Genomic DNA, 259263 nt, shown 5'->3' on the forward strand with positions numbered 1-259263 from the left:
TAGACTTGGTGGCTCACCTTCGAGGCCAGGATTTTCAGTTTATTTTCATCAAGAGTCACGGTCGAGGCTTCCAGATACGCCTCAAAGCAACGCAGCCATTGTGCGAATTTGGTCGACGAACCCGCTTCTTGGGGGTCTAGGTCCAGGCATGTTGGTCTGAGGGCTCGCAGCAGCGCCTGCTGCTCAGCGTTTTGCGCCATCGGTTGATCAGCATCCGCAGCCAACATTTAACTTTGGTAATAAAATTGATGCACTATCAATTGCTACAAAAGACTGGAGATTGGGAAAGTAATAAACAGGCTTTTATTACCAAAGAACAGAGCATGCCTCTTGTGGTTGCCTGGTATCCAAAAGGGCCGGAGGCTTCTGAGCAGCGACCTTTATACCCAGCCATGAGGGTGGAGCCAGGGGCGGAGTCAGCTGAGGCATGCACAGACAAGTACAACAATATGCAAGAGTGAACAACAGTACTAACAGTGAACAACAGTACTAACAACAGTGGTGAACAACAATACTAACAACAGTGGTTTACCACAGGTGCGAAGACGTACGGGCTATTGAAGCACCTTGTATCACCAGATAAACCGGCGGATCAGACTTCCGCGAATATTGTTACTGTCCTGAAAAATCATTTAAACCCCACGCCGCTGCTGATAGCGGAACGATTTAAATTTTACAGAAGAACGCAGCTGAAAGAAGAAAGCAACGCTGAATTCTTAATTGAACTGCGTAAGCTATCAAAGTACTGTCAGTTTGGAACAGGACTAGCAGATGCGCTGAGAGATAAATTTGTGTGTGGATTGTTAAAAGAAGGAACACAAAAGCGACTGCTAGAGGAGAATGATCTTACGCTTGATAAAGCTGTCACTATTGCAGCATCGCATGAAGCCGCAGCGAGAGGCACTGCAGAAATGCAGCTAAGGTCATCGGAACTCAGCACCAATCAAATGGCCTTGGGTGCAGTAAAGTGTTATCATTGTGGAAAGACAACGCACGATCAGAACCAGTGCTGGTTCAAAAATCAGGAATGCAGAAAATGTGGCAGGCTTGGTCACATAGCTTTAGCATACTTCACATACTTCAAAGCAAGCTACGTCAGTACCATTACAGAGATTTAAAAAAATAATTTAAAAAGTTAACAGGCGAGGCTAGAGTATGCCAGTCAGGAAAGAAGACCAGCAACAAAAAGTCACCGCAGGAAAAGTGCAGAAAGGTACACAAGGTGACAGAGAACAGTTCGGATGAACAGAAGTCAGATTCAGACTCCAGCAGTAAGGAACTGGGTTGTCTAAGAGTACACAATGTGGGTAATGAAGCAGACCTCCAAACTATCTGGGTCACACTTCAGATAGCAGGAGTCCAAGTGAAGATGGAATTGGACACTGGATCGGCATTGACGGTCATGAATAGGCAAGATTACAAAAGGTTATTCCCACATATTCCCCTACGGGATACGGAGATTGTATTGAAAACATACACGGGGCAAAGAGTATACCCCATCGGAAAGATAAAGGTAAAGGTGGTCCACAAGGGCAAAGAAAGCCGAGGAATGGACTTATATGTGCTGCCTGAGGGAGGTCCACCACTACTGGGACGGGAGTGGATCAGGAGAATAAATATGGACTGGCATTCCTTAAAAGCACTAATGGTAGATTCCGGTAAAAAAGATGTCAAACCTAAACGATTGTCCAGAATATTGGACGATGCTAAAGAGGTGTTCCAACAGGGACTGGGAACACTGAGAGGAATTACGGCAAACATCAAGGTTGAAGAACATGCAAACCCGAAATTTTTCAAAGCCAGACCGGTACCTTATGCGATACGACCTGCTGTGGAAGCTGAGCTGGAAGGGCTAGAATGTTCAGGAGTACTGTCTAAGGTGGACTGGAGTGAGTGGGCCACGCCCATTGTTCCCGTCATGAAGCGTTCATCGAGCAACAAGCCGGGGGAACCGAGGAAGGTTCGCATCTGTGGAGATTTCAAGATCACTGTTAATCCGATGCTTCACACGGTGCAATATCCGCTTCCGCGGATTGAGGATATCTTCGCTTCGTTGTCTGGCGGGAAACACTTCACCAAGATAGACCTGGCGCAGGTGTACTTACAGATGGAAGTTGAGGAAGAGTCACGCCAGTATCTCACGATCAACATGCATAGAGGCTTGTATCGGTATAATAGACTGGTTTTTGGAGTGGCATCGGCTCCAGCAATTTGGCAGAGGGCCATGGAGCAGGTATTACAGGGAATTCCATGCACACAATGTTACCTGGACGATATTCTGATTACAGGAGATGATGATGAGGAACACCTTGCAAATTTGGAACTGGTGCTCACCAGATTGAAAGAATATGGACTTCGAGTTAATCGCCAGAAATGTGAGTTCTTTCAGAAGCGGATCTCGTACTGTGGTCATGTCATTGACCAGGAGGGGCTTCATAAGTCTCCTGACAAGATCAAAGCTGTTGTGAAGGCTCCCGCTCCGGATAATGTATCCCAGTTGAGGTCGTTCCTAGGGTTGATTAACTATTACCATAAGTTTCTGCCAAATTTATCCACGGTGCTGCACCCGCTGAACGCTCTTTTGCAGAAGGGAGTACCATGGAAGTGGAGCGAGGACTGTAAGAGGGCCTTTTGCAAAAGCAAGGCATTGATCACCTCAGAGGAAGTGTTGGCTCACTTCAACCCAACGCTGCCTATTCGTTTGGCTTGTGATGCTTCTCCATATGGTATTGGGGCAATACTCTCACACAAGTTGCCAAATGGCTTGGAGAGGCCAGTCGCGTTCGCATCCAGATCATTGACCTCCGCTGAGCGCAACTATGCTCAGATAGATAGGGAGGCTCTCATCCTTGTGTGGGGAGTAAAGAAGTTTAATCATTACCTGCAGGGCCAAAAGTTTACGCTACTGACAGACCACCAGCCATTGGTATCCATTTTTAACCCTAAGAAGGGTGTTTCGGTGATGACAGCACAGAGGCTCCAGAGATGGTCCCTTTTCCTAGGGGCACATCAATATCAGATTGAATTCAAAGGTACAAAGCAGCATGGTAATGCTGATGGGCTGTCGCGCCTGCCACTACCTACAGCGGAGGAGGCACTGACGGTTGACCCTGTTGAGTTATTTCACTCGACCATCATCGAATGTTTACCAGTCACCAATGCGAGTATTGAAAGAGAAACCAGGAACGACCCGACACTGTCCCGGGTCTACGAATTGACAGTGAAGGGATGGCCAGCACATGGTGATCCACTGTTACCGGCATTCTCAGCAAGACGAGAACAGCTGTCCGTCTGTCAAGGAACATTGATGTATGGAACAAGGGTGATTATTCCTCCTAAGTTAAGAGAGAGAGTTCTAAAGGAACTGCATGAAGGTCATCTGGGGGGAGTTAAGATGAAAAGCCTTGCTAGGGCTTATGTGTGGTGGCCGGGTATCGACCGACAGATAGAGGATCTGACAAAAAGCTGCTCAGGGTGCCAAAAAGTTCAAAATGCACCTCCGATTGCACCGCTGCATCCATGGGAATGGCCTTCAACCCCATGGCAACGTGTACATATTGACTTTGCTGGTCCATTCATGGACTCCATGTTTTTAATTGCGGTGGACGCACATTCTAAATGGCCAGAAGTGATTAAGATGACTACCACTACCTCGGAAAAGACGATCGCGGTGCTAAGAACGATATTTGCAAGAAATGGATTGCCAGAACAAATATGTTCAGACAACGGACCGCAGTTCGTGTCAGAAGAATTCCAGAAATTCATGAAGAAGAATGGGGTGAAACATTATACCTCTGCCCCATATCATCCGGCTACAAACGGGTTGGCCGAGAGATTTGTACAAACGTTCAAAAAAGCAATAAAGGCCATGAGCGAAGATCAGATTCCACTACAACACAAGGTGGACAATTTCCTACTGGCATATCGAAACACCACTCATGCAGTGACAAACCAAAGTCCTGCCATGATGTTCTATAACAGGAAGTTGCGGTCCAGGTTGGACTTGTTAAAACCAAATGTGCGGAGGGAAGTCGAAAACAAACAGTTCCAGCATATAAATAAGAAGACCACTTGGAGTTTCAAAATAGGACAACCAGTGTTAGCCCGGGACTATAAAAATGAGAAATGGCAATCTGGAACAATTCGGGCCAGACAAGGACCCCTGATGTACATGGTAGATATTGGTGAAAATGTAATACGACGTCATGCTGACCAACTGGTAGAATCGAGAACAAGGGTCGAACCCATGGTTACGGCAGAGACAACCGTGAAAGAAGTTAGTGAACCTGAAGCATCTACCTCAGAAGTGAATGTACCTGATGATGATGTCCAATCCATAAGAGATCAACTAGATGAGTCACCCCAGCAACGAGAATCAGAGACCCCTGAAAGGCGTTATCCAACTCGGATCAGGAGGCCTCCTCAGAGACTGAATCTTTGAACTGTTTTGCATGAAGTTGTATATATATATATATGTTATTATGTTATGTTAAATGGGGATATACACTGTTAAGCTAAAAAGGGAGGATTGTGGTGTATGTAACCTGTTCCACCTTAAGAGAACTACCTTAAGAGATGTACTACTTTCTCTTGGCTGCTGTATACTGTAATACCGGTGTTGACCACACCGGTATATAAACGTTGTGTAGTGATTTGCTGGGCAGTTCAGCCCTGACCTCCGAATAGTAAAGACCTGTTAAAGTTATTCTTGTCGTCTGTGTCCAGTGATTTATAATAAGCATAACTGGGACACACAGACTCAACAGGAATAGTAGTCAGAATGCCGGTTATGGGTAGGACAGCCCGACCTGCACCGGTATACAGGGTGGAGAACATTGGAATCATTCAAGAGGGTGCACACATTCGTTTTGCAGCGGTCTCGCCCTATGTCATAAAGTGGGAGCACGCTATGATGGGTACTGACCTCTCGGGGTGCCGTAGCCGGGGAGCGCACATCATCCTGTGTCCCCAGCACTTGAATGCCTATTCGAAACCACAATGCGGGTTCAGAGCTGCTGATGCGAAACCTATAAATTGTACCATGGAAGCCATGGCACAAGGCCATGTTCCCCCACAGGTAGCATATATAGGAGGTGGAACATATTGCGTCACCACAGGAGCGTCTCACTACCAGCACGGACAGCACAGCTGGTGCGCGGTGAGTGACAGCAGTTTCTGCTTCAAACCCGAGGCAGAAGTTCAAGTGGCACAGATACGAATTGTCCCCATTCCTGAACCGTCCACTGTTCACCTCACTGTGGAGGAGAGTTTTACCCACCTCCAGAAATATGTCACCCACTTCGGTTACCCGATTCCCCCTCTCCCAGAGCACCTTACCAAATTATTAAAAGCCGTTCTAGTATCACAAAAGCACTTCTACACTTTGGAACAGAAGACTGTACAGATAGGGGCTGACATTTTAGATATTATGACCCCACCCTGGTGGGACGTTTTTGAAAGTATAGAGGTCCCCTCCTGGATTCGAATGGCATCCCACATCTTAGTAGTCTGTCAGCTAGGGATCGTCCTCTACCTGGTTTGTGTCCAGTGTAGGAGAAAGGGTCCCGGGGTAGAATTTAAAGCAAAAAGGTTGTGGAAGGACCAGTATGCCCGGGTGGAAGAAGAAACACCCATGTGAGCTTTGTGTCGTATCACTACCGAGTGATGGCAGACTCGTTTGTTATTTTTAATAAAGCTCGTTCCTTCCGTTCATTAATTTTAATAAATATGGTTTTGGCCTGATGTTGATTTTATTAAAGATTGTGTGTTGTAATAAAGTTTTATGATGTCCCAAGTAGTGCAGAGGTGTTGGACCCCCTCCGTGCTTGGATTATTGTAACAGATCATATTTGCTATCGATAGATGCCTGCCGTGCACTGCGGTTTTCTCTAAGTAAGGGGAATGTATGTGTCGGGGGATCATGAATAGATAAATATAGGGGAAGGTTGTTTGTGGGGGGGGTCAGAAATTTTGCTCACCTTGATTGGACACTTCAAGCAAGTTTCAGTATCCTAGGGGGGACTGAAAGGATTTGCAAATTTCATGTCTCCTGCGAGGATTTACTTTTGGTTTATTAAAGAAGCCCTGGTTGGACTGAGTTTGGAATCCAGGGCTCAACAAGATGGCTGCAGTCAGCCTCATGGCCAAAGCCTGTAAGTTTCAGTTTGGACTGACAAGCTTGTATTCTGATGACTGTGAGAAGGAACTTTCCAGAACTTGAATGCAGACAGACCTTCTGCATTTATGCATGAGAAACAAACCCAGTGGCATTCGGGCCTCTGATTAAAAGCCACCGAGGTTGTTTGCACAAACAATCAAGAGCAGACAAGGCCTATTCAATATGTAGTGGGACAAGCTCAGTTGCATTCAGGCCTTCATTTAGAGGACGTCAACATTGTTTACCCAAGCGCTTCAAAACGATCAACGGGGCATTCAGACTGGAATGGCCCCATCACGAAACCAGTTGGACAAAGGGGAACACTGATGAGGCATTTAAAACCGATTACCGGCCATCCAGGTCGATGGGCCCAGATTGGTACCTTTTGTATGAGTTTCAATATGTCCAGATTAGGCAAAAGAAATGAGCTGATCTGGCGGGAGATAAGGGCTACCGGGAAGGGTATAACTAGTCCCTTGGGAGGCCAATTCTCTCCCTCTCCTGCCTCACCTCCGGTGCCCTGCCTTACCATCAACCCAGCAAAAGAGACCATCGACGAAGAGCCCATCCAGGGAAGTAGAATACCCGCAGTTACGTTTAAATTACTGGGGTATCTCTGCTTTGGGGCGGTGAAAACCTAAGACATCGGCAGGCAACAGAGCACGGAGCAGGCATTTCAACATCCTAGACTGGTGAGCATCAATTTTCTGGCCCATCACAAGATAACCTAGATAGGTGTAAAGGGTGGGAGTTAAGGGGAATTGCTAAAGTGTCATTCTAGTCATTTTCCCTCGATGTGTCTGTTTCTCCTCCCCCATTAAGTGTAATTGTGCTGCATCCATAGTGATTTTCTCTGTATAGTAATTGTTCTCTATTTTAATAAACATTGGTTTTCTTTGCACCGAACCACTGGTCTCGTTTGTCTATATCGCTACCTGTAAATAAGTCCGGTGGTCAGAACCAAAGGGGAAGCGATTCAAACTGCACGGGGCTGGGGCAGCTCAGGCACACGACTGACTGACCAGACACAAACCCCAAACCAAAACCCCCTACACATCTCACGTGGCCTCGCTACTCCCATTGTGTCAATCACAAATATGCCCATCTCTAATCACTTCCTTGTATTCCTCTCCACTCACATACCCCTTTCCCCTCCAACCCCGTTTCCTTCTGTGTCCGCCCCTGGAAGAAACACTCCCCCAATTCACTTACAACTGCATTTTCAAATGCCCAACTAACTAGCCTTTTGCCATCAATCACACCCTCACCTCTACCTTTGATACCCTTGTAGTTGAAAAATAGGAGGGGGCCAAGGATAGATCCTTGGGGGATTCCAGAGGTAATGGTGCGGGAGTGGGAAGAGAAGCCATTGCAGGTAATTCTCTGGCTATGACTGGATAGATAAGAATGGAACCAGACGATGGCAGTCCCACTCAGCTGGATGATGGAGGAGAGTCGTTGAACGAGGATGGTGAGTTTAACCGTGTCAAAGGCTGCAGACATGTCAAGAAAGATAAGGAGGGATAATTTATCATGGTGACCGTCACATACAATGTAATTTTTGACTTTGATAAGGCCATTTCATAGAAACATAGAAAAATAGGAGCAGGAGTAGGCCATTCGGCCCTTCAAGCCTGTTCCGCCATTCAATATGATCGTGGCTGATCCTCCATCTCAATACCATATTCCCACTCTCTCCCCATACCCCTTGATGCCATTTGCATCTAGAAATTGATCTATCTCCTTCTTAAATATATTCAGTGACTTAGTTCCACAGCCTTCTGTGGTAGAGAATTCCACAGGTTCACCACCCCGAGTGAAGAAATTTCTCCTCATCTCAGTCCTAAATGTCCTGAGACTGTGACCCCTCGTTCTAGACCCCCCAGCCAGGGGAAACATCCTCCCTGCATGCAGTCTGTCTAGCCCTGTCAGAATGTTATACGTTACAATGAGATCCGCACTCATTCTTCTAAACTCTAGTGAATACAGGCCTCATCGACCCAATCTCTCCTCATACAACAGCCCTGCCATCCCAGGAATCAGTCTGGTGAACCTTCGTTGCACTCCCTCTATGACAAGTATATCCTTTTTTAGGTAAGGAGAACAAAACTGCACACTGTACTCCAGGTGTGGTCTCACCAAGGCCCTGTATAACTGTAGTAAGACATCCTTGCAATGAAGGCCAGCATACCATTTACCTTCCTAACTGCTTGCTGCACCTGCATGTTTGCTTTCAGTGACTGGTGTACAAGGACACCCAGGTCCCTTTGTACATCAACATTTCCCAATCTATCACCATTTAAATAATACTCTGCCTTTCTGTTTTTCCTACCGAAGTGGATAACTTCACATTTATCCACGTTATACTGCATCTGCCATATATTTGCCCACTCACTCAACTTATCTAAATTGCCTTGAAACCTCTTTGCATCCTCCTCACAACTCACAATCCCACCTAGTTTTGTGTCATCAGCAAACTTGGAAATATTACATTTGGTTCCCTCATCCAAATCATTGATATATATTGTGAATAGCTGGGGCCCAAGCACTGATCCCTGTGGTACCCCACTAGTCACCACCTGCCACCCCAAAAAAGACCCATTTATTCCTACTCTCCATTTCCTGTCTGTTAACCAATTTTCAATCCATGCCAGTATATTACCCCGAAGCCCATGTGCTTTAATTTTGCACACTAACCTCTTATGTGGGACTTTATCAAAGGCCTTCTGAAAATCCAAATACACCACATCCACTGGTTCTCCCTTATCTATTCTACCAGTTACATCCTCAAAAAACTCCAGTAGGTTTGTCAAACACGATTTCCCTTTCATAAATCCATGTTGACTTTGTCTAATCCCGTTAATAATTTCTAAGTGTCCTGTTATCACACCCTTTATAATAGACTCCAGCATTTTCCCTACTACTGATGTTAGGCTAACCGGTCTGTAGTTCCCTATTTTCTCTCTCCCTCCTTTTTTAAACAGAGCTGTGGAAGGGGCGGAAACCTGATTGGGGGGATTCAATGATAGAGTTTCAGATAATTGGGCATGGATTTGGGAGGCGACAAGACTGTCAAGGATTTGGGAGAGGAAAGGGAGGTTGAAGATTGGGCAATAGTTTGCAAGGACAGATGGGTCAAGGGTGGATTTTTTGAGAGGTGTGGTGGTGGCAGTTTTGAAGGGGAGGGAAGGAGGGAGGGAGAAAGAAAGAAGGAATTTGTATTTATATCGCGCCTTTCGCGACCACCAGATGTCCCAAAGCGCTTTACAGCCAATGATGTACTTTTAAAGTGTAGCCACTGTTGTAATGTAGGAAACATGGCAGCTAATTTGCACACAGCAAGCTCCCACAAACAGTAATGTGATAATGACCAGATAATCTGTTTTTTTTAGTGATGCTGATTGAGGGATAAATATTGGCCAGGACACCAAGGATAACTCCCCTGCTCTTCTTCAAAATAGTGCAATGGGATCTTTCACATTCACCTGAGAGAGCAGACGGTGCCTCAGTTTAACTTCTCATCTGAAAGGAGGTGGGTCTCAGGGTCAAGATGAGCTTGGAGAGGGCATGAGGGGAGATAGGAGAGAAACTAGAGAAGGATATAAGTTCATGGCTAAGGCAGGGGGATCCTTCGGGGAAGTTTGGCCCAGTAGACTAGGGGAAGGAAGCATCAGAGGCAGCTGAATGGATGGTCTCAATCTTAGTAACATAGAAGTCCATAGCCTCCTTGCACTTGTTCTTTGAGTTGAGGGTGGAGGAGGAAGGGGAGAGGGGTTTAAGAAGACGATTTGTAGTGGAGAAGAAAAGCTGGGGGTTATCTTTGCATTAATAGATTGTTTATCTCATTGTTGTTTGTGGGAAATTGCTTGCTACTATGTTTGTCTACATAACCCATGTGGGTTCCCATAGTGACACATTTTATTTGGAGGAAGTGAGTGGAGTCAAAGGAGAAGCTTTTAATCACTCCTGCCTTCAATCCTAGCACAGACCTCCCCTTTTGTTCTTTCATCCCCTCCTCCTCCCCACTTCTTTCCCTGCCTCTGTACTTGCTTAAAAACTGTTTAATCTCCAACTTCTTCCAGTTGTGACAAAAGGTCACCGACCTGAAATGTTAACCCTGTTTCTCTCTTCACAGATGCTGCCTGACCTGCTGAGTGTTTCCAGCATTTTCTGTTTTTATTTCAGATTTCCAGCTTCTGCAGTATTTTGCTTTCATTATATCAATATATGCCTCTGTCAATATGATGTTGTAATAAACGTACAACTTCACCAATATTTAACAAGTCACCATAATTTTCTGCCATGCTCTCCCAGCAGGTGGCTCTCCCTGCTGCAAGTGTAGGGGTGTTGAATAGGTCCTTATGTCACTGCTGGAGCGGAAAGGCAGCCAAAAAAACTCTTAGAGAAGAGAGTGGCACAGTTCTTCAGTCTGGAGTGTTTGGAAAATGCATAGAATAAATTTGAAACCCTCCACTATTGAAGCTAATAATGATTTTTCTTTGAGTTCATTTTGTCTTATAAAACATTTTGGTCAATTAGAAGATGAGAGAATCTATTATTAGAAATGTACAATGGTAAATCCTTATGGCATGCATTAAGTTATACAGTAAGACTTTACCAATAAATAAATGTAAGCTGTTCTGCTGATGTTGACATAAAGCTAGTGTGCTGCAGTTCAATAAAGTACATCTCTGCACAATATGAACCTGGATTATCCCATGTTCAAGAACACGCAACCTTCTGCTACACAAGCATCACTGCAAGAAGCACTGGTACAGAGACTGAGCCGCGCACGATTACATATGGTACTGAATCACCGCTATATGAGCATAGAGGGCATAGTATTTTCACTACTAGAGTGCTGGAGAGATTAGTAAGGGTTATAGGTATTACAGGAATTAGGCATCAGCAGAGGGGCAGGTGGATAAGGAGGTCTGCTGTTCTTCTATGTGAGAGTATTCAAGCAACATAGGTTATTCACATTACTGCTGGTCAGGAGCACAGTATGATGGATAAAAGTCACAAAATATGGACAAATCACCAGAGATAATGGGGGAGAAATTCAGTTGTTAGCGCCAGCCGTTAGCGCCTTAAGAGGGTGATAAGTGGGGCGCGAAGCGGCTAGCGCCCGGGCGCGGCGAGACCTGCGCCTCTCGCGAAATTGAGCGGACATTTAGCGGCGGCGCAAAACCGCAACGCCCACTCAGTTGCGCGCGCAGATCCTGACGTCATTTCATGGTGCAACGCCCTTGGGGCGCCCCAAACCGGAACTTCAGTGGCGCCCCCCTCCTTTCCGCCTGGCGCTCCCAGCGACTGGTTGACTGGAACGGTTCCCAGTCGCTCTGGGGCTGGGGGGTTGCTATTTAAAGAGGGCTCTTCCTGGCTTCTTTGTGGTAGCCATTTTTGGACCACTCCTTCTGTGAGACAGAGAGAGATTTGCAGAGAGACAAAGGGAGAGAGCTTTCTGCATTGAGTCAGCGCTCGCAGAGGTACTTCTGGCTTCGGCCCAGAACTTTGTAGTTGGTTTGATTTTTCACTGGCATAACCTTGAGTGGCCACATATTATGGGGGCTGCAATGGGTGGAAACGTTGGGTTTCTCCATTGCATTGAGAGGGCTCAGAGATGCCGAGAGAGTGTGCCAATCATGGCCAGGCGGAGGAGGGCCAATAGGCGTCAGCACAGGAGGCCTTACCCTCCCAGGGTATTCCGCCAACAGTTCTCCTACCTCAACATGTCTGAGGAGTAGTGTTTTCAGAGGCTTTGATTCAGCAGGGAGGTGGTCACTGAGCTCTGCCACCTGCTTCAGCCAGATCTGCAGCCTCAACTGAGGAGCAGAACGTCTCTGTCGGTGGCAGTGAAGATGACAGTGGCTCTCAACTTCTATGCCACCGGCTCCTTCCAATCCGCTACTGGGGACATTGCCAATGTCTCCCAGTTTGTGGTGCATTGCTGCATCCGCCAAGTCACGAATGCCCTCTTCAAAAGGAGACGTCAGTACATTTCCTTCCCCATGACCCTGGACAAGCAGCAAGAGCGCGCAATGGGATTTGCAAGAATAGCGGGCTTCCCCATGGTCCAGGGCGCCATTGACTGCACGCATGTGGCTTTGCGGGCGCCGCAAGAGAATGCCGAGGATTACCGCAACCGGAAGGGGTTCTATTCGTTGAACGTGCAGTTGGTGTGTGACCACAGACAGCTGATACTAGCTTTCCAGGCAGCAGCCACAATGCCTTCATCCTGCGCCAGACTTCTGTGGCAGACCTTTTCAAAGCCCCGGCTCACCCAGGAGGCTGGCTTCTCGGGGACAAGGGCTATCCTCTGTGCACCTGGCTAATGACCCCGCTCCGTGCGCCCAGCACCCCTGCTGAAGAACGATACAATGAGAGCCATCAAGCGACCAGGAACATCATTGAGCACACAATCTGCGTGCTAAAGCAATGGTTCCGCTGTCTGGACCATTCCGGGGGAGCCCTTCAGTACTCACCTGAGCGAGTCTCCCATTTCGTTGTAGTGTGCTGCATACTGCATAACCTGGCAATCCTCAGGGCTCAGCCACTGCCACCAGACATTGGAGCACCAGCAGAGGAGGAGGAGGAGGAGGAGCGCCAAGACGGGAGGGAGGCACAAAGTGCAAGGGCCGTCCGTCAGCGGCTTATTGCAAGTCGGTTCTAGGCCCTCTCTGAGGGAATGGCTTGTGCCATTGAAAGAACATGAATGGAACCGTTCCGCAACCCCTGAGCCGGTCAAGGCAACAAATAGTTCAAAGAGCAAACATGCACAATCTGAATAAAGACACTTCTTTATTTAACAAACTGTGTGCCCTTCCCGCATGACAAAGTAATAGAGAGAAACCCCCAAAAAAGCAGTCAGACACGTAACTGGCTCTCACAACCTGGAGACAATGAACAAAAGAGTAAACAAAAAATGACCACGATCCTCGGCCTTCACTAAAAAAATTAACAGCATTTTGCCACACCTCCTACTTTTTGCCCTTCGAGGGTGATCTGCTTCGCTTGCGAGATTGGCCCCTTCCCACCCTGCAGCTCCTCCGCAATGGGACCCCAGTGGCTGCAGCAAGGCTGGGGGAAGGCTGCTGAGTGTCAGAAACTGAGTCGGCAGATGCCCTTGAGGGACGGCCTGGACCAGCTCTGGGCTTGGAGGGCCCAGCTGCTGACTGCTCCAACTCTGCATGGGCGGCAGCAGTCTGTCCTATGGGTGGTGGCAGCTGCAGTGGAGAAGTGACAGGGTTGGCAGCAGGAATGCTGCCATCCTGACAGAGGGCAGGCACTCCCTGGTCGGACGACACACTGGCACTCCCACGGGGCAGCACTGCAGCATGCGCAGCAATCTGCTGAAGCACAGACTGCTGGCCTGCTGCGGCGCGGCAAGGGCCCCGGCGATTCGTGCCCGATCCAGCGAGGGTGGCAGCAGTCAGTGCTCATGTGGCCTCAATCTGCGTCTGCATCAGACCAGCCACTGACTGCATTGTACCACTAAGCAGTTGCATGGAAGCCGCCTGTGCTGCACCGAACTCCTGCAGACTCCTTGCCAGTGCTGCACCGAAGTCCTGCAGACTCCTTGCCTGTGCTGCACCGAAGTCCTGCAGACTCCTTGCCTGTGCTGCGCTGAAGCCCTGGACACTCCTTGCCAGTGACTCAATGGATTCGGGCATCCTTGCCACTGCAGCCATGAGCTCAGTGTGCCTCTGTTCTGCCTGGGCGCCCATTTCAGCGAGGAGCCGCACCTCTTCTGCACTCACTGTAGCAGGACTGGAGGCCAGACTCTCCCTCCGGGGAGAAGGCTGCCGAGCTTCCCTACCCCCCCGCGTTGCTGCAGCCCGCTGGGCCCCGGAGCTTCACCCTCCTCGGACCCTTCCCCCCTGCTCCCCTCCGGGGAAGACGTGTCCCCATTATGGCCATGGGCTGCCTCGGCTGAGGGTGGCACTGGTGGTCCGGCTTCCTCTTCCTCCTCGCCTTCAGAATCACTCACAGTGGCAGCTTGAGGGCCCGCCTCCTCACCTGGTGAATCAGCATCTGAAAGCAGGGAGGTACAAGAGTTGCTTTAGCGTGAGGACAGGGCGGCAGTGAGGGAGGCATGAGTGCTGCAATGCACTGTATTGGTTCGATAGTGGCAAAGGATGCTGGTGTGAGGCACAAGTGGAAGGAGAGAGGTCAAAAAGGTGATGACCTTACCATTGCTGTCCAGAACGGGGCTGGCATCTCCAGTGGCGACGGGGCCAATCATCTGGCCTGCCATAACGCGCTGGACTCGCTGCTCCAGATCACTGAGGTCTTGAAGGTGAGGCCGGCCTCCCCCGGTCCATTGCTGCTGTCTCCTGTTATGGGCCAGCTTGCCCTGCAAGAGAAAGGATGGGCTCTGAGTACAGTGTGAAGCCCTGATCTTGGCTGCACTGCCTCCATGGTCGAATAGCCCTTACAGTGTGTAAAGTGCTGAATGTGCGTGTGAGTTTCATGAAAGGCCCATAGATGTTGGATGAGGGCTGGGCATTGGGGCTTTCAGGATCCTTTGGCCATAAAATGAGGTGCACATGCAGGGATGAAGAGGATACTGAAAAGGGTACTCACCCTGACGACCTGAGTGAGGTCGTTGAACTTCTTCCTGCATTGCACAGGGGTCCTAGGCACCATGCTGCTGGAGGTCACTCTGTGAGCCACCTCCCTCTAAGCTTTGCGATAGTCGGTGAGCAGCGGCCTCCTGCCACTGTTCGGAAACAGGTTAGATCGCCTGCACTCCCCCGTGCCAACCAGAACCTCCAGGGCCCCCTCACTGAACTGCTGTGCTCGCTCCCTGGCCCTCTCCATGGTCCTAGGCATTAGAATGTGGCAGCAGGTCTGTCCAGGCCGAGAATCAGGGCTCTGATGTGCAGGGTGTGGCTGCAATCCAAGATCAGCCCTCCCCTTTAAGAGCTGACCGGCGCCAGCGTGTCTGCGTGCAATCGCTAACTGGCCGCACCTGCGCTGCACCTGCCCTCGGTGGTAGCGCCTCGCTTCTCTGGCTTAGCGCCTTAGGACAGTCGTGCAGCGCCTTCTTTAGCGCTCCAAGCATCTCCTGGGGCGAAGCAGGTCAATTTAGCTGTAGGTGGCGATAATTTGCGCCGGGCGCTAAATTTCGCGCCCGCTCGAGTATAACGCCCCAAACGTGGCGATACTGAATTTCTCCCCCAATGTGTTGGAACAGTGATGCGATAGGAAAATATTAAAATAAACTCATTCCAAATCAATTTTGAAATATGTCTTTCAGACCAAGTCCAAGATTACTGTACTAGTCCCATATGCTTTTGTAGGTTCTTGATTATATGGAGGAAATTTTATAAAATTGCAATAGAATAAGTGACTCAGAGATTTAGAGAAGTACAGGCATCAATTCAAAGTGCTCTTACTGTGTCTGGCAGAGCTATGAAGTTAGGGATGGCAGATCTTGGGGAAACATTTAAGTCAAATGTAAGAAAATCAGACATTCATCAATCTGTTCTCAGTTAGCTTAATGGGTGCTTGCACCTTCATAATGTAGTGTATGTAACCGTTCTACCTTTAAGAGAACTATTGTATGTAACTGTCCACCTTTAAGAGAACTATTTTAGGTGTTGCACTACTTTATCTTGGCTGCGGTATACTGTAATACCGGTGGTGACCACACCGGTATATAAGTGCTGTGTAATGAGTGATTGGGCAGATTCGCCCTGACCTTCGAATAGTAAAGTCCTGTTAAAGTTTACTCTTGTAGTCTGTGTAATAATTTGCAATATAACACACAGATTTTACAGTGGCGACGAGTTCGATCTTACCCTGCGGCAGCGATACATCCGAAGCAGTTAACGAGCGTCGAGAAGAGGCATCCGCCCTCGTCGTTCTGCTGAGAGAGGACTCGAGTCTGCAGAGCAAGGAAGAAGGAAGAATTCAGACACGAAGCCTTCCATCAGCAACAGGCAGTGATCGTCCCTTCTGTCACGGTGGTGAGTGAGCCGATCAGCCACGAGAAGCAAGTCGGCCACGTTGACTGTGAGTAGGGGGGAAATAAAAAGAAACGGAGGATAAGGGCGGTGAACTCGACCACGGTCGGGGGAAAGGAGCCGGACAGAAGTCGGGGCCAGAGACGCTGAGACTGGGGCAGCGTAGGGCACGGAAGCCGCGGTACAAGCGGGAACGCAGCCGGTGTGAGAGACCGGGCTACAAGCGGGAACGCAGCCGGTGTGAGAGACCGGGCTACAAGCGGGCTGGGAGATGCAACAGTGTCGTGAGACAGCTCGACCGCGACCGGCGAAAAAGGCCGGGCAGCTACCGAGGCCGCGAGGCGCTGCGACCGGGATCGTAAGGCGCGGGAAGAAATAAAAAAATAATAAATAAATAAAACCGCGGAGAACTCAGCCGCAGCCGGGGGAGGAAAGGACCGGACTGCGAGAGGGCTGGGAGGCGCGATTGGAAGCTGCTGAGGGAGAGACAGAGCCCGAGCGAGCGGGAGAGACAGAGCCGAGTGAGGGGGAACGGGACCGAGCGAGGGAGACCGAGCGAGATTCCGCCCAGCGGCTGTAACTGTTCGCCGCCAACGGGTTGTCCCCAGCGCCGGTTGCCCTGCCGAGAAAAGGGAACAAGGAACGCACTGAAGCCGGCGCGCAGGCTGCGAACCCCGAAAGCCAGCGGTCGTCGCCCGAGAGCAAAGCTTACCCCTCCCGCCAGGGGAAGAAACGCGGGAAGCCGCCAGTAGGCGGGGAAGAAGACAGGAGCGGGAAACCGCCATTTTGAAAGTGGGCGGGGAAGAAGACAAGCGCGGGAAACCGCCATTTTTGGAAAAAAAAAGTAATGAACAAATTCGTTGTTGTTTCTCAGAAAGATAGTGAAGATGCCTAAGCATGGTAACATCAACGACTTCGATTCCGAGGTGGAAGATTGGGCCACGTATGTAGAACGCATCGAGATATATTGTGAGGCCAATAAAATAGCAGATGATGATAAAGCTCTAACCTTACTAAACTCAATGGGGGCGAAGACATACGGGCTATTGAAGCATCTTCTATCACCAGCTAAACCGGCGGATCAGACTTTCGCTAATATTGTTGCTGTCCTGAAGGATCATTTGAACCCCACACCGCTGATGTTGGCGGAACGATTCAAATTTTATGCGAGAACGCAACGGAAAGAGGAAAGCAACGCGGAATACTTGGTTGAATTGCGTAGATTAGCGAAATACTGTCAGTTTGGGGAAAATCTGACAGAGGCATTGAGAGACAAGTTCGTGTGCGGGTTGTCGAAGGAAGGAACACAAAAGCGACTGCTAGAAGAGAACGATCTTACACTTGATAAGGCTGTCCTTATTGCAGCATCGCACGAAGCCGCAGCGAGAGGCACTGCAGAAATGCAGCTGAAGGCAACGGTACTCAGCGTGGATCAAATGACTTCGGGTACAACGAAATGTTATCGTTGTGGGAAGACAACACACGACCAGAACCAATGCTGGTTTAAAAACCAGGAATGTAGAAAATGTGGCAAGCTTGGTCACATAGCTAAAGTATGCCGGTCAGGAAAGAAGACCAGCAACAAAAAAAAGTCACCGCAGGAAAAGTACAGCAAGGTACACAAGGTGGCTGAGAAGAGTTTGGATGAACAGAATTCGGATTCAGACCCAAACGGCCAGGAACTGGGTAGTCTGAGAATTCACAATGTGAGTAAGGAATCTGACCTACAAACTATCTGGGTCATGCTAAAAATAGCCGGAGTCCAAATAAAAATGGAATTGGACACAGGATCAGCCCTATCAGTCATAAATCGAAGGGATTACAACCGGCTATTCTCACATATACCCTTGAGAGATACCAAGATCGTATTGCAGACATACACGGGGCATAAAGTATACCCCATCGGAAAGATAAAAGTCAAGGTGAGAGACAAGGGCAAAGAACACCAAGGAATGGACTTATATGTACTACCTGAGGGAGGTCCACCACTTCTGGGACGGGAGTGGATCAGGGAAATAAACATGGAATGGCACTGCCTAAAAGCAATAACGAGTGAGAACTCGGTGAAGACAATCAGCTCAGACTCTGAAACTGATGACGATAAGACCAGCCCAGGTGCGAAAGACAAGTCTAAAATGGACTTGCTGACTAAGGTTGGAAAAACGAAGGAGTGCATAAATGCTTATGCTTCAGAGGAGAACAAAGTTTCAGAACAGAATTCCACTGAACAACAACAACATAGTTTGACAGAGAATTCTGAGTCTGTCCAGTTTACAGACATGCACAATTCTGAGGAACACCGGGCTCGAACTCAACTCCATTTCAAATTACAACAGCAATTAGAACAATTGAGTTGCCGTCTTGAGCAAGAGATGAAAGCAATGAAAAAGTTCTTTGACACAGAGTGGGAGAACCTGGAAAGACAACAGAAGCAGCTGATGGAGAAAAGGGAGCAGGAGCACACAAACCGTCTGCGCGAGGAGGCCAAATGAATCAAAGCTGATTCGGTTTCTGAAGGTGCGTGCTCTAATCTGGTGGAGCAAGATGTTCAGCAATTGAAGGCGCTTGTTAGCAGGTTGCAGGCAGAAAAGGCTGATTTGGTCGCCATGAATTCCGAGCTCCTACTGAAGTTGGGTGCAGCATCACCGGATGATTCATTTGTGGAAATTCGAATGGTGGAGGCTGCGGATGATGGCGAAGTAGAAACAGCAAAGGAGCCCCAGGGCAAGGTTATAAACATCCCTGCAGCTACTGGGAAACGGATGATGTCAGAAGAGTTAACGGTCAGCCAACTCCTTCATATGCTGAGGGACAAGACTCTGAAATGGGAACAATTTGAACATGAGCTTAAATCTTCAAAGGAGAGGGGTTTGGAGCTCTCAAAAGTTATTGAAATAGCTGAGGTTGCAACACAGACTGAGAAGATGGCAGCAGAGCAACACTTGGATGCCAAAAGTACGCTGACTCACGTCAATGTTGAACAACAGAATGCTGAAACAACTGCTCCAGTAGAGGGATTGAATAATACGATCAATCAATCTCCGAATGAAGTTGAAGTATTGAAATCACGAATGAGGTCATTAGCAAAAGACTTGCGGGAAGCCCAGAAAAAGCTGGAGGAAGCTGAACACATGAAGAAGTCTCTTCAGGAGAGATGTCTGGAATTGGAACAAAAGCTGACTAACGTCCAGCTGGGCATGGAGGAAATAAAAGACCCTCTCGCTGGCCTAGCTCAGGACGACACCGATTATTACCACGTCCTGTTGAACGACACCGAATATAACGATAACCTGTTCTGCCCAGCTTGTGGGGAAATCTTCCGAAGTGCAAAAACCCTGAAGAATCACAAAAAGTCTAAGAAACACCGGGAGATGGTGGCGCTGCTAAGGCAACAGGAGAAAGAGGAGGAGGAATTGTGCATGCGGCTGGCAGTGGAGCACAGAGAGTCTCCAAGAAGCAGGAAAGGAAAAGACGAAACAGAAGAAAATGACCCATCTGAACCATTATCACCCCTACCAGATCACGCACGTGGTCCCTCCGAATGGAACCAAATCAGTTTGGAAGTAGAAAAACTTCCCAAGGTACTCAAGCTTTTAGAAGTCAGCAATGCTGGTTCAGAAGTGATGGAAGTTCAAGCTGTTAAGTCCAGTGAAGGACTATTGGATGAGTCACCCCAGCAAAGTGAACCGACTACACCACAGGGAACTGCTACATCACCGAGGCGTTGTCCAGACCGAGTCAAGAAGCACAGGAGGTGCCTCCACAGAGACTGAATCTGTGAACTGTTTTCCACAGAGACTGAATCTGTGAACTGTTTTCCGCAGAGACTGAATCTGTGAACTGTTTTCCGCAGAGACTACATCTGTGAACTGTTTTTACATGAAGTTGGATATATGTTATGATGTTATGTTTAATGGGGAATAAGTATGTTGTAAGCTAAAAAGGGAGGATTGTAGTGTATGTAACCGTTCTACCTTTAAGAGAACTATTGTATGTAACCGTCCACCTTTAAGAGAACTATTTTAGGTGTTGCACTACTTTATCTTGGCTGCGGTATACTGTAATACCGGTGGTGACCACACCGGTATATAAGTGCTGTGTAATGAGTGATTGGGCAGATTCGCCCTGACCTTCGAATAGTAAAGTCCTGTTAAAGTTTACTCTTGTAGTCTGTGTAATAATTTGCAATATAACACACAGATTTTACACATAACACCCATAAAAGTTTGTAAATTCTGGGGCAATTGGTGCTTTCAAGACTGAGATCGATAGATTTTTGTTTGGTAAGGGTATCAAGATATGGAGCTAAGGCGGGTAAATGGAGTTTAGGTACAAATCAGTCATGATCTAATTGAATAACGGAGCAGGCTCAAGAGGCTATGTAACATGTAGAATCATAGAGTCAGAGTTATATAGCACAGAGAAAGAGGCCCATCGTGTCCACGCCGGCCATCAAGCCCTGTCTATTCTAATCCCATTTTCCAGCACTTGGTCCATAGCCTTGTATGCTATGGCATTTCAAGTGCTCATCTAAATGCTTCTTGAATGTTGTGAGGGTTCCTGCCTCTACCATCCTTCCAGGCAGTGAGTTCCAGATTCCAACCACCCTCTGGGTGAAAAAGTTTTTCCTCAAATCCCCTCTAAACCTCCTGCCCCTTACCTTGAAACTATGCCCCCTGATTATTGACCCCTCTACTAAGGGGAAAAGTTCCTTTCTATCTACCCTATCTATGCCCCTCATAATTTTGTACACCTCAATCAGGTCCCCCCTCAGCCTTCTCTGCTCTAAGGAAAACAACCCCAGCCTGTCCAGTCTTTCTTCATAGCTGAAGCACTCCAGCCCAGGTAACATCCTGGTGAATCTCTTCTGCACCCTCTCCAATGCAATCACATCCTTCCTATAGTGTGGCGACCAGAACTGCACGCAGTATTCCAGCTGTGGCCTAACTAGCGTTTTGTACAGCTCCATCATAACCTCCCTGCTCTTATATTCTATGCCTCGGCTAATGAAGGCAAGTATCCCATATGCCTTTTTAACCACCTTATCCACCTGTTCTGCTGCCTTCAGGGATCTATGTACATGCACACCAAGGTCCCTCTGATCCTCTGTCCTTCCTAGGGTCCTACCTGTTAAGTCTGTGTGTTCCAGTTGTATTAAGATTAATTACTGACACAGACTACAAGAATAAAGTTCAACAGGTCTTTACTAGTTGGAGGTCAGGACTATACTAAATACAATATCACTACACAGTACTTATATACCGGTGGTCACCACCGGTATTACGTATACAGCAGCCAGAGAAAGTAGTACATCTCTTAAGGTGGAACAGGCTTAAGTTCTCTTAAGGTGGAACAGGTTACATACACCACAATCCTCCCTTTTTAGCTTAACAGTCATATCCCCATTTAACATAACATCATAACATATATACATATATAACTTCAGGTATAAACAGTTCAAAGGTTCAGTCTCTCAGGAGGCCTTCTGATTCGGTTTGGATAACGCCTTTCAGTGGTCTCTGATTCTTGTTGCTGAGGTGACTCTTCTTGTTGGTTTCCTATGTATTGGACGTCATCATCAGGTACAGTCCCTGCCGAGGTAGATGCTTCAGGTTCATTAACGTCTTCCACAGTTGTCTCTGTCGCAACCATGGGTTCGACCCTTGCTCTTGATTCTACCAGTTGATCCGCATGACGCCTTATCACATTGTTACCAATATCTACTGTGTACATCAGAGGTCCTTGTCTGGCCCGAATTGTTCCGGACTGCCATTTTTCGTTTCCATAGCCCCTTGCCAACACTGGTTGTCCTACGTCGAAACTTCGAGTGGACTTGTTATTAATATGCCGGAACTGTTTGTTTTCCACTTCCCTCCGCACATTTGGTTTTAACAAGTCCAACCTGGACCGCAACCTCCTGTTATAAAACATCATGGCAGGACTTTGGTTAGTCACTGCATGAGCGGCGTTTCGATATGCCATTAGGAAATTGTCCACCTTGTGTTGTAACGGAATCTGATCATCGTTCATGGCCTTTATTGCCTTTTTGAATGTTTGGACAAATCTCTCGGCCAACCCGTTTGTCGCCGGATGATATGGGGCAGAGGTATAATGTTTCACCCCATTCTTCTTTAAGAATTTTTGGAATTCTTCCGACACGAACTGTGGTCCGTTGTCCGAACATATCTGTTCTGGCAATCCGTTCCTTGCGAATATTGTTCTTAACACCGCAATTGTCTTTTCTGAAGTAGTGGTATTCATCTTGATCACTTCTGGCCATTTGGAATGTGCGTCCACCGCAATTAGGAACATGGAGTCCATGAATGGACCAGCAAAGTCAATATGTACGCGTTGCCATGGGGCTGAAGGCCATTCCCATGGGTGTAGCGGTGCGATCGGAGGTGCATTTTGCACTTTTTGGCACCCAGCGCAGCTTTTTGTCAACTCCTCTATCTGTTGGTCAATGCCCGGCCACCATACATAAGCCCTAGCAAGACTTTTCATCTTAACTCCCCCCAGATGACCTTCATGCAGTTCCTTTAGAACTCTTTCCCGTAACTTGGGAGGAATAATCACTCTTGTCCCGTACATCAAAGTACCATGGCAGACGGACAGCTGGTCTCGCCTTGCCGAGAATGCCGGTAACAGAGGATCACCATGTGTTGGCCATCCCTTCACTGCCACCTCGTAAACTCGGGACAGTGTCGGGTCGTTCCTGGTTTCTCTTTCAATACTTGCATTGGTGACTGGTAAACACTCGATGATGGTCGAATGAAATAACTCAACAGGGTCAACTTTCGTCGTCTCTTCTGCTTCAGGTAGTGGCAGGCGCGACAGCCCATCAGCATTGCCATGCTGCTTTGTACCTTTGAATTCTATTTGATATTGATGTGCCCCTAGGAAAAGGGACCATCTCTGGAGTCGCTGTGCTGTCATCACCGAAACACCCTTCTTAGGGTTAAAAATGGATACCAACGGCTGATGGTCTGTCAGAAGTGTGAATTTTTGGCCCTGCAGGTAATGATTAAACTTCTTCACTCCCCATACAAGGCTGAGAGCCTCCCTATCGATCTGCGCATAGTTGCGCTCAGCGGAGGTCAATGATGTGGATGCAAACGCGACTGGCCTTTCCGTGCCATTTGGCAACTTGTGTGAGAGTACTGCCCCAATACCATATGGAGAAGCATCACAAGCCAACCGAATAGGCAGTGTCGGGTTGAAGTGAGTCAACACTTCCTCTGAGGTGATCAATTCTTTGCTTTTGCGAAATGCCTTCTTACAGTTTTCGCTCCATTCCCATGGTACCCCCTTCTGTAAAAGAGCGTTCAGCGGGTGCAGTACCGTGGATAGATTCGGTAGAAACTTATGGTAATAGTTAATCAATCCCAGAAACGACCTCAACTGAGAGACATTATCCGGAGCAGGAGCCTTTACAACTGCCTTTATCTTGTCAGGAGACTTATGAAGCCCCTCCCGGTCAATGACATGACCACAGTACGAGATCCGCTTCTGAAAGAACTCACATTTCTGCCGATTAACTCTAAGTCCATACTCTTTCAGTCTGTTGAGCACCAGTTCCAAGTTTGCGAGGTGTTCTTCATCACCATCACCTGTAATCAGAATATCGTCCAGGTAACATTGTGTGCCTGGAATTCCCTGTAATACCTGCTCCATGGCCCTCTGCCAAATTGCCGGAGCCGATGCCACTCCAAAAACCAGCCTATTATACCGGTACAAACCTCTATGCGTGTTGATCGTGAGGTACTGGCGTGACTCTTCATCAACCTCCATCTGCAAGTACGCCTGTGCCAGGTCTATCTTGGTGAAGTGTTTCCCGCCAGACAACGAAGCAAAAATATCCTCAATCCGCGGAAGCGGATACTGCACCGTGTGAAGCACCGGATTAACGGTGATCTTGAAATCTCCACAGATGCGAACCTTCCCTGGTTCTCCTGGCTTGTTGCTCGAAGGACGTTTCATAACGGGAACAATGGGCATAGCCCACTCACTCCAATCTACCTTAGACAGTACACCTGAACGTTCTAGCGCTTCCAGTTCCGCTTCTACAATAGGTCGTATTGCATAGGGTACCGGTCTGGCTTTGAAAAATTTTGGTTGTGCATGTTCATCAATCTTGATGTTTGCCGTAATTCCTTTCAGTGTTCCCAGTCCTTGCTGGAACACCTCTTTAGCATCATCCAATATTTTGGACAATCGTTTAGGTTTGACATCTGTTTCCCCGGAATCTACCGTTAGTGCTTTTAAGGAGTGCCAGTCCATATTCATTTTCCTAATCCACTCCCGTCCCAGTAGTGGTGGACCTCCTTCAGGTAGCACATATAAGTCCATTACTTGGCTTTCTTCGCCCTTGTGGACCACTTTTACCTCCATCTTTCCGATGGGGTACACTCTTTGCCCCGTGTATGTTTTCAATATAATCTCCGTATCCCGTAGGGGAATATGTTGGAATAACCTTTTGTAATCTTTCTTATTCATGACCGTCAATGCCGATCCAGTGTCCAATTCCATCTTTACTTGGACTCCTGCTATCTGAAGAGTGACCCAAATTGTCTGGAGATCTGCATCCTTACCAACGTTGTGTACTCTTAAGCTACCCAGTTCATTACTGCTAGCGTCTGAATCTGACTTCTGTTCGTTTGAACTGGTCTTTGTCACCTTGTGCACCTTTATGTATTTTCCTTGCGGTGACTTTTTGTTGCTGGTCTTCTTTCCTGACCGGCATACTTTAGCTATGTGGCCAAGCCTGCCACACATTCTGCATTCTTGGTTTTTAAACCAACACTGGTTCTGATCGTGTGTTGTCTTTCCACAACGATAACATTTTACAGTACTCAAACCCAATTTATTTGTACTGTGTTCCGGTGACCATAGCTGCATTACTGCCGTGCCTCTCGCTGCGGTCTCGTGCGCTGCTGCCATAGTGACCGCTTTCTCAAGCGTCAGCTCATTCTCCTCGAGCAGTCGCTTTTGTGTATCTTCTTTTAATAATCCACACACAAATCTATCTCTTAGCGCGTCTGTCAGTCCCGTTCCAAACTGACAGCACCTTGCTAGCTTACGCAATTCCATTAAATATTCAGCATTGCTTTCATCCTTCAGCTGCCTTCTGCTGTAAAATTTAAATCGTTCCGCTAGCATCAGCGGCGTGGGGTTTAGATGATTTTTCAGGACAGTAACAATCTCCTCGAACGTCTTATCCGCCGGTTCATCTGGTGATAAAAGGTGTTTCAATTGCCCATATGTCTTCGCACCCATTAAGTTCAATAACGTTAGTGCTTTCTCTGCATCTGGGATTTTATTTGCTTTACAATAATTTTGTATGCGTTCTACATACATGGCCCAATCTTCGATGTCGCCATCAAAGGTATCAATGTTCCCATGTTTAGGCATCGTTGCAATTTATTTTATCCCAAGATGGTGGCTTCCCGCTCTTGTCTTCGACCTCCGCCTACAAAATGGCGGTTTTCCCGCGCTTGGCGGTCTTCACCCACTGGCTGCAATGGCGTTTGGCGTGCCGCTGCTGCTCCCCTTTCCCAGCGGTTAGTAACTCCCCCGACGCTGTCTCCGCTTCACCGCGGCTCCCTCGGGCATTCGCGCTTCCCCGATGTCGTGCCTCGCAGCCCTTCTTGCAGCCCGGTTATTAGCACCGGCTGCGTTCGCCTTCACCGCGGCTCTCGCGCCTTCAGTCGCCCCAGACGCTGCGCCTTTTTGGCCCGAAAGCGGCCCGGCCCTTATCACCAGCCGCGATCGATGTCCCCGTGCTGCGCCTTTCGGCCCGAATGCGGCCCGGCCCTTGTCTCCGGTCGCGATCGATCTCACCGCCCTTATTCCTCCATCTTCCTCCCCCCGTCTGTACAGCCAACGCGGCCGACTTTCTGCTCGCGTCGCTGACTGGCTTACCCACCACCGACGTAGAAAGAAGATAGCTGACTGCCGCTGATGGAGGCTTCGAGTTCAGGATGTCTTCCGCACTCCGGGTTCTCGATGCCTGCCGCGCGACGTGTCTTCCAGCAGGGTGATGAGGGTGGATGCCGCTCTTCGACGCCCGTTCTGTGGACGAAGCCGCCGTGGATATAAACTGCCGCAGGGTAAGAATCGGACTCGTCGCCACTGTTAAGTCTGTGTGTTCCAGTTGTATTAAGATTAATTACTGACACAGACTACAAGAATAAAGTTCAACAGGTCTTTACTAGTTGGAGGTCAGGACTATACTAAATACAATATCACTACACAGTACTTATATACCGGTGGTCACCACCGGTATTACGTATACAGCAGCCAGAGAAAGTAGTACATCTCTTAAGGTGGAACAGGCTTAAGTTCTCTTAAGGTGGAACAGGTTACATACACCACACTACCATTCATTGTGTATTCCCTTGCCTTGTTAGTCCTCCCAAAATGCATCACCTCACACTTTTATAGAAACATAGAAGATAGGAGCAGGAGTAGGCCATTCGGCCCTTCGAGCCTGCTCCACCATTCAATGAGATCATGGCTGATCATCCAAATTCAGTACCCTGTCCCTGCCTTCTCCCCATATCCCTTGATCCCTTTAGCCTTAAGAAATATATCCAACTCTTTTTTGAATATATTTAATGAACTGGCCTCCACCGGCCCTCTGTGGCAGAGAATTCCATAGGTTCACCACTCTCTGGGTGAAGAAATTCCTCCTCATTTCAGTCCTAAATGGCTTACCCCTTATCCTTAGACTATGACCCCTGGTTCTGGACTCCCTGGCCATCATAAACATCCTTCCTGCATCTAGTCTGTCCAGGCCTGACAGAATTTTATAGGTTTCGATGAGATCCCCTCTCAATCTTCTAAACTCCAGTGAGTATAAGCCCAATCGACACAATCTCTCCTCATACGTCATTACCGCCATCCCAGGTATCAACCTGGTGAATCTTCGCTGCACTCCTTCCATGGCAAGGTTAAATGCCATTTGCCACTGTTCTGCCCATCTGACCAACCCGTCTATATCGTCCTGTAGCCTGAGGCTTCCGTCCTCGCTATTTACCACTCCACCAATTTTTGTGTCATCTGCGAACTTACTGATCATACCTCCTACATTCATATCTAAATTATTAATGTACACTACAAACAGCAAAGGACCCAGTACCGATGCCTGCGGTGCACCACTGGACACAGGCTTCCAGTCACAAAAACAACCTTTTTTCATCATTTGAATAATGTGCACGTGATGCAGGCATGGAACATGCCTGTGAGTGGGAGCTCCCCTGTTGATGGGCAGGAAATCACATGCTGCAGCAGAAGGCTCAACCTGTGCTTCTAATTTTCATCGTATATTGTTTAGGGTGGAACATCTGTACACCCCAAACAAGGTCACCTGCATCAGAGCGGTTGTGGCAGGGGGAAAGGGATTCCAGGTTGATAGTTTTCTCATCTCCAGCCTGGATATGCGCTGTCATGCGGGTTTGCCAGGTGGCAAGTGGCATACAAGCTTGCTGGCTGGCAGAAGTGGAACCCACCTGGGACGTGGCCTGAATCCCTTAAGATTTAGTTGCATTTTGAGATTTTCTTTGCCTCTTCTGGGCCATTGGTGTTGGCAGACCTGGGAGTCGATTGCGATCTCAACATTTCCTGCCCCTCTTCCTCTGGCAGGTGCCTGACATGAGTTTGTATGGGCATGGGTCCGCACCAGTAATATTTAAATTGGGAGCCTTCCCCAACCCGCAAACTCTGGCACGGCACCTACACTTGGATGCCCCCCCCACCCCCCGCAGTGGTACTGAGTGCCCCAAAGGTCAGGGTGCAATAGATGGCAGTCACATAGCATTGCAAGCTCCTGCCAATAACCCCCTCAACTTTAATAGGAAGGGATGCCACTTACTGAATGTTCAGATTGTGTATGACCAGATGCAAAAAATCCTTCATGTGAAAGGCAGACTTGCTAGAAGATGTATGATGTATTTATCTTCAGGAATTCTGCCCTCCCTAAGCTCTTCCAAGATGGTCAACTGAACAGATGGCTTGTGAATTATAACACATATCCCCTGCAGCCATAAATAATAACCACTTTTGTAGTGTATGTGCCTTTAAGGCAGAACTACATTTACAGCTCCTGTATACTGTAGTACCGGCAGTGACCACACCGGTATATAAGCTTTGCGCATGCCTCTGTACCCCCAGTCTAGAGATTACCCTCCTCCAGTAAAGACCTGTTATTTGTTAATGTACAGCATCCATGTGATTATTTAATAATAGCATATCCACTGAACCACGGATCCAACAGTGGCAACGAGTGTCGATTCGAATCTACCAGCAACATAAAAAAAAACAGTCGAGGCCAGGAACACGGGCGTCGACCACGAGCAACCGCCCAGCAGTCAGGCAGAGATCCAACTTCACAGGGGAGGCTGTGGAGAGCCGGGCTTGGTTCCCCAGCCACAACGAGCAGTAAGAGACCGACGACAGGTCCAGCGCAGACCCTTCCCGAGCAGCGGCGGCTGGAGCCGACCGACGGCGGAGAGAGAGCCGAGCAGCGTCGACGGGGTAAGACAGAGGGTGAAGAGCGCAGGGCGCAGCCGGGGGTTGATCACCGAGCGGCGTTGAGGAAAATAAAACAAATCGGAGAGAGGGTAGGAAACAGCCGGGTTCTGGACTGAGCGGCGTCGAAAAATATAAAAAGAACACGCAGAGCACAGCCAGTGCTCACGGGCTGAACAGGGTCCACGGGACGAAGAAAGGGGAGGTGCCATTGAGCCGCGGAGAAGAAGGAAGAGCACGGGAGACGCCATTTTTAGAAGCCGCAGCGGAGAAGAAGGGCGAGCGCGGGAAGGAAGGAAAGCGCGGGAGACGCCATTTTGTGCCAGTGGAGAAGAAGGGGAAGCGTGGGAGGCGCCATTTGTGATAGTTAACGCACACCCAAGGATGCCGAAGAGTGGCAGTATCTCTACGTTCGACAATGAAGTCGAAGAGTGGGCGACATATGTGGAACGTATTGAGGTGTACTGCAGGGTGAATGAAGTGCCAGATGCTAATAAAGCACTGGTTCTGTTAAATTCCATGGGTGCAAAAACTTATGGGTTACTGCGAAATCTAATAACCCCAGAGAAGCCGGTAAACAAGAATTTTGAAAGCATAGTAGAAATCCTACAGGACCACTTAAACCCCACACCGCTGCTGATAGCAGAACGATTTAAGTTCCATAAAAGGAACCAACACGAAGACGAAAGCAATGCTGAGTACCTAACGGAACTGCGCAAGCTATCGAAACACTGCCAGTTTGGAGCGGGACTAGCAGACACGTTAAGGGACAAGTTTGTGTGTGGGCTACAAAGTGAAGGAACCCAGAAACGGCTTCTATCAGAAAAGGACCTTACGCTGGACAAAGCTTTCAGTATGGCAGTATCACACGAAGCAGCCGCAAAGGGCGCTGCAGAGATACAACGGAGACCGCAAGAATATGGCACCAATGAAATGTCCTATGGAACAGGGAAGTGCTATCGCTGCGGCAGAACAACACATGACCAGAAAGATTGTTGGTTCAAGGACCAAGTGTGCAGACAGTGTGGGAAAGCAGGACACATAGCAAGAGTCTGCAGATCTGGGAAGAAAACCAACAGTAAGAAATCGCCACAGGAGAAGTGCAAAAAGGTACACCAGGTGATGGACAGTGGTTCAGACGAACAGAAAAGTGACACAGACTCCAGAAGCAAGGAGCTGGGTTGTCTGAAACTACATAAGGTAACCGAAATGGAGGATCACCAGACTATCTGGGTTACACTCAAGATAGACGGAGTCCAAGTGGAAATGGAATTGGACACAGGGTCAGCTCTAACAGTCATAAATCAAAGAGACTACAAGCGGCTATTTTCACACATACCCTTGAAAGCTACAGAGATTGTCTTGAAGATGTATACGGGCAAAAAGTCTACCCCAAAGGAAAAATAAGAGTGAAAGTGACATATAAATGCCAGGAAATACCTAAAATGGATATATATGTATTGCCAAATGGAGGACCACCACTGCTAGGACGTGAATGGATCCGGGAGATACAATTAGATTGGCATTCCATACAGGCACTGAAGGTTGAGGCCAAAAAGGATGACGACGTCACACCTGGATGACTGTCAAAAATGCTAACTGACGCAAAAGAAGTGTTCCAGGAGGGACTCGGAACACTAAAAGGCATAACAGCAACGATTAAAATAGAGGAAAATGCAAGCCCAAAGTTTCTGATGGCCAGACCAGTGCCTTATGTGATCAGACAAGCTGTTGAAGCAGAGCTGGAAGGGTTGGAACGTTCAGGAGTACTGTCCAAAGTGGACTGGGGCGAGTGGGCTACACCCATCATTCCTGTAATGAAGAGGTCGTTGAGTAATACGCCTGGGGAACCAAAGAAGGTCCGCATCTGTGGGGATTTTAAGGTGACAGTGAACCCAGTCCTTCACACGGTGCAATATCGCTTCCACGAATTGAGGATATTTTTGCCTCGCTATCTGGAGGTAAATGCTTCACCAAAATTGATCTAGCCCAGGCGTACTTGCAAATGGAGGTAGAAGAAGCTTCGAAACATTACCTTACGATCAACACTCATAAAGGTCTCTATCAATACAATCGGCTGGTGTTTGGAGTAGCCTCGGCTCCGGCTATCTGGCAAAGTGCGATGGATCAGGTCCTGCAAGGGATTCCAGGGACCCAGTGTTATTTGGATGACATCTTGGTCACGGGCGAAAATGACGGTGATCACCTCATCAACTTGGAGAAGGTGCTCACCAGATTAGAGTATGGGCTATGAGCTAATCACCACAAGTGCGAGTCTTTCCAGAAACAGATCTCGTATTGTGGCCACGTCACCGATGAAGAGGGGTTACATAAGTCCCCTGACAAGATTGAGGCAGCACCGGAAAATGTGTCGCAACTGAGGTCGTTCCTCGGGCTGGTAAACTACTACCACAAGTTCTTAGCAAATTTGTCTATGGTATTACAGCCGCTGAACACCCTACTGCAAACAGGGGTACCATGGAAGTGGGATGACGAACGTAGATGAGCTTTCCAGAAGTGTAAAGAATTGATCACATCAAAAGAGGTGTTGGCCCATTTCAACCCAGCACTACCAATTCGTTTGGCATGTGATGCATCACCCTACGGTATTGGAGCGGTGCTGTTGCACAAATTCCCAGACGGGTTGGAGAGGCCAGTAGCCTTTGCGTCTCGGTCACTAACCTCAGCCGAGCGCAACTATGCCCAGATTGACAGGGAGGCCCTCAGCCTAGTATGGGGAGTAAAAAAATTCAACCACTATCTGCATGGGCAGAAGTTCACCTTGCTGACTGACCACCAACCACTTGTCTCCATCTTTAATCCTAAGAAGGGTGTTCCAGTGATGAATGCACAGCGGTTACAAAGATGGTCCCTGTTTCTAGGGGCGAATCAATATGAAATAGAATATAAAGGCACGAAACAGCATGGGAACGCTGATGGGCTATCGCGCCTGCCACTGCCTACTGTGGAGGAAGCACCAGCAGGGACCCTATCGAGATATTTTATTCATCAATAATTGAACGATTGCCAGTAACAAATGCGGATATAGAGAAGGAGACCCGCAATGATCCGATGCTGTCACGGGTATATTAATTGACGGTGAGGGGATGGCCAACACATGGCGACTCACTGTTGCCAGCATTCTCATCCAGAAGAGAACAGCTGTCAGTATGCCAGGGGACAGTGATGTGTGGAACCAGAGTGGTGATTCCACCCAAGTTAAGGGAGAGAGTGCTAAATGAGCTACATGAAGGTCATCTGGGGGGAGTGAAAATGAAAAGCCTTGCTAGGGCTTATGTGTGGTGGCCGGGAATCGATCAACAAATCGAAGACCTAACTAAGAGCTGCTTAGGATGCCAGAAGGTCCAAAATGCACCACCACATGCCCCTCTACACCCATGGGAGTGGCCTTCCTCTCCATGGCAATGGGTACATATTGATTTTGCTGGTCCATTCATGGACTCAATGTTCTTAATAGCAGTGGATGCTCATTCAAAGTGGCCTGAGGTGATAAAAATATCTTCAACCACTACAGAGAAAACGATTGCAGTCCCACGGACCATATTTGCCAGAAACGGTTTGCCAGAGCAGATTTGCTCTGATAATGGACCACAGTTTGTGTCCGACGAGTTCCAAAAATTCATGAAAAGGAATGGGGTAAGGCATTACACATCCGCCCCGTATCATCCAGCCACAAATGGATTGGCTGAGAGGTTCGTACAAACCTTTAAGAAGGCGATAAAGGCCATGTGCAATGATGAAATTCCACTACAGCATAAGATGGACAATTTCTTATTAGCCTACCGAAACGCGACACATGCAGTTACCAACCAGACCCTGGCCATGATGTTCTTTAACCGATGGTTGAGATCTCGTCTGGACTTGCTCAGACCAAATGTGCGAAGAAATGTTGAGGACAAACAATTCCAGCACATCAATGAGAAGCCGACAAGGTGCTTCAATGTAGGGCAACCAGTCTTGGCCCATGACTATCGAACAGAGAAGTGGCAACCCGGAACGATATGTACAAGGCAGGGGCCATTAATGTACACAGTGGATGTCGGGGAGAACATTGTGAGATGCCACGTCGATCAGATCTTAGCGTCACAGGAACACGTCAACCCCATGTCTCGAGTACCTGGGGATGAACCCGACATACCGGTAGCATCTACTTGCTACCGGTATGTCGGAGAACTGGTTGGCGGACAGAAAGCAAAGAGTTGGAATAAACGGGTTGTTTTCCGAGTGGCAGGCAGTGACTAGCTGGGTACTGCAAGGATCGGTCCTAGGACCCCAGCTGTTCACAATATATATTAATGATCTGGATGAGGGAATTGGATGTAATATCTCCAAATTTGCAGATGACACAAAGCTGGGTGGGAGGGTATGCTGTGAGGAGGATGTCATGAAACTCCAGTACGATTTGGACAGGTTGGGTGATTGGGCAGAAACATGGGAAATGCACTATTATGTGGATAAATGTGAGGTTATCCACTTTGGTGGCAAAAACAGGAAGGCAGATTATTATTTGAATGGCAATAGATTGGGAGAAGGGGAAGTGCAAAGAGACCTGGGTGTTCTTGTGCACCAGTCGCTGAAGGTAAGCATGCAGGTGCAGCAGGCGGTTAAGAAGGCAAATGGTATGTTGGCCTTTGTAGCAAGAGGGTTCGAGTACAAGAACAAGGATGTCTTGCTGCAGTTGTACAGGGCCTTGGTGAGACCGCACCTTGAGTATTGTGTGCAGTTTTGGTCACCTTACCTGAGGAAGGACGTTCTTGCCATGGAGGGAGTGCAGCGAAGATTCACCAGGCTGATACCTGGGATGGCAGGAATGACGTACGAGGAGAGATTGTGTCAATTGGGCTTATACTCACTGGAGTTTAGAAGATTGAGAGGGGATCTCATCGAAACCTATAAAATTCTGTCAGGTCTGGACAGACTAGATGCAGAAAGGATGTTTCTGATGGCCGGGGAGTCCAGAACCAGTCATAGTCTAAGGATAAGGGGTAAGCCATTTAGGACTGAAATGAGGAGGAATTTCTTCACCCAGAGAGTGGTGAACCTGTGGAATTCTCTGCCACAGAGGGCGGTGGAGGCCAGTTCATTAAATATATTCAAGAAAGTGTTGGATATATTTCTTGAGGCTAAAGGGATCAAGGGATATGGGGAGAAGGCAGGGACAGGGTACTGAATTTGGATGATCAGCCATGATCTCATTGAATGGCAGAGCAGGCTCGAAGGGCCGAATGGCCTACTCCTGCTCCTATCTTCTATGTTTCTATGTTTACTTCAGACCCAGTAGCAGTGGAACCCGATGAACTACCCGATGAAAAAGGGTCAGAATCGCCTCTGCACCAAGAACAAGAACCTCTGGAAAGGCGCTATCCCGAAAGGGTCAGGAAGCCGCCCCAAAGACTGAATCTATAAATGGCCTTTTGTTGTTTAATGTACATGTTGAAATGTTAATTGTTATTTGAATATTAAGGGTATTACTAATCTAAAAAGGGGGGGAATTGTAGTGTATGTGCCTTTAAGGCAGAACTAACTTTACAGCTCCTGTATACTGTAGTACCGGCAGTGACCACACCGGTATATAAGCTTTGTGCATGCCTCTGTACCCCCAGTCTAGAGATTACCCTCCTCCAGTAAAGACCTGTTATTTGTTAATGTACAGCATCCGTGTGATTATTTAATAATAGCATATCCACTGAACCACAGATCCAACAACTTTAGGAGCTGCAAGAACAGCAGTCAAGGAGCACTGCAACAACCAGAGCAGTGGTTGAGAGAAGCATAGGGATCCTAAAACAATACTTTTTTGGCTTGATAGATCGGGAGAGGCTCAGCAATATGCTCCAGAGTGTATATCTGCAGAACCTTGCTATCCAAAAAAAGCCTGGACTTGGAGATTCCTCAGGATGTGATCCTAGCTGATTTGGAGGCTGAGTCTGGAGTGGAACATCAGGAGAACAGTCACTCCGAAGTGTCCTCAGTGGCAGCTGCAAAGGGCATTAGACGGCAACTTTTGTGTTCTCATGTGTTGGAACAGTCTCAATTTGTCACCACTGCTATTACTCCTTATCCCCAACTTCACATAAATTACAAATCCTTTAATTCAGTACCCATCCTAGATCACATAACCCTGAGCCGCAACATCAGCACATTGGTTCTTATAGGACAATTAAGAACAAGTAAACCTTAAGCAGTGCTTGCATCAAATATTCCAGTGATTTATTGCAACTATTTACAAAAAACATGACGTGGTTTTGTCTGTGCACACCCTTGTGACCACACAAGATATTCTCTGCCCTATTCTAACACTTCTTCTACATGCCACCTGAGAGCTTGGGGTCTGAGATGTATATAGTTACTGTAAAATCTAGGGATGGAGTTGGCCCTTCCCTCAGGGTCTCCAAGTCCTGGGATGGACATGGGACAGAATAAGGCCGGAATTTTCTGGGGGTGGCGGGGGGGAGGGTCAGCGGGTGGGATAGCTGGCGGCTCGGATGGGAAATTTGATTTTTTTTGATAGCGGGTCAGGACCCCACTGTCAACCCGCCTTTCCTAATGGCATATGTGATCTTCGATCTGACTTGACCCATAGAGGCAGGCGACGCAATTAAACCAATTACTGGGTTGTTGACAGACCCTTAATAATGCTTTTAACCTTACCTATTCACTTTAACTGCTCACCCACGGGGTCCACGCTGCTCGGGGACCACGTCTGAGAACCTGATGCGGGAGTTGAATGGCCATTGCTCCAGCTGATTACTTGACAACTTCAAATGTACAGTAAAAGCTCTTACCTGGCAGATCATCACTTTCCTCAACCACAAGTTGTTTCACAGTCCATTTTCAGCACATATTCTGCAGGTTTTCCACTCTCCATCCACTCTCACCTCATTGGAAGAACTCTCTCACCATTGACAGAATACTTCTGTCATCTCTACATCACCTGCCATCTATTCCATCAACATGGGTGCCCTTTATACTGTCTCACCTTGGTCCTCAGAATAAGACCACAATCAGCCCCAACACCAGCAGGACCAACCTTCTCCGCAGTCACCTGATGCTGCACAGGACAGAGGGCTTCAGCACTAGAGCACATTGCTGCCTGGGAGGCCAGGGATGGCTCACCATGGCCACATATACTTCACTTGGCGCTGTACACCCTGGCTATCACATGATGCACCAGGTTGGCACCACCCCACACCAACACCATAAAACATCCCATCAATGTCCAAGCCATTCCTTTCACACTCACCACCATTGCAGGGGTTACCGTTATGTCTCACCATTCACTGCAACTCATTAAGCCACTTCCAAAGGTGCACACAAATCTGTCCTAGAGTCTATTAGTAAGGACGTGGTAACAGGGCACTTAGAAAATAATGATAGGATTGGGCAGAGTCAACACGGAGTTATGAAAGGGAAATTGTGTTTGACAAATCTATTACAGTTTTTTGAGGCTGTAACTAGCAGAATAGATAAGGGGGAACGGGTGGATGTGGCATATTTGGATTTTCAGAAGGCATTCGATAAGGTGCCATACAAGAGGTTATTAAACAAAATTAGGGCACTTGGGATTGGGGGTAATATATTAGCATGGATTGAGGATTGGTTAACGGACAGAAACAGAGAGTAGGAATAAACAGGTCATTTTCGGGTTGGCAGGCTGTAACTAGTGGGGTACCGCAAGGATCAGTGCTTGGACCTCAGCTATTCACAATCTATATCAATGATTTGGATGAGGGGACCAAGGGTAATATATCCAAGTTTGCTGATGATACAAAGCTGGGTGGGAATGTAAGTTGTGAGGAGGATGCAAGGAGGCTTCAAAGGGATATAGACAGGCTAAGTGAGTGGGCAAGAACATGGCAAATGGAATATATTGTGGAGAAATGTGAAGTTATCCACATTGGTAGGAAAAATAGAAAAGCAGAGTATTTTTTAAATGGTGAGAGATTGGGAAATGTTGGTGTTCTGAGGGACCTGCGCATCCTTGTACATGAATCAGTGTAAGTTAACATGCAGGTACAACAAGCAATTGGGAAAGCAAATGGTATTTTTAAAAATTTGTTTATGGGATGTGGGGGTCGCGGGCAAGGCCAGCATTTATTGCCCATTCCTAATTGCCCTTGAGAAGGTGGTGGTGAGCCACCTTCTTGAACCGCTGCAGTCCGTGTGATGAAGGTACTCTCACAGTGCTGTTAGATAGGGAGTTCCAGGATTTTGACCCAGTGACGATAAAGGATCAGCGATATACTTCTAAGTCAGGATGGTGTGTGACTTGGAGGGGAACATGGAGGTGGTGGTGTTCCCATGCGCTTGCTCCCCTCGTCCTTCTAGGTGGAAGAGGTCGCGGATTTGGGAGGTGCTGCCAAAGAAGCCTTGACGAGTTGCTGCAGTGCATCTTGTAGATGGTACACACCACAGCCACGGTACACCGGCGGTGGAGGGAGTGAATATTTAAGGTGGTGGATGGGGTGCCAATCAAGCAGGCTGCTTTGTCCTGGATGGTGTCGAGCTTCTTGAGTGTTGTTGGAGCTGCACTCATCCAGGCAAGTGAAGAGTATTCCATCACACACTTTACTTGTGCCTTGTAGATGGTGGAAAGGCTTTGGGGAGTCAGGAGGTGAGACACTCGCTGCAGAATACCTAGCCTCTGACCTGCTCTTGTTGCCACAGTATTTATGTGGCTGGTCCAGTTGTTTCTGGTCAATGGTGACCCCCAGGATGTTGATGGTAGGGGATTCGGCGATGGTAATGCCGTTGAATGTCAAGGGGTGGTGGTTAGACTCTCACTTCACAGAAATCACAGAAACCCCACAGTGCAGATAGAGGCCATTTCGGCCCATCGAGCCTGCACCGACACATAGCCCACCAAATCCCCGTAACCCCTACACCAACACATATCCCACCCTATCCCCGTAACCCCACGTATCTAATCCCCCTAACACTAAGGGTCAATTTATCATAGCCAATCAACCTAACCCGCACATCTTTGGACTGTGGGAGGAAGCCGGAGCACCCGGAGGAAACCCACGCAAACACGGGGGGAATGTGCAAACTCCACACAGTCACCCGAGACCGGATTCGAACCCGGGTCCCTGGCGCTGTGAGGCAACAGTGCTAACCATTATGCCACCGTGCTGGAGATAGTCATTGGAGATAGTCATTGCCTGGCACTTCTGTGGCGCGAATGTTACCTGCCACGTCGTCCAGGTCTTTTTGCATGCAGGCATGGACTGCTCCATTATCTGAGGAGTTGTGAATGGCACTGAACACTGTGCAGTTATCAGCGATCATCCCCATTTCTGACCTTATGTTGGAGGGAAGGTCATTGATGAAGCAGCTGAAGATGGTTGGGCCTAGGACACTGCCCTGAGGAACTCCTGCAGCGATGTCCTGGGGCTGTGATGATTGACCTTCAACCACCAGAACCTTTATGTTGGCCTTTATTACAAGAGGATTTGAGTATAAGAGTAAAGACGTCTTACTGCAATTATACAGGGCCCTGGTGAGACCACACCTGGAGTATTGTGTACAGTTTTGGTCTCCTTACCTAAGGCAGGATATACTTGCCATATAGGGAGTGCAACGAAGGTTCACCAGACTGGTTCCTGGGATGGGGGATTGTCTTATGAGGACAGATTGAGTAGGCTAGGCCTATATTCGCTAGAGTTTAGAAGAATGAAAGGTGATCTCATTGAAACATACAAAATTCTGACAGGGTAGATGCAGGATGTTTCCCTTGGCTGGGGAGTCTAGAACCAGGGGTCACAGTCTCAGAATAAGGGGTCGACCATTTAGGACTGAGATGAGGAGAAATTTCTTCACTCAGAGGGTGGTGAATCTTTGGAATTCTCTACCTCAGAGGGTAGTGGAGGCTCAGTCGTTGAGCATATTCAAGACAGAGATCGATAGATTTTTAAATCTTAAGGGAATCAAGGGGTATGGGGATAGTTCAGGAAAGTGGAGATGATGTAGAAGATCAGCCATGATCTTATTAAATGGCGGATCAGGCTTGAAGGGCCAAATGGCCTACTCCTGCTCCTATACCTTATGTTCTTATACCAACCAGCTTCTGTACATCGTGATAGAAGCTATGCAGAATCTCCATATGTGTCTTGTGTTTTGCTTCCCTTCATGGTAGAACCCTTGAGATCATCATCCATTATCCTTCCACATAGCCTACAGCATTGGATGTGATGGCTTCTCCCGCTACTCCAAGATCCCATGGTTCTCAAATCTGAGACAGCACCTCCACGTCAGCCTTTCTTTCTAGAGAATTTCTAACCGCAAAAACTGACCTCTTGCAATTTAGCTTCCAGCTCCTGGCCAACGACTATAGCTTGCAATTTCTTATTTAAAAATCTGCCTATCCATGTGTCTCTTTCCCTTTGTATTCCCAATCAGATGGAGGGCTCAAAATAGAAATGTGAACAGAATTGACTCAGCTAATATTTTGTCCTATGCATAAATTGCACCTTTTTAATGTAACAGGAAATAATTTATTCATTTACTTTCCAGTATGAGAGAACACAGCCCTTTTTCCTCCTTTTAAAATAAATTATGTTAGCAATTAATTATTTTATAAATCTACCTATCTTGAGATTACATAGCTTATCAGCATTTAAAGATTACAAAAGCTAAACAATTTCAAACCAAAATCTATTTTTTCAGGCGGCAGCTGTTGATGTTTCTGCCATTCCCATTTACACCTCTTGTAGACTCATCTTTTGTTTCTTTACCTGGCCCATTACCATCTCCTTTTGCTTTGTACTATCATACCTTTTGTCATTTAGTCTCTCCTGCCTTCCACCCCATCACAGATATTCCCTTTTGTTCTTTCCTCCCCACTTTCCCTGCCCCTGCACTTGCTTAAAATCTGTTACGTCTCTAACTTCTTCCAGTTCTGATGAAAGGTCATCGACCTGAGACGTTAACTCTGTTTCTCTCTCCACAGATGCTGCCTGACCTGCTGAGTATTTCCAGCATTTTCTGGTTTTATTTCAGCATTTAAAGATTCTTTCATTTAAGATTCAATATATACAACTTTTTCAACTGTTCTTTCATTTATATTCATCATAGTTTTTCAGGAAAAATGCAATACTTACCTGTGCGATGGTGCACATTACGCTTACTTATTTTGCTATTATGTATGCAAAATGAATTGAGATATAATGAGGGGAATTTTAACCACCAAAATCGGCTGCGTTTGGGTCGGGTAGGATGTTAAAATTTAAAAAGTCTGAAACCCAAACCCAACCCACCTCAAACCCACCCACTTCTGGTTTTAACAGATTGCAGGGGTGGGGGGGCAACCAACCCACTCCCAGGAGGCTGGTTGCTCATTTAAACATTTTAATGAGGCTACTATATCCCTCTTCCAGGTTTAACCCTGGCTGGCCACGTATCCCAGGCCTCGGGAAAGTCGACAGCTAAAGGGAGGCGAGGACTGCTGCGTGGAAGAGGTAATTGCTTTTCCAGGACTGCTTGTGAGCCAGGAGGAGCAGGAGGGCTTCCTCTCGGACCCCCAAGCTAACCTGCTTCCCTCTCTGCAATCAGAATCCCCCCACCCCCACCAACCCCCCTATCTCTGACCCTGTGGTCTCCAACCCCTGGTGATCACTCCACAGCATTTGGGGAAATGCGGATTTCCAGGTTTCCCAACCAGAACTCCTTCCCCTGTTTGTAAATCCTGCCCCAGTAAAGATTGGGATGCATGAGTCTGCATCCAATGGTTGATTAATGATATATTGATTCCTGTCTTTCAATCCACTTTCAAAATGTTATGGCGCAATACATATTTGTTACTTTGTAAGTATTTTTTCAAACATTGAAAAATTAAAATTGAAAAAAAAAATTGTTTCACTAAATGAATGATGAGGAACAATTTTTAAATTCTTACTTCCCAGGTATTTTTTTTCTGATTTATTCTTTCTGTTTTATGCATGCAGCAGTTGAATTCTAGTCAGAAAAATCCATTACCTTTTCATATTTGACTAACTGCTATTTACACAACTCTAAAAGGCTGAAACAGAAAAATAATAGCAGGGAAAAGAGCCTGTAAATTATTTCCCAACCGCTGACTTGGTCAAATATATATATTTTTGCAAAATGACTTTGAAAACAAGAATACATTTTGCATATTTAACCAGCAGTGAATATGACTTCACTATTCTTTGATAACTAACCTGTAAATCTAGCCTGTTACTTCTGTCCAATTTGATACGAGCCACTGTATAAACAATTATCCACGCCATTTTTCAGGATTTTAAAACATTCGCAAATCCTTCAACATACACTGGAGGAAAAGTTGCTGTGCTCACTCGGGACAGTCCGTGTTATTGCATTCATAAAGTTTTCTGTGGTTGGTATTCTTAGCAAAATCATAAACACAATCTTTTTGAACGCTGTACAATTTTGCTAGAAATACCTTTCAGAGATCTTCAGGAATTCGCTTATGATGTTGCTATGCATAACAACCATCGCAGTTCTGCAACTGTTATTTCCAAACATATCGACAAATTAATTTTAAGTGATATTGCTTAAATAACCTCACTTCCAGTGTTGGATGCTTTACCATTCCTCTGAAAATGCAACTTCAAATCTTAATGCTTTTAACTTTCGGACCCCCTTTGGAGGTTTCATTTCTGTAGACATGCAGTGGTAAGACACTCTGCATTCTGGTAGGCTACTGCATAGATCTGTGTCAATCTTCACACTTGTTTTCTGCAGTTTGATATCTCGTCAGGGAAGCATTTTACTTAAATTCTGATTTTAATGAGATTTTTGAACACATATTTCAGGCTTAACTAAAGCTACAAAGGTAATATCCATTAGTGCTGAAGACAACTGATATATATCATATTCTTGTCATTAATTATGACAATGTTATAGACAGCCTTAATCAAGCAAGCAGTATTTTCTTGCTATACAGCGAGTTTCTACTGAAATGTAAACTAAGTATATTAGCTTACCATTATTTAATATGGCAAAACATTTTTTACATCAATCTCATTGTGGTTTTGTAAATAATTTAAAAATTGTAAAGTTAAAATTCCATTTAGCTAACCAAGTACATTGCTTTCACCAACTATGTAAAATCTCACCTTATCATGCATTCTATATAATTTGAAATTTCTCATCTCTGCATACAAGAGTGACTGCTTCTGCTACTGCAACTAACAACGTTCTTTAAAATATTAAGGTACACTTTATTTTTCTCTCCGAGTCTTTCAAGTCCTGATCCAATTGCATCAAGATGGAAGGTGAGCTACCTGTTCCCAGGAATGTGCCAATGTTGCTGTGAACTGACTATCTGGTGGTACAAGAGAGTTGCTGGTAATCAGAGGAGGCTTTCAGTAAATGGTCATTCCCAAGACATTTTAGCCTCAGTATTCTTGCTGCAGGGATAAAATAAAATATTAAAAATTGGGGTAATTTAAAATATGTCACTCAATTGGTAATTTTAAGGTGGAAGATGAAAGCAGTAAAATTTTCTACATTGACTTATTCTTAAGACCCTCAGGCCACTTCAGTAGTTTTTTTTTTAAAAACCTGTTCAAAAAATCTGACTTTTTCCCCCCTGTACTTTGCAGTTACTGTAGTAGTTACAATAAAAGCATCAATTAACTTAGATACATTTTGACAATACTTTGCTGGAATTCATAGTGCAATAAATCATCTCAATTATAGTAAGATAAAAGAGGAATAAGGCTAAATATGTTTGTGTCCTTAATAGTTTGAAACTGTCTAAGTTGAGAATCATTTGTGACAACCCTGTCTAAATTCAGATGTGTTCTTGAAAGCTTCACTGTCTAGAATAGTTATATAATTCTTTAATTATACAATAATCCATACAGAACACATTCTTATGATTTACTACAACAGTATATTTGCATATTATGGTGACAAATTTCTGCCATTTGTGGTTGCCAAAATACTTATCTTCCATATAAAGATAAAAAAGATAAAATATAGAAAGAGATGTAAATCTATGGTCGATTTAGCTTATTTAAGCAAAAAATGTTACATTGCAAAATGGTTTGTACTGTTTTAAAAAAAAAACAAATCAGGTGGTGATGATGAATAGCTCACTTCAATGGGCATTTCTTAAGAATATGGTTTGTAATATTTTTAACAGCTAATGTTGTCTCTGTACATGTGGGTTTAATTAGAGATTCTGGCAGCAAAAATCCATAATAACCAGTATCTCGCAGTTCAAATGCAAATGCATAGGGAATGCCATGTTTATAGGCCCAATCCATAGAACTACCAGAAGTGACATCTGAAAGGCAAGAAGGAAATGTATTATTAGAGCTTACATTTCAATATATCATATCACAAGATATTTATGGATGAAGATGACCATTTGACCCACCTTAGTTCATTCATCCAGAAAGACTTTAAAGTCCTCAAAAAATTGGATTTTTTAGAAGGATTCCAAGGATTTCACCACCATGGCACTATCCAGAAGTCCATTCCATTTTTTTTTTAAATCACTCTTTGTGCTAAGAATTTCTTGGGATCAGTCCTAAATTTACAGCATAGGAGGCCATTCAGCCTATCGTGTCTGTGCCGGCTCTTTCCTGGAGCCATCCAAAACTAATCCCACTTCCGTGGTCTCTCCCCATAGCCTTGTATCTCTCTCTTCAAATATTTACTCAATTTTTTTTAAAGGAAGCAATGGTTTCTGGCTCAACTGCTCCCTGTGGCAAAGCATTAAATCCTCCAGCAATGCTCTGTCTCAAGAAATTTCTCCTAACCTTTCTCTCTTAGTGATACTTTTAAATTGATGACCTCTCGTTACTGACACCCCAAACAGAGGAAATAGTCTTTCCCTATTGTGCTGGAGGACTGGAAGGTTGCTAATGTTATACCACTATTCAAGAAAGGGGAGAGGGATAAACCAGGAAACTACAAGCTAGTCAGCCTAACATCGGTGCTGGGGAAGTTATTGGAAACCATCATCAGGGACAAAATAAACTTTCATTTGGAAAGACATGGGTTAATTAAGTCGAGCCAGCATGGATTGGTTGAAGACAAATCATGACTGACTAACCTGATTTAATTCTTTGATGAGATAACAGAGAAGGTTGACCAAGGTAGTGCAGTAGATGTTATATATATGGACTTTTGGAAGTCATTCAACAAAGTGCCACACAGGAGACTTGTTAAGAAGATAGAAGCCCATAGAATTAAGGGAAAAGTGGTGGCATAGAATTACATAAAATATACAGCACAGAAACAGGCCATTCTGCCCAACGAATCCATGCCGGCATTTATGCTCCACTCAAGACGCCTTCCATCCTTCCTAATCTAAATCTATCAGCATAAACCTCTATTCCCTTCTCCCTCACATGCTTATCTAGCTTCCCGTTAAATACATCTATACTATTCGCCTCAACTACTCCCTGTGGTAGCACGTTCCACATTCTCACCACTCTCTGGGTAAAGAAGTTTCTTCTGAATTCCCTATTTGATTTCTTGGTGATGATATAACATTGATGGGCTCTAGTTTTTGCTCTTCCCCACAGTATGGATATGGTATTAGCTCAGTGACAGGAAGCAAAGGTGTTGGTGGATGGATGTTTTTCAGACTGGGAGGTGGTTTGCAATGATGTTCCCCAAGGGTAAGTTTTGGGTCCATTACTCTTTCAAATTTTTATAAATGACCTAGACTTGGGTGTGGGAGAAGCATTATAAAGTTTGCAGATACGAAACTTGTCAACGTAATAGATAGTGATGAGGATAGTTGTAAATTTCAGGATGACATTTACAGGATGGTGAAATGGGCAGACGCATGGCAGATGGTGTTCAATGTGGAGAAATATGAAGTGATGCACTTTGGGAGAACTAATATGGAAAGACAGTATACTATAAATAGCACGATTTTGAAAGGTATAGATGAGCAAGAGACTTTGGTGTCCATATACACAAATCCTTAAAGGTGGCAGGGCAAGTTGATAAGGTGGTTAAAAAAGCATATGGGTTACTTGGGTTTATAAATAGAGGCATAGAAGCAAAGAGATCATGCCAGAACTTTAGAAATCACTGGTTAGGCCTCAGCTGGAGTATTGTGGACAATTTTGGGCCCCACACTTCAGAAAAGATGTAGAGGCCTTACAAATGGTACAGTGGAGGTTTACCAGGTTGTTACCAGGGATGAGGGACTTCCATTATGAAGAGAGGTTAGAAAACTTAGGATTGCTCTCCTTGGAACAGCGAAAGTTAAGAGGTGATCCAATAGAGGTTTTCAAGATGATGAGAGGTTTTGATAGACTAGACAGAGGAAAGCTATTCCCTCGGGTGAGTGGGTCAATAACCAAAGGTCATAGATTTAAAATCACTGACAAAAGATTTAGAGGGGAGATGAGGAGAATTTTTTCACTCAAGAGTTGTCAGAGTCTGGAATGCTCAACCTGAAAAGGCGGTGGAAGCTGATTCCATAAATAATTTTAAAATGGAGTTGGACAGGTATTTGAGGATGAGGAACTTACAGGGTTACTGACAAAAAGCGGGGATGTGGGACTAAGCACGACTGCTCTTTCAAAGAGCCAACACAGGTATGATGGGCCAAATGGCCTCCTTCTGTGCTGTAAGTTCCTATGATTCTATTCACTCAATCAAAACTCTTTCTAATGCTAAAAAATATCTTCTTAGCTTTCTCTGCTACAATAGAAATTGTCTCATTTTTCCACTCTTGGCATTATCCTGATGAATCTATAATGGGGTGCCCAACAGTACTCTAACTATGGCCTAACCAATTTTTTTTTAATACAAATTTATCATTACTCGTTATCATAGAATGATGGGCCCCGATTTTCGGCTTGTGTGGGGAATGGTCGGATTTCCCCGAATGTGGGGTTTCTGACACACATAAAAAAGTGTCAGCCAGCCCCACGCAATTTTCCCTCAATTGGCCAATTAATTCCCAGCATGTGGGAAGCCTTGCTAATTGTCTAAATCGAGTCAGAAATCCCCACAGTATGATGTCATCATTCATGGTGCTTTCAAGGTCCATAGCAAGCACTGCATCATCTGAAGGCTTCCAAATGAACCATACAGGATGGCAGAGGAGCCTGCAGCAGCTGTGGCCAGTGCCAGACCCCGAGCTGCCTTCAAATTCGACGAGGCTTCACTGCAGGCATTATTGGATGGGGTTAGGGTCCACAAGGAGGTCCTCTTCCCTAGGTCAGGGAGGAAGAGGCCTCCCACTGAGACCAATGCTGCATGGATGCAGGTGTCAGCAGATGCCAACTCGCTGGGAGTCACCAGAGGAACCTTGGCATTACATCTGTAACTCCTTCCTTTACTCCCCCACAGTACCATCCAGAGCCCCCGTCCTCACTGTGGAGGAGGAAGAGGCTGTGCAGCCAGACTCCTCAGAGGAAGCTCCAACCTCTGAGGGTGCAGCATCAGCAGAAGTAAGCGCACCTAGCACCAGCGCAGACACTCACACCTCGGGGGGACCTTCGGGACATAGAGTAGTGTTGTCACCTGGTGTTTCACAGCTGACAAGTGAGCCTCAGCAGATACTGGAAACAGGGACAGCAGTGGAGAGTCCTCGTCGGAGGGCGCAGGGCTCTGCCAGCTCAGCTCAGCTGCGCTGCATCTCGACCCTCTGCCTCTGGGTCCATCCGCAAGAGAAGAGGTGATGGATCTCCATGCACAGATGCAGGAGTCTCTGGCAGGTTTTGTCTCCAGGGTCGCTGCGAGTGTGGAGCGAAGGGAGGAGTCCATAGCGACCATGAGCAGAGCCTTTGTGGAGTCATTGGTGCATGAACGCAGCACCATGGAAAGGTTGGCAACCTCCATGGAGGAGATAACTCGCCAGCATATGGAAAACATGGTGAGTGCTCATAAGAGAATGACATCTCTTGAGGAGCGTTGGCCATCTGTTGAACAGAGAAACCAGATCTTCATGGAAGTCCTTCTGAGTAGGACTGCCAGTGCAGAAACGGGTCCCCATGGCCCCCTAAAGCGCAGCAAGGTGCTCTCAAGCCACTTCCAAGCGCTGGCCCCTTCTGGCTTGTGCAGCTTCAGGTGAGTGAGCAGCAGCCTGGTGCTCCTGGTAATCATCCTGCTGTTCCTGGTTCTGCTGCTGCCACCTCTGCTGTTGGAGATCCTCTAATGCCAGGAAGGGAAGGTGCCAAAGGCCTCCCATGCTTCTAGCAGATGCCTCGGTTGAGGAGGTCCTGAGTTAGGGTGGTGAGAGGGGCTTCCCAGGAGCTCACACTGAAGAAGTGTATGAGGCTCCAACTTTCTGCAGCTGCTCCTAAGGCTTCAAATAGTTCCCCCAAGCCTTGATCAACAAGGTCCTGCAGCCTGCAAATGCTGCCTCTTTAAATCTCTTCAGCCCTCAGCGACCTGCTGCTGCAAGCAAGCAAGCCAGCTGTTTTCACGCCAGCTCTCATCAGCGGGGTTCCCCGCAGGCGGGTTTCAGGTGGGGAAAGCCCCAAAGTCGCAACGGCACGGGAAAATTGTCCTTAACAAGGTGATCATTGGTGATTAGTGCTCCGACGAGCAGTCCCGCCAGCGGCGGGCGGGACTGAAGCGGGGCGTGTGGAAACGGCGGTCCGAAAGTTGGACGGGGCGGGGAATCAGGCGGGGGGGGGGGTCCTGACCCGCTTTTTCCGCGATTTTCGGACCACGGCCGCATGAAAAGCCGCCCGACAGCTGCCCGAAAATCGGGGCCATAGAGTACAAAAAGAGGCCATTTGGCCCATCGTGCCTATGCCGGCTCTTTGGTAGAACTAGCCAATTAATCCCACTCCCCTGCTCTTTCCCCATTACTCATTAAATGCTTTCCCTTCAAGTATTTATCCAATTCCCTCTTGAATGCTACTATTGAATCTGGTTCCACCACCCTTTCAGGCAGTGCACAGAGCGGGGTTAAATGGAGTGGACTTGAACAGAGTGCTTTGGTTGGGAATTTGGAAAGAGTGGGAATATTAAAGAGAGGGAAGGAGTTGCTTTTAGCCTACACTACTTGTAGTGCTTTGTGTTACAGGTAAATATTTAATTTCAGTACCCTTAACTTAATCTAGATCAAGTAAGTAGTCAGGAAACTACACTAAATTACCTAATTACAAATTTAATTAAATAAATCAAGGTCATATAGGGATGGCAGTGCAGGCGGTGTGCTGCAACTGCAGCATGTGGGAGTTTGTGGAGAGCACTGTGATCCTGAACAACCACGTTTGCAGTAAGTGCCTACATCTTGAGAAACTTCAGCTCAGAGTTTTTGAGCTGGAGTCTGAGGTGCAGACGTTGCAGGGCATCAGGGATGGGGAGAGTTACCTGGAGGCAGGAGGCAGTCACACCCCTTAGGTTAGGTAGTGGTACAGGTCTGGTTAATGGTCAGGAACAGGAGGGTGTGACAGCAACTCAGGCAGGTGTAGTGCTGGAGGAGTCTCACCCTTTGCCCTTGTCCAACAGGTATGAAGTTCTTGCTGCCTGTGTGGATGAGGGAAAAGCCTGTAGGATGGATAAGCAGGCTGACCATGGCGCTATGGTGCAGGAGGCCATTCAAGTGGGGTGAGTGAAAGGGAATGTAGTTGTGGTAGGGGACAGTATAGTCAGGGGGATAGATACTGTTCTCTGCAGCCGTGACCGAGAGTTCTGAAGGTTGTGTTGCCTGCCCGGTGCCAGGGTTAAAGACGTCTCGCGGCTGGAGAAGAACTTGGAGTGGGAGGGGGGAGGATCCAGTTGTTGTGGTCCATGTAGGAACCAACGACATAGGTAGAACTAGGAATAAGGTTCTGCTGAGGGAGTTTGAGGAGCTAGGGTCTAAATTAAAAAGCAGAACCTCAAAGGTAATCATCTCTGGATTGTTACCTGACCCACGTGCAAATTGTCATAAGGACAAACAGGTTAGAAGTTTAAATGCGTGGCTCAAAGAGTGGTGTGGGAGGAAGGTTTCAGTTCATGGGACACTGGCACCAGTACTGGGGAAAGAGGGAGCTGTTCCAATGGGACGAGCTCCACTTCAACAGGGCTGGGACCAGTGTCCTGGCGAATCGAATAACTAGGGCAATAGAGAGGGCGTTAAACTAATGAAGGGGGCGGGGGGGGGGGGGAGGTTGGGAGGATCCAGGAAAGAGTAAATTTAAAAGCAGTGGGAGAAATGTCAAGGCTCTAGAGCAGAGTAGAGCTTTGGGTAAAAATAAGCAGAGTGTGTCAGGAAGGGACAGAGAGAGTAACAAAGGTAATAGGGCATCAGTGACTAAGGTGACATCAGGGAAAAAGAGAAATAAGTCAAAGCTAAAGGCACTATATCTGAATGCATGAAGCATTCACAACAAAATAGATGAATTAATAGCGCAGATAGAAATGAACAGGTTTGATCTAATAGCCATAGCGGTGACGTGGTTGCAAAGTGGCCAAGGCTGGGAACGAAATATTCCAGGATACATAACTTTTAGAAGGGATAGGCAAAATGGAAAAGGAGGAGGGGTAGCCCTGATAATAAAGGATGGGATAAAGACAGCAGAGAGAAAGGATCTTAGCTCCGAAAATCAAGAAGTAGCATCAGTTTGGGTGGAGCTAAGAAACAGCAAGGGGCAGAAAACATTGATGGGAGTTGCTTATAGGCCCCCAAACAGTAGTTGTAATGTAGGGCAGAGTATAAATCAGGAAATTGGAGGGACATGTAACAAGGGTAATACAGTAATCATGGGGGACTTTAATCTACATATAGACTGGGCAAACCAAATTTGCAGTAATAGTGTGGAGGACGAATTCATGGAATGTATTCAAGATAGTTTTCTAGATCAGTATGTTGAGAAACCAAATAGGGAACAGGCTATTTTAGATCTGGTATTGTGCAACAAGGGTTAACTACGTTAGTTAAGGAGCCTTTATATTGAGTTTGAAAGTGACTTAGTTAAATCCGAAACTAGGGTCTTAAATCTAAATAAAGTAAATTACGTAGGTATGAGGGACGAGTTGGCTAAGGTAGATTAGGAAACTACATTAAAAGGTACGACGGTAGAGAACCAATGGCTAGCATTTAAAGACTTAATACATAATTTACAACAAATATACATTCCTTTAAGGCACAAAAACCCCACAGGAAAAGTGGTCCAACCGTGGCTAACAAGAGAAGTTAAAGATAGTATTAGATCAAAGGAAGAGGCTTATAATGTTGCCAAAAAGAGAAGTAAGCCTGAGGATTGGGAGGATTTTAGAATTCAGCAAAGGAAGACCAAGACATTGATAAAGAAAGGGAAAATAGAATACGAGAATAAACTAACGAGAGACATAAAAGCAGACTGTAAAAGCTTCAATAGGTATGTAGAAAAGAAAAGATTAGCGAAAGTAAATGTGGGTCCCTTACAGGCTGAGACAGGAGAAATTATAATGGGAAATAAGGAAATGGCAGAGAAATTAAACAAATACTTTGGGGGTGATTTTGCCAGCCCTGGGGAGGCGGGTAAGGAGGCAGGACTGCCGGGAAAATGGCAGAATCTGGAGGCGGGTACCCATCGCACCCCCAATCTGCCTCTGTGCCGTCTTCCCAGGAGGCGGGTACCCGACCCACGCTGGGTCCTGTCTCCTTGAGGCAGGAAGATAATTAGTGTTAACAGGCAGTTTTTTTGAGAATCCCTATTTTCAGCCCTGAAGTGTGGGCTTCCCGACGGCTCCGAACCTCGCCAGGGTCAGCGAGGCGGGCTGTCGGGCTGCGGGGGTTGGAGGGGTCGAGATGTCCGGTGTGCAAGTGAGTGATGAGTGCAAGTGTAGAGAGGTGAGTGTGTGAGGTGAGTGTAAAGTGTTTTAATAAGTTTTACTTACCTTTACTTCTTCCTGCAGGCTTCATCCCTTCAGTTCTCAGGAGTCCCTCATCTCACTGTCACAGAAAGCATAATGGCTGCTGAACTGTCAAAAGCTGCAGCCTTCTGCTTTCTGCTCAGGGGAGATCTCTAATTGAGTCTGAGTGGAAGGGCTCAACTTAGAGGACAGATCGTCAGTGTTTGACAGCACCCCCTCCCCAACCCGCCTTCCTCCTTAAAATTCAGCCCGTTAACTCTGCTTCTCTCTCCACAGATGCTGCCTAACTTCCTGAGCATTTCACGTTATATATGTTATGGGAAGAGGTCAACAGGGCAGGCCGTGTGAGAGTTATCTTGCTTTTCTAGGTGACCCTCCACATTAACAGGTAGATGCCACTGTCATGACTGCACTGGTGCAGTTTGGTTCGGGGAGCCTGCATATGACAATGACTGGATCAAATTACACATTGCAGAGACCTTCAATTACTCTCCAACAGGCAGGATCAAATTACATATTCCAGACAAACTGTTGGGTGTAACAACAGAAAATGCTGGAAAAACTCAGCAGGTCAGGCAACATCCGTGGACAGAAATTTGAGTTGACGTTTCGGGGAACAGCACCTCATCTTCCGATTAGGCACTCCGCAGCCTTCTGGACTCAATATCGAGTTCAACAATTTCAGATCATAACCTCGGCCCCTATTTCATTTTTTCTTGGAATTTTTCCACTCCTTTCCCCCCCCTTTCCTTTTGTTTCGCTCTCACACCTGGCAGCTATCCCTTGCCCTGCCAGTACACTTTACACCCAATCTCAGCCTATTACCATCTCGTCTAGCTTCTAACACCTTTTATTGTCTCTTTTTTACTTCTTTTGTTTCTTTTATTCTTTTGTCTGATCGCAGCCCTGCCTCCGATCTATCTTTTCTTTCCAGTTTTGAAGAAGGGTTCAACCCGAAACGTCAACTCAAATTTCTATCCACGGATGTTGCCTGACCTGCTGAGTTTTTCCAGCATTTTCTGTTGTTATTTCGGATTTCCAACATCCGCAGTATTTTGCTATCGTAAAACTGTTGGGTGTGTCTTGTCCTCCAAGGGGACCAATCAGAAATATTGTACACATTTTTTGTGACATTTTCCTTACAATTATGAACTAAATATAATTTCTGATCTGCCTATCTAACGTCCGTTAGAGCCCAATTGAAACATTATCAATTTTAAAAGCTTACACAAAGTGCTAGATGCCGGCCCATGTTTGTATTTGATACCATACGCTGAGTAAAGAGCATTGACAGCATTGTATGCTGCAGATTCCTGAAAAATGAAACAAAAAAGTACAGCATGTTACTTAAAAAATATTAGTCTCAGTTGAATAAATATGCTGCAACATTGTTTAGTGATGCTGTGAACATCAAAGTAAATCACAATGAGTGATTTTAGGGATCACATTTATACTCATTAAATTCAGATAATTTCAGTTTATGGGGTTATACACAAACAATATTTTAATCTGGTTTATTTCTGCTTCATTATTTTGTTTCAGTTTTAGACAATGGCAGCTATATTCACAAAGCATGCCCAATCTTGTGTCTTCATTGAAATAATTAGCATGCTTCCAGCTAAAATGATTAGATTCTGACTGTTCTTAGCTTTAAGTAGCTGAAACGAGCACTGTCATGTGTTCTTTTAAATCAAGTCCATACTGAATCTACAGATCAAAATGTCATGGTATATCTAAAAGACTAGTTCAATTCATCTCTAAAACGTTACTTTGTAGGAGTCGCTGGAAATAAAGAGACTGCGAGACTTTCACAGCAGCAAAGAAAAACGCGTGTTAGCTTTATTAACTCCCCGCATGGACTGAGGGACTCGGCCTCGTCGCAGGGCAATGACGTCATCACACAATCGACGAATCTTAAAGGGACCCTGCCCCGATAACCCAACCAAGCTCCGTACATAACGTGGAGCAATAACAACATTGGCTATACGTAGTGAATTGTGTTACTGTCCCTATGTGGTCTCCGCCACATACGTCCCCCCAGAATTCACTAGAACTGGCAATGTCAGTCGTTGAGGGGATGGATCACACGGCCGAAACAGCTCATTAAGTCTGGGGCGGGGACCGGGGGGGGGTCGCAGGAGGGTCCCCGGGCGCTTGGTGGTGGACTGAGGGTGCAGAAGCCGGAGGTCGGCCCCGCCGCGGGGGCTGAGCCAACCCAACGGGTCGGTCCAGATCCAGGTGGGCCGGCTTAAGACGGTCCGCGGAAATGTAGTCCGGCTTACCGCCGACATCCACCACGAAGGCCTTGTCCCCGGCTTCCAGGACGTGGAATGGTCCGTCGTAGGGTGGGTGAAGAGGTCCCCGGTGGGCGTCGTGGCGGACTAAAACGTACTCCACCGCATGAAGATCGGGCGGAACGTGGGACTGAGGGAGACCGTGCTGCGACGTGGGCACCGGTGCAAAAACCTTGGCGTTGTCCAGGAGAGCGGACCGCTGACGGGCTGCGGACCAAGGGTCTGTGGCGCTGGGGACGAAATCCCCGGGGACCCGCAGCGGCTGCCCGTAGACGAGCTTGGCGGATGAGGACTGGAGGTCCTCCTTGGGGGCGGTCCTGAGTCCCAGCATGACCCACGGGAGTCTGTCGATCCAACTGTCGTCCTGGAGGCTGGCCCGGAGCGCGGCCTTCATGGAGCTATGAAACCGTTCGCACAGCCCATTAGCCTGAGGGTGATATGCGGTGGTGCGGTGGAGTCTCAACTCGAGGCCTTGGGCGACAGCTTTCCAGAGCTCCGACGTGAACTGGGGCCCCCGGTCGGAGGAGACGTCAGATGGGGCGCCGAACCGGGCGACCCAAGTGTTGATGAACGCCCGAGCCACATCGGCGGACGTTGTTGACGACAGCGGGACGGCTTCCAGCCATCGGGTGGTTCTGTCGACCATCGTGAGGAGGTGGGTGAACCCGCGGGAGGGCGGCAGGGGCCCCACCAGGTCCACGTTAACATGGTTGAACCACCTCTCGGGCACCGCGAAAGGCGCCAACGGGATCCTTAGTATGGCGATGCACTTTTGAGCGCTGGCATACCGCGCAGGTATTGGCCCAGTCGCGAACGTCCTTCTTGAGCCCGTGCCAGACGAACTTAGCCGCCACCAGCTTCTGTGACGGCTTCCTGAGCGGGTGGGAAAGGCTATAGACAGCGTCGAAAACCTGCCGTCTCCACCCATCGGGGCGTGGCTGCCCAGCGGAGATGTCGCACAGGAGCGTGGTACCGGCATCGTCAAATGCGATGTCCGCTAACTGAAGGCCCGTGACAGCCGTCCTGTAGGCCTGGACGTCCGGGTCGGAGGCATGGTCGGCCGCCATGCGGGTGTAGTCGATGCCGAGGTGTACGGCACTGGCGACGGCCCGGGAGAGTCAGTCGGCGACAGGGTTGTTTTTCCCAGCCACATGCTGGATGTCCGTCATGAACTCGGAGACGAAGGAAAGCTGGCGCTGCTGATGGGCCGACCACGGCTCGGAAACTTTGGCCATGGCGAAGGTCAACGGCTTGTGGTCCACGAACGCCATGAATGGGCGGGCCTCCAGCAGGAAACTGAAGTGTCGGACGGCGAGGTAGTGGCCGAGAAGCTCGCGATCGAAGGTGCTGTACTTCCGCTCGTTGGGGCGGAGCTGCCGGCTGAAGGTGAGCGGCTGCCAGGTGCCGTTGACCCACTGTTCGTGGACGGCGCCGACAGCATAGTCTGAAGCGTCAGTGGTGAGAGCGATTGGTGCATCGGGCAACAGATGCACCAGCATGGTCGCATTAGCCAGGGCCCTTTTCGTGTCCGTGAAAGAATTGGCCATCTCCTCGGACCAGTCGACAGCGAGCTTGGCGGGCTTGCCCTTGAGGGCCTTGTAAAGGGGCCGCATAAGCTGGGCTGCCCGGAGAACGAAGCGATGATAAAAGTTAACCATGCCCAAAAACTCCTGCAGGGCCTTCACGGTGAAGGGTCGCGGAAAATCCTTCACGGCCTCAACTTTCGACGGCAGTGGCACCGCCCCGTCCTTCGTGATGCGGTGCCCGAGAAAGTCGACCGAGGACAGCCCGAACTGGCACTTGGCCGGATTGCCGATTAGGCCGTGCTGGCTGAGGTGTTCGAAGGGAGTCCAGAGGTGGGACACATGCTCCGTCCTGGAGGCACTGGCGATGGGAATGTCGTCCAGGTAGACGAACAGGAATGGCAGGTCCCGTAACACGGTGTCCATTAGGCGTTGAAAAGCCTGAGCGGCATTTTTGAGACCAAATGGCATGCGGAGGAATTCGAACAGCCCGAACGGGGTGATCACCGTGGTTTTCGGGACGTCCTGCGGCCGAACGGGGACCTGGTGGTAACCCCAAATGAGGTCCACTTTAGAGAAAACAACTTTCCCGGCCAGGCGGGCGGAAAAGTCCTGGATGTGTGGAATCGCGTAGCGGTTGGGGGTCGTAGCGTCGTTGAGGCGCCGGTAATCGCCGCACGGGCGCCAACCGCTGCCTGGTTTCGGTGCGATGTGGAGGGGTGAGGCCCACGGACTGTTCGACTGGCGAATGATGCCGAGGCGCTCCATCGTGTCGAACTTGGCTTTAGCGATGGCGAGTTTCCCCGGGTCAGGGTGCCGAGCGCGGGCGTAGACAGGCGGACCGGTGGTCGGGATGTGGTGTTCTACCCCATGCTTGGTGGTGGCAGACGAGAAAGTGGGCTTCGTGAGGTCCGGGAACCCGGCGAGGAGGCGGGAAAACTCGTCGGAGGCCGAGAGTGCGCTGGACAACTTCGTCGTGCCGGAACCACTGAGCGAACAAGGGAGCGAACTGAAAGTCTCAGCGTTGACGAGACGTTGGTTCTTGACGTCCACCAAAAGGCCATTGGCGCAGAGGAAGACAGCACCAAGGTGGGTGGACACTTTCGCTGTAACAAAGTCCCAAGCGAAACGCTGCCCGGCAAAACACAGCGCCACGCTCCGTTTCCCGAAAGTACGGATGGAACTGCCGTTGGCTGCTTCGAGGGCAGGGCCGTGGTTCCCCCCCTGTATGTCTACGGTTGACGCGGGCAGGACGCTCACCTGGGCACCCGTGTCGCAGAGGAAACGACGTCCAGAGTCAGTGTCCGTAATGAATAACAGACTACATGAACGGCCGACAGCCATGGTAGCTAATGAGTGGGCCTTCGCGTTTCCTGACGCGGTAAAGCTGCACGGGGGCCGGCACTTCTTAGCGTTGGGGCCGAACTGCGCGTGATAGAAGCATATGCTTGGGGGCTGCCGCCGTTGGGCTGTGACGGTGGGGGCAGGACCCCGCATGGCCGCGCAGTACTGTTGCCCGGCGGAGAAAAATTTGTCGGCCTCCTTGGCCAGGGCGCAGAAATCACTAATATGAGAGTTGGCTAAAGCCGACTGTACCTGCCCTGGTAGCTGTTGTAGGAACAGTTCTCTGAAGAGGAAGCACGGCTTGTGCTTGCCCAGGAGGGTTAACATGTGGTCCATCAGTTCTGAGGGCTTGGAGTCGCCAAGCCCGGGTAGAGAGAGAAGCTGGTGTGCGCGCTCGGGTTCAGTTAGTCCAAAAGTCTCTAGGAGGTGCGTTCTCAGCGTCGCAAATTTGTGGTGCTCCGGGGGGTCCTCGAGCAGGCTCACGACTCTGGCCGCGGTGGAGCTGCCGAGAGCAGAGACGACGTAATAATACTTCGTGTCGTCCGCGGTGATGTCCCGGAGTGCAAACTGAGCCTCGGCCTGGGCGAACCAAGCGGCAGCCTGTCATTCCCAAAACTCCGGTAATTTGAGAGAAACGGCATTCGTCGCCAGCTCGGATAAAGTCTTTGGAAACATCCAAAAGAGAAACGGGGTCACCAATGTAGGAGTCGCTGGAAATAAAGAGACTGCGAGACTTTCATAGCAGCAAAGAAAAACGCATGTTAAAGCTTTATTAACTCCCCGCATGGACTGAGGGACTCGGCCTCGTCACAGGGCTATGACGTCATCACACAATCGATGACTCTTAAAGGGACCCTGCCCCGATAACCCAACCAAGTTCCATACATAACGTGGAGCGATAACAACATTGGCTATACATAGTGAATTGTGTTACTGTCCCTATGTGGTCTCCGCCACAACTTATTAGTTAGTATTACATAAATTGAAAATTGTCTGTGAAATCTGCAGTGAACGAAAGAAGACTAAAGTATCCCTGAAATGTCTACTTTGAAGTCTCCAGTTGATGCTTTGTTACTGGGGTATATCATAAATGCTTAATAGTGGCACTTAAGCAACTTAGGCTGGCCATTGTATGCAGTGAATACTAAATGGAAAATGTTTAATCTACATAGATTCAACCTCATCCGGTGGGGTTATTCACTGTTGACCTACATCCTGGCCCAAATCTTGCTGCTGGAGCCAGTTCGCAAATAATAACGGGGAGGTTGAGGGCGAGCTGCCATTTGTGCGAGGCAAACGGCGTAGTGGTGTAAATCGACCAACATGTTATGGCGATTCGCAACTCACGGCGCATCTCTTCTTCGCCTGAACTTCCTGGCCAATTTGTACTTTAATAACGGCGTGCGTTGTGAACTTGCTGTTATTTTTCCAGCAAGATTTGGGTCTTTGTTTTATGATGATAATAACACTGGCCTAGAAATTGGGTAAAGCCCCGCCAGCTCGTTTGCGCCGTAAATTTTGCGCCCGCCGCGGAGCCAGTTGTGCCCGCCCCATATTCACTTTCAGCGCCCCAAAGCGGAACCGGGCACTGTTCCAGGGTTTGGCCGCCCCGCTTGGGGCGCTGAAAGTGAATTTCAGCGCTGCCGGTCCCGCTGCACCACCCGATGCGAAGCGGCAGGCTGCTGTACTGCAGGCCTCCCCCTTCTCTTAAGGGGGAGGTGCCTGCAACGGCCGGAGCCCCGATTGCAAGTGCCGGCAAAAGAGCCTGGCACAACGGAGAAGTGCCGGGCTCCATGGAAGCCAGCCGGCAATGCCGCGGGGGGGGGGTGGAGGAGGCCGGGGAAGGAGGTGCGGGCAGGCGGCCGCCGAAAAAGCGGCCGGCCGCACCTCCACCTTAAAGCGCCCCGCTAAGGCTGCTGTAAGGACCCGGTCTCCCGATGTTGTTAGCGGCCGCCACGGATGAGGCGGCCGCTACTGAAGATGGGGATCGGCGTGGTTTCGGGCGGTACCGGGGCACTGCGCACACCGATGACGTCATCGGTGCCGGCGCAGCGCTACCAGCTAACGCCGATGTTAGGGCCCACCTAATTTCGGGCGCGACGCAACTTCCGGCGCAACCCACTCTTTCGCCCCTAATTGGGCGCAAACGCAAGTGAATTTCTAGGCCACTGTGTTTTCCATAGATTCTCAGCACTGATTACTATGGCCAATGTGCATTTAAGCAACTGATCAATCTATAAAAACATATCCTTTCATTTTTTAATCAAATAAAAGTAACCTGCATTTACAGATCATCTTTTATATCCTCAGGATGTCCCAACGCAGTTCACAGCCAATTAATTACTTTTGAAGTGTTGGCAAAAAAGGCCCACAATCAGCAATGACCAGTTAGTCCAAGAACATAAGCAATAGCAGGAGTAGGCCACATGGCCGCTTGAGCCTGGTCCGCCATTCAATATGATGCTGATCTTCGACCGAAACTCTACTTTCCCGCCCATTCTCCATATCCCTTGATTCCTTTAGAGTCCAAAAATCTGCTGATCTCAGCCTTGAATATACTCAACGACTGAGCATCCACAGCCCTCTGGGGTAGAGAATTCCAAAGATTCACAACCCTCTGAGTAAAGAAATTTTAAGGCCGACCCCTTATCCTGAGACAATGCCCCCTAGTTTTAGATTCTCCAGCCAGGCGAAACAGCCTCTCAGCATCTAGCCTGTCAATCCCCCTCCGAATCTTGTATGTTTCAATGAAATCATCTCTCATTCTTCTAAACTCCAGTGTGTATAGGCCCATTTTACTCAATCTCTCCTCACAGGACAACCCTCTCATCCCAGGAATCAATCTAGTGAACCTTTGTTGCACCACCTCTAAGGCAAGTATATCCTTCCTCATATAAGGAGACCAGAACTGTGCGAAGTATTGCAGGTGTGGTCTCACCAAAGCCCTGTACAATTGTAGCAAGACTTCCTTACTCTGGTACTCCAACCCCCTTGCAATAAAGTAGTCTGTTTTGGGGGCTATCAGTTGAGGAATAAATGTTGACCAGAACACCAGGAGAACTCCCTGCTCTTCTTTGAATAGTGCCAATTGCTATTTTACACCACCTGAACAGGCAGATGGCACCTTGGTTTAATATTGAATCCAAAAGGCAGCACCTCCAACAATGCAGCATTCTCTTGGTACTGCACTGAAGAGCCAGCCTGAATTTTGTGCTCAAGTCTTGAGTAGGGCCTGAACTTTCTGACTGAGAGGCAAGAGTGCTACCACTGAGCCAACTGAACACTTGAGCATTTAAGGGTGGATTTGTTCACTATTTGTAGGGAAATCATAAATGCATGTAAAAAGAAGTTTCCACACAGTTTTAAAGCATTTTACAAAACAGAGGACTTAATTTTCAAAGATGACATTTCAGAATAAAACTGACACTGAAGGTTTACAATGATACACAAAGCAAAATTGTCTTGTGATGGGACGACACTAACAAGGCACATTTATTGCCCATCCCTGGGAAGGCCGTGGGATTTCTCCTTGAACCGCTGCAGCCCCTGTGGTAATGATGCTTGCATGATCATATTAGGCAGGAAATTCCATACTTATGATCCAATCTTCTTCTCTTAGGCAGTCCCTCGGAACCGAGGATGACTTGCTTCCACATTAAAAATGAGTTTGCAGGTGACTGATGAGTCCAATGCGGGACCTACAGTCTCTGTCACAGGTGGGGCAGACGGTGGTTGAAGGGGCGGGTGGGTGGGGTGCTTGGGTTGACGTGCGCTCCTTGCGCTTGGCTTCCGGTTGTTCCCGGCGAAGAGACTCGAGGTGTTCGGTGCCTTCCCGGATGCTTCTCCTCCACTTTGTGCGGTCTTGGGCCAGGGATTCCCAGGTGTCGGTGGGGATGTTACACTTTTTCAAGGAGGCTTTGAGGGTGTCCTTGAAGCATTTCCTCTGCCCACCTGGGGCTCTCTTACCGTGCCAGAGCTCCGAATAGAGCGCTTGTTTTGGGAATCTCGTATCGGGCATGCGGACAATGTGACCCGTCCATCGGAGCTGATTGAGCATGGTCAGAGCTTCGATGCTGGGGATGTTGGCCTGAGCAAGAACACTGACGTTGGTGCGGCTATCCTGCCAATGGATTTGCAGGATCTTGCGGAGGCAGCGTTGGTGGTACCTCGCCAGTGCTTTGAGGTGCCTGCTGTACATGGTCCATGTCTCTGAGGCATACAGCAGGGCAGGTATCACTGCTGCCCTGTAGACCATGAGCTTAGTGCCGGGTTTGAGGTCCTGGTCTTCAAACACTCTCTTCCTCAGGCGACCGAAGGCTGCACTGGCACACTGAAGGCGGTGTTGGACTTCGTCGTCGATGTCTGCCCTTGTTGACAGTAGGCTCCCGAGGTATGGAAAGTGGTCCACGTTGTCCAAGGCCTTGTCGTGGATTTTGATAATCGGGGGGCAGCACTGTGTGGCGGGGGCAGGTTGGTAGAGGACCTTTGTCTTACGGATGTTTAGTGTAAGGCCCATGCTCTCATATGCTTTGGTGAAGGTGTTTACGATGGTTTGGAGTTCGACCTCCGAGTGAGCGCAGACGCAAGCATCGTCTGCATACTGTAATTCGATGACAGAGGATGGACGACCTTGGATCTGGACTGGAGGCGACGGAGGTTGAACAGTTTCCCGTTTGTTCTGTAAATTAGCCCCACTCCAGTGGGGAGCTTACTGAGGGTGAGATGGAGCATTGCAGTAAAGAAGATTGAGAAGAGCGTTGGTGCGATGACACAGCCTTGCTTGACCCCGGTTCGTACGTGAATTGGGTCTGTGGTAGAACCATTGGTCAGGATCACGGCTTGCATGTCGTCGTGAAGCAGGCGGAGGATAGCGACAAACTTTTGAGGGCAGCCGAATTTGAGGAGGACACTCCATAATCCCTCACGGTTGACAGTTGTATTGATTTGTATGTGGGTTCAATGACGACACATTCATGAAAGAGAATGACTTTTTAATCTAAAGTGTGTTCAACTCATTTAACAGCATTACAGGAGACACCATCTTAGAGATCCATCTAAAACGAAACTAAAACGAAACTAAACTGCCTCTCTCACATGCCCTCTGCTGGTCAGGCATAAATAATCAAGCAGGCAAATATGCTGGTAAGGCATCATAATCAAACAGGCAAATACCATCACTATTTGCTGATATCATTACATCTCCCTTTCTTAAAACAAAAATATTTTACTTTTATCTAACTACATGTTTTCTTTGTATTACTCTGCATTTTAACTGTAACACTTAATGAGCTTACATTATCATTATCATTATCAAGGTTTTTTAACCTTGTTTTATGTGTTCACATGAAATATGTAAATACACTAGAACTTGAAGAAAGAATAAGATAACATTACTTAATTCTATAACAAGAGTCCTTAAACTTGCTCAATGAGTCTCTCAGGAGGCTTCACGTGTCTTGAGGATTTTCTGATTGATTGTCCTTGAATCTGAGTTGTTGCCTCAGATGATGATTTCTCAGCTGTGTGATCAGGTTGTTCAACAGTATCAGTCTTTTGACTTGCTGTGTGATCAGGTTGTTCAACAGTATCAGTCTTTTGACCTGCTGTGGCTGGTCCCATGAGAAGATCCCGACGATTTCTTCGCAGAACAGCACCCTCATCTGTCTGAATGGTGTATGATCTTGGTTGAACTTCACTCAGGACAGTTCCCTTCTGAGTCCATGTGTTTGTTTTGTCTTTGAACCTTACTTGGTCACCAGTGTGGAGTTCAGGTAGGTTTTGTGTTCCTCTGTCATAGTAGTACTTTTGCTTTTCTTTCTGTTGTTCTTTGAACTTCCTCACTTTCTCCCCCTCTTTTGTTTTCAGGAGGTTCTCCGGGATGGGTAGGTTTGACCTTAGCAGACGTCCCATCAGGAGTTGGGCTGGTGACATACCACACTCGAGCGGCGTTGTGCGGTATACAAGCATGCTCTGGTAGAAGTCAGTTCCACTGTCTTTCGCCTTGTACGTCAGTCTTTTCACTGTCTGGACCGATTTTTCCACTAGTCCATTGGACTGTGGAAAGTGAGGACTTGATGTTGTGTGGACAAAGTCCCACTCTTTGGCAAAGTGTCAGAAACTTGCACTGTAAAACTGGGGTCCGTTGTCTGTGAAGACCTCGCTTGCCACGCCATGTCTGGAGAATATGGCTTTCATACATGTTATCACAGCATCTGCAGTGGTGGTGTACAGTCTACAAACCTCTGGATACAGGGAGTAATAGTCTGTGACTACAAGATAGTCCTTCCCTTGACATACGAATAGGTCAGCGCCTACCTTCTGGTAAGGTCTGTCTGGCGCTGGGTGTGGCTTTAGTGGTTCTACCGGATTGCTTGCTCGATATTTCAGGCATATTGTGCAGTTTGACACCTCATTTGTCACATCTTGGTTGATTCGTGGCCAGTACATCACCTCTCGTGCTCTTTTCTTACACTTTTCGATTCCCAGATGTCCTCCATGGATCCTTTTTAGCATCTCTTTTCTCAGACTCTTTGGGATAACTATTTTACTTCCTTTGTAGATGATGTCTTCGACCACTGATAGTTCCGCCCTGCAGTTCCAGTACTCTGCCATGTCAGGTGAGCAGTCTTGCTTCATGTTGGGCCATCCATCCAAGATGCTTTTCCTCAGTCGTCTCATTGTTTCATCTTTGTTTGTCTCAGTCTTTATGAGCTCCATTTTTGCATCTGCTATGGGCAGTGCACTTGTGATCATGTCCACGTAGGCGTTCACTTTTTCATCCATTTTGGTGTTTGCGGGCTCACTTGGGTCAACAGCTCTGGACAACGTGTCTGCTGTATACATCAGCTTACCCGGTGTGTATGCAACATTCAGTGTATAGCGTTGCAGCCTGATCATCATTCTTTGTATTCTAAGTGGACAGCTATTTAGTGGCTTTTGGAACAATGCAATCAAGGGCTTATGGTCAGTCTCTACACTGATTGCTTGTCCTGACACAAACTGGCGAAATCTTTCACAGGCGTATGTGATGCTGAGCAGCTCCTTTTCTATTTGAGCATATCGCGTCTCCGCGTCTGTCATTGAGCGCGATGCATATGCAATAGGTTGCCAGTAGTCATATTTTTGCAGAAGAACAGCACCGAGCCCACTCTGTGATGCATCTGATGATATCTTGATGGGTCTCGCTGGGTCATAAAACCTCAGAACTGGTTCCTCTGTGAGCAGTTTCTTTAGATCGCTCCATGACTTCTCATGCTCATGATTCCATTCCCATTCTATGTTCTTTTCAGTTAGTCTTCTCAGTGGCGCCATCTTTTCTGAGAGGTTGGATATGAATTTACCCATGTAGTTGATCATTCCATTAAACCTCTGCACGTCCTTTTTGCATTGTGGCTTTGGCATATTCTCAATGGCGGACACCTTTCTGGGATCTGGTCTGATGCCCTCACTGCTAAGGATATCTCCCACGAATGTCAGTTCTGTCACCCCGAGCTGGCATTTCTCTCTATTCAGCTTCAGGTTTGTTTTCCTTGTTGCTTCCAGCACTTTTTTCAGTCTCTCGTCATGCTCAGTTCTCATGGTTCCCCATACTATGATGTCATCCATTGATGTATCAACTCCCTCCAGGTGCTCATAGATCATATGGATAGTTTTGTGATACACTTCAGGAGCTGAGGCAATGCCAAATGGTGACCTTAGGAATCTGTATTTGCCAAATGGACTGTTGAGCGTGCACAGTCTTGAACTTGCCTCGTCCAATTTCATCTGCCAAAATCCTGATGATGCATCTAACTTGCTGAAATACTTTGCATTTGCAAACTGTGACATGATTTCCTCACGTGTAGGAAGCTTGAAGTGCTCTCTCTTTATTGCTCTGTTTAGATCTCTTGGATCCAGGCAAATTCTGAGCTTTCCATTCTTTTTGTCCACAACGACGAGGGAACTCACCCACTCAGTTGGCTCATCTATCTTCTGAATCACGTTCAGGCTTTCCATCCTGTCCAACTCTGCCTTCAGTTGCTTTTGAAGAGCAAACGGAACTTTTCTGCACGGATGTATGACCGTTGGCATACTTTTATCTACTCTGATCGTGTGTTCTCCTGGAAGGCAGCCTAGACCCTGAAATAGGTCGTTGTACTCTTGCATGAGTTCATCATAGACTGTCTCTCCTTCGCTTTCCACAACGAGGACTCTCTTTACCAGGTTTAGTCTCTCACAGGCTATTAAACCTAGTATGGCTTGCACATCCTTTGGCACCACGATTAATGCTAGCGTGTGCTCTCTGTCCTTGTGTGTCACTTTGACAATGCATTTTCCTTTCACTGGTATATCAGTACCTGAGTATCCTGTCACTTTCACTTTTATTCCATGTATCTTTGGTCTGGGTCTAATTTTCTTAAAATCAGTCTCTGATATCACATTAACTTGTGCTCCAGTATCCAATTTAAATGGAATGTGTATGTCATTCACTTTTAGTGTCAACATCCAGTCTCTTTTTTCTTTTTTGTTTTCAGACACAACATCTACATAGAACTCATCTATCTCGCTTTCATCTACTGCATGGACCTTGCTTTGTTGCGCTTGGTTCTTGCAGCAACGGGCATAATGGTTGTTTTTGTTGCAACTATTGCATGTTTTACCATATGCTGGACACTTTTTTGGTGGATGCTGTGTACCGCATCGACTACATGACTTTCGATTGCCCCTTTCATTTTTGTTCGCTGGCCACGCCTCTTTTTTCACATTGGCGCTCTTTTTGTTAAACGGTGTGTGTCCGTTCTTTCTCACTGCATCCACGTTGCAGCTACTGTCACTGAACAGCTCCTTTGCCTGCGACTTCACAGTCTCTGTAGCCCTACACAGTGCTATGGCTTTTCCCAGGTCTAGATCTTGCTCTCTTAGCAGTCTTTCCCTTAGACCATTATCTGGAATACCACACACCAGTCTGTCTTTTATCAGCGAGTCTGTCAGTCCCCCAAATTCACACGATTTGCTTCTGTTTCTCAGTTCAGTCACATACTGATCAATAGTCTCACCTGTTTTCTGTACACATGTGAAAAATCTGTGCCTCTCAAACGTCACGTTACGTTTAGGTATGCAGTAGGCCTCAAACTGTTCCATTATTTTATCCAACTTCATTTTCTCTCCATCAGCAGCGAATGTGAAGTTATTATACACCTCCAGCGCTTCATCACCCACGACATGTAAGAACACTGACGCTTTCATTTGATCACTTTTCTCGTCAGCTCCGATTGCCGTTAAATACAACTCCAAACGTTGTTTGAACCTCCTCCAATTTTCAGCCACATTACCTGTCAACTGAAGCTTCGCCGGTGGGTGTAAACCTTCTATTTTTCACTTCGTTAGCTATTCTCCAATGGTAAGTAACGATGTTCTCTCTTGGCTTGCTAATATGTGGAGAGCTGATTTAACTTCAGATTTTTCCTCTTCATCTCTTTCAATCACTTCTGACACCATGTATCGATTTGTATGTGGGTTCAATGACGACACATTCATGAAAGAGAATGACTATTTATCTAAAGTATGTTCAACTCATTTAACAGCATTACAGGAGACACCATCTTAGAGATCCATCTAAAACGAAACTAAAACGAAACTAAACTGCCTCTCTCACATGACCTCTGCTGGTCAGGCATAAATAATCAAGCAGGCAAATATGCTGGTAAGGCATCATAATCAAACAGGCAAATACCATCACTATTTGCTGATATCATTACAACAGTGTCGAAGGCCTTTGTGAGATCAAAGGCGGCCATGTACAGTGATTGGTGCTGTTCCCTGCATTTCTCTTGTAATTGACGTGCGGTGAAGATCATGTCCATTGTGCCCCTTAGTGGGCGGAATCCGCATTGCCACTCTGGGAGGAGCTCTTCAGCCACTGGGAGAAGGCGATTGAGGAAGATTCTTGCGATGACTTTCCCTGTAGCAGGTAACAGGGAAACTCCTGTAATTACCGCAATCGGATTTGTCACCTTTCTTGAAGATGGTCACAATTACGGCGTCTGAGATCCCCTGACATGCTCTTTTCCTTCCAGATAAGAGAAATGAGTTCATGAATTCGCGCCAGTAGTGCTTCTCCGCCATGCTTTAGTGCCTCGACAGGGATTCCATCTGCTCCTGAGGCCTTGTTGTTCTTCACTTGTCGGATGGCCTTTTCAACCTCATGCCGGGCTGGGGTTGTGCTGAGATGGTGGCGGGTAGCATGCTGTGGGATGGAGTTGAGGACACTCGTGTCGAAGACAGAGTCGTGGTTAAGGAGATCCTTGAAGTGCTCCTTCCAGCAGGCACTGACTGTTTCCCTGTCCTTGATGAGTACCTCTCCGTTCTTGCCCCGCAGTGGGGAAGGGCCTTGGGTGCTTGGGCCATAGATGGTCTTGACTGCGCTAAAGAATCCACGCACGTCGTGGTTGTCGGCTAGCTGCTGGATCTCCTGTGCTTTCTCCACCCACCATCTGTTCTTTAGGTCGCAAGTTTTTTTGTTGGACCTCGGCCTTCAGGCTTCTGTAGAGCTGCTTTCTTGCTCTCGAGTTCTGTTGCTGTTTCCAGATCAGAAATGCCTTGCGCTTGCGGCTTATTAGCTCCTGGATCTCCTGGTCATTCTCGTCGAACCAGTCTTGGTGTTTCCTGGTTGAGTGACCTGATTGGTGATAAAGGAATGACGGTACATGTCGAAGTCAGGGCGGCATGTAACTTGGAGGTCTCATGCTCCCATAATATTGTTGTTCTTGTCCTTCTTGGTAGTAGAGGTCACAGGGCTGGGAGGTGCTATTAAAATAAGCATCCATTCCTGCAGTGCATCCTGTAGATGCTACATACTGCAGTCACATTGTGCCAATGGTAGAGGAGGTGATATTGAGTTCAGTGGCAATGATGCTGATCAAGTGAACTGGTATACAAGCCTGCTGATGGTTTACAGTACTTTATGAATACCTGACTTTGGGCTGCTAGTGCTCTCCTTAGTTTGTCCCACTTAGCATGGTGGTAGTGCCAGACGAAAGACGAGACTTTGTCTTCACAAGAACTGTGCAGTGGCCACTTCTAACCATGCTATTGTGGACAGATGTGTCTGCAACAGAGACAGGTATGTTTGTGAGGACAAATCGAAGTAGGTTATTCCCTTGTGTTGGTTTCCTCACACCTGACCAGTCTGGCAGCTATGTCTTTCAGGACTCAGTAGTACCGAGCTAGTCTTGAACATTTAAGTCCCCCACCCAGAGTACATTTTACGTCTGGTTTTCCTCAGTGCTTCCTTCTAGTTTTTAAAGAGATCTTTAAAATTATGAAGGGGTTCAATAGGGTAGACGTAGGGGGGAAGTCCAAAACTAGGTGCCATAAATATAAGATGGTCACTAATAAATCCAAACTTCTTTTCTCAAAGAATAGTTAGAATGTGGAACTTGGTACCACGTGGAGTGATTGAGGCAAATAGCATAGATGCATTTAAGAGGAAGCGAGATAAGTACATGAGGGAGAAAGAAACAGGATATGATGATAGGGTGAGATGAAGTAAGGTGGAAGGAGGCCTGTGTGGAACATAAACACTGGCATAGACCTGTTGGGCCGAATGGCCTGTTACTGTGCTGTAAAATTCTTATGTAAATCTAGTTTTGAACATGAAGAGTACTGATAAGTCAGTTGAGGGGGGATGGGAGCAGCTGGTAATCATCAAGAAGTTTCCTTGGCCTTGTTTAGTCTGTAGCCATGAAGCTTCATGGGGTCCAGAGTCAATGCTGAAGTCTCCCAGAAAGACACTCCCAATTGTGTGTATACCACTGTGTCCCTATGGTGAGTCTATCATGCCAATGAGATAAGACAATGGTGATGGAGGATTCAGGGATGTTGGTTGATAGATGTAATTCTGTGAGTATGATTATATCATGCTGTTCCATGATTAGTCTGTAGGACAACTCTCCCAATGTGGGCACCAGCCTGCGATGTTAGAGGTGAGGGTTTTGCGGGTAGACTGGGCTGGCACTGCCTGAGTTGTGATAATCTGATGCCAGGGTCATTGCTGATAGACCTATCTGATGTTTCTCATTGTTCTGTTTTATAGTGATTGTTTACACTTGAGTGGCTTGCTAGGCCACTTAAGACATTAAGGGGGAAAAATTTGGTATCGCCCCATTTGGGGCGCCATTATTGGCGGTGCGCAAAGTTTAGCACCTGCTGCTAATTATCGCCTCCGACAGCAAACTTGGCTTTTATTGCCCTTGGAGGTGATTGGAGCGCTAAATCAGGCGCTTCACACCTATCTTAAGGCGCAAAGGCCGAGGAGCGAGGCGCTACCTCAGAGCGCTGGCGAAGCAAGGGCAAATCCAAATGAACCTACAAAGTGCTGCTCAGTACTCAAAACTCTTTCACACAGCGTTGAATCTCTCCAGAAGTCTCTCTCTCTCAGAATGCGTGGTGCAAAAATGTCACCGACAAAAAAAGGCAGGAAGCGGTCGCCTTTAAATAGCGCTCCCCTAGTCCCTTTCTGACTGCAAAACGCTCCCCTCAACCTGTCGTTGCTAGCGGCAGGTGGTAATGCAGGGGGCGCCACTCAATATCCGGTCCGGGGCGCTAATGGGGCGTTGCGCACTCGACTGATGTCACAATCTGCCAGCGCAGGAGATCATGGCGGTAGTGTTTAGCGCTGCCGCAAAATGTCTAGTTAATTTCGCGAGCGGCACAAACATCGCCGCGCCCGGCCTCTAGTTGCTTTGCGCCCCAATTGGCGCCCTCTTAAGGCGCTAACGGGAGGCGCAAACAACTGAATTTTTCCTCCTAAGAGTCAACCACATAGTATGGATTGGAATCACAAGTAGGCCAGAGCAGATAGGGGTGGCTGTTTCCATTCTCTGAACGACATTAGTGAACCAGTTGGGCTTATATGGCAGCAGCTAGCCCACAAACAGATTTATTGAATAATATTTCACATGGTGATATTGAACTTGGTTGCTAGTTCAGTACCATAAACACTACACAACTGTATTCCAGGGTTTCATCCTTAAACCCTCCTCTTTGTCACTTACATATTACCTCTTGTGATGTTATCTGGAAGCACAGGATTGGTTTTCAGATACGCTGTGACATTCATCCATATATTTATCAATATATGGCTGGACTTCACCAATGCTCTCCTTGCTCTTTCGCCAATTAGTAAAGTATAAATCATCTAGAATGCTGTGGCCTGTGTCCCCACCAGCACTAAGGCCCACAGTCCCATCACCCACCATACTGACTGCTGGGGCTCGATTTTAATAGCCCTGAGGAGGCGGGTCTGTTGGGAAAAATGGCTTCAGACACCCAACCCGCCTTCATCCCACCCCCACCCGATTTTCCTGGTCTCTCTGCTCAATAGCTGCCCATTGCTCTTCCAGAGATGTCATTCTATTCTGAACAGCCACCTTGTTTTCCTGACTCTGGCAACTGATTTCCTCCATGGTCGTAGCCATCCTTTCCACGGAGGTTGCCATCCTATCCATGGTGGTGCATTCATGCGCCATTACCTCCATCACGACAGTGCTGATGTTACAGATGGACTCCTCCATTCTTTTCACATTCACACTAACCCTGGAGGCAAACCCTTCCAGAGACACCTGTACTTGTTCCTGTATTTCACAAACCGCTCTTTTTCTGGATGGCCCCAGAGGCACAGCATCTGCATGCAGCTCATCAGAGCTAGGAGAGTCCCGTGACCTCCGCAGAGGACTCTCCACTGCTGCCGCTGACTCCACCATCTGCTGATACTCACTTGTGCGCTGTGATAGGCCAGGTGGCAACACTACTCTAACTTGCAATGGTCCCACCGAGGTGTGCGTTGCTGCGCTGGTGCTGGGTGCATTGAGTCCTGGTGACGCTGGTCCCCGAGAGGCTTCAGGTTCCTCTGAGGAGTAGTCTGGCTCTTCGTCCTGGATCGTGGGGAGGGGGGGCGCTCGATGGTCCTGTGGGAGAGTAAAGGCTTGAATTAGACATCTGATATTGATGTAGCAGACACATCCTTTTGAGCAGATGATACAAAGCGATTCTCTATGAACATCATATTGCATTGCTTTCTGAGAGGGATGAAACTCTATTATGTCACCAGCTTCCTCTAGTGTGCCTGTCTCTCCATCACCCACTTCCAGGTCCTCACCACCTCCAACAATCTCGTTTGCTGCCTCCTCAGCACTGGTCAATGTTGCAAGGGTAGGTGTTCCTCCTCCAGTCATTGCTCTCCCCCTCTTATTGTGGGCTATCTTTTCCTGCAAGGAGGGACACAAGCGGTGTTTCAGCCACAGTGATGGAGTGAATGTGATTAATCCCTACCATAGAAGCTTTGAGGGAGACGAGGATGGGGTAAGGTGCCAAGAGGAAGCTAGCTTCCTGTGCGTTGTTAGTTGTTGTCACTGCATGACAGTGAGAGCGAGTCTAAGGGGTGCATAGGCAGGATGCTGATGTGATTCAGTGCAGAGACAGAGATGGATAAGAAAGGGTGCAAGGGAAGTAAGAGTAAGGTGGGATGTGAAGGAGGAGGCTTACAAAGCAGAGTGCTGGTGATGAGAAGAGAAGGGAAGCAGAGTGAAGGCAAGTGAGATGGGACACTCACTTTTGATGTTCTCACAAGATCATTAAACCTTTTGTGGCACTGGATCCATGAGCGTGCATAAATGCACCTTGCGCTCACCTCCTGAGCAATGCGCAGCCAGGCTGCCTTGGTCTGCTAAGGAGGCTTCCTGCGGCCAACAGGAAGGAAGAGAATCTCCCTGCGCCTCTGACAGCATCCACAAGAACTTGGAGGGACTCATCATTAAAACAAGGAGCTGCCTTGCCTCTGGAAGAAGTCATAGCTTTGAAAAGTAGTGCAGGAAATCACAATGAAAAGGCTCAGGCTGGATGGCAGCTTTAAAAGCAGCTGCTATTATGACATCATCAGAGGCGGCCAGCCGACCCGATCCCACTCATTGGACTGGCCAGCGCACCTCCATGAAATTAAAAAGGTACTTTAATAAAAATCGCAACTCTGCAGCTGTTCCCGCTGGAAGTGGCTCCTGAACCTGCCCACCATGCAACCCGACTCCAACCCACCTCAGGTAATAAAATCGAGCCCTTGGTGTCTGGAGGCACCCAGTAATGTAAAACATTAGAGTGGTAGTCACTTCTCTTCGACTATGAGCATTGTCCTGATGTTGTTGCTTGGTTCCAGGTCTGAAATTATGTCCCTTTGGTGATGCATCTCTTTAAATACTGTCCCTCACTAAGGCGCAGGTAGGTGGCACTTCAGCAACACTCACACTGCAGTGGATAGTAACAAGTCTTCAATGCCGGTCTCTTACAGTCTTGAACTTTCTGGGCATGGCATCCTACTCTCCCTCTCCTCTAAAATATTTAGTTCCAAACCTATGCCACTACCTTCATCGAAAGACTCCTCATTCACTAGTTTGGTAAACTACCCATGCTCTGCTCAGCCCTGGAGCTCTATTTGTTCCCTCTAGTGCTTTTAAAGCAGCTTCAACTGTGTGAAATTAACACAATGTGCAAATCAAGTAAATCCTGAGTGAATTTACATGGTAACCATTAATTAATGCTTAATAAGCAATCAATAAATAAAGTGTTAACGCTAAGTCAATGCATTACAGTCTATTACTCCTGGGAACAATTCTGTAAATTTGTTGCACGTGCTTAAACAGAAACTATCTGGTAACACTTAAAAGTTAATGGGCTAAAAATTCAGTTGGGCGCCGTTTGGGGCGCCAAGCTCGCCTGGGCGCCGGAATTACCGCTGCGAGCGGAGCCACTTGCGCCATCCGGATATTCAGTTTCTGCGCCCCAAATGGAAGCGGGCCACTAATCGAGGCTTCCCGCGCCCCGCTTGGGGCGCTGAAACTGAATTTCGGCGCGCTAAGGGCCGCAGCGCCACACGCTGCGGCACGGCATGCTGCGGTACTGCAGGCCTTCCTCCCACTGTTAAGGGGGAGGTGCCTGCAACAGCGTGATCCCCGCTCGCGAGTGCCGGCAAATGAGCCCGGCACCAAGGAGAAGTGCCGGGCTCTCGGGAAACAGCCGGCAATGCCGCGGGGGGGGGGGGAGTGTAGGAGGCCGGGGACGGAGGTGCTGGCAGGCGGCTGCCGAAAAAGCGGCCGGCCGCACCTCCACCTTAACTAGTGTCACTACCGCCACAGGTAGGCCCCTGTGTACCGGTCGCTATTTGCGGCCGGCGCTGAAGAGGCGGGCGTGACCAAATATGGTCATCGGGGCGGGAGCGGGGCGCTGCGCACACCGATGACGTCATCGGTGGCGGCGCAGCGCTACAGGCTAATGCCGCCATTAGCGCCCCGCTAAATATCGCGGTAGTTGTGGCCAGTGGCGCAAAAGCCACTGAGTGCCCTCCTTGGGCGCAAACTGGTGGCGCAGGCCACTGAATTTCTAGGCCAATGAGTTTAAAATACTAATTCAGGTTAATTCTACTTACCACACACTTGAAATTAGGAATGATTGCGTCCTTATAGGAATATGGATATAGTAGCATTTGTGAATATGCATGGAATGAAATGTATGCTTTAATTTGTTTCTTGTGTTTACGTAGGAAGGTTGCAACAGCCTTTACTTCTGGCTCAGATTCTGGCATGGGTCCACAGTATGTATCAGCGCAAGGATGCAAGGAAGCACCTTCACCTAAAGTGTTACAGAAAAAATTATAAATGAAAGCTAGAGAAAAACAGAAACCTGGGAATGATTAAAAGGCATTAACCTTATTGAGGAATTGTGATGATGCCATGAACCAAGTGCCAAGTTTAAGTAGTTGATACTATGATTTGAACTTGTCGATGAGATTAATGCCTAGAAATCACTCCCATATGTCTGAGTTATAAAACACATCAATGCTAGAAATCTAAATTAAAACAGAAAATGCCAGCAATGCAAAGCATCTGATAGGTTAACATTTTAAGTGTAGCCCTTCATCAGAATTCCCACATTTCCATTTTTTAAAGTATATGCTAAGTTTAAGAGGGCCATTTTATTGTATTTTTAGTCGCGTTTGTTCTGTTGGTGGTGGGTGTCATGGCAGATATAGTTGGCCAGAATGCTTCATGTTGTTGTGTGATGATATCCATACTGAAAGAATAATGATTGTAATGTAATCATTGCAAATTTATTATGGGAAAATTTACTGAGATTTACAGAAATAAGGTTAACTGGTAACTTTTATAAAAATTATAAGCAAACATTGCAAATAAAATAAAACATTTTGCATAAGTAAACAATATTATTTTTTCAATTTACTTCGGAGATTTCTTTTGTGAATTTTGTAATTGCATTAGTTTTACCTTTCTTTTATTTTCCTTCTTGCACTCCACTTTTAGTTATAACACATTTTACTTTTGATTTAAAAAAGGGAAATATTTAAAAAAGGGTATTATAGGCCAGTTAATGTAATACCTGTCTTGGCAAAATTTGTCAGAAGTATCTAACAGGATATTACTAACATTCTCAAAGAATAATGGTGAAGTGTTTTTTTGGTGATGGTAATTGTACGTTGTTGCTGTGCCAATTAGAAAATAACAGACTTGGCTTAAAACTAGGCCCACAATATTTCTTTTATGCATTCATCTCAGTGTTAGATGGATTTTCCCTTTCATGCTCAAATAGCTTGCAGATACTGTATTAAAAAAGGGGTGCTGGGTAAGGTAGTCTTGTGTCCATGTGTCAATATGATCAAGGGAAAGGAGCCGGAGAATGCTCACAAGATAGATCTGAATGAGCAAGTAAGGCCATTCAATTATTAACTAGTATTAACAGTCATTACAGCATAATGAGATTTTTGAAGAAGTGACCAATTGGATAGGTAATGGAAATGCAGTAGATGTAGTGTACATGGATTTCCATGAGGTGTTTGATAAGGTGTCTCAAGAGGCTTCTTAGAAAAATTCAGGTGTATGGTGCAAGAGGAAGTATAGCAGCACGGACAGGTGGTTGGTTGATGAAAAAGAAATAACATTCAGGTAAATTGGTGTTGCTCAGGAGAAGGGTTGGAGGTGGTGTACTCCAGAGATCAGTAAAAAGTCCACTTTTGTTCTCTGTGCATGCACAGATGATTTGGACTTGGAATTTGCAGATGGTACAAAAGTAGGAGGTTTTTCAAACAAACAGAAGGACTGCAAAAGATTTCAGGAAAAGAGATAGATTAGCAGAATGGGCAGGCAGGTGACAGATGCAATTTCATGTGGATAAATGTGAGGCAATACATTTTGAGAGAAAAAAAACAAGGAGTGGCAGTATGCACTTAATGGAAGGAAGTTGAAAGGGTGTAAATGAACAGAGATCTAGGGGTTCAAATATATAATTCTCTAAAAGTGTGATTGCAAGTAGAGCCATAAAAAAAGGCTAGTAGCATTTCAGGTTTTATGAATAGGGGTATACAGTACAATAGTAAAGAATGATGAATTTTATACAAAACATTAGTTAGGTCACAGTTAGAGTACTGTACAGTTTTGGATGCCCTATGATAGAAAGGATATTAAAGCCTTAGCGAACCTTCAGTTTCGATTCACAAGTATGATGGCAGTGATGTCAAACTGCAGTTATGAGGATAGACTTGAGACACGAACTAATTCCAGGGGAGCAGAGAAGGCCAAGAGGAGAATTAATAGAGGTTTTGAATTGTGAAGAGTTTAAATAGAATGAATATGGATAGACTCTTTCATTTGGTTTGGGAGTCAGTGAGGCGGTATCATCAATTTAAGATTATCACGAAGAGAGTTAGAACAGAAGTTAGGAAAAAAATCTTTATTTAGAGGGTATGGGGAGAGAGCAAAGAAGTGGGATTAGTTTTGGATTGCTCTAGCAAAGAACCTGCATAGACCTAATGGACCAAATGGCTTCCTTCTATCCTGTAAACCTCGAATATCAGATAATGATCTTTCAGTTCCGATGAAGGGTTACACTGAAAACATTTGTTGAGCCATGAGAGGCCAACTAAGTGAGACACTGACAGACTGAGTTTTTATTGAAAGGAAATAAGGATTTTGGCCTGAATAGGAGTTTGGTGCTGAGAGAGTGGGCCTGAATCTGCAAGACTAGGCAGTTAACTAAGAATTAGTTCTAATTAATTAAATCTAAATTAGAACTATAGTTGAGGCAGGAACAGGGGCTAGGCTTGTGATATGTGCAGCATGTATAATGTAGAATGTCCTTGTTCAGCAAAGTTCCAGGAGGAGTGCACACTCGAAGCGTCAGAAAGGTGTGTTGTTTGAGCAGAGCAATGCAGCTGGCTACTCTCTACAACATATATGGGGAGGAAAGTTTATGAAAGACATGTTCCAGAAAGTGGTCAACCCACATTAGAATACAGTAAAACAGTTAGGGAAGTAGATAATCACTAACAGGGAATGAAGGAGACAGGAGGAACTAGTAGAGGAAATGTTGTGGGTCAGGATTTGTCCAATAGGTATACAGTTTTCAATACCTGTGATGAGGAGAAGGACAGAGACTTAGGCGACGTAATCAAGAGCAGCATCATGGTAATGTGAAGCATCAGATTGTGATTAACCAATGGAATTTAGGAGGGCATTTGGTACTGCTCCACATAAAGCAACTATATAAGGTTCTGGCTCATGGAATAGAAGACAAGGCATGACTGAATTAGTAACTGGTAGGTTGGTAAACAGCAATGAGTAGTAATAAATGGGGATGTATCTGGGTGGCAGCCATTTAGTGGTGTGCCACGGGGGTCGGTGCTGGGACTGTTATTGTTTATAGTTTTTATAAATGATTTGGAGGAGTGTTAGAAACTAGGGGTGCCTAAAATGTATATGGCTTTTAAATTAGAATTTGAGACAGTCTTTTTAATCAGTTAGATTAGGTGAAACATAAACATTCCACACGGGGGCCCATAGGATGGTCCTGCCAGGCTAGTTATCTGTTGCTTGTAAGTTAGGGTTTTGACTTTGTTAATGTATCTTTAATTTGGCCAGTAAAGGCCCAACCTATGTTTCTTCCATTATTACTAATAACCATATTATAATCTCCACAGATTTGTTAAATGAAGGTGAGATAGCCCAAGCAACTGCAAGTTGCTATGTATTTTTGAAAGGGAAAAAAAAGTATAAAGCAACAGCTATTGAACACTGAAAGCAGCGCGGAATCATAATTCATGGGAATGTAAAAGTTCTGAGAGAAAAGATCACAACAGAAAGAGGGAGTAAATCGTAGACCTTACTTGTGAAGGTCAGAATGGTGAGATAGCGACTGGTTAATGTGTGACAGCTCTGACTGGGGCCTTGTACTGGCTGGGAAAAAGGGGGAGAGAGTAAAAAGAGATAAGATGGATTCCAATGGAGGAACCTTCAATTTGTAAAAACAAGGATGAAGTAATGAGACCTTTTGGGGAGGGCTTTCATCCAAACACCAAGACAAAGAACTTAAGCTGTCATTGGTTGATGAAGTTTTGGAGAAACCTCTGTAGGTTAAATGGTCTTGTCAATAACTTGGCCTCAGGCCCACCCCTAAAAAGAGAATAAAAAGTGACACCCCAAGAGCTTGCACACAGACGGTGGAAGGGAGAGCCGAACAGCTGGTCGAACACTCTTTTAAGAGTGATCCCATGCTCACCATCGAAGGCCCGAGAGAAAGAGAGAGAGACCAGAAGCCAGAGAACTGTTTACGCATGCCAGCCGTCTGTCCGATTGGGTCCGAGGTCAGCTGCTTGTCACGGTCGTATGTTTTTGCTGTACAGGTACACTATCCCTTATCCGAAAGCCTTGGGACCAGCTGAGTTTCGGTTTTCGGAATTTTTTGGATTTCAGAAGGTATTATTATAAGACTGGGAAATTTGTATTTAATATAAATTTTAAAAGCTCAGGCTACCTCTTGCGACTGTTCCGTGTCTCATTCCCCTTCCTGCTTCTCTGGAAAGCCGGATATCGGCTGACTCCTACTAAGCTGGCCCGCAAATCAGGTCGGGTGGGGGGGGGGGGGAGAAAAGAATATCGGACGGGCCGCGGTTCAGGTCGGGGCCGGGGGGGTCCGGGGTCCGGGGGGTCTGGGGGGGGTCGGGGTCGGGGGGGGTCGGGGTCGGGTCGGGGTCGGGGGGGGGGTCCGAGGGGTCGGGGTCGGGGGGGGGGGTCTGGGGGTGGGGGGGGGGGTCAGGGGGAGAAAAGAATATCGGACGGGCCGCGGTTCAGGCCGGGTTCCGGGGGGTGTCGGGGTCAGGGGGGGGGTCGGGGTCGGGGGGGGTCGGGGGGGGGTCGGAGGGGTCGGGGTCGGGGGGGGGGTCCGAGGGGTCGGGGTCGGGGGGGGGGGTCCGGGGGGGGGGGGCTCAGGGGGAGAAAAGAATATCGGACGGGCCGCGGTTCGGGTCGGGTCGGGACGGGAGAAAAGAATATCGGACAGGTCGGGGGTCGGGTCGGGTCGGGTGGGGGGGGGGGGGCGGAAAAGAATATCAGACGGGCCGCAGGTCGGGTCGGGGGAGAAAAGAATATCGGACCGGCCGCTGTATTGTTGGGTTCACTCTCCCGGTACCTCCTTCACACTGCCCGGCTCGGCCTGCAATCTCCTACGCAGGAGGGAACTCTGTGACCCTCTGCCCTGCTCAGCGTAAGTCGTGCGTCGCTCTGGTCATGTCGTGCGCACGACTTACGCTGAACGAAAAAACTTTCGGTTTTTAGAGGTTTTCGGAAGTTCGGATAAAGGATAGTTTACCTGTATTACTAGTGTGTTATATTCCGTCCTAAACTCTGATTAAACACAATATACCCGCCATATCGGTTTGCACTTGATCCTGTTTACCAGAGATACGTGAATCTCAACAGGAGGAATCATGTCCAAGGTGTCTAATGATGATTATCAATGTGCATAAAATGGTACTGTGCTTATGCTTCACAACAGGAAAAAGGTCTGAGGAATTGGTAGATGGGATGCTAAAAATATCAGTGGTGTTCACAGGCAGTTAGGAGGCTGAACAGGATGTTGCGGTGTATAGCTAAGGCTGCAATGTATAAGTCAAGAAAGGTAATTTGAAAATTATATCTGGATTTGGGAGAGACTGCATCTGGAGTACTGCTCGAAATTTTTATCTCATTTTTTAAAAGGAGATTAAATTATTGGAGAGATGCAAAGGAGGCATACTAGATTAATTCCAGAAATTAATGGGGCAATTTCAACTCCCAAAAACGGGTGGGTTTGGTTCGGGTGGGATGTTAAAATATTAAAAATGTCAAACCTGAACCCAGCCCACCTTGAACACGCCGACTTCCAGTTTTAACGCAGACGGGACAGGGGGCGGGCAACCAATCTGCTCCCAGGAGGGGATTTGCTCATTTAAATATTTTAATGAGGCTGCATGCCTCCGATTTTACCTCCATTTTAAACTTAAAACTGGCTGGCCGGGTTCCGGCAGCTGAGGGGAGGCAAGGACTGCTGGATCCAGCAGGTAAGTGCCTTTCCAGCATTGCTTGTGGGCCAGGAGGAGCAGGAGTGCTTCCCACCAGCCCACCAAGCTAACCTGCTTCCCCTCCACTCCCAGCGATTCAATCTCCCCCACCCGCCGCCCCCCAAGCCACGATGCCCTCCCAAGCCACAATTTCCCACCGACCCAGCCTTTCTGATCTCCCACCCCCATCCCAGTCATTTCGAACCCTCCCTACATCCCTCCATTGCATCCCCAGCTGCAGCCTCTGATCTCCCCCCGACCACTCCCCTCGACCTTTCGGATCGCCCCCAAAGCCAGACCTCCGATCCCCCAACCACCCCCCCGCCCTCCTATCTCTCCACCCCCCTCCTCCCTCCACTCCGTCCTCCTCTCCCTCCCCCCACTCCGTCCTCCTCTCTCCCCCCCGCTCCGTCCTCCTCTCTCCCCCCCGCTCCGTCCTCCTCTCTCCCCCCCGCTCCGTCCTCCTCTCTCCCCCCCGCTCCGTCCTCCTCTCTCCCCCCCGCTCCGTCCTCCTCTCTCCCCCCCGCTCCGTCCTCCTCTCTCCCCCCCCGCTCCGTCCTCCTATCTCCCCCCCCGCTCCGTCCTCCTCTCTCCCCCCCCCCACTCCGTCCTCCTCTCTCCCCCCCCCGCTCCGTCCTCCTCTCTCCCCCCCCCGCTCCGTCCTCCTCTCTCCCCCCCTGCTCCGTCCTCCTCTCTCCCCCCCCGCTCCGTCCTCCTCTCTCCCCCCCCCGCTCCGTCCTCCTCTCTCCCCCCCCCGCTCCGTCCTCCTCTCTCTCCCCCCCTGCTCCATCCTCCTCTCTCCCCCCTGCTCCGTCCTCCTCTCTCCCCCCCCGCTCCGTCCTCCTCTCTCCCCCCCCGCTCCGTCCTCCTCTCTCCCCCCCCGCTCCGTCCTCCTCTCTCTCCCCCCCTGCTCCATCCTCCTCTCTCCCCCCTGCTCCGTCCTCCTCTCCCTCCCCCCGCTCCGTCCTCCTCTCTCTCCCCCCCCGCTCCGTCCTCCTCCCTCCCCCCCCCACCGCTCCGTCCTCCTCCCTCCCCCCCCGCTCCGTCCTCCTCTCTCCCCCCCGCTGCATCCTCCTCTCTCCCCCCTGCTCTGTCCTCCTCTCTCTCCCCCCCTGCTCCATCCTCCTCTCTCTCTCCCCCCTGCTCCATCCTCCTCTCTCCCCGCCGCTCCGTCCTCCTCTCGCCCCCCCCGCTCCGTCCTCCTGTCTCTCCCCCCCGCTCCGTCCTCCTCTCTCCCCCCCCGCTCCGTCCTCCTCTCTCTCTCCCCCCGCTCCGTCCTCCCCTCTCTCCCCCCCCCGCTCTGTCCTCCTCTCTCTCTCCCCCCGCTCCGTCCTCCCCTCTCTCCCCCCTGCTCCGTCCTCCTCTCTCCCCCCCCGCTCCGTCCTCCTCTCTCTCCCCCCCGCTCCGTCCTCCTCCCTCCCCCCCCCCGCTCCGTCCTCCTCTCTCTCTCCCCCCGCTCCGTCCTCCCCTCTCTCCCCCCCGCTCCGTCCTCCTCTCTCCCCCCCCGCTCCGTCCTCCTCTCTCTCCCCCCCCCCCCTCCCAGACTCCTATCTCACCCGCCAATATCCCCAACTGACTTTTCCGATCCTTCCCTCCCTCCTCTCCACTCCGCTACCTGGCTGTGGCCTGGTGCCGAAGGCCTACCACCCGACAGTCAACCAGCCTCTCAATTTGAACTTACTGCACCATTTGATCTTCCAATTACGGTTGGCATCAACTCCGTGGCAATTGAAATGGGTACTATTAGAACGTGTCTTCCTCCAGAACCGATCCTAAACATAATGCAAAAATTGTACTTTTCAAATTACAATGATCAGACTTCAACTTTCTAAAGAACATCTTCACCTTAATTGTGTTGACTGATAAAATAGGTCACTTGACAATACAGAGCCATGTGATAATTTTTCATTTACAGCCACACCCAAAGCTTATTTACATGACCAGATAACAAAAAACAATGAAGTTTACTAATTAATTTATGAAGTCATAGACATGCAGGAGATCAAACTGTTTCCTTAAAAAGAGGGCACCAACAAAAACTATAATTGGAATTGATCTTTGGAGGACTTGATTTAGAAAAAAAACATGATTCACTTACAGTTGTCCAGCTATAATGATATCCATCTACATTAAAAACAGGCATGATGTAGAAATGCAGTTGATTTAGAAGTCGTCGCATTGCAGGATCACTGCGGTATGTTTGCACAGCCTTACATAGAAGAAAACCAAACATTCAGATGCTTTTTAAAATCCGATTTACATTGTAACTGTAAGCTTGCAATACTGTATATGAATATGGCTATTACCATATAAAACTACAGAGCTTGTATACCATTTAACTTTGCAATAAAAAAAATCTTTGTGAAAATAACAAGGACGATCTGAGCTAACTTATTCTTGTGGGTTGTTTGAAGGCTTATAACAATATGTACCAAGAGTTGGGATGTGAGAAATAGGGAATAGATACTTTTCATCTGGGAAAAACAAGCTGGCCCTTTATATGACATGGGAATAGGAGCCATGTGTGGCACCACCAATTTATAGTGTTATGATGATAATTTACTCAACATGGACAGAGGGGTGTTTTTAGGCCTGCCACTATAAAGTCACAGAACTTTGAAAGTGTTTCTGGGACATTACCTGGATGCCTCAAGAATTCTGCTCAGCTTGTCCTGATGGGCTCAATCAGATCTATGTCTGATGAAAGGTGTAGCTTCTGTTGTGGGCCAACAAGTTTGTGGGATTTCTAATTCAAAGTGCAGTTCAATTAAATTTTGAAGCAAGCAGAAAGCCTCTAATTATATCAATTAGAAAATATAAGCATTCTAATTGCTGATACCTGTGAGACATACAGAGGAAGAGATATATAGAGCGCGGCCAACAGACTGAATCTTTCAGCATAATGTGATTCCTTTAAAAAGTGGGTTAGAGTTTCCGCTAGGTTGCGCTTATTTTTTTCAGCGCAATTCACCCAAAATCAGCCAAACCAGTGCAAAAGTTCAAGGCATTTCAAGCGCAAATTATGTCCACCGCAAATCGAGTTTCGGCGATCTTTTGCACTAGTTTAAAAAACATTGTGCAGGAAGCCAGCCCCACCCAAAAAACTGGTCGCGCCCCAGATCAAATTAATCACCACAGCGAGTTTCCGCTAATTGTGCCCGTTTGCAGGCCTCCGAGCAGGCTCTTAAAATTAAGCTTTTTCTTTTTTAGATGTAAGGCACCTTTTAAAAGCTTTTAAATATTAAAAAATATTTAATTTACTAAGAAACTAATTACTGTACACCAATGAAACTGGTAAATGGTTCTGTATAGTTTTTTAAAGTCATTTTCAGTTATTTAAAATTGATTACTCACAAGTGAGTAATGTAGGGCAGAGTATAAATCAGGAAATTAGAGCAGCATGTAACAAGGGTAATACAATAATCATGGGGGACTTTAATCTACATGTAGACTGGGCAAACCAAATTTGCAGTAATAGTGTGGAGGACGAATTCATGGAATGTATTCAAGATAGTTTTCTAGATCAGTATGTTGAGGAACCAAATAGGGAACAGGCTATTTTAGATCTAGTACTGCGCAACGAGAAAGGGTTAATTAATAACCTTGTAGTTAAGAGGCCTTTAGGGAAGAGTGACCATAATATGATAGAATTTTATATCGAGTTTGAAAGTGATTTAGTTAAATCCGAAACTAGGGTCTTAAATCTAAACAAAGCAAACTATGTAGGTATGAGGGGCGAGTTGGCGAAGGTAGATTGGGAAACTACATTAGAAGGTATGACGGTAGAGAACCAATGGCTAGCATTTAAAGGCTTAATACATAATTTACAACAAATATTCCAATATGGCACAAAAACCCCACAGGAAAAGTGGTCCAATGTTGGCTAACAAGAGAAGTTAAAGATAGTATCAGATCAAAGGAAGAGGTTTATAATGTTGCCAAAAAGAGAAGTAAGCCTGAGGATTGGGAGGATTTTAGAATTCAGCAAAGGAGGACCAAGAAATTGATAAAGAAAGGGAAAATAGAATGAGAGTAAACTAGCGAGAGACATAAAAACAGACTGCAAAAGCTTCAATAGGTATGTAGAAAAGTAAAGTCTAGCAAAAGTAAATGTCGGTCCCTTACAGGCTGAGACAGGAGAAATTATAATGGGGAATAAGGAAATAGCAGGGAAATTAAACAAATACTTTGGCCCCGATTTTCCCGAAGGTGCGGGGAATTGTCGGGTTCCCCGAATGTCAGGTTCCAACCCGAATCTAAATGGGTCAGCCAGCTGCACGCAATTTTCCCTCAATTGGCCAATTAATTTCCAGCGTGTGTGCACCCTTGCTAAGTGTCCAATTCCAGTCAGAAAGCCCCACATTATGATGTCATCATTCGTGGTGCTTTTAAAGTCTCCAGCAAGCTTCTCAACCTCTGCAGGCTTCTCAACCAGTCTTGCAGAATGGCAGAGGAGCCTGCACCAGCTGCTGCCAGCGGCAAAGGCCGAGCTGCCGCCAAATTGGACGAGGCCTCATTGCAGACATTGGTGGATGGGGTTAGGGCCCACAGGGAGGTCCTCTTCCCTAGCTCAGGGAGGAAGAGGCCTCCCAAAGAGACCAGGGCTGCCTGGATGGAGGTGGCTGCAGAGGTCAACACTCTGGGAGTCACCCGTCGGACCTGGATGCAGTGCAGGAAGCGCTTCCATGACCTTCACCGCCCAGGAAAAGTAAGTACGAAGTTTCCATCACCCTCAACCTGATCCCCATTGCCTTTCCCCAACAGCACTCAGCTTCAGCAATCTCTTCCTCCACATCCCACTTCACCCTTACCCATTCCCTATCTCTCTCTGCTCACATTCACGTAACTATTCCACCATGCAGCCCTCACACTGCCTCTCACTCTGATGCTTGGAACACAACTAACAACACACAGGGAGGGCCCTTGGTCTTGCAGCCTCACACCATCTTTGTCTCCTTCTAAGTATCTATGCTATGCAATCTCTACACTCACTCCTGCACTCTCACTCAAACTCCACTTGTCTCTCTCATTGCAGGAAAAGAAAGCTCACAATAGACGAGAGCATGCGAAGACTGGAGGAGGATCACCCTCAATCGCCCACCTGAGCCCCTGGGAGGAAGCCGTGATGGAGATTGCTGGGGCTGACGTGCCTGTGGATGCTGGGGCAGGAGAGACAGGAGCAAGCCCGCAAGCTGGTGACAGAATAGTTCCCCATCTCTCTCATTGACATAGCATGAGTTGCTGATATGATTCTGAAGCTACATCATTTGGACTTATGAGCATCTGCCAAATCCAATGTGCAAGTAGCCTTGGCATCACATCTCTAACTCTTTCCTTTACTCCCCCATAGGACCATCCGGAGCCCCCGTCGCCACTGCCGAGGAGGAAGAGGCTTTGCAGCCAGACTCCTCAGAGGAAGCTCCAGCCTCTGAGGGTGCAGCGTCAGCAGAAGTAAGCGCACCCAGCACCAGCGCAGACACTCACACCTCAGTGGAACCTTCGGGACATGAGTAGTGTTGTCACCTGGTGTATCACAGCTCACAAGTGAGCATCAGCAGAGTGTGGAGACAGGGACAGCAGTGGAGAGTCCTCGTTGGAGGGCGCAGGCCTCTGCCAGCTCAGCTCAGCTGCATGTCGACCCTATGCCTCTGGGTCCATCCGCAAGAGAGGAGGTGATGGATCTCCATGCACAGATGCAGGAGTCTCTGGCAGGTTTTGTCTCCAGGGTCGCTGCGAGTGTGGAGCGAATGGAGGAGTCCATGGCGAGCATGAGCAGAGCCTTATTGGAGTCATTGGCGCATGAAAGCATCACCACGGAAAGGTTGGCTACCTCCGTGGCAAGGCTGGCTACTGCCGAGGAGAGGAGGGCTGCAGCCGAGGAGAGGAGGGCTGCGGCCATGGAGGAGCTTAGTCGCCAGGGTATCGAAAACATGGTGAGTGCTCTGAATAGAATGGCATCTCTTGAGGAGCGATGGGCATCTATTGAGCACCGAAACCAGACCTGTAGTGTATGTAACCGTTCCACCTTTAAGAGAACAATTTTAAGGGTTGCACTACTTTATCTTGGCTGCTGTATACTGTAATACCGGTGGTGACCACACCGGTATATAAGTGCTGTGTAACGATTTATTGGGCAGTCCGCCCTGACCTTCAATTAGTAAAGACCTGTTAAAGTTTACTCTTGTGGTCTGTGTAGTAATTCTCAATATAACACACAGACTTAACAGTGGCGACGAGTACGATCTTACCCTGCAGCAGAGATACATCCAAGGCAGTTTAACGGGCGTCGAGAGGAGGCATCCGCCCTCATCATTCTGCTGAGAGAAGACTCGGGTCTGCAGAGCAACGGAAGAATTCTGACACGAAGCCTTCCATCAGCAACAGGCAGTGATCATCCCTTCTATCACGGTGGTGGGTAAGCCGATCAGCGACGAGCAGCAAGTCAGCCACGTTGACTGTGAGTAGGGGAGAAAATAACAAAAAAAAAACGGAGGATATAAGGGCGGAGAACTCGACCACGGCCGGGGAAAAGAGCCGGACAGAAGTCGGGGCCAGAGGCGCTGAGACTGGGGCAGTGTAAGGCACGGAAGCCGCGGTGAATGCAAACGCAGCCGGTGCGAAAGACCGGGCTGCAAGTGGGCTGGGAGACGCAACAGCGTCGAGAGAGAGCTCGACCGCGACCGGTGAAAAAGGCCGGGCAGCTACCGAGGCCACGAGGCGCAGCGACCGGGTCAGCGTAAGGCGCGGGAGAATTTTTTTTTTTTAAAAACGCGGAGAACTCAGCCGCAACCGAGGGGAAAGGACCGGACTGCAAGAGGGGCTGGGAGGCACGATTTGAAAACCGCTGGGGGAGGGCGAACGCAGCAATACGGTAATCGCCATTACAGCCAGCGGGGGAGAAAGGCAAACGCGGGAAGCCGCCATTTTCGGAGGCGGGGGAAGAAGACAAGCGCGGGAAACCGCCATTTTGTAAAAGAAAAAAAATAAAATAATTTTTTTGTTTCTCAAGAAGATCGCGAGGATGCCTAAGCGTGGTAACATCAACGATTTCGATCCCGATGTTGAAGATTGGGCCACGTATGTAGAACGCATAGAGATATATTGTAAGGCAAATAAAATATCAGATGAAGATGAAGCACTAACCTTACTAAACTCAATGGGTGCGAAGACATACGGGCTATTGAAGCATCTTCTATCGCCAGCTAAACCGGCGGATCAGACTTTCGCTAAAATTGTTGCTGTCCTGAAGAATCATTTGAACCCCACACCGCTGATGTTAGCGGAACGATTTAAATTTTATGCGAGAACGCAACTGTAAGAGGAAAGCAACGCGGAGTATTTAATTGAACTGCGTAAGCTAGCGAAATACTGCCAGTTTGGGGAAAGCCTGACAGAGGCACTGAGAGACAAATTCGTGTGTGGGTTGTCGAAAGAAGGAACACAAAAGCGGCTACTTGAAGAGAATGATCTTACACTTGATAAGGCTGTCACTATTGCAGCATCGCACGAAGCCGCAGCGAGAGGCACTGCGGAAATGCAGCTGAAGGCAGCGGTACTCAGCGTAGATCAAATGGCTTTGGGTACAACGAAATGTTATTGTTGTGGAAAGACAACACACGATCAGAACCAATGCTGGTTTAAAAACCAGGAATGTAGAAAATGTGGCAAGCTTGGTCACATAGCTAAAGTATGCCGGTCAGGAAAGAAGACCAGCAACAAAAAGTCACCACAGGAAAAGTGCAGAAAGGTACATAAGGTGGCTGAGAAGAGTTCGGATGAACAGAATTCTGATTCAGACTCCAACAGCAAGGAACTGGGTAGTCTGAGAATTCACAACGTGAGTAAGGAAGCTGACCGACAAACTATCTGGGTCACACTGCAGATAGCAGGAGTCCAAGTGAAGATGGAATTGGACACCGGATCGGCGTTGACGGTCATGAATAAGCAAGATTACAAAAAGTTATTCAAACATATTCCCCTACGGGATACGGAGATAGTATTGCAGACATACACGGGGCAAAAAGTACACCCCATCGGAAAGATAAAAGTCAAGGTGATACACAAGGGCAAAGAACACCAAGGAATGGACTTATATGTACTACCTGAGGGAGGTCCACCACTTCTGGGATGGGAGTGGATCAGAAAAATAAATATGGACTGGCACTCCCTAAACGCAATAACGGTAGATTCCGGAAAAAAAGATGTCAAACCTGAACGATTGTCCAGAATATTGGATGAGGCTAAAGGTGTGTTCCAACAGGGACTGGGAACACTGAGAGGAATTAAGGCAAAAATCAAGATTGCAGAACATGCAAACCCAAAATTTTTCAAAGCCAGACCGGTACCGTATGCGATACGACCTGCTGTGGAAGCTGAGCTGGAAGGGCTGGAACGTTCAGGAGTACTGTCTAAGGTGGACTGGAGTGAGTGGGCCACGCCCATTGTTCCCGTCATGAAGCGTTCATCGAGTAACAAGCCAGGGGAACCGGGGAAGGTCCGCATCTGTGGAGACTTCAAGATCACAGTTAATCCGGTGCTTCACACGGTGCAATATCCGCTTCCACGGATTGAGGATATCTTTGCTTCATTGTCTGGCGGGAAACGCTTCACCAAGATAGACCTGGCGCAAGCGTACTTACAGATGGAAGTTGAGGAAGAGTCGCGCCAGTATCTCACAATCAGCACGCACAGAGGCTTGTATCGATATAATAGACTGGTTTTTGCAGTGGCTTCGGCTCCGGCAATTTGGCAGAGGGCCATGGAGCAGGTATTACAGGGAATTCCAAGCACTCAATGTTACTTGGACGATATCCTGATTACAGGAGATGACGATGAGGAACACCTTGCAAATTTGAAACTGGTGCTCACCAGGTTGAAGGAATATGGCCTTCGAGTTAATCGCCAGAAATGTGAGTTCTTTCAGAAACGGATCTCGTACTGTGGTCATGTCATTGACCAGGAGGGGCTGCACAAGTCACCTGACAAGATCGAAGCTGTTGTGAAGGCTCCCGCTCCGGAAAATGTATCCCAGTTGAGATCGTTCCTAGGGTTGATTAACTGTTACCATAAGTTTCTGCCAAATCTATCCACGGCGCTGCACCCGCTGAATGCTCTTTTGCAGAAAGAAGTACCATGGAAGTGGAGCGAGGACTGTAAGAAGGCCTTTCGCAAAAGCAAGACATTGATCACCTCAGAGAAAGTGTTGGCTCACTTCAACCCAATGCTACCTATTCGTTTAGCTTGTGATGCTTCTCCTTGTGGCATTGGAGCAGTACTCTCACACAAGTTGCCAAATGGCTCGGAAAGGCCAGTCGCATTTGCATCCAGATCATTGACCTCCGCTGAGCGCAACTATGCTCAGATAGATAGGGAGGCTCTCAGCCTGGTGTGGGGAGTAAAGAAGTTTAATCATTACCTGCAGGGCCAGAAGTTTACACTGCTGACAGACCACCAGCCGCTGGTATCCATATTCAACCCTAAAAAGGGCGTTTCCACTATGACAGCGCAAAGGCTACAGAGGTGGTCCCTTTTCCTAGGGGCACACCAATATGACATAGAATACAAAGGATCAAAACAGCATGGGAATGCTGACGGTTTATCACGCCTACCGTTGCCAACGGTAGAAGAGGCGCCTACAGTGGACCCAGCGGAGATGTTCCACTCAACCATAGTGGAATGTCTACCAGTAACAAATTCTACGATCGAAAAGGAAACAAGAAATGACCCGACTCTCTCACGAGTCTACGATTTAACGGTGAAGGGATGGCCAGCACATGGTGAACCACTGTTGCCAGCATTCTCGCAAAGAAGAGAACAGCTGTCAGTGTGCCGAGGAACTTTGATGTGTGGATCCAGAGTGGTGATTCCACCCAAACTCCAGCATAAAGTGCTAAAGGAGCTTCACGAGGGGCATCTGGGTGGAGTGAAAATGAAGAACCTAGCCAGAGCGTTCGTGTGGTGGCCAGGTATCGATGGAGACATCGAAGAAATGACCAAGAGCTGTCTAGGATGCCAGAAGGTCCAAAACGCCCCACCACAAGCTCCTCTGCATCCATGGGAGTGGCCCTCATCTCCATGGCAAAGGGTACATATCGACTTTGCTGGTCCATTTATGGACTCAATGTTCTTAATCGCGGTGGATGCACACTCCAAGTGGCCGGAGGTAATAAAGATGTCCTCCACCACCACGGAAAAAACCATCACAGTATTAAGGACCATATTTGCCAGGAATGGGCTGCCGGAACAGATCTGTTCTGATAATGGACCGCAATTTGTGTCCGAAAAATTCAGGAAGTTCTTGAAAAACAATGGGGTTAAGCACTACACGTCCGTCCCATACCATCCCGCCACCAATGGATTAGCTGAAAGGTTTGTCCAGACCTTCAAGAAGGCCATAAAGGCCATGGGTAATGAAGACATAAATCTACAACATAAGGTAGATAACTTCTTGTTGGCGTACAGGAATGCAACACATGCGGTCACAAACCAAACTCCCACCATGATGTTTTTCAATAGAAGACTAAGATGCCGGCTGGATTTGATCAAGCCAAACATCAGAAGGGACGTAGAGAACCGGCAATTTCAAAGCATGAATGAAAGGCCAACTAGAACCTTCCAGATAGGTCAACAAGTTTTGGCCCGGGACTACCGTACCGAGAAATGGCAGCCTGGAACTATTTGCACACGACTAGGACCGCTGATGTATACCGTGGACATTGGTGAAAGCATAATAAGGCGCCATGCTGACCAGATCATAGCGTCATCCGAAAAGGGACAACCTACACCACAACTCTATATGCCTAATGATGAAGCAGAGATACCCATAGTATCTACCTCCAATCCGGTGATACTGGAACCAGATGAACCCGACACTGACATTCAAGCCGAATCGACCTTGCCAAAAGAACCTACTACACCACCGAAAACTACTACACCACCGAGGCGTTATCCGGACCGAGTCAGGAAGCCTCCAGAGAGACTGAATCTGTGAACTGTTTTTACATGAAGTTGTGTATATATGTTATGATGTTATGTTTAATGGGAATATATACTGTTAACCTAAAAAGGGAGGATTGTAGTGTATGTAACCGTTCCACCTTTAAGAGAACAATTTTAAGGGTTGCACTACTTTATCTTGGCTGCTGTATACTGTAATACCGGTGGTGACCACACCGGTATATAAGTGCTGTGTAACGATTTATTGGGCAGTCCGCCCTGACCTTCAATTAGTAAAGACCTGTTAAAGTTTACTCTTGTGGTCTGTGTAGTAATTCTCAATATAACACACAGACTTAACAAGACCTTCATGGAAGTCCCTCTGAGCAGGACTTCCAGTGCTGAGACGGGTCCCCATGGCCCCCCTCATGTGCAGCAAGGTGCTCTCCAGCCACTTGCAGGTGCTGAGGGGGAGCTGACCCATGAGAGGGAGGTTGTTGGCACATCTCAAGGAAGTGAGGGCTCCTCTCCACGCGCTCACACTTCCATGCCACTTCAGAGCCTTCGGTCAGAGCCCCGCCGGAGTCCACACCCCAGTGAGATAGGAGTCTCAAGCCCTGCACAGCCGCAGGAGCAGCAGACTGCTGGCGAGCCCTCACAGGCTCGCCACCCCAGAGGACGCCCGCCAAAGGCGTCGAGACAGGCGCAGCAGGAAAGTGAGCAAGGGGCCTCCACATCTGCTGAAGCCACAGGGGTACCACTACGTAGGAGCACGCGTAAGAGAAAAATAAAGCACCACTAATCATAAGGGTAGTCACTTGGCATTAAAACTATTTACAAGACTTTTCACCCATCAGTTGCCTGTACATAAAAAATCTGGTGGCAACTGCTGCAGTAATGGCATCTGTTCATTTGGCAAATGGGGATTTCACATTGAGGCCTTAGGATAACTTGCAAATGTCAGCAAGCTGGTCAAATAGGTAGGAATGTGCAGGCATGGGTCACTGTCCATGGTCAGTTAAGAAGCAGTGAGGCTGCAGTGTTTGCTGTACCAGGCTATGCAAATCTGCCCAGGATGAGTGCGTTCCTTGCATTCCGCCCAGCAATGTTCTCGCGCACTGGTGCCGCTGGTTGGTGGGCCTCTGCAGGATGCTCGTTTCCGTCCTCCTCCTCCTCCTCAGCATCATCCTCATCCGAGGCGGCTCTGTGAGGAGCCTCTTCGTCCTGCGGAATCGGCAAGCCACGACGCTGTGCCATGTTGTGAAGCACACAGCATACCACCACGATTTTGGAGACCCTGGCTGATGAGTACTGTAGGGCTCCACCTGATCTATCGAGGCATCTGAAGCGCATCTTCAGCAATCCGATGGTTTGCTCGATAATGCATCTGGTGGTAATGTGGCTGGAGTTGTAGCGCTCCTCAGCTTCGTTGGCTGGTCTCCTCAACGGCGTCATTAGCCAAGAGCGCAGGGATATCCCTTGTCTCCAAGTAGCCATCCTTGAAGTTCGTTTGGCGGACTGAATAGCGGAGGTACAGTAGACTGGCGCAGTATGAAGGAGTCATGGCAGCTGCCAGGGTACTTGGCACAAACATGCAAAATCACCTTGTGGCCACACACCAGCTGAACGTTAAGGGAGTGGAAGCCCTTGTGGTTGACAAAAACTCCTGGATTGCGGTGGGGTGCCCTAAGGGCCACATGTGTGCAGTCAATGATGCCCTGCACCCTTGGAAAGTCTGCCAGCTGAGCTAATCCAAGCGCTCGCGCCCTCACACTTGCACAATCCCTGGTGAAATGGATGTGATTGCGCGCGAGGGCAAAGAGGGCATCGGTGACCTATTTGATGCAAGTGTGTGCGGCCGCCTGGGAGATGCTGCTGATGTCTGCTGCTGATCCCTGGAAGGAGTCTGAGGCATAAAAGTTGAGTGCGGTGGTGACTTTGATGGCCACTGGTAAGGAGTGTGGACCTGGTGCTCTGGGCTCCAGGTCTTGCTGCAGCATTGCGCAGATGCCAGTCACAACCTCTCGCGAAAGTCGGAGCCGCCTCTGGCACTGCTGCTCAGTCATGTTGAGGTAGCTCACCCTGTGTCTGTAGACCCTGTTTGGGGGGGGGTATCTCCTGCACCGACAGCCTTCCATGCACTGGCCCCTTCTGGCCTGTGCTGCCTCAGGTGGCTGAGCCGCAGCCTGTCGCTCCTGCTGGTGCTGCTGCTGTTGCTGGAGCTGCTCCAGCCTCCTCTGCTGTTGGAAATCCTCTAATGCCAGGAAGGGAAGGAACAAAAGGCCTCCCATGCTTCTGGCAGATGCCTCCATTGAGGAGGCGCAGAGTTAGGGTGGTGAGAGGGGCTTCCCAGGAGCTCACACTGGAGAAGTGTGTGAGGCTCCAACCTTCCACAGCTGTGCCTAAGCCTTCAACAAGTTGCCCCAAGCCTTCAGCAACAAGGTCTTGCAGCCTACAAATGCTGTCTGATTAAATCTCTTCAGTCCTGATTGACCTGCAGCTGAAAGCAAGCAAGCCAACTTTGTTCACGCCAGGTTTCATCAGCGGTGTTCCCACCAGGCGTGTTTTACGTGGGGAAAGGCTGAAATTTGCAAGGGACCGTGAAAATAGGATTAAACATGCCAATTATTGATCATAGGCTCCCGCCGACCATTCCCGCCTGTTGCGTGCGGGACTGATTCGGGTCGCGCTGAAACACGGGGGCGAAAGTCGGGCGGGGTGGGGGGGGTGGTCACGACCCCCTATTTCTGCAATTTTCAGCCCCCGCCCGACGGCTGGGGGAAAATCGGGGCCTTTGTGTCTGTCTTCACCGAAGAAGACGCAAAAAACTTCCCGGAAATAGTGGAGAACCAAGGGTCTAGCGGGAATGAGGAACAGAAAAAAATAGTATGAGTCAAAAAATAATACTGGAGAAATTAATGGGACTGAAAGATGATAAATCCCCAATACCTGATGGCCTACATCCTAGGGTTTTCAAAGAGGTGGCTATAGAGATAATGGATGCATTGGTTGTCATTTTCCAGAATTCCATAGATTCTAGAACGGTTCCCATGGATTGGAAGTAGCAAATGTAACCCCACTATTTAAGAAAGGAGGGAGAGAGAAAACGGGGAACTACAGACCAGTTAGCCTGACATCAGTAAGAGGGAAAATGCTAGAATCTATTATTAAGGAAGTGATAGCAGGGCACTTAGAAAATAATAATAGGGTTGGGCAGAGTCAGCATGGATTTATGAAAGGGAAATCGTGTTTGACGAATCTGTAGGAGTTTTTTGAGGTTGTAACTAGCAGAATAGATAAGGGGGAACCAGTGGATGTGGTGTATTTGGATTTTAAGAAGGCATTCGATAAGGTGCCACACAAGAGGTTATTAAACAAAATTAGGGCTCATGGGATTGGGGGTAATATATTAGCATGGATTGAGGATTGGTTAATGGACAGAAAACAGAGTTGGAATAAACGGGTCATTTTCGGGTTGACAGGCTGTAACTGGTGGGGTACCGCAAGGATCAGTGCTTGGGCCTCAGCTATTCACAATCTATAAATGATTTGGATGAGGGGACCAAATGCAATATATCCAAGTTTGCTGATGATACAAAGCTGGGTGGGAATGTAAGTTGTGAGGAGGATGCAAGGAGGCTTCAAGGGGATATAGACAAGCTGAGTGAGTGGCAAGAACATGGCAAATGGAATATAACGTGGAGAAAAGTGAAGTTATCCACTTTTGGTAGGAAAAATAGAAAAGCAGAGTATTTTTTAAATGGTGATAGATTGGGAAATGTTGGTGTTCAGAGGGACCTGGGTGTTCTTGTACATGAATCACAAAGTTAACACGCAGGTACAGCAAGCAATTAGGAAAGAAAATGGTATGTTGGCCTTAATTACAAGAGGAATTGAGTAGAAGAGTAAAGACGTCTTACTGCAATTATACAGGGCCCGGGTGAGACCACACCTGGAGTACTGTGTACTGTTTTGATCTCCTTACCTAAGGGAGGATATACTTGCCATAGAGGGAGTGCAATGAAGGTTCACCAGACTGATTCCTAGGATGGGGAGATTGTCATATGAGGAAAGATTGAGTAGACTAGGCCTATATTCTCTAGAGTTTAGAAGAAATGAGAGATGATCTCATTGAAACATACAAAATTCTTATAGGGCTTGACAGGGTAGATGCAGGGAGGATGTTTCCCCTGGCTGGGGAGTCTAGAACCAGGGGGTCACAGTCTCAGAATAAGGGGTCGGCCATTTAGGGCTGAGATGAGGAGAAATTTCTTCACTCAGAGGGTGGTGAATCTTTGGAATTCTCTACCCCAGAGGGCTGTGGAGGCTCAGTCGTTGAATATATTCAAGACAGAGATCGATAGATTTTTGGATATTAAGGGAATCAATTGATATGGGGAAAGTGCAGGAAAGTGGAGTTGAGGTAGAAGATCAGCCATGATTTTATTGAATGGCGAAGCAAGCTCGAAGGGCCAAATGGTCTGCTCCTGCTCCTATTTCTTATGTTCTAAGTGGTGGACTAGAAACACGTGTTAAAATGCTTATTTTTTGTGATAAACCCATTTTCAGCTGTATTAATAAAACTGCACCAGGTTACCTCTCTTAAATTTATCAAAGATATTTTTTAATGCAAGAAAAAAAAACCTGAACAATTTTGTTCCAAAACCCGATTGCGCTGGTTCATGGAAGAATTTACGTTCGAGATAGGCAAATGAGTTTGAGCAAACACTTGAGCAAAAAATTAAATTAAATAAACTAGCGCAATTTTGAGTGCAATTCGTGCCCAGATTGCCGATTGCACCCAAAACGGAACCTCTATCCCAAAAGAATGATGAATTTTGAAATCAAACGAAGCTGTTTTGAGCTGAAATGATAAGAGATGATGGTAGGAGGGAGTGGAGAGAAGGGAAATAGTTTGAGGGGAAAGGCCTCTGACTTACTACTCCTCTTTGAGGATAGTGAGCTAAGGGTGACAACAAAGTGAGGGGAGGTGACAATACTGGGATTGAATGGGTTATTTAAAAAGGAAAGAGGTAAAAGTAGCCATCCCCCACCAGGACGGCCTGAGGGCGCTCAGCTTCTTCCTTGAATAGGGGTCCAGTAGTCCCCATCCACCACCACCCTCCTCCGCCTGGCTGAACTTGTTCTCACATTGAACAACTTCTCCTTTGACTCTACTCACTTCCTCCAAATTAAAGGTGTTGCTATGGGAACCAGCATGGGTCCCAGCTATGCCTGCCTTTTCGTGGATTTCTGGAACATTCTTTGTTCCGGTCCTACTCGGGTCCCCTCCCTCACCTCTTTTTCCAGTACATTGATGACTGTATCGGTGCTGTTTCCTGCTCTCACCCCGAGCTAGAAAATTTCATTCACTGTGGCGTACCGATCACAGAACGGACACAATCCGCTTTCCGGTCCGTAGACTATAAATCAGGCGTCATGCCTTTAAGAAGGATCACACCTTTAAGAAACTCGATCTGCAACATAGTTAAGCCCAGAGCGGGGGAGGAGCAGTCGAAGCTGTGCACTGATGAAAGAGAGTTGTACTTTGTGTAGTCTCTGACTCCATTTTGTGTTCAGCATGCAGCCTCAACAATTAAACCTTTTCTGTTGAACCTCTCCGAGTTCAATATTTTTTGCTAGGAGTACGTAGACTCCTGCATTGGTGACCCCGATGCTCAGGCCGACTCCTAAGCATAACCATGGCTGACACAAACGCAGTTTCTGTGAAGCTGCCGGAGTTCTGGGAGAACCTGGCCACCGCCTGGTTCCTTCAAGCCGAATCGCAATTCCGACTCCGCGGCATCACCGCCGACGCAACGATGTACGACTACCTCCTCGCCTCCCTGGGCAGCTCCACAATCACGAAAGTCTGGACAACACTACAAAACCCTCCGGAAGAAGGCAAGTACGCACATCTCAAGGCCGCGCTCATTAAAAAATTCACAGCCTCCCAATTCGTGCGCAACTGCCACCTCCTCGACCTCCCGGGCCTCGGTGACTCCACGCCGTCAGACTTGCTCTCACACATGCTTGCTCTGGCTGATGAGAAACCACCCGGCTCCCTCTTCTGCACGCTCTTTATCCGCCAACTACCTCCCAGCATCCGCCCGGCGATCGTGGCGTCCAGCCTCACGGACCTCGAGGCCCTGGCCGACGAAGCCAATAAGCTCCTGTCCGCCAGCTCCAACCACGCCGTCACCCCCGACCTGGCCTCCGCAGCGTCGGTGCGCGCTCCACCCTCTATCGCACGGCCACACAGCTCGGCCACGAGGTCCCCACGTCCCCCAAGCCCTCCGACCCAGGGCTACTGCTACTTCCATACCCGGTTCGGCGCACGGGCACGCCGCTGCAGCCATCCCTGCACATTTCCAACCGCCCCCACACCGGCCTACACGATGGCCGTGGGGCAACCAGGCACGCTGCTGTACGTTACGGACAGCGCCTCCGGACGCCGTTTCCTATGCTACACGGGCGCGCAGTGCAGCATCATCCCCGCGTCCGCCCTCGGGATCCAGCGAGGCGGCCGCAGCCCTGCGCTGGGTGCCGCCAACGGCACTGACATCCGGACGTACGGCACCCACACCGTCACCATCGACCTCGCAGGCCGCCGCTACCACTGGGAGTTTATCACCGCCAAGGTGCTCTCCCCGCTCCTCGGTGCGGATTTCCTGTGCGCCCACGGCCTGTTGGTCGACATGCCTCGGCGCCGCCTCGTGGACATGAACACCATGTCACCTGTCCCGGGTGCCATGGCCCCCCCCCAACCCGCCGAAATGGCGTGGAAGTGCCGCGCCCGCTCAACGGACGATTACTCAGCACTCCTGGCTGAGTTCCCAGCCCTCACCAACCCGACCTTCTCCGCGAAGGTTACTAAGCACGGGGTAGAACACTTCATCCCCACCACAGGCCCACCGGTGTATGCCCACGCCCGCAGGCTGGACCCGGCCAAGCTGGAGATCGCGCGGGCCGAGTTCGCCACAATGGAACAGCTCGGCATCATCCGCCGCTCCAACAGCCCCTGGGCCTCCCCACTCCACATCGTCACCAAACCCGACGGGGGATGGTGCCCCTGCAGGGACTACCGGCGCCTAAACAACGCCACCACGCCGGATCGGTACCCCATACCGCACATTCAAGACTTCTCGGCTAGACTGGCCGGCCGCTCAGTCTTCTCCAAAGTCGACCTGGTGCGCGGTTACCATCAGGTGCCAGTCCACCCCACGGACATTCCCAAGACGGCCATAATCACCCCTTTTGGGCTATTCGAGTTCCTCCGAATGCCCTTCGGCCTCAAAAACGCGGCCCGGGCCTTCCAGCGGCTCATGGACTCGGTCCTCCGGGACCTGAAGTTCCTCTTTGTCTACCTGGATGACATCCTGGTAGCTGGTTCCTCCAAGCAGGAACACATCGAGCACCTCCGCACCCTGTTCCAGCGGCTCAGTGAGCACGGGCTCATCATCAGCCCAGCCAAGTGCCAATTCGGCCTCAGCAGGATCGAATTCCTCGGCCACCACATCACGCAGGACGGAGCCATTCCCCTGCCCACCAAGGTGCAAGCCGTCCGGCAGTTCCCCCGGCCTACCACCATCAAAGGCCTCCAGGAGTTCTTGGGGATGATCAACTTTTACAACCGCTTCATTCCCGGAGCGGCCTTCCTCAAGCGGCCCCTAAACGAAGCCCTCCGGGGTAAGAAAGACAGAATGGCGATCGAGTGGTCGGTGGACATGTTGACCGCTTTCGACTCGACCAAAAAGGCGCTCGCTGACGCCACCATGCTCGCTCACCCACAGCCCAACGCCAGGGTGGCCCTCACCACGGACGCCTCCGACCACGCGGTCGGCGCCGTGTACGAACAGTGGGTCGACAGGGCCTGGCAACCGCTGGCCTTTTTCAGCCACCAACTGCGCCCCCCGGAAGCCAAATACAGCGCCTTTGACCGTGAGCTCCTCGCACTGTACCTGGCAGTCCGCCATTTTAGATTTCTTCTGGAGGGCCGCCCCTTCACCGCGTTTGTCGACCACAAACCCCTGACATTCGCGATGGCGAAATCTGCGGACCCGTGGTCAGCCAGGACACAACGCCAGCTCGCTGCGGTGTCCGAATTCACCACGGACATCCGGCACGTCTCTGGTCGAGACAACGTGGTGGCCGACTGCCTATCCTGCCCCGCCGTCCACGGCGCCCACCTGGCAGTGGACTATGCTCAACTGGCAGCGGAGCAACGCACCGACCCCGATCTGCTCTCCGCGCCCACAACCCTCCCAGGGCTGTGACTGACTGACGTCGCCTGCAGCCCGTCCGCCATCACAGTCAAATGCGACACCTCCTTGGTGCAACCCCGCCCTGTAGTCCCGGCGTCCTGGCGAAAACGGGTGTTCGACATCGTCCACGGCCTCTCACACCCCGGCACCCGCGCGCCCATTAGACTGGTGGCCAACCGATTTGTCTGGCGCGGCCTGCGCAAAGATGTGCGCGTCTGGGCCAGATCCTGCATACCTTGCCAGCGTGCCAAAATCCACCAACACGTCAAAGCCCCACTTGAGGAGTTCACCGTGCCAGAAAGAAGGTTCGACCACGTCCACATCGACCTCGTCGGCCCCCTGCCGCCATCACAAGATCACACGCACCTGCTAACAATCGTGGACCGTACCACCCGCTGGCCCGAGGCCATTCCACTGACGTCCACCACCACCGCCGAAATCGCGAGGGCGTTCATCGGTACCTGGGTCGCTCGGTTCGGCGTCCCCTCCGACATGACGTCCGATAGAGGCCCGCAGTTCACCTCTGATCTGTGGGCCGCCATCGCCCGAAACCTTGGGGTGGCCGTTCACCGCACCACGGCTTACCACCCCCAAGCCAATGGACTGTGCGAGCGATTCCATAGGTCCATGAAGGCGTCCCTCCGCGCCAGCCTCGAGGACGAGGCTTGGATCGACCGCCTCCCGTGGGTGCTACTCGGCCTACGCTCCGCGGTCAAGGAAGACCTGCAAGCCTCGGCGGCGGAACTCGTGTACGGCCAGCCGCTGCGCGTACCCGGAGAGTTCCTGCCCACTGCCACGGCCCCCTGGTCGGCTGACCAGCAACGCCGTGCTTTTGCCAACCGAGCACAACAGTTTGCTCCGGTACCTACCGGCCGGCACGGCGAACCAGCAACCCGCGTACCACCTAGCCTGCACATGGCCAAATTTGTTTTCGTGCGCCATGACGCCCACCGAGGACCTCTACGGCCCCCATACGACGGACCCTACAAGGTACTCCAGACAGGGAACAAGTTCTTCCTCCTCGAAGTGGGCGGCAGAACTGACAAGGTGTCGGTCGACCGGCTCAAGCTGGCGCACCTAGAGCCCGACGAACCCGTTCAAGTGGGCCAACCCCCAACGCGGGGCAGACCGCCTAAGAGCCCGACGCGTCCGACCGCCCCGCTCCCGACAGCAACCGCCAAGAGCCGTTCCGGCCGTGCCATCAAGCCGCAACGCCGGTTCGTACACTCCCTACTGCCGGATTCTGGGGGGAGCTGTGTGGCGTACCGATCACAGAACGGACACAATCCGCTTTCCGGTCCGTAGACTATAAATCAGGCGTCATGCCTTTAAGAAGGATCACACCTTTAAGAAACTCGATCTGCAACATAGTTAAGCCCAGAGCGGGGGAGGAGCAGTCGAAGCTGTGCACTGATGAAAGAGAGTTGTACTTTGTGTAGTCTCTGACTCCATTTTGTGTTCAGCATGCAGCCTCAACAATTAAACCTTTTCTGTTGAACCTCTCCGAGTTCAGTATTTTTTGCTCGGAGTACGTAGATTCCTACATCACTTTGCTTCCAATTTCCACCTTCCCTCACCTTCACATGGTCCATCTCCGACTCTTCCCTTCCCTTCCTTGATTTCTCTGTCTCCATTTCTGGGGATAGGCTATTGACAAACATTCACAATAAGCCCACTGATTCCCAGAGCTACCTGGACTACATTTTCTCCCACCCCGCTTCCTGTTCTCCCAGTTTCTCTGTCTCTCTTGCATCTGCTCAGACGATGCCACTTTCCATATTACTGCTTCTGATATGTCTTCCTTTTTACTCAACCGAGGATTCCCCTCTACTGTGGTTGACATGGCCCTCGACCGTGTCTGTTCTATTTCCTGCACTTCTGCTGTCACCACTTCCCCTCCCTCGTAGAGCCACGATAGGGGTCCCCTAGTCCTCACCTTTCACACCACAAGCCTCCACATTCAACGTACCATCCTCTGCCATTTCCGCCACCTCCAGCGTGATCCCACCACCAAATGCATCTTCCCCTCCCCTCCCAGCATTCCGAAGGGACCGCTCCCTCTGTGGCACCCTGGTCCACTCCTCAATCACCGCCAACACCCCTTCCCCTGGCACTTTCCCGTGCAAGTGCAGGAGATGCAACACCTGCCCCTTTACCTCCTCCCTTCTCACTGTCCAGGGCCCCAAACATTCCTTCCAGGTGAAACAGCGATTCACTTTCACTTTTTGCAATTTAGTATACTATATTCGCTGCTCACAATGCGGTCTCCTCTACATTGGGGAGACCAAACGCAGATTGGGTAACCACTTTGCGGAACACCTCCGTTCAGTCCGTAAGCGTGACCCTGAGCTTCCGGACGCCCGTCACTTTAATTCTCCCCTCCACTCCCACTCTGACCTCTCCATCCTCAGCCTTTTACACTGTTCTAACAAAGCTCAACGTAAGCTCGAGGAACAGCACCTCATCCTTCGATTCGGCACTTGACAGCCTTCTGGACTCAACATCGAGTTCAACAATTTCAGACCATAACCTCGGCCCCTATTTTTTTTCCACGTCAGCTGTTGATTCTGCCATTCCCATTTACACCTCTTCTAGACTCATCTCTTGTTTCTTAACTTGTCCCATTACCATCTCCTTTTGCCTTGCACCATCATCCCTTTTGTCATTTAATCACTCCTGTCTTCCACCCTATCACAGACCTTCCCTTTTGTTCTATCCTCCCCTCCCCCCTTTCCCTGCCTCTGCACTTGCTTAAAAATCTGTTACATCTCTAACTTTTTCCAGTTCTGATGAAGGGTCCCAGACCTGAAACGTTAACTCTGTTTCTCTCTCCACGGATGCTGCCTGACCTGCTGAGTTTTTCCAGCATCTGCAGTATTTTTGCTCCTGTAAGGTAGCCATGGGAGTGAGTAGGGGTAGTAATGGGAGTGAGGGTGTGTTAGGGGAGGAGGTAGAGGGAAAGCAAAGTGTATGTGATGAGAGTAAGGAGTGGGAGAAGCAGTCCATGCCCGCATGCAACAAGACCTGGACGACGTTCAGGCTTGGGCTGATAAGTGGCAGGTAACATTTATGCCACAGACATGTCAGGCAATGACTATCTCCAACAAGCCAGAGACTAGCCACCTCCCCTTGACATTCAACGGCATTACCATCGCCGAATCCCCCACCATCAACATCCTGGGGGTCACCATTGACCAGAAACCTAACTGGACCAGCCACATAAATACTGTGGCAACAAGAGCAGGTCAGAGGCTAGGTATTCTGTGGCGAGTGTCTCACCTCCTGATTCCCAAAAGCCTTTCCACCATCTACAAGGCACAAGTAAGGAGTGTGATGGAATGCTCTCCACTTACCTGGATGAGTGCCGCTCCAACAACACTCAAGAAGCTCGACACCATCCAGGACAAAGCAGCCTGTTTGATTGGCACCCCATCCACCACCTTAAATATTCACTCCCTCCACCACCGGCGTACCGTGGCTGTGGTGTGTACCATCTACAAGATGCACTGCAGAAACTCGCCAAGGCTCCTTCGGCAGCACCTCCCAAACCAGCGACCTCTTCCACCTAGAAGGACAAGGGCAACAGGCACATGGGAACACCACCACCTCCAAGTTCCTTTCCAAGTCACACACCATCCTGACTTAGAAGTATATCGCCGATCCTTCATCATCACTGGGTCAAAATCCTGGAACTCCCTACCTAACAGCACTGTGGGGGTACCCTCGCCACATGGACTGCAGCAGTTCAAGACGGCGGCTCACCACCACCTTCTCGAGGGCAACTAGGGATGGGCAATAAATGCTGGCCTTGCCAGCGATGCCCAAATTCCATAAGCGAATAAAAAAAAACATGAATGATGAGGAGGGGATGGGAAGCGAGCCAGTCATGGCACATTTTGTTCCATAACACGAACTTGAAAATTCAGCCTGCAGCGGTCAACGGCTCATTTCTCTTTCACATCAGAGTTGGAGCACTGTGTACAGTCTTGGGCAGTTCATTATAGGAAAGGATCATGGCACAACGGTAAAGGTACAACATAGATTCACTCGGGTGATACCAGGGGCTTGATTTTAATTCCCGAGGCGGGTTGGAGTCGGGTTGCAGGGTGGGCGAGGTCCAGAGCCACTTCCGGCGGGATCAGCTACTGATGTCCGATTTTAATGAAATCAGCTTAAGTTCAGTTCATTGGGGCGGGCTGGCCGGTCCAATGAGTGAAACATAGAAGATAGGAGCAGGAGTAGGCCATTCGGCCCCTCGAGCATGCTCCGCCATTCAATGCAATCATGGCTGATCATCCAAATTCAGTACCCGGTCCCTGCTTTCTCCCCATACCCCTTGATCCCTTTAGCATTAAGAAATATATCCAACGCCTTCTTGAATATATTTAATGTTTTGGCCTCTACTGCCTTCTGTGGTAGGGAATTCCACAGGTTAACCACTCTCTGGGTGAACAAATTCCTCATTTCTATCCTAAATGGCCTACCCCTTATCCTTAGACCCCTGGTTCTGGACTCCCCGACCATCGGGAACATCCTTCCTGCATCTAGTCTGTCCAGTCCTGTCAGAATTTTATAAGTTTCAATGAGATCCCCTCTCATTCTTCTAAACTCCAGCAAGTACAAGCCCAATCGACCCAATCTCTCCTCAGACATCATTCCTGCCATCCCAGGTATCAGCCTGGTGAATATTCGCTGAACTCCTTCCATGGCAAGAACATCCTTCCTCAGAAAAGGCGACCAAAACTGCACACAATACTCAAGATGTGGTCTCACCAAGGCCCTGTACAACTGCAGCAAGACATCCTTGTTCCTGTACTCAAACCCTCTCGCTACGAAGGCCAACATGCCATTTGCCTTCTTAACCGCCTGCTGCACCTGCATGCTTACCTTCAGCGACTGGTGCACAAGGACACACAGGTCTCGTTGCACTTCCCCTTCTCCCAATCTATTGCCATTCAGATAATAATCTGCCTTCCTGTTTTTGCCACCAAAGTGGATAACCTCGCATTTATCCACATTATATTGCATCTGCCATGCTTTTGCCCAATCACCCAACCTGTCCAAATCATCCTGGAGTTTCTCGGCATCCTCCTCACTGGACACACGCCCACCCAGCTTTGTGTCGTCTGCAAATTTGGAGATATTACATCTAGTTCCCTTGTCTAGATCATTAATATATATTGTGAATAGCTGGGGTCCTAGGACCGATCCCTGCGGTACCCCACTAGTCACTGCTTGCCACTCGGAAATAGACCCGTTTATTCCAACTCTTTGCTTTCTGTCTGCCAGCCAGTTCTCTATCCAAGTTAATACCTTGCCCACAATCCCATGTGCCTTAACTTTACATGCTAATCTCTTATGCTGGACCTTATCAAAAGCCTTCTGAAAGTCCAAATACACCACATCCACTGGTTCTCCCTTATCTATTTTACCAGTTACATCCTCAAAAAATGCCAGTAGATTAGTCAAGCACGATTTACCTTTTGTAAATCCATGTTGACTTTGTACGATCCTGTCACTGTTTTCCAAGTGCTCTGCTATTACATCTTTTATAATAGACTCTAGCATTTTCCCCACTACCGATGTCAGGCTTACCGGTCTGTAATTCCCCGTTTTCTCTCTACCACCTTTTTTGAATAGTGGGGTAACATTAGCTACCCTCCAATCCATGGGTACTGTTCCAGATTCCATCGAATGTTGGAAGATGATCAGCAATGCATCTACTATTTCTAGGGCCACTTCCTTAAGTACACTAGGATGTAGATTGTCAGGCCCTGGGGATTTATCAGCCTTCAATCCCATCAATTTCCCTAACACCATTTCCCTACAAATACTGATTTCTTTCAGTTCCTCCCTTTCATCAGGCCCTATGTCCCCTGACATCTCTGGGAGGTTATTTGTGTCCTCCTTTGTGAAGACAGAACCAAAATATGTATTTAATTGGTCTGCCATTTCTTTGTTCCCCATTATAAATTCCCCTGATTCTGACTGCAAGGGACCTACGATTGACTTCACCAATCTTTTTCTCTTCACATATCTATAAAAGCTTTTACAGTCAGTTTTTATGTTCCCTGAAAGCTTACTCTCATATTCTATTTTCCCTTTCTTAATTAGTCCCTTTGTCCTCCTTTGTTGAATCCTAAACTGCTCCCAATCCTCAGGTTTGCTGCTTTTTCTGGCCAATTTATATGTCCTCTCCTTGGATCTTATGCTATCCATAATTTCCCTTGTTAGCCACGGTTGGGTCACCTTTTTTGTTTTATTTTTATGCCAAACTGGGATGAACAAATTCTGTAGTTCATCCATGCGGTCTTTGAATGTTTGCCATTGCCTATCCACCATCAACCCTTTGAGTGACATTACCCAATCAATCCTACCCAACTCGCGCCTCAGACCATCGTAGTTTCCTTTATTTAAATTTAGGACCCTAGTCTCAGTCGACTACTTCATTCTCCATCTTAATGAAGAATTCGATCAGATTATGATCGCTCTGACCCAAGGGGCCTCGTACAACAAGATTGCTAATTAATCCTTTCTCGTTACATAATATCCAGTCTAAGATGGCCGTCGGGTTGGCTGGCTGCCTCTGATGACGTCATATTAGCAGCTGGTTTTAAAGCTCCCATTCAGCCTGAGCCTTTCTCTTCTGCATTCTGAATCTCAGTGTTATTGCTCCAAACACAATGACTTCTTCCAGAGGCAAGGCAGCTCCTCGGTTTAATGATGAGTCCCTCCATGTTCTTGTCGAAGCTGTAACAGGGTGCGAGAAGATTTTCTTCCCTCCTGATGGCCGGAGGAAGCCTTCTCAGCAGACCAAGGCAGCCTGGCTGCGCATTGCTGAGGAGGTCAGCGCAAGGTCCATTTTCACGTTCCTGGATCCAGTACAGGAAACGCTTTAATGATCTTGTGCGATCAAAAGTGAGTATCCCATCACACTTACCTTCAATCTGCTTCCCTTCTCTTCTCATCACCAGCACTCTGCATTGTAAGCCTGCTCCTCCACATACCACCTTACCCTTACTTCCCTTGCACCCTTACCTATCCATCCCTTTCTTTGTACTGAATCACTTCACAATCCTGCCTATGCACCCCTTAGACTCGCTCTCACTGCCGTGCAGTGACAACAACTAACAACGCACAGGGAGCTAGCTTCCTCTTGGCACCTTACTCCATCTTCGTCTCCCTCAAAGCTTCTATGGTAGGGATTCTTCACACGCACTCCATCACTGTGGTTGAAACACCGCTTGTGTCCCTCCTTGCAGGAAAAGATAGCCCACAACAAGAGGGAGAGCACACTGACTGGAGGAGGTACACCTACCCGAGCAACATTGACAAGTGCGGAGGAGGCTGCACACAGAGGTGGCGAGGATCTGGAAGTGGGCGTTGGGGAGACAGGCACACATAAGAACACAAGAACATAAGACGTAGGAGCAGCAGTAGGTCATGTGGCCCCTCGAGTCTGCTCCGCCATTCAATAAGATCATGGCTGATCTGAACTTGGCCTCAACTCCGCTTCCCTGCCCGCTCCCCATAACCCTCAACTCCCATATCGTTCAAAAATCTGTCTATCTCCACCTTAAATATATTCAATGACCCAGCCCCTACAGCTCTCTGGGGAAGAGCATTCCAAAGATTCACGACCCTCAGAAGAAATTCCTGCTAATTTCCGATTTAAAAGGGTTTCCCCTTATTCTGAAATTATGTCCCCTCGTTCTAGATTCCCCCACAAGGGGAAACATCCTCTCTGCATCTACCCTGTCAAGCCCCTTCAGAATTTGATATGTTTCAATAAAATCCCCTCTCATTCTTCAAAACTCCAATGAGTATAGGCCCAACCTTTCTTCATAAAGACAACCCCTTCATCTCCGGAATCAACACGAGAGGAAGCTGTGACATAATGGAGTTTCATCCCTCTCATTGACATTTAGTGATTGACTGCAATGGCATATGATGTTCATACTGAATCGCTTTGTATCGTCTGTTCAAAAGGATGTGTCTGCTACATCAGTATCAGATGTCTAAATCATGCCATAATCTCCCACAGGACCATCGAGCGCCCCCCTCCCCACGATCCAGGATGAAGAGCTGGACTACTCCTCAGAGGAACCTGAAGCCTCCGAGGGACCAGCATCACCAGGACTCAATGCACCCAGCACCAGCGCAGCAACGCACACCTCGGCAGGGTCTTCGCGAGTTAGAGCAGTGTTGCCACCTGGCCTATCACAATGCACAAGTGAGCATCAGCAGACGGTGGAGACAGCGACTGCAGTGGAGTTCGCAGCAATCTCCTAGCTCTGCTGAGCTGCATGCAGACGCTGTGCCTCTGGGGCCTTCCACAAAAAGAGCATCTCGGGAAATACAGGAACAAGTGCAGGAATCTCTGGAAGGGTTTGCCTCCAGGGTTAGTGTGAGTGTGGATAGAATGGAGGAGTGCATCTCTAACATCAGCACTGCCATGGTGGAGGCAATGGCGCATGAACGCACCACCATGGATAGGATGGTTACCGCCGAGGAAAGGCTGGCTACCTCCGTGGAAAGGCTGGCTACCTCCGTGGAAAGGCTGGCTACCTCCGTGGAAAGGCTGGCTACCTCCGTGGAGGAACTAAGTCACCAGAGTCAGGAAAACATGGTGACTGTTCAAAATAGAATGTCATCTCTAGAGGAGAGATGGGCAGCTATTGAGCAGAGAGACCAGAGCTTCGTGGACATCCTTATGATGAGGACCGCCAGTGCAGATACGGGTCCTCATGTGCAGCAAGGTGCTCTCCAGCCACTTGCCAGCACGGAGGTGCGACTGACTCATGAGAGGGATATAGTTGACAGGACACAAGGAAGTGTGGGCTCCTCTCAAAGCGCTCACACGACCATGCCACTGTGGAGCCCTCGGTCAGAGACTCACAACTGAGATGGCCATTTCAGCCCCTGCACAACCACAGGAAAAGCAGACTGTTGAAGAGCCCTCCCAGGCTCCCAAGCCCAGAGGACGCCCGCCAAAGGCATCTAAGCAGGCGCAGCATCCTAGTCAGCAAGGTGCCTCTACATCTGCCTATCCACAGGGGAAGCACCACGTAGAAGCACGCGTAAGAGAAAGATTAAGCACCTTGATGGGCCTTCAATAACCACAAAACTAGAAGTTATAGACTTAAACAAGTTGGCTTTTAATCACTAAGATCAGAGCTAACATCTCAACACGCCGACTGGTTCACAGGAATGAGTCATACAGATCCTGGGATCTTTATGTAAGAGAAGTCAGGGGTGGAGCCAAGAGCCAAGACCTGGAACCTCCCAGGTTAGTCGGGAAAGAGGAAGTGAAACTATACACAGTGGGGGAGGGTAATATACATGAGTGCAAAACGAATACAGGATCAAGACAAACAGATTTCATTACACACCTCTAGTCACAAGGAGACTCACGTGGGTGTTTTGTCTTTTTTTTCTGACTGCTTCTGGTTTATGATCCTTCTGTCATGTGTAAAAGAAAAATTATGGCAAACAGTTGATTGTGTGGCCTATGTGTTCCGGGAAATGACAAAAGTGCATTGAGGGTTCAGGACGACTTGCTTTTGTAACGCTGATGGTGAAAGTGATAGGAAATAACCGGGTATAGCAGAGATGATGTACGACGTTGGACAAATGTCACCTACAATTACACAGCCACATGGTAGCCACCTATGGTTGAAGAGTAAGCTTATGTGAATGCAGCATGGCAGTGTGCATACCCTGCTTAATGGGCAGCAGTGAACTGGAGGGATGCTGCATTGGTCACAACAGGGAATGCAAGATGCCTCTCATCTTCCTCCTCCTCCTCTTCCCAGGAAGATCTGCGCTGAGCCACGCGGCTGCTGCTCCTCCGATTATGAGGACCAGGATGAGAGGACATCAATTTTTCCCATCCCCTTGCTTTAGATTTCATTTGAGGCAACAAGCTTGCAAGCGCACGGTAGAAGTGGCCTGATATTATTCCATTCAGGTCACACTGCAGATGGGTGTTAGCTTGAACAGTCACAAGGTCAGTAGATGTGCAAAATCTTATCCCATACCTACAACCGCAAAGTTGTTGCATTTGAATGTCAGCCATGTTTCAGGGCGCTTTTAAAGTGCTCCACCAATGAATACAAATCATGTCCTTCAGCAACTCGTCTCCTTGAGAACCTGGCCTGTTTCTGACAAGACGGGAAACAGGAGCCAGAAGCACAAAAATGGGAAACCTCTATCAAAATAGGATTAGCAAGGCAATTAACAGGCTCTTAACTGCCTTAACTACCTGTCCCACCGGTTCCAGTCAGTTTGGGAGCGGCTGAACACTCACAAAAATTGGGTGGGGGCGGGATGGAGGCGGGTTGGGTATCTGAAGCCATTTTTTCCAATTTTCGCTACAGACCTGCCTCCAAACCCTCCTCCTCATGGCTATTAAAATCGAGGCCAAGGAATCAGAGAATATAGTTTGAATGGGAGAATTCAAAATCTTAGAAGCATAAAGTGAGAGAATTGGAAGAATATGTTTCAACGTAAAGAATACGGAATACATTACCACAAGTACCCACCGAATCTGATTCTGTCACAATGTTTAAGAAGTCTGATAAAAACTGAGAAAATTAATAAAGGATATGAAAAAAAGAGCAGGGAAATGGAACGAGAGTAACTAGCTCTTTAGTGGAGCTAGCACAGGCACAGAGATGATGGGCCGAAATTACCTAATTCTGTGCTTCAATTTCCATAATGCTAAGAAATCATTGTACTGTATTGTTAATTTGAAAGTATAATTTTAGCTGCAATAAGAGTGCAATTCTGTAGCTCCATTCAACCATTAAATAAAACTAAATGTTCCAAATTAACTCTTCAAATACTGCAAATGAGAAAATGTAGATAATTTTAGTTGATTAAGTTTGAATACTTACTTCTTTGACAAACCATTGACAAAACGCTGGACCAATCCATTCTCTAGCATGAATGCCACAATCTATCCATACTGCTCTCTTAAAAGGGCGTGATCTCTTGCCCAGCTGAAATCAAAATGAGACATTAAATATTCAAAATATTTGACTGATGACTCGAGTATTGTAATAGCTTTGGTAACCTGCGTAAACTACCTGAAGAACAAAGAGAGGGCGTCCTTCATAGGATTTTCCAATGGAGAAAAGATAAAGGAGATGAGAATGTGTTTGATTCATCTGATGCATCCAGCTTTGTATCTGAAAAATCATTAAAGCATTCAAAACGTATGTCACAGAATAAATTATTTGAGTCTATGCAACAGTTTCCAATAACTGAGCACATGGAATGAATCTATCTTTAAATGGACACATGATCCTGCCTTGTAGTTCCTCAATCCTACATTCAAGAAGTACATTTCCATAAAGTGCACTGAATATGCAGAAAGCATTAACAAGCTTCTGATGTTCAAAAGGCAGTCTCATATATGATGCAACTATCCTCAAATATTTGACAATTCGCAACCATATAGAGGCCTAATTGAATTTCAAACACTTATTTGCACAACTAAAGATGACACATTGTTTTATTCTCTGCATGATACCAGCTGACAATTGTTGTCAGCCACTGCATAATACTGGCGGCTTACACCACAACTGAAAATACGTATTGCCGTATTTAAGATATCTTCAGAAGAGTCAGAGATTGGCATCAGAATTTCAAAACGGCATGCTTTGAATTTAACCCATCACTACTTTTAGGCAGATGAGAATGGGCGACAGCCTACATATCTTATTCAAACTTGCTTAATTTGAATTATTTGTTCATTTGAATTGAAAGAGCTGTTTTATTATGATTGCTTGATTTGTTCTCATGGTTAATTTGAAATTTGAGAGCAAAAAATTACTCCAAAATAGCATTATTGGGTAGGGTAGTGGAAATCTGGAACTCATCCCCGCAGCACCCCCAACCATAAAAACGTCTGTGGATGCTGGGTCAATTGAAATTTTCAAGACTGAAATTGATAAGAGTTTTGTTAGGGATGGGTTTCAAGGGATGTGGAGAAATGGTGGGTAAATGGATGTAGGTACAGATCAGTCATGATCTAATAGAATGGTAAATTGTCTCAAGGGACTGTCTGGCCTTTTCCTGTTCCTATGACATGCCCTGGTCAGAAACAGTCAATGGGAGGAGACAATATGAGGGAGTCCAAAGTTAAAGTCTGGGGTTCAGCAGAAGTGTGTAGTGACCTCAGCTGTTAGGATCGCACACCAGTAGATCCAGTACACCAGCGGAACAGCGTGAAGCATTCAGATTGATGAGAGAATAAAACAAAACTACAAAATTAATGCTGGTTTGAAACCTCTCTCTAAATCTGAGGGCTTGCTGGGTGGCATATTGAGTACAATTAAAGGTAACCCCTCAACTAGTTGAAGCACATTCAAAATAAAATGCCATGTGGCTCTGTGGTGTCAATATTAATGAATTTACCACAATGTTATCGATTGAACTGTGGAATACAACAATGTTTCCTTGTATTCTTACCTGCCACTGAAAACTTTAAACACTAATTCTGAAATAAAAATTAATTCTGTATTTTATTTACAGTATATATCTAAACATTTTTTTACAAGATGTTGGATAACAGTTCTAAGTTTCTAAAATTCTAAATTTCCAACCAAAATATCAGCTCATGTTAATTAATTTGATTGAAGCATGAATATTGACCAAGACACCAGGAAAATTTAATGGTTTTGAAATGGTGCCATGGCTTCTTTAATGCCCACCTGAGGCACTGGAAAAGGCTGGTGCAATACTGGTTTAACATTTCATCTGAAAGTCGGCACCTCCAGCAATGCAGTACTCCTTTAGTACTGCACTGGAGTGACAACCTGGATTATGAACTCAAACTGATAATCTTCTGACCTAGAGATGAGGGTGCTACCAACTGAGCCAATCTGATGCAAATGCCAACCAATTGATGAAAATTTGAAGATTTAATTTGCCTGCTATATATATATATACTAGCTGAAGTGCCCGGCGGTGCCGAGGCTTTTTCGAGGGCATGTTGTTGTTGGAAGAGAGAGAGAGAGCGACTGGGGGGAAGAGAGAGAGCGACTGGGGGGAAGAGAGAGAGCGACTGGGGGGAAGAGAGGGAGGGGAGGGGTGGGGGGAAGAGAGGGAGGGGAGGGGAGGGAGGGGAGGGGGAGGGGAAGGGAGGGCGGGGGAGGGGGGAGGGCGGGGAAGGGAGGGAGGGGGGAGGGAGGGCAGGGGAGGGGAAGGGAGGGGGGGGAAGGAGGGCAGGGGAGGGGAAGGGAGGGCGGGGGGGAGGGGAGGGAGGGGAAGGGAGGGCGGGGGGGGAGGGGGGGCGGGAGGGAGGGAGGGGGGAGGGAGGGCGGGGGAGGGGGGGATGGAGGGGAGGGAGGGCGGCGGGCGCCCCCCCCGAGGGTCGCGCCCCCCCCCGGAGGTGAAGACCGGCGATTGCGCGCGCAGCAGGAGCTGAGACGCGGCGTCTCTCTCGGCCGGCGGGCCCGGTTGCCAGGGCAACCGTGACGCTGACCAAGCCAGAGAGACGCCGCGTCTCAGCTGCTCCTGCTGCGCGCGCGGCCCCCCCCCCCTTGAGGGTCGTGGCCGCCCCCCCCCTCCCCCCGAGGTGAAGACCGCCGATTGCGCCCGTTGCCAGGGTAACGCTGGAGGCTCAGCAAGCCCCGGCAGAGAGAGATGTCTCAGCTCCTGCTGCGCGCGCACCCTAGCGGCGCTGGGCTGAGGCTCGGCCCTCCAGCCTTCGAGTGGGGCCGGGAGGTGCCTAGCTCGGGCGTGGGTGCGGAGGAGACGCCGAGGCTTCTAGGCCTACCTGGAAAAACGGGGAAAGGTAGGAAAATTAATGAGATTAGATAAGTTAATTACTTTCTAAATCATTTAAAAAAAAAACAATATGTGTTTTAAAAGCAACGTTTTTTTTTAAGACGCAGAAAGCGGGAAAAAGAAAGGAAAAGTTTGGAATCAAGATGGCGGCGACTCACCTCGGTTCAGAACGATAAAGCCCGGCCACACGCGCACTGATTGGCCCGGCGGCACACGCCAGCAACCCGGCGTACGATTGGTCGAGCTCGAGGTCACTCTGCCGCTAATGAGCGGATAATGAGATGCTAATGAGCGGAATGTTGAAGGTTTTTGGGATACCGCGGGCGCAATTTTAGCCCGGCCGAAACGTAAATACGCTTAAAACCGTCTCGGAAGCGTAAGCTTTCTTTGGAGGTAACGCGCGCATTGGTACGCCCTGTAACTTTCGAGTGCATACCCGCAATGCACACGCGATGACAGACAGATAGACAGATAGACAGAATGACAGAATGACAGAATGACAGAAGTACCGATTTATATATATAGATATAAAAAAATATATAGGTGACCATTGACCTTTCTTCTTTTCCTGGAGGCATTGGTGAGGTAGAGTTCCACACATCTTTGCTGCTTTCCAGTGCCTAACCCAAGTGCCTATTTTTCATGTATGAACCAAGACAGCGAGTATCAGTTGGGTATTCTATGCTGGGTAGAAATCAATGTCCTCACCTGCAAGTAGACTTGTACACTTCCAGTTGGAGGTCACTGGTTTGAGATCAACAGGGGGCTCTCTCGCTAGTTTTCTATTTATCCCAGAAATTGTAGTGTTCCTACAGCTGTCCTAACAGATCAGCTATTTCAGCAGATTGAAAATCTAACCTGGGACCTTACCAGAGTGCATGGCACAGCGCTCTAATCAATTGAGCCAGTGTGGAAGGCTGAAGTAGCACATTTTAAGTCAGCTATGATATGTTTCACATCAGACACCACCCTCCAAAGATATACGTATTCAATAAGAAGCTATGCTCTTTCTCACAACCTGAAACTTTTTCAAATGAATTTGATCTATTTTTTTCCTAATTGTCCAATTTTTCTTTGTGTATTTCTTAAAATGATATCCAAATCTTATTGGCTGGGATTTTTCTCACCTCAGCGGGTCCAGGGCGATGTCGATGGTAGGTCCCGGCCCCGCTGCTGGCTCTATCCCGCTCTGTGAAATGACTTTCCGTTGATAGCTCTGGTTAAGCCCACCCAACGCATTTCCCGGTCCAATTAGAGGAAGCGGGTCTGGTGATGTCATTTGATGATGCGTCATTAGCCGGTTTCCTTAAAGGGACCATGGCCAACTTTATTTTGACATTTGTGCTATCAGTGTTCTACAGCATTAAAGTGCTGCAAACACCGATAAGCATTGCACAGAGATGCACGGCTGCACCCAGGTTCTCCCATGACTCCCTCCATATGCTTATTGAGGGAGTCAGAGCATGCAGGGAGGTCTTCTTCCCTTCCCATGGGCGGAAAAGACCTCCTCAGGAGACCAACACAGCTTGGTTGCACATTGCACAGGAGGTCACAAGCAGGGATGTCATCAGGAGGATCTGGGTGCAGTGGCGCAAACCTTTCAATGATCTCATTAGATTACTAAACATTAGTACAATGCCACACTCAGCTTCATCCTGCGGTGCTTCTCATCACATCCCCATCACTCTGCCTTCCCTACCCCTGAAAAGCCTTACTCACATCAACTTATCTTGCACCTCCACCCATCCCTCTCTATCTACATTATCACATCCCCATCACATAGAAACATAGAAGATAGGAGCAGGAGCAGGCCATTCGGCCCCTCGAGCCTGCTCCTCCATTCAATGAGATCATGGCTGATCATCTAAATTCAGTACCGTGTCCCTGCTTTCTCCCCATATCCCTTGATCCCCTTAGCCTTAAGAAATATATCTAACTCCTTCTTGAATATATTTAATGAATTGGCCTCAACTGTCTTCTGTGGTAGAGAATTCTACAGGTTCACCACTCTCTGGCTGAAGAAATTCCTCCTCATCTCAGTCCTAAATGGCTTACCCCTTATCCTTAGACTGTGACCCCTGGTTCTGGACTCCCCCGCCATCGGGAACAGCCTTCCTGCATCTAGTTTGTCTAGTCCTGTTAGAATTTTATAAGTTTCAATGAGATCCCCTCTCATTCTTCTAAATTCTAGCGAATATAAGCCTAATTGACCCAATCTCTCTTCATATGTCATTCCTGCCGTCCCAGGTATCAGTCTGGTGAATCTTCGCTGCACTCCCTCCATGGCAAGAACATCCTTCCTCAGATAAGGCGACCAAAACTGCACACAATACTCAAGGTGTGGTCTCACCAAGGCCCTGTACAACTGCAACAAGACATCCTTGCTCCTGTACTCGAATTCTCTCGCTATGAAGGCCAACATACCATTTGCCTTCTTAACCGCCTGCTGCACCTGCATGTTTACCTTCAGTGACTGGTGCACAAGGACATGCAGGTCTCGTTGCACTTCCCCTTTTCCCAATCTACTGCCGTTCAGATAATAATCTGCCTTCCTGTTTTTGCCACCAAAGTGGATAACCTCGCATTTATCCACATTATACTGCATCTGCCATGCATCTGCCCATTCGCCCAACCTGCCCAAATTGTACTGGAATTTCCCTGCATCCTCCTCACAGCACACACACCCACCCAGCTTTGCGTCGTCTGCAAACTTGGAGATATTACATCTAGTTCACTTGTCTAGATCATTAATATATATTGTGAATAACTGGGGTCCTAGCACCGATCCCTGCGGTACCCCACTAGTCACTGCCTTCCACTCGGAAAAAGACCCGTTTATTCCAACTCTTTGCTTTCTGTCTGCCAACCAGTTTTCTATCCAAGTCAGTGCCTTGCCCCCAATCCCTTGTGCTTTAACTTTGCACGCTAGTCTCTTATGCGGGACCTTATCGAAAGCCTTCTGAAAGTTCAAATACACCACATCCACTGGTTCTCCCTTATCTATTCTACCAGTTACATCCTCAAAAAATTCCAGTAGATTAGTCAAGCATGATTTACCTTTTGTAAATCCATGTTGACTTTGTCCGATCCTGTCACTGTTTTCCAAGTGCTCTGCTATTACATCTTTTATAATGGACTCTAGCATTTTCCCCACTACCGATGTCAGGCTTACCGGTCTATAATTCCCCATTTTTTCTTTACCACCTTTTTTAAATAGTGGGGTTACATTAGCTACCCTCCAATCCATGGGAACTGTTCCAGAGTCTATAGAATTTTGGAAGATGACCAGCAATGCATCTACTATTTCTAGGGTCACTTCCTTAAGTACCCTAGGATGTAGATTATCTGGCCTTGGGGATTTATCGGCCTTCAATCCCGTCAATTTCCTTAACACCATTTCCCTACAAATACTGATTTCATTCAGTTCCTCCCTCTCATTAGGCCCTATGTTCCCCAACATCTCGGAGTTTATTTGTGTCCTCCTTTGTGAAGACAGAACCAAATATGTGTTTAGTTGGTCTGCCATGTCTTTGTTCCCCATTATAAATTCCCCTGATTGAGACTGCAAGGGACCTATGCTTGACTTTACCAATCTTTTTCTCTTCACATATCTATAGAAGCTTTTACAGCCAGTTTTTATGTTCCCTGAAAGCTTACTCTCACACTCTATTTTCCCCTTCTTAATTAATCCCTTTGTCCTCCTTTGCTGAATCCTAAACTGCTCCCAATCCTCAGGTTTGCTGCTTTTTCTGGCCAATTTATATGTCCTCTCCTTAGGTCTTATGCTATCCCTAATTTCCCTTGTTAGTCAATGTTGAGTCACCTTTTTTGTTTTATTTTTATGCCAAACAGGGATGAACAAATTCTGTAGTTCATCCATGCGATCTTTAAATGTTTGCCATTGCCTATTCACCGTCAACCCTTTAAGTAACATTCCCCAATCCACCCTAGCCAACTCGCACCTCATACCATCATAGTTTCCTTTATTTAAATTCATTCAGTACCCAACTCTCTGAAACAACGATTTCACTCTCCATCTTAATGAAGAATTCTATCATATTATGATCGCTCCTCCCGAAGGGGCCTCGCACAACAAGGTTGCTAATTAATCCTTTCTCATTACATAATACCCAGTCTAAGATGGCCTGATCTCTAGTTGGTTCCTCGACATATTGGTCCAGGAAACCATCTAGGAATTCCTCTTCCACAGTATTGTTACTAGTTTGGTTAGACCAATCTATATGTAGATTAAAGTCACACTGGCCACCCTTCATACTCGCCCTCATCCTAGTGCAATCATACCAACTAACAACACACAAGGGTAGCCACTTGGGTGTTTTATCCAATGTTCATGCAAAGTTTCTGTTAATGTGCTGTCAAACATTGAAACCTTCATTTTCAACACTTTGCGTTCTTAGACAGATTTGTGGGCACCTTTGGAAGTGGCTTAGTGAGTTGCAGTGAATGGTGAGACATAATGGTACCTCCCGCAATGGTGGTGAGTGTGAAAGGAATGGCTTGGACATTGTAGGGATGCTTTATGGTGTTGGTGTGGGGTGGTGCCAACCTGGTGCATCATGTGGCAGCCAGGGTGTAAAGCACCAAGTGAAGTAAATCTGGCCATGGTGAGGCCATCTCATGCCTCCCGGGCAGCAATGTGCTCAGGTGCTGATGCTCTCTGTCCTGTGCAGCATCAGGTGATTGCAGAGAAGGTTGGTGGTGTTGTTGGTGCTGCTGGTGTTGGGCCGGTCGTGGTGGGATTCTGAGGACCAAGATGAGATGGTATAAAGGCACCCATGTTGATGGAATAGATGGCAGGTGAAGTAGAGATGATAGAAGCATTCTGTCAATGGTGAGTGTGTTCTTCCAAAGAAGTGATACTGGATGGAGAGTGGAAAGTGGAAAGCCTGCAGAATCTGTGCTCGAAATGGACTGAAAACAGCTTGTGGCTGAGTAAAGTGAAGATCTGTCAGGTGGGAGATTTTAGTGCACATTTGAAGCTGTCAAGGAATGAGCTGGAGTAATGGCCACTTCCGTAACAGCGTGGCTCCCGTAGCCATGAAGTTAAAGTGAAAAGGTAAGTTAAAAAAGCCTGTTAATGATCTGTCAACAAGTCAATAATAAGATTAATTGGGTCGCCCGCTGCTGCCTGTCGGGTCTGCTCAGCGCTGCCAGGCCCGACATTGGGAAAAGCGCGCGGCGGCGGGTTGACAGCAGGGTCCCGACCCGCTGTCAAACAACCCCATCCGACCTGCCACCGATCACGCCTGCTGGCCCCCCTGCAAAATTCCGGCCGTTGTTTCTTTAGCCCAAATTTAACAGCCTGCATGCATTTCCAGTATGGTATATTTCTTTCATATAAATGACACACAGAACCACTTTTTAGAATTGGTGTGGCTTTATCTACATACCTCTTCTAAAGAATGATAAACTTCGTAGCTGTAGAGAGGATTTGACCGGCGGCGGCGAGGACTGGAGCCACTTTGCTTTTCTATTAGTCCCTGAAGATTAGAAACAAGGATCCTAAAAAAAATGTAGACAGTAAGTACTTGCACTTAAACAAACTGACGCCAAAAATCCACAGGATGCGATCCAGACAGTTTCACCAAGATTGTGCCTGCTGGTGCCCTCCAGTGGGATCCCGCTGTAGTTTGTGGAGTCAGTGGGAGGGCCCCTTATTTGCATGGGGCAGGTAGTCACATGCAAATGTGTGCTTACCTGCACCATGAAGCCAGAAAATCTAGCACCTGCCCACCAGTGGGGTAGGGTTGCCCAGGCTCCCTACCCCTAGATGCCAGCCATGTCCCTTTGGCCTCCTGAGTATATGGGTTGATCAAGACTTAAAAAAAAAGTGCTATCGCACCACCCCCCCCCCCCCCCCACCCCCCACCCCGGCAACCATGGGGAATTTAGCAGCAGGTCCCAGAAAGCGGAGGTGATGGCCCTGAGGACCCCCATAAAGTGAGAAGGCCTTGTAGCGGCTTCCTCTCCCTCCATTCTGACCCTCATCACTAACCTGCTGAAGGCCACAGTTTCAGCCAAGGCCTTCATAGGACAGGCATTCTGACCTGTGGGCACTTTTGTCCCTTTAAAGTCCCATGCTGGCCCTTCTGGTGCTGCATCAGCATCACCACTGCAGCATTTTTGAGATTTTCCTCTTTTCACTGGCAATCTCGGTAATCCCACAATGCATCACTCAAACTAGGGAAATGGGTCGGGTTTGGATGGGTGTGCAGAAGTCTCCTCTTCCTGGAACACTGCCCAAAGAGGGGAATGCCAGCTAAGATATTTTTTGAAGATGCAACTGAAGCAACTCTATGTGAAAAAATTAAAGAAATCACTACAGGGAAGTAATTCTCCAAACAAATCAATATACCAGACATGGAGAGGAATACAAATTCATTGGTATTTCAGCTTTTCAATAGCTGCATTGTTCACTTGCTACACAATGACTATAACCATCTGTCATTTTGACAACTGTTTCAGCAAATACGATCCAGTAAAGCTCAATTATCATTATCTCGTAATCACTTGCAATTATCATTTTTTTTTTTTTAAAGTTACAATTCTTTTCGAAATAGATCCATTTGTTACTGTTTAGACAGCATAATGGGGACAGAGTAAGGATAACCATAGCCCAATTCACCGTGTACAGCCTTTTCCCTCTTTCCGTTACCAAGTTTGGATGGAGTGCTGGACATAATTGAGCAAAACAAAAGTTGCTCATAACCTCTAGACTGCTGCCAACCCCAGGGAATTCCAGTTCCTCTGAGGTAGCCATTTTGTGACACTGTTATGATGAAACAAACCTAGTGGCCCAGATATTCCGATCGCAGGCCTCCCGCGGGCGGAGGACTGTGATCTGGAAAAATCTGCGCCCTTACCTGAGGGCTCCCGGGATGTGCACAATTCCGATGCTGGGCCTCTCCAAACTGCCGGTGCGCAGGACCCACGTATCCCAGAGGTGCAGGTAGTTCGCAGCGTCCCTGGGATCACGTGGGCCATGGGGAGCCAATCAAAGAAGGGAATCTCCCTTCATACATTTAACAGGAAGACCTGTCAAATATATGAATGGAGATCAATGAAAAAATAGTAAAACTTTAAATATTTTTTTTTTAAAAATCACATTTTTATAATGACTTGAAAGTACAATAAATTAACTTTTAAACAAAACTTTAAATTTTTGAAAAAATAATTGAAGTTTTTTTACGGGGCTAAAAATAAACTTAACTTTTTTTTAAAAAGTATTTTTAAATGATAAATCAGTGGAAATTTAAAAAAAAAAACTTTTTTCAACTCTTATCCTGGTAAAAAGCAGGCCTTATGCCTGCTTTTACCAGGCGCAAGAATTGTAAGGGTTTTCTGCAGGAGGAGGGTCTCCAAAAAGCAGAACTATCCGCCCACAAAGGCCCTTCTCCAGGGCAGCCGGAGGATCTGTCAAGATCATTCTTGACAGATCGGAAATGCCGGTTTTCAGCACATGCCTGAAACCGGCATCTCCGATGTTCCTACGGGTGGGTACACAGCGCGTACCCACCTGCAGGGATCGGAATATCCGGCCCATTATTACAATAATAAAACTATTTAGATGCCAGTAATAGCTTTATTTAATATTAACAAAAATGACTTTTTTTAAATAAAAATATCTAATTTTTAAATCCTTTTTGCATTGGCTTACCCCCTTCCCTCTTTTCATTCTCTCTTTCAAACTACTTTTATTTTATTTCTAACGAATAAACCACATACCAACCGTTGCAACCTTTCTCTTTTTGTTTTTATATTGCACTACTTGGTAGTTGGCTTACTGATCATGGGTTTTGCGCAGCTGGGTGCAAGTCAAATGTAAAACTGCCTGACTGACCAAGACCAGCAACACTACCATGGGTCTTGCATGATATAAAGCTACCTTTAGAACACTTTATTGGACTATTTTCCTCTACCTCCCGCATTGAATCATCTATTTTAGAGAAGGTACCTGCACTGAATACATTAGCTGAGCAATGGTTCTGCAGATACCAATGTAAACGCTGCTGCCAGAGGCAAAACAAGCCAATTAACAAGACTGCTGGTTAATGGCTTTGGGGATGGTGAAATTGTTGCTGTTCATGAAACAGTTTGCTTTAAAGTGGATCCAGCTGTTGTAAAAACTGCCTGGTCATGTAAATGGGGCGAGTTCTGTAGCATCAGGAGTGCAGCTGCATTCTGAAATTGTTCTCTAAATTTCTACATTTAGAACAGCATTTTTTTTTGTTTTTAGTTTTTATGGAATATTAAAGTTGTATTATGCTTTGCTCAGGCTGTACCTTGAGAATTGCATTCAGTTTTGGTCACTGAGACACAAGAGGGATATCCAAACCCTGGAAATAGCTTGGTGCAGAGAAGACCCAGGAGGTTGATCCTTCGTATTAGAGGATTAAGTTATGAGAAAAGGTTAGTAAACTCAAACTCTAGTCTCGAAACCAGGTGAATGAGAGGGGACCGTATAGAGGTATATAATATACTAAGTGAAATAGAAAAGGTTCATTCAAAGCATTTTTTCCCCCAGAGTAAACCACTGCTATAGGATATAGGTACAAATTAGTAAAAGGCAAATTCAGGATAGACATCAGGAAGCACATCTGTGTGCAGATTGTGATTAATACCTGGAATGGTTTTTCAGGTAGGGTAGTGGAATCATTAAAAAAATAAATTAGATGTTGTGAGGGAAGATTGTGGGTTTCTATGAAATAATGCACTAGATGGCCCAAATGGCTTCCCACATCTGCAATTATATTTGCAATTTATGTATTACTATGAACATCTACATGTTTTTAACTTTCTAGTTGTCTTCTTTTCATGAATCTGAGGCAAATAATCTAGTCTTTCTGATGAGTAAAGAGGCTAAAATAGCCCTTTTAAATTTGGTAAAAAGATTGGGGTGAGTACAAAACAGGATATAAATTTTTTCATGAAAATTGTTAAGAGGAATTTTACCCCCATAGTGCTTCTCTTAGTAAGCAATGTGATCAACCTCTCCAGAGATCTACAATAATGACCACTTAAAATTAATTAATTGATAAAAAATTTACTCAAAACCACATTTTTTGAATAACAACAGAAAATGCTGGAAAAACTCAGCAGGCCAGGCAACATAAGAACATAAGAAATAGGAGCAGGAGTAGGCCAATCGGCCCCTCGAGCCTGCTCCGCCATTCAATAAGATCATGGCTGATCTGATCCTAACCGCCAATCCACTATCACAGAACCATCTCCTGAATCTAACAGAATTAGACACACGAAATAGGAGCAGGATCAGGCTACATGGCCCCTGGGCCCGCTCCGCTACCCACAGGGCCATGACCGATCCGAAGCTAGACTCATGTCCAAATTCCTGCCCGCTCCCCGTAACCCTTAATTCCCTTTACTTCTAGGAAACTGTCTATGTCTGTTTTAAATTTATGTAATGATGCAGCTTCTACAGCTTTTTGGGGCAGCATATTCCATGGACCTACCACCCTCTGAGTGAAGTAATTCGTCCTCATCTCAGTTTTGAAAGAGCAGCCCCTTATTCTAAGACTATGCCCCCTAGTTCTAGTTTCACCCATCATCGGGAACATCTTCCCCGCATCCACCCGATCCAACCCCTTCACAATCTTATATGTTTCAATAAGATCGCCTCTCATTCTTCTGAACTCCAATGAGTAGAGTCCCAATCTACTCAACCTCTCCTCATATGTCCATCCACTCATCCCCGGGATTAACCGAGTGAACCTTCTTTGTACTGACTCGAGAGCAAGTATGTCCTTTCTTAAGTATGGACACCAAAACTGTATGCTGTATTCCAGGTGCGGTCTCACCAATACCTTGTACAACTGAAGCAATACCTCCCTATTTTTATATTCTATCCCCCTAGCAATGAAAGCCAACATTCCATTGGCCTTCTTAATCACTTGCTGCACCTGCATACTAACCTTTTGAGTTTCGTGCACCAGGACCCCCAGATCCCTTTGTCCTTCAGTACTTTCCAGTTTCTTGCCATTAAGATAATAACTTGCTCTACGATTTTTCCTGCCAAAGTGCATAACCTCATACTTTCCAGTATTGTATTTCATCTGCCAAATCTCTGCCCACTTACTTAGCCTGTCGATGTCCCCTTGCAGGTTTTTTATGTTCTCCTCACTCACTACTTTCCCTCCCATCTTAGTATCATCTGCAAACTTTGATATGTTACACTCGGTCCCCTCCTCCAAATCGTTAATATAGATTGTAAAGAGTTGGGGACCCAGCACTGACCCCTGCAGAACACCACTAGTTACTGATTGCCAGTCTGAGAATGAACCATTTATCCCAACTCTCTGCCTTCTGTTAGATAGCCAATCCTCTATCCATGCCAGAATACTACCCCCAATCCCGTGATTTTTTATCTTAAGCAATAATCTTTTGTGTGGCACCTTGTCAAATGCCTTTTGGAAGTCTAAATACACTACGTCCACTGGTTCGCCTTTATCCACCCTATACGTTACTTCCTCAAAGAACTCCAGCAAATTTGTCAAACATGACTTCCCCTTCATAAAACCATGCTGACTTTGTCCTATTAAATTATGATTATCCAAATGTCCTGTTACTGTCTCCTTAATAATGGACTCCAAAATTTTACCTACCACAGATGTTAGGCTAACCGGTCTATAGTTTCCAGCCTTCTGTCTACTGCCCTTTTTAAATAAGGGTGTTACATTAGCAGTTTTCCAGTCTGCCGGGACCTTTGCCGAGTCCAGGGAGTTTTGGAAAATTATTACCAATGCATCCACAATCCCTACCGCCACTTCCCTCAAGACCCTAGGATGTAAGCCATCAGGTCCAGGTGATTTATCCGCCTTGAGTCCCATTATTTTACCGAGTACCACTTCCTTAGTGATTTTGATCGTGTTTAGCTCCTCCCCTCCTTTAGCCCCCTGTTTGTCCAGTGTTGGGATATTCTTAGTGTATTCTATTGTAAAGACTGATGTAAAATATTCATTCAGTGTTTTTGCCATCTCCATATTTCCCACCATTAATTTCCCGGTCTCATCCTCTAAGGGACCAACATTTACTTTAGCCACCCTTTTTCTTTTTGTATAACTATAAAAACTCTTACTATCTGTTTTTATATTTTTTGCTAATTTACTTTCATAATCTATCTTCCCTTTCTTAATCAATCTTTTTGTTATTTTTTGCTGTCTTTTAAAGTTTTCCCAATCCTCTATCCTCCCACTAAATTTGGCTACCTTATATGCCCTTGTTTTTAGTCGAATACTATCCTTAATTTCTTTACTTAGCCACGGATGGCTGTCTTTTCTTTTACACCCTTTTCTTCTCAGTGGAATATATATTTTTTGGAAGTTGTAAAATAACTCCTTAAATGTACACCACTGATCATGTATCGTCTTACCCTTTAATCTATTTTCCCAATACACTCTACTCAATTCCGCTCTCATGCCTTCATAGTCTCCTTTATTCAAGCTTAGCACGCTTGTTTGAGATCCAACCTTCTCACCCTCTAATTGAATATGGAATTCAACCATGTTATGGTCACTCATTCCAAGGGGATCCTTTACTAGGACATTTTTAATTAATCCCATCTCGTTACACAGGACCAGATCTAAGGTTGCTTGCCCCCTGGTCGGTTCAGTTACATACTGCTCAAGAAACCCATCCGTAATACACTCAATGAACTCATCCTCAAGGCAGCCCTGCCCAATTTGATTTGTCCAATTAATATGATAGTTAAAATCCCCCATAATTATAGATGTTCCCTTATTACAAGCCTCAACTATTTCCTGATTGATACTCCATCCAACAGAGTTGCCACTGTTCGGAGGCCTATAGACTACGCCCACTAGTGTTTTTTTCCCCTTATTATTCCTTACCTCCACCCAAACTGTTTCGTTATCCTGATCTTTTGACCCAATATCATTTCTCTGTATTACAGTGATTCCTTCCTTTATTAACATAGCCACCCCACCTCCCCTTCCTTCCTGCCTGTCCTTCCTGATCGTTAAATAACCTGGTATGTTTAATTCCCAGGCATTGTCACCCTGCAGCCATGTTTCTGTAATGGCCACAAGATCATACCCATATGTAGTTATTTGTGCCATTAACTCGTCTATTTTGTTACGAATGCTACGTGCATTCAGATCGAGAACTTTCAAATATGTTTTGTGACACTTAGTTCCTGCTTTTGCCCTTTTTATTACTTTACCTTTTACTCCATACCTTCTGCCCCTTCCTGACACGCTCTGGTTTTTAATTTCCCCACTGCTACCTAAGCCTATGACCTTCTCTGTTGTCATTTTTATTATGTGCTCTCTAGGAACCTCCCCCCCACTAGTTAGTTTAAAGCCCTCTCCGTGGAGAGAAAATAGAGTCAACGTTTCTGTTGCGTTTGCAAAGATAATCCAGAGACCGTCAGCAGAGTTCAGTTCATGGTGCTTTTATAATGGCTGCCACACACACACACACTTCCAGGCACAAGCAATCGAATACCTATACACAATACAATGATAACAGCACTATCAAACTCCATGTGCTCAGGCCAAGGCAATCGAGTACCTATCACCAATGTCAGACATAACATTTCCTCCCCCCTCACAGAATTTCAAACATGAAATGTAGTGACAAAGTCCTGTAGGTGGCCAGGGCGAGAACGTGTACGAACAGGCCGAGGTGTGGACTGGTGAAGAGCAGGCTGAAGTGGGGACTGCTGAGGAGCAGGCTGAGGCACATCATCTGCTTGGGGGTTGGCTGGCTGAGTCACATGTGCATCCCGCCACTCTGGGGGTAAGGCTTGGGGGTTAGGTCCGTATAATCCCACATCAGGGTGTGCTGGCACCTTCCGAAGGCGGTTGGCATGCCACCGAGAGCCGTCAGTGAGGCAGAAAGTGGCTGGTCCAAGTTGGCGGCTGATTTGGAGAGGGGAGGACCAGAATGACGCCATCTTATTATTGCAGTGAGGCCTGCGGACTCTGACCCAATCGGAGACTGAGATGTTGGGCGTCTTGGCCCTCTTCGACTGGTCGAAGCGGAGTTTCATCTTCTCCTGCTGCCTAGCGACTGTGGCTTGAGCCGGTGGAGCAGGGCTCTGAGCTAGCGAGGGGCGGAGCCTGCCAAGGGGCAGCATGAGCTCACGGCCTAGCATGAGGGATGCGGGTGAGACCCCTGTAGTGGAATGCTGGGAGGCTCTGTAGTGCAGCAGTGTGTGGAGGAGGGCCTTGTCAAATGCACAGCCCTGGGATAGGTGTGCTCTGAGGCCATTTTTCAGTGTCTGGTTAAAACGCTCCACCCCCCCATTTGACTCGGGGTGGTAGTACGCTGTGCGAATGTGACGGATGCCCTTGCTCTCAAGGTAAGAGGAGAGTTCCGAAGAGACCATTTGGGGGCCATTGTCTGTGGTGATGGCCTTTGGATGCCCCCAGCGGGAGAAGAGGGACTCAAGGATATCAATGATGACCCGAGAGGTGACGGAGCCCACGGCAGTGACCTCTGGCTATTTTGAGTGCAGGGCATAGGTCACCACTAGGAACCGTTGATGGTGGGGGACACCATGGATCTCCCCGCAGACGTCCAGCTGCAGGTGCTCCCAGGGCTGAGGGGGCCAGGCAAGGGGTTGCAGGGGTGGGGGAGCTTGGTGGCCAGTCTTGCCACTTACAAGGCAGGCTGCACAGTCCTTGACTCGATTTCCCTGTCGATACCCAGCCACCACACTAGGTCTCGGCATCGTTGTTTGAGCTTCACTATGCCCAAGTGGTCCTCATGCGCCATGGATAAAACACGCGCACGAAGGGCACTTGGGACCACAGTGCAGAGCCCACGTGCAATACAGGAGTCATTCCAGCAGGAGAGCTCCTCTTTAACTCTGGAGTAGGCAGACAGTTCCTCAGGCACCTTGCGAGGCCAGCCATCTCTGATGAAGGTGCACAACTGGGAGAGGGCCGGATCCTGTTCAGAGGCCTCTTTGAGCTCCTGGAGAGAGACTGTGGTTTGGAGAGGCGTGTGCAGCATCTGGGCGATATCCTGTTCCACATGTTCAGACCCGACGAGTGGGGCTAGGGCAGAGACAGTGCGGGAGAGCACATCTGCAACAACATTGTCACGTCCTGGTGTGAACTGGAGACTGAAATTGTATTGGCGGAGGCGGTCAGACCAGCGGTGTAGACGCAGTGGTCTGTGGCCCGTGCCGGATGTCGACAGCAGGGCAGTGAGAGCCTGGTGATCGGTTCGCAGGGTGAAGGCACGGCCATACGTGTACAGGTGCCACCGCTCACATGCCCAGACGCACGCCAGCGCCTCACGCTCACCTACTGAGTACTTCTGTTCGGTGGGGCTAAGGGCTCGGGAGGCAAAGGCGATTGGTTTCTCCACTCCATTCTGTATCTGCGATAACACCGCCCCCACAGCTGCAGCGGACGCGTCGCAGGTGACGAGGGTGGGGCTGGCGACGTCAAAGTGAGCCAACACTGGAGGCAACGTGGGCTGCGATTTGAGGAGGCGAACAGCTTCCGTACAGGCTTGTGACCACACCCAGGGCTCATCCTTTCGCAGGAGCTGGCGCAGTGGGGCTGTGGTGGCTGAGTACTGGGGCAAAAACTTCAGGTAGTACCCAGTCATGCCAAGGAAGGAGGCAACCTGTGCTGCAGAGCTGGGTTCTGGGATGCTGTGAATGGCATCCACGTTTGACTGGAGTGGGGATATACAGTCAGCCGACAACCGAAACCCCACAAATTCGATCTCTGAAACAGCAAAGACACACTTTTTGCCATTCAGTGTGAGCTTGTGTTTTGCTAGAGCTGTGAAAACTCTGTGAAGGCGTTCGTCGTGAGTGGAGGTCGAGGGCCCATGCACGACGATGTCATCCAGGTAGATGGCCACCCCAGGAATGCCCGCGAGCACAGAGGACATCACCTTTTGGAAGCAGCTGGGTGCAGAGCTAAGTCCAAATGGCATCCTGGTGTACCGAAAGGCGCCAGCATGTGTCACAAAAGCAGTGAGGTCCCTGCTGTTGGGGTGGAGGGGAACCTGTAGATAGCCCTGTCGAAGGACCAGTTTCAAGAACAGGATGGAACCATAGAACTGCACTGTGAGTTCCTCTGACGTGGGCAGTGGATATTTGTCAGGGATTACGGCCTTATTCACTGCTTGAAGATCGACACAGACGCATAGACCACCTGACTTTTTCGTTGCGACCACCAGGTTGGAGACCCATGGGGAGGCATCAACTGGTTTGATGATGCCAGCTTCCAGTAGCTGCTTTAGTTCAGCTGTGACCCCGTCACGGAGAGCAAGTGGGATGCGGCACAGTGGCTGAATGACAGGGGTAACTGTTAAGTCTATGTGTTCCAGTTGTATTAAGATTAATTACTGACACAGACTACAAGAATAAAGTTCAACAGGTCTTTACTAGTTGGAGGTCAGGACTATACTAAATACAATATCACTACACAGTACTTATATACCGGTGGTCACCACCGGTATTACGTATACAGCAGCCAGAGAAAGTAGTACATCTCTTAAGGTGGAACAGGCTTAAGTTCTCTTAAGGTGGAACAGGTTACATACACCACAATCCTCCCTTTTTAGCTTAACAGTCATATCCCCATTTAACATAACATCATAACATATATACATATATAACTTCAGGTATAAACAGTCCAAAGGTTCAGTCTCTCAGGAGGCCTTCTGATTCGGTTTGGATAACGCCTTTCAGTGGTCTCTGATTCTTGTTGCTGAGGTGACTCTTCTTGTTGGTTTCCTATGTATTGGACGTCATCATCAGGTACAGTCCCTGCCGAGGTAGATGCTTCAGGTTCATTAACGTCTTCCACAGTTGTCTCTGTCACAACCATGGGTTCGACCCTTGCTCTTGATTCTACCAGTTGATCCGCATGACGCCTTATCACATTGTTACCAATATCTACTGTGTACATCAGAGGTCCTTGTCTGGCCCGAATTGTTCCGGACTGCCATTTTTCGTTTCCATAGCCCCTTGCCAACACTGGTTGTCCTACGTCGAAACTTCGAGTGGACTTGTTATTAATATGCCGGAACTGTTTGTTTTCCACTTCCCTCCGCACATTTGGTTTTAACAAGTCCAACCTGGACCGCAACCTCCTGTTATAAAACATCATGGCAGGACTTTGGTTAGTCACTGCATGAGCGGCGTTTCGATATGCCATTAGGAAATTGTCCACCTTGTGTTGTAACGGAATCTGATCATCGTTCATGGCCTTTATTGCCTTTTTGAATGTTTGGACAAATCTCTCGGCCAACCCGTTTGTCGCCGGATGATATGGGGCAGAGGTATAATGTTTCACCCCATTCTTCTTTAAGAATTTTTGGAATTCTTCCGACACGAACTGTGGTCCGTTGTCCGAACATATCTGTTCTGGCAATCCGTTCCTTGCGAATATTGTTCTTAACACCGCAATTGTCTTTTCTGAAGTAGTGGTATTCATCTTGATCACTTCTGGCCATTTGGAATGTGCGTCCACCGCAATTAGGAACATGGAGTCCATGAATGGACCAGCAAAGTCAATATGTACGCGTTGCCATGGGGCTGAAGGCCATTCCCATGGGTGTAGCGGTGCGATCGGAGGTGCATTTTGCACTTTTTGGCACCCAGCGCAGCTTTTTGTCAACTCCTCTATCTGTTGGTCAATGCCCGGCCACCATACATAAGCCCTAGCAAGACTTTTCATCTTAACTCCCCCCAGATGACCTTCATGCAGTTCCTTTAGAACTCTTTCCCGTAACTTGGGAGGAATAATCACTCTTGTCCCGTACATCAAAGTACCATGGCAGACGGACAGCTGGTCTCGCCTTGCCGAGAATGCCGGTAACAGAGGATCACCATGTGTTGGCCATCCCTTCACTGCCACCTCGTAAACTCGGGACAGTGTCGGGTCGTTCCTGGTTTCTCTTTCAATACTTGCATTGGTGACTGGTAAACACTCGATGATGGTCGAATGAAATAACTCAACAGGGTCAACTTTCGTCGTCTCTTCTGCTTCAGGTAGTGGCAGGCGCGACAGCCCATCAGCATTGCCATGCTGCTTTGTACCTTTGAATTCTATTTGATATTGATGTGCCCCTAGGAAAAGGGACCATCTCTGGAGTCGCTGTGCTGTCATCACCGAAACACCCTTCTTAGGGTTAAAAATGGATACCAACGGCTGATGGTCTGTCAGAAGTGTGAATTTTTGGCCCTGCAGGTAATGATTAAACTTCTTCACTCCCCATACAAGGCTGAGAGCCTCCCTATCGATCTGCGCATAGTTGCGCTCAGCGGAGGTCAATGATGTGGATGCAAACGCGACTGGCCTTTCCGTGCCATTTGGCAACTTGTGTGAGAGTACTGCCCCAATACCATATGGAGAAGCATCACAAGCCAACCGAATAGGCAGTGTCGGGTTGAAGTGAGTCAACACTTCCTCTGAGGTGATCAATTCTTTGCTTTTGCGAAATGCCTTCTTACAGTTTTCGCTCCATTCCCATGGTACCCCCTTCTGTAAAAGAGCGTTCAGCGGGTGCAGTACCATGGATAGATTCGGTAGAAACTTATGGTAATAGTTAATCAATCCCAGAAACGACCTCAACTGAGAGACATTATCCAGAGCGGGAGCCTTTACAACTGCCTTTATCTTGTCAGGAGACTTATGAAGCCCCTCCCGGTCAATGACATGACCACAGTACGAGATCCGCTTCTGAAAGAACTCACATTTCTGCCGATTAACTCTAAGTCCATACTCTTTCAGTCTGTTGAGCACCAGTTCCAAGTTTGCGAGGTGTTCTTCATCACCATCACCTGTAATCAGAATATCGTCCAGGTAACATTGTGTGCCTGGAATTCACTGTAATACCTGCTCCATGACCCTCTGCCAAATTGCCGGAGCCGATGCCACTCCAAAAACCAGCCTATTATACCGGTACAAACCTCTATGCGTGTTGATCGTGAGGTACTGGCGTGACTCTTCTTCAACCTCCATCTGCAGGTACGCCTGCGCCAGGTCTATCTTGGTGAAGTGTTTCCCACCAGACAACGAAGCAAAAATATCCTCGATCCGCGGAAGCGGATACTGCACCGTGTGAAGCACCGGATTAACGGTGATCTTGAAATCTCCACAGATGCGAACGTTCCCTGGTTCTCCTGGCTTGTTGCTCGAAGGACGTTTCATAACGGGAACAATGGGCGTAGCCCACTCACTCCAATCTACCTTAGACAGTACACCTGAACGTTCTAGCGCTTCCAGTTCCGCTTCTACAGTAGGTCGTATTGCATAGGGTACCGGTCTGGCTTTGAAAAATTTTGGTTGTGCATGTTCATCAATCTTGATGTTTGCCGTAATTCCTTTCAGTGTTCCCAGTCCTTGCTGGAACACCTCTTTAGCATCATCCAATATTTTGGACAATCGTTTAGGTTTGACATCTGTTTCCCCGGAATCTACCGTTAGTGCTTTTAAGGAGTGCCAGTCCATATTCATTTTCCTAATCCACTCCCGTCCCAGTAGCGGTGGACCTCCTTCAGGTAGCACATATAAGTCCATTACTTGGCTTTCTTCGCCCTTGTGGACCACTTTTACCTCTATCTTTCCGATGGGGTACACTCTTTGCCCCGTGTATGTTTTCAATATAATCTCCGTATCCCGTCGGGGAATATGTTGGAATAACCTTTTGTAATCTTTCTTATTCATGACCGTCAATGCCGATCCAGTGTCCAATTCCATCTTTACTTGGACTCCTGCTATCTGAAGAGTGACCCAAATTGTCTGGAGATCTGCATCCTTACCAACGTTGTGTACTCTTAAGCTACCCAGTTCATTACTGCTAGCGTCTGAATCTGACTTCTGTTCGTTCGAACTGGTCTTTGTCACCTTGTGCACCTTTATGTATTTTCCTTGCGGTGACTTTTTGTTGCTGGTCTTCTTTCCTGACCGGCATACTTTAGCTATGTGGCCAAGCCTGCCATACGTTCTGCATTCTTGGTTTTTAAACCAACACTGGTTCTGATCGTGTGTTGTCTTTCCACAACGATAACATTTTACAGTACTCAAACCCAATTTATTTGTACTGAGTTCCGGTGACCGTAGCTGCAATACTGCCGTGCCTCTCGCTGCGGCTTCGTGCGCTGCTGCCATAGTGACCGCTTTCTCAAGCGTCAGCTCATTCTCCTCGAGCAGTCGCTTTTGTGTATCTTCTTTTAATAATCGACACACAAATTTATCTCTTAGCGCTTGTCAGTCCCGTTCCAAACTGACAGTACTTTGCCAGCTTACGCAATTCCATTAAATATTCAGCATTGCTTTCATCCTTCAGCTGCCTTCTGCTGTAAAATTTAAATCGTTCCGCTAGCATCAGCGGCGTGGGGTCTAGATGATTTTTCAGGACAGTAACAATCTCCTCGAACGTCTTATCCGCCGGTTCATCTGGTGATAAAAGGTGTTTCAATTGCCCGTATGTCTTCGCACCCATTAAGTTCAATAAAGTTAGTGCTTTCTCTGCATCTGGAATTTTATTTGCTTTACAATAATTTTGTTGGCCCAATCTTCGACGTCGCCATCAAGGGTATTAATGTTCCCACGTTTAGGCATTGTTGCAATTTATTTTATCCCAAGATGGCGGCTTCCCGCTCTTGTCTTCGTCCTCCGCCTACAAAATGGCGGTTTTCCCGCGCTTGGCGGTCTTCACCCACTAGCTGCAATGGCGTTTGGCGTGCCGCTGCTGCTCCCCTTTCCCAGCGGTTAGTAACTCCCCCGACGCTGTCTCCGCTTCACCGCGGCTCCCTCGGGCATTCGCGCTTCCCCGATGTTGCGCCTCGCAGCCCTTCTTGCAGCCCGGTTATTAGCGCTGGCGGCGTTCGCCTTCACCGCGGCTCTCGCGCCTTCAGTCGCCCCAGACGCTGCGCCTTTTTGGCCCGAAAGCGGCCCGACCCTTATCACCAGCCGCGATCGATGTCCCCGCGCTGCGCCTTTCGGCCCGAATGCGGCCCGGCCCTTATCTCCGGTCGCGATCGATCTCACCGCCCTTATTCCTCCATCTTCCTCCCCCCGTCTGTACAGCCAACGCGGCCGACTTTCTGCTCGCGTCGCTGACCGGCTTACCCACCACCGAGGTAGACAGAAGATAGCTGACTGCCGCTGATGGAGGCTTCGAGTTCAGGATGTCTTCTGCACTCCGGGTTCTCGATGCCTGCCGCGCGACGTGTCTTCCAGCAGGGTGATGAGGGTGGATGCCTCTCTTCGATGCCCGTTCTGTGGACGAAGCCGCCGTGGATATAAACTGCCGCAGGGTAAGAATCGGACTCGTCGCCACTGTTAAGTCTGTGTGTTCCAGTTGTATTAAGATTAATTACTGACACAGACTACAAGAATAAAGTTCAACAGGTCTTTACTAGTTGGAGGTCAGGACTATACTAAATACAATATCACTACACAGTACTTATATACCGGTGGTCACCACCGGTATTACGTATACAGCAGCCAGAGAAAGTAGTACATCTCTTAAGGTGGAACAGGCTTAAGTTCTCTTAAGGTGGAACAGGTTACATACACCACAGTAACGGTGGAGTCAACCATGGGCTGGTGGGTGAAGGCAGTCAGGCAGCCCAGACCCTCGAAGAGTGTTGGCCATGTTTGGCGCCACGGTGAGGAGACGTGCAGAATCGCAGACCCGCCGGTGTCCAAGAGAGAAAAACCCAGGTCAGTGAAAAGATCCAGTCCCATCAGGTTAGCTCCTTGGCGTGCCACATGAAAACAAAAATCTGGCAAAACTTTTGTTCCATAGCGTACAGTGAGGTTGACTGAGCCCACTAATCCAATTTTCGAATTACCATACCCGCAAAGGGCAGTGGAGGGCGCAGAGAGTGGCAGGGAGCTGAAAAAGCGTTTGAATGTGTCCACATTCAGCAGTGAGACGCTGGCACCGGTATCCAATAACAGAGGGATGCACACATCATTCAGGTTAATTGTGCATGACTTGAAAGCCACTACTGGCCCAGAGCTCACGTTGTGAATTATAGGCCAACTGCTTGAGGACTGAGAGTGTTCATCTGTAGCAACAGGGGCAGACCTTGGCAAAGTGATTTTGTTTTCCACAATTGCGACAGGCTTGGCCGCGCGCGGGGCAATTCTGCGCTCTGGTAGCATGTGAACGAGATCCGCAGTTTCCACACTGTTGCCACGGTAGCGCGCATTGCTGCCGTCGCGCGAGCATTACAGTGTCAGGGCTGTCAGGGCCGAGGGCGCCGTCACTGGGTGTGTGTGCTAGTTTCGCTGCACATTCGGCTGCAGACTCCACTTGAAAGGCAATGTTGACTGCCTGTGACAATGACAGATCGTCGGACTCGAGTAACACTCTTTCACGCACTCTCACGTTGTTGGTGTGCTCTATTAGTTGATCACACACCATCTCATCTTGTAGCGCACTGAACTTGCACGAGCTAGCTAACCCCCTCAAATTAGCCACGTATTGATGCACCGACTCGCCGGGAAGTTGGTGACGCTGTCTAAAAATGAATCGCCGCAGGAGGGCACTTTGTGGGGCAGAGAAGTGTGTGCTTAACAGAGCCACAGCCACATCATACGTTTGAATTGAGTCTGCTGTGCATAATGTCCCAAGAACACGCTGGCCCTCCGCTCCCAAGCAATGGGATAACAGTGCCTTTTTCCGAGCCGTACTCACAGTTTCTAGTCCAAGAGCAATGAGGTAGGTTTCAAAGGACTGTAACCAGTGAACCCATGGGATCGGGGGCTCACCTGGTAGTGCAAGGAAGGGAGGAGGTGGTGGAAGAGAGATTTCAGCCATCCTTGTCGCCAAATGTTGCGTTTGCAAAGATAATCCAGAGACCGTCAGCAGAGTTCAGTTCATGGTGCTTTTATAATGGCTGCCACACACACACACTTCCAGGCACAAGCAATCGAATACCTATACACAATACAACAGCACTATCAAACTCCATGTGCTCAGGCCAAGGCAATCGAGTACCTATCACCAATGTCAGACATAACAGTTTCGAGTCAAACTCTTTCTCGAAACATTGACTCTATTTTCTCTCCATGGATGTTGCCTGGCCTGCTGAGTTTTTCCAGCATTTTCTGTTGTTATTTTGGATTTCCAGCATCCGCAGTATTTTGCTATCGCACATTTTTTCAATGTTTCCTTTAGAAAGAGTATATCCCAATGGGCCTGGAATGAAGGATATCAAGTTCCCTTCTTTTCTCCCTAGTTCCTGCTGGTCTTCGTGAGTCATTAACAAACTGGAGCTGACGGGGCACCTGCTTCTCGGAGTATACCTCCTTCTATCTGCTCTCCCTCTAGCAGCGGCTCAGTTTACTCCTTCATCCTGATCCTCCTCCTTCTCTTGAAGTGGGATTCCTAGAAGGCCCCCATTAACAAACAACTGCAATGCCAAAAACACCTTTACACTTCAGAGCCTACAAGGGCGACTACAACTACTGCCCCAAAAGGAGAAATTTGCAGGGCTATGGGTAAAAAGAGCAGGGGAGTGGGACGAATTGGAGAGCTGGCACAGGCACGATGGGCCTTCTATGAAGTATCATGTTGGATGTCAACCCAATAGTCATGGACTGGAACTCTGGTCTCTGCTTCCTGACACTGTCTAGAGCGGGCTCAAACCCATTGCCTCCTGACTCGGAGGCAGGAATGTTACCACTGAGCCAAGGCTCACTCCTTCATGGGAATGAGGTTTGGGTCAATGGAGAGTAATATTGGGTGGAGTATAAAATGAGTGTCTGACCCAAACACCATCCTTTAACGCCTGGTGGGTTAGGTTAAAATCAAGGTTTATACTAGATTAAATTTAAATCTTTGTTGTTGCTTTTGAAAATCCAGTAGGTGTCATTATTACGAAGTCCAACATTGGCCAATTATTAAATTTCAATCAAATTCTTCGACTTTTTAGAGAGACTCTAAACTATATTGAATCTAATACTGTATGCATTAACAAGTTGTAGGCCTAAAAATTCGGTTGCTTTGCCTAAGAGGGCGTCAACGGGGCACAAAGCTACTAGCACCTGGGCACGGCACCGCCAATGCCTCCAGCGAAATTCAGCGGGAGGTTAGTGGCGGCGGTAACAGTTAGCGCCCTGCGGCGTTGGCAATGACGTCATTGCTGTGCGCAGCCCCCTGGTCACAATCTTCGGTAGCGCCCCGACTTACCGCCGGATACTATGTCTCACGGGGTCAGGGGGGCCTACCTGCAGCCGGGGCGGCGCAAATTAAAGGGGAGGTGCCAGGTGGCCATTTGTGCTGCTGGCCGCCTGCCAGCACCTGCCCCCTCTGCAGCCCTCCCGTGGAGTGCTGGCTGCACTCCATGAGCCCAGTGCTTTACGAGTGCCGGGCTCTTGCCAGCACTCCGATCCCTGGTGGCCCAGCTGGTCTTGGGTCGCGCTGCGCTAGGCCCCTCCCCTTTAAGAAGGCCCGCAGTACCGCAGCACGGCGTGCCGCAGCGCACGTCGTGATATTCACTTGCAGCGCCCAAGAGGGAGGTGGGGGGCTTCCAGTAGCACCCCGCTTCCCTCTTGGGGTGCTACCGGTTAATTTCAGCTGCGGGGGTGCTTATTTTTTCGGGGCGCTGCAAAGTTAGCGCCCCAAAGAGGGCACGACTCAATTTTTCCCCCCGTAAGCCCTGCTGGAAATGTTAGCGACAGCTTAATACTGTTTTTACGACCGCTATCACCCTACAATAACCGAGGCATTATTTTGCATGTACAACCAAACTGAATTGTCTTTTAGTGCTAGAAAAACAATCTTTTGTATTGCGTGAATGAATTAATTGATTTTGCAATGAATGGTTACTTTACACAGTATTATCTTTTGCATGTAGTCATTTATAGCAGATAAAATCAGCTAGCAAGCCAAATTCATTAGACAAACAAGATTCAAGGCAAGTGACAGACGGTAATCCATAAAAAGTCTAACAATCTAACAACAGAAAGTCTAAATCACCTGCTAGCTGACACTGAATTTGTATCTAAAATATGTGCAGCATAGCACCTGCTTCAGATAAGCAATGTGTGAAATTTGATGTATTTTCTGATAGATCGCAAATACAGATAGATAACAAACAGTGACTAAAATGGAATGCTTATTGTTTAACTGTTTGGAAATTACATTGTCAAAGCTTAAAGTGGGGGACATCACTTTAACACCTTCTGTGGTGAAATACTTAAGTCTATAAATTTAGTTCATAATATATAGAATTAACCAAATATTTAAAAAATGAAGTTTGCAAATACTAAAAAAGAAAAGCCATTCAAACTACAGTATTTTTCTATGCATTTGTATTCCTCGCCCACCTCCCTCCACTTCTTGCCATACAGTCTTATTCTCTGAGCACCATTCACTTTTGCTTGCTTTCCACACATCTCTTCATCATGGAACATAAATCAGGGCCAATGCGATCTTCTGGACCACTCGGCTCCAGACCTCATTACAGCCTTGGTCCAAACATGGACAAAGGAGCTGAATTCCAGAGGTAAGATGAGAATGACTGCCCTTGACATCAAGTGTGGCATCAAGGAGCCCTAGTAAAACTGAAGTCAATGGGAATCGGGGGGAAAACTCTCCACTGGCTGGAGTTATACCGAGCACAAAGGAAGATGGTTGTGGTGGTTGGTGGTCAATCATCACAGCCCCAGGACATCGCTGCAGGAATTCCTCAGGGCAGTGTCCTAGGTCCAACCATCTTCAGCTGCTTCATCAATGACCTTCCCTCCAGCATAAGGTCAAAAATGGGAATGTTCATTGATGACTGCACAGTGTTCCGTGCCATTCGCAACTCCTCAGATGAAGTAGCAGTCCAGGCCCGTATGCAACAAGACCTGACGACATTCAGGCTTGGGCTGATAAGTGGCAGATAACATTCGCGCCACACAAGTGCCAGGCAATTACCATCTCCAACAAGAGTCAAACCACCGCCCCTTGACATTCAACGGCAATACCATCGCCAAATTCCCCATCATCAACATCCTTGACCAGAAGCTTAACTGGACCAGCCACATAAATACTGTGGCAACAAGAGCAGGTCAGAGGCTAGATATTCTGCAGTGAGTGTCTCATCTCCTGACTCCCCAAAGCCTTTCTACCATCTACAAGGCACAAGTAAGGAGTGTGATGGAATACTCTTCACTTGCCTGGGTGAGTGCAGCTCCAACAACATTCAAGAAGCTCGACACAATCCAGGACAAAGCATTCCTCTTGATCGTCACCCCATCCACCACCTTAATCATTCACTCCCTCCACCACCGGCGTACCGTGGCTGCAGTGTGTACCATCTACAAGATACGCTGCAGCAACTCGCCAAGGCTCCTTCGGCAGCACCTCCCAAACCCGCGACCTCTACCACCTAGAAGGACAAGGGCAGCAGGCGCAGGGGAACACCACCACCTCCAAGTTCCCCTCCAAGTCACACACCTTCCTGACTTGGAAATATATCGCCGTTCCTTCATCGTCGCTGGGTCAAAATCTTGGAACTCCCTCCCTAACAGCACTGTGGGAGTTCCTTCACCACACGGACTGCAGCGGTCAAGGCGGCGGCTCACCACCACCTTCTCAAGCGCAATTAGGGATGAGCAATAAATGCTGGCCTTGCCAGCGATGCCCAGTTCCTATGAACAAATTAAAAAAAAGTTTTGAAAGCCTAAGGAGAGTGATTTTCCAGTTTGTATTCCCATAATTGGCCGTGGTTTTTAATCTGTTTTCTCTCCTCTCCCAGGAGATTGCATGGCTCCGGGTAGATGGGGAGTGCATGTATTATGATGCATAGGTTGAGAGTTCAAATCCACCATTACAAATTGCAAAACTGAATTCTATCAATCAATCTGCTAATTTGTGGGCTAGCATCAGAAATAATGACCACGAGAGCTGCTGGGTGGTTGTGAAAACCCAATTGGTTCACTCATGACCTTAGGAAAAGGGATCTGTTGCATCTACCTAGTCTACCTTAGAGAGAGACTGGAGTCACACTTATGTGGTTAAGTATTAATGCTCTGAGGACAACTAGCTTGGACAATACATAGTGCCTCGTCAGTGTCGCCCACATCCCAAGAACAAATAAAAACAATGATGCAGACATTGTAGTTAAGGGGGAGGAATGTGAAATTTTAGATGAGATAAACATAGAGAGAGAGGAAGTGTTAAGGGGTTTAGCATCTTTGAAAGTAGATAAATCGCCAGGCCCAGATGAAATGTATCCCAAGCTGTTAAGAGAAGCAAGGGAGGAAATAGCAGAGGCTCTGACCATCATTTTTCAATCCTCTCTGGCTACAGGTGTGGTGCCGGAGGACTGCTAATGCTGTACTGTTGTTTATAAAGGGAGAAAGGGTTCGACCGAGTAATTACAGGCCAGTCAGCCTAACCTCGGTGGTGAACGAACTGTTGGAAAAAGTTCTGAGGGAGAATATTAATCTTCACTTAGAAAGGCATGAATTAATCAAGGACAGTCAGCTTGGATTTGTTAAGGAAAGGTCATGTCTGACAAACTTGATTTAATTTTTTGAGGAGGTAACAAGGAGGGTTGATAAGGGTAGTGTGTTTGAAGTAGTCTACATGGAGTTTAGCAAGGCTTTTGACAAGGTCCCATATGGCAGGCTGGTCAGAAAAGTAAAAGCCCATTGGCTCCAAGAGAAAGTGGCAAGTTGGACCCAACATTTTTGTGAATGGAAAGTTGGTTCCAGTGGGGTTTCGCAGGGCTCAGTACCTCAAGGGTAATAATCTCTGGATTATTACCTGAGCCACGAGCGAATTTGGCTAGGACAAATAAAATTAGAGAGTTAAATGCGTGGCTCAAAGACTGGTGTGGGAGAAGTGGGTTTTGCTTCCTGGGACACTGGCACCAGTACTGGGGCAGGAGGGAGCTGTTCCATTGGGATGGGCTTCACTTGGCCAGTGCTGGGACTAGAGTCCTGGCGGATCATATAACTAGGGCTGTAGAGAGGGCTTTAAACTAACTAGTGGGGGGGAGGTTCCGAGAGAGCAAATAATAAAAATGACAACAGAGAAGGTCATAGACTTAGGTAGCAGTGGGGAAATTAAAAACCAGAGCGTGTCCGGAAGGGGCAGAAGGTATGGAGTAAAAGGTAAAGTAATAAAAAGGGCAAAAGCAGGAACTAAGTGTCACAAAACATATTTGAAAGTTCTCTATCTGAATGCACGTAGCATTCGTAACAAAATAGACGAGTTAATGGCACAAATAACTACATATGGGTATGATCTTGTGGCCATTACAGAAACATGGCTGCAGGGTGACAATGCCTGGGAATTAAACATACCAGGTTATTTAATGATCAGGAAGGACAGGCAGGAAGGAAGGGGAGGTGGGGTGGCTATGTTAATAAAGGAAGGAATCGCTGTAATACAGAGAAATGATATTGGGTCAAAAGATCAGGATAATTAAACAGTTTGGGTGGAGATAAGGAATAATAAGGGGAAAAAAACACTAGTGGGCGTAGTCTATAGGCCTCCGAACAGTTGCAACTCTGTTGGACGGAGTATCAATCAGGAAATAGTTGAGGCTTGTAATAAGGGAGCATCTATAATTATGGGGGATTTTAACTATCATATTAATTGGACAAATCAAATTGGGCAGGGCTGCCTTGAGGATGAGTTCATTGAGTGTATTAGGGATGGGTTTCTTGAGCAGTATGTAAATGAACCAACCAGGGTGCAAGCAACCTTAGATCTGGTCCTGTGCAACGAGACAGGATTAATTAAAAATGTCCTAGTAAAGGATCCCCTTGGAATGAGTGACCATGACATGGTTGAATTCCATATTCAATTAGAGGGTGAGAAGGTTGGATCTCAAACAAGCGTGCTGAGCTTGAATAAAGGAGACTATGAAGGTATGAGAGCGGAATTGAGTAGAGTGGATTGGGAAAATAGATTAAAGGGTAAGACGATACATGATCAGTGGTGTACATTTAAGGAGTTATCTTACAACTTCCAAAAAAAGTATATTCCACTGAGAAGAAAAGGGTGTAAAAGAAAAGACAGCCATCCGTGGCTAAGTAAAGAAAGTAAGGATAGTATTCAACTAAAAACAAGGGCATATAAGGTAGCCAAATCTAGTGGGAGGATAGAGGATTGGGGAAACTTTAAAAGACAGCAAAAAATAACAAAAAGATTGATTAAGAAAGGGAAGATAGATTATGAAAGTAAATTAGCAAAAAATATAAAAACAGATAGTAAGAGTTTTTATAGTTATATAAAAAGAAAAAGGGTGGCTAAAGTAAATGTTGGTCCCTTAGAGGATGAGACCGGGAAATTAATGGTGGGAAATATGGAGATGGCAAAAACACTGAATGAATATTTTGTATCAGTCTTTACAGTAGAGGACACTAAGAATATCCCAACACTGGACAAACAGGGGGCTATAGGGGGGGAGGAGCTAAACACGATCAAAATCACTAAGGAAGTGGTACTCGGTAAAATAATGGGACTCAAGGCGGATAAATCACCTGGACCGGATGGCTTACATCCTAGGGTCTTGAGGGAAGTGGTGGTAGGGATTGTGGATGCATTGGTAATAATTTTCCAAAACTCCCTGGACTCGGCAAAGGTCCCGGCAGACTGGAAAACTGCTAATGTAACACCCTTGTTTAAAAAGGGCAGTAGACAGAAGGCTGGAAACTATAGACCGGTTAGCCTAACATCTGTGGTAGGTAAAATTTTGGAGTCCATTATTAAGGAGACAGTAACAGGACATTTGGATAATCATAATTTAATAGGACAAAGTCAGCATGGTTTTATGAAGGGGAAGTCATGTTTGACAAATTTGCTGGAGTTCTTTGAGGAAGTAACATATAGGGTGGATAAAGGGGAACCAGTGGACGTAGTGTATTTAGACTTCCAAAAGGCATTTGACAAGGTGCCACACAGAAGATTATTGCTTAAGATAAAAAATCACGGGATTGGGGGTAATATTCTGGCATGGATAGAGGATTGGCTATCTAACAGAAGGCAGAGAGTTGGGATAAATGGTTCATTCTCAGACTGGCAATCAGTAACTAGTGGTGTTCCGCAGGGGTCAGTGCTGGGTCCCCAACTCTTTACCATCTATATTAACGATTTGGAGGAGGGGACCGAGTGTAACATATCAAAGTTTGCAGATGATACTAAGATGGGAGGGAAAGTAGTGAGTGAGGAGGACATAAAAAACCTGCAAGGGGACATAGACAGGCTAAGTAAGTGGGCAGAGATTTGGCAGATGGAATACAATACTGGAAAGTGTGAGGTTATGCACTTTGGCAGGAAAAATCGTAGAGCAAGTTATTATCTTAATGGCAAGAAACTGGAAAGTACTGTAGTACAAAGGGATCTGGGGGTCCTGGTGCACGAAACTCAAAAGGTTAGTATGCAGGTGCAGCAAGTGATTAAGAAGGCCAATGGAATGTTGGCTTTCATTGCTAGGGGGATAGAATATAAAAATAGGGAGGTATTGCTTCAGTTGTACAAGGTATTGGTGAGACCGCACCTGGAATACTGCGTACAGTTTTGGTGTCCATACTTAAGAAAGGACATACTTGCTCTCGAGTCAGTACAAAGAAGGTTTACTCGGTTAATCCCGGGGATGAGGGGATGGACATATGAGGAGAGGTTGAGTAGATTGGGACTCTACTCATTGGAGTTCAGAAGAATGAGAGGCGATCTTATTGAAACATATAAGATTGTGAAGGGGTTGGATCGGGTGGATGCGGGGAGGATGTTCCCGATGATGGGTGAAACTAGAACTAGGGGGCATAGTCTTAGAATAAGGGGCTGCTCTTTCAAAACTGAGATGAGGAGGAACTACTTCACTCAGAGGGTGGTAGGTCCATGGAATATGCTGCCCCAAAAAGCTGTAGAAGCTACATCATTAGATAAATTTAAAACAGAAATAGACAGTTTCCTAGAAGTAAAGGGAATTAAGGGTTACGGGGAGCGGGCAGGAATTTGGACATGAGTCTAGGTTTGGATCGGACATGGCCCTGTGGGTAGCGGAGCGGGCCCAGGGGCCGTGTAGCCTGATCCTGCTCCTATTTCGTGTGTCTAATTCTGTTAGATTCAGGAGATGGTTCAGTGATAGTAGATTGGCGGTTAGGATCAGATCAGCCATGATCTTATTGAATGGCGGAGCAGGCTCGAGGGGCCGATTGGCCTACTCCTGCTCCTATTTCTTATGTTCTTATGTCCCTTGCTTTTTGTGGTATACATCAATGTAGGGGGCATGATTACGAAGTTTGCAGATGATACAAAAATTGGCTGTGTGTTTGATTGTGAGGAAGAAAGCTGTAGACTGCAGGAAGATATCAATGGACTGGTCAGGTGGGCAGAAAAGTGGCAAATGGAATTCAATCTGGAGAAGTGTGAGGAAATGCATTTGGAGAGGGCTAACAAGGCAAGGGAATATACAATAAATGGTAGGACACCGAGAAGTGTAAAGGAACAGAGGGACCTTGGAGTGCATGTCCACAGATCCCTGAAGGTAGCAGGACAGGTAGATAAGGTGGTTAAGAAGGCATACGGGATACTTTCCTTTATTAGATGAGGATAGAAATAAGAGCAGGGAGGTTATGCTTGAACTGTATAAAACACTAGCTAGGCCACAGCTAGAGTACTGTGTACATTACAGGAAAGATGTGATTGCACTAGAGAGGGTACAGAGAAGATTTACAAGGATGTTGCCAGGACTGGAGAATTTTAGCTATGAGGAAAGATTGGATAGGCTGGGGTTGTTGTTTTCTTTGGAACAGAGGCGGCTGAAAGAAGACTTGATTGAGGTGTATAAAATTATGAGGGGCCTCGTTAGAGTTAATAGGAAGGACCTATTTCCCTTAGCAGAGAGGGCATAGATTTGAAGTAATTTGTAGAAGGATTAGAAGAGAGTTAAAGAGAACTATTTTCACCCAGAGGGTGGTGGGGATCTGGAACTCACTGCCTGAAAGGGTGGTAGAGGCAGAAACCCTCATCACATTTGAAAAGTACTTGGAGATGCACCTGAAGTACAGTAACCTGCAGGGATACGGACCAAGAGCTGGAAAGTGGGATTATGCTGAATAGCTCTTTTTCAGCCCGCACAGACACAATGGGTCGAATGACCTCCTTCTGAGCAGTAAATTTCTATAATTCTATGAATCCCTTCTGTTACATTCTCTCTGTCATCCTAGTCTCCATACAACAAAAACAAGTGATCAACAGGAGTCATCATACAAACAGATGTTGTATGATGTTCGGTTCATTTGTTACTCGTACGTATAAAAAAAGTTACTCTAGTACACATCAAAAAAATCAAATCTCAAATTAATTCCAGTTGAACCATTACCACAATTTCAGAACAAAACTCCTCCATTAACACTGAATCAATAGCAAACTTCGAAATATTTTAACATGCACCTCAAAATGCTGAGATTTGGTGCCTGTAGGAACTGAATTTTAAATGCGGTATTCCACTATACATTGGACCTGAATTTGCTGCAATGTATGCAAGCGTTATTTGGGCTTTTCAGCTCCATATCGTTCATATCGATCTATATGTACGTTGTAAATTGCTGAAACCTCGATCTGTCTATGACGTGGAGAAATCAATGATGAATCAGGGACCTTATCAACAGTGCAGCCAATGGCTTACCCCACAGACTAACTATATGGCACTATAAATAGCTGGGAACAGATGCCATAGGTCAGACACAAGTTACCTGCAACTTCTAAAAAGTTAAAGTTTTAAAAACATTTAAAAAAAAGTAATCTCTAATGTCTGCACATCCTCGTCAGGAGTACTTCCCCGATGCTGAGTTTACATGCAGAATCCTCAGTTGGGCATCGCAGACAATTCACACATTTAGCGAGTGATAACCCTTCCTGTAGATAAGTGATTGGTTCCTTCAGTGGAGCCTTCAGTAGCACGTGGTTTCCAACAATAGTCCTCTGCATCCCGCAGAAGCCAGCAATCCTGTGGAAGTTGATGGACTTATTTCTTTGCTGCACAGTGGACATGTCATATTTAATTAAATCAGATGCCCTGTGGAAGTAACAAATATCATGGGATTTTGGAATGCATGGGGCTGGATTTTGCTCCAATTGCTCGGACTGCAGCTGGACGGGACTTCCACCTGGCCATGACTGCTGGAATCCCACTCCAACTTCCTAAAGTGGAGCTAATTTCTTAAGCAGCATAGGTTTGGAGCAGTATCCCTTGCTCCTCAATGGGTACTACTGTTAGAAGGGAGAATGTTGTGCAAATGCTGGGGCGAAAACCTGCAAATCTATGATCCACCAAAAGTGCTGCGATGTGCATACCAGGAACCCCTGCCACTGATCATGCTTTCCGGTAGCCTGCCAGTTCCCTGGCCAGAAATGAGGAAATAACTGGCCTAGGAGTCCTCTCCCCGGGGCATGCCTGCTCTAATGTGGGTGACCTTGTTTGGAACAGGAGTTTCTGTGAATATTGGCAGTGTTGGCCGAGACCTGGCGTATCCAATCCTAGCCTAATTCCCAGGCCTTCCATAGCATTACTGATGGTCTTCTGCCTGAAGTGCACTAGAAAGACACTTGCAAATTATGACCCACATTGTATAAAATGCTATAAATGCTTAAAGAAGCAGGTGACTTGATAAAATCATCACAACAGCAGCAGGAGCAGGCTCAGGAGGGGAAGTAAGCTGTTGAAAATGCTCCCAGGTTTGTTGATTCTTCCGTGGATATATTACTGGATGATATAAGAGAAACTAGGGCGCGTCTTGTAGTGACTGAGGACAGGAAGGTGCATAATAGGGTGGTACAAGCATTATGGAGGAAATGCCTTAAACAGTCCATGCCCCGCCGCCATTCCATGTATGGCCACACTGGCGAATAATGTTTAATGATCTCACGAGGTTGGCCAAGGTAAGGGAAGGCATGAGTACCCATGCTCCTCCTGATAGAATGTTAACAGTATGACCCACCTCCACTTCTACATGCGCTCACAGTGTAAATGAAATTAATGTGAGTTAATAAACAAGGCACCTCATGACCTGCACACACAGTCCTTTCCCAATCTATGACTATGCCTTCTCCGAGCACTCGAGATCACTGCTGCTAGCCTGCAACATACAAAACTTGGAAAAGCTGCTGAACAGTTTCAAAAATGCTGATATAGCACCACAAAAGGTGACAACTTAAAATACAATGTACAACTGAAAAACAATGCTGAATAAAGGCCAATGACCAAGACCAGTGGTTCAAGGCAACCAAATAAGTTAAATTTCTCTTTATTACTTTGGATTTCAGGAATTTTATTAGTGTTTTGGTATCACGTTTTCTAATTTAGTTTTTCTGTTCATTTGCTGTGTTTTCTTTTCCGTGTAACCTTCTGATTTTTGTGTTTAGTTGAAATTCTGCCCAATCATGCATCTTTACCAGCTTCCACTTATGTGTGCTGGCATAGTCCCATTCGTTTGACCCACGAGCAATGTCATGTGACTTGAACCAGTTAAATTAGAGAAATTAATACATTCCAAAATGGATATGTTGGAGGTAAAACAAATAATACACAGATCACGAGTGCAAAAGACAAAGCTGAAGCGTTTGCAACCATCTTCAGCCGGAAGTGCCAAGTGGATGATCCACATCAGTCTCCTCCTGAGGTCCCCAGCATCACAGTCTTCAGCCAATTCGATTCACTCACGTGATATCAAGAAACGGCTGAGCGCACTGGATACAGCAAAGACTGTGGGCCCCGACAACATCCCAGCTGTCGTGCTGAAGACATGTGCTCCAGAACTAGCCGCACTTCTAGCCAAGCTGTTCCAGTACAGCTATAACACTGGCATCTATCTGACAATGTGGAAAACTGCCCAGGTATGTCCTGTCCACAAAAAGCAGGACAAATCCAATCCGGCCAATTACCGCCCCATCAGTCTACTCTCAATCATCGTCAAAGTGATGGAAGGTGTCATCGATCGTGCTATCAAGCAGCACTTACTCACCAATAACCTGCTCACTGATGCTCAGTTTGGGTTCCGCCAGGACCACTTGGCTCCAGACCTCATTACAGCCTTGGTCCAAACATGGACAAAAGAGCTAAATTCCAGAGGTGAGGTGAGAGTGACTGCCCTTGATATCAAGGCAGCGTTTGACCGAGTGTGGTATCAGGGATCCCTAGTAAAACTGAAGTCATTGGGAATCGGGGGAGGAGGAAATTCTCCACTGGCTGGAATCATACCTAGCACAAAGATGGTTGTGGTGGTTGAAGGTCAATCATCACAGCCCCAGGACATTGCTGCAGGGGTTCCTCAGGGCAGTGTCCTCGGCTCAACCATCTTCAGCTGTTTCAATGACCTTCCCTCCATCATAAGGTCAGAAGTGGGGATGTTCGCTGACTGCGCAGTGTTCGGTGCCATTCACAACTCCTCTGATAATGAAGCAGTCTATGCCTGCATGCAGCAAGACCTGGACAACATTTAGGTTTGGGCTGATAAGTGGCAGGTAACATTCGCACCACTCAAGTGCCAAGCAATGACCATCTCCAACAAGCAAACACGTCTAACCACCACCCCTTGACATTCAACAGCATTACCATTGCCGAATCCCCCACCATCAATATCCTGGGGGTCACCATTGACCAGAAACTTAACTGGACAAGCCACATAAATACTGTGGCAACAAGAGCAGGCCAGAGGCTGAGCATTCTGCAGCAAGTGTCTCACCTCCTGACTCCCCAAAGCCTTTCCACCATCTACAAGGCACAAGTCAGGAGTGTGATTGAATTCTCTCCACTTGCCTGGATGAGTGCAGCTCCAACAACACAAGATGCTCGACACCATCCAGGACAAAGCAGCCCGCTTGATTGGCACCCCATCGACTACCTTAAACATTCACTCGCTCCACCATTGGTGTACCGTGGCTGCTGTTGAGTCTGTATGTCCCAGTTAGGTTTAGGATCAATCACTGGACACAGACAACAAGAATAACTTTTAACAGGTCTTTACTATTCGAAGGTCAGGGCTGAACTGCCCAGCAAATCCTTGCACAACACTTATATACCGGTGTGGTCACCACCGGTATTACAGTATACAGCAGCCAAGAGAAAGTAGTACATCTCTTAAGGTAGTTCTCTTAAGGTGGAACAGGTTACATACACCACAATCCTCCCTTTTTAGCTTAACAGTTATATCCCCATTTAACATAACATAATAACATATATATATACAACTTCATGCAAAACAGTTCAAAGATTCAGTCTCTGAGGAGGCCTCCTGATTCGAGTTGGATAACGCCTTTCAGGGGTCTCTGATTCTCGTTGCTGGGGTGACTCATCTAGTTGATCTCTTATGGATTGGACATCATCATCAGGTACATTCACTTCTGAGGTAGATGCTTCAGGTTCACTAACTTCTTTCACGGTTGTCTCTGCCGTAACCATGGGTTCGACACTTGTTCTCGATTCTACCAGTTGGTCAGCATGACGCCGTATTACATTTTCACCAATATCTACCGTGTACATCAGGGGTCCTTGTCTGGCCCGAATTGTTCCAGATTGCCATTTCTCGTTTTTATAGTCCCGGGCTAACACTGGTTGTCCTATTTCGAAACTCCGAGTGGTCTTGTTATTTATATGCTGGAACCGTTTGTTTTCAACTTCCCTCCGCACATTTGGTTTTAACAAGTCCAACCTGGACCGCAACCTCCTGTTGTAGAACATCATGGCAGGACTTTGGTTTGTCACTGCATGAGTGGCGTTTCGATATGCCAGTAGGAATTTGTCCTCCTTGTGTTGTAGTGGAATCTGATCTTCGCTCATGGCCTTTATTGCTTTTTTAAACGTTTGTACAAATCTCTCGGCCAACCCGTTTGTAGCCGGATGATATGGGGCAGAGGTATAATGTTTCACCCCATTCTTCTTCATGAATCCCTGGAATTCTTCTGACACGAACTGCGGTCCGTTGTCTGAACATATTTGTTCTGGCAATCCATTTCTCGCAAATATCGTTCTTAACACCGCGATCGTCTTTTCCGAGGTAGTGGTAGTCATCTTAATCACTTCTGGCCATTTAGAATGTGCGTCCACCGCAATTAAAAACATGGAGTCCATGAAAGGACCAGCAAAGTCAATATGTACACGTTGTCATGGGGTTCAAGGCCATTCCCATGGATGCAGCGGTGCAATCGGAGGTGCATTTTGCACTTTTTGGCACACTGAGCAGCTTTTCGTCAGCTCCTCTATCTGTTGGTCGATACCCGGCCACCACACATAAGCCCTAGCAAGGCTTTTCATCTTGACTCCCCCCAGATGACCTTCATGCAGTTCCTTTAGAACTCTCTCTCTTAACTTAGGAGGAATAATCACCCTTGTTCCATACATCAATGTTCCTTGACAGACGGACAGCTGTTCTCGTCTTGCTGAGAATGCCGGTAACAGTGGATCACCATGTGCTGGCCATCCCTTCACTGTCACTTCGTAGACCCTGGACAGTGTCGGGTCGTTCCTGGTTTCTCTTTCAATACTTGCATTGGTGACTGGTAAACATTCGATGATGGTCGAGTGAAATAACTCAACAGGGTCAACCGTCGGTGCCTCCTCCTCTGTAGGTAGTGGCAGGCGCGACAGCCCATCAGCATTACCATGCTGGTTTGTACCTTTGAATTCTATCTGATATTGATGTGCCCCTAGGAAAAGGGACCATCTCTGGAGTCTCTGTGCTGTCATCACCGAAACACCCTTCTTAGGGTTAAAAATGGATACCAACGGCTGGTGGTCTGTCAGTAGCGTAAACTTTTGGCCCTGCAGGTAATGATTAAACTTCTTTACTCCCCACACAAGGCTGAGAGCCTCCCTATCTATCTGAGCATAATTGCGCTCAGCGGAGGTCAATGATCTGGATGCGAACGCAACTGGCCTCTCCTGGCCATTTGGCAACTTGTGTGAGAGTACTGCCCCAATACCATATGGAGAAGCATCACAAGCCAAACGAATAGGCAGCGTTGGGTTGAAATGAGCCAACACTTCCTCTGAGGTGATCAATGCCTTGCTTTCGCGAAAGGCCCTCTTACAGTCCTCGCTCCACTTACATGGTACTCCCTTCTGCAAAAGAGCGTTCAGCGGGTGCAGCACTGTGGATAAATTTGGCAGAAACTTATGGTAATAGTTAATCAACCCTAGAAACGACCTCAATTGGGATACATTATCCGGAGCGGGAGCCTTCACAACAGCTTCGATCTTGTCAGGAGACTTATGAAACCCCTCCTGGTCAATGACATGACCACAGTACGAGATCCGCTTCTGAAAGAATTCACATTTCTGGCGATTAACTCGAAGACCATATTCTTTCAATCTGGTGAGCACCAGTTCCAAGTTTGCAAGGTGTTCCTCGTCATCATCTCCTGTAATCAGAATATCGTCCAGGTAACATTGTGTACCTGGAATTCCCTGTAATACCTGCTCCATGGCCCTCTGCCAAATTGCTGGAGCCGATGCCACTCCAAAAACCAGTCTATTATACCGGTACAAGCCTCTATGCGTGTTGATCGTGAGATACTGGCGTGACTCTTCCTCAACTTCCATCTGTAAGTACGCCTGCGCCAGGTCTATCTTGGTGAAGTGTTTCCCGCCAGACAATGAAGCGAAGAGATCCTCAATCCATGGAAGCGGATACTGCACCGTGTGAAGCACCGGATTAACAGTGATCTTGAAATCACCACAGATGCGAACCTTCCCCGGTTCCCCCGGCTTGTTGCTCGATGAACGCTTCATGACTGGGACAATGGGCGTGGCCCACTCACTCCAGTCTACCTTAGACAGTACTCCTGAACGTTCTAGCCCTTCCAGCTCAGCTTCCACAGCAGGTCGTATTGCATAAGGTACCGGTCTGGCTTTGAAAAATTTCGGGTTTGCATGTTCTTCAATCTTGATGTTTGCCGTAATTCCTCTGAGTGTTCCCAGTCCTTGTTGGAACACCTCTTTAGCATCGTCCAATATTCTGGACAATCGTTTAGGTTTGACATCTTTTGTACCGGAATCTACCGTTAGTGCTTTTAAGGAATGCCAGTCCATATTTATTTTCCTAATCCACTCCCGTCCCAGTAGTGGTGGACCTCCCTCAGGTAGCACATATAAGTCCATTCCTCGGCTTTCTTTGCCCTTGTGGACCACCTTTACCTCTATCTTCCCGATGGGGTATACTCTTTGCCCCGTGTATGTTTTCAATACAATCTCCGTATCCCGTAGGGGAATATGTAGGAATAACCTTTTGTAATCTTTCTTATTCATGACCGTCAATGCCGATCCAGTGTCCAATTCCATCTTCACTTGGACTCCTGCTATCTGAAGTGTGACCCAAATTGTTTGGAGGTCTGCTTCCTTACCAACATTGTGTACTCTTAGACTACCCAGTTCATTACTGCTGGCATCTGAATCTGACTTCTGTTCGTTCGAACTGTTCTCTGTCACCTTGTGTACCTTTTTGTACTTTTCCTGCGGTGACTTTTTGTTGCTGGTCTTCTTTCCTGACCGGCATACTTTAGCTATGTGACCAAGCCTGCCACATTTTCTGCATTCCTGATTTTTGAACCAGCACTGGTTCTGATCGTGTGTTGTCTTTCCACAACGATAACATTTTACTGTACTCAAGACCATTTGATTGGTACAGAGTTCCGGTGACCGTAGCTGCATTTCCGCAGTGCCTCTTGCTGCGGCTTCTTGCGATGCTGCAATAGTGACAGCTTTATCAAGCGTAAGATCATTCTCTTCAAGCAGTCGCTTTTGTGTTCCTTCTTTTAACAATCCACACACAAATTTATCTCTCAGCGCATCTGCTAGCCCTGTCCCAAACTGACAGTACTTCGATAGCTTACGTAGTTCAATTAAAAATTCAGCGTTGCTTTCGTCTTTCAACTGCGTTCTTCTGTAAAATTTAAATCGTTCCGCTATCATCAGCGGCGTGGGGTTTAAATGATTTTTCAGGACAGTAACAATATTCGCGAAGGTCTGATCCGCCGGTTTAATTGGTGATAGAAGGTGCTTCAATAGCCCGTATGTCTTCGCCCCCATTGAGCTTAATAAGGTTAATGCTTTCTCATCATCTGGTACCTTATTTGCTTTACAATAAACTACCATGCGTTCTACATTCGTGGTCCAATCTTCGACATCACTATCAAAGGTATTAATGCTCCCATGTTTAGGCACCCTTCCAAGTTTTTTTTTTTTAAATTGCGGCTTCCCGCGCTTGTCTTCTTCCCCCGCCTACTAAAATGGCGGCTTCCCGCGCTTGGCGGTCTTTCCTGCGCTCATCTTCTTCCCCCGCCGACTACAATGGCGGATTCCCGCGTTTGCCTTCTTCCCCCGCTGGCTGCAATGGCGATTGCCTTGCTGCTGCCGTTCTCGCCTCCCCAGCGGTTCTCACTCCCCGACGCTGCTTTGCCTTGCAGCCCCGCCCTTTACACCGGCTGCGTTTGAGTTCTCCGCAGCTCTCGAGCCTTAAGCTGCCCCAGTCGCTGCGCCTCTCGGCCTCGATTGCAGCCCGGCCCTTTCTACCGGCCGTGGTCGAGCTCTCCGCCCTTATTCCTCCGTTTTCCCTCCCCTACTCCACAGTCAACGCGGCCGACTTTCTGCTCATGTCGCTGATCGGCTTACCTACCACCGTGGTAGAAGGGATGAACACTGCCTGTCGCTGATGGAGGGCTTCGTGGTCAGAATTCTTTTTCTTTTTTTTTTAACCCGGGTTCTCGATGCCTCCCGTGCGATGGTGCTCAGCAGGATGATAAGGGCGGATGCCTCTTCTCGACGCCCGTTTTGAGGACGAAGCTGCCTTGGATGTAAATTTGCCGCAGGGTAAGATCGGACTCGTCGCCACTGTTGAGTCTGTATGTCCCAGTTAGGTTTAGGATCAATCACTGGACACAGACAACAAGAATAACTTTTAACAGGTCTTTACTATTCGAAGGTCAGGGCTGAACTGCCCAGCAAATCCTTGCACAACACTTATATACCGGTGTGGTCACCACCGGTATTACAGTATTACAGTATACAGCAGCCAAGAGAAAGTAGTACATCTCTTAAGGTAGTTCTCTTAAGGTGGAACAGGTTACATACACCACAGCTGCAGTGTGTACCATCTACAAGATGCACCTCAGCAACTCGCCAAGGCTTCTTCGGTAGCACCTCCCAAACCCACGACCTCTACCACCTAGAAGGACAAGGGCAGCAGGCACATAATAACACCACCACCTCCAAATCACACACCATCATGACTTGGAATTATATCACCGTTCCTTCATCGTTGTGGAGTCAAAATCCTGGAACTCCTTCCCTAACAGCACTGAGAGTACCTTCACCACACTGACTGCAGCGGTTCAAGAAGGCGGCTCACCACCACCTTCTCAAGGGCAACTAGGGATGGGCAATAAATGTTGGCCTTGCCAGCAATGCCCACATCCCATGAACGAATTTAAAAAAAAGCAGGACAAGCTGCTAGAAGAGGGAGGAGGAGGAGTGGGGGAGAAGGGCTCTCAGCAGGAGGCCATATCTGCAGATGGTCTTTAGGGAGCACAGCTTTTGCGGAACAGTTTGCTGGAGTGCTATGATGTCCTGGAAGCCACTTTGCATACTGGTATCCAGAGCCATGATGGCAACAGTCTGAGCTTCCTCTGCAGCACTCAGATGTTAGATGGGTGCTGCTTGTGCTGTAATAGAAGCTGAGACATGAGCCATCAGATGCTGCATCATAGTTGGTTTCACAGGTATGCTGCTGGAGGTAGCAACAACAACTTGTATTTATATAGCTCTTTTAATGTGGTAAAACCTCCCAAGGCATTTCACAGGCGTGTTACAAGACAAAGAAAATTTGACACCGAGCCACAAGAAAAAATTAGGGCAGACGACCAAAACCTTGGTCAAAGAGGTAGGTATTAAGGAGCGTCTTAAAGGAGGAAAGGGAGATAGAGAGGCGGAGAGGTTTAGGGAGAGAATTCCAAAGCTTAGGGCCTAGGCACCTGAAGGCACGGCCACCAATGGTTGCGTGATTATAATCAGGGATGCTCAAGAGGGCAGAACTAGAGGAGCGCGGATATCTCCAGTGGCGGGGGGGGGGGGCGGGGGCGGTTGTGGGGCTGGAGGAGATTAGAGATAAGGAGGGTCGAGGCCATGGAGGGATTTGAAAACAAGTATGAGAATTTTGAAATCGAGGCGTTGCTTAACCAAGAGCCAATGTAGGTCAGTGGGCACAGGGGGTGATGGGCAAACGGGACTTGGTGCGAGTTAGGACACGGGCAGCCAAGTTTTGGATGACCTTAAGTTTACGTAGGGTGGAACATGGGAGGCCAGCCAGAAATGAGTAGGAATAGTCAAGTCTAGGGGTAACAAAGTAATGGATAAGGTTTTCAGCAGCATATCAGCTGAGGCAGGGTCGGAGATGGGCGATGTTAGAGGTGGAAATAGGCGGTCGAATATGACACCAAGGTTGCAAACGGTCTGGTTCAGCCTCAGACAGATGTTAGGGAGAGGGATTGAGTCAGTGGCTAGGGAACGGAGTTTGCAGCGGGGACCAAAAACAATGGCTTCGGTCTTCCCACTGTTTAATTGGAAAAAATGTTTGCTCATCCAGTATTGGATGTCAGATAAGCAGTCTGACAATTGAGAGACCGTAAAGGGGTCGAGGGAAGTGGTGGTGAGGTAGAGCTAGGTGTCGTCAGTGTACGTGTGGAAACGGACCCTGTTTTTTGGATGATGTCGCTGAGGGGCAGCATGTAGATGAGAAATAGGAGGGGGCCAAGGATAGATCCTTGTGGGACACCAGAGGTAATGATGCGGGAGCAGGAAGAGAAGCCATTGCAGGTGATTCTTGGACTACGATTAGATAGATAAGAATGGAACCAGGTGAGTGCAGTCGCACCCAGCTGAAAGACGGTGGAGAGGCATTGGAGGAGGATGGACCCAGAAAAGGAAGTTGAGTGGTCAGCAATTTAGTGGGAATGGGGTAGAGGGAGCAGGAAGTGGGTCTCATGGACAAGATGAGCGCAGAGAGGTCATGAGGGGAGATCGGAGAGAAACTGGAGAAAGATGAGAGTTCAGGGCTAGGGCAGGGGGGAACCTTAGAGGAAGTTTGGCCCGGTGGGCTAGGGGAAGGGAAGTGACAGAGACAGCTGATCAGAGGGTCTCAAACTTAGAGACAAAAGTCCATGAGCTCCTCGCACTTGTTGGAAAGGATGGGCTCCAAGCTCTGCGCAAAGCCCTGTGCCAAGTTGGTCTGGAGTCCTCCATGCTCCTTGACATTGAACGCAAGTTTTCCAGCAGGATTCCCAGTGCAGAGCATTTGAGTGTACACCCATCAGCCTTCTTCTGTAGCCTGGCCCATTAAAGACCTCATGAGTCCTCTGCAGCAGAACGAGTGTGCGACTCAGTCCTCCGGAGAGCTGGCACCTGCGCACTCCTATCCCCCTGCCCTGGCTGCAGTGCACTTGTGCCTGGTGTCTCATCATGTGCAGATCCCACCTCTATCCTGTACTCTAAATTACATGCAGTGTCAATATCTGATCTGGTGGCTGCGACTGTGAAATCGCGAGACGGCATGTCTTCATCTTCACTGTCTTCTTGCTCTTCATTCACTGCCTGGGCAGGTTGCAGTTCTTGGATATGTGAAAGAAAAAAAAACATAAGAACATAAGAAATAGGAGCAGGAGTAGACCATTTGGCCCTTCGAGCCTGCTCCGCCATTCAATAAGATCATGGCTGATCTGATCTTGGCCTCAACTCCACTTTCCCGCCCGCTACCAATAACCCGAAGACTCCCCTGTAGCTCAAATATCTGTCTATCTCCACCTTGAATATATTCAATGACTCAGCCTCCAGAGCTCTCTGGGGTAGAGAATTCCAAAGATTCACGAACCTCAGAAGAAATTCCTCCATCTTTTTAAATGGGCGACCCCTTATTCTGAAACTATGCCCCCTAGTTCTAGATTCCCCCATGAGGGGAAACATCCTCCCTGTATCCACCCTGTCAAGCCCCCTCAGAATCTTACATGTTTCAATAAGATCACCACTCATTCTTCTAAACTCCAATGTGTATAGGCCCAACCTGCTCAACCTTTCTTAAGACAACCCCTTCATCTCAGGAATCAACCAAGTGAACCTTCTCTGAACTGCCTCCAATGCAAGTATATCCCTCCTGAAATAAGGAGGCCAAACAGCGCCCTGTACAGTTGTAGCAAGACTTCCCTACTTTTATACTCCATCCCCCTTACAAGGGCCAACATTCCATTTGCCTTCCTAATTACTTGCTGTACCTGCATGCTAACTTTTTGTGTTCATGTATGAGGACCCCCAGATCCCTATGTACCTCACCATTTTGTAGTCTCTCTCTATTTAAATAATAATTTGCTTTTTTATTCTTCCTACCAAAGTGGATAACCTCACATTTTCCCACATTATACTCCATCTGCCAAATTTTTGCCCACTCACTGAACCTATCTATATCCCTTTGCAGACTCTTTGTGTCCTCCTCACAACTTGCTTTCCCACCTGTCTTTGTATCAGCAGCAAATTTGGCTACAGTACACTCGGTCCCTTCATCCAAGTCATTAATATAGATTGTAAATAGTTGAGGCCCCAGCACTGATCCCTGTGGCACCCCACTAAGAACATAACAACATAAGAAATAGGAGCAGGAGTAGGCCAATCGGCCCCTCGAGCCTGCTCCGCCATTCAATAAGATCATGGCTGATCTGATCCTAACCGCCAATCCACTATTACAGAACCATCTCCTGAATCTAACAGAATTAGACACACGAAATAGGAGCAGGATCAGGCTATACGGCCCCTGGGCCCGCTCCGCTACCCACAGGGCCATGACCGATCTGAACCTAGACTCATGTCCAAATTCCTGCCCGCTCCCCATAACCCTTAATTCCCTTTACTTGTAGGAAACTGTCTATTTCTGTTTTAAATTTATGTAATGATGTAGCTTCGACAGCTTTTTGGGGCAGCATATTCCATGGACCTACCACCCTCTGAGTGAAGTAGTTCCTCCTCATCTCAGTTTTGAAAGAGCAGCCCCTTATTCTAAGACTATGCCCCCTAGTTCTAGTTTCACCCATCATCGGGAACATCCTCCCCGCATCCACCCGATCCAACCCCTTCACAATCTTATATGTTTCAATAAGATCGCCTCTCATTCTTCTGAACTCCAATGAGTAGAGTCCCAATCTACTCAACCTCTCCTCATATGTCCATCCCCTCATCCCCGGGATTAACCGAGTGAACCTTCTTTGTACTGACTCGAGAGCAAGTATGTCCTTTCTTAAGTATGGACACCAAAACTGTACGCAGTATTCCAGGTGCGGTCTCACCAATACCTTGTACAACTGAAGCAATACCTCCCTATTTTTATATTCTATCCTCCTAGCAATGAAAGCAAACATTCCATTGGCCTTCCTAATCACTTGCTGCACCTGCATACTAACCTTTTGAGTTTCATGCACCAGGACCCCCAGATCCCTTTGTACTACAGTACTTTCCAGTTTCTTGCCATTAAGATAATAACTTGCTCTACGATTTTTCCTGCCAAAGTGCATAACCTCACACTTTCCAGTATTGTATTCCATCTGCCAAATCTCTGCCCACTTACTTAGCCTGTCTATGTCCCCTTGCAGGTTTTTTATGTCCTCCTCACTCACTACTTTCCCTCCCATCTTAGTATCATCTGCAAACTTTGATATGTTACACTCGGTCCCCTCCTCCAAATCGTTAATATAGATTGTAAAGAGTTGGGGACCCAGCACTGACCCCTGCGGAACACCACTAGTTACTGATTGCCAGTCTGAGAATGAACCATTTATCCCAACTCTCTGCCTTCTGTTAGATAGCCAATCCTCTATCCATGCCAGAATATTATCCCCAATCCCGTGATTTTTTATCTTAAGCAATAATCTTCTGTGTCGCACCTTGTCAAATGCCTTTTGGAAGTCTAAATACACTACGTCCACTGGTTCCCCTTTATCCACCCTATATGTTACTTCCTCAAAGAACTCCAGCAAATTTGTCAAACATGACTTCCCCTTCATAAAACCATACTGACTTTGTCCTATTAAATTATGATTATCCAAATGTCCTGTTACTGTCTCCTTAATAATGGACTCCAAAATTTTACCTACCACAGATGTTAGGCTAACCGGTCTATAGTTTCCAGCCTTCTGTCTACTGCCCTTTTTAAATAAGGGTGTTACATTAGCAGTTTTCCAGTCTGCCGGGACCTTTGCCGAGTCCAGGGAGCTTTGGAAAATGATTACCAATGCATCCACAATCCCTACCGCCACTTCCCTCAAGACCCTAGGATGTAAGCCATCAGGTCCAGGTGATTTATCCGCCTTGAGTCCCATTATTTTACCGAGTACCACTTCCTTAGTGATTTTGATCATGGTTAGCTCCTCCCCCCCTTTAGCCCCCTGTTTGTCCAGTGTTGGGATATTCTTAGTGTCTTCTACTGTAAAGGCCGATACAAAATATTCATAGTGTTTTTGCCATCTCCATATTTCCCACCATTAATTTCCCAGTCTCATCCTCTAAGGGACCAACATTTACTTTAGCCACCCTTTTTCTTTTTATATAACTACTAGCTGGGGAGCCCGGCGTTGCCAGGGCTGTTTTGGGGCAGGCGGTTTAAATCGAGTGCCAGGCTTTGGGGCCCTGTCTGTGTCCCTTTGTGAATCTGGTGCTGGGCAACATTTTAAATCGAGTGGCAGGCTTTAGGGCCCTGTGTGTGTCCCTGTCTGTCTACCTTTTAAAAGCTTGAAAAATGAAAGTGAAAGTACTTATGAAACGTTTTTGGTAAATGTAATGTTATTTTTAAAAGAGATACTAACTTTGAAAGTCGTTTTAGCTGGAAGCTGAAGTCATTTGAGCTGGAAGCTGAACAGAGCTGGTAGTCAAACAATGGCTGGCAGATCCCCGAGATGAAAACGAATAGTCCCGCCCACACACACACCGATTGGCCAACCATCAGGGGACCGTACTGTAGGATTGGTCAATTGTGACGGAACAGGATTGGTGGAACCTTGATGTCAGTCAATCAATGCTAGCAGATAATGAGTTTAATTTTGAAGGTTTTTTGCATAAGGCGCGAACAATTTTCGTCCGACCGAAAAGTAAATACGCTTAAAACTGTCTCTGAAGCGTAAGCTTTCTTTGGAGGTAACGCGCGCGTAGGTACGCCCTGTAACTTTCGAGTGCATACCCGCAAGACGCACAGGAAATGACAGACAGAATGACAGAAGTACCGCTTTATATATATATATATATATATATATATATATATATAGATAGATAAAAACTCTTACTATCTGTTTTTATATTTTTTGCTAATTTACTTTCATAATCTATCTTCCCTTTCTTAATCAATCTTTTTGTTATTTTTTGCTGTCTTTTAAAGTTTTCCCAATCCTCTGTCCTCCCACTAGATTTGGCTACCTTATATGCCCTTGTTTTTAGTCGAATACTATCCTTAATTTCTTTACTTAGCCACGGATGGCTGTCTTTTCTTTTACACCCTTTTCTTCTCAGTGGAATATATATTTTTTGGAAGTTGTAAAATAACTCCATAAATGTACACCACTGATCATGTATCGTCTTACCCTTTAATCTATTTTCCCAATCCACTCTACTCAATTCCGCTCTCATACGTTCATAGTCTCCTTTATTCAAGCTTAGCACGCTTGTTTGAGATCCAACCTTCTTACCCTCTAATTGAATATGGAATTCAACCATGTTATGGTCACTCATTCCAAGGGGATCCTTTACTAGGACATTTTTAATTAATCCTGTCTCGTTACACAGGACCAGATCTAAGGTTGCTTGCCCCCTGGTCGGTTCAATTACATACTGCTCAAGAAACCCATCCCTAATACACTCAATGAACTCATCCTCAAGGCAGCCCTGCCCAATTTGATTTGTCCAATTAATATGATAGTTAAAATCCCCCATAATTATAGATGTTCCCTTATTACAAGCCTCAACTATTTCCTGATTGATACTCCATCCAACAGAGTTGCCACTGTTTGGAGGCCTATAGACTACGCCCACTAGTGTTTTTTTCCCCTTATTATTCCTTACCTCCACCCAAACTGTTTCATTATCCTGATCTTTTGACCCAATATCATTTCTCTGTATTACAGTGATTCCTTCCTTTATTAACATAGCCACCCCACATCCCCTTCCTTCCTGCCTGTCCTTCCTGATCGTTAAATAACCTGGTATGTTTAATTCCCAGGCATTGTCACCCTGCAGCCATGTTTCTGTAATGGCCACAAGATCATACCCATATGTAGTTATTTGTGCCATTAACTCGTCTATTTTGTTACGAATGCTACGTGCATTCAGATAGAGAACTTTCAAAGATGTTTTGTGACACTTAGTTCCTGCTTTTGCCCGTTTTATTACTTTACCTTTTACTCCATACCTTCTGCCCCTTCCTGACACGCTCTGGTTTTCAATTTCCCCACTGCTACCTAAGTCTATGACCTTCTCTGTTGTCATTTTTATTATTTGCTCTCTAGGAACCTCCCCCCCACTAGTTAGTTTAAAGCCCTCTCTACAGCCCTAGTTATATGATCCGCCAGGACTCTAGTCCCAGCACTGGCCAAGTGAAGCCCGTCCCAACGGAACAGCTCCCTCCTGCCCCAGTACTGGTGCCAGTGTCCCAGGAAGCAAAACCCATTTCTCCCACACCAGTCTTTGAGCCACGCATTTAACTCTCTGATTTTATTTGTCCTAGCCAAATTCGCTCGTGGCTCAACTTGTGGTTCTGCTTTTTAATTTGGCCCCTAGCTGCTCAAACTCCCTCAGCAGAACCTCCTTCCTTGTCCTATCTATGTCGTTGGTACCAACATGGACCACGACAACTGGATCCTCGCCCTCCCACTCCAAGTTTCTCTCCAGCCCAGAGGAGATGTCCTTAATCCTGGCACCGGGCAGGCAACACAGCCTTCGGGACTCTCGCTCTTGGCCGCAAAGAACTCTTATCTATCCCCCTAATGATACAATACCCTACCACTACAACATTTCTTTTAACTCCCCCCACTTGAATGGCCCCCCCGCTCCACGGTGCCGTGGCCAGGTTGCTCATCCTCCCCGCAGTCCCTGTTCCCATCCTCACAGGGAGTAAGAGCCTCAAGCCTGTTGGATAAGAGCAAGGGCTGCGGCTCCTCCAACACTACCTCCTGGATCCCCGTACCTGCCTCACTTCTAGTCACACCATCCTGACCCTGGCCACGGACTACATCTGAATTAATTAATCTAATTGGTGTGACTACCTCGTGATGCACAGAGTCCAGGTAACTCTCCCCCTCCCTGATGTGTCTCAGTGTTTGAAGCTCGGTCTCCAGCTCTTCAACACGGAGCCGGAATTCCTCGAGCAGCCAACACTTACTGCAAATGTGATCACCGTGAGCATCAATGGTGTCCACCAGCTCCCACATATTGCAGCAGCAACACATCACCTGATCTCCCATTCTATGTAATTAATTAAATTTATTAATATTATTCTTAAATACCCTCTGCCCCGATTCTAGATGGTGAATATCACACCTTAGAAACTATAAACCAAAGAGATTTAAGCTTCAAAAGGGAGAAATGCTCACCAACCAATCACTTACCCGCTTTCTGGTGACGTCACACTTGAATTACTTTTTACCTCTCTCCTTCCCTCCGAGTTCCCAGACTGGAGATTGGTAAACCTTACCTGGTCTCTGGGGCCTTTTATAGCCCCGCTCTGCCGCTCGAGATTCCCGCCGACGCTGTGAGGCCTTACCTGGTCTCTGGGACTTTTATAGCCCCGCTCTGCCGCTCAGGATTCCCGCCGACGCTGTGAGGCGTTAACTGGTCTCTGGGGCCTTTTATAGCCCCGCTCTGCCGCTCGGGATTCCCGCCGACGCTGTGAGGCCTTACCTGGTCTCTGGGACTTTTATAGCCCCACTCTGCCGCTCAGGATTCCCGCCGACGCTGTGAGGCCTTACCTGGTCTCTGGGACTTTTATAGCCCCGCTCTGCCACTCAGGATTCCCGCCGACGCTGTGAGGCCTTACCTGGTCTCTGGGACTTTTATAGCCCCGCTCTGCCGCTCAGGATTCCCGCCGACGCTGTGAGGCCTTACCTGGTCTCTGGGACTTTTATAGCCCCGCTCTGCCGCTCAGGATTCCCGCCGACACTAGTTACATTTTGCCAACCTGAAAATGACCCATTTATCCCCGACTCTGTTTTCTGTTAGTTAGCCAATCCTCTATCGATGCTAATATATTACCCCCAACCCCGTTTGTCAAATAATATTTCCCTTTCATAAAACCATGTCGACTCTGCTTGATTGTATTATGATTTTCTAAATAACCTGCTATTACTTCCTTAATAATGGATTCCAGCATTTTCCCAATGACAGGTGTTAGGTTAACTGGCCTATAGTTTCCTGCTTTTTGTCTCCCTCCTTTCTTGAATAGGGGAGTTACATTTGCAGTTTAGCAATCCACTGGGACCTCTCCAGAATCCAGGGAATTTTGGTAGATTACAACCAATGCATCCACTATCTCTGCAGTCACTTCTTTTAAGACCCGAGGATGCAGGCCATCAGGTCCAGGGGACTTGTCAGCCTTTAGTCCCATTAGTTTACATAGTACTTTTTCCCTCTAGTGATAGTGATTGTTTTAAGTTCCTCCCTCCCTATAGCCCCTTGATTATCAATTATTATTGGGATGCTTTTAGTGTCTTCTACCGTGAAGACCGATACAAAATATTTGTTCAAAGTCTCTGCCATTTCCCTCGGACAAAGGGACAAGAATAGGGTTGTGTTGAGGTGAGTGGAGAAAGTAAGAAGTGCATGCTTGCACCATCAACAGCTCTCTGTCAGAAATGATTGTGGGATGAGGGAGAAGTGGGATGAGAGAAGGAGGATTAGGTATGTGGATAACCTCATCTTCAATGGCTTCAGCCCTGCTGGTGCCCACGGCCTCAGCAATGGCCCTTCCCTTAATGGCCAGCACCGTCTCCTCCATGGGGGTTAGAACATGCACGCCACTTTCTCCTGCAAGAGAATGAAGTGTGTCAGTGTCATGCAATCTGTGTGGATGTGGCTGTCATGGTTAAATAGCTGGCAGTGTGTGCAAGCTGTGAGATGTGGGTTTGAGGGCGAGGGTGAGGTGAAGCATATGAATGTTAGGTATGGGTCCTAGTGATAGAGATTGTTGGTAGGTGAGTGATTGGGGGGTGAATTGAGCAGTGGTTGAGGTTAGTGGTGGAGTTGATAAGATATTGCATTTGAAGATATATTCACGGACCTTGAATACTCGTGCAAGATCATTAATCTTCCTCCTGCACTGTAGCCATGTTCTTGGAGCTATACTCCTGGTATTGACCTCCTCCGCAATCTCTTGCCACTGCCTTTTAAATGTGTGTCTGGAGAGCCTCTGGTCCCCGAGAGTACAGGCCATCTCTCCTCCGTTCGACCTCTTCCACCAAGATCTCCAGTGCAGCGCCCAAACACCTTGGTGCCCACTCTCTCCCCTGATCAGCCTTTGTTGATTGTGCACAGCACACTATTCTCAATGATCTCAGCACCTCCAGCAGCCACAATGCACCTTCTCTTTAAAAAGTGCTGGCTAGCTTTTAGTAGTGCAGGCTAGCTTTAAGTAGTGCTAGGAAGTAACCATATTGGGCCCCCAGCTGAAGCATGCAGTCAATGAACAGCGTGGTTAGCGCTGGTTGCACGCAGAAATCATTATAATGAGTAGGCAGCACAAAGTTGGCATGCTGCCTACATTCTACTCAACGGTCACGGGTTAATCACACATTGCAATCCCCATGCTCATTTTTGGGGGCTATCCAATTTAACACATCTAATACTTTGTTGCTAGTTCACTTTCAAGCTTCACAATTGTATTTTGCATCAAATTATAATTTACTAAACTAAAACATTTTGGCCGCGAATTTGCCGGTGCTCAGAGGGCGGGTTTGGAGGCGGGTCCGCTGTCAAAATAGCAAAGATTGACAGCGGGTAGGAAACCTGCTGTCAACCCACCTCCACGTGAGTCTCCCAGGTGTCAGGTCTGTCAGCGGAGAACTGACCCGACACCAAGCGGCGGGGGATACAATTCAGCTTGTTAAATGGCTTGTTAAGAGCCAATTTAAGGCTATTTTGAGGCTTCCTTCAAATTTTACGTTCTCCCCCATGGGTTACCTGCTGCTCGGGGAACACACCAGCTCAACCTGGCATGAGTTAAGTCTGCTCTGAGGTTTCTGAAAAGTTGATAGCTGCAGAAGTGGTGTAAAGAATGCCATGTTGCAGATGGTTACTTCAGAGCGTAGAAAATGTTGTTTACTGCATTTTTTATACATAGAGATTTCTTTAGCTTACAAGTTTTTAGATACAACTGTATGTCCAGTGCCACCTCATTGGGAGAAGCGCTCTCACCATTGACAGATCGCTTCTATCATCGCGCCTGCAGCTACCATCTATTGCAGCAACATGGGAGCCACTGAAACAATCTGACTTTGGTCCTCCAAATCCTTCCACGATCAGCTCCAAACACCATCACCAACCTTCTCCGCCATGCACTGGACACAGGGCATCATCCCCTGACAACATTGCAGCCCGGGAGGCCAGCGATGGCATCACCATGGCCAGATTTACTTCACTTGACACTGTAAACCCTGGCTGCCACATGATGCGCCAGGTTGACAACATCCCACACCAGCACCGTGAAGCATCCCTTTAATGTCCAAACCATTCCATGCACACTCATCACTATAACCCGGGGGGGGGGGGGGGGTTATGTCTGAACAATCACTGGAACTCAGCAAGACTCTTCTCAAGGTGCACTCAGATCTGTCCAATAAGGGCCAGTTTTGGAAATAGATTTCACTGTATGACAGCACATTACCAGAAACTTCATATGGACATTGGCTAAACCTCTCAAGTGCCTACCCTTGTGTGTTGTTAGTTGGTATGCTTGCAGTAGGATGAGAGTGAGTGCGAGGGGTGGCTAGTGAGATGGGGAAGTGATAAAGTAGATAGAGAGGTTGGGTGGATAAGTTGGTGTAAGGATGTGCAGGAGAGAAGGGTATGGAAGGCAGAGTGATGGGGATGTGTTGAGTGGCACAGCAGGGCGAGTTTGAGTGCGGCTTTACAGTAACGTTTCCTGATCCACTGAGATCATTGAAAGGTTGGCACCACTGCAGCCAGGGACCCCTGATGACATCCCTGCTTTTTCCCTCCTCTGCAATGCGCAACCAGGCTGCGTTGGTGTCCTGGCGAGGTCTCTTCCGCCCTTGGAAGGGAAGAGAACCTCCTTGCGTGCTGTGACTCCCTCCATAAGCATATGGAGGGAGTCACTGGAGAGCCTGGGTGCAAGCGTTCACCTTTGTGCAGTGCTTGTCAGTGTTTGCAGCACCTTAATGCTGTCAAACGCTGACAGAACAACTGTCAAACTCCATGTGGACATGGTCCCTTTAAGGAAACCGGCTGATGATGTCATCAAATGACATCATGAGACCCGCTTCCTGTTAATTGGCCGGGAAGCCCGCAGGGCGGGCTTAACAAGGTCAATCAAGGGCAAATCCCATTTACAGAGCGGCTGCAGCCAGGTTTGTGACTGGAACCCAGAAACCAGTTCTCCCGCCATCATCCCGCCTCCAATGAGAAATTCGCAGCCTTTAAAGGCTATGAAAATGGACAGTCCTCAATATAACAGCAAATTAAGATTTTGTAATAAGGGAAGTGTTCCCAGATTGATATAATTAACTGCATGGTGAAGTTGAGACTTTTTAAAGTTGGTCTTGAAATTATTGCATCACTTGCTTTTAACTGGGAAGTTTCACTGAATACACCATTAAAACAACTTAATGGCCCAGAAATTCGGGTCTCCACGGGTGAGTACGCACGGGGTACTCACCCGTAAGCCCAATGGAAGTGCCGGTTTCCTGCATGCACTGCGCATGCGCGGGAAACCGGCACTTCCGTTCCCCTGAAAGCAGGGGTTCAGAGGTCGAACGCGTGCGCGGGAGAGGCAGCGCGTGCATATGGAACTTACTTTTTTTTAATATAGGTTTTCCCGGGAGGGTAAGTCTCCAGAAGTTACACATTTAAAAAGCAGGCGTAAGGCCTGCTTTTTACAAGGTAAGTGGTGAATTAATTAAAATTAAAACATTTTTTCCACAGGTTTATTATTTTTAAATACTTTAAAGAAAGGCAAGTTTATTTTTAGCCCCGTTAGAAAATAAAATTATTTTTTTCAAAAATTTAAATTGTTTAAAGTAGTTATTTCATGTAATTTATAGTTTATTTTAAAAATGTGATGGTTTTTAAAAAAAAATTATTTGAAGATTTAGTGATGTTTTGGGGCCCGTAGTATTTCTAAGTTTGACAGCACTTCCTGTCAAACTTATGAATGGAGCATTCCCTGCTCCGATTGGCTCCCCATGGCCCACGTGATCCCAGGGGACGCATCGAACTAACTGCACCCCTGGGATATGCAAGCACTGCGCGCCGGCAGCTGGAGCAGGCCCAGGATTGGAATTCCACGGGGGCCCACAGCTCAACGGCCGGCGCGCAAGGTAAGTGCAGGTCAGGGGCTTGCACCCGCGGGAAGCCCCCGACCCGAATTTCTGGGCCAATGTTTTTAACTCCATCATGCTTTGAAATGTACTAAAAAGGTACAAACTTAAAAAAATGCAGATACTGAACCTAACCAAAACAAGAGGCTCTTGACGTTACATCTTCTGCTGCTGCCTCTTCTTCCACCTGAGCCACTTGAGGTGAAAGTCTGATTGTTTTCACCCGAGGACAGCATGGGATCCAAGTGACTCAAATCAGGGCAACTTCAGGTAACATCAGTAGACAGCACAAGGGAAGCGCAGCTTAGATCAGAGCATGCCAGCAGAGTCTGCATGCAGGCCGGAGAAGAGCAGACTTCCCAGTCCCCCGTGGACAGCATGAACAAGAGATGAAAAAGCTGGTTGTTGATGCAGAATACGAACAGTTGGCAGCAAGTCTATACCTTGTTTAGTTCTCAATTGCAATACTCATAAAAGGTGTTATTCCTCGCTGGGGCCACATTATGCATTTAGTTTATTCAAGGTCAGATACAAGAGACGAGGAGGAAGCAGTTATATTGTTTTGAGAATTTAACAATTATTTTGAGTGGCTACCAGTGTCAAGCTTCTCCATTTGTGGCTCCTGCGTTCAAAAAGGAAATTGGAATTTTAAGCAATCAATTAGACTGGTGTCACAATCTTGAGGAAAATGTTACCACTTCTGTTTTTTTTAATTTTAAATGAATACATTTAGCTTGTTCATATTGGCTGTGGTTTAAGCTGTTGCTGTATAATATGGCAAATTTGTATGATGTACACCATTCACAGCAGTTTCATTACAGTATGTCTCAATAGGATGATAAAAATTAGCTCAGAAACTTGGCTTTCACTCTTCTCTACCACCGTTGGGACACGATACTGGCCTTCCCAATGTCACATTTATAGTCCACTGCATGTAGTGGTGGTGGTGGGGGGCGGGGGGATGCGCAAGTGAGCAGCCAATGTCACTGGCAGGTTGTTATGAGCAGGTTTTGAGGTGGGGTTGCCTTAATGTTTTCCTGCCCATTTTCCTTTCTTTTTAAACCACCATGACACAGCAAAACCACCCATTTTTGAGCAAAGTTCAATCCAGTCACTGTGCTCTAATCTCTTAGTTTACCATATACACAAGCATCAGCAAATTACAACATTTTTAATATATATATACAAAATAATGGGAATGATACTGTGGAATACTAGGGTTTGCATACTGTATATATTCATCTGAAATTCCTCTCTGCAATTTTAGTGAAGCTTCAATATAAATGGGTTATTGCCACCACTAAAATAGCAGAGACAAGTTCTGATACTACAACAAAACAACTTGAATTTATATAGCACCTTTAACAGAAAAAAAGTTCCAAGGTGTTTCACAGAGGTGTAATCAGACAAAAATGGACACCAAGCCAAAGGAAGAGATATTAGGAGGGGTGACCAAAGGTTTTGACTTGGTAAGAGCGGGACCAAGCAAGGACAGGTCCACTGAGTTGGACAATGGAGGAGAGGCATTTGAGGAGAATGGCGTGGTTGACTGTGTTAAAGGCTGCAGAGAGGTTGAGGAGAACAAGGAGGGAAAATGTACCACAGTCACAAAGAATCTCATTTGTGACTTTGATTAGAGTCATTTCAGTGCTGTGGCAGAGGGTGAAACTTGATTGGAGAGATAGCAATTTAAATATGGAGTTGCACATATTTGGGAGATGGTAGCACATTCAAAGACTTTGGAAAGGAAAATGAAGTAGGAAATGGGGCAGTAGTTTGCAGGATAAAAGGAGCAGAGTGTGGGATTTTTTTTTGGGGGGGGGGAGGGGCGTGTTGATGATGACAATTTTGAAAGGGAGGGGCACAGTACCTGAGGATAAGAAACCATTTACAGTCTCAGCTAGCATGGGGGCCAGCAAGGGAAATTGGGTGGTCAGCAGTTTAGTGGGAACGAGTTTAAGTGAGCAGAGAGTGGTTACTTTGTACACTGCCAAAGAGTAACAGGTGCAGATTTATGGGCATCTAATCTCCCACTCAGCAAGGTCCCAATCTCATCAGTGCCACCAGGGGAGAAGCCAAGCCAAGGTGAGCCATCTGTTCCATGGGAAAATCAGGGTGATTTGAAGGAGTCAAACCAGACCATTCGATCCACCTTCTAGTGGCTGGTTACAAAACCACATTGGGACAAGCATGGGAGCAAGTTGGCCTGCCCACCTTGATCAGGATATGATGTGTGACATAGAAATTCCTAAAGATGGGAAGTACAAAGTGATATACCTATCAATTCCTCCAATAAAAGGCGAAGAGTTACGAAGGTGACTAAAGGTTTTTATTGACTAAATAACAGAGCCCACTCTCGTGGGTGATCCGATCCAAGCAGGAGGAATACCAGCCAGTCGCTCACCTTTATACCTGGCCTGGTGGGTGGAGCCAAGGCGGAGTCGGCAGTGGTCATCCCAGGTATAGCAGTGTGGCAAGAGGCGACCTCGTACCGTGATACAATAGTGGTCAGTGATACAGTTATAACGAACAGTGGTGAACAGTGCTAACTACTAACAGTGATACGATAGTGAACGTGGTTTACCACATTCACCCCTTGTTTAGAATTAAGTCCGGCGGGGTGAAGTGTACTACCAATTCTGGTAGGTCAGTCTGTCCGGAGGCTTCGTAAGCCTCTCCGATCGCCGCAGCGGTGGTATTGCCTTATCCGGTGCTGGTGCCTTATCCGGTGTTGATGCTGGTGTTTGCGTGGTCGGCGAGGGCTCGTGGGGTTCCGGCATGCCGTCTACCTGGACTGAGGTTGGGGGGGGGTGGTGGCGGTGTTTCCGGATCGGCTGAGGGTGCGAGGTCTCGTAGGGAGACAGTGTCCTCCCGCCCGTCTGGGTACGCCACGTAGGCGTACTGGGGGTTGACGTGCAGGAGGTTCACCCTCTCGACCAGGGGGTCCGTTTTATGGGTCCTCACGTGTTTCCGCAGCCAGACCGGCCCCGGGGCGGTCAGCCAGGTTGGTAGAGTGGTTCCCGTAGTCGACTTCCTGGGGAAAACGAACATTCGTTCATGGGGGGTGGTGTTAGTGGCCGTGCAAAGTAATGACCGGATGGAGTGCAGCGCTGTCGGGAGGACTTCTTGCCAGCGGGAGGTTGGGAGGCCCTTAGACTTTAAGGCTAAGAGGACGGCCTTCCATACCGTCGCGTTCTCTCTTTCCACCTGACCGTTACCTCTGGGGTTGTAGCTGGTGGTCCTGCTTGCTGCAATACCTCTCTCTAGGAGGAATTGCCGGAGTTCCTCGCTCATGAAGGAGGAGCCCCGGTCGCTGTGTATATAGTTCGGGAACCCGAACAAGGCGAAGAGGGCATTCAGGCACTTAATGACCGTGCTACTGGTCATGTCGGGGCAGGGGAAGGCAAAGGGGAAACGGGAGTACTCATCAACGATGTTGAGGAAGTACACATTACGGTCAGAGGACGGGAGGGGCCCCTTAAAGTCGATGCTCAGGCGCTCGAAGGGGCGGGTGGCCTTGATCAGGCTTGCTCGGTCCGGCCTATAGAAGTGCGGTTTGCACTCCGCACAGGTCTGGCAGTTCCTGGTCATGGTCCTGACCTCCTCGATGGAGTAGGTCAGGTTGCGGGCCTTAATGAAATGGTAGAGTCTGGTGACTCCGGGGTGGCAGAGCTGGTCGTGGAGGGTCTGAAGCCTATCGATATGCGCGCTGGCGCATGTCATTCGTGAAAGGGCATCAGGGGATTCGTTCAGCTTGCCTGGCCGGTACAAGATCTCATAATCGTAGGTGGAGAGCTCGATTCTCCATCTCAAAATCTTGTCATTCTTGATTTTGCCCTTCAGCTTGTTATTAAACATGAAAGCCACCGAACGCTGGTCGGTGAGGAGGGTAAATCGTTTGCCTGCCAGGTAGTGCCTCCAGCGCCGTACTGCCTCCACGATCGCCTGGGCCTCTTTCTCGACCGACGAATGTCGGATCTCGGGGCCCTGTAGGGTCCTTGAGAAGAAGGCCACTGGCCTCCCCTCCTGGTTTAGGGTGGCGGCTAAGGCGAAGTCGGATGCGTCGCTCTCCACCTGAAAGGGGATGGACTCGTCCACTGCGTGCATCGTGGCCTTGGCTATGTCTCCCTTAATGAGGGAGAAGGCCGCGCACGCCTCCTCCGTGAGGGGGAAGGAAGTGGCTTTCAGGAGGGGTCTGGCTTTGTCCGCGTAATTGGGTACCCATTGGGCATAGTAGGTGAAAAGCCCCAGGGTTCTCCTAAGTGCTTTAGGGCAGTGGGGGAGGGGTAGCTCCATGAGGGGGCGCATTCTTTCTGGGTCGGGGCCGATGATTCCGTTCTCCACTACGCAGCCGAGGATGGCAAGGCGCGTGGTGTTAAACACGCATTTCTCCTTATTGTAGGTGAGGTTCAGCCGTTGGGCCGTACGGAGGAATTTCTCCAGATTCGCGTCATGTTCCTGCCGGTCGCGGCCGCAGATAGTGACGTTATCTAGGTAGGGGAATGTAGCCTGCAGTTCATTCTGGTCAACCATCTGGTCCATCTCCCTTTGGAAGACCGAGACCCCATTAGTGACACCGAAGGGGACCCTAAGGAAGTGGTATAGGCGCCCATTCGCCTCGAAGGCGGTATACTGGCGGTCCTCAGGGTGGATAGGGAGTTGGTGGTAGGCCGACTTCAGGTCGATGGTCGAGAATACTTTATACTGTGCAATCTGATTGACCATGTCAGATATGCGGGGGAGGGGGTATGCGTCCAGCTGGGTATATCTGTTTATGGTCTGGCTGTAGTCGATGACCAGGCGGTTTTTATCGCCGGTCTTTACGACTACGACCTGGGCACGCCAGGGGCTGCTGCTCCCCTCGATAATGCCCTCTTTCAGGAGGCGCCGCACCTCAGAGCTAATGAAGGCTCTGTCCCCGGCGCTATACCGCCTGCTCTTGGTAGCGACGGGTTTGCAGTCAGGGGTAAGGTTAGCAAACAGAGAGGGTGGCGGGACCTTGAGGGTGGAGAGGCTGCAGGTGTTACGCGGTGGGCGGTTTAACGTTTGCTGGTTGTTGACTGTGAGTGGGGGGAGGGGTCCACCGTATGCTAGGGTTACGCTTTGGAGGTGGGATTGGAAGTCCAGCCCTAGTAGGACGGCAGCGCAGAGATGGGGGAGGACGAGGAGTTTAAAGTTTTTATACTCCGTGCCCTTAACCGACAGGGTCACGACACAGTAGCCGCTGATGTCCGTGGCGTGGGACCTCGATGCCATCGAGATTCGGCTGCGCGTTGGTAGGACAGAGAGGGAGTAGTGGCTCACCGTGTCTGGGTGGATGAAGCTCTCCGTGCTTCCGCTGTCGAACAGGCAGGTCGTGGCGTGGCCGTTCACTTTGATGTCCATCATTGACTTGGACAGATGGTGCGGGCGGGCTTGGTCCAGGGTGACGGAAGCTAGTGTGTAGCTGAGCGAGTCGTTGTCATCTGCGGGCGAGGCGGTCGGGCGTGGTGAGTAAAATGGCGTCTCCCACGAGGTAGGGCCCCATGAGGCACTATTGGGGTCGGTTGCCTTAATCAAAGATGGCCGCCCCCATGACTCATGTGTGGGGATGCTGGCCTCAGTTGCCCTAAACAAAGATGGCCGCCCCCATAGTTCGCATGCGGCACTGCTGGCCTCTGAGGATCCGCTCCTGCAGGCCTTGGAGAAGTGGCCTTTCTTCAGGCAGGTTTTGCATATGGAGTTCTTGGCTGGGCAGCGCGACCTCGGGTGCTTCTCCTGGCCACAAAAAAAACAGCCGGCAGCCCGATCGCGGGTGCCCGATGTCGGGGCCGGTGCCGGGGCCGGTCGGGTCCGGGACGCCGACGCAGAGGTAGGTCCCGGGGGCGGCGCTGGGAAGGGTGCTGTGGTAGGGGTCGGGCCCGAGTCCCAGGGTCGCGAGCAGTACCTGGTGAATGCTTCCTGATCTTGGTGGGCCACTTCCAGGGAGATAGCGAGGTCTTTAGCTTCCAGCAGTCTTTGCCGTGAGTACTCGGACCGTAGGCCTTTCAGGAATGCGTCGCGGATATTATCTTCAGTATTTTCGGCTGCCGACACCGATTTAAAGTCACAGTTCCTGGCGAGTGCATATAGCGCCTGTGAGAATTCGGCTACTGATTCTCCTGGCTGTTGCGGCCGTGATCTTAGGAGGTGCCTAGCGTACATGTAGTTTACCGGGGTCCGGTACTTCTGTTTCAGCAGGTTGATGGCGGTCTCGTAGGTAGTCATGTCCTCGATGAGAGTGTATACTCTCGGGCTCAGTTGTGCCTGCAGGACACTTAGTTTGGATGCCTGAGGGACGCTGGATTCTCTCAGGTATGATTCGAAGCAGACCAGCCAGTGTTTAAAGTCTGCGGCTGAGTTTGCTGCTCGTGGGTTCAGGTCCAGGTACGGCGGTCTGAGGGCTCGCAGCCAAGCTGGCTGGTGTGGCTGTGCTCCTGGGAGCTGCGCTGGTGGCTCCTCCGCCGGTTGTGACTCGTTGTCGGACATCATTAAATTTAGTCAATAAAATTGATATACCTATCAATTCCTCCAATAAAAGGCGAAGAGTTACAAAGGTGACTAAAGGTTTTTATTGACTAAATAACAGAGCCCACTCTCGTGGGTGATCCGATCCAAGCAGGAGGAATACCAGCCAGTCGCTCACCTTTATACCTGGCCTGGTGGGTGGAGCCAAGGCGGAGTCGGCAGTGGTCATCCCAGGTATAGCAGTGTGGCAAGAGGCGACCTCGTACCGTGATACAATAGTGGTCAGTGATACAGTTATAACGAACAGTGGTGAACAGTGCTAACTACTAACAGTGATACGATAGTGAACGTGGTTTACCACATTCACCCCTTGTTTAGAATTAAGTCCGGCGGGGTGAAGTGTACTACCAATTCTGGTAGGTCAGTCTGTCCGGAGGCTTCGTAAGCCTCTCCGATCGCCGCAGCGGTGGTATTGCCTTATCCGGTGCTGGTGCCTTATCCGGTGTTGATGCTGGTGTTTGCGTGGTCGGCGAGGGCTCGTGGGGTTCCGGCATGCCGTCTACCTGGACTGAGGTTGGGGGGGGGTGGTGGCGGTGTTTCCGGATCGGCTGAGGGTGCGAGGTCTCGTAGGGAGACAGTGTCCTCCCGCCCGTCTGGGTACGCCACGTAGGCGTACTGGGGGTTGACGTGCAGGAGGTTCACCCTCTCGACCAGGGGGTCCGTTTTATGGGTCCTCACGTGTTTCCGCAGCCAGACCGGCCCCGGGGCGGTCAGCCAGGTTGGTAGAGTGGTTCCCGTAGTCGACTTCCTGGGGAAAACGAACATTCGTTCATGGGGGGTGGTGTTAGTGGCCGTGCAAAGTAATGACCGGATGGAGTGCAGCGCTGTCGGGAGGACTTCTTGCCAGCGGGAGGTTGGGAGGCCCTTAGACTTTAAGGCTAAGAGGACGGCCTTCCATACCGTCGCGTTCTCTCTTTCCACCTGACCGTTACCTCTGGGGTTGTAGCTGGTGGTCCTGCTTGCTGCAATACCTCTCTCTAGGAGGAATTGCCGGAGTTCCTCGCTCATGAAGGAGGAGCCCCGGTCGCTGTGTATATAGTTCGGGAACCCGAACAAGGCGAAGAGGGCATTCAGGCACTTAATGACCGTGCTACTGGTCATGTCGGGGCAGGGGAAGGCAAAGGGGAAACGGGAGTACTCATCAACGATGTTGAGGAAGTACACATTACGGTCAGAGGACGGGAGGGGCCCCTTAAAGTCGATGCTCAGGCGCTCGAAGGGGCGGGTGGCCTTGATCAGGCTTGCTCGGTCCGGCCTATAGAAGTGCGGTTTGCACTCCGCACAGGTCTGGCAGTTCCTGGTCATGGTCCTGACCTCCTCGATGGAGTAGGTCAGGTTGCGGGCCTTAATGAAATGGTAGAGTCTGGTGACTCCGGGGTGGCAGAGCTGGTCGTGGAGGGTCTGAAGCCTATCGATATGCGCGCTGGCGCATGTCATTCGTGAAAGGGCATCAGGGGATTCGTTCAGCTTGCCTGGCCGGTACAAGATCTCATAATCGTAGGTGGAGAGCTCGATTCTCCATCTCAAAATCTTGTCATTCTTGATTTTGCCCTTCAGCTTGTTATTAAACATGAAAGCCACCGAACGCTGGTCGGTGAGGAGGGTAAATCGTTTGCCTGCCAGGTAGTGCCTCCAGCGCCGTACTGCCTCCACGATCGCCTGGGCCTCTTTCTCGACCGACGAATGTCGGATCTCGGGGCCCTGTAGGGTCCTTGAGAAGAAGGCCACTGGCCTCCCCTCCTGGTTTAGGGTGGCGGCTAAGGCGAAGTCGGATGCGTCGCTCTCCACCTGAAAGGGGATGGACTCGTCCACTGCGTGCATCGTGGCCTTGGCTATGTCTCCCTTAATGAGGGAGAAGGCCGCGCACGCCTCCTCCGTGAGGGGGAAGGAAGTGGCTTTCAGGAGGGGTCTGGCTTTGTCCGCGTAATTGGGTACCCATTGGGCATAGTAGGTGAAAAGCCCCAGGGTTCTCCTAAGTGCTTTAGGGCAGTGGGGGAGGGGTAGCTCCATGAGGGGGCGCATTCTTTCTGGGTCGGGGCCGATGATTCCGTTCTCCACTACGCAGCCGAGGATGGCAAGGCGCGTGGTGTTAAACACGCATTTCTCCTTATTGTAGGTGAGGTTCAGCCGTTGGGCCGTACGGAGGAATTTCTCCAGATTCGCGTCATGTTCCTGCCGGTCGCGGCCGCAGATAGTGACGTTATCTAGGTAGGGGAATGTAGCCTGCAGTTCATTCTGGTCAACCATCTGGTCCATCTCCCTTTGGAAGACCGAGACCCCATTAGTGACACCGAAGGGGACCCTAAGGAAGTGGTATAGGCGCCCATTCGCCTCGAAGGCGGTATACTGGCGGTCCTCAGGGTGGATAGGGAGTTGGTGGTAGGCCGACTTCAGGTCGATGGTCGAGAATACTTTATACTGTGCAATCTGATTGACCATGTCAGATATGCGGGGGAGGGGGTATGCGTCCAGCTGGGTATATCTGTTTATGGTCTGGCTGTAGTCGATGACCAGGCGGTTTTTATCGCCGGTCTTTACGACTACGACCTGGGCACGCCAGGGGCTGCTGCTCCCCTCGATAATGCCCTCTTTCAGGAGGCGCCGCACCTCAGAGCTAATGAAGGCTCTGTCCCCGGCGCTATACCGCCTGCTCTTGGTAGCGACGGGTTTGCAGTCAGGGGTAAGGTTAGCAAACAGAGAGGGTGGCGGGACCTTGAGGGTGGAGAGGCTGCAGGTGTTACGCGGTGGGCGGTTTAACGTTTGCTGGTTGTTGACTGTGAGTGGGGGGAGGGGTCCACCGTATGCTAGGGTTACGCTTTGGAGGTGGGATTGGAAGTCCAGCCCTAGTAGGACGGCAGCGCAGAGATGGGGGAGGACGAGGAGTTTAAAGTTTTTATACTCCGTGCCCTTAACCGACAGGGTCACGACACAGTAGCCGCTGATGTCCGTGGCGTGGGACCTCGATGCCATCGAGATTCGGCTGCGCGTTGGTAGGACAGAGAGGGAGTAGTGGCTCACCGTGTCTGGGTGGATGAAGCTCTCCGTGCTTCCGCTGTCGAACAGGCAGGTCGTGGCGTGGCCGTTCACTTTGATGTCCATCATTGACTTGGACAGATGGTGCGGGCGGGCTTGGTCCAGGGTGACGGAAGCTAGTGTGTAGCTGAGCGAGTCGTTGTCATCTGCGGGCGAGGCGGTCGGGCGTGGTGAGTAAAATGGCGTCTCCCACGAGGTAGGGCCCCATGAGGCACTATTGGGGTCGGTTGCCTTAATCAAAGATGGCCGCCCCCATGACTCATGTGTGGGGATGCTGGCCTCAGTTGCCCTAAACAAAGATGGCCGCCCCCATAGTTCGCATGCGGCACTGCTGGCCTCTGAGGATCCGCTCCTGCAGGCCTTGGAGAAGTGGCCTTTCTTCAGGCAGGTTTTGCATATGGAGTTCTTGGCTGGGCAGCGCGACCTCGGGTGCTTCTCCTGGCCACAAAAAAAACAGCCGGCAGCCCGATCGCGGGTGCCCGATGTCGGGGCCGGTGCCGGGGGGTGGCGGGGCCGGTCGGGTCCGGGACGCCGACGCAGAGGTAGGTCCCGGGGGCGGCGCTGGGAAGGGTGCTGTGGTAGGGGTCGGGCCCGAGTCCCAGGGTCGCGAGCAGTACCTGGTGAATGCTTCCTGATCTTGGTGGGCCACTTCCAGGGAGATAGCGAGGTCTTTAGCTTCCAGCAGTCTTTGCCGTGAGTACTCGGACCGTAGGCCTTTCAGGAATGCGTCGCGGATATTATCTTCAGTATTTTCGGCTGCCGACACCGATTTAAAGTCACAGTTCCTGGCGAGTGCATATAGCGCCTGTGAGAATTCGGCTACTGATTCTCCTGGCTGTTGCGGCCGTGATCTTAGGAGGTGCCTAGCGTACATGTAGTTTACCGGGGTCCGGTACTTCTGTTTCAGCAGGTTGATGGCGGTCTCGTAGGTAGTCATGTCCTCGATGAGAGTGTATACTCTCGGGCTCAGTTGTGCCTGCAGGACACTTAGTTTGGATGCCTGAGGGACGCTGGATTCTCTCAGGTATGATTCGAAGCAGACCAGCCAGTGTTTAAAGTCTGCGGCTGAGTTTGCTGCTCGTGGGTTCAGGTCCAGGTACGGCGGTCTGAGGGCTCGCAGCCAAGCTGGCTGGTGTGGCTGTGCTCCTGGGAGCTGCGCTGGTGGCTCCTCCGCCGGTTGTGACTCGTTGTCGGACATCATTAAATTTAGTCAATAAAATTGATATACCTATCAATTCCTCCAATAAAAGGCGAAGAGTTACAAAGGTGACTAAAGGTTTTTATTGACTAAATAACAGAGCCCACTCTCGTGGGTGATCCGATCCAAGCAGGAGGAATACCAGCCAGTCGCTCACCTTTATACCTGGCCTGGTGGGTGGAGCCAAGGCGGAGTCGGCAGTGGTCATCCCAGGTATAGCAGTGTGGCAAGAGGCGACCTCGTACCGTGATACAATAGTGGTCAGTGATACAGTTATAACGAACAGTGGTGAACAGTGCTAACTACTAACAGTGATACGATAGTGAACGTGGTTTACCACACAAAGTAAGTTACTTTGCCAGCCCTTATGTTAATGGATTTGACTTGTAGAATGTTGGTTTTTGCTAACATGTATTTCGACTAGAATATGTAGATTTAAAAGATAAATTATAAACTTACTTAAACTCAATTCCAGTTTGCAAAAGTGACTGAAAGAATTGTTGAGAACTGCTCCTGGGAACATGTATATCCACAACAACACCAAGTTTAATAGAAGGGATGCTGCTGGGCTGCCACAAATTCACCTGTAGGCAGAAAACAATCTAATTTTTATGCATTTCGGTTCTAGTTACAAAATGATTCTCCGTTATATAACAGTTCTTGTCATGTATTTATGGATTGCAATTTAGTAAAGCTTAAAATGCATGAAGCAAGCAGCTCTTAAAATAACCTGACAATGCACCACAATCACTTCCATTGGAACAATAACCATCAATTCAACAGTCCATTAGCCATCCTTTTAACTCCTGTGGCCACTTTAGATTGCTGAATGCACACTGATCACTATTCATATTCCCTGCTCAGTCAGTCTCCTTTCATTTCTTCCCGTTAGCTTTTTAAAAACTACTTGAATTTAAATTGTCAGTGGTGATAATGCCAGGCCTTACAGGAATTACTGAACCCAACAGTGTAACCAATAAATTATCAATAGGATGGATTCAGATCTACAAAGCACTGTTAAAATGTTAGTCTCTTTGTGTAGTATGCTAATCAATACAATTACATGGAGTAGAATAGAGAATTTCTCCATTGGTATAAATGTCCAAGGTTATAACATATTCAACATCTGTGATGCAGGATTTGACTTCAGACATTACTGGTAGAAAAGGCAGATTACTCACCTGGAATCAGAGTTATCATATGTGCTAATTGTGCAGTAAGGTGTTGTAATTTTGTTAGTTAACATTAATAGAGTGGGCAATACCTATTGCCCATGCTCTTATGATTTCTCCTGCAAGTAAGCAAGTGTAATAGACATTGACAGATTATCTTTGCATTAATGGCGCTTTTGATTGCTAATCCCTTGTTCAGCAATTAACAAGAAATGGGCAGCTTTACAAGATTTGCTGGATTCACGTTAATTTCACAGAATTTAAACTCATGTAAAGCACCAGTGGGACACCAGAGTTTGAAGGGTGAACAGAGCAGGTGCTAGTTTATGGAACAAGTCAAAGTCTTTCGGTAAACACAGCAGCGTGGGTGTTGCAGGGTCAATTTTTTGGGGGGATTTGAAGGAGCACAAGCAGGATCAGCAGGAAACCATGGCCCAAAAAGTTAGAGGTCATATAAAGTAGGCTTTCAGGACTTACTTTACCCAATGCAGCAGGAGTGCCAAAGATGCACCTGTACCTCAGTGAGGAACAACTTATATGGAAGCTGTGCATCAACAAAAGTGTGATCTCTGCCCTGGGTCAACTCTTGAAACCGGGCCTGCAGCCAAGAAGCAACATCATATGATGCTCTTAGTGGAAATGAAAGGAACTACAGAACTAGACTTCTGTTCCTGTGAGTACTTCTAAGCACCAAGCAGATGCCTTCAGTTGCTATGCAGTTTACTGCTGTATCACAGAGTTAACACAAGCCCTTTTTCACTACATGCACACACAGATCAAATTCAGCACCAGTATGTAGCATCAACTGGACAGGTACACAATTTTTTTCCATTCTTGTGGCATCTTTGAGTACAATTTATCATTGAAGTACAATTCATCATCGATAGCACTCACATTAACATTTGTGCACATACAAGCAGTACCTTTCATCAACAAAAGGATTACAGTTCCCTTAACAATGAAATAGTAAGCAACTAAATTAAGCAAGCTAATGCTCAGCTACAAGCTCATGATTGTGGTGTATGTAACCTGTACCACCTTAAGAGACTACCTTAAGAGATGGACTACTTTCTCTTGGCTACTGTATATTGTAGTACCGGTGGTGACCACACCGGTATATAAACTCTGTGTAGTAATTTGCTAAGCAGTTCAGCCCTGACCTTCGATTAGTAAAGACCTGTTTAAGTTATTCTTGTTGTCTGTGTCCAGTGATTTAGAATAAGCACATCTGGGACACTCAGACTCAACAGTGGCGACGAGTCCGATCTAACCCTGCGGCAGTTTTGCATCCAAGGCAGCTTCGTCCTCAGAACGGGCGTCGAGAAGAGGCATCCGCCCTCATCAGCCTGCTGAGCACCGCATCGCACGGGAGGCATCGAGAACCCGGGTTGAAATTACTGACCACGAAGTCCTCCATCAGCGACAGGCAGTGATCATCCTTCTACCACGGTGGTGGGTAAGCCGATCTAGCGACACGGGCAGAAAGTCGGGCGCGTTGTCAGTGGAGAAGGGGAGGGAAACCGGAGGAAAAAGGGCGGAGAACTCGACCACAGCCGGTGTAAAGGGCCGGGCTGCAATCGGGGCCGAGAGGCGCAGCGACAAGGGAAGCGTTAATGCCCACGAGAACCGCGGGGGAACAAAAGCAGCGTCAGGGAAATTAAGAACCGCTGGGAGGCGAGAACGGCAACAGCACGGTAATCGCCATTGTAGCCAGCGGGGGAAGAAGACCAGCGCGGGAAGCCGCCATTGTAGTCGGCGGGGGAAGAAGACAAGCGCGGGAAAAGCCGCCAAGTGCGGGAAGCCACCATTTTAGTAGGTGGGGGAAGAAGACAAGCACGGGAAGCCGCCATTTTGGGAAAATAAAATATTTAAAGAAACTCTCAAGGATGCCTAAACACGGTAACATCACTGCTTTTGATAGCGATGTTGAAGATTGGGCCACGTATGTAGAACGCATTGGAGTTTATTGTACAGCAAATGAGGTACCAGATGATAAGAAAGCAATAACCTTATTAAACTCAATGGGTGCGAAGACGTACGGGTTATTGAGGCACCTTGTAACACCAGATAAACTGGCAGATCAGACTTTCGCGAATATTGTTACTATCCTGCAAGAACATTTAAACCCCATGCCGCTGCTGATAGCGGAACGATTTAAATTTTACAGAAGAACGCAGCTGAAAGAGGAAAGCAACGCTGAATTCTTAATTGAACTGCGTAAGCTATCAAAGTACTGTCAGTTTGGTACAGGACTAGCAGACGCTCTGAGAGATAAATTTGTGTGTGGATTACTAAAAGAAGGAACTCAAAAGCGACTGCTAGAGGAAAAGGACCTTACGCTTGATAAAGCTGTCACCATTGCTGCATCGCACGAGGCCGCAGCAAGAGGCACCGCGGAAATGCAGCTAAGGTCATCGGAACTCAGCACCAATCGAATGGCATTGGGTGCAGTAAAGTGTTATCGTTGCGGAAGGACAATGCACGATCAGAACCAGTGCTGGTTCAAAAATCAGGAATGCAGAAAATGTGGCAGGCTAGGTCACATAGCTAAAGTATGCCGGTCAGGAAAGAAGACCAGCAACAAAAAGTCACCGCAGGAAAAGTGCAAAAAGGTACACAAGGTGACAGAGAACAGTTCGGATGAACAGAAGACGGATTCAGACTCCAGCAGTAAGGAACTGGGTTGTCTAAGAATACATAATGTGGGTAACACAGCAGACCACCAAACTATCTGGGTCACACTTCAGATAGCAGGAGTCCAAGTGAAGATGGAATTGGACACTGGATCGGCATTGACGGTCATGAATAAGCAAGATTACAAAAGGTTATTTCCACACATTCCCCTAAGGGATACGGAGATTGTATTGAAAACATACACGGGGCAAAGAGTATACCCCATCGGAAAGATAAAGGTAAAGGTGGTCCACAAGAGTAAAGAAAACCGAGGAATGGACTTATATGTGTTACCTGAGGGAGGTCCACCACTACTGGGACGGGAATGGATCAGGAGAATAAATATGGACTGGCATTCCTTAAAAGCACTAACTGTAGATTCCGGTAAAAAGGACGATGTCAAACCTAAACGACTGTCCAGAATATTGGACGATGCTAAAGAGGTGTTCCAGCAGGGACTGGGAACACTGAAAGGAATTACGGCAAACATCAAGGTTGAAGAACATGCAAACCCGAAATTTTTCAAAGCTAGACCGGTACCTTATGCAATACGACCTGCTGTGGAAGCTGAGCTGGAGGGACTAGAACGTTCCAGAGTACTGTCAAAGGTGGACTGGAGTGAATGGGCTACGCCCATTGTTCCCGTCATGAAGCGTTCATCGAGTAACAAGCCGGGGGAACCGGGGAAGGTTCGCATCTGTGGCGATTTCAAGATCACTGTTAATCCGGTGCTTCACACGGTGCAATATCCGCTTCCACGGATTGAGGATATCTTCGCTTCGTTGTCTGGCGGGAAACACTTCACCAAGATAGACCTGGCGCAGGCGTACTTACAGATGGAAGTTGATGAAGCGTCACGCCAGTATCTCACGATCAACACGCATAAGGGCTTATATCGGTATAATAGACTGTTTTTTGGAGTGGCATCGGCTCCAGCGATTTGGCAAAGGGCCATGGAGCAGGTATTACAGGGAATTCCAGGCACACAATGCTACCTGGACGACATTCTGATTACAGGAGATGATGATGAGGAACACCTTACAAATTTGGAACAGGTGCTCACCAGATTGAAAGAATATGGACTTCGAGTTAATCGCCAGAAATGTGAGTTCTTTCAGAAGCAAATCTCGTACTGTGGTCATGTCATTGACCAGGAGGGGCTTCACAAGTCACCTGACAAGATCGAAGCTGTTGTGAAGGCTCCCGCTCCGGAAAATGTATCCCAGTTGAGGTCGTTCCTAGGGTTGATTAACTATTACCATAAGTTTCTGCCAAATTTATCCACGGTGCTACACCTGCTGAACGCTCTTTTGCAGAAGGGAGTGCCATGGAAGTGGAGCGAGGACTGTAAGCGGGCCTTTCACAAAAGCAAGGCATTGATCACCTCTAAGGAAGTTTTGGCTCACTTTAACCCAACGCTGCCTATTCGTTTAGCTTGTGACGCTTCTCCATATGGTATTGGGGCAGTGCTCTCACATAAGTTGCCAAATGGCTTGGAAAGACCAGTCGCGTTCGCATCCAGATCATTGACCTCCGCTGAGCGCAACTATGCTCAGATAGATAGGGAGGCTCTCAGCCTTGTGTGGGGAGTAAAAAAAATTTAATCATTACCTGCAAGGGCAAAAGTTTACGCTGCTGACAGACCACCAGCCGTTGGTTTCCATTTTTAACCCTAAGAAGGGTGTTTCGGTGATGACAGCGCAGAGGCTCCAGAGATGGTCCCTTTTCCTAGGGGCACATCAATATCAGATCGAATTCAAAGGTACAAAGCAACATGGTAATGATGATGGGCTGTCGCGCCTGCCACTATCTACAGCGGAAGAGGCACCGACAGTTGACCCTGTTGAGTTATTTCACGCGACCATCATCGAATGTTTACCAGTCACCAATGCAAGTATTGAGAGAGAAACCAGGAACGACCCGACACTGTCTCGGGTCTACGAATTGACAGTGAAGGGATGGCCAGCTCATGGTGAACCACTGTTACCGGCATTCTCAGCCAGACGAGAACAGCTGTCCGTCTGTCAAGGAACATTGATGTATGGAACAAGGGTGATTATTCCTCCTAAATTAAGGGAGAGAGTTCTAAAGGAACTGCATGAAGGTCATCTGGGGGGAGTCAAGATGAAAAGCCTTGCTAGGGCTTATGTGTGGTGGCCAGGTATCGACCAACAAATAGAGGATCTGACTAAAAGCTGCTCAGGGTGCCAAAAAGTTCAAAATGCACCTCCAATTGCACCGCTGCATCCATGGGAATGGCCTTCAACCCCATGGCAACGTGTACATATTGACTTCGCAGGTCCATTCATGGACTCCATGTTTTTAATTGCGGTAGACGCACATTCTAAATGGCCAGAAGTGATTAAGATGGCGACCACTACCTCGGAAAAGACGATCGCAGTTCTAAGAACGATATTCGCAAGAAATGGATTGCCAGAACAAATACGTTCAGACAACGGACCGCAGTTCGTGTCAGAAGAATTCCAGAAATTCATGAAGAAGAATGGGGTGAAACATTATACCTCTGCCCCATATCATCCGGCTACAAATGGGTTGGCCGAGAGATTTGTACAAACGTTCAAAAAGGCGATAAAGGCCATGAGCGAAGACCAGATTCCACTACAACACAAGGTGGACAATTTCCTAATGGCATATCGAAACGCCACTCATGCAGTGACAAATCAAAGCCCTGCCATGATGTTCTATAACAGGAGGTTGCGGTCCAGGTTGGACTTGTTAAAACCAAATGTGCGGAGGGAAGTCGAAAACAAACAGTTCCAGCATATAAATAACAAGACCACTCGGAGTTTCGAAATAGGACAACCAGTGTTAGCCCGGGACTATAAGAATGAGAAATGGCAATCTGGAACAATTCGTGCCAGACAAGGACCCCTGATGTACACGGTGGATATTGGTGAAAACGTAATACGACGTCATGCTGACCAACTTGTAGAATCGAGAACAAGGGTCGAACCCATGGCTACGACAGAGACACCAGTGGAAGAAGTTAGTGAACCTGAAGCATCTACCTCAGACGCCAATGTACCTGATGATGTCCAATCCATAAGAGATCAACTAGATGAGTCACCCCAGCAACGAGAATCAGAGACCCCTGAAAGGCGTTATCCAACTCGGATCAGGAGGCCTCCTCAGAGACTGAATCTTTGAACAGTTTTGCATGAAGTTGTATATATGTTATCCATGTTATGTTTAAATTGGGATGTACACTGTTAAGCTAAAAAGGGAGGAATTATGGTGTATGTAACCTGTACCACCTTAAGAGACTACCTTAAGAGATGGACTACTTTCTCTTGGCTACTGTATATTGTAGTACCGGTGGTGACCACACCGGTATATAAACTCTGTGTAGTAATTTGCTAAGCAGTGCAGCCCTGACCTTCGATTAGTAAAGACCTGTTTAAGTTATTCTTGTTGTCTGTGTCCAGTGATTTAGAATAAGCATATCTGGGACACTCAGACTCAACAATGATGCACATATCTTCAGGGAATCAGAGTTCCCCACCCGTTCAAGGGAGAAGGCAGAATTCAACGTTAGCTCCTGGGTTGTCCGGTCCAAACATGGCAGACTCTGCAGAACCCTCAAACCTCACAAGGGCTACAAAGAGGAACATTTGCAGAGCAGAAATATAACAGAACAAACCTTCAGTTTGTTAGAACACTTTTGATGTTTGGATTGCTCTTGTAATATCTTGCAGTACGACCCTGGTCGAGCTGGTAGAGTAACTGTAGAATATTGCGTGCTACACAATATTGCCACTGAAAGAGGCATATGCATCTTTGCCAAACAAGGAGCTGCAACAAGGCAGATTCCAGGAAGAGGATAATGTGAAACATGTATCCCTGTGGCCTAACAGCCGGTGTCCTAAATGGCACAGGTTTGATAGGCACGCAGCACCCATGAGGCTTGAACACAATGCTTCTGCAAACAGAAGAATTGAATGCAGAACCTTTGGGCATATCAAAATTTGTTTGTTACATTGAACTGTTTACTACCACAAGCTACTTCTCAAATGCTCAGATGCAACAGAAAAGTAGCTAGTGGAAGTGAACAGTTCAGCATTAATTTAGCATCTCCTTTATGTTTGAGCAAAGGGTTTATTCATTTTTATCAATTAATAAAATGGATCTTTTATTTAGTGCTTCATTTTCCACTCCACTGACAAGGACCGCAAGATCAGTTAGAGCTAAAACAGCTGATCAGCCATACAATAATATTTGGATGTGCAAAGAAACTGCTTGAAAAGAAATCTGGAGATTTACATATTTCATTAAACTGCAGATTACAAGTGGAGTAAACATTAATAATATTGATGGGAACTTTCAGTATGGACTGCCCTCACTGGTATAGAGGATTGCAGCTGATCTGCTGACTTGCTGCTCCTCCATACAACCAATCCCCATCCACTTTACTTCAATAACCCAGAAAAGATTGGCAATTCCGCATCTAGGAGAAGAAAACATTCAAACTGATAGGCAAAACTAAATTCAAACTCAGAGCTATTCATAGTATGGAGCATTGATGCAATATGCCACCAGGTTGTCTACATGCCAGCACTATTAGGCAGCTGTATGTGCGGATCTGCAACTTAGACTTTTTACACTCATCAGGCTCCTTTTATCTCTGGGTGTTCCTGTCAGCTGTGTTCTAATGTGGCAAGACTAACGGTGACAAGAATTCTATTCTGACAGATAACAGAACGTCATTCATCAGGAATCATGTCTGATCAAAGGCAAATGACAGCTGGTAGCTGAATTTTGAAATGTGATCCTCCTTTTCTCTACTTGATTATTAATTACCTAATACCAGCTATGATTTTCATTCACTGCTATATACAAAATTACCTGCATTTTAACACATATGCTGCAACACGCTGATTTAATTATGCAGCAACTATTTTGAAAACATTTTAACTAACTCCATACCACTTTATGTTAAAATACCAGCATATTAGGTTGCACTTTCCCTCTTAGCTGGCTGAATATAATAGTTTTAACAAAAAAGTACTCAACTTAAGAATATGGGTAAATTAAATCTGTAACACTATACTTTTTTCCTCATTAGAATTTTTACAATTCTATTATGTGTATTGAAAACCTAAACAACCATTAAGGAAAAATGCAATATGAATAAACAACCAAGTTGACCAGAGGCATTACATCTTAGGTTCTTTTATCTCATTAAGATCAAAGGCTTTGGAGATTCCATTTTTTAAATATTCTTAGCAAATAAAGTTAAGAGTTTTGGAATCAACAGAAATAATTACAAGCAGGCAATGAAGATAGCAAGTATACTCAACAGTTTGAGGATTGCAGAACCAAACTGGAGAGAATAGAACTTTATTATTTAACCATTCAAACTTTTTGGTCTCATCAGAATGACCAGTATTGGATTGGCTTCTGTTCATAAAACTTAATGAAATCAAATACAAAAACATGATAATGGCCCGGGTTTTCCAATCGGAGGCTTCCTGCGTGTGGATGCCTCCGATCTGGAAAAAAAAATCTATGAACTTGCCTGCTGGCTTCGTAGGTCCTGACACTTCCGCTCCTGGGCCTCTCCTGGTGCGTGCGCAGAGGCCCAGGTATCCCAGGGCGCAGGCAGTTCGCAAGCGTCCCTGGGATCATGTGGGCCATGGGGGAACCAATCAAAGAAGGGGATGCCCCTGCACACTTTTGACAGGTCTCTCCGGATAGACCTGTCAAAAATATGAATGGGGATCACTCAAAAAACACACTAAAACATAAAAAATTTAAATCACATTTAAAATTAGTTAAAATTACATTAAATTAAATATTTTAAACAAAAATTTAATTTTTGGAAAAAATAATTGAAGTTTTTTACAGGGCTAAAAATAAACTTACCTTTTTTTTAAAAGTAATAAAATTATAAATGAGTGAAATTTTTTTTTACCTTTTTAAACTCATGCTGGTAAAAACAGGCCTTACGCCTACTTTTACCAGGCGTATAATTTTTAAAGGTTTTCAGCGGGCAGAGGTTGTGCAGAAAGCAGAACTCCCTGCCCGCGGAGGCCCTCCTCCAAGGCAGGCGGAGGATCCGTCAAGAGAATTCTTGACAGATCGGAAGTGCCGGTTTTCAGCGCATGTGCTTCGCATGCCTGAAACTGGCACTTGCGAGGCCCCTACGGGTGTGTACACAGCTCATACACACACGTAGGGATCAGAAAATATGGGCCATAAAACCGAAAATATATTTTGATCTTACAGGAGCTTTATTTTTAATATTCCCAGTGAACAGCAGGGTTCAGAATATGGTCAAAAAATTAGCTGTCTCTGCAATCACTAGTCCCCATACTACATTTAATTGCTCCTTGAAAAATTAATTCGCCATATTAAAACAAGAGTTTTAGGACTTGCTGATAGCTCAATGGGTAAATGCACTACATGATGTAATACTGAGTCATAAAACCTAGGAGGATTTGAAGTAACTTCTCTAGTCTGGTCTGAATTAGTAGTTTTCAAATGAGCATGGTGGTGGGGGTTGGGGTATTACAATTGGTTATGTGACCCCCTGGCTAGGAAGTGGAGAAATCAGGCAGAAAAATAATAAGACCTTCAGCAGTCAGATGGGGCCCATAGAATTCTGGAAAATACAAATTCCAAAGACTAAAGTGCAATGTTATTAGTTATTGGCCCAATGGCCCAACATGTTGGTGTGCTATGCTGCACTATAGAATAAAAAGACACAGATGTGCTCTCATGTTTTCAGACAGTTCTGAAACTCTTCTAGGCAGGATAATTGTCCGGAGACACTGATTGAAAAAAAAATAAAGTATGATGCATCATTCTTGTGCACTTCCTAATATCGACTTAGTGCAGCAGAGGCCTAGGAGCAGGTTGCCTTTCCAGTTTCTCGGTCTGAGAAATGTACCTAAATAGAGGGAAAATATCTTACAAAATAATAGTGGAGGATGGGCAAAACCGAAAACAAACAGAAATGATTCCTATTCTCTCTGAAGGATTACACCATAATGATTATCAACTGGCTCCTCTCAGAAACAATGAAGTGCTGATTAACAGTTCCTTGCCATATGATCAAAAAAGGTGTGAAAAATTAGATTTGAATCAGCCACCATTATTAGAGATAGTGCATGAATTCCTATGAATTACAACTTCAACATGGTAATACGGGAACATATAAACTGGTTATCCATCGTAATAAGGAAATGTTCCAATAATGACTGGAATTATAAAAGATAGTGAAGACCCAAGTGTGAAAATATGTTCAGGGGTAGAATATTACAAACTTGGAAACTTACTCCCTTCCCGCCTGCCTGTGTGCTTTTTGCTAAATTCTTTACCTAGGTCCCTACCTATGGTATGCGCTCACACACAAAATGGGAGAAAGCTTCACTTGGCATTCAAATTCAATGCAAATAAGATGTGAAATTCTTGGTTTCTTCCACAACACATGCAGTGCTCTAAGATAATCCATTTATATTGGCATATTATGGGTCAGCCAAGTTCCCGGACAGCAACCCCTTAAAGCTGCATGCTGCATTTATTCTTGCTGCTGTTCATTTTCAAACTATGGGGTTACTTTAAGTGCTGCTCTCACCGGATTTAGTAGAAAGGAAAGGAGAAAAAAAGAACATAACATACATAAGAAACAGGAGCAGGAGTAGGCCATTCGGCCCCTCGAACCTGCTCCGCCATTCAATAAGATCATGGCTGATCTGATCTTGGCCTCAACTCCACTTTCCTGCCTGTCCCCCATAACCCGCGACTCCACTGTAGCTCAAATATCTGTATCGCCGCCTTGAATATAGCTCTCTGGAGTAGAGAATGCCAAAGATTCACGAACCTCAGAAGAAATTCCTCCTCATCTCAGCCTTAAATGGGCGACCCCTTATCCTGAAACTATGCCCCCTAGTTCTAGATTCCCCCACGAGTGGAAACATCCTCTCAGCATCCACCCTCTCAAGCACCCTCAGAATCTTATGTTTCGATAAGATCACCTCTCATTCTTCTAAACTCCACTGAGTATAGGCCCAACCTGCTCACCCTTTCCTCATAAGACAACCCTTTCATCTCAGGAATCAACCTAGTGAACCTTCTCTGAACTGTCTCCAATGCAAGCATATCCCTCCTTAATTAAGGAGACATTTTTTTGCAGAACTCCAGGTAAGGTCTCATTAACGCCCTGTACAGTTGTAGCAAGACTTCCCTACTTTTATACTCCATCCCCCTTGCAATAAAGGCCACCATTCCATTTGCCTTTCGAATTACTTGCTGCACCTACAAACTAACTTTGTGTTTCATGTACGAGGACACCCAGATCCTTCTGTAATGCAGCATTCTCTCTCCATTTAAATAATATTTGGCTTTGCTATTCTTCCTGCCAAAGTGGATAACCTCACATTTTCCCACATTATACTCCATCTGCCAAATTTTTGCCTACTCACTTAACCTATCTATATCCCTTTGTAGACTCCGTGTCCTCCTCAACTTGCTTTCCCACCTCTCTTTGTATCGTCAGCAAATTAGCTGACAATACAAAGATTGGTGGAAAAGCAAGACACAAAGGTAGCATAGTGGTAATGTCACTGGGCTAATAATCCAGAGGCCTGGACCAATGATCCAGAAACGTCAGTTCAAATCCCACCATGGCAGCTGGGGAATTTAAATTCAGTTAATTAAATAAATCTGGAATAAAAAGTTAATATCAGTAATGGTGACCATGAAACTATCTGATTGTTGTAAAAACATATCTGGTTCACTGATGTCCTTTAGGGAAGGAAATCTGCCGTCCTTACCTGGTCTGGCCTATATACGACTCCAGACCCACAGCAATATGGTTGAATCTTTACTGCCCCCTGAAATGGCCTAGCAAGCCTCACTGCTGTAACAAACTGATACGAAACACAATAATAAAAAGGAAACTGGACGGACCAACCGGCATCAACCTCGATACCAGCACACCCAGCCCAGTCAACCCTGCAAAGTCCTCCTCACCAACATCTGGGGACTTGTGCCAACATTGGGAGAGCTGTCCCACAGACTAGTCAAGCAACAGCCTGGCATAGTCATACTCACAGAATCATACCTTTCAGCCAATGTCCCAAACTCCTCCATCACCATCCCTGGGTATGTCCTGTCCTACCAGCAGGACAGACCCACCAGGGGTGGTGGCACCGTGGTATACAATCAGGAAGGAATGGCCCTGGGAGTCCTCAACATTGACTCCGCAGGCCATGAAGTCTCATGGCATCAGGTCAAGCATGAGCAAGGAAACCTCCTGCCGATTACCACCTACCACCTTCCCTCAGCTGATGAATCAATACTCTGCCATGTTGAACACCACTTGGAAGAAGCAGTGAGAGTAACAAGAGCACAGAATGTACTCTGGGTGGGGGGGGGACTTCAATGTCCATCACCAAGAGTGGCTCGGTAGCACCACTACTGAACGAGCTGGCCGAGTCCTGAAGGACATAACTGCCAGTCTGGGCCTGCGACAGGCGGTGAGAACCAACACGAGGGAAAAACCTACTTGACCTCGTCCTCACCAATCTACCTGTTGCAGATGCATCTGCCCATGACAGTATTGGTAGCAGTGACCACCGCACAATCATTGTGGAGACGAAGTCCCGTCTTCACACTGAGGTCACCCTCCATCGTGTTGTGTGGCACTACCACCGTGCTAAATGGGATAGATTCAGAACAGATCTAGCAGCTCAAAACTGGGCATCCATGAGGCGTTGTGGGTCATCAGCAGTAGCAGAATTGTATTCCACCACAATCTGTAACCTCATGGCATGACATATCCCTCACTCTACCATTACCATCAAACCAGGGGACCAACCCTGGTTCAATAAGGTTTGTAAAAGAGCATGCCAGGAGCAGCACCAGGCATACCTAAAAATGAGGTGCCAACCTGGGGAAGCTGCAACACAGGACTACGTGCATGCTAAAAAGCAGAAGCAGCATGCTATAGACAGGGCTAAGCAATCCCACAATCAACGGATCAGATCAAAGCTCTGCAGTCCTGCCACATCCAGTCGTGAATGGTGGTAGGCCATTAAACAACTAACGGGAGAAGGAGGCTCCATGAATATCCCCATCCTTAATGATGGTGGAGCCCAGCATGTGAGTGCAAAAGACAAGGCTGAAGTGTTTGCAACCATCTTGTGCTCCAGAACTAGCCACGCCTCTAGCCAAGCTGTTCCAGTACAGCTACAACACTGGCATCTATCCGACAATGTGGAAAACTGCCCAGGTATGTCCTGTCCACAAAAAGCAGGAAAAATCCAACCCAGCCAATTACCGCTCCATCAGTCTACTCTCAATCAGCAGCAAAGTGATGGAAGGTGTCATCGACAGTTCTATTAAGCGGCACTTACTCACCAATAACCTGCTCACCGATGCCCAGTTTGGGTTCCGCCAAGACCACTCTGCTCCCGACCTCATTACAGCCTTAGTCCAAACATGGACAAAGGAGCTGAATTCCAGAAGTGAGGTGAGTGACTGCCCTTGACATCAAAGCAGCATTTGACTGAGTGTGGCATCAAGGAGCCCTAGTAAAACTGAAGTCAATGGGAATCGGGGGGAAAACTCTCCACTAGCTGGAGTCATACCTGGCACAAAGCTTGTGATTTCAAATAAAGCTGTTGGACTATAACCTGGTGTTGTGTGATTTCTTACAAAGGAAGATGGTTGTGGTGATTGAAGGTCAATCATCACAGCCCCAGGACATCGCTGCAGTAGCTCCTCAGGGCAGTGTCCTAGGCCCAACCATCCTCAGCTGCTTCATCAATGACCTTCCCTCCAACATAAGGTCAGAAATAGGGATGTTCGCTGATGACTGCACAGTGTTCAGTGCCATTCACAACTCCTCAGATAATGAAGCAGTCCATGCCCATATGCAGCAAGACCTGGACGAGGGGGAGGGGAGGGGGTTGGAATGGGTGACAGGTGACATTGGGAGTAGGCTGGTGCTTGTGATTGATGATGAGAATGACACAGGTTGCTGTGTGGTAGAGGCTTGCTCGGGCCATTCTTAGTGCTCCTGCTTGCTATTCTAGGCCTACAAAAACAAGAGCATAATGTTGGCTGCAATGCAATAGACTGTGTGATGGTTTTATGCCTGTGAATGATTAATGATGGGAGGAGACATGAAAGCAGTCAACAAGTTTCACCTTTCCCCATTCCCTTGCTGCTCTCATAGCTAATCGGGTTCCACATAGCCTCTTCAAAGACAGTCAAGGATTTGAAATCTCTGGAGTCTTCTCTAGTTTGGATTTTTCTTTTTCTGTTATGTGCTATCTTGTCCTGCAAGTAGAGAAGAAAACAAACAAACTTGCATTTATATAAATAGGCCTAGAAATTCAGTATAGCCACTTCTGGGGCGCTAAAGTCGGGCGGGCGCTAAATTTAGCGCCCACCGGAAAGTGGAGGCCACTTCGCCGATATTCAGTAGCTTTGGCCAAGGAGTTTGGGCGAGCGCTGAAACTGGCGTTGCACTCCTATCTTTAGGCGCTAAGCCGACGGTGCAGACTGACAACGCCGAGGCCGGGCGCAGCGCAGGTGCGGTCATGTTTTGATTGACAGCAGAAACCCTGACGCCGGCCAGCTCTTAAAGGGGGAAGGGTCGACTTTGTCTGCTGCCACGCCCTGGATAGTGGAGCCCTGCAGCTAGGCCTGAACACTGCTGGTGGACCCAAATAGCGCCTGAAGCCATGCAGAAGGGCCGTGAACGAGCGCAGCGCTTCTCAGAGCATGCTTTGAGGGTGCTGCTTAGGGGTTTGGAAAAGAAAAGAGTGATCTTGTGCCTGGACAGTGGCAAGAAGGCTCCCAGGAGGCAGTACAGGAGAGCCTGGAGGGAAATCGCCCAGAGGGTCTCAGCCAACAGCGATGTCCCCAGGACTGGTGACCAATGCCGCAAGAAGTACAACGACCTCACTCGGTTGGTCAGGGTGAGTACCCTTTCCAGTGTCCTCCTCATCCTTGCATGTGCACCTCACATTATGGGCAAAGGGACCTCAAAGGCCTAATGGCCAGCCCTCCTCCCGCAGCTATGGCACTGGCATGATCATCAATAGCACTTTCTGCACTTTACACACTGGCCAAGCTATTCGACCATGGGAGGCAGTGCACACAACAACAGGGCACCACACTGGCCAAGCTATTCCACCATGGGAGGCAGTGCACACAACAACAGGGCACCACACTGTACTTAGAGGCCGTCCTTTCTCTTGCAGGCCAAGCTGGCGCAGAATCTGAAGAGCCGGACTGTCACCGGGGGAGGCCGTGTCCAGTTCCAGGAGCTCAGTGACCTGGAGGAGCGCGTGGCTCGACTCATGCGTGCCCGGGTGGTTGGCCCCGTAGCTATTGGAGATGCCGACCCTGTGCTGGGCCCCAATGGTAAGGACATGACCATTTGCACCTCTCTCGTTCCCCTTGCGCTTCAGATCTACATCCTTTGCCACTGTCCCACCAATGCGCATAATGCCACCACTCATGCCTCCCTCGCTGACGCCCTGTCCTCACTCTAAAGCTACTCTTGTGCCTTCCTGCTTTCAGCTGGTGAGGAGGAGGTCCCTGAAGCTGAGAGTGCCAGTCCCTCGGAAGAGGAGGACGACGAGGACCAAGAGGAAGGCGGCACATCGGGGGAACCCTCATCCGCGCCAGGGGATGGCAATGGAGGGGAGACGTCTTGCCTGGAGGAGAGCCGGGGGAAGTGTTGCAGGGGGGTGTAGCTCCTGGGCCCAGTGGCGTCCAGGCACGCGGGAAGGGTCGGGCAGCATGGCGGCCTTCTCCCCAGAGGGGGGAAGTGTTGCAGGGGAGGGCAGTTGCTGGGCCCAGTGGCGTCCAGGCACGCGGGAAGGGTCGGGCAGCACGGCGGCCTTCTCCCCAGAGGGGGGAAGTGTTGCAGGGGAGGGCAGTTGCTGGGCCCAGTGGCGTCCAGGCACGCGGGAAGGGTCGGGCAGCTCGGCGGCCTTCTCCCCAGAGGGAGAGTCCGGCCTCCAGTCCGGAGACGGTCCTCGCCCAGGAGGTGCGCCTCCTTGATGAAATGTCCGCGGACTCGGAGCGGCGCCACACCGAGTTCATGGGGGTTGTGGGACAGTTGCCTCAGGCCATTGAGTCCCTGGCTCATAGTGTGGCCGATTTCGGGGACTCACAGGCCAGGGGTGTCGGCCAACTCGCGGCAGCACAGGACGCGAGTCGAGAGTTCCTGAGTGGTGCCGTGCAGACACTGGCTGGTCTGATGCGGGCACAGACCAGGGCAGTTCGGGCACTCACTTCTGCCACACTCGCTGTGTCACGGAGGCATCGCCAGGGCACCCGCCGCCCTGCTGCAGCACAGCGGTCTGGCCTTCACCAGATTGCTGCGCTTGCTGCAGTGCCAGCCCGGCCGAGTGCCAGTGTCTCTGGCGACCAGCGAGCGCCTGGCATCAGCCAGCTTGCCCCCATTGCTGCAGCCGCCACTGCCACTCCCCCAGCCAAGCTGCGACGAGCTGCTGCAGAGACTGATGCTGCCCAGCCACAGCTGCAGCAGTCAGCAGCCGGCCCCTCCAGGGCCGGACCTCGTCTAGGCCGACCCCCAAGGGCATCTGCCGTCACGCATTGTGCCCCTCAGGAGCCTTCCCCCAGCCTTGCAACACCCACAGGGCCCAGGTTGAGGCAGAGCAACAGGTCGGGCAGGGGCCGGAGAAGCCTGCACAAGGACTCGCCCTCTCGGCACACCAAGTAGAGTGTGTTGCCAACTGTTTTTTTATATGGGGGTGTTTGTGTTCTGTATGGGGGGGGCTTATTTTGGTAAAGCCGAAGATGAAGGCAACTGTTTTTTTATATGGGGGTGTTTGTGTTCTGTATGGGGGGGGTTTGTCTTGGTTAGGCCGAGGATGAAGGCCAATTGGATGGACAAGTTTTGTTATTCCTCCCCAGGTTGTGGGAGTGAGATATGTTTTTGACTGTTTTTTGGGGGTCTTGTCTGTTTTTCTGTTTCATGTGGGAAGGGCCCTGAGTTTGTTAAATAAAGCTTTTTATTTATTCAGCTTGTCCAGGTGTCATGTTTCAAGTGGTTGTTGCGTTAACCGGCTGAGGGCTTGCGGAGCGGCTGCATTCAGGTGCGTTCATTGCCACAAGCCATTCCCTGACAGGGGGCCTAGAAGTGTCGTTCAATAAGCCGCCGGCGGACGGCCCTTGGACCTTGTGGCTCCCTCCTGGGCTGGTACTCCTCCTCCTCCTCCTCCTCCTCATGGTCCTCCTGCTCGTCCTCCTGAGGTGGTGGTCCAACGTGAGGTGGCAGTGCCCGAGTCCTGCGGATAGCCAGGTTGTGCAGCATGCAGCAAACGACGACGAACTGGGAGACTCTATCCGGCGAATACTGTAGAGATCCGCCGGAACGATCCAGGCAGCGGAACCGTTGCTTGAGGACGCCAATCGTTTGCTCTATGATGTTCCTTGTGGCTTGATGGCTTTCGTTGTATGCCTCCTCAGCAGGGGTCCTGGGCGCGCGGAGCGGGGTCATGAGCCATGTACACAAAGGGTAGCCCTTGTCCCCAATAAGCCATCCCCTTGGTGGAGGCTGTGCCTTGAACATGTCAGCCACAGTAGTCTGGCGCAGGATAAATGCATCGTGGCTGCTTCCTGGAAAGCGGGCATTGACAGCTAGGATGCGCTGCCTGTGGTCACACACCAGCTGTACATTAAGGGAATGGTAGCCCTTCCGGTTGCGGTAATCCTCGGCATTGTCGATAGGTGCCCGCATAGCCACATGCGTGCAGTCAATGGCGCCCTGCACCATGGGGAAGTCGGCGATCCTGGCAAAACCGACTGCACGCTGCTCCTGCCTCTCTAGGGTCATGGGGAAGGAGATGAATTGGTGTCTCCTTGCGAAAAGGGCATCGGTGACCTGCCGGATGCAGCGATGCACGGCGAACTGGGAGATGTTCGCTATGTCCCCAGCAGCGGCTTGGAAGGAGCCGCTTGCATAAAAGTTCAGAGCCACCGTGACCTTCACTTCCACCGACAGAGACGTCCTGCACATCAGCTGTGGACGCAGATCTCTGTGAAGCAGCTGGCAGATCTCTGCAACCACCTCCCTTCTGAAGCGCAGCCTCTTAACACAATGCGCGGCAGTCATGGTGAGATAGGACACCTGCTGCCGGTATTCCCTGAGTGGGTAAGGCCTACGTTGCCGACGCCTGATGGCCCCTCTGCGTCTAGGCATGGCTGGCCCTCTCACACAGCGTCTGCGAGCCCTTTGCACATAATGCTGGAACTGAGGGTTGGAACCCCATGCAGCCCCCATAATAAACTTGCAAACAGTGAAATCACAATGAGTCAAATTTCCAAGCTCTGGCCAGAAGCCAAAAATACCTCTCCTATGTTGTCCCAAATCAGTAAGGTCTGTTCCTTGGTCTCTGTCCAGAAATCCAAAGCACTAAAGTCATTGCAGCAAAATGGCTGGCCTTTATAGTTCAGTCTAAGTGCCCTTTAATTATCGCTCCCCGAGGCCCGCAGGGCCTCTGCTGCGTTCCACTTCACAGTTCTTAACAGCGCCACGCCCACATTGGGCGGGCACCACTGAATTTCCGGTTTGGGGTGCACAAACAGCGTTGCACGACGAAATGACGTCATAAGCTGCGCGCGCAGCTGAGCGGGCGCAAACACTTTGCGCCGGCGCTAAATGTCAACTGAAGTTGGGCGTAGGCGCAGATCGGCCTGCGCCCGGGCGCTAAGTGCCTAGCGCTCGAAATCTACCCCTCTTATGGCGCTAACGGCTGGCGAACGCAACTGAATTTCTAGGCCATAGTCTTTGATGTTGCATGTTTCAGGAGCATATACAGCCACATACAAGTGCTAATCAATGTGTGAGAGTGAATGAACAATCAACCATTCAGCTAGGTTGTGTTAAGAGGATTTACTATATGAAGTTCCCTCGGACCTCAAACCTGGCACCAAGCTCATGGTCTACAGAACAGTAGTGATACCCGCCCTCCTATATGCTTCAGAGACATGGACCATGTACAGCAGGCACCTCAAAGCACTGGAGAGGTAACACCAACGCTGCCTCCGCAAGATCCTGCAAATCCATTGGCAGGATAGGCGCACCAGCGTCAGTGTTCTCGCTCAGGCCAACATCCCCACCATCGAAGTTTTGACCACGCTCGATCAGCTCCGATGGACGGGCCGCATCGTCCGCATGCCCAATACGAGACTCCCAAAACAAGCGCTCGACTCAGAGCTCCGACACGGGAAGAGAGCCCCAGGTAGGCAGAGGAAATGCTTCAAGGACACCCTCAAAGCCTCCTTGAAAAAGTGCAACATCCCCTCCGACACCTGGGAATCCCTGGCCCAAGACCGCACAAAGTGGAGGAGAAGCATCCGGGAAGGCGCCGAACACCTCGAGTCTCTTCGCCAGGAGCAAGCGGAAGCCAAGTGCAAACAGCGGAAGGAGTGCACGTCAACCCAAGCACCCCACCCACCCACCCCTTCAACCACCGTCTGCCCCACCTGTGACAGAGACTGTAGGTCCCGCACTGGGCTCATCAGTCACCTGAGAACTCATTTTTAGTGTGGAAGCAAGTCATCCTCGGTTCCGAGGGACTGCTTAAGAAGAAGAAAAAGAAGAAGATGTTCCTTTAAGATATCAGTATTATAGATTCAGATGCAAGCTGCAGTTTGGATCTGTGGCCTTCTGCAAGATGACTACATGTGGTAAGCATTCAAAAGGGCTGCAAGGTTGTACGAGTGTTTTGAATGGGGCAGCAGTAAAAGTATTAACAGGTTATAAAGAAACATTTTGTGGGATGCGTACTTGTGGCAGCTACTTGGCATAGAAAACTGTTGGTAAAACAATGACAGCTTTCTTCAGGCCTACCACCTTCTTTTGCCTCTGCAGTCAGATTGTCTGGGTGTTGTTGGCTAAGTGGTGAACGGTTGTTTTTCAGACTGGAGGAAGGTATGAAGTGATGTCCCTCAGGGGTCGGTACTAGGACCACTGCTTTTCTTGACATATATTAATGACTTGGATTTGGGAGTACAGGACACAATTTCAAAATTTGCAGATTACACAAAACTTGGAAGTATAGTGAACAGTGAGGAGGATAGTGATAGACTTCAAGAAGACATAGATAGGCTGGTGAAATGGGCAGAGAAGTGGCAGATGAAATTTAATGCAGAAAAGTGAGAAGTGATACATTTTGGTAGGAAGAACAAGGAGAGGCAATATAAACTAAAGGATACAATCCTAAAGGGGATGCATGAACAGAGAGACCTGGAGGTATATGTGCACAAATCATTGAAGGTGGCAGGGCAGGTTGAGAAAGTGGTTAAAAAAAGCATACGAGATCCTGGGCTTTATAAATAGAGGCATAGAGTACATAAGCAAGGAAGTTATGATGAACCTATATAAAACACTGGTTCAGCCTCAACTGGAGTATTGTGTCCAATTCTGGGCACCACACTTTAGGAAGGATGTGAAGGCCTTAGAGAGGGTGCAGAAAAGATTTATGAGAATGGTTCCAGGGAGGAGGGACTTCAGTTACGTGGATAGACTGGAGAAGCTGGGTTTGTTCTCCTTAGAGCAGAGAAGGTTGAGCGGAGATTTGATAAAGGTGTTCAAAATCATGATGGGTCTAGACAGAGTGGACAGAGAGAAACTGTTCTCGTTGGCAGAAGGGTCGAGAACCAGAGGACACTGATTTAAAGTGATTGACAGACATGTGGTAAAAAAAATTTACGCATCGAGTGGTTAGGATCTGGAATTCACTGCCTGAAAGGGTGGTGGAGGCAGACTCAATCGTGGCTTTCAAAAGGGAATTGGATAAGTACCCTGGATAAGTACCTGAAAGAAAAAAATTGCAGGGCTACGGGGAAAAGGTGGAGGAGTGGGACTAGCTGAAGTGCTCTTGCAGAGGGCAGGCATGGGCTAGACAGGCTGAATGGCCTCCTTTTGTGCTGTAACCATTCTATGATTGTTGACACTATTCGCCCCATCTATTGCTAGGCTATTGGACCACTCCTTTCTGTGGAGGGTGTCCCCGTCAGTGCCTCAACCCATTCAGTATGACTTCAAATACATCTCCAATATATAAAAAATCTTACATCTGGGTGCAATCCCTGCAAGGCAGTATAGCGACAGTGTGGGAGTCGATTTCAAAGTCCCTGTGATGATCCTACAAGATCAGCAAAATTGAGATCATCATCAATTTTGGCTTGAGTGTGACCACAATTAAGTAACACAGGACAAGGCTGGTTGCTCAGTGTATTGGGGTTAGCTCCACATTTTGTGTTGGCCAATTTCTAGAGTACACAGTTCAGGGAGTTCACTTTCTTTTTCAGTTCTTGATGTGCTCTGTAAATATCATCATAGGAACAGGAGTAGGCTAACCAGCTCCTCGAGCCTGTGAACCATTCAATTAGATCATGCTGATCTGTATCTCAACTCCATTTACTCACCTTGGTTCCATAACCCTTAAAACCCCTGCCTAACAAAAATCTGTCAATCGCAGTTTTGACAATTGACTTAGCCTCCAAAGCTTTTTGGGGGAAAAGTTCCAGATTTCCACTCCCCTTTGTGTGAAGAAGTGCTTCCTGACATCACCCCTGAACTGCCTAACACTAATCTTAAGGTAAAAGCAAAATACTGCAGATGCTGGAAATCCTGAAATAACATTTAATCAACATGAAACGTTAACTCTGTTCTCGCTCCACAGATGCTGCCTGACCTGCTGAGTGTTTCCAGCATTTTCTGCTTTCATTTCTAATTTTAAGGTTATGCCCCCTCGTTCTGGATTCCCCCCAGAGGAAACAGTTTCCCTCTAGCCACCTTATCAAATCCTTTAATCATCTTAAACACGCCAATTAGATCACCCTTTAATCTTCTATATTCAAGGGAATACAAGCCGAGTCTATTCAACCTGTCCTCATCATTCTGGTGAATCTGCGATGCAACCCCTCCAAGGTCAATATATCCTTGCCGAGGTGCGGTGCCCAGAATTAAACACAGTCTGCAGGATGAGGTATAACCAGAGCTTTATATAACAAACATAACTTCCACCTCTTTGTATTTTGTGCTCTATTATAAATTCGTATGTCCATATTTATAATGGAAACTGCCAATGTAAGCTTGTCACATTGTAATTACACTCTCCCTCCAACGGTGATGCTATAGAGCCTCAGTTTTGCATCTTCCAGCTCCTCAGCCTGTACTGCAGAGAAACTCCTATGCTCCAACCAACTCTACTTATCTGCTTCCCAAATTTCCGTATGGTTTGATATTTAAAGATAAATCTATTATAGATTAAAATAGTAGATGGGTCACATCATTCCATTTCAAAATGCATGGAAAACTTTTATGCGAACTGTCTTTACGGTATTTTTCTATTATATTACCTACAATATCAGTTTACCTGTAGGTGGTGCTGCGATGGGAGTTTTCAATGTTAAATCTTAGCTAACATTATTGATGTGCCTCAATAAATCCGAGACTCGGTGAGTGATGAATGGAATATTTCATCACAATTAGTAACACTCTAACTGCTAAATCAGTTAGAAGACAGGATTAAGAAAACATCTTGTCAACCTGCATGCAGGTGTAAGATCTGGCCAATGGGTATTGCTGTGAAACAGCCTAAGTTTTTCAGCCTCAGTGGTGTCAGCTGTGTTGATAAAGGTAAGAAAAAGACAAGGAGGAAATTGTACAATTAGTTTCAAATCTATTTGAACTTTTAAATTTATATTTTAATTGTATAAATATCACTAACCTCTCTCATTTTCTTCTCCAGATAGTGTGCTGTTGTGTCTATGGGCTCTGTGATTCTTGCTCCATTATCTGAGAGCCTGGCTTGGATATCGCTGTTGCAACCAATATTACTCACCTCCTGTTCAGCTAGCCGTTTCTTCCCTAGGACTGGTTTGGCTGGGTAGACAATCCCCCTCCTCCTACCCCGTGCTGTTGTTCGCTGCGGTGCTTGTGCCTGAAGTGGCGAGAGTTGGAACGACTTCTCCATCGCCCTCCCCTTCTGCTTCTCATTGTCCTCCCTCACTCTCTCCCAGCCCTTCTTGCCCCCATTTCTCTTTCTTGCCCATTACCCTCTTTTTCCTGTCCTCTTTCCTCCCCTTTCCCATTCCTCTGCCTTGTTGTAATTATCCCCCATCAACCTCTAACTCTTCGTGACCTGAAAATAGCACTTGCTCTCAGCCATGAGATTGATTAATAATAAAATAATCAAATTAATATCTAAAATTAAAAACAGAATGTAGAACTTCAAAATGGGGACTGAATTGCGATTGTGCCTCCTGTTCCAATGATCCCCTGTCCTCTAATCCTGCTTCACTACACTTGGTCTCAACTCCCTGTGTGCGGCACCATAAATGACGGACTAGCATTTCTAATTTTATATTTATTACATTTTCTTTATTTTAAATCTTGTTAGAGTATATGGATATTTATGTGCATAAGATGAAGTCCTCTTTATTACTATGCACTATCGTCAAATCTATCTCTTAGCCGATTATGCAAAATCAATGTTAGAAGCACAATACCAATATTGAAAGATTTTTTTTTCCTCTTAAGGATTTAGTAATAAAAAGTATGAAAAATTAGCTACCTACCTTGACCTGTTCATTGATGTTCTTTAATGCTTCCACTTCCTGTTCAGTCTTTGGAACTAATCGAATTACTTGATCTCTAGTTTTTTTTAAAAAAAAGCAAGTTTATTTTTGTTGTAAATTTCTCTTCAAACATGCAGCATAACAAAACTTTGTTAAACATGCTGTATCTTTCAAACTATATTTTGATTATCATTTTTATTGTCACTAAATCTATGGTAGATAGTAATTTAAATATTGTACTTTTACAAAAAAATATTCCTGTAGAATATATCTGTTTCCCACAATGTGGTTATTTATTTTAATCATCCAGAATGTCGACTATTTCTGGAGATTATGACAACAAATTCAGTTTGGCCCCTATTTTCTGCTTCATTATACCTCAAATTAATGCAATCAGAGAGTAATGGGGTGTAAATATGGGCACAGATCACTTGCACTTGATTTCTACTTATAATGACCATTTCCATTGAGCATTATGACAAGTGCAGGAAGCTCCTGCCAGAAAGAGATCATCACTTCCTTACAATAATGCAGCAGAGGTGATGTCATTTTGATGTCCGCGTTGTTTCCCAGCATTTACACTGGATTATCAATATGCCCATGCAAAATGGGCGTCCAGGATTACGAGGATACAGAAGCTTTGATTTAAAAGGGACAGAGGAAGGGAAAATACAGTCTTTGAAGGATAATTTATAAACGTTCTTATGTAAAAAAAAAAGTTTACAATTGTTGCCCAGTCGTTCAGATGCCTTTGTGAAAAGCTTTGTGCAGTTGCCGTATTTTGCTTATATCTTCATAAATTTGGACAATGGGTTTCCCTACGGGTTATATTCCTGAAAGAAGAGCAGCAGCAACAACAGAGGAGTATCAGGCAGGTAAGGTTGCACCACAGGAGAGCTGTACCCACCCACTGTTGCCCACTCACTCAAACACAAAAGTACACGTAAATTGATTTGTCCCAGGAACGCCAACTCTCCGACACCTCCTCCTACCTCCACCTGGACCATGACCCCACTACCGAACATCAAACCACCGTTTCCAAGACTGTCACTGACCTCATCTCCTCTGGAGATCTTCCCCCCGCGGCCGCCAACCTCATAGTTCCCCAACCCCGCACAGCCCGCTTCTACCTCCTTCCCAAGATCCACAAACAGGACTGCCCTGGTAGACCCATCGTTTCAGCCTGTTCTTGCCCCACGGAACTTATCTCTTCCTATCTCGACTATCTTTTCTCCCCTTGTCCAGTCTCTTCCCACCTACATCCACGACTCTTCGGACGCCCTCCGCCACTTTAACAGTTTCCAGTTTCCTGGCCCTAACCGCTTCCTTTTCACCATGGACGTACAATCCCTCTACACCTCCATCCCCCACCAGGATGGCCTGAGGGCGCTCCGCTTCTTCCTTGAACAGAGGCCCGACCAGTCCCCATCCACCACCACCCTCCTCCGCCTGGCTGAACTTGCTCTCACATTGAACAACTTCTCCTTTAACTCCACTCATTTCCTCCAAATCAAAGGTGTTGCTATGGTCCTAGCTATGCCTGCCTTTTCGTGGGATATGTGGAACACTCTCTGTTCCAGTCCTACTCAGGTCCCCTCCCTCACCTCTTTTTCCAATACATTGATGACTGTATCGGTGCCGTTTCCTGCTCTTGCCCCGAACTAGACAATTTCATTCACTTTGCCTCCAATTTCCACCCTTCCCTCACCTTCACATGGTCCATCTCTGACTCTTCCCTTCCCTTCCTCGACTTCTCCGTCTCCATCTCTGAGGGTAGGTTATCGACCAATATTCACTACAAGCCCACTGACTCCCACAGCTACCTGGACTACACTTCCTCCCACCCCGCCTCCTGTAAGGACTCTATTCCATTCTCCCAGTTTCTCCGTCTCTGCCGTACCTGCTCAGATGATGCCACCTTCCACACCAGTGCTTCCAACATGTCTTCCTTTTTCCACAACCAAGGATTCCCCTCTACCATGGTTGACACGGCCCTTGACCGTGCCCATTCTATCTCCCGCACTTCTGCCCTCACCCCTGCCTCTCCCTCCCGGAACCACGATAGGGTTCCCCTTGTCCTCACCTTTCACCCCACCAGCCTCCACATTCAACGGATCATCCTCCACCATTTCCACTACCTCCAAAGTGATCCCACCACCAAATGCATCTTCCCCTCCCCTCCCCTTTCAGCATTCCATAGGGGCCGCTCCCTCCGAGACACCCTAGTCCACTCCTCTATCACCCCAACAGTCCTTCCCCTTCGCCTGGCACCTTCCCGTGCAAGCGGAGGAGATGTAACACCTGCCCCTATACCTCCCCCCTTCCCACTGTCCAGGGCCCCAAACACCCCTTCCAGGTGAAACAGCGATTTACTTGTACTTCTTGCAATCTAGTATACTGTATTCGCTGCTCACGATGCGGTCTCCTCTACATTGGGGAGACCAAACGCAGATTGGGTGACCGCTTTGCGGAACACCTCCGTTCAGTCTGTAAGGGTGACCCCGAGCTTCCGGTCGCCTGTCATTTCAATTCACCGCTCCATTCCCACTCGGACCTCACCGTCCTTGGCCTCTTGCATTGTTCCACGGAAGCTCAACGTAAACTCGAGGAACATCACCTCATCTTCCGATTAGGCACTTTGCAGCCTTCCGGACTCAATATCGAGATCAACAATTTCAGATCATAACCTCGGCCCCTATTACATTTTTACTTGTATTTTTTTCCACCCCTTTGTTTTGGGCCTTCCCTTCACCCCCCCCCCGCACTTTTTTCTCTCTCCCACATGGCAGCTGTCTCTCATCCTGCCAGTACACTTCACACCTAATCTGAGCCGTCTTTTGTCTCCACTGTCCTATTACCATCTCGTCTGGTTTTGAATACCTCTTCACCTCTTTTGTTCTATCGCAGCCCTGCCTTCGATCTATTTTATTTCCTTTCCAGTTTTGAAAAAGGGTTTCGACCCGAAACGTTGACTCTAATTTCTCTCCACGGATGTTGCCTGACCTGCTGAGTTTTTCCAGCATTTTCTGTTGTTGTCCCAGGAACTCTATGTCCAAAGGCTCCGATTTATAAAAAGGAGGCACTGGCAAAGTTATGCTGCCTTCTGTAATCTGACTGGCGTCCAAGCTCCAGTACAAGTATGGCACTGCCAGTGTGAAAGTCACGTGAGCCTTACATTTTATACCTCAGGCTTATTCAAGACATTCACAAAGCTATCCTATGGAGTGTGCATCCTGGAGTGCCAAACAGGGCAACTCTTCTTACACCTGCCTCGTGCATTATAACATTCACTTTATCAACCATGAAACATGGGGTTAGGTGCTTAGCTGCTGTTATTTACCCATAGATTATGTTTCATGACTCCACATTAGGTTTCTATTTATTTCATTTTTGCCTGGTATTTCTTTCCCCTCTCCCCCTTCATTCTGGGCAAAGGTTTCCAACAAGTTTAATTGCCTTTTGAGCATGTCAAAAGGCTGCAAGAATTTTTGCTTTCTTTGCGGCCACTTACCTTTAAGTTGCAGCACCCCTTTTAAATTTCATCTAAATTGTGAGTAGATGAGACAGGTAAAATTTTACATTTGAAATGTTGCATTGATTATTTATGTTCTGCCTAATTGGAGCAGTTGAACTTCTTACTTATGTGTACCTGCGTGCAACTGAGATAAAACACTAAAATAAGAACATAAGGGAAAGGATTAAATTAAAGGAGGGAAATCTTGAAAGACTATCATCTTTCAAGTAAGGAGGGGAAACCTGGATTTAAAAAGTTCTGATTTTAGATAAGGTATATAAGAGAAGCTCTTTGGTAATGATACTATCGCAGAGATGTTTGAAAAGGAAAAGTGCAAGTCATATAAACTCCACAATAACTTGCATTTATATAGCACCTTTAATGTAGCAAAACGTCCTAAGGCACTTCACAGCAACGTTAGAAAACAAAATTTGACACCAAGCCGCATAAGGCGATATTAGGGCAGACTTGGTCAAAGAGGTAGGTTTTAAGGAGTATTTAAAGGAGGAAAGAGAGGTAGAGAGGCGGAAAGGTTTAGGGAGGGAATTCCAGAACTTAAGGCCTTGGCAGCTGAAGGCACAGCTGTAGTGTATGTACCTTTAAGAGGAACTATGTTTTTGAAGCCCCTGTATACTGTAGTACCAGTAGTGACCACTCGGGTATATAAGCCTGTGTAGCGTCTTGTGTTGTTAGTTCACCTCCAGACTTTGTTCAGTAAACACTTGTTAAATCAACTCCTGCATTCCGTGTCTCCATTAACACATGGATCTAACAGTGGCGACGAGTTAGAAACGAACTTACCTGCAATTCGGCAGCACCTCAAGGGGATCGATTCCTCAGACGAAGGTCGAAGCCAGAAGCAAGAAAAAAAAAAATAAGTCGAAGAAACTCGAAAACGAGGGCCAGGCTTGGTCTCCAGTCTGTGGTTTCCCCAGCTAAACGGGCTGGTGGCAGGTAGTGCACTGATCCTTCCTGGGCTGCGGCGGGCTACAGCTCGATCGGGTGGCTCTGCAACGGGGGCCGGGCAGCGAGTCGGGAAGCAGAAGCAAAGAGAGAGAGGGTGGAGCACTCAGGGCGCGGCCGGCGTTTGGACCGAGCAGAGGGAGGGGAAAGTCCCAGAGGGTCCGCTCCACGACGGGAACGGTTCTTCAATTACGGAGAGAATATTGAAGCGATATATTAAAAAAAAATAGAAATACGGCGAAAAGCTGCAGGTCGCAATGGGAACCGCGGAGAACAGCGTTGGCAGCAGCGGCAGCGGTGGGAAAGCGCGGGAGGCGCCATCTTAACTCGGCGGGGAAGAAAGAAAAGCGCGGAAGCGCCATTTTAGATTTTCAAGATGCCGAAGACTGGCAATATTACTGCTTTCGATAGTGATATAGAAGATTGGACCACATATGTGGAAAGAGTGGAGGTATATTGCAAAGCGAATGAGGTAGCGGATGATAAAAAGGCATCAGTACTTCTAAATCTGATGGGTGCAAGGACATACGGGCTGTTACGAAACTTGATCACTCCAGCCAAACCGATGGACAAGAATTTTAATGAGATTGTTGATACCTTACAGGAGCACTTAAACCCAACACCGCTGCTGATAGCGGAACGATTCAAATTCTTCAGGAGGAATCAGCACAAGAATGAAAGTAACGCTGATTACCTCACCGAATTACGAAAGCTGTCAAAGCACTGCCAATTCGGGTCAGGACTGGCAGATTCTCTACGAGACAAATTCGTCTGCGGTCTCCTAAGCGAAGGAACACAGAAAAGACTACTTTCTGAGAAAGATTTGACACTGGACAAGGCTTTCAGTGTGGCTGTATCATACGAAGCAGCAGCAAGAGGAGCTGCAGAGATACAGCAAAAGCCACAGGACTTCGGCACCCATGAAATGACACGGGGTTTCGAGAGATGTTATCGCTGCAGCAGATCCACCCATGACCAGAAGGACTGCTGGTTCAAGGACAAAGCATGCAGGCAATGCGGAAAGATGGGACACATTGCACGTGTATGCAGATCTGGAAAGAAATCCGCTGACAGTAAAAAGGTCAATAAGGAAAAGTACAGAAAGGTACAAATGATGACGGACAGTAGCTCCGAAGACCAGAAGAGCTATAGCGACTCCGGAAACAAGAGACTAAGCTGTCTCAAATTACATAATGTAATTGCCAAAGAAGATTACCAGACCATTTGGGTTACCCTCACGATAGCGGGGTCCCCAGTCAAAATGGAGCTAGATACAGGATCAGCTCTGACTGTCATGAGTCGACGGGATTACGAGCGGCTATTTCCGCATATACCTTTGAAAGACACATCCATTGTCTTGAAGACATATACGGGGCAGAAAGTATACCCCAGAGGGAAAATAAGGGTGCCTGTTGTATACAACAGCAAGGAAATACAGAAGTTGTATTTATACGTTCTGCAAGATGGTGGTCCACCGTTGTTGGGACGTGAATGGATCAGAAAGATAAGTTTAGACTGGCACTCCATTCAGGCACTGACGGTGACCAGTAAGAAAAAAAACGATGATGACGTCATACCTGGACGATTAAAAGAAATCTTGGCTAACGCCAAAGAAGTGTTTCAACAGGAACTAGGAACCCTGAAAGGCGCCACCGCCTCAATAAAAGTGGAAGATGCGGCAATTCCCAAGTTTTTTAAGGCAAGGCCGGTGCCATACGCAATTCGTCCAGCCGTCGAGGCAGAGCTGGAGAATTTGGAAAAAGCAGGTGTGTTATCCAAGGTAGATTGGAGCGAGTGGGCAACACCCATCGTCCCGGTCATGAAGAAAACGTTGAATAATGATAAATCTGAAGAACAGAGAAAAATTCGCATCTGTGGGGACTTCAAGGTGACTGTAAACCCGGTTCCTCACACGGTACAGTATCCTCTTCCGAGGATAGAAGATATTTTCGCTTCACTATCCGGAGGGAAACGTTTCACCAAAATTGACTTAGCACAGGCATATCTACAGATGGAGGTTGAGGAGGCCTCTAAAAAGTATCTCACGATAAACACACACAAAGGCCTGTACCAGTACAATCGACTGGTTTTCGGAGTGGCATCAGCTCCGGCTATCTGGCAAAGAGCTATGGAGCAAGTCCTGCAAGGGATTCCGGGGACTCAATGCTACCTAGACGACATCCTTGTAACAGGAGAAAATGACAACGAGCACCTTGCCAACTTGGAGCAGGTGCTCACGAGGCTGAGAGAACGGGGCCTATGAGCAAATCGCCCCAAGTGCGAATTTTTCCAGAAACAAATATCATATTGTGGCCATTTCATTAACGAAGAAGGGTTGCATAAGTCACCTGAAAAAATTGAAGCGGTCGTAAAGGCCCCAGCACCTGAAAATGTCTCACAATTAAGGTCGTTCCTGGGATTAGTAAATTACTATCATAAATTTTTACCAAACTTGCCGACGGTTTTGCACCCGCTTAACGCACTGCTACAAACGGGAGTAGTTTGGAAATGGAGCGAAGACTGTAAACGTGCCTTCCATAAATGCAAAGGCTTGATCACGTCCAGGGAAGTGTTGGCTCATTACAACCCATCACTGCCAATCAGACTGGCGTGCGATGCATCCCCTTACGGCGTGGGAGCGGTATTATCGCATAGATTCCCTGATGGCTCAGAGCGACCGATAGCTTTTGCGTCACGCTCATTAAACTCAGCTGAGCGTAACTATGCCCAGATCGACAGGGAGGCACTCAACCTGGTGTGGGGGGTGAAGAAATTCAACCATTACCTACACGGACAAAAATTTACCTTGTTGACTGACCATCAACCCCTCGTCTCCATATTCAACCCTAAAAAGGGCGTTCCCATTATGACAGCGCAAAGGCTACAGAGGTGGTCCCTTTTCCTAGGGGCACACCAATATGACATAGAGTACAAAGGAACAAAACAGCATGGGAATGCTGACGGGTTATCGCGCCTACCGTTGCCAACGGTGGAAGAGGCGCCTACAGTGGACCCAGTGGAGATATTCCACTCGACCATAGTGGAATATCTACCGGTGACAAATTCTACCATTGAAAAGGAAACGCGAAATGACCCGACTCTCTCACGAGTCTACGATTTAACGGTGAAGGGATGGCCAGCACATGGCGAACCACTGTTGCCAGCATTCTCGCAAAGAAGAGAACAGCTGTCAGTGTGCCGAGGAACCTTGATGTGTGGATCCAGAGTGGTGATTCCACCCAAACTCAAGGATAGAGTGCTAAAGGAGCTTCACGAGGGGCATCTGGGTGGAGTGAAAATGAAGAACTTAGCCAGAGCATTTGTGTGGTGGCCAGGTATCAATGGAGACATCGAAGAAATGACCAAGAGCTGTCTAGGATGCCAGAAGGTCCAAAACGCCCCACCACAAGCCCCTCTACATCCATGGGAGTGGCCCTCATCTCCATGGCAAAGGGTACATATCGACTTTGCTGGTCCATTTATGGACTCAATGGCCTAGAAATTCAGTATAGCCACTTTTGGGGCGGAAAAGTCGGGCGGCCGCTAAAGTTTGCGCCCGGCGCAAAGTCGAGGCCACTTCGCCGATATTCAGTAGCTTCGCCCTAAGAGTTTGCTCGAGCGCTAAAACTGGCGTTGCACAACTATCTTTAGGCGCAAAGCCGGCGGTGCTGAGCGAAACCGCCAAGGCCGGGCGCAGCGCAGGTGCGGCCATTTCTTGATTGACAGCAGACACCCTGGCGCCGGCCAGCTCTTAAAGGGGGAAGGGTCGATTCCTTCTGCTGCGACGCCCTGGACACTGCAGCCCTCCAGCTAGGCCCAAACACTGCTGGTGAACAGAAATAGCGCCGGGAAAGATGCAGAAGGCCCGTGAACGAGCGCAGCGCTTCTCTGGCCATGATTTGAAGCTGCTGGTTGGGGCTTTGGAGAGGAGACGCAAAGTCTTGTTCCCGGACAGTGGGAAGAAGCCTGCGACCAGCGTCTACAGGAAAGCCTGGAGGGAGGTCGCCATCAGGGTGACAGCCAACAGCGAGGTCCCCAGGAACTCTGTCCAATGCAGAAAAAAGTTCAATGACCTCACGAGGATTGTCAGGGTGAGTACCCTTTTCAGTGTCCTCCTCATCCTTGCATGTGCACCTCACATTATGGGCAAAGGGACCTGAAAGCCCTCATGGCCAGCCCTCATCCAGCAGCTATGGGACTGGCATGATCATCAATTGCACATTCTGCACTTTACACACTGGCCAAGCTATTCGGCCTTGGGAGGCAGTGCACACCAGATCAGGGCTACACACTGGCCAAGCTATTCGACCATGGGAGGCAGTGCACACCAGATCAGGGCTACACACTGGCCAAGCTATTCGACCATGGGAGGCAGTGCACACCAGATCAGGGCTACACACTGGCCAAGCTATTTGACCATGGGAGGCAGTGCACACCACATCAGGGCTACACACTGGCCAAGCTATTCGACCATGGGAGGCAGTGCACACCAGATCAGGGCTACATACTGGCCAAGCTATTTGACCATGGGAGGCAGTGCACACCAGATCAGGGCTACACACTGGCCAAGCTATTCGAACATGGGAGGCAGTGCACACCAGATCAGGGCTACACATTGTACTTAGAGGCCGTCCTTTCTCTTGCAGGCCAAGCTGGCCCACAATCAGAAGAGCCGGATTGAGACCGGGGGAGGCGGTCCCCAGATCCAGCAGCTCACTGACCTGGAAGAGCGCGTGGGTCGCCTCATGGGAGCCCGGGTGATTGGTCCCGTTGCCAGTGGAGATGCCGACCCTGTTCTGGGCACCAATGGTAAGGACATCACCTTTTGGACCTCTCTCGTCCCACTTGCGCATCAGATCTGCATCCTTTGCCACTGTCCGACCAATGCGCTGAATGCCACCACTCATGCCTCCCTCGCTGACGCCCTCTCCTCAATCTAAAGCTACTCTCGTCCCTTCCTGCTTTCAGATGGTGAGGAGGAAGTCCCTGAAGCTGCCAGTGACAGCCCCTCGGAAGAGGAGGAGGAGGAGGAGGAGGAAGAGGAACGCGGCCCATCAGGGGAACCCTCACCCGCGCCAGGGGATGCCAATGTAGGGGACACGTCTTCCGTGGACGAGAGCCTGGGGGAAGTGTCGGAGGGGAGTGTCGCTCCTGGGACCAGTGGCGTGCAGCAACGCAGGGGGTGTGCGGTTGCTCAGCGGGCTTCTTCCCAGAGGGGTGTAGTTGCTGGGCCCAGTGGCATCCAGCAACGCGGGAAGGGTCGGGCAGCTCGGCGGCCTTCTCCCCAGAGGGAGAGTCCGGCCTCAAGTCCGGCGACGGTCAACTCCGAGGAGCTGCGCCTCCTCGATCAAATGGCCGTGGACTCGGAGCGCCGGCACACCGAGCTCATGGGGGTTGTGGCACGGATGCCTGAGGCCATCGAGTCCCTGGCTCATAGTGTGGCCGATTTCGGGGCCTCACAGGCCAGGAGTTTGGAGCAATTCGGGGCAGTACAGGCCGCGAGTCGTGCCGAATTCGGGGCAGAACAGGCCGCGAGTCGTGCCGATTTCGGGGCAGCACAGGCAGCGAGTCGGCTGGAATTCGGGGTAGCACAGGCAGCGAGTTGGGTGGAATTCGGGGCAGCTCACGCAGCGAGTGGGCAGGTGATCAGTGGTGCCGTGCAGTAACTGGCTGGTCTGATGCGGTCACAGACCAGGGCAGCACGGGCACTCACTGATGCCACACTCGCTGCATCAGCCAGGCATCGCCAGGACACCCGCCGCGTTGTAGCAGCACAGCGGTCTGTCGTTCGGCACATTGCAGCGCATGCTGCAGTGCGGGCCCGGGCGAGTGCCAGTGTGTCACTTGACCACCGGCCGCCTGCCATCCGCCAGCTTGCCCCCATTCCTCCAGCCGCCACTGTCACTCCCCCAGTGGAGCTGCTACGAGATGCTGGTCCGACTGATGCTGGCCAGCCACAGCTGCAGCATTCACCAGCCGGCCCCTCGAGGCCCAGACCTCGTCTAGGCCGACCCCCAAGGGCAACTGCCGTGACAGCATGTGCCCCTCAGGAGCCTTCCCCCAGCCTTGCAGCAGCCACTGGGCACGGTTTGAGGAGCAGCAGCAGGGCGGCCAGGGGCCGCCAAAGGCTGGACAAGGAATCGCCCTCGCGGGCCACAAAGTAGAGGGTGTGGACAAATGTTTTTTTATATTGCGATGGTTGTTTTGTTTCTGGGGATGGTTGTTTTGTTAAGGCCGAGGATGAAGGCCATTTTTGTTTAAATGTTTTGTTATTCCTCCCCAGGTTGTGGGAGTGATTCATGTGTGTGACTGTTTTTTGGGGGTCTTGTCTGTTTTTGGGTTTCATGTGGGAAGGGCCCTGAGTTTGTTCAATAAAGCTTTTTATTTATTCAGATTGTCCATGATTGATCTTTGAAGTGTTTGTTGCCTTAAGCGGCTGAGGGCTTGCGGAGCGGCTGCATTCATGTTCTTTCATTGGCACAAGCCATTCCCTGACAGGGGGCCTAGAAGTGACGTTCAATAAGCCGCCGATGGGCGGCCCTTGGACCTTCTGCCTCCCTCCTGGGCTGGTACTCCTCCTCCTCCTCCTCCTCCTCCTCCTCCTGAGGTGGTGCTCCAGCGTGAGGTGGCAGTGCCTGAGCCCTGCGGATAGCCAGGTTGTGCAGCATGCAGCAAACGACCACGAACTGGGAGACTCACTCCGGCGAATACTGCAGAGATCCGCCGGAACGATCCAGGCAGCGGAACCGTTGCTTGAGGACGCCAATTGTTTGTTCTATGATGTTCCTGGTCGCTTGATGGCTCTCGTTGTATGCCTCTTCAGCAGGGGTCGTGGGCGCGCGGAGCGGGGTCATGAGCCAGGTACACAAAGGATAGCCTTTGTCCCCGATAAGCCATCCTCTTGGGTGAGGCTGTGCCTGGAAGATGTCAGCCACAGTAGTCTGTCGCAGGATAAAGGCATCGTGGCTGCTGCCTGGAAAGCAGGCATTGACAGCTAGGATGCGCTGCCTGTGGTCACACACCAGCTGTACGTTGAGGGAATGGTAGCCCTTCCGGTTGCGGTAATCCTCGGGATGGTCCACAGGTGCCCGCAAAGCCACATGCGTGCAGTCAATGGCGCCCTGCACCATGGGGAAGTCCGCGATTGTTGCAAATCCCACTGCACGTTGCTGCTGCCTCTCCAGGGTCATGGGGAAGGAGATGAATTGGCGTCTCCTTCTGAAAAGGGCATTGGTGACCTGGTGGATGCAGCAATGCACGGCGAACTGGGATATGTTAGCAATGTCCCCAGCAGCTGATTGGAAGGAGCCGGTGGCATAGAAGTTCAGAGCCACCGTCACCTTCACTTCCACCGACAGAGACGTCCTGCACCTCAGCTGTGGACGCAGATCTCTGTGAAGCAGCTGGCAGATCTCTGCAACCACCTCCCTTCTGAATCGCAGCCTCCTAACACATTGCGCGCCACTCATGTTGAGATACGAGACCTGCTGGCGGTATTGCCTGAGTGGGTAAGGCCCACGTTGCCGACGCCTGTTGCCCCCTCTGCGTCTAGCCAGGGCTGCCCCTCTCACACAGCGTCTGCGCGCCCTTCCGACATAAGGCTGAAACTCAGCGTTGGCACCCCATGCAGCCCCTATAATATGCTGGCAAACAATGAGATATCAGTGAAGGCGAATTGCAAAGCTCTGGCCTGAAGCCAAAAATACCTGTCCTAGTGTTGGGCCAAAGCAGTAAGCTCCCTTCCTTGGTCTCTCTCTAAAAATCCGTTGCACAAGAGTGATTGCTGCCAAATGGCTGCCCTTTATAGTGCAGGGTAAGTGCCCTTTAATTTGCGCTCCCCGCGGCCCGCTTCGGCTGTGCACCGTTCCACTCCACAGTCATTAGAGCCGCCCGGCGCACAATGGGCCGGCGCGACTGAAGTTCCGGTTTGGGGCGCACAAAGGGCGTTGCACGAGGAAATGACGTCATGATCTGCGCGCGCAGCAGGGCGCGCGCTAAGACTTTGCGCCGGCGCTAAATGTCTACTGAAGTTGGGGCGAGGCGCAGATCACGCTGCGCCCGGGCGCTAAGCGCCTAGCGCTCGAGATCTACTCTTCCTAAGGCGCTAACGGCTGGCGCAGCCAACTGAATTTCTAGGCCAATGTTCTTAATTGCAGTGGATGCACACTCCAAGTGGCCGGAGGTAGTAAAGATGTCCTCCACCACCACGGAAAAAACCATCACAGTATTAAGGACCATATTCGCCAGGAATGGGCTGCCGGAACAGATCTGTTCTGATAATGGACTGCAATTTGTATCCGAAGTATTCAGGAAGTTCTTAAAAAACAATGGGGTTAAGCACTACACGTCCGCCCCATACCATCCCGCCACCAATGGATTGGCTGAAAGGTTTGTCCAGATCTTCAAGAAGGCCATAAAGGCCATGGGTAATGAAAACATAAATCTACAACATAAGGTAGATAACTTCTTGTTTGTGTACAGGAATGCAACACATGTGGTTACAAACCAAACCCCCACCATGATGTTTTTCAATAGAAGACTAAGATGCCGGCTGGATTTGGTCAAGCCAAACGTCAGAAGGGACGTAGAGAACCGACAATTTCAAAGCATGAATGAAAGGCCAACTAGAACCTTCCAGATAGGTCAACCAGTTTTGGCCCGGGACTACCGTACCGAGAAATGGCAGCCTGGAACTATTTGCACACGACTAGGACCACTGATGTATACCGTGGACATTGGAGAAAGCATAATAAGGCGCCATGCTGACCAGATCATACAGTCGTCCGAAAAAGGACAACCTACACCACAACTCTATACGCCTAGTGATGAAGCAGAGATACCCATAGTATCTACCTCCGATCCGGTGATACTGGAACCAGATGAACCCGACACTGGCATTGAAGCCGAATCGACCTTGCCAAAAGAACCTACTACACCACCGAGGCGTTATCCGGACCGAGTCTGGAGGCTTCCAGAGAGACTGAATTTGTAATTGATTAACTTCAGCAAATGTGTATATTATTGTTCTTGTAAAAATGTTATTTAATGATTACTTAAAATGTTATGTACTATTTATCTAAAAGGGGAGGAATTGTAGTGTATGTACCTTTAAGAGGAACTATGTTTTTGAAGCCCCTGTATACTGTAGTACCAGTAGTGACCACTCGGGTATATAAGCCTGTGTAGCGTCTTGTGTTGTTAGTTCACCTCCAGACTTTGTTCAGTAAACACTTGTTAAATCAACTCCTGCATTCCGTGTCTCCATTAACACACGGATCTAACAACAGCCACCAATGGTGGAGCGACTGAAATCGGGGATGCTCAAGAGGCCAAAATTAGAGAAACGCAGATATCTCGGGGGGGGGGGCTTATAGGGCTGGAGAGGCTTATAGGGCTGGAGAAAATTGCAGCAAACCAGGAAATGAAAAGCACTGATTATCTGCACTTTTTAAAAATGTTACAGAGAGCGAAATAAAGATTGGGACATACACATAGGGTTAAGGTAGAAGCTGAAATATCAAGAACAAACTTTAAAAAATTTTTAAATTGTAATTTTTATCATAATGGAGATATAATGACATTCCACAAATATAAAAGTTAGTTTTTCAGGGCCAGAACGGTTGTTTAGCAGTCAATATGCTGTTAAAACCCCAATTACACCTATTCCAACCAGGCTTAACATTTAATGGGGTAATTAACAACGATATTAGCGTGGCAAAGCTAAAGTTTTCGTTAATTCCACTGATTGCCGGTTATGGGAGTTGGGAGTTCCACAGCGCAGCCTGTGTCGGAGCAGTGAATGATTGACCGCAACTTCAGGATTTCTGCGTTTAGATGCGCATTGGCTAAATCCTGAAGTTACGGTCAGTTTCAGAGGGATAATGACGGTGAACGCTTATATTTCGCCGACATTACCCATCGCAAAATGCATCTATAAAACCCGCAATCCTACTCTCAACAAACATTTTTAGTCCCCTTCAGATAAAATTGATTTGGAATTGTGTTGCATTCCTCTTCCAAGTAAGGTGTCATCCTTGGCTCAGTGTTGGCACTCTTTCCTCTGATTCAGACTGTCATAGGTTCAAACCCCATTCCAGGGTTTTGAGCACATAATCTAGTCTGAAACTTCAGTGTAGTACTAAGGTAGTGCTGCACTCTCGGACGTGTCACCTTTCAGATGAGCTGTCAAATCGAGGAGGCCCTGTCTACCCTTTCAGGTGGATGTAAAAAAAAAAGCCCTTGGCACTATTTAAAGAGCAGGGAGTTCTTCTGGTTTCCTGGACAATATTTATCACTCAACCAACATCACTAAAACAGTATTTATCATTGGTATTGATCTCATTGCTGGCTGTGGGACATAAATTGCATAAATTGACTGCCGCGTTTCCTTGCATTACAACCATAACTACACTTCAAAAAACTATTTCATTGACTGTAAAGCGCTTTGGGATGTCCGGAGGTTGTGAAAGGTGCTATATAAATGTTAATCTTTCTTCGTTAAGTGGTACTTTTATTTTGAGGAATCAATTCCACTTGAATTTTATTAGTGAACCAACTCTCAGTGTGGTCCAAAAATGAACTGAGTCATTGAGAAAGAGTTTCTTTTAATGTTGCATATAAACAACATTATATCACTGGGCAGTCATAGCAGAACACTGAAGTTGCTGAAAGTGAAAAGGAATGAGTAAGGATTCCAATTCTTATACCAGTTTTTGTTGCCAAATGTGTCTCACACAGATCAAATGTGACTATGAAGCCAAGAAGTTGAATTCCTTGAAGATAATTTGCAATCCCTGGAGAACTAAGTCAGCAACTTCACAGTTGTTTCATCATTTACTATTCAAAGGCGTGACAAATGCGCTGAGCATCGGAAGAAACACTCAGTTTGAGTTATGATACTGAAAGTGTCACAAATCAACTGTTTGCTTTGAAACCAAATTAGCAATCAGTTTTTCATCCATTATGGTTTCTACAAGCTTTAACACAATTAGCATGGGGGATATTAATAATTATCAGGGTAGATTTTAACGCTGGCCAGCCGGAGAGAGGCCAAGTCTATTTTGATGGATGGGCCTCATTACCTCGTGCAGCTCGCGAGCAGGAAGGTGGGTCCAGGATGGGAGGAGCATTCCTGCTCCATAAAAATAATTTTCCACTTACTTTTTTTGGGACCTCTTCCTCTTCACTGCCCGGCATAAACTGTTGAGAAACATGCACAGCACACCTGGTGCCCAGTGTTCAGCAAAACTGCACTGGTGTACAGAGGACCCTGATTTGCATGCACTAAGAACGTAAGAAATAGGAGCAGGAGTAGGCCATTCGGCCTCTCGAGCCTGCTCCACCATTCAATAAGATCATGGCTGATCTTCTATCTCAACTCCACTTTTCTGCACTATCCTCACATCCCTTGATTCCCTTAATATTCAAAAATCTATCGATCTCGGTCTTAAATATACTCAACGACTGAGTCTCCACAGCCCTCTGGGGTAGAGAATTCCAAAGATTCATCACCCTCTGAGTGAAGAAATTTCTACTCATCTCAGTCCTCAATGGCCAACCCCTTATTGAGACTATGACCCCTGGTTCTAGACTCCCCAGCCAGGGGAAACATCCTCCCTGCATCTACCCGGTCAAGTCCTCTAAGAATTTTGTATGTTTCAATGAGATCACCTCTCATTCTTCTAAACTCTAGAGAATATAGGCCTAGTCTACTCAATTTCTCCTCATAGGACAATTCCCATCATTGATATAGATTGTGAATAGTTGAGGCCCAAGCACTGATCCTTGCGGTACCTCATTAGTTACAGCCTGCCAACCCAAAAATGACCAGTTTATTCCTACTCTGTTTTCTGTCCATTAACCAATCCTCAATCCATGCTAGTATATTACCCCCAATCCCATGAGCCCTTGTTTGGCACCTTATCGAATGCCTTCTGAAAATCCAAATACACCACATCCACTGGTTCCCCCTTATCTATTCTGCTCGTTACAACCTCAAAAAAACTCCAACAGATTTGTCAAACATGATTTCCCTTTCACAAATCCGTGTTGACTCTGTCCAATCCTATTATTATTTTCTAAGTGCCCTGTTACCACATCCTTAATAACAGACTCTAGCATTTTCCCTACTATTAATGTCAAGCTAACTGGTCTGTAGTTCCCCATTTTGTCTCTCCCTCCTTTCTTAAATATTGGGGTTACATTTGCTACCTTCCAATCCGCGGGAACCATTCTAGAATCCATGGAATTTTGGAAGATAACAACCAATGCATCTATTATCTCTATAGCAACCTCTTTGAAAATCCTAGGATGTAGGCCATCAGGTCCAGGGGATTTATCCGCTTTCAGTTTCATTAATATCTCCAATACTATTTTTTTTTTACTAATGCTAATTTCAGTTCCTCATTCTCCACTATTTCCGGGAAGTTTTTTGCGTCTTCTTCCGTGAAGACAGTCACAAAGTATTTGTTTAATTTCTCTGCCATTTCCTTATTCCTCATTATAATTTCCCCTGTCTCAGCCTGTAAGGGACCCATGTTTACCTTCGCTAATCTTTTCCTTTTTACATACAGAAGCTTTTACAGTCTATTTTTATGTCTCTCGCTAGTTTACTCTCATTCTATTTTCCCTTTCTTTATCAATTTCTTGGTCCTCCTTTGCTGAATTCTAAAATTCTCCCAATCCTCAGGCTTACTACTCTTTTTGGCAAAAATTATAAGCCTCTTCCTTTGATCTAATACTATCTTTAACTTCTCTTATTAGCCACGATTGGACTACTTTTCCTGTGGGGTTTTTGTGCCTTAAAGGAATGTATATTTGTTGTAAATTATGTATTAATTCTTTAAATGCTAGCCATTGCTTGTCTACCATCATACCTTTCAATGTAGTTTCCCAATCTATCTTAGCCAACTCGCCCCTCATACCTATGTAGTTTGCTTTGTTTAGATTTAAGACCCAAGTTTCGGATTTGACTAAATCACTTTCAAACTCAATATAAAATTCTATCATATTATGGTCACTCTTCCCTAAAGGCCCCTTTACTACAAGGTTATTAATTTCTCATTGCACAATGCTAGATCTAAAATAACCCATTCCCTAGTTGGTTCCTCAACATACTGATTTAGAAAACTATTTTTCATACATTCTATGAATTTGTCCTCCACACTATTGCTGCAAATTTGGTTTGCCCAGTCTATATGTAGATTAAAGTCCCCCATGATGTCTATAATTTCCTGGTTTATACTCTTCCCTACATTACAACTACTGCTTGGGGGCCTATAAACAACTCCCACCAATGTTTTCTGCCCCTTGCTGTTTCTTACCACCATCCAAACTGATTCTACTACTTGATTTTCGCAGCCAAGATACTTTCTCTCTACTGTCTTTATCCCATCCTTTATCATCAGGGCTACCCCTCCTCCTTTTCCATTTTGCCTAACTCTTCTAAAAGTTAAGTATCCTGGAATATTTAGTTCCTAACCTTGGCCACTTTGCAACCACGTCTCCGTAATGGCTATTAGATCAAACGTATTAATTTCTATCTGCACTATTAATTCATCTATTTTGTTGCAAATGCTTCGCACACTCAGATATAGTGCTTTTAGCTTTGACTTATTTCTATTTTTCCCTGATGTCACCTTAGTCACGGATGCCTTATTACCTTTGTTACTCTCTCGGTCACTTCCTGACCCACTCTGCTTATTTTTACCCAAAACGCAACTCTGCTCTAGAGCCTTGACATTTCTCTCGCTGCTTTTAAATTTACTCTTTCCTGAATCCTCCCACCCCCCCTTCATTAGTTTAACGCCCTCTCTATTGCCCTAGTTATTCAATTCACAGGACACTGGTCCCAGCCCGGTTTAAGTGGAGCCCGTCCCATCGGAACAGCTCCCTCTTTCCCCAGTACTGGTGCCAGTGCCCCATGAACAAAAACCCCTTCCTCCCACACCACTCTTTGAGCCACGCATTTAAACCTCTAGTCTGTTTGTCCCTATGCCAATTTGCGCGTGGGTCAGGTAACAATCCAGAGATGATTACCTTTGAGGTTCTGCTTTTTAATTTAGACCGCAGCTCCTCAAACTCCCTCAGCAGAACCTCATTCCTAGTTCTACCTATGTCGTTGGTTCCTATGTGGACAACGACAACTGGATCCCTCCCACTCCCAAGTTCTTCTCCAGCTGCAAGGAGCTAGGGGCTAAATTAAAAAGCCAAACCTCAAAAGGTAATAATTATTACCTGAGCTACGAGCAAATTGGCATTGGGTAAATAAAATTAGAGAGATGAATGCGTGGCTCAAAGACTGGTGTGGGATAAATGGGTTTTGATTTCTGTGGCACTGGCACCAGTACTGGCGAAAGTGGGATCTGTATCGTTGGGATGGTCTTCACCTGAACCGTGCTGGGACCAGTGTTCTGGCGAATCACATAACTAGGGTGGTAGAGAGGGCTTTAAACTAAATAGTGGGGGCAAGGGATAACATTTGGGAAGATGTGGTAAATCAAAAAGAGTAGAGACAAGGTGAGAGAGAAAGGTATTAATATGAGAAATGATAAACACACCATGACAGGGAGGGATAGAGAGTACACATCTAAGAGTAAATCAACAGATAAGGCTAGAGGTTACAAAAATAAATAAAAGGACAAAACTAAAGGCTCTGCATCTGAATGCACGTAGCATTCGAAACAAAACAGATAAACTGATAGCGTAAATAGAAATAAATAAGTACGATCTGATATCCATTACAGAAACATGGCTGCAGGATGACAGATTGGGACCTGAATATTGAAGGGTACAAGACATTTAGGAAGGACAGGAAGCTAGGAAAAGGTGGAGGGGTGGCTCTGTTAATTAATGATGGTATTAGCACAATAGAGAGGGATGACCTAAGTTCAGGAAACAGGATGTAGAAGCGGTTTGGGTAGAGATGAGAAATGATAAAGGCAAGAAGTCACTTGTGGGAGTGGTGTACAGGCTCCCTAACAGTAACCACACGGTAGGATGGAGTATAAATGAAGAAATAATGGGAGCTTGTCAGAAAGGTACGGCAATAATCATGGGGGATTTTAATCTACATATAGACTGGAAAAATCAGATGGGCAAAGGTAGCCTAGATGAGGAGTTCATAGAATGTTTTCAGGATAGTTTCTTAGCACGTTCTGGAGCCAACCAGAGAGCAGGCTATACTAGACTTGGTACAGGAAACTCTTTCGTATCCAGCACCGACGGGACCGGGATGGTGCCAGTTGATTAAAAATTCCGGATAACAGAGAGGTATATCTACCGAGGCTATTTTTAACAAACAAAAATAAAAAATCAAGAAATGTGCAGTATAATTGGGTACTCACCTACAGAATGCTGTGTTAAATGGACGGCAACATTTCCGGTTATTGAGGTGTTCAGATCGGAAGAGACTTCTGACAGCGCCAAGAAGCCGAGTAGTGACAGTTTGGAGAACTACCCCCACTGAATAACTCGGCCACCGCGGGAGACTCGGACTCTGACTTGGCAACATTTCCGGTTATTGAGGTGTTGTTTTCAGAGTATGAATTTTGCCGATTAGAGAATTCCGTTTAGAGAATTAGAGAATGAGAATTTAGATGCCGTTTAAACGAGAGTTTCTTGTATTGTGCAACGAGATAGGATTAATTAATGACCTCATAGCGAAGGCACCCCTAGATAGCAGCGATCATAATATGATTGAAATTTACATTCAGTTTGAGGGAGAGAAGAGTGGATCCAAGACTAGTATTTTAAACTTAAATAAGGGCATGAAAGCAGAGCTGGCTGAAGTGAACTGGTAAATTAGGTTAACGGATAGGTCAACAGGCAGTGGCAGACATTTAATAGGATATTTCAGAATACACAGAATATATACATTCCAATGAGAAAGAAAAATTCCAAGGGGAGGACTCACCATCCGTGGTTAACTAAAAAAAGTTAAAGATAGTATCAAACTTAAAGAAAAAGCATATAATTGCGCAAAGATGGGTGACAGGTCTGGACAGAAAATAAAAAACAGCAAAGAATGACAGATTAATAAGGAGAGAAAAATTAAGAGTACGAGAGAAAGCTAGCTAGAAATATAAAAACAGATAGCAAGAGTTTCTATAGATATTTAAAAAAGAAAAGTTAACAAAGTGAGCGTTGGTCCTACAGAAAGTGAGTCTGGGGAATTAATAATGGAAAATAAGGAGATGGCAGTTGAATTGAACAGGTATTTTGCATCGGTCTTCACTATAGAGGATACAAGTAACATCCCAGAAATAGCTGTAAATCAGGAAATGGAAGGGAGGGAGGAACGCAAGAAAATTATAATCACCAGGGAAGTGGTACTGAGCAAATTGTTGGAGCTGCGGGCTGACAAGTCCCCGGGTCCTGATGCACATCATCCTAGGGTCTTAAAAGTGACTAGCGAGATAGTTGATGCGTTGGTTTTAATTTTCCAAAATTCCCTAGATTCGGGGAAGGTTCCATTAGATTGTAAAATAGCGAATGTAACTCCTTTATTCAAAAAGGGTGGAAGACAGAAAGCAGGAAACTACAGGCCAGTTAACTTAACATCTGCCATAGGGAAAATGTTAGAAACTATTATTAAAGAAGTTATAGCAGGGCACTTAGAAAAGTTCAAGGTAATCAGGCAGAGTCAACATAGTTTTGTGAAAGGGAAATCAAGTTTAACCAATTTATTGGAGCTCTTTGAGGAAGTAACATGTGCTATGGATAAAGGGGAACTGGTGGATGTACTGTACTTAGATTTCCAGAAAGCATTTGATAAGGTGCCTGTAGTGTATGTACCCGTCTACCTTTAAGAGAACTATTGTATGTAACCGTTCACCTTTAAGAGAACTATTTTAGGTGTGGCACTACTTTGTTTGGCTTCTGTATACGGTAATACCGACGGTGACCACACCAGTATATAAGTGTTGTGCCAGGAGTTATTGGGCAGATTCGCCCTGACCTTCGAATAGTAAAGTCCTGTTTTAAGTTACTCTTGGAGTCTGTGCATTAATTAACTAAACAACCCACAGACTTTACAGTGGCGACGAGTCCGATCGTACCCTGCGGCAACAATACGTCCGAAGCAGTTAACGAGCGTCGAGAAGAGGCAACCGCCCTCGTCGTTCTGCTGGGAAAAAACTCGAGGCTGCAGAACTAGAAAGGAGGAAGAATTTAGAGACAAAGGCCTAGATTTTCAGTAGCTTGCGCCAGCAGTTAGCGCCTTAAGAGAAGTGATTTCCGGGCGCTATGCGTGTAGCGCCCGGGCGCAGCGCAGTTTGCGCTCCGCCCCAAATTAAGTTGCCCGTTAGCGCCGGCGTAAAGTTTAGCGCCCGCCCGGATGCGCGCGCAGAAAATGACGTCACATCCTCGTGCAACGCCCTTTGGCCGCCCCGATTGCAAACTTCAGTCGGACCGCCCCATTGTGCGGCGGGCGGCCGGAGCGTTTGGAAAAAGGAACGCAACACAACCAGCGCGGGCCCCGGGGGGCGCTAATTAAAGGGAACGTCCTCTCCAGTATAAAGGCCATCCTTTTTTCAGAAAACAGTCTTGTGCAACGCATTTCTGGAGACACAACAAGGAGGATAGCTAACTGGTTTCAAGCAGCAAGAGGCAGGTATTTTTGGACTCAGGCAATAGCGCTGCAAGTGGCCATTTGGAAATTAGACTGTTTGCCAGGATTTGATGGGGGCTGCATGGGGTGCCAACGCGCAGCTGCAGCGCCATATCCGTAGGGCTCGCAGACGCATTGTGAGAGGGGCAGCCCTGGCTAGAGGCAGAGGGGGCTACAGGCGTCGGCCACGTAGGCCTTACCCAGTCAGGCTATACCGCCAGCAGCGCTCCTACCTAAACATGAGTGCCGCGCGATGTGTTAGAAGGCTCCGATTCCGAAAGGAGGTGATTGCAGAGATCTGCCACCTGCTTCGCCGAGATCTGCGGCCAAAGCTCAGGTGCAGGACGTCTCTGTCGGTGGAAGTGAAGGTGACGGTGGCATTGAACTTCTATGCCACCGGCTCCTTCCAATACGCTGCTGGGGACATAGCAAACATCTCCCAGTACGGCGCGCATCGCTGCATCCGCCACGTGACCGAAGCACTGTTCAGAAGGAGAAGCCAATTCATCTCCTTCCCCATGGCCCTCGAGAGCCAGCATCAGCGCGCATTGGGATTTGCCAGACTCGGGGAATTCCCCTTGGTGCAGGGCGCCATTGACTGTACACATGTGGCTTTGCGGGCCCCTCGGGAGCATGGCGAGCAGTATCGCAACAGGAAGGGCTACCATTCTCTGAATGTGCAGCTGGTATGTGACCACAAGCAGCGCATCATGGCAGTCAATGCCAGCTTCCCAGGCAGCAGCCACGATGCCTTTATCCTGCGGCAGAGTACTGTGCATGACATGTTCCAGGCACAGCTTTCCCCAAGAGGATGGCTCATCGGGGACAAAGGCTATCCTTTGTGCACCTGGCTCATGACCCCGCTTCGCGCGCCCAGGACCGCTGCTGAAGAGGCCTACAACGAGAGCCATCAAACCACCCGCAACATCATCGAGCTAACTATTGGGGTCCTCAAGCAGCGGTTCCGCTGCCTTGATCGCTCCGGAGGAGCTCTCCAGTATTCGCCGGACCGGGTCTCCCAATTTGTGGTGGTTTGCTGCATGCTACACAACCTGGCTATCCGCAGGACTCAGGCACTGCCACCTGACGTTGGACCAGCACCTCAGGAGGAGGAGCAGGAGGAGCATGAGGAGGAGGAGGAGGAGCAGGAGTACGTTCCCAGGAGGGAGCGACCAGGGCCAAGGGCCGCACGACGCCACCTTATTACACGGTACTTCTAAGCCCCCTGTCAGGGAATGGCCAGGGGCCATGAGGGAAGATGAATGCAGCCGCTCCGCAAGCCCTCAGCCGGCGAAGCCAACAAACACTAAGAAGAACAACCATGGAGACTGCATGAATAAAGATAATTTTTTATTGCACAAAAATGAAAAGCCCTTCCCACATGAATCCCCAAAAACAATAAACAGGCCCCACAAAAAGCCCAACAAACGACTCACTCGCACAAACTGGGGAGGAGCCACTCCACCTTTATTGAAACCGGGCCTCAACGTCGGCCTAACGCAAAAAAAAAGCCCTCCAAAAGCACAACCATGGGCAAAATAAAGATGGCCACCGCCATATTAAAGGAAAGCTGGCCACACCCTCTACTGAGTGGCCCGCGAGGGCGAGACCTTGGCCAGCATTTTGCCTCCCCTGCCCTGCCTGCTGCTCCTTCGCAAGCTCTGCCCAGTGGCTGCTGCGAGGCTGGGGGAAGGCGCCTGAGGCTCAGATGCCCTTCCGCCAGATGCCGCTGGGGGGCGGCCTACACGGCGTTTGGGCCTCGAGGGGCCGTCTGCTGAGTGGCGCACCTGAGCCTGGCCACCATCAGCTGCAGCCGCTTGCCGTCGACGCCCCAGAGGGGGAATGGCGGCGACGGATGGCGCAATGTGGGCCAGCTGGCGTCTGGGATGCGCTGGCTGGTGCTGTGGCGCGGTGGCACTCGGCCGGGCCCGCACTGCAGGATCCGCAGCAATCAGCCGACGGCCGGCTTGCTGGGATGGTCCAGCGCGGCGCCTGCCCTGGCGATGCCTGCCTGAGACAGCGCGTGTGGCAGCAGTGAGTGGCCCTGTGGTCCTGGTGTGCGCGCGCATCACATCCGCCAGGGTCTTGACGGCATCAGTTAGCATGCGGCCAGTCGCGGCAGTTGCTGCCCCGAACTCGCGCACACTGGTCGCCAGCGACTCGATGGCCTCAGGCATGCGCCCCACCACGCTCATGAGCTCCGTGTGGCGCCGGTCCGAGTCGTCGGCCATCTGATCGAGCTTCCGCACCTCCTCCGAAGTGAAGGTGTCCGGACTGGAGTCGCGACTCTCCCGCTGGGGAGGAGGGGGCCGAACTAGGGGACCCTTGCCGCGTTGGTGACGGCGAGTGTGCCGAGCAGCAGCACTCCCCTCTGATCCTTCCCCCCTTTGGGGGGGAAGGCCGCGGGCCACGCGCACGGCTGCTGGGTGGCTGGACGCCACTGGTCCCAGAAGCTGCATTGCCCTGCGACAGTTCCTCCAGGCACTCGTCCAGTGAGGAGGTGTCAAGCATTTCCTCCTCTCCTGCGGGACGTGACTGTTCCCCCGAAGGTCCGGCTTGCTCCTCCTCCTCCTCCTGGTCGGAGGTGCTGTCACTGGCAGCCTCAGGGTCCTGGTCGTCACCAGCTGAAAGCAGGAATGCACAAGAGTAGCTTCAGAGTGAGGAGACGGCGTCAGCGAGGGAGTTAGGACTGGTGGGATTCAGCGCATTGCTGGGACAGTGGCAAAGGAGGTAGCTCGGATGGGCCAGTGCGACGCGAGAGGGCCAAAAGGCGAGGTCCTTACCATTGCCGGGCAGTGGAGGGTCGGATACACCGCACGCTGTGGGGACGATCACACGGGCTCCCATGAGCACACACACGCGCTCCTCCAGCCGAGTGAGCTTCTGCAGCTTGGCGCGGCCACCCCTGGCACGGGCCTGGCGATTAAACGCTACTTTAGCCTGCAAGAGAAAGGACGGGCTGTAAGTGCGCAGTGAAGCCCTGATGTAGTGTGCACTGCCTCCCATGGTGGAATAGCTTGGACAGAGTGAAGCCCTGATGTCGTGTGCACTGCCTCCCATGGTGGAATAGCTTGGACAGAGTGAAGCCCTGATGTACTGTCCACTGCCTCCCATGGTGGAATAGCTTGGACAGAGTGAAGCCCTGATGTACTGTGCACTGCCTCCCATGGTGGAATAGCTTGGACAGAGTGAAGCCCTGATGTACTGTCCACTGCCTCCCATGGTGGAATAGCTTGGACAGAGTGAAGCCCTGATGTACTGTGCACTGCCTCCCATGGTGGAATAGCTTGGACAGAGTGAAGCCCTGATGTACTGTGCACTGCCTCCCATGGTGGAATAGCTTGGACAGAGTGAAGCCCTGATGTACTGTGCACTGCCTCCCATGGTGGAATAGCTTGGACAGAGTGAAGCCCTGATGTACTGTGCACTGCCTCCCATGGTGGAATAGCTTGGACAGAGTGAAGCCCTGATGTAGTGTGCACTGCTTCCCATGGTGGAATAGCTTGGACAGAGTGAAGCCCTGATGTAGTGTGCACTGCCTCCCATGGTGGAATAGCTTGGACAAAGTGTAGAGTGCCGAATGGCCATTTGATGCTCATGACTGTCCCAATGCTGCTGGCTGAGGGCTGGCCAATAGGACTTTCAGGTCCCTTTGCCCATCATGTCAGGTGTACATGCAAGAATGAGGAGGAGACTGGAAAGGCTACTCACCCTCACAATCCTGGTCAGATCGTTGTATTTCTTACGGCATTGTTTGTGGGTCCTGGGGGCCTCGCCGGTGAACGTCACCCTCTGGGCGATCTGCTTCCAGGCTTTGGTGTAGTCGTGGTGGGTTGGATTCCTCCCACTCTCTGGAAACAAGATCTTGCGCCTCACCTCCAGAGCTGTGACCATTATGTCCAGATCACCCTCTGAGAAGCGCAGGGCACGCTGACGGGCCTTCTCTGGCGTTGCCATGACTCCCTGGGGCTGAGCAGTAGTGTTGAGGCCTCTTTGCAAGGCTGCAGTGTGCAGGGCGTGGCAGCAGACCAATTCGTCCCTTCCCCCTTTAAGAGCTGGTCGGCACCACGGGGTCTGCTGTCAGTGCAAAAATGACCGCACCCGTGCTGCGCCCCGCCTGGGCGCTATCCCTCTGGACCGCCGGCTTAGCGCCTAAAGGTAGGAGTGCAACGCCTCTTTTAGCGCTCCACCACTCTCTTAGGGCGAAGCCACTGAATTTCCGGCAACGGGGCGCTACTTTGGGGCGGGCGCTAACTTCAGGCGGGCGCTAAGGTTAGCGCCCCAAAACTGTCTGTACTGAAAATCTAGCCCAAAGACTTCCATCAGCAACAGGCACTGACTGTCCCTTCTGCCACGGTGAGGAGTGAGCCGATCAGCACGAGATGCAAGCCGGCCACGGTGACTGTGAGTAAGGGAAAAGTAAAAATAACCGGAGGATAAGGGCGGTGCACTCGACCACGGTCGAGGGGGAAAGGAGCCGGACAGAAGTCGGGCCCAGAGGCGCTGAGACTGGGGCAGCGTGGGGCAAGGAAGCCGCGGTACAGACAGGCTGGGGACGCAACGGCGTCGTGAGACAGCTAGACCGCGACCGGCGAAAAAGGCCGGGCAGCGACCGAAGCCACGAAGCGCTGCGACCGGGAACGTAGGCGCGGGAAGAGATAAACTCAGCCGCAGCCGGGGAGGGAAGCACCGGACTGCGAGAGGGCTGGGAGGCGCGATTGGGAGCCGAGTGAGCGGGAGAGGCAGAGCCGACCAAGGGAGACTGAGCGAGAGCCAGTCCAGCGGCTGAAACTGTTCTCCGTCAACGGGGTGTACCCAGCGCCGGTAGAGCCGAGCGAGCGGGAGAGAGACAGAGCCCGAGCAAGGGGAACTGAGCGAGAGCCAGCCCAGCGGCTGAAACTGTTCGCCATCAACGGGGTGTACCCAGCGCCGGTTGCCCTGCCGAGAAAAGGGAAAGCACTGAAGCCAACGCGCAGGCTGTGAACCTGAAAGCCAGCGGCCGTCGCCCGTGGGGAAAGTGTACCCCTCCCGCCAGGGAAGAAACGCGGGAAGCCGCCATTAGGCGGGGAAGAAGACAGAAGCGGGAAACCGCCATTTTCGCGGGAACCGCCATCTTGAAAAAAAAAAAAAAAAATTTTTTAAAGAAATAATTCGTGGTGTTTATCAGGAAGAGAGGAAGATGCCTAAGCGTGGTAACATCAATGATTTTAATTCCGAGGTAGAAGACTGGGCCACGTATGTGGAACGCATTGAGATCTATTGTGAGGCCAATAAAATAGAAGAAGATGACAAAGCTATAACCTTGCTAAACTCGATGGGCGCGAAGACATACGGGCTCTTGAAGCATCTACTATCACCAGCTAAACCGGCGGATCAGACTTTCGATGATATTGTGGCTGTTCTGAAGGATCACTTGAACCCCACACCGTTGATGTTGGCGGAACGATTCAAATTCTATGCGAGAACGCAACGGAAAGACGAAAGCAACGCAGAATACTTGGTCGAACTGCGTAGACTAGCGAAATACTGCCAGTTTGGAGGGAATCTGACAGAGGCATTGCGAGACAAGTTCGTGTGCGGGTTGGCAAAGGAAGGAACGCAAAAGCGACTACTCGAAGAGAACGACCTTACACTTGACAGGGCTGTCCTTATTGCAGCATCGCACGAAGCCGCAGCGAAGGGAACTGCGGAAATGCAGCTAAAGACAGCAGCACTAAGTGTGGATCAAATTACCTCGACAACAACAAAATGCTATCGTTGTGGGAAGACAACACACGACCAGAACCAATGCTGGTTTAAGAACCAGGAATGTAGGAAATGTGGCAAACTGGGTCACATAGCTAAGGTATGCCGGTCAGGGAAAAGGACCAACAACCAAAGGAAGCCATCACAGGAAAAGTACAACAAGGTACACAAGGTGGCTGAGAAGAGTTCAGACGAACAGAATTCAGACTCAGACCCAAACGGCCAGGAGCTGGGTAGTCTGAGAATTCACAATGTGAGTAAGGAAGCTGACCTACAAACTATCTGGGTCATGCTAAAAATAGCTGGAATCCAAGTGAAAATGGAGTTGGACACTGGATCAGCTCTATCAGTCATAAATCGAAGGGATTACCACCGGCTATTCTCACATATACCCTTAAGAGATACCAAGTTCGTATTGCAGACATACACGGGGCATAAAGTATACCCCATGGGAAAGATAAGAGTCAAAGTGAGAGATAGGGGTAAAGAACACCCAAGAATGAACTTATACGTACTACATGAGGGAGGACCACCACTTCTAGGACGGGAGTGGATCAAGAAAATAGACATGGAATGGCACTATCTAAAAGCCATAACGAGTGAGGACTCGGTGCAGACAATCAGCTCAGATTCTGAAACGGATGACGATAAGACCAACCCAAATATGAAAGACAAGGCTGAAATGGACTTGCCGACGAAGGTTGGAAAAACGAAGGCATGCATAAAGGCTTATGCTCCAGAGAAGAACAAAGTTTCAGAACAGAACTCCACCGAACAACGACAACCTAGTTTGACAGAAAATTCTGAGCCTGTTCAAGTTACGGACATATCCATGACGGAAGAACACCGAGCTCAGACTCAAACTTATTTCAAATTACGACAACAATTAGAACAATTGAGTTACCGTCTCGTACAAGAGATGAAAACAATGAAAAAGTTCTAGGACACCGAATGGGAGAATCTGGAAAGACAACAGAAGCAGCTAGCTCAAGCAGAGAGCGACCACAGAGCCATCGTGACCAATTACCGATCACATCTCCCTTATGCTGTTCAGGAGTTAGAATATTTGCAGGAAGAAGCAAATGAAGAGGAATCTTCAGGAAGCCAGGATTTTATTCCAGTTCTTCTCTACGACTCCTTACAAGCAGAGTGTGAGAAGTTGAAAGAACAGTATGAACAGGCCCAGGCTACAATTCTGGAAGGGGTTAACTCGGCAACCTCCGAAAAGCTAGTTTCAGTGGAAGCATATGAGCAACTGAAGGTTGAACATGAGCAAGAAGTCCAAAGGCTGCAGGAAATTCTTGATGAGCTCAAGGCCAAGACAGACTCATCGGTAGAAGTTCCATCCATAGATGAGAAATTAGAGGTGAAAGACATGGCAGAACATGAAAGACAAGATGCACAAGAACTCATAAAAATATTAAAGGAAACCCAAGACAAATATGGGGCGGCAATGACCGAGATTCAACAACTTGAAGAACAGATTCAACTGGGAATCCGTTCAGTGGAAGAAAAGGGAACTGTAAGAAACACAGAGACTGTAAGAATGGCCTCTGAACATGAGCTAGAGAGCATCAATGCGCAACTTCTCCGAGCGCTGGAAGCCAAAGTACAAGAGGAAAAGGTGAAAGCATTGGAGGAAAAGGTGGATGAAATGGAGAAGACTCTGACCCACAGTGTTCCCGTGGAAGAGTTAACGGTCAGCCAACTCCTTCATATGCTGAAGGACAAGACTCTACCATGGGAACAATCTGAACACGAGCTTCAATCTTCAAAGGGAAGGAGTTCGGAGCTCTCAAAAGTTATGGAAATAGCTGAGGTTGCAACACAGATTTTACAGGGATGCCAAAAGTACGCTGAATCACGTCAATGTGAACAGCAGAATGTTGAAACAGCTGCTCCAGTAGAAGGATTGAATAGCCTGATCAATCAATCCCCGAGGGAAGGGGAAGTGTTGAAATCACAAACGAGGTCATTAGTGAAGGATTTGCAGGAAACCCAGGAAGAGCGGGATGAATATGAACGCATGAAGAAGTCTCTTCAGGAAAGATATCTAGGGAGGGAACAACAGTCGGCTAACGTCCAGTTGGGTACGGAAGAAGTAGCAGGCCCTCTCGCTAGACTAGCTCAGGACGACACCGAATATTACCATGACCTGTTGAGTGACACGGAATATTACGATGACTTGGTCTGCCCAGCTTGTGATGAAAACTCCCAAAGTGCAGAAATCAGGATGAAGCACTTAAAGTCTAAGGAACATAGGGAGATGGTGGCGCTACAGCTGGCAGCGGATAAGGGAGCCCCGAGAGTCTCCAAGAAGCAGAAAAGAAAAAGACAAAGCAGAAGACGATAACCATCTAAATCATTATCACTTCTATCAGATCATGCACGTGGGCCCTACGAAGGGGGCCAAATCAGTTGGAAAGTAGGAAAAATTACCAAGGCAGTCCAGCTGTTTGTAAAAGTCAGCACTGCTGGTTCAGCAGGATGGAAGTTCAAGCTGTTAAGCCAAGGAAAAGACTATTGGATGAGTCACGCTAGAAATGTGAACTGGCTACACCACAGAGATGTTGTTCGGACCGAGTCAAGACCAGAGACTGAATCTGTGAACTGTTCCCGCAGAGACTGAATCTGTGAACTGTTTCCCGCAGAGACTATATCTGTGAATTGTTTTACATGAAGTTGATTATATGTTATGTTTAATGGGGAATAAGTATGTTGTAAGCTAAAAAGGGAGGATTGTAGTGTATGTACCCGTCTACCTTTAAGAGAACTATTGTATGTAACCGTTCACCTTTAAGAGAACTATTTTAGGTGTGGCACTACTTTGTTTGGCTTCTGTATACGGTAATACCGACGGTGACCACACCAGTATATAAGTGTTGTGCCAGGAGTTATTGGGCAGATTCGCCCTGACCTTCGAATAGTAAAGTCCTGTTTTAAGTTACTCTTGGAGTCTGTGCATTAATTAACTGAACAACCCACAGACTTTACAGTGCCACATCAAAGGTTATTGCAGAAAATAAAAGCTCATGGTGTAGGGGGTAACATATTGGCATGGATAGAAGATTGGCTAGCTAACAGGAAACAGAGTAGGCATAAATGGGTCATTTTCTGATTGGCAAGATGTAACGAATGGTGTGCCACAGGAATCAGTGCTGGGGCCTCAACTTTTTACAATTTATATAAATTACTTGGATGAAGGGACCAAAGGTATGGTTGCTAAATTTGCTGATGACACAAAGATAGGTAGGAAAGTAAATTGTGAAGAGGACATAAGGAGGCTACAAAGGGATATAGATAGATTAAGTGAGTGGGCAAAGATCTGGCAAATGGAGTATAATGTGGGAAAATGTGAAATTGTCCATTTTGGCAGGAAGAATAAAAAATAAAGCATATTATCTAAATGGTGAGAGATTGCAGAGCTCCGAGATGCAGAAGGAGCTGGGTGTCCTCGTGCATGAATCGCAAAAGGTTCGTATGCAGGTACAGCAAGTAATTAGGAAAGCTAATAGAATGTTATTGTTTATTGCGAGGGGAATTGAATACAAAAGTAGAGGGGTTATGCTTCAGTTATACAGGGCATTGGTGAGACCACATCTGGAGTACTGTGTACAGTATTGGTCTCCTTATTTAAAGAAGGATGTAAATGCGTTGGAAGCAGTTCAGAGAAGGTTTACTAGACTAATACCTGGAATGGGCGGGTTGTCTTATGAGGAAAGGTTGGACAGACTAGGCTTGTATCTGTTGGAGTTTAAAAGAGTAAAATGTGACTTGATTGAAACACACAACATCCTGAGGAGACTTGACAGGGTGGATGTGGAGAGGATGTTTCCTCTTGTGGGAGACTCTAGAACTAGGGGTCACTGTTTAAAAATAAGGAGTTGCCCATTTAAGACAGATGAGGAGAAAATTTTTCTCACAGAGGGTCGTGAGTCTTTGGAACTCTCTTCCTCAGAGGGCGGTGGAAGCAGAGTCTTTGAATATTTTTAAGGCAGAGGTAGATAGATTCTTCATAAGCAAGGGAGTGAAATGTTATCGGGGGTAGGCAGGAATGTGGAGTAATCAGATCAGCCATGATCTTATTGAATGGCAGAACAGGCTTGAGGGGCTGAGTGGCTTACTCCTGCTCCTAATTCGTATGTTCGTATGATCCTCCTCCTCCCACTCCAAGTTCTTCTCCAGCCATGAGGAGATATCCTTAATCCTGGTACCGGGCAGGCAACACAGCCTTCGGTACTCCCTGTCACGGCTACAGAGAACAGTATCTATCCCCCTGACTCTACTGTCGCCTACCACTACCATATTCCTTTTAACTCCCCCCACTTGAAAGGCCTCCTGTACCACGGTGCCGTGCTAAGTTTGCCCATCCTCCCTGCAGTCCTTGTTCTCATCCAAAATAGGCAGCAAGTACCTCGTACCTGTTGGACAAAGTCATGGGCTGAAGCTCCTCCATCACTATATCCTGGGTCCCCATACCTTCCTGACTCGCAGTCACACCCTCTTGTCCCTGACCATTGACTAACTCTGAAGTACTGCTTAACCTAAGGGGTGTGACTGCCTCCTGGAACAAAGTGTCCAGGTAACTCCCCTTCCCTGATGCAGCTCAGACTCCAGCCCAACAACTCTGAGCCAAAGTTCCTCGAGCTGTAGGCACTTACTGCAGATGTGGTTGCTCGGGATCTCGTTGGTCTCCACCAACTCCCACATGCTGCAGTTAAGACACACCACCTGCACTGCCATCTCTATCTAACCTTATTTTATTTATATAATTAGTTACAGTATTTATTCAAATGATTATTTTTACTTTTAATTCTTAGTTTTAGTTAGTTCATTTAAAGTTATTAACTCTATAATAAAGTTATAGTTAATACACTCCCAGTTCTGAATTTAATCCACTTACCAAACCTAGAGACAAAAGAGCTGTAATACTCACCAGTCAGCTACCTGCTTTCCTGTGGCGTCACTCCTTTTGTTTTTTGTTTTTTAAAGTCGCCGCTCAGCTCCTTTTATGCCACTGCCTCCACTGCTCCCACTCAGGTCCGTGCTGTGTCCTGGGCCTTCTCCGATGCTCCCTTTCAGTCGCCGCCTCCGCTGCTCCCACTCAGGTCCATGCTGTGTCCTGGGTCATTTCTGGTGCTCCCTCCGCTCCCGCTCAGGTTCGCATAACGAGGTTCTCACCTTATTTAGGCAGGCACTTGCGCCCCAGTGGAAGGCCCCAGTAAATGTGGAGGTGGAGCGGAAATAGGGCGGTTAAGTTCACCACGGTGATTAAAACTCTGCTATCTCTCCATTCTGCTGGGCGAGACAAATTAAAATCAACCCCATCATGTCTAACTTTAATCCCTTCTTGATAGGTGGGATGTTTGCTGCTTTTCATTCAGATTGAAAATTAGTGCTACCATAAATGTATATGCACTATACAACCCGTTCCTAATAGTTTCCATGCTGATCAATAGTCTGTTTATACTGGGGCCATTTATTCACTGAATCTTAACCATCCCACAGTAAATTTAACTAAGAATCAAGTGTAAATAGAGCATATGATGCCAATTTCAGCTCGTTTCAATTGAAAAATGCATGCATTCATTTCTTAACGAATTTGGATCAAGCTTATGTAACATATAATCCAAATTAATTCTAAAATTATTCCATAACATAATAAATACAGTATTTTGTGCTATGTAGAACAGAAATGTAGAACCAGCAAAACTAAAGTTTCCAGAGCATAACTATCAGCAGCCGACAGTCAGTTAATTCTGATCTTGTTGATCCGACCTTCCCCTGCTTTCCTGTGTAAGCCACTTTAGCATAAATGGATTCAAAATTTCTGTTTTTGTTTCTTCAAAGTTTCTGGCTTCATATATGTCAGACCTTTATGTATTCTATGCACCCAATCGAGACACAGTGCAGTACAGCGAACCCCAGTTTTTTTAAGGCATTTGCAGCACTGTAAAACTGAAAATGCTGGAAAAACACAGATCAATTAGCATTTGTAAAGAGAAAAGACAGATTACAGGCATTTTGGGTGTGTAACTTTATATTATGCACCCAAAGTGCCAATGACCTGCCTTTTTCTCTTTTAAGATGTTGACTAACTTGTTTGTATTTCCATCATTTTCTGTTTTTCGTTCAGCTTTCCAGCATTAATGTTTTTTTCCCCTTTGTAAGCAACTTATTTTATCTGAAAATTCTCCTTTCAATTTCTTAGTTTGCAAAACATCTTACATGCTGATACTGGAAAAAAAAACTCTTTTTTGGTTGGGAGTAAGAAAGAAGAAAAAAACTTGCATTTATATAATGCCTTCCACATCCCCAAAATGTCCCAAAGTCCTTCACAGTCAATGAATTACTTCTGAAGTATAGTCACTATTTTTTGTAGGTATATGCGGCAGACAATTTGTACACAAGGGCCCACAAACAGCAAATGAGATAAATGACCAATTAATTAATTTTTACAATGTTGGTTGTGTAATGATATCAGCAAATAGTGATGGTATTTGCCTGTTTGATTATGATGCCTTACCAGCATAGTTGCCTGATTGATTACTTATGCCTGACCAGCAGAGGGCATGTGACAGAGACAAGCAGTTTAGTTTTGGTTTCGTTTTAGATGGATTTCTAGCATGGTGTCTCCTGTAAGGCTGTTAACCAGAGTTGAACAAACTTTAGATTAAAAGACATTCTCTTTCATAAATGTCTCGTCATTGAACCCACAAAGAAATCAATACATGGTGTCAGAAGTGATTGAAAGAGATGAAGAGGAAAAATCTGAAGTTAAATCAGCTCTCCACATATTAGCAAGCCAAAAGAGAACATCGTTACTTACCATTGGAGAATAGCTAATGAAGTGAAAAAATGGAAGGTTTACACCCACCGGCGAAGCTTCAGTTGACAGGTAATGTGGCTGAAAATTGGAGGAGGTTCAAACAACGTTTGGAGTTGTATTTATCAGCAATCGGAGCTGATGAGAAAAAGTGATAAAATGAAAGCGTCAGTGTTCTTACATGTCGTGGGTGATGAAGCGCTGGAGGTGTATAATAACTTCACATTCACTGCTGATGGAGACAAAATGAAGTTGGATAAAATAATGGAACAGTTTGAGGCCTACTGTATACCTAAACGTAACGTGACGTTTGAGAGGCACAGATTTTTCACATGTGTACAGAAAACGGGTGAGACTATTGATCAGTATGTGACTGAACTGAGAAACAGAAGCAAATCATGTGAATTTGGGGGACTGACAGACTCGCTGATAAAAGACAGACTGGTGTGTGGTATTCCAGATAATGGTCTAAGGGAAAGACTGCTAAGAGAGCAAGATCTAGACCTGGGAAAAGCCATAGCACTGTGTAGGGCTACAGAGACTGTGAAGTCGCAGGCAAAGGAGCTGTTCAGTGACAATAGCTGCAACGTGGATGCAGTGAGAAAGAACGGATACAAACCGTTTAACAAAAAGAGCGCCAATGTGAAAAAAGAGGCGTGGCCAGCGAACGAAAATGAAAGGGACAATCGAAAGTCATGTAGTCGATGCGGTACACAGCATCCACCAAGAAAGTGTCCAGCATATGGTAAAACATGCAATAGTTGCAACAAAAACAACCATTATGCCCGTTGCTGTAAGAACCAAGCGCAACAAAGCAAGGTCCATACAGTAGATGAAAGCGAGATAGAGCAGTTCAATGTAGATGTTGTGTCTGAAAACAAAGAAGAAAAAAAGAGACTGGATGTTGACACTAAAAGTGAATGACATACACATTCCATTTAAATTGGATACTGGACCACAAGTTAATGTGATGTCAGAGACTGATTTTAAGAAAATTAGTCCCAGACCAAAGATACATGGAATCAAAAAGTGAAAGTGACAGGATACTCAGGTACTGATATACCAGTGAAAGGAAGATGCATTGTCAAAGTGACACACAAGGACAGAGAGCACACGCTAGCATTAATCGTGGTGCCAAAGGATGTGCAAGCCATACTAGGTTTAAAAGCCTGTGAGAGACTGAACCTGGTAAAGAGAGTCCTCGTTGTGGAAAGCGAAGGAGAGACAGTCTATGATGAACTCATGAAAGAGTACAACGACCTATTTCAGGGTCTAGGCTGCCTTCCAGGAGAACACACGATCAGAGTAGATAAAAGTATGCCAACGGTCATACATCCATGCAGAAAAGTTCCGTTTCCTCTTCAAAAGCAACTGAAGGCAGAGTTGGACAGGATGGAAAGCCTGAACGTGAGTCAGAAGATAGATGAGCCAACTGAGTGGGTGAGTTCCCTCGTCATTGTGGACAAAAAGAATGGAAAGCTCAGAATTTGCCTGGATCCAAGAGATCTAAACAGAGCAATAAAGAGAGAGCACTTCAAGCTTCCTACACGTGAGGAAATCATGTCACAATTTGCAAATGCGAAGTATTTCAGCAAGTTAGATGCATCATCAGGATTTTGGCAGATGAAATTGGATGAGGCAAGTTCAAGACTGTGCACGTTCAACAGTCCATTTAGCAGATACAGATTCCTAAGGTTACCATTTGGCATTGCCTCAGCTCCTGAAGTGTATCACAAAAGTATCCATATGATCTATGAGCACCTGGAGGGAGTTGATATATCAATGGATGACATCATAGTATGGGGAACCACGAGAACTGAGCATGACGAGAGACTGAAAAAAGTGCTGGAAGCAACAAGGAAAACAAACCTGAAGCTGAATAGAGAGAAATGCCAGCTCGGGGTGACAGAACTGACATTCGTGGGAGATATCCTTAGCAGTGAGGGCGTCAGACCAGATCCCGGAAAGGTGTCCGCCATTGAGAATATGCCAAAGCCACAATGCAAAAAGGACGTGCAGAGGTTTAATGGAATGATCAACTACATGGGTAAATTCATATCCAACCTCTCAGAAAAGATGGCGCCACTGAGAAGACTAACTGAAAAGAACATAGAATGGGAATGGAATCATGAGCATGAGAAGTCATGGAGCGATCTAAAGAAACTGCTCACAGAGGAACCAGTTCTGAGGTTTTATGACCCAGCGAGACCCATCAAGATATCATCAGATGCATCACAGAGTGGGCTCGGTGCTGTTCTTCTGCAAAAATATGACTACTGGCAACCTATTGCATATGCATCGCGCTCAATGACAGACGCGGAGACGCGATATGCTCAAATAGAAAAGGAGCTGCTCAGCATCACATACGCCTGTGAAAGATTTCACCAGTTTGTGGCAGGACAAGCAATCAGTGTAGAGACTGACCATAAGCCCTTGATTGCATTGTTCCAAAAGCCACTAAATAGCTGTCCGCTTAGAATACAAAGAATGATGATCAGGCTGCAACGCTATACACTGAATGTTGCGTACACACTGGGTAAGCTGATGTATACAGCAGACACGTTGTCCAGAGCTGTTGACCCAAGTGAGCCCGCAAACACCAAAATGGATGAAAAAGTGAACGCCTACGTGGACATGATCACAAGTGCACTGCCCATAGCAGATGCAAAAATGGAGCTCATAAAGACTGAGACAAACAAAGATGAAACAATGAGACGACTGAGGAAAAGCATCTTGGATGGATGGCCCAAAATGAAGCAAGACTGCTCACCTGACATGGCAGAGTACTGGAACTGCAGGGCGGAACTATCAGTGGTCGAAGACATCATCTACAAAGGAAGTAAAATAGTTATCCCAAAGAGTCTGAGAAAAGAGATGCTAAAAAGGATCCATGGAGGACATCTGGGAATCGAAAAGTGTAAGAAAAGAGCACGAGAGGTGATGTACTGGCCACGAATCAACCAAGATGTGACAAATGAGGTGTCAAACTGCACAATATGCCTGAAATATCGAGCAAGCAATCCGGTAGAACCACTAAAGCACACCCAGCGCCAGACAGACCTTACCAGAAGGTAGGCGCTGACGTATTCGTATGTCAAGGGAAGGACTATCTTGTAGTCACAGACTATTACTCCCTGTATCCAGAGGTTTGTAGGCTGTACACCACCACTGCAGATGCTGTGATAACATGTATGAAAGCCATATTCTCCAGACATGGCGTGGCAAGCGAGGTCTTCACAGACAACGGACCCTAGTTTTACAATGCAAGTTTCCGACACTTTGCCAAAGAGTGGGACTTTGTCCACACAACGTCAAGTCCTCACTTCCCACAGTCCAATGGACTAGTGGAAAAATCGGTCCAGTGAAAAGACTGATGTACAAGGCAAAAGACAGTGGAACTGACTTCTACCAGAGCATGCTTGTATACCGCACAATGCCGCTCGAGTGTGGTATGTCACCAGCCCAACTCCTGATGGGACGTCTGCTAAGGTCAAACCTACCCATCCCGGAGAACCTCCTGAAAACAAAAGAGGGGGAGAAAGTGAGGAAGTTCAAAGAACAACAGAAAGAAAAGCAAAAGTACTACTATGACAGAGGAACACAAAACCTACCTGAACTCCACACTGGTGACCAAGTAAGGTTCAAAGACAAAACAAACATATGGACTCAGAAGGGAACTGTCCTGAGTGAAGTTCAACCAAGATCATACACCAGACAGATGAGGGTGCTGTTCTGCGAAGAAATCATCGGGATCTTCTCATGGGACCAGCCACAGCAGGTCAAAAGACTGATACTGTTGAACAACCTGATCACACAGCAGGTCAAAAGACTGATACTGTTGAACAACCTGATCACACAGCTGAGAAAACATCATCTGAGGCAACAACTCAGATTCAAGGACAATCAATCAGAAAATCCTCAAGACGCGTAAAGCCTCCTGAGAGACTCATTGAGCAAATTTAAGGACTATTGTTATAGAAGGAAGTAATGTTATCTTATTCTTTCTTCAAGTTCTAGTGTATTTACATATTTCATGTGAACACACAAAACAAGGTTAAAAAACCTTGATCATGATAATGATAATGTAAGTTCATTAAGTGTTACAGTTAAAATGCAGATTAATACAAAGAAAACATGTTGTTAGTTAAAAGTAAAATACTTCTGTTTTAAGAAAGGGAGATGTAATGATATCAGCAAATAGTGATGGTATTTGCCTGTTTGATTATGATGCCTTACTGGCATAGTTGCCTGATTGATTACTTATGCCTGACCAGCAGAGGGCATGTGACAGAGACAAGCAGTTTAGTTTTGGTTTCGTTTTAGATGGATTTCTAGCATGGTGTCTCCTGTAAGGCTGTTAACCAGAGTTGAACAAACTTTAGATTAAAAGACATTCTCTTTCATAAATGTCTCGTCATTGAACCCACAAAGAAATCAATACAGGTTGATGGCGAAATTTTAGTTAGGGCACTGACAGAGCTTCCTTCTTTGAATAATGAAATGGGATCTTTTACTTCCATCTGAACAAGCTGATGGAGTTTTGGCTTAACATCTTATCTGAAAGATGGCAACACGCAATACTTTCTCAGTACTGCACTGAAGTGTTAGCCTAGATCATGGCCCGGATTTTGCGGTGGTAACGACAGTGAAACTGTCAGCATTTGGCATCATTCACCCTCTGAAACTGACTGCAACTTCAGGATTTAGTGCATGTGCAGATAAATGCAGAAATCCTGAAGTTGCAGTCAGTCATTTACTGCTCCACCATAGGTTGTGCTGTGGAACTCCAGAGCCAGTAATCAGTTGAAATCCCATACAAGGGCAAAAACTTTCCCTTTTACAATGGAATATCACTGTTAAAAAAAAACTAAAACTGTAAGGGGGAGAAATTCAGTATCGCCCCGTTTGGGGCGCAATTATCGGCCGGACGCAAAGTTTAGCGCCTGGCGCTAATTATCGCCTCCGACTGCAAACTTGGCTTCTATTGCTCCTGGAGGTGATTGGAGCGCTAAATCAGGCGCTACACACCTCTCTCAAGGCGCTAACGCTGAGGAGTGAGGCGCTAACTCAGGTGAAGCTCATGTGATGTCAGACACACACTGGCGCCAGCCAGTTCTTAAAGGGGAGGGTCGCTCTTGCTCTCCATCCACACCCTGCTCATTGCAGCCTTGAATCTTGGCCTGGAGAGAGCTGTACATCAAATCTGCTGGAAAGAACAATGGAGGGGCCCAGGGAAAGAGCTCAGAGTGCAGCCCCCATAGTCTCTTCTAAATCGATGCAAGAAAGGCCAAATCAAAATGAACCTGCAAAGTGCTGCTCAGTACCCAAAACTCCTTCACACAGCATTGAATCTCTCCAGAAGTCTCTCTCTCAGAATGCGTGGTGCAAAAATGTCGCCGACAAAAAAAGGCAGGAAGCGGTCGCCTTTAAATAGCGCTCCCCCAGTCCCTTCCCGACAGCAAAATGCTCCCCTCAACCTGTCGTTGCTAGTGGCAGGCGGTTAAGCAAGGGGCACCACTCAATATCCAGTCTGGGGCACTACACGCTCGACTGACGTCACGATCTGCAGGCGCAGGAGTTCGTGGCGGTAGTGTTTAGCGCCGCCGCAAAATGTCTGGTCCATTTTGCGAGCGGCACAAACATCGCTGCACCCGGGCGCTGGTTGCTTTGTGCCCCTTTAGCACCCTCTTAGGGCGTTCACGGGAAGCGCAAAGCAACCGAATTTTTCCCCCTAAGCCTTGTTGAGAGTTGTAACCCATTCTGGCCCTGAAAAACTACTTTATATTTATGGAATGTCAAATTTGTCCATTAATATGATTTTTTTTTTAATTAAAAAGTTGTAATTCTTAGAGTTTGTTTATGATATTTCAGCTTCTACCTTAATCATATGCATGTCCCAATCTTTATTTCGCTCTCTAAAATGTATAAAAAGTAAATTAGAATCTGTGCATTTTACTTCCTAGTTTGCTGTCTCTGAGAATTTTTCAATGTGATTGGCTGCTTAGCCAGCTTGATGACATAGAAACATAGAAGATAGGAGCAGGAGTAGGCCATTCAGCCCCTCGAGCTCAATGAGATCATGGCTGATCATCCAAATTCAGTACCCTGTCCCTGCCTTCTCTCCATATCCCTTGATCCTTTTAGCCTTAAGAAATATATCCAACTCCTTCTTGAATAGATTTAATGAATTGGCCTCCACTGCCTTCTGTGGTAGAGAATTCCACAGGTTCACCACTCTCTGGGTGAAGAAATTCCTCATCTCTGTCCTAAATGGCTTACCCCTTATCCTTAGACTGTGACCCCTGGTTCTGGACTCCCCGGCCATCGGGAACATCCTTCCTGCATCCAGTCTGTCCAGTCCCGTTAGAATTTTGTAAGTTTCAATGAGAACCCCTCTCATTCTTCTAAACTCCAGTGAGTATAAGCCCAATCGACCCAATCTCTCCTCATACGTCATTCCTGCCATCCCAGGTATCAGTCTGCTGAATCTTCGCTGCACTCCCTCCATGGCAAGAACATCCTTCCTCAGATAAGGCGACCAAAACTGCACACAATACTCAAGGTGTGGTCTCACCAAGGCCCTGTACAACTGCAGCAAGACATCCTTGTTCCTGTACTCAAACCCTCTCACTACGAAGGCCAACATACCATTTGCCTTCTTAACCGCCTGTTGCACCTGCATGCTTACCTTCAGCGACTGGTGCACAAGGACACCCAGGTCTCGTTGCACTTCCCCCTTCTCCCAATCTATTGCAGATAATAATCTGCCTTCCTGTTTTTGCTGCCAAAGTGGATAACCTCGCATTTATCCACATTATACTGCATCTGCCATGCTTCTGCCCAATCACCCAACCTGTCCAAATCATACTGGAGTTTCTCGGCATCCTCCTCACAGCACACACGCCCACCCAGCTTTGTGTCGTCTGCAAACTTGGAGATATTACATCTAGTTCCCTTGTCTAGATCATTAATATATATTGTGAATAGCTGGGGTCCTAGGACCGATCCCTGCGGTACCCCACTAGTCACTGCCTACCACTCGGAAAAAGACCCGTTTATTCCAACTCTCTGCTTCCTGTCTGCCAACCAGTTTTCTATCCAAGTCAGTGTCTTGCCCCCAATCCCATGTGCCTTAACTTTAAACGCTAATCTCTTATGCGGGACCTTATCGAAAGCCTTCTGAAAGTCCAAATACACTACATCCATTGGTTCTCCCGTATCTATTCTACCAGTTACATCCTCAAAAAATTCCAGTAGATTAGACAAGCACGATTTACCTTTTGTAAATCCATGTTGACTTTGTCCGATCCGGTCACTGTTTTCCAAGTGCTCTGCTATTACATCTTTTATAATGGACTGTTGCTGGATGGTTCGGATTCGTTTGATTTGGCGTCAGATTCAAACAAAGGTCGGGACAGATGAAATTCATACCACAGAGATTGCTAGATCTTTGTGGACAGCTTTCTTTGAGGTCAACGGCGAGCACCGTCGCTTCGTCACTGACGGCAAATTCGGGCTTATGCGTCAGAGAGGGCGTGAACCCACAACCTTCGGACTGAGCCAAGCTGATACTATTTAATGCTACTACTATTCAATAGAGGAATGGAGGAGGGAAATTTGATATCAAGGCAGGAAGTGTTGTATGGTAACACTAACACAAGACTAGAAATAACTGTTGGCAATCATTAATCCTTAAATGTGGATGATATAATGAATGAAATCTCAATGAAACCCACCAACAGCTTGCACTTGTATGTGCCCTTATTGTAGGAAAACATTCAAAGGTGCTTCACCTTGGTTGGGGGGGGGGGGGGGGTGGTTGGGGGGGGGGGGGGGGGGGGACAGGGATGGCAAATACGGAGAAGAATTTGGGGAGATTACAGAAGAGGTAGTCAAAAGAGATTTTAAGGACGTTTTTGAAGATTAGAAGAGATTTAGCAATGTTGTGGGGTTTGCAAAAAGAATTACAAATTAAGTGCTAAACGTACTGATGTCTCTGTTTTAGCACCTTGAGGCAAGTTCAAATTATGGTAAATTAGGACCAAAATTGCGTGCTAAAAGCAGACTTTCAAACAGGTGTGTCTTATTAGCACAGCACCCATTTTGTGCCCTTTTCACTCTTTAAACAAAATAACCCTCTATGTGTCTTGCTGTATGACAATGATGTCAGTCTTTAACAATGGCTTGCCAATTGCTTAGCAATTATGAAACACAGGACCATCTGTATCCAACAGTTGAAGCCCCAAAGTATTTACATCTGTCTGTAAATTTATATACATCTTTTAAACCTCTTTTCTGCCACCAGAGCATATTTATTTGAATTAATTCCTGAACAAATTTGTTTCTTTTTTCAGACTGACCATCTACTGCCTATCATTTTGAAACTTAAGTGACGAGAGAGCAAACTACATTCTAACAGTAATTATTTTAAATTATACCAGTTAAATGCCAAAATTCCACTATTTATCCACAAAGCAGATTTGGTACAGGATAGAACAGTAGCACAGTGGTTATGTTACTGGATTAATGATCTGGAGACAGGAGTTCAAATCCCACCACGGCAACTGGGGAATTTAAATTCAGTTAATTAAATAAATCTGGAATAAAAAGCTAGTATGGTAATCATGAAACTATCAGATTGTTGTAAAAACTCATCTGGTTCACTGATCTCCTTTAGGGAAGGAAATCTGCTGTCCTTACCTGGTCTGACCTATATGTGACTACAGACCCACAGCAACGTGGTTGACTCTTAACTGCCCTCTGAAATGGTCGAACAAGCCACTCAGTTGTAAAAAACAAGAATAAAAAAACCGGACGGACCACCCGGCATCGACTTCGGTACCGGCTACAGGCACGACAACGGCACACCCAGCCCAGTCCACTCTGCGACATCTGGGGACTTGTGCCAAAATTGGGACAGCTGTCCCACAGACTAGTCAAGCAACAGCCTGACATAGTCATACACACAGAAGCATAGCTTTCAGCCAATGTCCTAAACTCCTCCATCACCATCCCTGGGTATGTCCTGTTCCACCGGCAGGGGTGGCTGCACAGTGGTATACAGTCAGGAAGGAGTGGCCCTGGGAGTCCTCAACATTGACTCCAGATCCCATGAAGTCTCATGGCTTCAGGTCAAACATAGGCAAGGCAACCTACCGCCCTCCATGGAAGAAGCACTGAGAGTAGCAAGGGCACAGAATGTACTCCGGGTTGGGGACTTCAATGTCCATCACCAAGAGTGGCCGACCGAGCTGGTCGAGTCCTGAAGAACATAGCTGCCAGTCTGGGCCTGCGACAGTTTGAGAGAGAACCAACATGAAGGAAAAACCTACTTGACCTCGTCCTCACCAATCTACCTGTCGCAGATGCACCTGTCCATGGTAGCAGTGACCACCGCACAGTCATTGTGGAAACAAAGTCCAGTCTTCACACTGAGGACACCCTCCATCGTGTTGTGTGGCACTACCACTGTGCTAAATGGGATAGATTCAGAACAGATCTAGCAGCTCAAAACTGCGCTGTGGGCTATCAGCAGCAGGATTGTATTCCACCACAATCTGTAACCTCATGGCTTGGCATATCCCTCACTACCATTACCATCAACACAGGGGACCAACCCTGGTTCAATAAGGAGTGTAGAAGAGCATGCCAGGAGCAGTAGCAGGTGTACCTAAAAATGCAGAGCCAAACTGGGGAAGCTGCAACACAGGACAATATGCATGCTAAAAAGAGGAAACGGCATGCTATAGACGGAGCTAAGTAATCCCACAATCAACAGATCAGATCAAAGCTCTGCAGTCCTGTCACATCCAGTCATGAATGGTGGTGGACCATTAAACAACTAACGGGAGGAGGAGGCTCCATGAATATCCCCATCCTCAATGATGGTGGAGCACAGCACGTAAGTGCAAAAGACAAAGCTCAAGCATTTGCAACCTCTTCAGCCAGAAATGCTGAGTGGATGATCCATATCGGCCTCCTCCTGCGGTCCACACCATCACAGAGGCCAGTATTCAACCAATTCGATTCACTCCACGTGATATCAAGTAATGGCTGAGTGCACTGCGTAGAACAAAGGCTATGGGCCCCGACAACATCCCAGCTGCCGTGCTGAAGACTTGTGCTCCAGAACTAGCCAAGCCTCTAGCCAAGCTGTTCCAGTACAGCGACAACACTGGCATCTATACAACAATGTGGAAAACTGCCCAGGTATGTCCTGTCCACAAAAAGCAGGACAAATCCAATCCGGCCAATTTCCGCCCCATCAGTCTACTTTCAATCATCAGCAAAGTGATGGAAGGTGTCGTCAACAGTGCTATCAAGCAGCACTTACTCACCAATAACCTGCTCACTGATGCCCAGTTTGGGTTCTGCCAGGACCACTTGGCTCCAGACCTCATTACAGCCTTGGTCCAAACAAAGACAAAAGAGCTGAATTCCAGAGGTGAAGTGAGAGTGACTTCCCTTGACATCAAGGCAGCATTTGACCGAGTGTGGCATCAAGGAGCCCTAATAAAACTGAAGTCAATGGGAATCGGGGGGAAAACTCTCCACTGGCTGGAGTCATACCTAGCACAAAAGGAAGATGGTTGTGGTGGTTGGAGGTCAATCATCACTGCCCCAGAATATCGCTGCAGGAGTTCCTCAGGGCAGTGTCCGAGGCCCAACCATCTTCAGCTGCTTCATCAATGACCTTCCCTCCATCATAAGGTCAGAAGTGGGGATATTCGCTGATGACTGCACAGTGTTCAGTTCCATTCACAACTCCTCAGATAATGAAGCAGTCCATGCCCGCCTGCAGCAAGACCTGGATGACATTCAGGCTTGGTCTGATAAGTGGCAGATAACATTCGCGCCACAGAAGTGCCAAGCAATGACTATCTCCAACAAGCGAGCATCTAACCACCGCCCCTTGACATTCGACGGCATGACCATTGCCAAATCCCCCACCATCAATATCCTGGAGGTCACCATTGACCAGAAACTTAACTGGACCAGCCACATAAATACTGTGGCAACAAGAGCAGGTCAGAGGCTGGGTATTCTGCAGCGAGTGTCTCACCTCCTGACTCCCCAAAGCCTTTCCACCATCGACAAGGCACAAGTGAAGAGTGTGATGGAATACTCTCCACTTGCCTATGAGTGCCGCTCCAACAACACTCAAGAAGCTCGACACCATCCAAACCAAAACAACCTGCTTGATGGTACCCCATCCACCACCTTAAACATTCACTCCCTCCACCACCGGCATACCTTAGCTGCAGTGTGTACCCTCTACAAGATGCACTGCAGCAACTCGCCAAGGCTTCTTTGGCATCACCTCCCAATCCTGTGACCTCTACCACCTAGAAGGACAAGGGCAGCAGGAGCATGGGAACAACACCACCTCCAAGTCACACACCATCCTGACTTGGAAGTATATCGCCGTTCCTTCATTGTCGCTGGGTCAAAATCCTGGAACTCCCTCCCTAACAGCACTGTGGGAGTACCTTCACCACACGGTTCAAGAAGGTGGCTCACTACCACCTTCTCAAAGGCAGCTATGCATGGGCAATAAATGCTGGCCTTGCCCGCGACACCCACATCCCATGAATAAAAAAAACAATGCAGGTGACAGGTGGAGTCTGTGTAGGGTGGAGCTTGTGAAGATGGCTTTGGAGAAGTTGAGTTTAAAATTCACAAAGATGTGGCTGAGTTTTGGTGGCAGTGAGGTGAGGGAAGGACAGAGGAGGTAATCTGATGGAGATGGAAATTGGTAGATTTGATGATTGATAGAATGTGGAGTTTGAAGCTCAGCTCAGGGTCAAAAAGGACAATGAGGTTTTACACTAGTTTAGCCTGGGTGAGTAGCTAGAAAAGGGAAGGAATTAGGGACTATAACACAACGTTTCTCACAGGAGCCATATAGGATGGTTTTTAGTTTGCCATTGTTAAGTTAGAAAGTTATGGCTCATCTACACTTTATGTCAATCAAGCAGTCAGACAACACAGAAAGACCATGGGGTTGAGGTAAAGTTGGTTATCAACAGATATGGGAATTAACCCGGTGTTTATGGATAATGTACCAAGAGGCACCTTGTAGATAAGTGTAAATTGATTAAATCTGCTCTCACTAATTACACAATAAAAGACTTGCTTCTCTGTGACCATTACGCCCGAAATTATCAGTTGCAATTTTACACATACAAGGTCTGCCACACTAGCACCTGACTGAAGCAAATATAATTTAAAAAATCTTTCTTTAATAGAAAAAAAGTCAGTTCTTTCCTGTTGGCTTCTTGTGACTACGATTACCTAACCTCTCACCAAAAAGGGATGAATTGGGGATTCACAAACTTCATTCATCAGCAATTAGTCCCTAACTGGCCGACAACAAATTAGGCTGCTGCCTTAAAGGGGCAGATCAAGTTAAAAATAGCTCCACTTTAGCAACAGACACCCTTCCTCAATGCAGTCCCTTTATGCCTTGTTATTATATTCTATATATATAAATCGGTCGATCTGTCTGTCCTTCTGTCTGTCCTTCTGTCTGTCTGTCTGTCCTCACGTGTGCGTCTGTCGGGCTATGCGCTCAAAAGTTACTGAGCGTACCTACGCGTGCGTTACGTCGAAAGAAAGCTTACCTTTCTAAAACGGTCTTAAGCGTATTTACGTTTCGGCCAGGCTAAAATCGCGCCCGTGGTATCCGAAAAACCTTCAACATTCCGCTCATTAGCATCTCATTATCCGCTCATTAGCGACAGAGTGACCTCGAGGTCGACCAATCGTACGCCGGGTTGCTGCCGCGTGCGGCCGGGCCCTCCTACGGTCGAGTGATGGGACGATTGACCAATCCTACGCTTTGGTCACCTGACAGTCGACCAATCGGTGCCTGTGTGGGCGGGCCTTATCGTTCTGAACCGAGGTGAGTAGCCGCCATCTTGCTTCCATTCTTTTTCCTGCTTTCTGCGTCTTTCTTTTCAAATATACATTTCCAGCAAAATAAAATTGAATTTATTAAATTGTTTTAAAAAAAACTTCATTCATTTGTAAATATTTTCTCTAACCTGAAGATTCTTTTTCCTACCTTGCCCCGTTTTTGTTAGGCCTGAAAGCCTGGGTGTTTCTTGCCCAGCCAGGCCCGACCTAGGTAATTCTCCCACGGCTTCTGCTAAGCTCCTCACACCCCCCCCTCCCCTCCCCCGTGTCACGTTACCCGGGGCAACGGCGTCAGCCACGAGGGTCAGGGTGCACGCGCAGCAGGAGCAGCTGAGACGCGGCGTCTCTCTCTGTTCCGCACTCGGCTCGGGCGGGGCTCTTGGGAGTGCGAATCTCGGCCGGGGCTTGGTGAGCGGGAAGGGTTACCCCGGCAACCGGGCCTGCCGGCCGTCTCGCACAGCCGCAATCGGCGGACTTCAAGCCGGCTCGGCCGGGGGGGGGGGGGGGTGGGGCTCGGAGAGCGGGGCTCTCGGGAGTGCAGGGCGGGCGGGGCTCTCGGGAGTGCGGGGCGGGGTGGGGCTCGGAGAGCGGGGCTCTCGGGACTGCGGGGCGGGCGGGGCTCGGAGAGCGGGGCTCTCGGGAGTGGAGTGCGGGGCGGGACGATGCGGCCGGTGCTCGGGAGGACGGGGGCTAGGAAGGGGGGGGGAAGGGTTACCCTGGCAACCGGGCGTGGCCGTCTCTCAGCCTCAAGCCGGCTCACGCCTGTTCTCGGGGCTTGGCTCCATTTGCGGTCGCGGGCCACTCGCCCTCTCTCTCTCCTTCCCTCTGTCTCTCTGCCCCCCTCCCCACCCTCCGCCCCCCCCTCCTCCTCCCTCCCCTCCCTCCCCCCCTCCCTCTCTTCCCCCCAGTCGCTCTCTCTCTTCCCCCCAGTCGCTCTCTCTCTCTCTTCCAACAACAACATGCCCTCGAAAAAGCCTCGGCACCGCCGGGCACTCCAGCTAGTCTATCTATCTATATATATATATATATATATTTATATTTTTTATATATATATAGATATATATAAATAAACGGATCGTTCTGTCTGTCTATCTGTCTGTCTGTCCTCACGTGTGCGTCTGTCCGGCTATGCGCTCGAAAGTTATAGAGCGTACCTACGCGTGCGTTACGTCGAAAGAAAGCTTACCGTCCCGAAACAGTCGTAAGCGTATTGACGTTTCGGCCGGACAAAAATCGCGCTCGCGGTATCCGAAAAACGTTCAACATGCCGCTCATTAGCATCTCATTATCCGCTCATTAGCGATAGAGTGACCTCGAGGTCAACCAATCGTACGCCGGGTTCCTGGCGCACGCGGCCGGGCCCTCCTACGGTCAAGTGACGGGACGATTGACCAATCCTACGCTTCGGGACCTGACGGTCAGCCAATTGGTGCGTGTGTGGGCGGGCCTTATCGTTCTGAACCGAGGTGAGTCGCCGCCATCTTGATTCCAAACTTTTCCTTTCTTTTTCCCGCTTTCTGCGTCTTTAAAAAAAAACATTGCTTTTAAAACACATATTGTTTTAAAAAAAAGTTAATTACTTTCTAAATCTTTTATCTAATCTCATTAATTTTCCTACCTTTCCCCGTTTTTCCAGGTAGGCCTCGAAGCCTCGGCCTCTCCTCTGCACCCACGCCCGAGCTAGGCACCTCCCGGCACCAGTCAGCAAGCGGCCCCCGATCGCCGCCATCTTTGTGAAGGCTGGAGGGGCAGGCCTCAGCCGAGCGCCGCTATCTTCGTAAAGGCTGCGCGCGCAGCAGGAGCAGCTGAGACGCGGCGTCTGTCTCTGTTCCCCGCTCGGCTCGGGCGGGGGGGGGGCGGGGCTCTCGGGAGTGCAGATCTCAGGCGGGGCTTGGAGAGCGGGATGGGTTACACCGGCAACCGGGCCCGCCGGCCGTCTCTCATAGCCGCAATCGGCGGTCTTGAAGCCAGCTCGGGAGGGCGGGGCTCCGGAGAGTGGGAGGGCGGGGCTCCAGAGAGCGGGAGGCCGGTGCTCGGGAGGGCGGGGCTCGGGACATCAGGGGGGCGGGGCTCGGGACATCGGGAGCGGGAGATCGGGGGGCGGGACATCGGGAGGCGGGACATCGGGAGGCGGGACATCGGGGGCGGGACATCGGGAGATCGGGGGGCGGGACATCGGGAGATCGGGGGGCGGGACATCGGGAGATCGGGGGGCGGGACATCGGGAGATCGGGGGGCGGGACATCGGGAGATCGGGGGGCGGGACATCGGGAGATCGGGGGGCGGGACATCGGGAGATCGGGGGCGGGACATCGGGAGCGGGACATCGGGAGCTCGGGGGGCGGGACATCGGGAGCTCGGGGGGCGGGACATCGGGAGCTCGGGGGGCGGGACATCGGGAGCTCGGGGGGGCGGGACATCGGGAGCTCGGGGGGCGGGGTTCGGGGACTCCCCCTCCCCTCCTCCTCCCCTTCCTTCCTCCCCCTCCACCCCTCCTCACCCCCTTCCCCCCTCCCCCCCCTTCCCTCCCCAGTCGCTCTCTCTCTTCCCCCCAGTCGCTCTCTCTCTTCCCCCCCAGTCGCGCTCTCTTCCCCCCCAGTCGCTCGCTCTCTTCCCCCCAGTCGCTCTCTCTCTTCCCCCCAGTCGCTCTCTCTCTTCCCCCCCAGTCGCTCTCTCTCTTCCCCCCCAGTCGCTCTCTCTTCCCCCCCAGTCGCTCTTTCTCTTCCCCCCCAGTCGCGCTCTCTCTTCCCCCCAGTCGCTCTCTCTCTCTCTTCCCCCCCCAGTCGCTCTCTCTCCCTCTTCCCCCCCAGTCGCTCTCTCTCTCTCTCTTCCCCCCCCAGTCGCTCTCTCTCTCTCTTCCCCCCCAGTCGCTCTCTCTCTCTCTTCCCCCACCCCCCCCCCAGTCGCTCTCTCTCTCTCTTCCAACAACAACATGCCCTCGAAAAAGCCTCGGCACCGCCGGGCACTCCAGCTAGTCTATCTATCTATCTATATATATATATATATATAAACAAATCATTCTGTCTGTCTATCTGTCTGTCTGTCCTCGGGTGTGCGTCTGTCCGGCTATGCGCTCGAAAGTTATAGAGCGTACCTACGTGCGCGTTACCTCCGAAGAAAGCTTACGGTTCCGGGACGGTCGTAAGCGTATTTACTTTTCGGTCGCACGAAAATTGTTCGCACCTTATGCAAAAAAACCTTCAAAATTAAACTCATTATCTGCTACTTAGCATTGATTGACTGACGTCAAGGTTCGACCAATCCTGTGCCGTCACGATTGACCAATCCTACAGTTCAGTCGCCTGATGGTTGGCCAATCGCTGCGTCTGTGGGCGGGACTAATCGTTTTCATCTCAGGGATGTGGCAGCCATTGTTTCACTGCTTCCAGCTCAAACTACTCTGCTCATCCAGCTTTGAAAAAGTTAGTATCTCTTTTAAAAATAACATAAGATTTACCAAAAACGTTTAAAAATACTTTCACTTTCATCTTTCAAAGGTATTAAAAGGTAGAAATGTTGCCCGGCAGCAGATTCACAAAGGGACAGAGAGATAGGGCCCAAAAGCCTGGGACTCGATTTAAAATGTTGCCCGGCAGCAGATTCACAGAGGGACACAGAGAGGCCCCAAAGCCTGGCACTCGATTTAAACCGCCCGGCCCAAAACAGCCCTGGCAAAGCCGGGCTCCCCCAGCTAGTATATATATAAAAAGGATTGATCTGTCTGTCTGTCTGTCCTTCGGTGTTTCTGTCCAGCTATACACTCTCAAGTTATAGAGCGTACCTACACGTGCGTTACGTCCAAAGAAAGCTTACGATTCCAGGACGGTCGTAAGCGTCTTTACTTTTCGGTCGGACAAAAATTGTTCGCATGTTATACAAAAAACCTTCAAAATTCCACTCATTATCCACTCATTAGCATTGATTGACTGACGTCAAGGTCGACCAATCCTGTGCCGTCATGATTGACCAATCCTACAGTTCAGTCACCTGATGGTTGGCCAATCGCTGCATCTGTGGGCGGGACTAATCATTTTGAACTCAGGCATCGGGCAGCCATTGCTTCAACTACTTCCAGCTCAAAATCTGCTAATCCAGCTTCGAAAAAGTTAGTATCTCTTTCAAAAATAACATAACATTTACCAAAAACGTTTTATAACTACTTTCACTTTCATCTTTGAAGGTATTAAAAGGTACAAATGTTGCCCGGCAGCAGATTCATAGAGGGACAGAGAGACAGGGCCCAAAGCCTGGGACTCGATTTAAACCGCCCGGCCCAAAACAGCCCTGGCAACGCGGGGCCCCCCCAGCTAGTAGAAACATAGAAGATAGGAGCAGGAGTAGGCCATTCGGCCCCTCGAGCCTGCTCCACCATTCAATGAGATCATGGCTGATCATCCAAATTCAGTACCCTGTCCCTGCCTTCTCTCCATATCCCTTGATCCCTTGATCCCTTTAGCCTTAAGAAATATATCCAACTCTTTTTTGAATATATTTAATGAACTGGCCTCCACCGCCCTCTGTGGCAGAGAATTCCACAGGTTCACCACTCTCTGGGTGAAGAAATTCCTCCTCATTTCAGTCCTAAATGGCTTACCCCTTATCCTTAGACTATGACCCCTGGTTCTGGACTCCCCGGCCATCAGAAACATCCTTCCTGCATCTAGTCTGTCCAGGCCTGACAGAATTTTATAGGTTTCGATGAGATCCCCTCTCAATCTTCTAAACTCCAGTGAGTATAAGCCCAATCGACACAATCTCTCCTCATACGTCATTCCTGCCATCCCAGGTATCAGCCTGGTGAATCTTCGCTGCACTCCTTCCATGGCAAGAACGTCCTTCCTCAGGTAAGGCGACCAAAACTGCACACAATACTCAAGGTGCGGTCTCACCAAGGCCCTGTACAACTGTAGCAAGACATCCTTGTTCCTGTACTCGAACCCTCTTGCTACGAAGGCCAACATACCATTTGCCTTCTTAACCGCCTGCTGCACCTGCATGCTTACCTTCAGCGACTGGTGCACAAGAACACCCAGGTCTCTTTGCACTTCCCCTTCTCCCAATCTATTGCCATTCAAATAATAATCTGCCTTCCTGTTTTTGCCACCAAAGTGGATAACCTCACATTTGTCCACATTATAGTGCATTTGCCATGTTTCTGCCCAATCACCCAACCTGTCCAAATCGTACTGGAGTTTCACGACATCCTCCTCACAGCTTACCCTCCCACCCAGCTTTGTGTCGTCTGCAAATTTATAACAGGCTGTTATGTAATGTGCACGTTATAAAATAATGAATCCTCCGATTTACGAGAAGCATCATCATGGAAGATCCACGAATACAAGCAAAGGAGCAGCGACTTTGTGAGAACACCATCACCTCCATGTTTCCACCATGTCACATGCCATCCTGATTTAGAAATATATCACCATTACTTCATCGTCGATTGGTTAATATCCTGGAATTCCCTACCTATTGACATCGTGGAAACACTATTATGTCCGTGTATAATTGAGATACGGACTGCAGGAGTTGATTATAACAAGTCTTTACTGAATGGAGACAACCTGGAAACTGAAACTACAGAAGCCTGCTAGGGCCTTTTATACAGGGGTGGTCATTGCCGGTACTGCAGTCTGAGACCAGTTATTCCCTTAAAGGGACATACACAACAATTCCTCCCCTTTTAGATAAACAGTACATAACATTCATTTAACAACTAAATAATAACTAATTACAATTACAATTACGGTTGCTAGATACATTGGTTGAAGTTAAGCAATTATAAGTTCAGTCTTTGAGGAGGCTTCCTGATTCTGTCTGGATAACGCCTCTTTGGGGTATCAGGTTCTTCTGGCAAGGTTGAGTCGGGATCAATGTCGTTGTTTGGTTCGTCTGCTTCCAATATCACCGATTCTGCGGTAGATGCCATTGGTACTTCGGTTTCATTGCCAGGTGTATCAGATCGTGGTGTGGAGTTGACGTTTTCCAGTGACTCTAGAATCTGGTCAGCATGGCGTCTTACAATGCTCTCTCCAACGTCCACGGTATACATTAGAGGTCCTTGCCGTGTGCAGATCGTTCCTGGCTGCCATTTCTCTGTGCGGTAGTCCCGGGCCAAAACTGGTTGACCTATCTTAAAACTCCTGGTCGGCCTTTCATTCATATTCTGAAACTGCCTGTTCTCCACATCTCTTCTGACGTTTGGCTTAACCAAATCCAAGTGGCATCGTAGTCTTCGATTGAAGAACATCATGGCTGGAGTTTGGTTGGTAACCGCATGTGTCGCATTCCGGTAGGCAAACAAGAAGTTGTCCACCTTGTGTTGTAGGGGTATATCTTCATTACACATTGCCTTGATAGCCTTCTTGAATGTTTGAACAAACCTCTCGGCCAATCCATTAGTGGCTGGATGATATGGGGCGGATGTGTAATGCTTAACACCATTGTTCTTTAAGAACCTCCAGAACTCTTCAGACACAAACTGTGGTCCATTGTCAGAGCAAATCTGTTCAGGCAGCCCATTCCTGGCGAATATGGTTCGTAAGACTGTGATAGTTTTTTCTGTGGTGGTTGAGGACATTTTTATTACCTCTGGCCACTTTGAATGTGCATCCACCGCAATTAAAAACATCGAGTCCATAAAGGGACCAGCAAAATCAATGTGCACCCTTTGCCATGGAGATGAGGGCCACTCCCATGGATGTAGAGGGGCTTGTGGTGGGGCGTTTTGGACCTTCTGGCATCCTGTACAGCTCTTGGTCATCTCTTCGATTTCTCTATCGATTCCCGGCCACCACACAAACGCTCTAAGTTCTTCATTTTTACCCCTCCCAGATGACCCTCATGAAGCTCATTGAGCACTCTATCCTTCAAGTTGGGTGGAATTACTACTCTGGATCCACACATCAAGGTTCCTCTGCACACTGACAGCTGTTCTCTTCTCGGCGAGAATGCTGGCAGCAGTGGTTCGCCATGTGCTGGCCATCCCTTCACCGTTAAATCATAGACCCAGAGTGTCGGGTCATTTCGTGTTTCCTTTTCTATGTTTGCATTCGTCACAGGGAGACATTCGACTATAGTCGAGTGGAATCACTCCACTGGATCCACTGCCAGTTCTTCTTCCACCGTCGGCAACGTTAGGCGCGACAATCCATCAGCATTCCCATGCTGTTTAGTTCCTTTGTACTCGATGTCATATTGGTGTGCCCCTAGGAAAAGGGACCACCTCTGTAGCCGTTGTGCCGTCATTATCGGTACGCCCTTCTGAGGGTTGAAAATGGAGACGAGAGGTTGATGATCAGTTAGTAGAGTAAATTTCTGACCGTGCAGGTAGTGATTGAACTTCTTCACCCCCCACACCAGGCTGAGGGCCTCTCTGTCAATCTGGGCGTAGTTACGCTCGGCTGAAGTTAACGAGCGTGACGCAAAAGCTATCGGCCTCTCTGAACCATCAAGGAATTTATGTGACAGTACCGCCACAATGCCGTAGGGAGACGCATCACACACCAGTCTTATCGGTAGTGATGGGTTGTAATGAGCCAATACTTCTCTTGAAGTGATTAGGTCCTTACTCTTCTGAAAGGCCCGCTTACATTCATCGCTCCATTTCCATGCTACTCCCGTTCGTAGTAGGGCGTTCAGTGGATGCAGAATTGTGGACAAATTCGGCAAAAACTTATGGTAGTAATTCACCAATCCGAGGAATGACCTCAGTTGCGACACATTTTCAGGCGCTGGAGCCTTAACTACCGCTTCAATTTTGTCAGGGGACTTATGCAACCCCTCTTCATCAATCACGTGGCCACAATACGATATCTGTTTCTTAAAAAACTCGCACTTGGGGCGATTGGCTCATAGCCCATGTTCACGTAGTCTAGTGAGCACCTGCTCTAGGTTGGCAAGGTGTTCACTGTCATCTTCACCTGTCACTAGGATGTCGTCCAAGTAACACTGAGTCCCCGGAATCCCTTGCAGGACTTGTTCCATCGCTCTTTGCCATATCGCCTGAGCTGATGCTACTCCGAATACCAGTCGATTATACTGGTAAAGACCTTTGTGAGTGTTTATCGTGAGATACTTCCTAGAGGATTCTTCAACTTCCATCTGCAAATATGCTTGTGCTAGGTCAATTTTTGTAAAACGCTTCCCTCCAGATAGTGAGGCGAAGATATCTTCTATCCTTGGAAGAGGATATTGTACTGTGTGAAGGACTGGGTTCACCGTCACCTTGAAGTCCCCACAGATGCGAACCTTCCTTGGCTCCTCAGACTTATTGTTTAACGTTTTCTTCATGACAGGAACGATGGGTGTCGCCCACTCGCTCCAGTCTACCTTAGATAACATGCCTGCATTCTCCAGATTCTCCAGCTCTGCCTCGACGGCTGGGCGAATTGCATATGGTACCGGTCTTGCTTTGAAAAACTTGGGAATTGCATTCTCCTCTATTTTTATCGAGGCGGTTACGCCTTTAAGAATGCCCAGTTCTTGTTGTAATACCTCTTTGGCGTCAGCTAAGATTGTTGACAATCGTCCAGGAGTGACGTCGTCATCCTTTTTACCAGCCACCGTCAGTGCCTGAATGGAGTGCCAGTCTAAACTTATCTTTCTGATCCATTCACGTCCCAATAACGGTGGTCCACCATCTTGCAGAATGTCGGGATACAATTTCCGTATTTTCTTGCCGTTGTATTCAACAGGCACCCTTATTTTTCCTCTGGGGTATACTTTTTGCCCCGTATACGTCCTCAAGACAATAGATGTCTCTCTCAAGGGTATGTGTGAGAATAGCCGCTCGTAGTCTCGTCGATTCATGACGGTTAGAGCTGATCCTGTATCCAATTCCATTTTGACTTGGGACCCTGCTATCGTGAGGGTGACCCAAATGGTTCGGTGATCCTCTTTTGCGGTTACGTTGTGAAGTTTGAGACAGCTTAGTCTCTTGTTCCCGGATTCACTATCGCTCATCTGGTCTTCGGAACTACTGTCCGTCATCTTTTGTACTTTCCTGTACGGTTCCTTAGTAGCCTTTTTGTTGTCGTTGGTCTTCTTCCCAGACCTGCAAACTCGTGCAATGTGTCCCATCTTTCCGCATTGCCTGCATATTTTGTCCTTGGACCAGCAGTCCTTCTGGTCATGGTTTGTTCTGCCACAGCGATAACATTTTGCAAATCCCCGTGTCATTTCGTGGGTGCCGTATTCCTGTGGCTTTTGTTGTATTTCCGCAGCTCCCCTTGCTGCTGCTTCGTACGATACTGCCACGCTGAAAGCCTTATCTAGCATCAGCTCTTTCTCTGAGAGTAACCTCTTCTGGGTTCCTTCACTCAGGAGTCCACAGACAAATTTGTCCCGTAAGGTATCTGCCAGTCCTGCTCCGAACTGGCAGTGCTTTGATAGCTTGCGTAGTTCCATAAGGTAATCAGCATTGCTCTCATTTTTATGCTGATTTCTCCTGTGGAATTTAAATCTTTCTGCTATCAGCAGCGGTGTAGGATTTAGGTGTTCCTGTAGGATAGCAACAATTTCGTTAAAACTCTTCGCCTTCGGTTTGGCTGGAGTAATCAGGTCCCGCAATAGGCCGTACGTTCTTGCGCCATTAAATTTAGCAATACCAATGCCTTTTTCTCATCGGCTATTTCGTTTGCCTCGCAATATACCTCGACTCTTTCCACATACGTGGTCCAGTCTTCTATTGCATTATCGAAGGCAGTGATATCGCCAGTCTTTGGCATCTTGAAAATCTAAGATGGCGCCTCCCGCGCTTTGCCTTCTTCCCCGATTTAACAAAATGGCGCCTCCCGCGCTTTTGTCTTCTCCGCTGTTGCTAGCGCTGTTGCTGGCGTTTTATGCCTTGATGGCGACGCCCTAGGATCTTCGCGCACTTCCCCCCGCGCTGCTGCTAACGCTGCTCTCCGCGGTTTCCGTGGCAAACTGCAGCTCCTCGCGGCTTTCTGCGCGTTTAATTTTAATTTTTTTTATTTCCCCGTCGTCAGAATAACCCTGCGGGACTCTTGCCTCCCTCTTCTCGGGTCTGTACGCTGCCCGGCTTCGTAGCACCGGCCGCGCCCAGTGTGCTCCACCCTCTCTCTCTCTCCTCTTCCCGACAATGCTGCTCGGCCCCGTTGCAAGCCACCCGCTCGAACTCTAGACTGCCGCAGCCCAGGAAGGATCAGTGTACTACCTGCCCCAGCCCGATTAGCTGAAGCACCATCGACAGGATAACCAAGCCCCGCTCTCGATAGCCTCTCCTGCAAATCTTCAACTCCGCTGACTCAGAGGCGGATGCCCACGGTCGACGCCCATTTCTACTGTTTCTTTCTTCCTTCTGGCCTCGACCTCTGATAACTTCGCTTCAGGGATGGATCCCCATGAGGTGGTGCAGATTGTAGGTAAGTTCGTATCTGCTCGTCGCCAGTATTATGTGTCCGTGTATAATTGAGACACGGACTGCAGGAGTTGATTATAACAAGTCTTTACTGAATGGAGACAACCTGGAAACTGAAACTACAGAAGCCTGCTAGGGCCTTTTATACAGGGGTGGTCACTGCCGGTACTGCAGTCTGAGACCAGTTATTCCCTTAAAGGTACATACACAACAAACACCATCACAAGCACTGCAGTAATTCCAGGAGAAGGCCCACCACTACCTAGTGAGGAAAAGTAGGGATTGGCAATAAAGGAGGCCCTGCCAGTGTTGCCACACTCCAAGAACATTTTTTAAAATACCAAAATCAGAGATACATGGGGATGATTTCAACATACTATCATCTTTGGGATGGAAGTTATAAATTTTTTGAGCTTTGCTCAATTTATGACCACATCTAAAAATCTCAAGGAAATCAGTGTCTCTATTATCCACTGTATCCATTATTCTCTGTTTAATCTTCAGAACATGTATTACAGTTAATCCACAACCACAGTTCCACTAAAAACTGTCATACATTTTATAAGTCTAATTTCCTTTGTATAAAATCTTACTTTTTTGTTAAGTGTTTTGTTATTTATGTTTAGGTTAAATTTTTGAACTAATCTTAAGTAGCCTGGGGTGCAAAGATTTGAAATAAGCTATGTTACCCACAATTTACAGAAATTGTGATCAAGCATAATATTTCTTGGCTAAATAGTCAAATTAGCCTAAGCATAGGGCTAATAAAATATGAACTGTTTTTCAGACTATATTAAATATTAAGGCCCACTTGGGTCAATATTGCTTTCAGTTATATTTGGCCATTGCTGTTTTACCTCTTATGATCTCAACTGCAGTCAATATTGTACAATAAAGTGCACATTTACTGGATCCATGTTCTTATAAACTTGGAAAATATAAATGTTAGAAGCATTTTTTTGTTTTTATATATTTTCTAATAGATATTAATACAGAACTAAAATTTACTTGCATTATTGTATCCCTCTCATTACTCCACATTACTGTATTAGGCAAGATGTTCAAACGTTTTGCTGTTGAACAGGTTGGAAACACAACTTGCTTAATGTTTCCATTTTTTTTTGTTGCAGTGTAAATAACATGACTGAGGCACACTTGTGCCATCCCTCAATTATTAATGAATTCCACAAAGATGCAGGAGTTACAAAACATCCACAGCTTCCCTACAAATAAGTATTTTGCATATATTTATTGTTGGCACAGACAATCCCAAACCGAGTAAAACGGCTCCATAATACTAACTATATAATGAAAATCTAGATTTTAAGCCAGTAATACAATCGAAGTTCTGAAGAGAGTTGGAAACCTCTATGGCGTCGTTCTCACAACTCATGACAGCGTCCAAACTCCGAGATTAAATTGCCGTCATAATCACCTCCAGGTATTCACAATGTTTAAATTACAAAAACTAATTTACATTTCCATCAGTTGTCCACGCATGCTTTCAGAAAGTTGTCACACACAT

The 259263-nt window shown here is 47.8% G+C and overlaps 1 protein-coding gene across 1 annotated transcript; it reads right to left on the reverse strand.

Moving 5' to 3' along the window:
* Window positions 1-41091: 41091 nt before the first annotated feature.
* Window positions 41092-232069, reverse strand: cpa6 (carboxypeptidase A6). Its single transcript, XM_085993964.1, has 11 exons — window positions 232035-232069; window positions 199784-199859; window positions 175797-175921; window positions 116416-116527; window positions 108298-108399; window positions 108106-108210; window positions 80107-80217; window positions 79690-79780; window positions 72051-72253; window positions 51665-51749; window positions 41092-42952 (listed from the first exon to the last, which is right to left on the reverse strand). Exons 1-11 carry the CDS (start codon window positions 232067-232069, stop codon window positions 42759-42761), a joined length of 1239 nt encoding a protein of 412 aa, XP_085850090.1. The 3' UTR covers window positions 41092-42758.
* Between the last annotated feature and the right edge of the window lie 27194 nt (window positions 232070-259263).

Source organism: Somniosus microcephalus, chromosome 7, assembly GCF_052327205.1.
Source record: "Somniosus microcephalus isolate GS21.2 chromosome 7, FLI_Smic_1.0, whole genome shotgun sequence".
Taxonomy (NCBI): Eukaryota; Metazoa; Chordata; class Chondrichthyes; order Squaliformes; family Somniosidae; genus Somniosus; species Somniosus microcephalus.

Bases quoted from the DNA above. Each gene is read 5' to 3' on its own strand.
- cpa6 (XM_085993964.1), bottom strand. From the start codon at position 232,069: ATGGAGGAGCTTCAGCCCATGACTTTGTCCAACAG. The intron at 199,860-232,034 runs GTACGAGGTACT...AAAAAAAACTAG, and splicing joins CCCATGACTTTGTCCAACAG to AGATCAAGTAATTCGATTAG. The intron at 108,400-116,415 runs GTATGTAGATAA...ATGATTTTTCAG, and splicing joins TTTATCATTCTTTAGAAGAG to ATACAAAGCTGGATGCATCA.